This window comes from Talpa occidentalis, unplaced genomic scaffold (genome assembly GCF_014898055.3).
Source record: "Talpa occidentalis isolate TD23 unplaced genomic scaffold, MPIMG_talOcc4v2.1, whole genome shotgun sequence".
In the NCBI taxonomy this organism is placed as follows: domain Eukaryota; kingdom Metazoa; phylum Chordata; class Mammalia; order Eulipotyphla; family Talpidae; genus Talpa; species Talpa occidentalis.
In genome coordinates, this window is record NW_026555331.1 from 53021922 (window position 1) to 53310279 (window position 288358).

The window sequence follows — 288358 nt, forward strand, 5'->3', positions numbered from 1 at the left end:
TGCTTTGTTCCTTTCTTGGGTGACAAGTGTTCAAGGAGTCAGAGTGCTGCAGTTTCCTGGCTGGGGACTTGCCGTCCTAACATGGACACAGCTGGTTCCACACAACGTCAGCCCTGCGGGGCCCTCAAACCACAGGGTAGAGTGATCACCTGATAAGTTCCTCTTCTGTTGTACACAGTTGAAATTTAGTTCTAAGTAAGGATATAAATGCCAAATTCTGTTAAGGATTTACCTTATAATCTCATAGTGAACTATATTGTATTATATATTTGAAATTTACTAGGAGAGGTGATCTTAAAAGTTCTCATCACAGGAAAAACAATTATAAATTTAGGTGGTGAAGGAAGTTAACTAGGTTTATAGCAGTGAACATTTTGCAATATATACAAATATCAAATCATTATATCGAACAGCTAAAACTAACATAATGCCACATGTTGATTATATTTCAATAGAAAATAAGATTTTAAAAATAAAATAAAGAAAAAAGAAATTGTGTTCCCGGTGGCGCAGCGGTTGAGCGCTGGGTTGCAAAGCTGCTCGCAGCCTCTGCAGCGCTGGTTCGATCCGCCACCAGGCGAGGGTCCCGCATGGCGCGCAGACCTCTCCTGCCACCCGCTGCTCCCCTCAGCAGTGTATTTTGTCAGTCTGCCTGTTCTGTTCCCCGCTCTGGCTCTGGTGAATTCTCTCATCCTCCCGCGCTTCTGACTGTACCCAGTGCTTGTATAAATAAATAAATAAATCTTAAAAAAAAAAGAATAGAGACACAATTTAAATTTGTCATAAAGGTTAATTATCTGCATACATCTTCACAGTCTATGTATAAAGGTATATTTCAATATTTTAAGAAAATGTTACTTTACAGACACAATTTGTCCTTTCTTCAACAATATCTAATTTAATCATATTAATGACAAGTACATGTTAGATTTTTTAAGTGTGTGTATTTAATGGTTTTCCAGGAAAACCATTATTTTTTATTAACTCTCAATATAACTGCAGTTTTTTTTCATTCATTAGAGTCCCAAAGATTTAACTTCTGTATAGATGAGGACCACATACTGTATAGATGAGGACCACATACTGTATAGATGAGGACCACATACTACATGTATCTTCCCAGCCTTTGCAGGTATACACACACACACACACACCTTTTTGCAAAACTGGAATCACTATATTTATAACATTTTTTAAAATGACCTGGATTTTTAAAATCATACAATCTCATTGGGTTGCTCTCAGATCATCTGGGTGATGTACCCAGTTATGTCAAGACAAACAAAGGATCTTAGGTCAACCCTCATCAAACTCCAAAATAAAAAAGTTTTTTGATTTATTTTGCTGTTTCTTCCTTTTCTTTCTCCTCCTCCACCATTCCTTTTACCCTGTTAACCCTTTCTCCCTCCCTCTTCCCACTTAATTTTACAAACCTCACTTCATTTATTAGTGTCCATTGGCTTTTGTGTTTTGCTTTGTTGATTGATCCACATCCCTTGTATTATACATGTATGTATAAATGTTCAATCTCCTTGTCCTTCTGATTTGCTTTTCTACAATAATTCCTTTCATTTTGCTATAAATTGTGACATTCTACCTTGTCTTATAGGTAAATAATATTCTACATCTTCTTAATCTAATCCTCTTCAGTGAGCACTGATAGAAATTGCTTTCATGTCCTAGCTATTGTAAATAATACTGCAATGAATATTGTACAGCATATAATTTTTTGAGTTAATGGTTTCATGCTCTTTGGGTAGATGCCCCAAAGTAGAATTGCTGGGTCATGTGGTATTTCCTTTTCATTTATTTATTTATTTGGGGGGTTAAAGATAAATCCAGATTGTTTGCCAAAATGGCAACACCACTTTACATTTCCACTAGCAATATATTGGGATTCTTCCTTTCTCTACATTCTCTCTAGCTCTCTAGTGTCTTTGGGGTCTTTTTAATATGTGCCATTTTCATGGGTGTGAGATGATATCTCATTGTGGGTTTGATCTGCATATCCCTTACTATAAGCAATGATGAACATTTTTCATATATCTTTTGGTATTCTGGAGATCCTCTTTGATGAATCATCTGTTCAGATCTGTTGCCCATTTATAAATTGAGCTTCCTTTTTATTTTTATTTTTTAAAGATTTATTTTTATTTATGCATACAAGAACTGGCATGTAGGCCAGATGTGTGTGTGGAGGGGCTGGCGGTGTGTGAGAGGATTCACCAGAGACAGAGTGGGGAGCATAACAGGCAGATCCTCTGAAATACACTGCTGGGGGGAGCGGTATGTAAGACAGGAGAGGTCTGCTACACCATGTGGGTTAGCTCTCTGGCAGGAGATCGAACTCATGCAACAATGGCTGTGGATAGCTTCATAGTGCCGAGACTTAACCCCTTGTACCACCAGGAGGTCCCTTGAGCTGCTTTTTTAATTGTTAAATTTTTTGTATCTTAGATATTAACCCCTAATTAATTGAGTGATGTGTAAATATTTTCTCTTCTTAAGTAAGATGACTTTCTAACCTATTATTGTTTTCTTTCACTATGTAAACTTTTTTTATTTGATGTAATCCCAATTGTTTATTTTTGCATTTATTCCTCTTATGGGTTGAGTCTCCAAAGACATCTTTAAAATTGATGTCATGAAATGAATGGACAATGTTTTCTTCTGTGTATTTTGTTGTTGACGGCCTTATATGTATTAGATTTGAGGCTTAGAAAATATTCTGAACCAATAACCAGTTCTTGTGTCTGGGAGGCCTCTAAAATAAACCTTTAAGGAGGAAGGGAAGAGAAGGGAAGGGGAAAAGACTCCTTTTTGTTTTCCCTGCCCCTTTATTTAAGGCAATCTTTTTTTAAGACTATATGATATCTCAGGCAATTCCAGAGGCTACTGTTTTTTTAAATATGAAGATTGGGAAAGAAGCTATTTATGTATAAATTGGACAGATTAATGGCTTAGAGGAAGCATAAGCAAGCCTGGAAATTCTAACAGAGTTAATAGTCATGTGCTGCTAATCCCAGTGTTCCTAACAAGGCAGGTATCCTGGTCTAGGCAATTCAACTATTTTTTTTTTAATCATATGGAATAAACCATGGGTGGCAGGACCCCCTAATAGAGTCCATTTCTTTCTATTAATCCAAAGATTAGGGCTGAAGGAGGTATACCTGGCCTTTTCCAGTCATTTTTTAACTATGAAAGAAAAAGCAGAAAAAATGTCTCTTGCTAAATGTTTTCTTCTTGCTTTCATATGGGTAGCTAATTGGTCCTTTTACATTCTGTCTGTAAATCATGGTCTTTCTGGTAGTGGCAATAAAGAATCTATTGGTTTTTAGAGCTGTTTCTAGTTTAACTATGGTAATTGACCATGAATAAACACAGTGTGTGCCAGGGACACAATTATTTGACTTTCAGCAGGGAAGCCCTCTGCTGGCACCTGATGTAACAGATTGAGTTTGCTATAGAACAACTGATGTTTGGGGCTGAGGTTGAAATGAGAGAAGGGGTGAAAATGCTTGGAAGGATGTAGTAGGAAGCAGATCAATTCTGTTTGGATCCAGATTAAGCTCACAGGAGTATTCAGGTCTAGGAAATGCCACTATCCTTGTCTGCCTTGTTAGTAGTAGGGTACTGAACTTTGGACTTGGCTGATAGTTGGAGTCATATTTGTGGAAAAACAATGGTGGGCTTGATGGAGATCTCCATAGGAGGGGACGGTGGAAGGAAATGAGGAAATAAATGTCTTTGCCTTGTTTGGTCAATTGGCAACTGCCAGAAAATTAGTGCTGTTTCAACATGGACTTTAAGCACACACTGACTGTTCTGTGGAGTCAATTGGCCTATTTTGCTCTTTAAGTAGCAACTGTAGATATGGTGGTTGTTAGACTAGAATAAAATGATAACAGATACAAAGTGCTTTGAAAAGTTAGCTGCTATACAATTATAAGGAGAGAGTATGATCAGAGTTAAGAGCATGGACATTTAGGTTACTTGGCTCATATTCTCCACAAACTCACTGGGCACATTTATCAAGTTATTTAATCTCTCTATACTTCATTCATCACATCTGAATAAGGCCAGGGTCCCACAAAGTGGCTTAGCCATGGCAGTGATGGCCGTTGTAGTCATCATACTGTAGAGGAACAACTTTCTTCTCTCCGCAAAAGTTCAACAGTGTACTCCTACTGGCTGCACCCAATGGAGTCTTTTCAGTTCTCATCTTATTTGATTTCTCTGCAGCATTTATGCATCTGACCACTCCCCTCTTAAAGTTTTCTGCTTCTTTGGCTTCTGTGACACTCTTTTTGGATTCTTTGCATACTTCTCTGACCATTGCTTTTAATTTTCCCTCTCCTCTTGGATCATGGTGTCCCCAGGGCCCTGTCCTTAGCCTAGCCCTTTCAGCTGACAGAAACAATGAAGGCCTTTCTGACCCTTTCTACTCTGCCACCCCTCCAGTCCAGGTCTTGGCCCCATTCCTGCACTCTTTCTGCAACTCTTCTACCTGTTCACTTGCAACACCAACCCCCCCTACACTTTTGCGCTTGCCTTTTCTTCTGGCTCTCAATGAAGGTACAATAGATTAATGGATATTAGATTCTCCAGTAGCACTTTGTACAGAATTACCACGTCTTTTTAGGCTACTTGCAGGTGTTTTCCTTCTATTAAATAGGGTTCCTCAGCGAGGGGTCCTGCGTGTTCATCACTGGTCCCCAGAACCTACTTGGTTCCTGAGACACTGCGGTTGTCCACGGCACTGAAGAAAAACGAACAGAAATAATTACTTTATTCAAAGTTGACTTTTTGGGAGACCTGCCTCTCCAGGGCTCCAGGCTCCTCGCCCTCCCCCATCGCCCTGGGTGAAGGGCAGCCGGGTGGCTCGCAGCCTTCGGGTTGGGCTGGGCTGCTGCCCGCGCGCCTGCGCCCTCTGCCGCTCTGCTGCCGGCGCGTCTGTGCGCGCGTGTGTCTGTTTGGGGAGGCTTGGCTGACAGGCGAGAAGCCTGGGGAAGAGTTCAGCCGGAGTCACAGTCTCATTCACTGATTTCTCGGCGGCTGGACCGAGGCTGCTTCCCCAGGAGGCATCCAGCCACTCCTGTATGTCCACAGTCCCCCCCCTCGCGCCGCTCCACTCCCAGCCAGACTGACCGACAGACTCACGAGTGAGTAGCGGCTGCTTGTGCCCTCCGGTAGCCCGGCGGAGTACCGTCCTGATGACTGTGTGTGTGTGTGTGTGTGTGTGTGTGTGTGTGTGTGTGTGAGAGAGAGAGAGAGAGAGAGTGTATGTGTGTGTTTGTACACACGTGTGCACGCGCGCGCTCGTGCGTTTGCAGGAGGGTGTCCCTGGGATTCCTCGCCGGCTCGAGAGCTTCCCGCCGGGATCCGCGCGCCCCCCGAGCGCGTACCGCGGCGCGGGTGCCCCCCTAGGCAGAGGCTCCGACGCCCCCGGCGCCGTGTGCGAGTGGCCGGGATTTCCCCGTTCAGCGCGACCGCGGGTGGGGTTTCCCGGGAAGGCTCCTGGGTAAGGAGGCGCCGGGGAAGCCCGGCTGGGAGCGGCTGGCAGGCCGGCAGTGTGGGAGCGGGTCTGGCCGCGGCGTGGGAGCCGCAGGAGCGGCTGCCCCCGGCCGCCTGCCCCTCTGCCGTTCTTAGCCTTCCTCCTTTCTTTTCCTCGGCAGCATCACAAAAACGCGCCGGATACTGAATCCTAATGCAGTCAAGTCCGGCTCTTTTCTCCTACCAGGTGTGCACCCCGTGCCCCCCCACCCCCACCCCGCCCCAACTCCCCACCGGCCTGGGAGTGTGGAGAGAGCTTAGGGCCGGAGGTTTTCCCGGGACACACCTGTTCTCAGCTGTCTCTGAATGCAGGCTGGGTGCGGGGGCGCAGAGGGGTTCCGACACATACACACCGGTGTGTGTGCTCGCGCGCGCGCACCCCAGTTCCACACTCGCGGGGTGCTCGCCATGTAAATAGCCCACTTTCCTGCCCGCCAGCGTGTGCCAAGTCGGCACCGTGGGCTCCTGGCGCGCTCTGTGACAGCGTGCCGGCATCTCTTTGTTTGATTGTAGCTTCCCCACCCCTCCACAAAGCAAATTGATTTTCAGTTTCGCTTGACGCTGCGCGCTGGGACTTCGTGTGGGCCGCAGCCTCGAATGCCCCTGGTGTTTGTAATTGAATAGTTCTTACGGGCGTGTGTGTGTGTGTGTGTGTGTGTGTGTGTGCGCGCGCGCGCGTGCGTGTTATTTTTAGTGTTGGGAATAAAGGGACAAGCATGTTGACCTTTTTTTTTTGCTGCTGCCTTGGGCTTTGAAAACGTGTCCTTAATTGATGAAGCAGACGGATTCACTTCGTAATCGCACACACGTGCCTGAGCACAAGTGTGTACACATATTTCTACACACGTAGCCTCCCTCTTTCCTTTTAAAAATTGGGACCAAGAATGCATTGTGTGTTTGTAAAACCCCCTACTTCCCCCTCCCCCCAAAAAAAAACAAAAATAAAAAACTTTCCTTTGTTCTTTTGGGCATTTTCTATTTTGAGTAATGGAGTAGGAGTACCAAAGGTGGCAATTAGTTCACTCGAATAAAAGACACTGCCTCTGAGTCAGAGCTACCAGGTTGATAATTATTAACATATAAAAGCAGATGTGCTGTTTAAGGCAAAAGGGGCGGGGCGTGGGCAGGTCGGCGGTAGACAATGAGGCAGGGGCTCCGCCGACCAACTGCTGGTTATTGTTCCAGCACTGGAGGCTGCGCTCCGCGGCCGCCTCCTCTAGGGCTTCGCTTTCCGCAAATTCCTCGGTCCCCCTCGGGACCGTCCGGGTCACCCAGCTCTGGCCCCAGGGCGGCGGGACGCCGGGACGCCAGCTCCAGCAGCAGCCGCCCTTCGCTGACCGCACTCTATCTGCTTTGCAGGTTGACAGATTTGCGCTCCAGGGTGTCGCAAGCCGAGGCGGCGAGGACAGGGCGCGTCTCGCTTAGCCAGCTCGGCGGGATGCGGCGCGGGCAGCGCTAACCTTCCCCTCGCTGGGCACCGGGAGTTCTCGCTTCGGGCAGCCGTCCGCGCGGTGGTAGAGGGGATGCGCCTGGGACGCGCAAGGCTCCTGCCGCGAGCTGTCGCCCGGAGGTGGACGTCCAGCAGGACTCATCGCAGGACCGCGCGGACCGCTGCCCCCCGGGGCAAGCGGCTGCGGACCCTCGGGGCCAAGTCTTCCATCAGGATGCCCTGGGCGCCTCCCTGCTGGTGAGGATGCTCTGCCGCGCAGCTCTGTATCCCCGGTCCCGGTTCCTGGTGGGCACGACTGCATGGGCCCTTTGGGTTTGGCCAGAGGGTGAAAAAGTGAGTTTAGCGATTGAATTCGAATTCTGAGAGCCATGGACCAAGGAAGTGGGCTGCAACCCCAGGCGGGAGAGCAGCTGGAAGCAGCCGCCACAATAGGAGCTATCCAAAATAAATGTGAACCAGAGACCTTTAGGTCCAAGAGTTTACCCGTCCTAAATAGCGCCTCCTGCCGGCCAGACCCGAGTCCCACGAGTGTAGACACCAAGCTAAGCTGTGCAGAGTCTTTGGGCCACCAGGAATCCAAGCAAGGCCTGAACCGTTTGACTCCCAGCGCTTCTGCCCTGTCCACTTCACCAGAGGTGGCAGGACTAGCTGACTGTAACCACAGGGTGGATGTCAGTAAAACCGTGTCGGTGTCCTCCGCTTTGGCCACGCTCCAAGGCAGAAGGTGCCTCTACTTGGTTCTCACGGATTCCCGTTGCTTCCTGGTCTGCATGTGCTTTCTTACTTTCATCCAGGCGTTAATGGTCTCTGGATACCTGAGCAGTGTCATCACCACCATCGAAAGGCGCTACAGTCTGAAGAGTTCTGAGTCGGGGCTGCTGGTCAGCTGCTTTGACATCGGGAGCCTGGTGGTGGTGGTGTTTGTCAGCTACTTCGGGGGCCGGGGTCGGCGGCCCCTGTGGCTGGCGGTAGGTGGACTTTTCATCGCTATTGGGGCTGCCCTCTTTGCTTTACCTCACTTCATCTCACCGCCCTACCAGATTCAAGAGTTGAACGCCTCGGCCTCCAATGATGGCCTGTGTCAGACCGGCAACTCCAGGGCGACTTTGGAGCCTCCTGCTTGCCTGAAGGACTCAGGAGGAAATAATCACTGGGTCTATGTGGCTTTATTCATTTGTGCACAGATTCTCATTGGCATGGGCTCCACACCTATTTATACCCTGGGACCAACCTACTTAGATGACAATGTCAAGAAAGAAAATGCATCCTTGTACCTAGGTAAGTCTTTCCTGTCTTCTCAGATAAGTGAACTGAAAACTCAAAAGGAAATGCTTTCTTTTACATTTCCCTGGAGATTTCGCCTCCACCCCCATCTCCTCCCACACACATATTTAAGCATTGAGTTTTAATTTACCTGTTAGCCTTAGCAGAGTATATTTTTAGTTTGAGAAAGAAACAAATAGTTGCGAGTTCTTTGAACTTATTTTGAGACTCACACTTCATATTTGCGTTTCCCAAGTCATACAAACATTTAAACGTGGGGTGTCTGTCTTGCTGCCTACCTTTGGGAAAGTGCTAACTTATCTTGTTTCTCGGCTAATTGCTGTACACCTGGAAAGGGTTCTGGATGGAACAGAAGTACCTGGTGTGTGGGAGTGAAGTTTTGGGTTATCTTATGCTTTCATCTATTGCTGCTTCTCATTCCTGTCCTTCACAGCAGGGCTCATGAATTACCGAGACTATGTAAAACATACTTTATTGCCTCCATACCTGCATTTCTTTCTTATCACCTATAACACGATAAAAAAAAAAACATTTGAGTGATATCAAATGACCAGGTTATCTTTACACAGAAGCAACATCACAAATTGTAAAGTTTATCCAAGGCTATTTTTGTGGATGGTTGAAGACCCTCAATTATGTGCACTTGGGAGAAGAATCATTACTGTTTTCTGAACAGCTGTGACTTTTGGATTTGGCTGACTTGTATGAATCAGTTCCAGTGGACAGGGGGTGCCTGGGTTAATTACAGGGTGCTCATGTTGGGCCAGGTACTCATGTGGATAGGATAATTTAGTTACTAGAAGTCTGTGACTGTCAATAACCCCCTCTACTAGCCATCTCCTCAAAACTCAACTTCTTGGGAATGGATTTGAACCTTGAAAAGGATTAATAGTAGTCATACTGGATGAAATTTTTGTTTTTCTACATTTCTCTACTAAAGTCCAACCAAAAAAAGATAAAAAGCTAAAAAATGGCAAAAAAATTACATAAATTTACAATTTATTGCTATGTGCTGATACAAGCTTTGTGGGAATAATAAGATTTCAAAGGACAGTGAAGATAATAACTAATTAGTAGGACTATTCCTCAGTACAACTACTGTCAACAGAAGCTGTCATACAGATGTCTGAGTCATTTGTAGTCTCCAATAACTGGCCCAAATGGATTAGGACAAGAGTTTTAGAATTTATTTTTATAATTTTTTAAAGTTTTAAAAAATATTTGTTTTATTTATTTATGAATCCAAGAACTGGGGTAGGACAGAGTTGGGGGGTAGTGAGAGGATTCCCCAGAGACAGAGTGGGGCATAGAACGGGTAGATCTAATAAAATACATTGCTGAGGGGAGCAGTCGGTGAGGCAGGAGAGGTCTGCTGTGCCATGAGGGTTAGCTTCCTGGCGGGGATTGAACCCAGGCCACAGTGGTAGGCGATAGCTTGATAGTGCCGAGACTAACTCCTGTGCCACCAGGGAGGCCCAAATTTATTTTTATTATTAAATACAAGAGAAAGAAATTTTCATTCAGAGCAGAGAGCGATGGCTTGCTTGCTACTATGTCTTCTTGTTTTCAAATATTGACAGATTTTATTTATTTATTTATTTATTTATTTATTTATTATTTATTAAAGATTTACTTAAGCATACAAGAGCTGGGGTACAGGCCAGCGATGCGGGGGTTGAGAGGATACACCAGAGAGAGAAAGAGTGGGAAACAGAACAGGCAGGATGACTGAAATACACTGTTGAGGGGAGCAGTGAGTGAGACAGGAGGGGTCTGCCTCATCTTGTGAGTTGCTCCCTGGCCAGGCTGGTGATTGAACTCGTGCTGCAGAGGCTGTGGATTGCTTCATAGTGCGGTGCTTAACCCCTTGCGCCACCAGGGAGGCCCCTTAGGACAGATTTTTAAACACACAGAAGAGTTCAAAGAATACCATTATTTTATTTCACAACCTAGATGCAATAATGGTTCATTTTTCATAATTACTTTATCAGCTTATGAGTGTGTATTATGTATGTAATATATATTTTTTGGATGAGGGACTAAGTCCTTTGAAAGTGTTGCAGACCCGCCTAACATGCATCTTCGGAAACAAAGGGCTTTCTTTTATGAAGCTGCTGGAAATAAACAGCTATTCTCTTAAATATCAAATAGCTAGCCCATATCCATGTTTCCTGACTTGTCCCCTCAAAGATTTTGTATAACTTTTTTTTCCCAAACAGGAGCCAATCAAGATTCACTCGTAAAAAGGTCTTAGATGGTGCCTCACCCTTTTTTCTTTTTCAATCTCAGACTTTTTGAAGGAACAAGATTAACTAATTTATGGAATATATCACATTGGAGATTTATTTTATTTTTTTCCTGATAATGTCACTTATATTGTTTCTCCATTCCCTACATTTCTTATATACTGGAAGTTGAGTGTGAAAGTTTGATTAGGTTCAGACAAAAGATTTATAGCCAGGCTACTTCATAGGCAATGCTGTGTATTTTATATTACACACATCTGACTATTAATTAGTGATGTTAAGTTTAATCACTTGGTGGATTGGGTGATTGCCAGATTGTTCCAATTTGTATTCTTGCTGATGATTTTCTTTATTTATTGTAAGAACACTAAGATTTAACATTTTAGGAAGTAATTGCCCACCAAAAAGAAAAACAACCAGTGCAAAGTAGATTCATCTTACATGGCGAGCACTGTGCTGCAAAAGGGAAACCAAAAATGAGACATAATTCCCACGCCTGAGGAACTTTCAGTGTGATGAATAAATACAGACAATTCAGGGTAGAAGTATGAACTGACCTGTGCAAAAGGAGGAAAGAGACAGAGGGTGTTTTCTTTCCCCCAACCCCTCTCCTTTATTCCCCTTGCTTCTTCCTTTAGATATTGATTAATAATTGATTTTATTTGGAGAGGATTTTGATGTATACATTAGGACAGTTTTTATGGACAACTCATAAGAATTCTGTCTCATATACAATGAATCTCAGTAAAAGCTATGTGTTAACACTAGGAATCTGGCACGTCACATTTAATGTTCTGAGATAGGAATTGCTTTCCCTATTTCATGGATGAGGAGACTGAGGCTCAAAGAAGTTAAATGATTTGCTGAAGTGCTTCAAATCCTGTCTGACCCAAAACCTGAGCTATTCTCCCTACTTTGTGTTCTTTGACAAGAGGATTTGATAGTCAATAGAAACCAAAGGATTTGCCATGTTCAGCAGAGTTCTGAGAAAGTGCAGAAGGACACAGAGTTGGCCCAAAGTCATTAGAACCTGATCAAAACAAGATCATTCTCTGTGGACAGCAGGTTGTGTAGATTACCTTTGTACAAATTCAAATTCAAGAAGCTGCTCTATTCTTAGAGCATGACAGTGTTAACCTATTATGATGTGGAATTTTTCCTAATAAATAACTGGTTGAATAGTTTTGTTATTTTTTTTACAGATCTGTTCTTCCATATTACCCACCTCAGTTTTAACAGTTTTTGTCAGTCTTTTAGCTTCTTGTTAAACCACAGACAAACAAACAAAACAAAGCACAACAAAAAAAATGTAGTCGGTTAGTAATTACAGGTAGAACAAATATCATTTAAATAGAATATAAACATCTATCTTAATCTTTTGAAAATTTGATATAAGCATTCTGGGCATTTTAGCTATAGAAGAGGTGTGGTCTTAGATGAAATATACCAGGCTTTGTACCCACCTAATGCACTAACTCTGTAAGGAGAGTGGGTTAATGTTAACCTGGAGCATAGAGGAAAATTTTATACATTAAGAAGCAAGGTTAGCAACTAGACCGTGATTTGTAATTGTATCTTGAGGAGAGAAGAAATGAGTTCCTTTGGGGGCAAGAAATTCATAAACTAACAGGGAAACGAGAAAGAATAGCTAACCAGGTGGAGCAAGAAAAAATAAAGAGATGTCATCCTAGAGCAGAAAATCAATAGGATAAGTAATCATAGGATAAGTAATGATTGGCGTGGGCCAAACTTTGACCAAGCTATGTGGGTGCAGCCTTTCCACCCATCTTATGTAAACCGTGATTTCACGGCCAAAAGAGAGGTAGTCTTAGAAAGTGCACCAGATGAGAATGCAGAAGAGCTGTATCTCAGTCTGGCTCCACCAAGCACTGACTGTAAAACTTCAGGCAATCCCCTTAACTTCTCCTGGTCTCTGTTTCCACTGTAATATTTTGAGGACCCATTGGGATTATGTGTGCAAGCTTTTTGCCAGCTCTAAGAGGACATACTCTTCTCTATTACAGCAGAAATGAGACTCCTTTTAGTGTGGGCAGAATGGGGAGTGGGAGATATGTTCCCCTTTCTGAATAGGAAAACCCTGAAAACTTATATTTTTTATAATTAAATTTTTTTTTTTAAGATTTATTTATTTATACAAGCACTGGGGTACAGGCCAGAGGTGCAGGAGGGTGAGAGAATTCACCAGAGACAGAGCAGGGAGCTGAATAGGCAGAAGGACCAAAGAACACTGTGAGGGGAGCAGCGGGTGAGACAGGAGAGGTCTGCCTCGCCATGTGGGAATCTCCCTGGCCGGCAGGAATTGAACCCATGCTGCAGAGGCTGCGGACAGCTTCACAGAGCTGCACTCAATCCGCTGCACCACCGGGGAGGCCCTATTTTTTATAATTTTTATTTTTATTTACTTTTATTTTTATTTTTTTACAGAATTAAAATTTATTTTAGATGGTAAAGTTTTATACATTTTAAAAAATGAAAATTCAGAAGTCTCAGAATGAAACGATCCGTATTCAACATTATAAAGCTATTTTTAACAGTGATTAAAGTAGTGAAAACATTTTACCCTTACAAAAATGTTACAGAATTCAAATCACAACTTGGATCCTCAATGATTCAAGTATTTTATCTTATACAGTAAGGGCTGGATCAGTTTTAAGAAAATTTTTCTGGGTATGCTGGGCTCAAGTCCTCTATTATCACCATCCATCAGCTCACACAGTGGGATAGCTGGCTGCTGAAGCAATTCCACAGTGGTTGTTTTTATCTTTGGTCATTTTTACATAGCCATTATCACCCCATTCTGTACCCCTACTGTTCTTGACAATCCAAAATTTATTGTTATTAGAATCTGTTCCTTCAAAGCCATAGCCAACCACCAGAACACCATGATCCAGGTCTTCGCTGCTGCAACTTGGTTCATAATAAATATCTGATTTATAGAACTGGAAGGACGAATGGCTTGCATCAATAGCAACAGAGATAGGCCCCACAGTAGCCACTGCCTTCATAAGTGTCTTCTCCCGATTTGGGATATCCACATAGCCAGTGTCATTGGCAGCAGAAAACTCAGGCTTGTATTTACAAGTATCTGAGTCCTTTGCAAGTCTTCTGAGTCCAGCCCTCCATTGTCCTTAATATACTGGAAGGCATAATCCATTAGACCACCATTGCAGCCTTCATTGCCTTGCGACCGTGAACAGTCCACCAGATTCTGTTCACTCAATGAAACAAGTTTTCCAGAACATCTGTCCTTCAAGGGAACCAGTTGCACTAAAGGCCCAACAAGAACCACACTGGCCCTGATTCTTTATAGGAGTTACAGAGCCTTTCTTTTTCCAGTCCACAGATTTGGGGACTTCAAGCAAGAAAGGTGATTGGAACATTTTCCCCATCTTCTTTTGTTTCTCCTTTTGAAAGTCATTCATCACCTGCTTGAATTCTTCATTGGTCATATCACCAAAGGAATTCATGGCCATTGTGAAGCCATGATTCCCTAGGCTGTATTCCCGATTGTGCAGTTCAATCATTTTCGTATTTTTCTCCCACACTGCTCTTCTCCATCCTTCTTCACTCATGCCATAGAGTCTCCTATGAGTTGACTTCCACTGGGACCATTGTGCATCTAAAGTCTGATCAAATTTTGGAGAAGCTGAGCTTATTCCCAAGCAAAGGCAATCAGGAGAAGTAAAGGATTCATGTTGCAAAAACCTGCGGCAGCCACCACTGTGCAGGTGCACAAACAGACGCACGCAGCTCTTAATAGGTCGCAGGGCCAGAAGTTTATTTTTTATAATTTTTAAAAAGGAAAGAAACATTGAAAATGAAATTAGAATATTGTATAGGGAATCTCTCCTTAGAAATGTTGCACAGGAATATCTTGCTAAGTGTTTCAGTGATGTTCTAGCTGGATTAATTAAATTTTCTGAGAACCCACAGTTTTATCACCAGAGCATGTCAACCTTTGATGAACATTTTTCTTTAATGGATGAACATTTATGTAATGCCTAGAGTAACATAACAAAAGCTCCTTTGAAGTTTGAGAGGCCTGTGGTGTCCCAGTAATACCGGTTGGTTTTTATTTATCCATATAGACTGTGGCAGAACATTTGGTGAATAAGAACCAGTTTCAGGACATAATCAGAATATTGCATTTGTAACAGTAAATGCCTGTTGGCTGCTACTTTTTTTTTTTTTTTTACATTTCCTCAGTCTTTTAGAAGAAGAGTGAGTTTAGTGGGCCTAAAATTAATTTAGTGGGCCTCCCTTGTGGTGCAAGGGGTTAAGCATCAGCACCATGAAACTATCAACAGCCACTGCAGCATGAGTTCGGTCCCCAGCCAGGGAGCTAACCCACATGGTGCAGCAGACCTCTCCTGTCTCATCCACTGCTCCCTTCAGCAGTGTATTTCAGTCAATCTGCCTGTTCTGCTACCCTCTGTGTCTCTAGTGAATCTTCTCACCCCCACCCCCTGCAGCACCTTTGGCCTATACCCCAGCTCTTGTATGCATAAATAAATAAATCTTTAAAAAAATAAAATTAATTTAGTAAGTTTAGTTCTATTTCATCAAGATTTTATCTGAATATTATATATGTGTATATACACACATACATTATTATACTTTTGTTCCCTTTTTGAGCTACGTTGCTCTTTCTGAGTATGAAAAGCCTGAAACATATTTTTTAAGTTGAAGTAACATTACATTAGAACAGTATCTAAGATTCAGGTATGCATCATTAAAAATCAATATCTATATACATAATATGAAGTTTACCACTGAAAGTCCAATTCTCCCCTTCACCATACAGTTAAGCCATTTTACCCCTTTTATCCAATCCCCTGTTTCCTTCCTTTCTGGTAACCAATAATTGTTTTTATAGTCTAAAAGTTTGCTTTTGTTTTATTTAGTTCATTCATTTGCTTTGTTTCTTGAATATGCATATGGATGAAATCATACAGTGTTTGTCTTTCTTTGCCTGGTTTATTTCACTAAGCATAATAAACTCCAGGTCCATTTATATTGTTGCGAATGGTAAGATTTCATCTTTTTTTTTTTTATAGCTGAGTACTATTCCACTATGCATGTATACCAAATCTTCTTTATCTAATCATCTGTTGAAGGGCACTTAAGTTGTTACCAGCTTTTGACTAGTGTAAATAATGCTTCCATAAATGTGGAGGTGCCTATATTTTTTCAAATTAGAATATTTATAGTTTTCCTATACCCAGAAATATGAAAACTGAATTGTATGAAATTTCTGTTTCTAATTTTTTCGAAGAATCACCATACTACCTTCCATAATGTTTGCACCAACTTACATTCCCACCAATAGATTATAGGGGTTCCTGTCTCTCCACATCCTCTCCAACACTTGCTATTTCTTGTCTTTTGAATAATAGCCATTTTTGCATGGATGAGGTGATATCACATGGCACAACATATCTTTTTTTATCATAGGGGGAAAAAAATCCAAGTCACTCCTTAGAAACTTCGTAAAGAAAAATCTTGATCACATTTTAGCAGTGTTATATGGAACAATTTATATCTCTATATAAGATTTATTTGTAGTAATAAAAAACAGACACACACACACACAGAGCCTCCAGGCCAATGTTTTCTAGAACCATATCACTAAGTGTATCTGTGGCTTTAACAATTTGGGCATTTATCATCTTGATCAACAAGCTTGCAGGGTAGTTGATTAAAGGCTGGTACTGCCTTGGGTGGGGCCAGTGCCCCTCTCTTCCTGCTGACTCTTTGCAATGACTACTGTACCTCAGGGATCACAGCCTGTTCCTTACAGAAGTAGAAAGTGAAGGAAGTAGCCCCTTCTTCTTCTCAAGTGTGCCCTGTTCATTAGAACGGTCTGTTAGCCACTTCTAGCAAATGTGATTTTGGGGAAGGTCAGTTTTAGAATTTTCAGTCTGAATCAGAGAGGAAGGCAAGTGAGATAAGTGTGGACTGAGTACTAAATGGCCTCTTAAAATACAGGACTTCTCCCCTCTCCCCACCCATCAGTTATACTAATCCAAATGCCATGTGGCCCTAGTCTTACTGATCTGTTTGTTGGTATTTTGAAAGAGCCCAATAAATAATCCTGTTTCCCCTCACTTGAGTTCTGAGTTAATTGAGAAATAAGTCTAAGGAAAAAGCACAAGGACAGCAAATATCATTTTTAAAACAAAAAGCAAGGTTGAAGAATGTAGCACATCTTTGTGCAAATAGACTTTCTAATAACCCAGTGGCAAGTAGAATTACCCCCTCAGCCACAGGCAATGCTGGCCCCCAACAACGTGGCATCCCCAGGTCCCCCTATGTGGGGGAGATCAGGGGTTGCATAAGTAAGACATATGCCAATGTGGAGCAAGCCAGAATTTTTACTTCCCTTCTGCAAACTCACTCCCTAGAGACAAAAAAGAGTTGTTGAGCTGAGTATCTCAGGTTATTTTCAAATCCAGTCACATCAATCCCTCCCCCTTTTCTGGGGGTGGTAGGGGGTGGGGAAAAGCCAAGTGGAAATATACACTCTTTCTTAAGACAAATGTTTTATTCTGCTTTAGTTTTGCTTGTCTTGTTGACAAATGTGTTCATCTTTGTAAGCCACAGAAAATCCTTTTGGGAAGTAGACTCTGTATAAATCATGAATACATAAAAAATAATCTCCACTGAAAACAAACATGAGGGAGAATGTTGATTGAGAGATTTGAAAAAATGATTCAGGATACATGGAGAAATAACTGGAATGGATGCTGTGTCCAGAATGAGAACAGCTCAGTATCTGCAACCTGTGGCAGTTCTTGTAGGATGTTAGTGAATTTCACATATACCCGTGACAGAATGGATATAACTTCTGTATTCTTAGCAATTGTTGAATTTATAACAGCTTCCTGGTGGTCACTTTTGGTCTCTAAGCCAAACTAATCAGTGTAAGATGCTGAGAAACAGACTTCAGATTATAACTGAAAAACAAAAGGGTTTACTACCTGATGGTGGAAAAGAAAGTAGGGTGTGCATTGATTTGTTCAGTGAACCTACAAATTAGTAGTATTTATAATAAAGCTTTCAAACTGATTTTTATTGACCTCTTCCTTTACAGTGTTATGAATTCTGTTATGTATGTGGCCTAAAACAGTCTTGCAGATGAGTGGATAAGAGGATGTGGCATATATACACAATGGAATACTACTTAGCCATGAAAAAAGAAGTGTTCCCATTTGTGACACGTGATTGAAACCAGAAGGGATTATGCTAAGTGAACTAAGTTAGGAGAAAAACAAATACTTGGTGATTTCATGCATTTGTGGATTATAAGGAAAAAGCAAAGGAACAGACACAGCTATACCAAAACAAACCCTAGAAATCTGACTGCAAAATTGAAGCTATCAGAAGGGGAGGGTCCCAATGAACTATGGTAGAGAATCAAGGGTGCTTTAGTGGGGGATGTGTATGGTAACATCAGAAGAGGTGTGCATCCATATCCCTAGATAATACACAGTACTGTAAATAAACATTGACACAAATAATTTAGTATTAAAAAACAATGAAGAAGCCAAAAATGACCCTTCAGAAACTTTAACATAAGAGTGCATCACTGGGAGACCCTGTTAAAATTCAGATTCTGCTTCTGTTAGAGGTGGGATCTGAGATTCTGCATTTATCAGATCCTCACACTGAGGTCAGCATGACCTTCACTTCAGGCAGAATGAAGAACAACAAGAGTATAAAGACCACAGATCTTTAGCTCTTTACACAGGTGGGCAGTCTCTCTTGGGACTTGGGGTTAGAGTCACTGTTGGTGAAACCAGCTGCTGATTGAAGTTCTACTTCCTCAGGAAGAACCCACGATCTCTTACTGCATTTTCAAAAGTAAGATGTCAGTTTTGAGTAGTTCATAAACAGCAGCTGCTTTTTTAAAATTTCATAATTGTGTGCCATTTTTATCAGTACGAGCTCAGTGGGAGAAGGTGGCTTTGGACAAATTGTGTTCATATTGATATTAACCAAGGGAAGCACCGCTGTCTTCATTCCTCCCACCATCCTGAGGCTCTGTACTGACAGATTTCTCAGTCTGGTGGAACTCAGTATATCAGAGGTTATGTCTGTGAGTTTGCAACCCCAGGTAAGCTCACTTATATGGCTCTTTGGTGGGTGGAAAAGAAAACAAGCCCATACATTTGTCTCTGCTTTTAAATTTTTAAACAATCTAGTAATTTTAGCAGTGAATTGAGTGTTTGCTGACAGACAAATGTAAGATTTGGGCATATTGGAAGTGGTTAAATAGAGTGTGGTTCAGATAGTTTCCCTTTGCAAAAGGTGGTCAAACAAAAAAGGGACCAACCAGATTGGTTGGCTGAGTTGTCTCCAGCAGTGATAGTTTAGCTAGGATGTGTCCTAAAGATCATTTTATTTAGCCCTCTTTGTGCAAATGAACATTTGACAAGTGAAGAAACCCAGACTCCAAGGATTTGCTCTATGGAAAACAACATGGCAGTTTCTCGAGAAATTAAAAATAATTGTCATGTGAGCCCGCAGTCCCACCTCTGGGTATATATCCAAAAGAACTGAAAGCAGGAACTCAAAGAGATACTTGAGTTGAAGTTCATAGCAGCATTATGCACAATAAAGAAGTGGAAGCAATCCAAGTGCCATAGAAAGAGGAATAGCTATAAAAACGTGGCATATGTATATAATAGGATATTATTCAGCCTTAAAAAGGAAAGAAATTGTAACACTTTCATCTACAACCTGGATGAATCTCAAGGACGTTATGCTAAGTGAAATAAGCCAGTAACAAAAAGACAAATATTATATGATTCCTTTAAAGTTCTAAGAGTAGCCAGATACTTAAAAAAAACGTAATTTTTATTTATTTTTAAAATAACTTATTCTTTTAATTGTGGTAGCCAGATTCTTGGAGACAGAAAGGAGAATGGTGGTTGTCAGTGGCTAGGAGCAGTGAGGAATGGCCAGTGTTTATGGGTAGAGAATTTAAGTTTTGCATGATGAAAATTCTGAAGATTTTTTTGCGTAACAATGTGAATATAGTTAGCACTATTCACCTGTACACTTAAAAATGTTTGTTGAGGTAAAAAAGATTAAAGAATTTGTCCAAGTCATACATCCAACTAGTATGCAGTCTAAATTGATTATGTATACATTATAAACCTATTTGTATGAAAATAAATTACTGCTAGATAAGTGGAATTTAGGACAAGCCCTGGATATAGCATCATTTCTCCCCAGACTATACAACCTTCTGACACGTATAGATTGACATGTGCCTCAACTTCCACCATGACTTTTTTTCAAGCATGTGGCAATTTCAAGTCATTTGTTTTGGGTATAACTTAAAAAAAAAAAAAGAATAGGGAGTTTGGAAAATAAAAATTGGGGCTAAGTGGATTTGAGAGTAGACGTATTGGAAGGAAACCTTCAGAGAGAGAAATGAAAGTGAAGACATATGCTTGCTTGGGTGTTCGAATTTTACTGAAGTGTCTTAGGGGGCAAGAGACTGAATTTTTGGAAATGGAGATTGTGGGTCCATATTGATGTGTTTCTGCTGTGTCAGGAGCTCCTGCAGGACCTGTGATCGCACCCTATGTTCTCCCCATTTTAGAGAAAAAGGGACGTGAATTCCACAGCCACCTGGTCCTCCTCCAGAACAATTTACAGTACTCAACTGTTGCGCGTTCTAAATCTCAGTTCCCTATCGAAAACTGCATAGGTTACAGGTGGTTTTCAACTAGGGGTAATTCTCACCCCCAACTGTAACATCTGGAGTCATTTTTTTATTTCTTAACTTAGAGGGGGCCCACTGGCATTAAGTAGTATTCTGGCGAGTGCATGGGATAGGTCCTCACAACAGAATTATCCTACTAAGAATCGCTACTGTTATGCTTGAAATTTTCTTACTCTTAAGCATTCAAATTACTTAGCATCTTGTGATTTTTATATCTTGGAACTAGAAGTAGAAATTGCTTGGTGATGACTCTGAAAGCATTGACCATTTGGATGGAGGAGACTGAAAAAAAATCTGTCTTCTAGCAAGAAAAGGATAGGAAATATAAATTGATGGTGTACTACCCCTTGCTACATCATTGCTTGTTAGATACCATAGTATCTGTACTATACTGTGAAGTTTAGGACAAGCTATAATATACTATAGTAAATTATTTTTAGTAGGAGTAAAAATAGGAAGGTTTCCATGGTTTTAAAATAAACTTTTATTGTGGCTGTAGTTCCCATCAGTTTAAGGAAATTTTAAGAGAAAAAAACAGAAAAAAGCTTAATAATATTAAACTACTAAAGAAAATTTTAACCACAGAGATTTTCTGGACCATATTTTTGGAGTTGGAAATACTGTAACCCTTGAAGAGGGAATGATGTGTGTGAATGTATGTGTGTGAGTGTGGACACACTCAGATCCCTCTGGATTTGAGTTCTGTTTTAGTGGTGGTTGGCTTTAGTAAAGAAAACACCAGGATGAAGAATTCTGGAAAGTCACAAAGCAGTTAATCAGCATTCTAAAGCACAGTTCATCAACCAAACAATTGGACCTTTAGAGGAGATGGAGAGTAGGTTTAATGAGAGGTTATAAAATCCAGAATTTCTTTTGAAAGGAAATGTGAGCTTCCTTAACTTAAAAAACAAGCTTTTAATATGTTTTCATATGTGGGGTCTAACAAGGACTAGTTTTAACAGCAAATATATTAAAGAAAAATGTTTAATATGTGCCAGTCATTTGTACTAATTGTTTTATCATATTTTATCTTCAGAGAACTCTATCTGGCAGTTACCTTTTTTTTTGTAATAATAGGTTCATGATATTATATTTACCATCAACCATTTTTTTTTTAAATAATAAATTTTATTTTTATATTCCCCCATACAATTGCAAACGCCCCATTCTGACCCCAATCCTTCCCCTCCCACCCCCCACCCCCCAAAAAGTGTCTCTGGTTCATAGTTTTTTGTTGATTTTGATTTTCACTTTCTTATATTCATTTTCCTGGTCCCTTTTTTAAGTTTTCTAGATTCCTGCTATGAGTGAGACCATCCGGTATTTTTCTTTTTCTTTTTGGCTTATTTCGCTGAGCATGATCCCTTCCAGCGCCATCCAAGTTGCTGCAAATTGCATGTGTTTATCTTTTTTGAATGCTGAGTAATATTCCATGGTGTATATGTACCACATCTTCTTGATCCAGTCATCTATTTTTGGGCATTTGGGTTGTTTCCAAAGCTTAGCTATTGTAAACAGTGCTGCTATAAACATAGGGGTGCAGGTGCTCTTTGGAATTGATGTTTCTGTGTCCTTTGGGTAAATACCTAGGAGTGGAATTGCTGGATCATATGGAAGCTCTATGTTTAGTAGGTCCAGAAATCTCCACACAGCTCTCCATAGTGGTTGGACCAGTTTACCATCAACCATTTTTAAGTGTACTCCTTAGTATTATTAAGTTTATTCATATTATTGTGCCACAGATTTCCAGAACTTTTTCACCTGAAAATACAGAAACTCTATACCCATAAACACTAATTCCACCTCACTGCAGCCCTTGACAGCCCCGTTCTATTCCTATTCTTCAGGAACTTTAGATACTTGATATGAAAGGAATCGCACGGTGTTTGTCCTTTTGTGACTGGCTTACTTTTCTCAGATTAATGTTCTCAAGGTCCATCCATGTTGTATCATGTGACAGGATCTTTGTCTTTTTACTAGCCATGTAATATTCTATTATATGTATATGTTCCGCTTTCTTGATCCAGTTATCTGTTGATGGACACTTGCGTTGCTTCCACTTCTTGGCTATTGTGAATAATTTTGCTATGCTCAAGGATAGGTAAATATCTCCTTGAGATCCTGCTTTCAATTTGGATATATATTCAGAAGTAGGATTACTGGATCATATGGTAACTATTTTAAATTTTTTTAGGAATATTTTTTGTGTCTCTTATAATAGCTGTACCATTTTACATTCCCACCAGAATGTACAAGGGTTTCAACTCTGAATCCTCACCAACACCTTTGTTGTTCTTTTGAAAGTGGCCATCCTGATAAGTACGTGGTAATATTTCACTGTAGTTTTGATTTGTTTTTCCCCAGTGATTAGTGATTTTCAACATCTTTTCATGTGCCTCTTGGTCATTATATTTCTTTGCTAGAGAGATGTCTAAGTCTCTTTTTCAGATTATTATTTTTGTTGTTGAGTGGAGAAGTTCCTTAAATATTCTTGATATTAATGCCTTACCAGATATATCCTCTTATTCTGTAGGTTGCCTTTTTTTTGTTTGAAAAAAGTCTTTCTTACAAACTATGATAACAGGAATTAAAAACCCTCCATGCTCTGTAGGTTGCCATTTTACTCTGTTGATTGTTTTCTTTGATGCACAGAAATTTTTAAGTTTGGCGTAGTCTCGTTTGTTTGTTTTTTGTTTTTTTGTCTATGTTTTTGGTGGTGTATTCAAGAAATCACAGCCAAATCCAATGTTCTGTAGCTTTCCTCTCATGGTTACTTCTAGGAGAATTAATAGTTTTAGGTCCGAAAGACTAACTGAAAATTAGGACTTTAATTTCATTTGGGTTCATTTTTGTATATCTTGTAAGGTAACAGTCCCACATCATTCTTTTGCCCATGGATATATTAAACAAAAACATTTACTATATGCCATATATGCCAGGCATTGTGCTAAAGATTTCCCAATCAGCATACCATTGAAAAGGCCTCTTTTCTTCGTTATTTAGCCTTGGTTCCCTTGTCAAAACTAGGCAGCTACTTTTATTTTTCACATTTTGTATGTGAGAAAGTCAAAGTTAAATAATGTATTTAAGGTCATCTAAAATGTGGCAAAAGCAGGTCTCAAGGTCATCATTCCAAAGTCTGTGTTCTAACCACCCACCTTTTGGAGAGAGGTGCGAATGGAAAAAGTTTTTAAACTTTTTGGTATACCCTTGGCTGAGTTTCTTAGTTGCATTATATGTAAAGGAGATTAGGAGATAAGGTCAGTGTTTTCTGCCTGGGATTTTTTTTTTCAAAGATTTATTTTTTATTTATGCAAGAACTAGGGTATAGGCTAGAGGCGCTGGAGGGTGAGAGGATTCACCAGAGATAGAGCGGGGAGCAGAACAGGCGGACGGGTTGAAGGCACTTCTGAGGGGAGCAGCAGGCGGGACAGGAGAGGTCTGTCGCTCCATGTGGGAATCTTCCTGGCTGGCCGGGAATCGAACCCATGCTGCAGAGGCTGTGGACAGCTTCACAGCACTGTGCTCAACCCGCTGTGCCACCAGGGAGGCCCCAGGTCAGTGTTTTCTTAGATTACTTAAGTACTCTGGTTCTGTGCCTTGTTCAGCTTAGCTTGATAGGCTCGTGCACTTGGGACTTGGGTCTGGAGAGGAGTGGCTGGTTCTGCCTTTCCTTGAGACATCAGAAGTAGGCTCTTGAGCATTTCCTTATCCCCTGAGGGCGTCAGTATCTTACCTAGTGACTGCTGTCCTTGGGGAATCAGTCATTCCTTTTGCTCTTTTTCAGGCAACTGTGTATTATCTGACGGTAAATTCAGAGTTTCCTTCTCCTCCTGGGAGTTACGATTGCTTGCAGAACTGTCACCCTACAGAAAATGCTAATGCTGGTTACCTCACGTAACTACAAGGGCAGGTGCAGGTAACTCTTGCTTAAAAGCAAAGAGCATATTCATACAGTTAATATTTTCAGCAGGGTGAAATTACACAATCTGAACTTGAATTGTAAATTTTCAGACTTTCTAGTATGGGAATTCTTAGCTTTAATACTTTACCAATAATAATAATAGGTTTTGGTCTTGTCAGGTGTATTTCTACTTTTTTTTGGCCTTATGTTCATTCTTTGGAAGGGCAAAGAAATTGTAAAGTGATTTTTTTTTTTAAATAAAAAGTAGGGAGAAATTTAAGTGAACAAGACTTAGGGAATCCAGACCTTGGTCTTTCAGACTGTAACCAACTTCTTTTGAATGTAGAAGGGTGGACCAACTCTCCTCATTTGCAAAGTGTCTTTGTATTATTGGGGGGAAGTTATGTGCCAATGTTTTGTCTAGAAATTTACTTCTGTCCCTGGTGTTGAGTTTCAACTGGAAGGGGGAAACTTTCTTGATTTTAGCTGTATTTTAATGGCTTTCATTTAGGTGAAGGGCACCGGCAACTTTTAAAAAGATGAGCAAAATCTGAAAATTTTCCTGTGAGAAAGACTTACTCTAATATATGTGTCTATAGATCTATAGATCTTAGAATAATGATTCCAAAATTTGGTTTTGCTGCTCTTTAAGATGTCTAAAGTTATTTCTTTGTTAGGAAAACCCCAAAAGAAAGTTGTTTCAATTTCTTTAATAGGACTGGTGGGGAGCAATCAAGAAAGGAAGAGTGAGGGATGGTACCATTCTCAATAGCTAGATTCAATGCTTTTTGGGGTATGCAATAGTCTCCTATAAAACACACACTTTCCTTCCTCTGAGGTTCTAGAACCAGGCCTCACATGGATTCTCATGGAACATGTCTGTGTCACTTATGCAAGGTCTCATACCCCTCTCGGAATGATTAATTTAGGAATGAAAGCTTCCAGGTCATCGAGTCTTGTAGAAATACTCAGACAAACATAGATGGCCAGTTTGTAATTTGACACAAACTCAACTGTAATTACTGATATGACTGATCACATCATGTGATCTTTCAGGACCTGTTTCCTTTTCTATAAAATGTTCTAGTTTGAGCATACCAGGAAATTTATAGTCTAATCTATAGTGATTTTTAAAAAACAGTTTAACTAAGGATTGGAGCATTAGAGGTGGAAAATTGTTATATATTTTATACTCCATTTTAAAGACTAACCTCAAAAACTGTCTCCTTATAATCCTTAAGGAGCTTACAATATAGTTTGGCTATTTATTTAGCACCATCTATTCTGGACAATTTGAGATGACCTGTGTACAAAGTCTAGTCAATCATTTGATATCTCAAGATTTCAATTTTCGTGTTTGTAATTGATGGAACTGAACTAGAATTTCTAGATCATATTCTCTGCTTTCTTTTGGATCTACTGTGGTATGATTCTAGAAGTAAACATACTATAGGCATTTGAATCTTGTAGGTTAAGGGTGTAGCTCTTGGATAAAAATGGAGCTACCATATGATATAACAATTCCACTCCTAGTGATCTACCCAAAAGACACAAAAACATTAACTCAAAAGGATATTTGCACCCCTATGTTTATTGCAGCACTATTTACAATAGGTAAGACTTGGAAACAACCCAAATGCCCCAAAATAGATGACTGGATCAAGAAGATATGGTGTATATATACACAATGGAATACTATTCAGCAATCAAAAAGATAAACTAATGTCATTTGCAGTAACATGGATGGAGCTAGATGGGATTATACTCAGTGGAAATAAGTCAGAAGGAAAAAGAAAAATATCAGATGGTTTCACTTATAGGAGGAATTAGGGGAACCAAATAAGGGATCAGGGGAAAAATAACATAAAAACACAATAAAATAAAAATAAGCAGACAACTATAAATCAGAGACATTCTGCAGGGGAGGGGGAGGGGAGGGATCAAAATGAGGGTGGGAAGAGCATAAGAGACTGTGGTGATGGTGCACTGATGAATTGGTGGTGGAAATTCTTTGGGGACTACACCTGAGAAAAGAAAGCAAACATTGTACAAAAATGAACAATGATGTAAAATATATATAAATAAATTATTTAAAAAAACCAACAACAGTCTAGCTGTTGGAGCCGGGTGTCTGAGTTCAAATCTCAACTTTTATGGCCAGTGGTGTAACCTGGGGCTGTTCTGTGGCCTTTGTCTGCCTGACTCCTTTTATTACCGTGGGGATCATAGTGAGCCAGTGTGAACTAACTTCTGTGATGCATTTAAAGCAGGACCAGGCCCAGCACATGATGAATCACTCAAAAAAAGTGGGCTGTTATTATGTTTAAAAGACTAATCCTGTTTAGGAAAAAGCGTGGTGTTAACTTTTGTTGTAGCTAGCAGGGTACAGCTTCTCTTGTGGAATTTCTGAACAGGTTGCCTGCCTCACAAGCTTTGTTCAGTGTGCTCCTGTTAACTGCACTTGCTGGGGTAATTGTGTGTTAGCCTTACTCTGAGTCAGAAGACATATGGTTTCCATTACATCAGGGTACTCTTGGCTGGCCAGTGCCTCTTCTGAAGACATCCACTACTCCTGTGTGTTCTTCTTCCCTGTCCCCGGCACCCCGCCCCCCCAGCTTGGACTCTGTGCTACCTTGAGTCTAGAGTATCCCAAAGTATCCATCCCTGTTATCCTTCCTACAAGTAAAGGATGACCAGGGGAGAGAGAAGACAGAGCTTTTGGGTTATAAATAGCTTCCTGATGAGATGCTCTTGCTAAGGGTTTCTGATAAATGTGATGGGAATTGTTGGCTATAATCAAGTTTAATTGCTAAGGAGCATAGGGAAGTAGCCCTAAACACATGTGCTGGTGGATTATATTTGTGCTTTTTCTGTCCTATTCTAGACTTTAGAATCTCTGATTAGGTTTCCAACCAGCGAGTTCTGGTTGCGTGTGATGGTAACCTGGAGGTTTTTGTGGTTTCTGGCATGAGCCTATGACTCTCATGGGAAGTCCACTTACTACTATCTTGATTTATTATGGATGGGGAGAAGAAATGGATTATATGAAGAAGTGGAGAGTTAGTGCTGTGGAAATACAGACATGAGCCTTTTTGCCCAACTCGTCTCATAGAGCAGAGACATGTTTCTTGAGTGTGTATGTGTGTGGGGGTATAGGAGAAAACTCAAAATGAGTAGAATAAATAGTTACATTTTGGGGAGTTGCTTCATTCTGCTTCCCAGAAGTATGGCTTTAACTTCCTATTGCTTGAGTAGAAATTTTACAGTTCTTCTAATTCTTATTTTTCAGATTATTTTCAAAACCTCTTTATTTTTTCCTCTCACTCTAATCATAGTGAATTCATTGATTTTTCTATGTTTAATTTCCCATAAAAGATCTTACACTAAAACATGAAAATGATGTCTGAAATGAAGTTTGAAGTTCTGTCAATGAAGTGTGTGATTTGTGCCTTGATATCACAGGTGATTTTTGAGTTATCAATATTTGTTATTATTTCTTTTATCTTTATGGTGGAAACTGAAACAGGATCCCTCCAGCTCCCTTCCTATCCACTTGTTAGCCATTTATCTCTATCTATAATAACTTTCAAGTGTTTCAGAAAATCTCTGAAGATTCCACTTCCTACCCTACATTCTCAGCCAGCTTGCTTTGCCTTAGCACCTCCATTTGTGCTCACTGCCTGGTACCTTCTCGCAGCTCAGTCCTATGGATTCTAGTGGACTGTTTCCTTAGATTTTAGTTATGACTTTTCCAGGATGCTGAACCTCACTCTTCATGACTCTCTCTGCAGCTTGGCCAGTTTATCTATCTATCTATCTATCTATCTATCTATCTATCTATCTATCTATCAATCATCTATTGGCCTGCCTATCTATCCATCCATCCATCCATCCATCCATCCATCCATCCATCCATCCATCTGTTCATCCATCTCTCCTACTCAAGCTTTCTGAGCCTCTATTTGGGTCTGGGACACTGGAATTTGCCTGTTCTAGTGTGGAATTCTGACATTTAAGCCACATACAAGTTCTGCACTGCACACAGCTCTCATTCCTGGCAGAGATTATCTTGTGTTTGTAGCTTGTGAGCTCATGGGTTTATCAGAACCCAGTGTTAAAGTGGCCTGTGATCATGGCTTACCGTGAGTCAGTAGCCATTGCTGTGTTTCGTGCTGCACTGTCCTCACCTTGTCCATCAACTTGCTGATGAGGCTACCTGCTGAGCTCCTGGGGGCAGGACATGGGAGGGATACTCACCCACCCCCATGGCAAAAAACAAGAACAAGAATAAAACAGAAACACACACTCTCTTCCCCCCGCCTCCCTAACACCCCCTCCCCCCAAACAACCTCTCAGGTCAGTAACTGTATCTCAAGACATGGAAATGTATAATAATAATAATTAACTTGGCATAATAATGATGATATAGTAATTATAATCATGGTCTTGTAAGTAGCCCTTGGGAGGCAGGGTGTTTAAATGTTCCACTATGCTGATTTTAAGTGAGTCAAATGATTCTAGTCCTTTACAAATTTTCTTTTGACACATTTGACTATATTCTGATAGATTGTCTTAAAAAAAATCTTTTACCAAGCAAAATCTTCACATGCTACAGAAACAATTATATTTAGGGTTAAAAAGAAGCATTCCATTTCCTCTTTGGTGTTGATAGCCTTTCGGATATTTAAAAGATTAATGGTTATTCTATCTCAGTTATTAGGCCAAAACATCAATGTTGATTTTTTGTACATTCCTTTAATGAGTTGATTTGAGATATACCAGCTCATTTTTAAACCTGTTAGGTTTGCCTTGCTTTAAGAAAAGTTGATATGCAAAAAATAAAACTGAAAATAAGTAGTTTATTCAGGTGGGAAGGTAAATTTTTATATTATATTAAGGTTTTTTTCTTTATTATGAATTATTTTAGCTATGATTACAAAAAATATACGTTTAACTTTTAGTAGCATATCCAACCTTCTCACATATATTCTAATTCCACATATTTATTTCTCATCACAGAAACTAGCTAATGAATGGCTTTTTTAATTTGGCATCATCTGTGATTCTAATTTGAGGGCTATGAATCCTTTCATTGATGTCACAATTCAAGTTTACTCTCTAGACCCTAGGTTTCCATTGGGACCTCCTCTAAGTCTTAAAACATTAATGGGTGATTATTACTCTTTGTTTTAATTTACTCCCACTGATTTAAAGTCTTTTGACTGTTCTAATGTGAGTAGTGTAAATTAATGTTTCAGAGGAGACCTATGAAGTTTCCAGTCAAATGCTTACTGGGATTGCTATTTGCTAATTTAGTTACTCAATAAAAACTTTTTTTTTAAATGGCTGGATATTTTATCACTGATTTTATTACCTAATTTGTTATGATGCCTTCTCTCTTTTGTATTCCTTTATTAGAGATTTTTGTTCAATATACTTCATGTCATTGTAATTTGAAAAATTCACTGATTTTTTAAAAAAAGATTGCCAGGGCCTCCCCTGGTGGTGCAGCGGTTGAGTACTAGGCCGCGAGGCTGCCCGCAGCTTCTGCAGTGCCGGTTCGTTCCCCTGCCGCCGGCGAGGGTCCCATAAAAAAAAAAAAAAGATTGCCAGCCTGTGTGTTACTAGGTTCAGGAGCTGATTCTGCTAGTGACTTTGTATAATCTAAAGTCCATATTGCCATTAAATATCAGTTCTCCAGGTATGGGACAAGTATGTCAACATTGGTGATAATAAGTATTGCTAATGGACAAGTTTCTAATTTCATTATTATTAAAATCAGATTTTTTTATGTCCAGTTTAGTCATTTTAACATTGTTGTATTTTTATCTCATTAATTTCCAGAATTCCCCTTTCTGGATTTAGTTTCTTATAAATTATATGTAATTTATAGATTAGAATGAACTCATTATATTTAATTAATTAACTCCCCTTTATAGTCCAAGTTTTTGTTAAATGTGCTTTTCTGGGCCTCCCTGGGGTTAACCACCGCACTATGAGGCGATCCACAGCCTCTACAGCACGAGTTCTATCCCTGCCGTCCTGGGAGCAACCCACATGGGCCAACAGACCTCTCCTGTCTGGCCTGCTGCTCCCCTTAGCAGTGTATTTTAGTAGATCTGCCTGTTCTGCTCCTCACTCTGTCTCTGGTGAATCCTCTCACCCCCTGCACCTCTGGCCTATACCCCAGCTCTTGTATGCATAAATAAATAAATCTTTTAAAAAATGTGCTTTCCTTTCTTTCCATCCAGAAAAGTTTTTCAATTTTTTTAGAAGTTTCTTTGTAGCTGCCATCTTCCTCTCATAACATGCATTTTTCTTATTAGAGCTAGAATTTATCATGCCAGAATTTTCCAGTGAATTTCCATTTCCCCACCCTATATCATATATATTGTTTCTCTATTAAGTGATAGACTGTGTTTAAGGTTTTGAAATAAACTCCCAGGGGTTTATGTTTTTGAGTTGCACAATTCCTGTCATATAAAAAAATACAAGCTTTTAAGAGGGGTGGAGGATCAGATGCTGTTGAAGGGCACAGATACATAATGAGTAATACGTCACAGAGATCTGATGCACAGTATAATGAACAGGGACAATAATATTGTACTATAATTATGAAACATGATACATGCAAATAATAGTGATGGCATTATATAAATGTAGTGGTGATGGCAGTGTGTAAATATATCAAAGTAACACACTGCACCTTAAATTTTACGCTGATCCCTGCTATATGTATCCAATTGAAAAAATACTTTGAGATACAAACACCCTCTCTTCAGTAAGTTGGATATTGACAAATTGGAGCTGCGTTTTGATGTTCTCTGAAGGGAGGCGGTGTGGGAGAGGAGGAAGAAGTAGAATTGGCATATGATGCCTGAGCCTTGGTGTTAGACATGGTCCTGCCGCTTAATCACCATGTGAGCTGAGCCTCACAGCTGTTCTGGCTCCTCTCATTAACTTGCAAATATTTTAGACCTGGCAATGCGATGAAGCGAGAGAACTGAATACAATATCCTTTCATTTATCAAAAGATTTTAGGCACATCCTCTGAATTAGATTCTGGGTTATGACAAGGAACTGGACTGTCTTAGTTTAGTGGGGAACCTAGTTTAATGGGGAAGACAAGCAATAAACAAGTAAATGATAAGAAATTACAAATCATGGTAAGTGCTGTAAATAAAGGAAATTACGTGATATTACTTTGCGGAAGAGGTACTTAAACAGGGATCCTTCAGAGGAAGTGATGCGTAAGCTAAACTTAAGGGATGTTTGAAAACTGTGACATGTAAAATTCAATATTGGTACCTTATTTTGATATCAAAAGCCCTAAGATGGGATTCTTTTTTTTTTTTTTTTTTTTTTTTTTTTTGTGGTGGGACCCTCCCTGGCAGCCGGGGAACAAACCGGTGCCGCAGAGGCTGCAGGCAGCCTCGCAGCCCAGCGCTCAACCGCTGCGCCACCAGGCGAGGCCCTAAGGTGGGATTCTTAAGCATGTCTGAGGAGTATACTTTACTCTTGAACTCTCTGCAGAGGGGATTTATTAGGACATGGTCAAGCCCCTAAATCTGGACTTTTTTCATTTTTCTTTTTTTTTAATTAAAAGCTTCCCAGATGATACTGTTATTCTGACAGGTTTGGAAATTGTTGTGGAGAAGTCCTCATCGGAAACAACCATTTCCTTTCCAAGGAATGACTTGGCTTCGTCTTATATCTTGTTCTCAGGTTGTCATGTGTTGCTGCTTCTGTCTCCACATTTCTGAGTTTCTGTGATTCAGTCTTTGGGCCTCCCCCAAAGCTATTGTGGAACTGACCACATTTCCAGCAACTGCAAAACTTCTAGTGGCTATTAGATGCCATTTACAGAGGTCGGGGCAGGGGCAGGGGGAGGAGAAAAGGGGAAGGATGTATTTTGAGTGTATATCTGAAACTCTGGTGCATAAAATTGTATAATAAGTAGATTGTTGTGGGTTGTTTTGCAAATCAGAATGCTTTTTTGTAACTTTATATCTATGGGAATGTATTTGGACTCCCATGGAAAGTAAGCTTGGCCATTTCTCACAGCAGAAATCATGGCACTTTCCTCCTTTGCCTAGTTTTAACATAAATTTAATATATATGTATACTTACACTTAATCTATTTTTATATGTATTTTATATAATTGAGTGGTTCAAATATGGGCTGACTTACGTTGAGATTTTAAGGTCCAACAAAAGCTTAATTTGAGTCTTGGAGGAAAGAATCAGGAGACTGGATGTCTTTTCTTGCTCTCCCACTGAGGGCTTCAGGGATGCCAATAGCAGTATATTTGAGAACACAGTGTGGCCACTGGGATTTGCTAGCAAGATGCTTTTTAAAATTTGTTTATTTCAGAAATCCTCTTGCTCTCTAAGCTGTATTTTAAAGAGATTGGTTGCTTGCCATGTGGTAGGGTTTAGTTTCTGATAGTATATGGCTAGTGACAAGTAATCTTTTGGGACACAAGTGGTCCTTAAATGGAGAATAGGCATTGGAACAGTGATTCCTAGGGTGTGAACTCAAGTCGCCTTGTTGGCCCATCATTGCTGCCTTTGGGACCATCAAGACCTGAATGATGATGGTCATTCTCTGCTGAATAAAAGGAGTTGACATCTGGTGCCTGAGCAAGGTGACCTTTATAAAGCACCATGTGACAGTGAGGGCTCACCCTTTCCTTTACTCAAGAACCCATAAACTTCAAGTCTCCCCTGGCAGGAGGACCTTTAGATAGGGTGAGTAACTCATGAATTGGTCTCTGATATGGCTGTTTGTCTCCCACAGAATGTCTCACCTTTGTTTCTGCATCATTTCCACACTCATCCTGAGATGTGGGAGTTTACTGGGGAGCCTCCCATTTGATGTGCTATTAACTATGGAACAGACACTCCCTTCCTTTGGTTTTCTTTGTCATGCTGAGACTGCAACTTGTACAAGGCGTCTACAAACAATGGACAACAATGGGGAAGTAAACTCAGATAACATAAGAAGCCTAAAACTAGAGATTATAAGAGATAAGCACACATATCATCTGATGTCCATACCAGGGTGGCTCCTGGACTGGTGGCCAGTCCTGTCGTCACAGGCTGTAAACTCTCAAGAGGGAGACAGCCTTGTTGTCTGGGTTAGTAGACAAAGCTTGTACCTCTAGTGAGAGGCAGAGTTGGGGTGCTGCCCAATGGGGGAGAAGGGTCTGATGGACACAGGGAAGATGGGATGTGTGCAAAACAGTGTGGAGCTTGCACATCTATCAGTTTGGCAGGAATAGAGCATCTTCCAGAAGGAGCAGGACAGCATTTGCTCCAGATTGTGGAGGGCCTAGAAGATGTTGTGATTTATAAATGATACTTGTACCCCTAGCTTTTTGCATTTATAATCCTTGCTTGATTTGGCACCTTCTGGCAAAACGTTTATTGAATATTGCCCCATTGTCCATATTCAGTTAGCAGAAAGTGAAAATAGATAAATATGAGAGAACATAAATTATCCTCTAGAGTGTTTCTCAATATTAAAATTAATTGGTTTTGCTGTATTATCATTGGGAATACAATCTAGGAATCAATTTACGATGAGAAAGCCTGTGTGTGTGTGTGTGTGTGTGTGTTTCTTATTCTGAAGAAAGTTAACCTTTATTAGATAGAGCTTTAATTGTTCTAGGGTAACTGCTTTCTCTAAGTTATAACAGATGGTAAAATGGCCCTCATGTGTATTGAGGTAGCTGTTAAACTGATTAATTCTCAGTGGGACATTGTGTGTTAATTAGGGATTTATTTCCATAGGAGGGAAAAGCAGCATGTTGCCATGTATGGTAATTCTAAGACTTAAAGAAAATTTGAGAAATTAGTCCATTCCCCTGTAAAATGCTCAAAGGACTTTAAGAGAATTGCTCACAAGTAATAGAATTCTAGAATTTCATGGGTTGACTTTATTTTAAAAATAATCTAGACCAGTGGTTTTCAAACTTCAGTGATCATCAGAATCACCTGGAAGGCTTGTGCAAATTGCTGAATTGCTGGACCCTACTTACTGGTTCACTAAGTCCATGGTGAGCCTGAGAATTTGAACTTCTACCAAGCGTTCAGGTGATACTGATATCACTGATCTGGCAACAATTCCCTTTGTTTCACAGGTCATTGGTTTTATCGGCTTCACTAACCAACTCATTAGTTCATCCATTCAAGAGATATTTACTGCTCTTCTCTCTTCTCAGACAGTGTTTTAGGTGCTGAGGGTAGCAGTGATGTGCAAGACAAAGCCCTGGTCTCGGGGAGCCTCTATTCTGTGCACCAGGCAGTACCTGATGTGACTTGAAGCAGGGATAAGGCCACAAAGGAAAAGGACATCAAGTAGGAAGTGGTAGGGCAGTGCGTGGTGGCTAGGGAAGATCTCTTCTGGCAGGTGAGCTCTGCAGGCAGAGGGTGTTTCAGGTCCAAGAAGGGGTTGAGGTGTCTGAGGCTGGTCTTTGGGAGTCGAGGTATCTGAGGCTGGTCTTTGGCTAAAGTAGGGAGTGTGACCAGAGAGGAAGGCAGGATGCTGGTAAGGGTCACACACATAACACATTCCTGTTACCAAATAATTTTGGGAACTGGTCTCAACAACATTAAATTTTTTCTTTATTGCAGAATTTCTTTTAAGGAATTCTTTAGAGAAATTCTTAAATTCTTTGAAGAAAGTCTTTACTCTGTTGATATCCATTATAAATCTCCAGGAGATGGAGGTATTTAGTCTTTCTCCAATTTAGATGACCACAAAACTTTTAATTCCACAATTATCTCAGACTGGTGTTCTTTGAAACCCATTTGGGAAATCTTGATCTACTGAGTTGTTCTCACTTTTCAGCTACAAAAAATGATCTAAGAACAATGAAAGGACTTGTCCAAAATAATGAAGCCTGAAGTCATGGGGTGGTGGAAGGAACATTGACTTAGGAGGTGGAAGACTATACTTGAGATTTTGCCCTAACATGCTGCGAATGCAGGAGGTGGGGGTGGCTGTAGCATGTCATCTGAACCCTGTGTTTACTTCCCTAAACTATAATGAGGGGTGACATAGTCTGCTGCTTGATGATCCTGGAGTCACGCTGGGTGAATGACTACTGATTTAATTTATTTATTTTTTCGGATGACTGAATTTGTGTGGGTTAAGGCAAAGGAAAAACATTGGGGGATACACATAAATATATTCATCAAATATCCCCATTTTGCTGGCAAATGAATATAATTCTCAGAATTGTAATTAAATTCTGAGAAAATAAAACTGTAAATCATACAATGTTGGTAAAGAAAATAAGAAACAAATAAAGATGAAGATCTATCATAATGTACTTTGTTGAAAAATTTTAACATAGATTTTAATTTGAATGAAATTTATAATGGATTTGAATACAAATGGTTAATATCACAAGTGAAACCTACCTTTTTCTATGGTGCTTTTTGTGGAATTGTTGAGGGAATAATAAAGAAACCTCTTGAATGTGGGTCTGTTATTAGTTGAGGTTACTTTGGACTAAAGTTGTCTGGACCTCATTTTCTTCATCTATAGATGATAGACTCATGGTTCTATTAATTTAAGCTGCTGTCTTAAAGATATCTTTATTCTCTACTATTTAATTTTGATTTGATATTTTTTGCCTTCAAAGGATTACAATAAAATCTCTGTCAAGGTGTGGCTTGCACCTGAGGGATCTAGGGACTCAGGAGGTGAACTGTATACAGGTAATGTGAACTCAGGGGTGTTTTCAGGTGTGGGTTATCCCTGCCCCCCTGGCCATTCTGAGTGTACTTCTTGGTCCCCTTGTGGTTGGATGGGGGCCTTGAGTCAAGTTTTGACCAATGACTCGTGTGTGTGTGTGTGTGTGTGTGTGTGTGTGTATCCGAGGCTATGGGTTCCCCCCACCCACCCCCACCAAGATTTTTTGTTCCCTGTCCTAGGAATGGCGACATTCTGGGGTGATCAACTTGGCTTCTGGAATCACATATCATGCAGTAGATCCCCCGGAATTGAATGGTGAGAAAGGAGTAAATCTTTCTTGTGGTTGTAAACTGCAAGATGTTTTGGGTTGCTTGTTACAGCCACATAGTATAGCCTATCCTGACAATTGAAAACAGTGAATTGGATAAATCTTAAGAGACTAGAGGAAGAATAGCTACTGGGAAAATAATTATTTTAAAGAGAAGATGTCACTTGGCATCTTCTTTGCTCTTTAATGCACTTTTCCTAAGGAATTCTGCTGTTCCTTGAAACAAAGTTTATTAACTTGGTTAAAAATGAACTAATGGGGGCCTCCCTAGTGGTGCAAGGGTTTAGCACCATACTATGAAGCAATCTAAAGCCTCTCCAGCACAAGTTTGATCACTGGCTGGCCAAGGAGCAACCCATATGGTGCAGCAGACCTCTCCTCACTCGCCTGCTGCTCCCCTCAGCAGTGTATTTCAGTCAGTCTGCCTGTTCTGTTCCCCACTCTGTCTCTGGTGAATCCTCTCACCCCCTGCATCTCTGGCCTGTACGCCAGCTCTTATATGCTTAAATAAATCTTAAAAAAATGAACTAATGAGTATAGATTCTATTATTAAGTGTTCAAATTGATATACACTACAGAAGCACATAGTGCAAGAGGTCGTCCACATGGGCTTAAGATCCCAGATTGGGCAGGATTGCTTGGGTTCGGTGCCTAACCCTGTGTTACTTTAGGCAGGTTTTTTAAGCTCTCTGGGCTCAGTTTCTCCATCTGCCAATATAGTATCTATTTCATAGGGTTGTTGTGAAGAATAACTGTGTTAATGTCTATTAATAGGTTAGACTGGTGCTAGACCAGACAGTCAATAAATCTTAGTTATTCTTTTCCCTCTTCCTTCTCCTCCCTTCCCTCTTATTTTTATTGACAAAGGAAAAGAGAGCCAAAGACTAGACACAGTATTAATTAAAGTAGTTATACCTGGGTAGTAGAATTCTGAGTGACTTAGTTTCATTTTTTCTCTTTCGATACCACATTTCTTTGCAATGAATGCACGTTGCTTTATAATTTAAAAAACTGTTTAAAATAATATATTTACTATGATTATTTTCTCAAAGGATATATGCTAATATCTACATTAAACCCTATAGTTGCTGCTTTTGTCTCACTGTTAGTGTTTTCATCTGCTCTGAAAACAGCTTTCCACTTGACTTTTCTGTTGTGTTAGTGATTATTTCTATCTTTTGGTCATGTGAAATCAGTAACTTTCTTGGTCTCTTATAACTTATATTAAGTTATGTATATACATTATAACTTACACATTCTATATGCAAGTCTTATACCTTCTTTCTCTCACTATTGTCCATGACCCTCATCTAGTTCAGAATGCCACTTCATGATTGTGCTACTGGGTATTTATGTTTATTGGCTTCTTTTAATCCTTACAGAGGTTTGCCAGACTAATGTCTTAAAATTCCAGTTGGTTGTATCATTTCTTTGCTCAAACACTTGTAGGGGTTCCTCAGGCTCCCCATTACTGAGAACAAATTCTGCTTTCCTAGCTTGACATTGAGGCCTCTCCACATTTGCTTGTTCCCTGATCTCTCAAATATTCTGCTATTCCTTATATATGATGTTTTCTACCATATGTCTGTATGTGAGTGTCTTTGACCTACTGCCCCCTTCATGTTCAAATTTTACTCATCCTTGAAGATCTTGCTTAAATATATCTTCTATGAAAGTGTTCACATCTTTGCCTTTGTCAATTGCAGCAGCACTGCTTTATTCATTTGATAGTTAATCACTGACTTGTGATTTTCTGATTTAGAAACAATATTAATCGCTGTGCATTTTAACTTTCCTGTGTTTACTGCCTCTCTCCAACCAAGGTGTAATATTTCTTTTTTTTAAAAAAGATTTATTTATGCATACAAGAGCTGGGGTACAAGCCAGAGATGTGGGGGGTGAGAGGATTCACCAGAGACAGAGTAGGGAGCAGAACAGGCAGATGTACTCAAATACACTGCTGAGGGGAGCAGCGGGTGAGTCAGGAGAGGTCTGCTGCACCATGTGTGTTGCTCCCTGGCCGACTAGGGATCGAACTTGCGCTGCCGAGGCTGTGGATTGCTTCATCGTGCGTTGCTTAACCCCTTGCGCCACGAGGGAGGCCTCCCCTCCCCCCCAAGTGTAATATTTCTGAGGGTGTTTACATTCCCTAAAACTAGTTTTCTGAAAAAAATTGGTGATAGATGGTTGCTGAAGGATGAATGTATCTTTAACATTGGACAGAATAGATGCTAGAATAAAATAGGTTTCCTTTTTTTAAGAAAAAGAAAAGACAGAAATTTGATTTAGATATTTTCCTTTTTGACTTTATTACTTACATTGTTTTTCATGATAAACTGAGGTTCTTTTAAATGTCAGATCAATATTTGCTTGACTACCTCTCAAAGAAAACCTTCTGTAATTCACTTATTAGAGAAAGCCATTAAATAGTTGAATATAGGCTAAAGTCCATCTAGTAAAATCTCAGTGACAGATAACAAATGCTCCTGTTGTTTGGAACTCGGATTGTGTTGCACTGAAGCTTGAGCTCCTTGAGGGAAGTGACTGCTCTTAATCATCTCATGATCCTAGTGCCTAACAGTCACTGGCACATGGTGAGTGCTGACTGCGCATCAGATGAAAACTACAGAGCAGTTCTGCTGACTTGGATGGAGGGAAAGTTACATCTCAGATATTTTTAAATATATTAAATATATGCCATGAACTTAATATTTTTTTATAATTAAATGTATTTATTTTCTTACATCATAGCACCGGTGAAGCATCACCGCAGTTCCGTGATCTTCCCTCCCCTGTTGTTTTTTTTAAAGATTTATTTTCTCTAGGCATCCAAAAACTGGGGTATAGGCCAGAGGTGTGGAGTGGGGGTGAGAGGATTCACCAGTGACAGAATGGGGGGCAGATAGGCAGATCTACTGAAATACACTGCTGAGGGGAGCAGCGGGTGAGACAGGAGAGGTCTGCTGCACCATGTGGGTCAGTTCTCTGGCTGGGAATCGAACTGGTGCTGCAGTGGCTGCTGATAGCTTCATTGTGCTGAGACTTAAACCCCTGCACCACCAGGGAGGCCCCCTTCCCTCTTTTGACTCCTCTTCCATCCCCTCCCCTGCTGGATAGCTCAATTCCATGCTCAGCTTACAAGTTTTGTATTTTTCCTGACCCTTTGATGGACCTAATATTTTTCCTCAAGTAAACACAACGCAATTTTCAATGGCTTCGACAATAATTAAAAATTTCTGGGGCCGGGCCTCCCCGGTGGCGCAGCAGTTGAGCGCTGGGTTGCGAAGCTGCCTGCAGCCTCTGCAGCGCCGCCGGTTCCATCCCTGGCTGCTCCCCTGCCACCGGAGGAGGGTCCCCCAAGGCCCGCAGACCTCTCCTGCCGCCCCCTGCTCCCCTCAGCAGTGTCCTTCGGTCCTTCTGCCTGCTCTGCTCCCCGCTCTGGCTCTGGTGAATTCTCTCACCCTCCCGCGCTTCTGACTGTACCCAGTGCTTGTATAAATAAATAAATAAATCTTTAAAAAAAAAGTTTCTGGGGCCTCCCCTGGTGATGCAGCGGTTGAGCACTGGGCTGCGAAGCTGCCCTCAGCCTCTGCAGTGCCAGTTCCATCCCCAGTCGTAGGCGAGGGTCCCACATGGTGCAACAGACCTCTCCTGCCATGCCCACTGCTCCCCTCAGCAGTGTACTTCGTCGGTCTGCCTGTTCTGCTCCCTGCTCTGGCTCTGGTGAATTCTCTCACCCTCCCACGCTTCTGACTGTACCCAGTGCTTGTATAAATAAATAAATAAATCTTAAAAAAATTTTTTTTCACTTCCTATTGTGGATTGTGTCCCCCAACACTCCCGCTTAATTTAAAGCCCTAAACCCTGGTGTGACAATGTTTGAAGATAGGACTTTTAAGAAGAAATTTAAAGTTAAATGGGGTTAATCGGGTGGGGCCCTGATCTGATAGGCCAGGTGTCCTTGCAAGAAAAGGAAGCAATACCAGAGCGGTCTCCACACGTGCACAGAGGAAACACCCTGTGAAGACATGGTGAGAAGGGCCTTCTTCAAGCCAGGAAGAGAGGTCTCACCACAACCCTGCCTGCCAGAGCCTCGATCATGGGCCTCTAGCCTCCAGAAGTACAAGCAAATGCATTTTTGTTGTTTAAACCATCTAGTCTGTGGTGTTTTGTTAGGGCAGCCAGAGCTGACGACTCAATTTCCTGACATCTATGTACTGGATTTACAGCAGGTACTACTTAATTGTGACTGTTGCCATGCTGACTTTGTAGAGGTTTCTTCACATTTCTGGTTCTACCTTCCAGCAGGCTGACAATGCTGGTTGGCTGTATGATTATCCTTGCCTCCAGTATTTGTTCCTTGAAACCTACACCAAACACCCATGACTGACCCTTCCAGATAATGGAAGAAGAAAGCAGATGGATGTGATCAGAGAACTTTTGGGGTGTAGGTACTGAGAGGTGGAGACAGGAAGTCTCAGCTCTGCATCATTTGACAGCCAGTGACACAAGGAAAGGGTAGCTCTTTGCTCTCTTTCCTTTCAAAAAAATAAAAAAAGTTAGTTATATTTGAAGGGAACACACTCTTACATAATGACAGTCTTGGCAAAGGCTCTCTGTTCCTGTCAAATTCTCTGAAGTCATGACAGCCTCTGGCCTTAGTTCTTTTCACTCAACCAGTCATTGATGTTTATGATGCCCTCAGCATATCAAAGGGCTTCCTTGACCAATCTCATGTGTCTCCTGCTCTTCACATTCAATGTCCTTGACCATTTCCTTGATGGCACTAAAGAGAGAGAAAACTTACTTGCCTTTCTATATCCAGGTTGATTCTCCTCTTAGGATTTTTTGGGTACATGTCCAGTACTATTACACTATGCATACTCTTTTTTTGAGCAGGGTGGCGCAAGGGATTAAGCCACAAACTATGAAACTGTCTGTAGTCATTGCAGCACAGAGTTCAATCCCCAGCCGGGGAACTGCCCACATGGTGCAGCAGACCTCTCCTGACTCTCCTGCTGCTCCCCTCAGCAGAGTATTTCAGTCAATCTTCAGTCTAGGCTGACAGCAAGTCTTCTGACAAATGAGATACAGACAGGAGTTCCCCACAATCCCCTCCTCAGATTGCAGGTGCCCTGAATTTTACCTGTGTTCTGAGCAACTGGTGAAAAAATCAACTTTCCAGGACACCTTCCTCAGATTAGATTAATTTGTTAAAATGTAACATAGAACTCTGGAAACCCACTTGCTCACTAGGTCACTAATTTACTACCAAGTATTTTATTTGGGAATAGCCTGAAGGAAGAGATGCTGAAGGCAAGGAATCAGGGACAGGTACAGAACATTTATGCCCTCTCTAGTGCACCATTCTCCCCAAATATCCATTCATCCATCCACCAGAAAGCTCTCCGAAGTCTCCCAAAGCTCCTTCTTTTCAGTTCTGATGGAGGCTTTATTAATAGAGATGATTGATTAACTTGTTGACCAAACTCAACCTCCAGGTCTCTCTCTTCCTTGGGGGTCAGGGGAGTGATCCTGAAAGTTTCAACTCACCAAGGACAAGGCTCTTTTCCCTAGAAACCATTCCCTCCTCCTCCACCCTTTCCCCCAAATCACCTTATTAACATGAAAAAAAGATACCTTTAATTCTCTCAACACTTTGAAAATTATTAGGCATTGATAGATGTGAGTCAGGAACTATGGATGGAGACCAAAGATGTGAGAAATAGACACTTCTCATTTCATTATAACCAAGTAACCAAATACATATATTTCTTATAAATGTTCTCCAGATTAATTTATTCCAGAATACAGCATGTATTACAGGATCATAATAAAATATTTGCACTCAAACCCTTGTCTTAGTGTCTGCTTCTAGGGAAATCCAATCTAAGACACTTGCTACAGCAAAGACACTCATATTTGTAAGAAGATAATTTTAGATTATAGTATGACTGTGATTTTAGTTGGAATGCTTCCCTTGTTCTGTAATTAAGATGCACAGTAGGGAAGCATCTTATTTAAAGAATAAAATGATCATACATTATATTGTTATAGTATCTGATTCATTGTTTGAACTAAATGAATATTAAAAATGATAATTACATGTGTAATCAGTTTATTCTAGGGTTGTTAGAGTGAACTGTTCACTGGAGGTATAAGGGGCTATTATCACTATCACTCTAGTCTCATACATTACAATGTTTGTGCCTCTTAGAGAATCATATTTATAAAAATCCCACAAGATATAATGTAGGCCAGCAATTTTCAAGCTGAGCTGGCAGGGTTTGGTTGAGAACTAATCTAAATCTAGGGTAAATGTGGAGGAATGAGTGAGGAAAACAGAATCACTTAAGCTGCTTATGATGCCTATGACCTAGGACAGGTAATGAGATTGGCTGTTTTTTCTTTTAAGATTTATTTATTTATATATACAAGAACTGGGGTACAGGCCAGAGGTGTGTGCATGTTGGGAAGTGGTGAAACAATTCGCCAGAGACAGAGTGGGGAACAGAACAGGTGGATTGACTGAAATACACTGCTGAGGGGAGCAGCGGGAGAGTCAGGAGAGGTCTGCTGCACCATGTGGGTAGTTCCCTGGCTGGGGATTGAACTCTGTGCTGCAATGGCTACAGACAGTTTCATAGTTTGTGTCTTAACCCCTTGCGCCACCAGGGAGGCCCTGGCACAGGCCACTGGATGCTAGTTTTGGATTCAGCACATTACTGTCCAAACTAATATGAACACTTTGAGCCCTTTCATAGCTTATTTTTTTTTTTAAGGTTTATCATCTAGATTTTTTTTTCTGTTATAATTGGCTTTTATTTTTATTATTTTTTTTAAATAATAAATTTTATTTTGGGCCTTAGTGGTTGATTGCGAAGCTGCCCGCAGCCTCAGCAGCACCGGTTCAATTGCTCCCGGCCACCGGAGGAGGGTCCCGCATGGCGCACAGACCTCTCCTGCCGCCCGCTGCTCCCCTCAGCAGTGTACTTCGGTCCTTCTGCCTGCTCTGCTCCCTGCTCTGGCTCTGGTGGATTCTCTCACCCTCCCGCGCTTTGACTGTACCCAGTGCTTGTATAAATAAATAAATAAATCTTTTAAAAAAAAAAAAAATAAATTTTATTTTTATATTCCCCATACAATTGCAGCCCCCCCCATTCTGACCCCAATCCCTCCTCTCCCGCCCCCGCTCCCCTAAAAGTGTCTCTGGTTCATAGTTTTTTGTTGATTTTGATTTTCACTTTCTTATAGTTATTCATTTTCCTGGTCCCTTATTTAAGTTTTCTAGATTCCTGCTATGAGTGAGACCATACGGTATTTTTCTTTTTCTTTCTGGCTTATTTCGCTGAGCATGATCCCTTCCAGCGCCATCCATGTTGCTGCAAATTGCATGTGTTTATCTTTTTTGAATGCTGAGTAATATTCCATGGTATATATGTACCACATCTTCTTGATCCAGTCATCTATTTTTGGGCATTTGGGTTGTTTCCAAAGCTTAGCTATTGTAAACAGTGCTGCTATAAACATAGGGGGCAGGTGTTCTTTGGAATTGATGTTTCTGTGTCCTTTGGGTAAATACCTAGGAGTGGAATTGCTGGATCATATGGAAGCTCTATGTTTAGTAGGTCCAGAAATCTCCACACAGCTCTCCACAGTGGTTGGACCAGTTTGCACTCCCACCAACAGTGCAGAAGAGTTCCTTTTTCTCCACACCCTCGCCAACATTTGTTGTTGCTAGTTTTTTTAATATGTGCCATTCTCACTGGTGTAAGATGGTATCTCATGGTAGTTTTGATTTGCTTTTCCCTGATGACAAGTGATGTTGAACATTTTTTCATATGCCTGTTGGCCATTTGCATTTCCTCTTCAGAGAAGTTTCTTTTTATCTCTTCTGCCCATTTTTTGACTGGATAATTTTCTTTGTTGTTGTTGAGTCTCATCAGCTCTTTGCAGATTTTTGTGATCAGTCCTTTATCATTAGTGTTGGGTGCAAAAATGTTCTCCCAGTTGGTGGGGTTTCTCGTTGTTTTTGTTATTGTCTCTTTTGCTGTGCAGAAGCTCTTTAATTTGATGTAGTCCCAGCTGTTTATCTTTGCCTTCACTATCACTGCTTTGGGTGATGTGTCTGTAAAGATGTCTTTGATGTGCAAATCACGTAGTGTTTCGCCTATATTTCCTTCTATGTATTTTATGGTTTCAGATCTTATGTCTAGTTCTTTAATCCATTTTGAGTTGATTTTTGTATATGGTGTGAGGTAGTGGTCAAGCTTCATTCTTTTGCATGTAGCGACCCAGTTTTCCCAGCACCATTTATTGAACAAACTTTCTTTGCTCCAATGCATAGTCTTTGCTCCTTTGTCAAATATTAGTTGACCATAAATCTGTGGGTTTATTTCTGGATTTTCTATTCGATTCCATTGGTCTGTATGTCTGTTCTTGTTCCAATACCATGCAGTTTTGATGATTATGGCTTTGTAGTAGAGTTTGAAGTCTGGGAGTGTGATGCCTCCATTCCCTTCTTTTTTTTTCAGGAGAGCTTTGGCTATTCGGGGTTTTTTGTGATTCCATATGAATTTCATCAACAATTGTTCTATTTCTTTGAAGAATGACATTGAAATTTTGATTGGAATAGCATTGAATCTGTATATTGCTTTTGGTAGGATGGCCATTTTAATAATGTTTATTCTCCCAATCCATGAGCAGGGGATGTTTTTCCATTTCTTTGTGTCTTCTTCTATTTCTTTTAACAGTGTTTTATAGTTTTCTTTGTATAGGTCCTTTACCTCTTTTGTTAGATTTATTCCCAAATATTTGATTTTTTTGTTTCAATAATAAAAGGGATGGTTTTTTTGATTTCTTCTTCTTCAGATTTATTGTTTGTATATAGGAAGGCTACTGACTTTTGCGTGTTGATTTTGTATCCTGCCACTTTACTGAACTGATTGATGAGTTGAATTAGTTTTTCTGTGGAGTTTTTGGGGTTCTCTATGTATATTATCATATCATCTGCAAAGAGTGATAGTTTGACTTCTTCTTTTCCTATTTGGATTCCTTGGATGTCTTTCTCTTGTCTTATTGCTCTGGCTAGGACTTCCGGTATTATATTGAAAAGCAGTGGTGAAAGTGGACATCCTTGTCTTGTTCCAGATCTTAATGGAATTGCTTTCAGCTTTTCACCATTGAGAATGATACTGGCTGTTGGCTTGTCATATATGGCCTTTATGATGTTGAGGTACGTTCCTTGTATCCCAAGAATTTCAAGGGCTTTTATCATGAATGGGTGTTGCACTTTGTCGAAAGCTTTCTCAGCATCTATTGATATTATCATATGGTTTTTATATTTCTTTTTGTTGATGTGTTGGATAACGTTGATTGATTTTCGGATGTTAAACCATCCTTGTGTCCCTGGAATGAATCCTACTTGGTCGTGGTGAATTACCTTATGGATACACTGTTGGATTCTGATAGCTAAAATTTTATTGAGGATTTTTGCATCAGTGTTCATTAGGGAGATTGGCCTATAGTTTTCTTTTTTTGTGTTGTCCTTGTTCGGTTTTGGTATTAGTGTAATGTTGGCTTCATAGAACGTGTTAGGTATTATACCTTCCTTCTCAATTTTTTGGAAGAGTTTGTGAAGGATAGGCACCAATTTGTCTCTGAATGTTTGGTAGAATTCATTTGTAAATCCATCAGGTCCTGGGCTTTTGTTTTTGGGGAGGTTTTTGATTACCATTTCAATTTCGCTAATTGTAATTGGTCTGTTTAGGTGTTCTATTTCTTCTTTATCTAGCTTTGGGTGATTGTAGAGTTGTAGGAATTTGTCCATCTCCTCTAGATTGTTGAACTTGTTTCCATATAACTGTTCATAGTAGATATTAATTATTCTTTTGATTTCTGCTGTGTCCGTTGTGATTTCTCCTCTTTCATTTATTATCCTATTTATTTGTGCTTTCTCCCTTTTTGCCCTTGAGCCTGGCTAGGGGTTTATCTATTTTATTTATTTTTTCGAAGAACCAGCTCTTGGTTTCATTGATCTTTTGGATTGTTTTTTTAGTTTCGATTTCATTTATTTCTGCTTTGGTTTTTATTATTTCTTTTCTTCTACTGGTTTTGGGGTTTTTTTGTTGTTCTTTTTCTAGATCTTTGAGCTTCGAGATTAGGTTGTTTCTTTGAGTTCTTTCTTGTTTCTTGATGTGAGCATCTATTGCTATATATTTTCCTCTTATTACTGCTTTTGCTGCATCCCATACATTTAGGAAATTGGTGTCCTCCTTGTCATTCAATTCAAAGAATTTTTTAATTTCTTCTTTTATCTCCTCGTTAGTCCAGTGGACTTCCAGTAGTGTGGGTTTCAATCTCCACGAGGTAGGAGAGTACCTTGCCTTCTTTTTATGGTTTATTTCTAGTTTGATGCCTTCATGGTCAGAAAAGATGGTTGGTATGATTTCAATCTTGGTGTATCTGTTGATGTTTGTCTTGTGCCCCAGTATATGATCGATCCTAGAGAATGATCCGTGTGCGCTTGAGAAAAATGTATACTCAGATTTTTTGGGTTTAGTGTTCTATATATGTCTGTTAAGCCCAAGCACTCTAGATCCTTATTTAGAGCTTTAGTGTCTTTACTTATTTTTTGTCTTGTTGATCTATCCATTGTTGATAGTGGTGTGTTGAAGTCTCCCACTACGTATGTGTTTTCTCTGATGTCTGTTTTCAGAGATGCCAATAGTTGTCTGATATATTTTGGTGCTCCTTCGTTTGGTGAATATATGTTAATGAGTGTTATTTCTTCTTGAAGTATTGTCCCCTTGATCATAATGTAATGACCACTGGGGTCTCTTTTTATCTTTTTAAGTTTGAAATCTGTTTTATCTGATATGAGTATAGCTGTTCCTGCCTTCTTTTTTGGTCCATTTGCTTGTAGAATTGTTTTCCATCCTTTAACTTTGAGTCTATTTTTATCTTTTGCAGCTAAATGTGTTTCCTGGAGACAGCAAAAGGTTGGGTTTTGTTTCTTAATCCAGCCTGCAACTCTGTGTCTTTTTATTGGAGAGTTTAGTCCATTTACATTTAGAGTTAGTATTGATATGTTAGCATCTGTATTTGCCATTGTGTTTGTCTTTCCTTTGATTTTATTTATTTATTCTTTTAATAACTTTCTTTGGCCTTCTTTTGTTGTTATTCGTCCCTCTGAGGTTCTGGCTTTAGGACTCCTTGTAGTATTTTTTGGAGTGGGGGTTTAGTTGTAATGAAATTCCGGAGTTTCTGTTTGTCTGGGAAGGTCCATATTCTTTCTTCAAAGAGGAAGGAGAGCTTTGCGGGATAGAGTATTCTTGGTTGGCATCTGTTTTCTTGGAGTCTGTTGACTATGTCCCTCCACTCTCTCCTTGCCCGTAGTGTTTCTTCGGAGAAGTCTGATGTCAGCCTGATTGGCTTTCCTTTGAATGTTATCTGTTTCTTCCCTCTTGCCAGCTTCATTATTTTTTCCTTGTCCTGGTTTCTTGGGAGCTTTACTATTATGTGTCTTGCTGTATTTTTCCTTTCGTCGTGGAAGTTTGGTGTTCTTCTTGCTTCTTGTATATCAATTTTCAGCTCCTTCTTCACATTTGGGAAGTTCTCTTCAATTATCTCTTTGAATATTTTCTCTGTTCCTACATCTCTCTCCTCTCCTTCTGGGATTCCTATAACTCTTATATTTCCTTTCCTCATGGAGTCAGATAGTTCCCGAAGTCTTTCTTCATTCTTTTTCCTTCGTACTTCTCTTTCCTTTTCTGTTTTGGTTCTTTTTATTTCTGTGTCTTCAAGAGTACTTATTCGTTCTTCCATTTCATCTATTCTACTTTCATTGCTTTTCCCAGAATTCTTTAGTTCTTCCATTAATTCTTTGATCTCCTGCATTTCTTTTACTTCCCTCTTTAGGGACTCAATTTCATTCTTCTGGTCATTAATTATTTTCCCCTTATTATTGTTTTCCTTTATGACTTCTGTCAGTTTTTTAATCACAGCAATTTTAAATTCTCTATCTGGAAGGCTCAGAAGTTCTTCCAGGTTACTGTCGTTGCAATCTGGTAGATGGTTTTCTTTTTGTGGTGTGCTTTTTTGCTGAGGAGTTGCTGGGTTGCATGTGGTTTTTCTACTCCCTACTGCCTGTTTTCTAATTTGCCGTATTCCTTGTGACACTGTGTGGCTGGTACTGGCCGGCATCTTGGGCGACCTTCCCAGCTCACCACTGGCTCCTCTGGGGAACTTCTGCTGGGTTCACAAGTCTCCAGCAAAGAAAGGTCCCTGCTCTGTCTCCTCGGTGAGCCTTCTGCTGGGTTCACACAGTCTCCAGCAAGAAAGGTCCCTGCTGCAAAACGCTGGTGCAGGGGACGCGCTCCCCTGCACGCCCGGTCAAGAAGATGTGGTACATATACACCATGGAATATTACTCAGCATTCAAAAAAGATAAATACATGCAATTTGCAGCAACATGGATAGCGCTGGAAGGGATCATGCTCAGCGAAATAAGCCAGAAAGAAAAAGAAAAATACCGGATTGTCTCACTCATAGGAGGAATCTAGAAAACTTAAATAAGGGACCAGGAAAAAGAATAACTATAAGAAAGTAAAAATCAAAATCAACAAACAACTAGAACCAGAGATACTCTATGGGGGGCAGGGTGTGGGGAAAGGAGGGATGGGGTCAAAATAAGGGGGTTGCAATTGTATGGGGAATATAAAAATAAAATTTAAATAAAAAAAATAAAAATATATCCCTAAAAAAAAACAAAAAACAAAACAAAAAGATACATCCTTGGTGGAGACCTGCTCAACCCTGGGATGCGAAGTGATTTCCACTCCTCCCTTGGAGGCAACCTTGCATATTCATTCTACTAACAACTTTAATGCATCTTCACTCATTTTTCCAAGCTCATATATAGTCAAGGAATTGGATATTTAACTAACTATTCTCTTGGAGTAGTGATTTACTTGACAAGGCTACCAAGCCTTTTACTTAATTTTTTTTTTTAGGATATTTAAGTAATCACAGTATTAATTCTGACCTTTCCCTAAATATTTTACATTAACATTATTTTCCCTCAGTTATCTAAATGCTTTTAGATGACATTTTGAGATTATCCAGATTAGCAAATATGAAATTTAGTTCTTCAGTTCTTTGTTTTTTGGTTTGTGCATGTGTTTATGTATGTGTATGTGTTTGCTAGATCATAAAAAGAGTTTACTTTTTTGAGGAGAATCAATAGCTGTCTGTTTCTAAGATTTCTTACTAATTAATAGCATTGTCTAATTAGTTAGCATTGTCTAATAGCATTGTCTAATTAGTTAAGCTGCAAAGATGCATTGCACTTATGAAAACTTGTGTATGATATTAATCAAATGTAATTTAAACACTGACGTCTGCTTGGCACAGCTTAGAATTCTCTTGGTGTTTGGGTTTTTCCCCTTCAATATATTTGCCTACTGGTGAAAGTTCCTGGGTATAGTTGAAAACTATACAGATTGAATTGGCCCTGGGAATTATGAGATAGTGGTAAATCTGTGTTATTGAGTAGGAACTAAGGTAGAAAGAGTTGCCTCATATCACATGTTTCTTTTACTCAAACCATCCCTGATATAAAATGCAGAACTCTTAAAAAGAGCATGAGAGAATCAGAACTAAAAGCATTTTTTATGACCACAGCTGACATTTTTATATACTAGTTTCTTTGGTATTTTTGGAAGTATATTAACTTTCCATTTTGAACTATTAAATATTGCAATACAGCTATATTACCTTTAGTCAGAGTTCTCAGAATTAATGCTCTGTAAGTTGTGAGATTACTTTAGAAATGTCCTTGAGAAGTTGATAAAGTATATGAGTAAATTTGAAAATTTGACACAGTAAATTCATGAACACACTTCTAAGACAATTTTGCTCTGAAAATTATAGTATGACAATCCAGAATTTTCTTTTTTTTTAAAGATTTATTTATTTATGCATACAAGAACGGGGGTACAGACCAGAGGTGCGGGGGTTGAAAGGATTCACCTGAGACAGAGTGGGGAACAGAACAGACAGACTGACTGAAATACACTGCTGAGGGGAGCAGCAGGTGAGTCAGGAGGGGTCTGCTGCACCATGTGGGTTGCTCCCTGGATGGGGATTGAACTCGTGCTGCAGTGGCTGTGGTCAGCGTTCATAGGTTGCGTCTCAACCCCTTGCGCCATCAGGGAGGCCCCAGAATTTTCCTTTTAATGATTCTGTCTTCATGTTGAGATTTCTTATGAATTATTTGTTGTTGCATAAGTTAATATCTTTCTGTGAGGAGAGCAGTAATGATGGTTTGATATTTGATATATGTTGGGTGTAAACTGTGATTTCATTTAAATCACATGAGAGGGCATGTGACACTGTGATGTAAGTGTTTGCTTTTTGGAGTCAGGCAGACTTGGATTTGAGTCTACCGTTGACTGGTTTTGTGACTTCCGTGTATTCTTTACCATTTCAAAGGCCCAGCTCCTATAAAGTCGGAACTAATTGAAGTTATCCTTTAAGTGTTTTTGTTGGGAGAACTAACGATGGTGTTTAAAAAGCATACAGGAGGCACTGAAGTATTTGTTGTCTTCTTCCATTTTTTTTTTTTTTTTTAAGATTTATTTATTTATTTATAAGAAGCACGGGAGGGTGAGAGAATTCACCAGAACCAGAGCGGGGAACAGAACAGACAGACCCACGAAGCACACTGCTGAGGGGAGCAGCTGGCGCGGCAGGAGAGGTCTGTCGTGCCATGTGGGACCCTCGCAGGCGGCCAGAGATCGAACTGATGCTGCAGAGGCTGCGGGCAGCTTCGCAGCCCAGCACTCAACCGCTGCGCCACCAGGGGAAGCCAATGAGGGCTCCTTTTTCATGAACATCCTCTACTCCCCATTCTGTCTCTGTTGAATCCTCTCAACCCCCCACACCTCTGATCTACACCCTAGTTCTTGTATGCATAAATAGATAAAATAAATCTTTAAAAAATTAGACAATAATTGTAGCTACCTTAAAGGTTGCTGTATGATTAAATGAGACAATGCATATGAAGTCTTTTAGCAGAATATGTTAAATATAATAAAGGCCCTATGTCTTTTCGGAGTAGTTCTGCCAGTGACTATAGACTTTAATGACTAACCTGTCTTTAAATGCAAGAACAAATTTTACAGTGTGCTCTACAGTAAGTTGTCTTTCTGTACTAATTCCTGTGGACTGATGGGGGAACATAAGGAGACAATATTGAAGGTGCCATAAAAATTGTTTATTATTAGAATATATATAAATTTCAGTGGATGACCATGGTGATGATTATGGGGACATTTGCACAGAAATTTATTTCATTTGTGCCTAAATATTTCTCTAGACTTGAACCTTTCTTATGGAAATTAGGTGTCTTCTAGTGACTGAAAAATAAACTGGAATTGTATCATAACTGTGACTGCTTGCCTGGTTCTTAGTAGTGACTTACCTTTCCCAGGAGATAAATTTAATCTGCTTTTAACAGCTGGTACACTCTTCTGAGTCTTCACTATAATCACTGAAGTAAATGTCATACAACATATTTGGAATGTGTTTTTCAGATAATGTACATTTCTCTGCCATCCTTATGGCAACCAATTACTGATGAAACGAGATGGGAATCTAAATAATGAGCTTCTTTTTCGTTTCAGATTCTTTTTTTTTTTTTTAAGTTTTATTTGTTTATTTATTTATACATGCACTGGGTACAGTCAGAAGCACGGGAGGGTGAGAGAATCCACCAGAGCCAGAGCGGGGAGCAGAGCAGGCAGAAGGACTGAAGTACACTGCTGAGGGGAGCAGCGGGCGGCAGGAGAGGTCTGCGTGCCATGTGGGACCCTCCTCCAGGGGCCTGGGAGCAGCCGGGGATCAAACCCAAACCGGTGCTGCAGAGGCTGCGGGCAGCTTTGCAACCCAGCGCTCAACCGCTGCGCCACCAGGGAGGCCCTTGTTTCAGATTCTTTTAAGATTCTTGCTACTAACAGTTCCAAGAATATTTTGATTTCTTAGCCCTTGTGGATTAATTTCTTAAATAGTAAAGGCTATGTACTACTTCTAATTAAACTTTTGTTACCATTTCTGTATTTTGAAGCTTGTGTCCCTACATAGAGAGACTATCCATTTTGGTTTCTGATCAGGCCATATTCTAATTTTGGTCCTGCCATTCTTCCAATTGCTAAGCTCTTTAACCTCACAGATATATGGCTTTCTCATTTGTAAATATGGAATGATATATTCTCCCCCCTCCCATAAATTTGTTAGTGTTGAATAGCAAAAAGGCATAAAATGCTTACTATAGTTTCATATCTTAATAAATATTATATATGATATTTTATTTCACTGTGAATTACAGTTCAAGTGAAGTATTACTTGGGATTTATTCTCTCATAAAATGAATCTAAGAAATTATTGACGCTGAAAAATTGATTTTATAAAGGAATTTCTTTTTTTTTTAAGATTTATTTATTTATTTGTACAAGCACTGGGTATAGTCAGAGGCGAGGGAGGGTGAGAGAATTCACCAGAGCCAGAGTGGGGAGCAGAGCAGGCAGAAGGACCCAAGTACACTGCTGAGGGGAGCAACGGGCGGCAGGAGAGGCCTGCGCGCCATGTGGGACCCTCACCCAGCAACCGGGGATTGAACTGGTGCTGTAGAGGCTGCTGGCAGCCTTGCAACCCAGCGCTCAACCGCTGTGCCACCGGGGAGGCCCAGGAATTTCTTTTTTAATATAGCTGTCCTTTTACATTTATAGTTTTTATTTTTTATTTATTTATTTTATGTATTTTATGTATTTTATTTTATTTTTTAGATTTATTTATTTATTTATACAAGCACTGGGTATAGTCAGAAGTGCGGGAGAGTGAGAAAATTCACCAGAGCCAGAGCGGGGATCAGAGCAGACAGAAGGACCGAAGTACACTGCTGAGGGGAGCAGCGGGTGGCAGGAGAGGTCTGCACGCCATGTGGGACCCTCCAATGGTGGCCGGGGAGCAGCCGGGGATCGAACCAGCGCTGCAGAGGCTGCGGGCAGCTTCGCAACCCAGTGCTCAACCGTTGCGCCACCGGGAGGCCCTATTTATTTATTTTTTAAGATTTATTTATTTATGCATACAAGAACTGGGGTACAGGCCAGAGGTGCAGGGAGTGAGAGGATTCACCAGAGACAGAGTGGGGAACAGAACAGGCAGACTGACTGAAATACACTGCTGAGGGGAGCAGCAGGTGAGATAGGAGAGGTCTGCTGCACCATGTGGGTCACCTCGCTGGCCGGGGATTGAACCCATGTTGCAGTGGCTGCAGATTGCCTCATAGGTTGCGTCTTAACCCCTTGAGCCACCAGGGAGGCCCTACATTTATAATTTTTAATCCATATGGATGACTTGTTAAAAATAAAACATTTAAAGAGACGTGGTTTTTCCAGATACACATCTAAACAAAAACTTAACCCATATCTCTGTGATTAAAATCATAGCTTATATAATTAGAAATAACTTAGAGGTAGAGACACCCCAGTTCTTGTATGCATAAATAGATGATTATTAAAAAAATAAAAAGAATAGCATATGCAAACATGTAGTTGATACTTGAAACAGAATAAACAATGACTGTCATTAGTATATACAAAGGTTGGCAAACTCTTCCTGTAAAGGTACAGATAGTAAATATTTCAGTCTGAGGGCTGTACAGTCTTTACAGCAACCTCTCAACTCTGCTACTGAGGTGTCACACACAATTTATAAGTAAATGCAAGTGACTCTGTCCCAGTGAAACTTTCCTCGCTGGATTTGGCCAGTAGTTTTCTGACCCCTAATTTTTACAGCAGTTTAGGTTGTGAGAAGTCATCATGAAGTATTGGGGAGATCTATCTTAAGAAAAATTGGAGGATTGCTTTACAAATACTCCTCCATTGGAGCTTTACTCAGTGCTCACAGCATCTCATCACAGCCTTTTTAGAAGGTGCTGTTAGATCTAATCAGGATAAACAAAAAGACATAAAGAAAATACTAAAAAATTACAATTACTCATTGTAATGTCACTACCCGAGCTAACAAGTTTTAATACCTGGTTTATTTCTCTCTAGTCTTTTAAAAAATGACTTTTGGAGGCGTAATTTATATATCTTAAAATTTACCCACTCAAAGTGTGTAATTCTATGGTCTTTAGTAAATTTGAAAAGTTGTGCAAACATCACCAGAACTTAATTTTAGAATATTCCACTTCCCCTCCCCCAAATTATCATAAACAAAATGAACATAATTAAGGTGTATCATTGGATAAGGTTTGGCATCTACATAGATCCCCATGAACTATCACTGCAATCAAGACTGTGAACATAGCCAACATTGCCAAAAAGTTCCTTGAGCCTCTTTGCAATCCTTCCCTTTTGCTTACCCCACCGGCCCTTGGGTCACAACAGATTTTTTTTTACTAGTCTGATTAGTTTGCATTTTCTAGAATTTTAAATTGAATCATACAGTATGTAATCTTTTATGTCTGATTTTTTTCACTCAGAATAACTATTTTGAGATTTATACATGTTCTAGTGTGTATCAATGGTTCATTGCTTTGCATTATTAAATAATATTCCTTTGTATGAATGTACTACAATTTGCTTATCTATGCACCTCCTAGTGGACATTTAATTTTTCCCTAGGTTCTACCCAAAGAGTACAAAGATGCTAATTCATAGGGAAAACTGCAACTCTGTGTTTACTGCAGCACTATTTACAATAGCCAAAATACACAAACAACATAAATGGCCCAGAACAGATGAGTGGATCAAGTAGATGTAGTATTTGTACATCATGGAATACTACTCAGCAATCAAAAAAGATAAACTCATGTCATTTGCAGCAACATGGATGGAGCTAGAAGGTAATAAGCTAAGTGAAAAAAGACAGAAGGAGAGAGATAAGTACCAGATAGTGTCACTTATATGTGGAATATAGAGAAACCAAACCAAGAATTAGAAAAAGACTAACTTTGAAACCAATCTTTAAAACATTAAAACTGACTATCGATCTAAGCCATCCAAGAAAGGAGGGAAAGGTGAGGGAGAGAAATGAGAAGGAAGGTTGGGGAAGGGCAGAGGCCACAATGGACTATGGTGGATGAATATGGATAATCTGGTGGTGGGAGAGCTATGGTGACCACACCTGAGGGGAGAAATCCTATATTGTCAAAGTATTAACAAGGAATGATACTTCATTAATAAAATAAATCAATAAATAGAAAAAAACAAACGTAAATGTTAAAATGATTAGTTGCATTATATCTCAAAATGTGGTTACTAAATACTATTATCAATGTTTCTGTTTTTCTGTATACAGAATGCAGTGATAAAGGTCATCATGATACCTATAGTGAATTACTGTCCGTAAGCTTGTAGCCAATGCACAAATGTATCAGCGATGGATGAGCTTAACTAGTTCACTGATATTATATCTGCACTGAGCACTGTGATATTTCATTTTTTCCTAGTTATTTAGTTATGGCATCTTATTGTTCACAACTTCTAGTTCTTTGATAAAGTGAAGCTAGTTTTTCGTGGGTTCATTAATATTTTGATTATTTGCTGATGCCTTTTCTGTTTGTATTCTAAAGGAAACTGTTCTTAACTTCTAATAGAGCTTTAAACAAAAAAAATTGACCTAATTTCCCCCTTACTTTCTTGGTAGCTGTCCTTGTGGTCTTTTGTGAGGATTGGATTATATTTATAGATGATAGTCATTGACAAGTGGCCAATTTGATGTTTTAAAACCCTTCCTCCCATACCCAAGAAATTAATTACATGTAGCTGGTTACTCCAATTTGTGCATTTGTGTTCCTTTTTAAGATACAAGGTATTTTAAATAAAGGTATTTCAAAAGGAAGGTGTGAATTTAAAACAACCATCACACACTGAGATAGTTAAACCTCTTCCCTTTCCTTTTGTGACCTAAGATGTCCCCTGGATGCTTTAGCAAAGTGATAGACCATTCCCTGACTGCTTTGGCAGCTGTTCTTATGCTGTCAGGCCTCTGTCAAAATAACTGAATCACTAAAAAGAAATAAAATTTGCTATTCAAAGTAACCAAGATCAAAGGTCTTTTGTCTATCTGTGCTTGCAAGTGGACAGAATGAGCAAGAAAATATTTCTTTTAGATCTGGCCCTTGGGTACTGTGAAGCTCCTTGGCTAGTTTTCAAGAAATGATGCAAGTTTAATGTGAATTGGTGTCACTGCTGAGATAGCGCAGTGGAGTGTGGATTGCTTTTCATGTCCTCTTGCTATCTGCAGTGGCTGTGTCACCAAACATACTCAAGAGGGTGACCTCCTATCACTATGTCCCAGATGGGGTTTATTAGTCATATGAGGATCTAGGCACGTACACAAAACTTTTGTCTGCGGGACTGTCTGGGTGTAATCCTATGTTCTGAGACTGAGCTTAAGTGATTCTGTAACCTAAACCCCTCTCAGCAACACTTCCCAGCAGCATTCAGTGCCACCTGGGGCAGCAGAGAAAGTGGGTCCAGTGCCAGAGGGCACATGGGGGAGCAACGGACAGGGTGGTTAGAAGTGGGAGGTGGGAGGCAACTTGGAAGCAGAGGATAAATTAGACTCCAAGTGCAAGTGAGGGCAAAGCAAATCCAGGCCAGTTACTAAGAGACTATAACTCTGGAAACCTAACTAGGGAGAGGTTTTCTTTTGGAGGACTGTGCATCAATCTTATTTACTTTTGCAATGCCTGCTCCTTGTCCTATGGATCTGATATCACTTAGATGAGTGAGTGCCTTCTGACCTGACATTGTGGAGCCGTACTCAACCATTTGTGGTATGACGTCAAGAAGGAGCTGACTATATGGTCATCTGTAATATTAAGATCTTTGCTAGCTTTGATTGAGCCCCTTGGTTTTACACGTCTGATGAGGCTCATGGTTGGCTGGCTGGTTGGTCACTGTGGGAGTTCTAGAATCATTTCTTGTGATTCAGGATTGGGTTGAGTTACCCAGTATAGACTCTTTACAGTTCAGATCTGTTCCCCTGGCTTCCTCTCTCCCCATGAAACAGCTCAATTTGAGAAAATCTCCAATAATCCACATTGGACTTTTGTGAAATGGAAATGGAATGGAAATGTCAGTCTCAACAATGGGTGAAGTAGGTGCAGGTGAGTGTTGCAGAGTGATGTTCTATCTTCTCTTCAGTAGCGACTGGGCAGTTTCACCCAGAGGACTCTCCCGGGTGAGTCTGGTGGTGCATGAGGAGCCTGCTGGCTTGTCAGTTTCACACTTTGGACCTGGGTGTCTTAGAGTCAGCGCTTATTTACTGGAGACCTTGGATGCAAAAGTCATATTTTCTCATTGCTAGGTGATGTGAGAGTCCAACTAATCTACTCTGCCCGCAAAGTGAAATTTGAGACCTTCTATGACCCTGAACCACTGGACATGCACTCAGTTTGGATAAAGAAGTGACTACGGGGCCTCCCCAGTAGCGCAGTGGGCTGAGCTCAGCGCTGTGAAGCTGCCCTCAGCTTCTGCAGTGCAGGTTCGATTTCTGACTGGCGAGGGAGCAACCCACATGGTGCTGCAGACCTCTCCTGACTCGCCTGCTGCTCCCCTCAGCAGTGTCTTCGGTCCGTCTGCCTGTTCTACTCCCGGCTCTGTCTCTGGTGAATTCTCTCACCCTCCCGCACCTCTGGCCTATACCCCAGTTTTTGTATAAATAAATAAATAATAATAATAATAATAATAATAAAGATTTATTTATTTATTTATACAAGCACTGAGTACAGTCAGAGGCGCGGGAGGGTGAAAGAATTCTCGAGAGCCAGAGCGGGGAGCAGATCAGGCAGACTGATGAAACACACTGCTGAGGGGAGCAGCGGGCACAGCAGGAGAGGCCTGCGCTCCATGTGGGACCTTGGAGGGTCTGTCTCGTCATGTGGGCCCCTCGCCGGCACAGCTGGGGATCGAACTGGCACTGCAGAGGAGGCAGCTGGCAGCCTCGCAGCCCAGCACTCAACCGCTGCACCACCGGGGAGGCCCAATAAATTTTTTTTTTTTTTTTTTTTTTTAAAGAAGTGACTACAGAGATAGCAGGGAGATAGGCCCAGGTGTGATAGGAGGGCAGGCCCAGCTTCAAATGGGCCAAAACTGATCACAAAATAAGGAAAATGTAAGAGACAATCATAGTGAAAAAATGCTGTTAAAAAAAGATATCAGAAGAATACAAAAAGAAAGAGAAGCTGCTAAATACTAAAAGTAAGGGACAATTGAGAGGCAATACAAAGTTTGAAGTCTAAAATCAAGAGAGTTAAAAGAATTAGACTAATGTAAACTGGACTAAGTAAGCAAACCTAAGGTGTGAGGAATAGAAGATAAAAAATAATTTAAAAGAAATACTTGAAAGTTAATTAAAACGCCAATGAAAATATTTTAAAAAGATAAAATACATTTAAATATAAAGACCAAAAGCTAAAATAGTTTAGATATAGGAGAGATACATCATGATCAGTCTGTAGGGGAAATGTTAAAAATGTGACGAGAAATGTGATCAAAAATAGAAATTAATATGCTTTAATGTAAAAAGCACAAATGATCACAGAATAGTTGAAAAGTAATTTAAGAAGAATGGAATGGATTGTACAGCCTGATGACTATAATTAATACTGTATTACACATTTGAAATAGTACACAATCCTTTACAACTACAGTATTACTAGTGTCTTTCAAGGAAAGACATTCCTGTGGTTTCCCTAGGTCAGAGGAGGTCCACGAGGATCTGGGTTTTACAAGACTGGATGTACAACACATGTGGGCTGTAGAGCCAGCTGTAAATCAAGTGATAAATACAACATTCTGGGGAAAATAATAGGGAGTGACCATGCAGCTGCATATAGAAAGCAGAGACTCTGTGTGGACTCTATATGAAAGTATAATCAGGGCAGAAATAATGGCCAGCGTTACAGGAGACAGGCTAGGGGTCAGGTGAGGATAGAAATGTTAGATGAGCAATGCGAGATAGCAAGAGCAGCAAGTATGAGAGAGATGACTTCGGGTGTTTCACTATCTGAATCTGTAATGAGCAAGTGATGGGCAAACTAATGAGCAAGACATGTCTTTCCAGGAAGGAAGCAGATTCAGACATAACAGAAGCCAGAGACTTGGGTTAGGAAGAAGGGTGAAGAAATTCTTTGTGATATTTTTCTAAAATAGTGCATTAATAGAAAATTTGAGATTTGGTGAGGTCAACAAATTAGAAGACAATTGCCATTGAGAAGATAGTTTGTTACAATTGCCAAGAAGAAGGGGCACACATGTCATGGAGGGTCCCATGAGGAAGCACAGGATGAGTAACAGGCAGAGAGGGTGAGGAATTGTGAGCAAGAGCCTTTATTGTGCTGCCCCAGGGACGAATGGGTTGGCAGGGTTGGTAGGAGTAGAACTGGCTTCTCTGAATAATTTTTGCAGGCTCTGGTGTATGAAGGCTGTCCTGAGTTGTTTGGTACCGGTTGTGGGGTGATTAGGGCAGGTAGACAGTGGCATTGAGTATGAGGTTAATAAAAAGGTGGTTGGTGTAGGCTCTTGATAGGCTGATTTGCACTTGAAAAGTTCACTCTCAGTTCAGGTGAGTTGTTCACCATCTCCAGGAGTTGGCTAATACTGGGAGGGGCAGTCCCTCCAAGTCAGCAAGGACCCAGATGTCAACTGTAGGGTAAATGATTGTCAGGTTTTTCTGACCTCCCCCCATTAGGATTGATGATGGATCCCTGCGGTCCTGAATGCATGCCTGATGGTGGGCACCTGGAGTAGGGTGTGGGCATACGAAGGTGGGTACACCTGGACTAAGACTGGGTTTATAAGGGCAGTGTCATGAAGATGCTAGCAGAGAGAAAGAGTAGCAGGAAGAGAACAAGCAGAGAAGCAAAGGCCACGAGAGAATGTCCAGGGAGAGAGAAGACTTGCTGGGGGCTGGCAGGCCTGCCAGTCTTCTGGCCCCCCAGCACCCCTGCCTGCTGTGCACCTGGTAAATCCCAATAAAAGCCTGCAAAAGCCACCGAGGCCTCCAGAACACTCTCCTTCACCTGTCTGCATGGAATCAGAGATCCTGTCCTATGTCTTCCTGCTGCTATACAACGTATCAGAATACAGAAAATAAAAGACATGGTTAATAGAAATACATAATCAACCCATATGTAATCAGTCTTCCTGAATGGCCCTTATGCCCAAACATTAAACCATGTGCATCAGTAAATATAAAATATTAACAACTAAGTCAGCATGTGCTTATGCTGTTACTATGTGCTAGGCTTTCCACATCCTTTACAGGAATTAACTCACTTAATGATGATAACAACTCTATGAGTAAATATTTTACCATCTCAATTGAGGAAAAAGTCTCAGGTTAAGTAACTTGTTAAAGGGCATACAATTAGCAAGGCTTGAAGCAGGGATTTGAATCCAGGAGTTTAGAATCTGTGCCTCAAAGACTGCATCGTGCTATATATGATATGGCGTCTGCTGTCAAAGATGAAGAGCTACATCTAAAAATAAGACAGAAATAATTGGGGAAGTAGAAATAAAGAGCAGGGCATATTTACTCTCAACTGAATTGAATGGTCCAGTGTTCTTTCAAAGGGAAGTTGGGCATGGGTATGTGAGACAATCCATGCAATTTAGAAAGAAAAAGCTGGAATTTCTATTTCTATTACTAATTTGTAGAACAGCCTGAACGGCCAGTACAAGCTCTTTATCATGAAAGAAACCAACGAAGGTCTGATGCGCTCTAATGAGACACAATCCCAACAGATAAAATTATCGAGTGAAATATGGATTGATGTCTACTGTCATTGAAATGATATACACCAAAGAAGAGGTTCATCACTGACATCGCCTATTGTTAATGACAGTAGAACGTTCATTGACCGGATGAGAGTGATGAAGTAATGTGTCATGGGAAAGAACACAGCAGTGAACATCACTGACAAGAATTCCTGCTTTTGCAGACCTTATGTTCCAGTTGGGGAGGACTGGTCAAAATGCACAAAGGAAATATGTTTGATGACAGTGTATGCTAAGGAGAAAAATAAAGCAAAGAAAGGGTAGGCGGAGTTGGTGAAAGTGTTCAAGGTTTAGGTAGGATGGCTGGATAAGGCTTCAGTGAGAAGGAACTGTGTGAATAACTACCTGTAGGATGTAAAGGATGACCTATGAGGAAGAATGCTACATACATGCACATGGACATGCACACATATACACATGCACATGTGTGCACATGCATACCTGCACATAGAACAAGTGCTAATACCATGAGATGGGTATGTAAGAGGAGGTATGGGAGGTTAAGAACAAAGAGGAGGGTGGTATGACCAGTCTAGTAGATAAGAAGAGGGATAGGAGGTGAAGTGGAGTGATAATAAGGGATGTGTGTACAAATATGTAAAAGGACTTTGGCTTTTCCTGTGAGTAAAATGGGACACCATTGGAGGGTGTGAACAAAAAATGACATGATCTGGCTCATGTTTCTAGAAGATCATTAAAGCTGCTGTGTTGAAAATACACTGTAGGAAAGTAAGGGCAGAAGCAGGTATACCAGTTGAAAAGTCTATAGTAGTTTTTCAGATGAGTGACAGTGATGGCCTGAGGCAGAGTAGAGGCACAGAGAAGGAGCTAGATATGGGATATGATTTGATGGAACAACCAGCATTATTTATATGCATTATTTATATTCAGAAGCACACTGTGGGTAAATACTAAGAGTTTCCACTCATAGAGATACAAGATGAAAAAGTGTGGAGTCTGCTGGAATAGACAGTATATAGTCTCAAGAACCTTGAGGATACAGGTCACTCTGCTGGATGTGGGTGGGTCCTGAAGAAGGGGTAATATTCAGACAGGTAGAAAGACTGAGGAGCACCATGAGGTCTGAGGGGAAGGGAGGTAGCTCTCCCAGGCTTGTTCTGAGCTTCTCTCTGTGGAGAGTGCTGAGCAGTAGGTTTTCAGGTTCCCATTCCAGAACTCCAGGTAGAGCAAATTAAATTTTTTCTTCAGGCATTGAGGGTGACTGGGAAGTTTTGATCAGGAGAGTGAGTGGTATGGGTTTGCTTCAACAATTGGCTCTTCTAATAAGTTCTAGAAGAGTGCCATTGGAGGAGCTTCCATATGACCCAGCAGTCCCACTCTTAGGAATCTATCCAAAGGACACAAAAACATTAATTCAAAAGGATGCCTGCACCCCTATGTTTATTGCAGCACTATTTACAATAGGTAAGACTTGGAAACAACCCAAATGCCCCAAATTAGATGACTGGATCAAGAAGATGTGGTATATATACACAACAGAATACTGTTCAGCAATCAAAAAAAGATAAACTAATGTCATTCGCAGCAACATGGATGGAGCTGGAAGGGATCATGCTCAGTGAAATAAGCCAGAAGGAAAAAGAAAAATACCGGATGGTTTTACTTATAGGAGCAATGTAGGAGAACCAAATAAGAGACCAGGGAAAAAGTAATTATGATAAATTAAAAAATAAAACTAACAGGCAGCTATTAATCAGAGACACTCTGCAAGGGAGGGAGAGGGAAAGGGATGAAAACAGGGGAGGGAATGTGTTCTTACACAAGGGACTATGGTGATGGTACACGGGTGAATTGGTGGTGGGAATTTTGCCTGAGAGGAGAAAACATGCATTGTACAAAGAGGAAGAATGATGTAAAATTTATATATAAAAAAAAATTAAAATAAAAAAGTGCCATTGGATAATCAAATAATAAATGTTAACTGAATAGCCAGACTGAATTATTTTCTAAATGGGGCTAAGTTATATAACAAGTTCACTGACATATATTTATACTTATTCACATATTTTAATATATTTATATATGGTATAGTTGCCATATATAGTATTGCATAGTGTATAAATATGCATATATATTTTTCTGTTAATTATTCCGAAGGAATTATAAGTGTTTGCTACATTTTAAAATTCCCTGATTATATAGCTGAATTTTAAAAAGTCTACATCTACATTTCATAAAGTAGTTATCTAATTGGCTTTCCATTCACTGGATAATTGCGAGGTCCTGCCAGCTTGCATGCTGCACAATGCTTCTTGGCGCTCTGAGATTCTGTTCTCAAGTGCCGCGGGCATAAACAGTATGGCGGAAATACCCTCTTCCCTGTCTGTGTTTGTAAGACAGTCTCTTTCATGCCAGAAGAACTATTTTGGGAAGATGATTCATGTCACATTTTGGCCTCATTACAGTTTTAAGTTGTAAATGGTGCTGGTTCGCCTGAAGGTGTAAACATAAATTTTATCCTCACATGCATATGGGAATACCTGGAACTGGAAAAGTACTTTCTATTCTTGAGTTCTGTTTTAGGCTATAGACAGAGAAGTTAAGATATTTATCAAAGTTCTAATTTTATTTTATTAAAAGCATGATTTCAAAAGAAAACCCATTACTTGAGGCTGTGCCTTTATTCTCCATTTCCAAACACAGATGGAGAAGTTGAAGAACCTAAATGTCTTATTGTTACAAGCAGATGATTCTGTAAAATAAACACTGCACTTTTTCTTTTTGGAATAGTGTGAAAATTGAGAGCAGGTGTTAAATTACTGTCTGTAGTTACAAGTAACAGAAGGTACAAGATTAGTCTGTTTATTTAGGTGTAGATGATAAAGTAAGGTGTAGCTATTCTGATTATTCCACTTTGCTTCCTGGTAAATAAGCACTATTGAAAGAAATCAGTAACCCACTTATTTACTCAGTGATTTGAATGCAGGTGATAGTGATAGAAATAAAAGACATGTATCAAGAGTTTGTTCTCAGGCCTAGCACACAGGAGTACTTTAAGAGTGTGTATTGATGTCTCCAAATAACTGAATTTCAACAACACGAAAAATAGTTGGTGTGTAGTGTGGCTAGATTTTTCTATGACTTTCTAAGAATTTCACATCTTACCTTAAAATTTAAAAATCAGCAAAATATTATTTTTTTAAAATTTTAAATCACAGGAGTAAAATCAATATAAAGGAATGACAGCAAATTTGTTTTGTTTGTTTTTTTGCTATAAGTTCATGTTGATGACCAAATTTTTTTGGTGAAAGTACAACCTTTCTGATCTACTAACAGTAAGACCCCACCTCACCCCTGCTTCAGACATGTGTTCTATTATTTTTTAATTCTGCTGTGGATTGGTGCTTTTCATTTGGACCTTCTGATTCAGGCCATTTGAGGAGGTTTAGTGATTTTTAACTGAGATTCCTCAGCTACCAATAAGTCAAATGCATTGTGAGAAATTTTTTGATTCTAAAGTGGTAACTTGAAAAATACTAGTGATCTGAGGGCACCAGTTTTTCCAGTCCACGCAAACATCCAGCTTCAAGGGAAAATCTGGCATTGAGTTCCCTTAACTGTTAGAATCTCCCAGCTGTGTAAATGACATCTACTCTTTTCTTTTCTTCCTATCTTGAGACTTCCTTTGATCTCTTGGTTACCTGGTGACTGCCTCATTAATGAGGTGGGGTCTGATAAATCAGAATTTTATAATTTATTGGGTCTGGGGTGTGGTCTGAGAACTTATATTAAACAATGAAACAAAAGCAACCAAAAGTTTCTCCAGATGATTCTAATTTTTTTAAAGATTTATTTATTTATACATGTAAGAACTGGGGTACAGGCCCAGGTGCAGAGGGGGTGAGAGGATTTACCAGAGACAGAGTGGGGAACAGAACAGGAAGATTGACTGAGATACACTGCTGAAGGGAGCAGCAGGCGAATCAGGAGGGATCTGCTACACCATGTGGGTAACTCCCTGGCTGGGGATTGAACTTGTGCTGCAGTGGCTGTGGCGAGCTTCATAGGTTGTGTCTTAATCCCTTGTGCCACCAGGGAGGCCCAATGATTTTAATGTTTTAAGAGGATAATAATAATTAAATAAGGGCCGTTTGTTGCCAATCCAAATATCAATATACATAGACCCAATATCTAAAGTTCTCTGTTTTTGAAAGTCTCAAATTGGGTTAAAATGTGGCTCATGCATGGTCTGACTAAATTTAGACAACTAATGAAATGTTGTTATATTTCACATTTCCCCTTCTGTCTTCTCAGCCATCATGTATGTCATGGGAGCACTTGGTCCTGCAGTGGGATATTTATTAGGTGGTCTTCTTATTGGTTTTTATGTTGACCCCAGAAATCCTGTTCACCTTGATCAGAATGACCCTCGTTTCATCGGAAACTGGTAAGTCTTGTTTACTAAATTTTTCATTTCATGTATTATTATTGATAATTAACTCATAGTGTCATTGTAGTTAAGATAAAATTTTCCCCAATGGGAAGATGAAACAAAGCTAATCGACACCTAAGAAGTGGTGGTAGGCAGAATAACAATGTTTAAGATATCTATGATCTAATTCCAGGACCTAGGAATATTTTACCTTAGATGGTAAAGGGACTTTGAGGATGTGATTAAGCTAAGGATCTTGAGATGAGGAGATTATCCTGGATGACCTGGATGGCTCAGTATAGTCTCAGGAGTCCTTATAAGGGAAAGAGGGAGTCAGGAGAGTCAGGGTAAGACAAGGAGAAATGATGATTAAAACAGAGGTTGGCGTGATCTGCTTAGATGGCACCGTGGGCGGAGGACTGCCAGTGGACTCTGGGAGCTAGGAAAAGCCAGGAAATGGGTTCTTCCCCAAGAGTCACCAAAAGGAATGCAGTCCTGCCAACCCATTTTCAACTTCTGACCTGCAGAAGTATCAGATAATAAATTTGTGTTGTTTTAAACCTTGGTGTGATCATTTGTTTTAGCAGCCAGAGGAAATTAATACAGCCAGTTTGGGAACATCAACTTAATCCATACCCTTTAGGGTTGTTTCCTTTATAGCAGACTGGAGAAGAAGGACAATGTGATGGAGTCAGGACCTTCCTGTGTATTTTAATCATAGCTTTCATCATCTTTTCTGTCTTTACAAAATGATTTTTTCCATTATAAAATGAGTTTTTCTATTATAAAATGATTTTTTTCCATTTCCTTCTTATATTTGTGTTTCTGCTTTGTCAGCCTTCCCCCACTGCCCAGAACTCTAGCCCTGCTTTTCCATTGTCATGCTCTTAGTGAATCTTATCACTTGGTAACTGTTTCTCTATGGGTGCTAGAGATTTAGCTGCTCTGTCATCTGCCGGCACCTAATTGTCTTGCTAAATAAATAATGAGAACTCTAATTTTGGGTGTTATGTTATTTATCCAAATAGCCAGCACTGTGTTTGAGTTCTTTGTGATTCTCAACTTGAATATAATTTTTTTTTCTTAGTGACTGCAAGCACTAATGGAAATTATTGGCATCCCAGATTCATTTAACATGGATTAGTAATATGCATGTGCTAATAAGAAATTTTCATTTTATAAAAAGAATAATTTGGTATTAGAATTTAATGTCAAGTAATTGCTTTCTAAAGAGTTTCTTAGAGTACTTGTATTTCATTATGAAATAATAAACTCATAACTATGAGGTATGTGGTAATACTCTTGATACTATTTTCAAAGCAGTTAGTAAATATTAAGTTATAGATCACTCTTTGTAAGATATGCTCTTTGAAGGTGGAAATACTAAGATCTAGAGGAGCCTGACCTAGTGGAATTTTAAAATCCCGAAAAGGAAGCAACTCCTTTCTTAGTATTAGGGGAATAACACAGGAGTTTTAAGTTATTGACCAATACTGAACTTTTGGTTTCTACTATTGTTTTCTTTGCCATCCTGAAATAAGTCAGAGGAAGGACTTTCTTTAATTTTCAGAAAACTAAAATATATTTGTGACATCCATTATATGGTCTGTGTTCTATATAGATGTTGATGAGAAGAGCATGGTAGAGGGACAGAAAAAGGCAAGGAGGACCAATTCAGAGGCAGGAAGGAGGAGGAAGCCAGTAACCTTAGACTTACAAGTGCTTTTATGCTGTCTTTAAAAAGCTTTCTAGTAGACAGCAATCCAACTGGTAGCAATTTCCACTCTGCCACTTAATAGCTGTGTGACCTTGGGGAAGTTACTTAGAGTCTCTTTGTTCACTTTTTTTTAAAAAAAATTCAAACCCATTTAAACCCATAAAGTAGAAGTAATTATATAGTACCTGCTTCATAGGGCTGTAAGGAATAAATTAGTCTATGTATAGTTCTTGCCACATAGATGTTAGCTACTATTCAGTTCTTTAAATTTAACCAATGTTCAGGTAGTTCAACTCATTTTAATTACTCAATATTAGCTCTACGAATGATAAAATTAATCAATATAGAAATATATAATAGGGGTCTCTTTAAAAATGAATGCTGTTGGGTCTCCCTGGTGGTGCAGAGGTTAAGCCACTGCAGCACGAGTTCGATCCACAGCCAAGGAGCTACCCACATGGTGCAGCAGCAGATCTTTCCTGACTCACTCACTGCTCCCCTCAGCAGTATATTTCAATCTGCCTGTTCTGTTCCCCACTCTCTCTGATGAGTCCTCTCACTGCCCCGCCCCCCATATCTCTGGCCTGAGCCCCAGCTCTTGTATGCATAAATAAATAAATCTTTAAAAAAAATAATAAAAATGAATGCTGTTTAATGACTGGTGCTATTTGAAACAGGCTTGACCAAAAACTAGTTACTTGATACGATGTTATTTTATATGATGCCTACCAGTAAATATAGGTTTTTCAATAAACATATTGAAAAGGCAAAGGAATGAATGGATGAATAATTCATATTTATCACTAATATTTATCAGATGCTTACTATCTGTCAATCATCACACTAAGAGCTTTTAAAAACATTTTCATGTAAACTTTATGGCAAATACCTATAGTCACGAATATGCCCATTTTGCAGATGAGAAAACTGATGCTCAGTGTTTTGAATTCCTTGCCCAAAGTCTCAAGTCAATGAAGCTGGGATAAGAAGCTAAGTCCAAGGCAGAGGTCTTGGCAATAACTAACAATTCCCCTTCCCCCACATACTTAGTGAATAGTTTGAGATCAGATTCATGAAAGGTAGTTAGATACCCTGAATTTTTAATTTTAGCTCTTACTGCTGTATCTTGTATGGAACAACAGCTCATAACTTGTTATCTTTCTCAGCTTCTCTTTGGGGGTCTCTTGGTGCCATCATTATGTCATATGCCTATATCATTACTGGAGACCATTGAAGTTATGTGGGCTGGTTTGTTCTGCTTTGCAATGATCTGAACTTTTTACTTTTTGCTTATTTGCTTAATTCCTTCCCTTTTCCTGTTATTTGCTTTCACTTTGGGTTATTACCAGGGTATCTTTAATATTTACATATAATTTTTTTTAGATTAATTTTTTTAAAGACTTATTTATTTATGCATAGGAGAACTGTGGTACAGGTCAGAGGTGTGGGGGGTGAGAGGATACACCAGAGACAGAGTGGGGAACAGAACAGGCAGATTGGCTGAAATACACTGATGAGGGGAGCAGGTGGAGTCAGGAAAGGTCTGCTGCACCATGTGGGTCACTTCCTTGGCCAGGGATCGAACTCGTGCTGCAGTGGCTGTGGATAGCCTCATAGGTTGTGTCTCAACCCCTTGTGCCACCAGGGAGGCCCCTTACATATAATTTTAAGCAATATCTCTGGATGGGGCCTGAGTGCAGATCATAAATGCACAAAACTAGTTACCATGAATTGATTGCTGATTTTGCTGTATTTTATTAGGTTCTATATATATATATATATATATATATAATAGTCTTATCAATATATCTTATTTATATATATATATAGTCTTATCAATTAGAATGATCCTGAAAAACATTTATTATTCTCTTCTTTCAGATGAAAAGACAGTTTAGAAAGTGAAATAGTTTCCCTAGGATATTAGAGCTAGTAAAATGTGGGATTAAAAACTTGGTCTGTCAAAGTCACAGTTCAAAAAACCATCCCTTACACAAATGCTGCCTGCCCTGTTCTGGAAAAAAGGGAGGTAAGGAACTCCCTCTTGAGAGGCCTAGGGAACTGAAAGAGCTCAGGGGACTTGAACACAGTTTCCCAAAAGAAAGGGTTAGATTAGTGAAAACCTTATAAGTGGCCAAGTATGAAAGAGGCCAGATACTATAATAGCTATGCCTCTTACAGACAGATGACTTTAATTTTTAAAACCTATCTCATTCAAGTTATTTATTCAGGAAATTTTTTTGAGCACCTAATTTGTTTCAGGCACTGGGTTCATGATTACATTCTGTATAATTGAGATTTCTCAAAGTCTGCCCTGAGCAATTTTCTCAAAATAAAGCTATTTTATGATTGTTCAAAAATCTTTTTATTTGATATTGCTTTAAATATCTTTGAAATTAACATAATGGGTTATTAATGCCTGGTTCTAAGAATCATTCTTTTAGCTAAACTGTGACCTCTAGCAGCTCATAATAGCACTTTAATAGAAGCACTATTTTTAAAAAATGAATTATCACTATGAAATTGATCTATATTCTTACTGACTTGAATTTGACATTAATGCTTAAATCTGCTTGTGTTCCTGTCACAAGTGATGGGACCATGTTAACATAGAAGACAAAATACAAGCATTTACGAATGTGGACGCTTTAAAGAAAGTTTGAAGTGGAGCAATTCTACTATGGAAATGACAACCTGTTAGGTAGGAACAAGTTCTCTATTTGCTGAAAAATGATTTAAGAGCACTAAGAAATTGCCCTTGTGGAATAGGCAGCAAGAAGTTCCTGTCTTTAACCCATGGCTCTAATGCAGAACTAGAATTTGAGTTCCACTGGGTATGTGCTCTTGGGTCTTCAGAGCATGGCCACTTCAGAGGAGCTGAGAAACAGAATCTCACTTCTAGAAAACAATGTTCTACATCTCCTACCAAGTTCTCAGACATGTCTTGATTTTCCCACCGAACTTTTATAACATTTATAGTCTATATATACTACACAATCTATCACTCAATTGTATACATTCTTGGCATTTCTTGGGGATTATTTTTTGTATGTTTAGCTGTATTACAACTACATTATATGTTCCTGAAGCAAGGATCAAGTGTAAATATCTTTGATAGCCCTTGTGCTTGGTAAAGGATTGTGAATGCTAGTAAGAGGCGCTGGTGATTCTGGCCACCGTGACAATGTGTGGGTTTCTCCCCCACATCAGGTAATTCTCTGATACCAGTTGGGGTTCCTACAATTCAACTTAAATCTGCTGCTTAAATCAACAACTTTTGGAGATTGAACACACTTTGCCTCCAGGTCGGTTGGGGTAGGGCTGAAACTTCCATTCCCTACTCATAAAGTTGGCTTCCCAGGCAATCAGCCTCCATTTTAGGGTTAAGTAGGGGCTTCTCAACAAAACTTGCAGCCAAACTATAGATCTGAAGCATACACCAAGGGAAAGAGAGGGAAGAACACAAGGGACTATGGTGATGGTTCATGGGTGATGTGGTGGTAGAACATTTATGGGGATGACACCTCAGGAGAGAAATTAAATATTGTACAAAAATGAACAACAATGTAAGAAAGTAAAAAAGTTTAATCAATAATAAAAAAATAGGGACTTATCCAAATTCATTTCATTAACATAGCAAAGGACACTTTTACACTTCAGAATTTCAGGGGTTTTTGGAGCTCTGTGCTAGAAACTGGACTTAGGCTAAATAGATACTTCTTGTAAATCACCACGTCAAAGGAGCCAATACATCCGTAATTCCTTGAAGGAAAATATTTGAATGCCATCATTAGTCTGAAGTATATTTTACATGAGATATCAATGGTTTTCTTTTAAGAAAAATATGTCTGTAACAATACATAAAGCATGCTATAAAGACTAAATTATTTTCTATTAAATTTGTGAGCTATCTTTTTATAAAATGCACATTGTAGGAGGACTAACAATATCGATTAACAGAAATAACATACGTGCTCAAAAATACTGGAGTGAAATTCTCAATAGATTACTGAAGTTGGATAAGCTTATCCAACTTGCTATTTACTTTGCAACTGATCATGGTAAAAGTTTTCTCTGGAGAAATTTATCACCACAAACTTCTGCTTTGCTAGTTTTTTCTCACATGTATTACAAAAGCCATAAATGCCATTCACATTTCCTGATTTTTTTTAGGTGGAGTGGATTCCTCCTTTGTGCCATTGCAATGTTTCTTGTGATATTCCCAATGTTTACTTTTCCAAAAAAGCTTCCGCCTCGACACAAGAAAAAGAAAAAGAAAAAATTTTCTGTCGAAGTTGTTAGTGATGACGATGATGTTATGAAGGAGAAATCAAACAATAACGAACCAGTGGACAAAAAAGTTTCTTCTATGGGATTTGGAAAGGATGTCAGAGGTAAAGGATACCTTTTGAATAAATAAGAGCATGCTACTTTGTATCAGTGCTACTCAAAGTGTGGTCCCAGGCCAGTGCTGCCTATCAACTGTATCAGCTAAGTAACAACCAAAGTTGAGAGTAAGTGAGAAACTTAAAAAAAAAAAATTGACAGAGTGATTTTGTGTCTTTGAATATAATACAAATAATAATAATGAGATACTTTGTGCTTTCATTTTGTATATTTTTTAAAATTTTCTAATTCATCTTCAATATATTTTGCACAAGTATCAGTATATGATAGACTGAAAAGAATATTAAGTAAATGGTCCTTCTTCACAGGCAGTTTGAGAAGCACTGATTTAGATCTTAAAGATATAGATATTTATATATGTATATGTCATTTACTGTAATTAGAGATATCTGATTTTTAAAATACTATTGCACTATATAATGGATGGTTGGTTTCAGGGGAACAGTGGGCTTGGTGAATGACTTGCTCCTTATTGAAATATACCTGCCACTAGAAAAGGATTGCATTTAACATTGACTGTCAAATGCTTCTAAGTTGTTAGAGCCAAGGGCAGCCAGGGTGTGGGCCTCCCAGTCCAATGTGAAAACCTCCAGAAGTTTCCATGATGTGTGCAGGTCATTTTTCATTTTTATTTCTCTTGAAAATAATGACAATAGGCAATTAAACAGGCAATTTTTTTTTCAGGATACAAGATATCTGTTGAGTAGCAAATAATCCCTTTACTCCAAGAAACATGTATACTCCCATTAGGTTCTGCCTATTTCCTGAATTTCCTGAATTGATTTTTTTAAATTAAAAAGCATAATATTTATCAGATGTTTATTATCAGTCGATATTGTTTTAATTAAAATTTACATAAATATATTATCATCTTGCTTTGACTATATACACAATAAAGCCGAAGAGGAAGCTTCCAGGCCTTGATTGAAATTAGCTTGTCCATATAGCCTGATTCAACTGGAGTGGTTTGATTAGACTTTTTAAAATATTGTATTTGCTCAGAGCAAGTGACTGACAATTCATTGAAAATGTTTCTTCCAGTTAAGTTTCAGATTTGTCTCCCTTCTCTTCTCCCTGCCCCATTATTTTGTGACTGTGTATTTTGGAAACTGTCAATATTACTCTGCTCTATGAAGGTGAAGGTGTTCCTGGGTGCCATTGTGGTCTGAGGTCTCATCACATGGTCTAGCCCATCATTTCATGGACCTAGTATGGGCCATTATGACTATTACAAAGGAGTGATTTTTTTTTTCAATAACTCAATTGAAAACAAGGTCGATGTCAAAGAATTCACAGCACAGGAGTAGCCTCATAGAGACTTAATTTATGGACATTATAAAGTAGACGCAGGTGGCTTCTGAAAACACACAGCTAAACATGCAGCTTCAAAAGTGATATAAGTCATCTTGGAATTTAAAAATTATTTTTTCAAATTGGAATCTATGCAATATTTTATTGGATATCTTTTTGCATTGCTAAGAATTGTTCTTTTCTATCTTTACTATGCTCAATTTGATGGTTCAGGACATTTTCTTTTGAAAGAAAGAATAAGAGGAGTGTTTTAACAATGATGGGTAGATGGTTTATAAAATCTGTTATTATTCTTATTTTCTTATCAGTGTTTCTGATAAATTATCAACTTTTTCACCCTGTGCCTAAATCTCACATTTGTGGCCAATCCTCCAAATTAGGACACAGAACTAGTTCAATTTATTACTTTCACTTGTACAAGCTCCTCTAGTGGCATCTAGACTGGAACTTGTAGCTACTCTTGCTCCTGTTAAAAAGAAATCCTGTTTTACTAGGTGCCTAACATGAAAATGTCTTGTTAAAAATGATTCAGTTAGTGTTGACAATGCAATCATGTTCAATCAGAATATTTAAAATTAATTCAAATTTATTTTGCACATATTGCTTTCCTTTAGAGTATCTAATAACTCTATTAGGAAATGACATTCAACTAAATATTGAATCTGATTTTCAAAAGGATAAATTAAGTCACTAAGAATCATTTCACTGTTGCTTTGTATTACATTTGTATTACAAAGCTGAAGTTCATTATTAACGTCTTGATGCAACGGATCTAAAGATCTCTTGCAAAGGTTTCTTTTTGAGTTAACTCAGTTTGATTCCCAGATCCTCTTTTCCCTTGCCTTGTTTCCTAGAACAGGGCTTCTTTTGGTCTGCAGGGGAAATTTTCAGGGAATCTCCCACTTCTCTTCCTTTGACTCCTGTGATTAGTCCAATAATAAACTGACATGAGAGAGATTAGCAAGAGACTAATTTAATTTCATGTAGATAAAGGTCCATAAGATATGGAACTTAGTGAGTTACCAAGACAGCCAGTTTTTATAGCATTTAGACAAAGAAGCAATAAATCTGTGACAAACATGAGACAAAGAAATTCTTGAAATTTTTTGTTTGGACAATGAATTTAGTGAGGTAAGCAGAGCTTGTTTATATAGCTTCGTATTCCTGTCTCTGATGAGAAGGTGTCTCTCTATCTCTGTGTGGGGACAGTTCCTTTCACATAAAGATTTATTTCCTGCCTTCAGGGAGACAGAGAGGAGGAGGGTCAGAGAAGATTTATGCTTTTAAGAAAAGGGGAAGTTTAGGGCTACATTCAGTCCCTGTTTTTTTTTTGTTTTTTGTTTTTTTTTGCTTTTTTTGTAATTCAAAATAATCAATATGCTACTTTCACATATCTTGGGCAGCCTGATCTGGGACCCAGCAGGCTTTTATTTCATATTTGAAATTTGCTTACCAATATCAGCTTCTTTGTAAAGGAGCTGAAAAGATAGCAATCTGTATTTCCTTAAAAGAGAATGCTGTCGGACATGCGGAGTGGTGGTCTTTTGGAAAGTACTGTTGCAGACAATGCTCGAAGAAAATATATGATGCTTTCCACTCCCCACCTCCACATTTTAATGATAGACATCGGGAAAATCTGACTCAGTGTTTCCAGGTTCATGTTATAAATTATGCAGGAATCAGACTTTTAAAACACCACAAAAGGCAAAGCAGAAATTTTAGGGTGTCTGCATCACCTTCCCATAAAGCGATTAGCATTGATTGCATCAAGATCTTACCAATAAAAATAAACACTTAAAATATTTAAGTGAATCAATTTTCCTGAGGCTTAAGGTTCAGCATTTTAAAGTCTTCTAAATTTAGCTGGGTATCTTCCTGAATAGAAAAATTTTTGGTGACAATTAACCATAAGAAAAATTTTATTTTTGTGTTCACTTTTAATCATTTAAGTTTAATGGCTTAGCATATTATATAAAATGTATTAAATAAAATGCAAAAGACTTTTTTCCTGCTAGACATTTGCTTATATTAGTGTATAATATTTTTTATAGCCCTAGCTAAATAAAACAATATATCTGGTGTGATGAAGTGATTTAAAGATGACATTGAAAGACAATTTTGTTTGCTAAATGATTATATTATCATTTAATTTGTTGTTCACTCTATGAAAGTGTTGTACTCCATGCTGTAGCATGTATGAAAACAAGTGAGACACAGTTTTCCCTCCTTAAGCTTACAGTCCACAGAGGAAATCAGAACATGTGTGGATGGAAAGACCATAAAGGAAGAGAGACAAAGTTGTGTGAGGTCCAAAGGCAGACAGGGCAGCACTGAGTTGAGGTCTTAGGGAAGGTTTTTATGGAAGGGGGATTTGAGAAGGACCTTGAAAATCTTGAAGCATTGGTTAGCTGGAGGTGTGTGGTGGGTGTAGATGTGGTTGAGAATGCTGAGTGTGTGCATTGTGGTTGTGTCTTGGATACACATGAAGAGGCCTAGGAACTAAGATTGAAAAAGTAAGGGAAGACCACAGAGAGCCTCAGTTAAACTTTTCCTGAAATTTTCCCTAATGGTTAGTGGCAAGGTAGAGCTGACATTTGGAAGCACTCTAGTGGGTGGAATGGAGAGAGAAGGAAGTGGAATAGAAAAAAAAAGGTGTGTGTGGTGGGGGGAGTTGTCTAGGTATAGTGTTTTGAACAGAGTACTATGCTACTCTTCTGTTCAAAGTTTCTATGCTTTCCCATTTAGTCACAGAGAAGTCCCCTTTCTATTTGACCTAGCAGAGCTATGACTTAGCTCCTGATTACCTCTTTGACACCACCTCCTTCTTGGAGTTCCACTTGTTTATTCTTCCCAGTGGGCTCATCATTGGACTTCAGATGTGACAGTCATGCCCTCACCTCAGGGCCTTTGCACTTCCCTCCCTGATTCAGGAATTCTGGGGTATGATCTGATAATTTGCATTTTAACAAGTTCCCTAGTGATACTGATACTGGTGGTCCAGGGACCACACTGAGAGAACCAGTGCTCTCGAACATAGTTGGAAAAAGCTTTGTTTTTCATAAAGAAGTTAGAAGATCTCTGTGTTTCACTAATGATGATTAAACAACATATTTGGTGACCGAGAAACTCAGAGTCAAATCTGAAATCCAGGAGGGATGTTACAGACATATTTAATTCTTTTACAGGGAAAAATGGGGGTTCTGTTCTATTATGTTTTCTTTATTTCTCATTCATTTTTTGTTTCCTTTTCCCTTTATTATTTTTTTTTGCAAAGTGTTGTGTGTGTGTGTGTGTGTGTTAAGTCAAACCTTTATATGGGACTGATAAACTTATGAGGTAAAAAGTAGATGGTAATAGCCCTGGCAAAGAATTCCTGAAAAATAAAACTCTTTGTCCTCAGGGCAAATTAACAGTGGGGTTACTCATCAGAGGAGTATTTGCTTAGAAAGATATATTAAAATACTCATTAGCGTCAGGTTTAAACAAGCAGGATGGTACTGTGGCCAGTAACCACTAATGATGTGTTTTGGGTCCTAACAGCTGTCATTTCTGTCCACTGTGAGTAGTGAGTGTCTAGGAGCCCCGTGTGCTGGCCTAGAAGTGACCGGCATGCCCGGGTCAGCAGGCTATTCTACTCCTTTACTGGCAAGTCCCTATGCCTTTGCCAATGTTGTTATGGAGGGGAGGGAGAAATTGCAATACTTTCATGGGACTTTTATTGGGGCAACCAGGGGACCATTTATGTCAAAGAAAGTGAACAGGAAATAGGGGCACTTGAGTCCAGTGTTAGCTGAATTTCTTATAAAGAACAGCTTTAGTTTTGCTTTCAGAGAAAGATGCCATTAAAAATGGTTTGATGCTCTTGGAAAACAGATTTTGAAAAGCTTTATCTGCTGCATGCCCATGAAATACACAAACAGGTCCAAGACTTACAGACACGAATGGAGTTATTGACATTTTCAATGCATGGTGCCGCGCTCTTCCACCCATCTTTTGATACACCAGGTAGTTGAAAAGTATACAGATAATAAAAGCTAAAAAATTAAAGGAAAATGACAAATTGAGCCCTTTCTCTAATTACTAAGGGACTCCCAGAGTGCCAGGGAGAGATGTTAAAGGAACCTATTTTATAATATGTACCCGAAGGTTTTTTTTTTTTTTTTTTGACAATTATTTCAGACCTTTACTAACAGATGCCTGCAATTTGTTCACTCTTTTGAAAAAATCAAGTTGTAAACTTTTATTGCAAATTAAAAATGAGGCACTTGAAAAACTCAGTTTGACTAGATACAAAATAATTTTAAAAATTTTAAAAGTGTACTGAGAAAAAACAGTCTTTTTAAAAAGAAAACCACATTTGTCACTACAAAAAAGAGACAGCTTTAGGTGAAAATAATAAAAACCCCATGATGCATAGATAATGCAGATAGTTCTGGTTATCTGGCCAACCCGCAAAAATAAAGGGCTTTATTTTAATAAAGGGTTTTATAAATAAAGGGTTTTATTTATGGACGTAACTGAGTGATGACATGGAAGAACATTGTTATTGAAAAAAGAATTTGTTGCTTACATTTTCCAAGAGAAGAAAGAGACTCCAAGCTACTCAGAGCCACACAGGAAGCACCAGTTTTGAACAGGACACTGGAGCAGAAGTCAGGGGAACCCAGGCCAGAGCCTTAAGGGTTTCCACAGGGAAGCCAGGGCAGAGTAAGCAGTTTCATGACTTTAAATGATCCTAGCAGGCTCTGGGTGGAGGGTGTTTGATGCAGCCAGGGAGGCGGCCTAAGATCATTAAATCTGGAGATACCTAGTTGGTGTGTGAGAGTTAGAGGAGGTCCTTGGGGCTGTAGATGTAGATTGATCGGTTTGCTTATTAAAGCTGTGCTCCCAGATGAGTCCTTGCTATCTCCAAGAACTCATTGTCCAGTCTCTCTCTGGCCAGCAAGCTTTTTAAGATATAAAAACATAATGAAATATTGAAAATAAAAAATGTCTTGGGTGACATAACTACATTTCAGTCAATGACAGACTACATATATGACTATGGTCCCTCTGTAATGGAGGCAGAAGTAGGCTGTGACGCCTAGATTTGTGTAAGTACACTCTATGATGTTTGCATAGAGATGAAATCATCTAACCACTCATTTCTCAGAACATGTCCCTCTTGTTAAGCTACACATGACTGCAATATAAAAGCTTTGTGGCATAGTCAGAGCGTGCTCTCAACTCGGCTGATTCAACTATAGCTGTCAGATGACCCCTTCACCTTTTCCCCCCACTACCTTAGCTGTCCCCCTGGGCCTATCCTGAGACTTCCAGGCTTAAAGTTAGGGCCCTGCCCATATGCTTTGTATTTTGGAGTGGATTAGGTTATTTTTTAACTTAATAAAAATCCCAATCTTTTTCTTTTTTAAAGATTTATTTATATATGCATACAAGAACTGGGGTACAGGCCAGAGGTGTGGTGGGTGAGAGGATTCACCAGAGAGAGTGAGAAGCAGATCTACTGAAATACACTGCTGAGGGGAGCAGCAGGCGAGGCAGGAGAAGTCTGCTGTGCCATGTGGGTAGCTCCCTGGCCAGAGATCAAACTTGCACTGCAGTGGCTGCCAATAGCTTGGTAGCATTGTCTTTAACCCCTGTGCCACCAGGGAGGCCCCCTCAAATCCCAATCTTTTATATAATAATGACACCCCCCCCACCCACACACACACATGCACACATTCTTTTTCTTTCCATTTTTACTCCTTGTCAACGCCCAAACAAGGCAATACCTATGCCTTGGTTGACTTTAGACCATTTGATACTTTCCTCAAATTTTACTTTTATTTAAGAAGCTGGCATTATCTAAGGCTTTTAGGAAAGGACTAGACTGGTTTCCAAATATCATTTATTGAAATAGATGGCTGGCAAAATATCTAGCTGGAGAAAATTTCTCTTTCCTTTTCTCTTTCACAAATATCTTCAATGAGCAATTGCAAGAAGATGAAAACTCAGGACACATATATGAAAAGTTCAAGTCCTTGCCTTTAAAGGGAGCAGAAAGGAAGACAGACATAATAAAATAAATAAAAAGGTTAAGTCTTTTTTATGCCTTATTTTTATTTTATATATATTTTTACATCATTTTTCATTTTTTGCACAATATATGCATTTTCATTTTGGTTATAATCCCCATACAGTTCCCACCCCTTTTATTTTGACCTTAATCCCTCCTATCTGCCTGCCTCAGTAGTGTGTCTCTGGTTTATAGTTGCTTGTTGATTTTGAATTTTACTTTATTATAATTAGTCTTTTTCCTGGTCCCTTATTTAGGTTTTCTAAATTCCTGCTATGAGTGAGACCATCTGGTATTTTTCTTTTTCTTTCTGGCTTATTTTGCTGAGCATGATCCCTTCCAGCTCCATCCATATTGCTGCAAATTGCATGAGTTTATCTTTTTTGATTGCTGAGTAATATTCCACTATGTATATGCACCACATCTTCTTGATCCAGTCATCTATTTTTGGGCATTTGGGTTGTTTCCATAGCTTAGCTATTGTAAGTAGTGCTGCTATAAACATAGGGGTGCAGGTGCAAAAGGTTAAGTCTTTAAATGGAGTTACGTACAAAAGGAGGAAAGCCTGAAGGATGAAGAAGGAGGAATTTCTAAGTCAGATGCTGGAGCCAGGGAAGACTTCCCTTGAGTGATGACAGCTTTTAAAATCTTTTTAAAATTTGATATTTTTCCAGATTGTAAAAGCAACATATGTTCATGGTAGAAAATTCAGAAAGCATGTAAACATATAAAGAATAAAATAAACATGAATTTCAACCATTTTCCTAAAAATAAATGCCTAATTTTTAATAATAAGGAAGTTTATTTTAATACTAGTGGCTGCACACCATAGTGAATGTCCTAAATGCCACTTTATTATTTGCTTTAACATAGTTAATTTTTTTTTTTTTTTTTTTTGTGGGACCCTTGTCGGCGGCCGGGGAACGAACCGGCGCTGCAGAGGATGCAGGCAGCCTCGCAGCCCAGCGCTCAACTGCTGCACCACCAGGGGAGGCCCTATTTGCTTTAACATAGTTAATTTTATGTTACGCAAATTTTACCTTAATAATTTATTTTTAAGAAGCTATTTAAAATTTCTACTTGAATTTGAACAAAATGGGCTAGTAAACTTCAGATAATTTTTTTTCACAAGAGATATTATGTCCAAAATATCTGTCAGAAAAATTTTGAAAATTATTAACAGGAGTCAGTATTTTATGTATTATTTAATCTTTATAACTCATGCCTGGATATGAATGTAATTTTCTAAATAGTCAGTGACTTGACAGTCATAATAATTCAGCTATTATAAAAAATAATAAGACAACCACCACTCTTCATTCTATTTTCAGTTTAAATTAAAAAAAGAGGTCCAAAGAACAAAATTGAAAGCTTAGGTCTACTTTCAGAAAAAAAGTCAACAGAAAAACTGATGTGGAAGCAGAATGTCAGCAGGTAAAAACAAACACACAAACAACACCTTACGGGGAAAGGAATTTTCTGGCACCTAGGGAAAAAAAAATCAGAAAACAAATGAAATTTTAAAAATATGTTAAGACAAATTAACATGTGAAAATTATTATTCATAATTATGACTTTGAATTGTGAAGAAAATGTCAAATTATGCTATGGAATCCCTTGTATTACCAGTTAATACATCAAAAATATTTAAAGCTCTGTTGATTAAAGAGTCACTCACCCTATTATCCTACAAAATGCCTCTTTTCCAGATATGCTGGATAAATGAAATATTTATATGTCCTTCTTCTGTCAGATTTTAACTTTTCATGGGATATTTAGTTTATAATCCTGTCCAAATTCCTTAAGCATTCTTTAACTTCAATAAGTAATACTTTAAAAAGGTCATCTATTTGGTCCTTTACATTTTTCTGTGTTTTTGGTAAGTCCACCACAATGTGGACCACCCTTGATCTTATGACTTATGCTTTCATAAGACCTAACTCACTTCCCAGGAGGAAATTAGGCATCTTTGGAATGGACTTAATTTTTTCACAAGTATATGGATATAGTTGTAGTCCAAAGCATTGCTGCGATGTAATAAAGAATGTCAGTAAATAAATGCATTCCAAGCATGTCTTTTGAACTGAAGATATGAGGCTATATGAAGGTCCTGCCTTACAGCATTTACCACTTTCTTGAAAAAACAAAAACCAACAGCAGATAGGTAAACATGTGCAGCTACAGAAGAAAAATGAGCAGTGATTTGGGCAATGTGCCTGGGACCACAGAGGAAGAGCATCTGGGGCATGACAGCTTCCCACGAGTGGAGTCCTAATCCTGAGACTGGATAGAGGAGCTTGCCATTTGCTTAGCAGACTCTGCAGATGACAATAAGTAGAACCGATCAGACAGACCATGGCCTCATAGGGAGATCAGGGTGGGCAATCACAGGGCTTCAGACTGGAAGGACTGACACAGCCCTGTCTTATGGGGCCTTGTAACTGAGGTCAAGTTTACATTAGCTGGACCTCTTCTTTTGCTTATTCAGTACCCTTTTTGGCACATTTTATTCAAATATCATTTTGTGAAATGTAAAAAATGTTTCAGTAGGGCAAGACAGCAAAAAAGGCATGATACAGGTGCTTTTAGGTCATAAAGGACAGAAGCAAATTTAAGGCACCTGATATGTTGGGTTTATGAAGTCAAGCTCCCAGGGAGAGGGGAAGCCTGGCCTCCAGTGGGGTGTTGCTTCAGATCCCTCTGCATATTCAACCGCATATAAACTGTTCTCACTCAGGTCTTCAAACTCAGTGCCTAGTGCACCCTCTGATGTCCCCGGTGCAAATAATAAGGGACAGCAAGTGAATCTGTTCATGGTCTGTTTTCACCTGGAGTGCCCCAGGCCTCTCATTTTTCATAGCTTTTGGGTGGCCTTCCTGGAGTACCTTTGCCAGCCTCCTTGCCTGACCCAGCCAGCTGATTTTGGGAAGTCAGGTAAAAACCCTGCAGCTGCTGAAGAGGGGGTCTTTCAGAGTGGCATATCCTCATAAAATCGTCTTCAGAAAGGAATACATTTCTCACCAAAGTGAATGTAGTTCTTTGTAAATATTCCTTTACTTTTACATGATTCCTTTACTCTTTTATTTGTAATTTATAACTCCAGTGAGTTCCTTCTTCTGCCCCCTTGAAAAGATGATTGCATCTTTCAGGTCTTTGCTCTTCTAAACAAAGACCTTATGCTCAATAGATACTTGAAGTTGTAGATTTGTTTTATGAATGAGTATAAAGCATTCCATGTGTTAGAGAATGGTTTCCCTAAGGTCAAAAAATTAAAAACGTATCAATGCTTGTCTCCTATTATGCTGTGAGCTATGGGGCTTTAGAGAACAATAAATTACAATCTCTGCTCTCCCTGACTCTGATTCAGTCTCTTATAAGCCCTGTTCCTTATCGGCTTTCACAAGAATCCATCCATACCATGAATTTCAGATTTTCTGATATTTTGGTAAAAGGGAGGGATTGTGACAATTTTTTTTTTACTACTTAATGCACAAAAATGTTGTCAGTGGACTACAACTGAATACCTGATCCAGGTGCACATTATGCCTGGGGAGAGTTATCTACACTGCTAGTGAGGTCATGCGGGAGGGAGCAAAATAATAATGAAAATAATGTGGATTATTATCATTATATCCATATCAGTGATAGTAATAATTCTTTAAAAAGTGAGTTCTGTGTGGGGAGGGGGAAATGTTTGAATAATTTGAAAAATAAAAAAGTGATTTCTAAATATAGTCTGCTTTATGTCTCTTGAATTTTAGTGCTTTGTATTGAATTTTGTTCCTACCCTACTGTAGGACATTAAACATTTCCTAAATCTCATAGGCATTTCTGGTTTTATTGTCAGCTTGCCCTTATAATTGAATTTGTAAGATTTCTTAGCATTAAATGATAAATGATAATCACTATCATTATTACATCTCTCCTTCATCATGCGTTTTACCCCATTTTTTGTTTTATAATGGCACAATTATAAATGACACTAAGGAATTTATCTACAATGTATTCTGCAGCATGAAAATTAGATGTTTGGCTGAAAATTTATGGACTTAGCAATCTCTTTGCTAATTTAAATATTTACACCTTATGTTTTTGAAATAATTTTGACTGGACATAAAAGCCACAGAAATTACGCACAGTGTGTTTGTGTATACTACAACTTATTCCTCAATTACTAATGTTTTTGACCCAGCTGAGATGTCCCAGGCTTGATGCTTAATGGTCTGTGCTAGTTCAGTGTGTTTCTTCCACATACACGGACACTCCCCTACTTGACCCCAGTACAGATATTAAAATCAGGAAATGAACATTGACTCAGTACTACCAGTCAGACTACAGACCCCATTCAAATTTTGCCAGTTATCCCAACAATGGCCTTTATATTTAAGATCCAATCCGGTATCACATCTTGTATTTAGTTGTCATGTCTTTTGCCTTCTTTAATTTGCATCAGTTCCTCATCTTTTCTTGTCTTATATGACCTTGATCTTTTAAAAAAGTCAAGCTAGTAACATTCTAGAATATGCCTCAATTTGGGTTTAGTGATATAGCCTCCTGATTTATGCACTATTGTGGGCATGTCACTGACATGATGCCATGTTCAGTGCGTTGTAATGGAAGCCACACTATGTTAACTTGCCCTGTTACCAGCTAGGTGCACACAGGAACTCACTTTTTTTTTGTGCCACTTTGTGCATGTCTTTAAGTGATGATGTGCTGCTAGTATTAATTTTAAAGTTAGATGGGGACAAAATGGGGCCTGATGGTCCATGTCAAGGAGTAAGAATGCTTCGGTGGCTGGTGTCGTGAGGTGACATACCTCTGAGGAGATGTGAAGCTATTCCCTTAAATCATATACAATGTTGAAAACTAATTTTACCTCAATAAAAATATTATAATTTTGAGGTTACAAATACATTTTAGCAAGTGGTGAATTTGCAAATATTGACTCTGTGGATGATGAGAATCAACTGTATCTTGTTCTTATTATGCTTTTACTTACTACATTTAACATCCATTAAGCTTAAATTGTCCTAGATTTGGTTACTGAGAATCATTCAGGCTGTCTTTTGTGTCCTGATATGTCTCACCTTTCTTTGAGCACTTTATTACTTTTTTGTTCAGCAACTTTTTTCTAGGTTTGTCTTGATATGCATTTATGATCTGCTTCAGCTTTGAAGTTAGACATTTTTCCAAGGGGTTCTGGTTCCTTTTAGTGGAAAATGGCATTTAGAAAACAAGAACCATAGCAAATGGGCTTTTACTACCAGGGTGTCATATACATCTTAGTTATTTGCCTATCATTGTATCTTTACTACCAGGGTGTCATATAACATCTTAGTTATTTGCCTATCATTGTATCTTCCTCCCTCCCTTCCTTCCTAACTACCTACTGGGATCATAAATGCATTATCAATATTTCCAGTTCTAACATAACTAATTATTCCTTTCTCATACTTGTAATTTCCTTCTCTGGTGGTTAAAAACACAATTTCCCATTATTCTCCATATAGTAACATATTTGTTGATTCCCATTCATAAACAACGCTCCAGTCCCACCTACCAAAGACAACCCTAGATCCCTGGCCCCTCATTTCTGCAAGGCACATAGGCTGAAAGTTCATCTCCAGCAAAGGGAAAAGAAGAAGGTGAAAGAAAAAGAATGATGCTAGCTTAAAGTTGTTCAAAGTATGAATTTTTGCTAAATTCTTCTTAAAAAGCAGGCTTATTTTTAAATGAAAGAAAAGAGAACCATTGCATATATCTTTAGTTGCTTTTGAAATTAGAATGCTATTCTACTGTAATAAGTAGGTATATAAAAAAAGCAGTTTTTTATAACTAGTGTCTTTTAGATATATATATATATATATGAATTGAATGAAATCACATTATTAACATGCAAATATATAAAAGTATATATGTGGGAATCCCCTTTTATTAATCTTTTCCAATCTTACATTTACAGAATTTCTGGATGTTATGTATATGGAGAACTGCACATTTGATCATACATAAATAGGTATATAAAGTAGGTACATAAAAAAAGCAGTTTTTTATAACTAGTGTCTTTTACACTATTTATGTAATATGTGTGTCATCTTCTTAGATTAAAATTTTTATTTTATATTTTCCCCAGTTTTATTTAAAGTTTTTTTAAATTATTATTTAAGTAACATTGGTGCACAACACTGTTTATGATTTAGGGAAACAGGTTCGCACCTTCTCAAATGTATGTCACCACACCACACCCACCATCAAAGCACCCTTGTCCCTTTACCATAGACCATTGGGTACCTCTCCACTTTGTTCTCAGCCTCCCCTTCTAGTAGCCCCAATAGTATAGTCATATTTCTAGTTTAGCCTCAGTTGTGCACTCATATTTTATCTCTCTTTTTAAAAAAGTATTTATTTATTTATGCGCACAAGAACAGGGTTACAGGCCAGAGGTGTGGGCAGTGAGAGGATTCACCAGAGTGGGAAACAGAACAGGCAGATTTACTGAAATACACTGCTGAGGGGAGCAGCAGGTGAGACAGGAGAGGTCTGCCTCGCCATGTAGGTTGCTCCCTGGCTGGCCACAGATCGAACTCGTGCTGCAGTGGCTGTGGTTAGCTTCATAGGTTGCGTATTAACTCTTTGTGCCACCAGGGAGGCCCCATATTTTATCTCTTCATTTCTTTTGTTTCTCAACATTCCACAATATGAGTGAAGCATCAGGTATTTGTCTTTCTCCATCTGATTTATTTCACTTAGCATATACTTTCCCATTCCATCCATGTTATCTCAAATGGCAAGATTTCATCATTTTTATAGCAATGAACAGAAAATAGAAATTGAAGCTTTAAATAAGAAATCCCCCAATGTTTTCAATTTAACACATTGATTTTTAATATGCCAGCTAAACTTACTTTGATCATAAATGTTGAATGGAAATCTTAATGTTCTAACTTTAAAATTTTGGATATAACATTTTGATTTACAGTGTTTACAAGAGAATATTGGGTAATTTTATGAAGCATTTTGATGATGTATATTTTTCTGGTGTGTTAGTCCATGTTAAAAATATAGTGTGCATCTTAATTCTTCTTTTAAAAAGTTCATTTAAACTTAAGGTTATTAAATTAAGATGTAAAACATTAAAATTAATTTACATTTTAAAATTATAACAGGATATAGTCTTGATTTCCTAATTTTTAAATTCTGGTGAATAGGCTGTGAATTACAGCTAAAATAACAATTGCTGCTAAACTGCTGTGAAATAATTTTATTATGCTGTAACATAAAGAGATAACTGTTCTGGTAGATGAGATTACTGTATGTGTCAAAGAAGAGTGCAATTTATTCTTCCTGTGAAGATTCGTAAAGATTATGTGAATTGAGTGAAATCACATTATAAACATGCAAATATATAAAAGTATATATGTGGGAATCCCCTTTTATTAATCCTTCCCAATCTTACATTCATAGAATTTCTGGATGTTATGTATATGGAGAACTGCACATTTGATCATATGTAAATAGCTTGCTTTGTTCGATTTTTACATAAACACGTAAAAATACAAACACATGTATGTATTTATTTCTGCAGCAGCTTGATTTATTCATTAATAAAAGTACTCTTTCGTGTTCCTTTTATGCTGCTACATAACACTCTTTCATTTTAACAACTGCAGAGTATTTCATTATATGCCATAATTTACTTAAATTCATCCCTCCCATTTTCTGCAATTATAACCAATATTATAATGAAAACATTTGCACATACATCTTGATGCATATATGTGGCAAGTGTGAAAATAATGCCTGATTCTAGAACAAAATTTTCTCTTATTTGAGAGGCAGCTGTGCATGTAGAGAACCCCCACATCAAGTTTTCCTTCTCTTTTGGAGATCATTTCTCTTTGTTCCCCAATCCAAACTACCTGGGAGTGTTTGATCTGGTGGCCTGCCCCTCATGCTCTTTTAGCTATAATATTTCCTGTTTTATAATGAGGCTGGAAGATCAGAGCCTGACATCATTACAAGTTCTGTTGTGGGTGTCTGGGGGGCCAGAGAGATGGCATCTCAGAAGTACATTTTCTCAGGGACATGTTAGTTCAGTGAAGTAGAAACTGTAATTTTAGTACTGTGTTGTAGGTACTTCATGCTATTAGTAGAATTTGAGATCTTGTTGAAGAAGAATGTTGCTTTAATCAATAAAAAGTGCAATTAATTTATTTTAAATAGTTTTGGAGTCAGGAGTCACAGGCTGGGCACTTATAAGGATATTTATATGTGTGTTTGGATTCTTTATTTAAATTTCTTATCCTAGTTGAAAATTTGTAAAAGTTGAAAATCTTAGTAAAGATGACAATTTCTGATTAGTCATCAGGTTTTTTCTATTTTTATTCTCAATTCAATATTCTCAATTGTTGCTGAATGGCTATTTCCAGTTCATTGCAAAAACAATTCAATATTATTTTATTTCCCATCCCTTGTTTATAACATTCATTTGTCATTTTTGTCATTTTGTAGACCTACCAAGAGCAGCTGTCAGGATCTTAAGCAACATGACATTCCTTTTTGTGAGTTTGTCATACACAGCTGAGAGTGCCATTGTAACTGCTTTCATTACCTTCATTCCCAAGTTCATCGAGTCACAGTTTGGTATTCCAGCTTCCAATGCCAGCATCTACACTGGTAAGGCACTGACATTAGAGATCCTTGAAAACATGATCATTTCTGACCACTAAACTGAAATGCAATGAGTGAAGAAGACAAAGTTCATTCTAACATCGAAGTATTAAATAAGTCCAATAACAGCGACCTACCCCCAGATTTTAGGAGGAGGAAGTCTTTGAATGCTTTCTTTTTGATGCATATTGTATTACCATGTGATATTTTTACCAACTGTATTTTGGAAAGGGAGAATGTTGTGCATATATGTTTTATGATTTTCAGTTAAAACGAATAAAATAGGCAATGACATTCAAATTTAAATCTGAATGTATCTTTTCACAGGTTTATATGAGTCTTAAAGAGTTGCATTTTAAAAAATTGATGTTAAATATAGATAAGTTCAATGGAGTCAAGATTTCTTTTATTTTTTTTATGTAAAATGAGTATTTTTTTATGTGGAAGATATTTTTGTTTGAGGTGCCATTGGTTTACATTACTGTATATGATTCAAAGGAATAGGTTCACACCTCCCAAGATGTGAATCACCACACGATACTAACTCCAGAGCACCCATAACCCTTGTCATATATCACTGGGCCCCCTCCCCAACTTTGTTCCCATCCCCATTCACCTCCTCTAAGTGGCCTCAATTCTGCAGTCATGTCTAGACTTTGGTATAGTTCTCTCAGTTCCTCTGTTTGTTCCTCTGTATATCCCACATATGAATAAAGTTATCCAGTATTTGTCTTTCTCCCACTGGCTTATTTCACTGAGCATAATCCACTCCAATTCCATCCATGTTGTCACAAATGGCAGGAGTTTGTTTTTTTTTTTTTAAAGACTTTTTTTTTTTAAGATTTATTTTTATTTATACAAGTACTGGGTACAGTCAGAAGCACAGGAGGGTGAGAGAATTCACCAGAGCCAGAGCGGGGAGCAGAGCAGGCAGGAGGACCGAAGTACACTGCTGAGGGGAGCAGCAGGTGGCAGGAGAGGTCTGCGTGCCATGTGGGACCCTCCTCCAGGGGCTGGGGAGCAGCCGGGGATCGAACTGGCGCTGCAGAGGCTGCAGGCAGCTTCACAACCCAGCGCTCAACCGCTGCGCTACCGGGGAGGCCCAGGAGTTCATTTTTTTTTTTATAGCTGAATAGTATGCCATAATTGTCTAAGTGCCATAGCGTCTTGATCCAGTCATTTGTCATTGGGCACTATGTTGTTTCCTTGACTTGGTTATTAGAATTAGTGCTTCAGTGGACAAAAGGAGTATATAATCTTTTGAGTTAGTAATTTTGTATTCTTGGGATAGATGTCAAGGAGTGGAATTACTGGATCATATGTTGGATCTACTTTTAATATTTTGAGAAATCTCCGTACTGTTTGCAATCCCAGAGGATCTCTATCAGTCTGCATTCCCACCAACATTTGTTTCTGGGTTTTTTTTTTTTTTTATATGTGATTTTGATTTCCATTTCCCTGAGAAGTGATGATGATTATTTTTTCGTGTTCCTGTAGGCCATATGTATGTCTTTTTTGAGAAATGTCTATTTAGCAACTCTACCCATTTCTTTGATTGGGTTCTTTGTTTTCTTTTTATTGAGTTGTATGAGTTCTTTGTAGATCAAGACATTAGTTCTTTGTGGGATGTATGATTTGAGAATTTTTTTTTTCTATTCAGTAATGTATCTTTTTGTTTTATTGATAATTTCTTTCACTTTACAGAAGCTTTTTAGTTTGATGTAGTTCCATTTGTTTAACTTTATTTGTATTTTCCTTGCTGTTGTAGTTGGGGCCCCAAAGTCATCCCTGAAACTAATGTTGTAGAATGTTTTGCCTATAATTTCTTCTATGTATTTAATGGATCCTGGTCTTATATTCCAAGTCTTTAATCCACTTTGCATTGATTTTAGTGCATAATACATATAGTATAGTATAGCATAGCATAGCATGGTATAATATAGTATAGAGTGGTCTAGTGTCATTTTTCTGTATGTGGCCATCCAGTTCTCCCAACACTATTTGTTGAAGAGACTTTCCTTCTCCATTTTATACTTTTGACTCTTTTTCTAGTTCCTTAGGATGTAAGGTTAGATAATTTATTTGAGCATATTTTTGTTTCTTGGTGTGGGCCTGTATTGCTATGTAATGCCCTCTTAGAACTGCTTGTACTGCATCACAGAGGTTCTCTAGGTTGTACCTTCATTTTCATTCATCTCCAGGTATTTTTCAACTTCTGCTTTGATTTCCTCATTAATCTAACAGTCATAAAATCAAATTTTTCCTTTTACAAGTATGAACAGCTTAAGTTAGAAAGGAAATCTAAGACTTCTTTTTTTAGAAGATACTTTATATTTGTCAAACTGTTTTTAGGATACTTTAATATATGAACCCAGAGTATATAGCATGCAAATCTATTTTTCGTAGAAAATTGAGTGGCCAGATATACATTATACATTATACAAATAACATTATGTATATTTCTTTACTGGTTTCACAGATGGTCAAATGACTATTTACTTGAGGTCTAAGTTATTAATGAAGTATATTTAAACAGTTAAATGAGAATTACAAGGACTTCACTGATGACTTTGGCTCCCATTTTCAAATCTAGATAGTTTGAATTGTCTGAAAATTAACAAACACCACTATATTGTGGTAGAAAGAAAAGTTGACTTAATGTTTGGTACTTTGTTCTCTATTTCACTTTGTACATAAAAAGGCAAACATAATTGGGTTGTGGATCCATGATGGCAAATATTTTTATTAGGAGTATACTACTGTGATCCATTATAATTTGGACATAAATGTAGGTTTCCTCTATTTGGTTTTCAAAAATATATGTGTTCCTATATTAAGGTAAAATTTATTTGTTATTATTTTAAAAATATTTATTTATGCATACAAGAACTGGGATATAGGCCAGAGGTGTGAGGGGTGAGAGGATTCACCAGAGACAGCATGGGGAACAAAAGAGGCAGATTTACAGAAACACACTGCTGAGGGCAGCATCAGGTGAGTCAGGAGAGGTCTGTTGTGCCATGTGGGTATCTCCCTGGCCAGGGATTGAACTTGTGCTCCAGTGGCTGCAGATGCTTCATAGGATGCGTCTTAATGCATTGTGCCATCAGGGAGGCCCTAAGGTAAAATTTATATATTATCATTTGGTTATCAGAAAATCTGAACACCCCATTTCTAGTTTAATTCTTACACTAAACTTTTTTTTATTTTTTAAAGATTTATTTATTTATTTACACAAGCACTGGGTACAATCAGAAGCGGGGGGTGGGGAGAGAGGGGGATGAGAGAATTCAACAGAACCAGAGCGGGGAGCAGAACAGGCAGAAGGACCGAAGTACACTGCAGAGGGGAGCAGTGGGCGCGGCAGGAGAGGTCTGTCGCACCATGTGGGACCCTCGCCTGGCAGCCGGGGATAGAACTGGCACTGCAGAGGCTGCGGGCAGCTTTGCAGCCCAGCGCTCAACCGCTGCGCCACCAGGGGAGGCCCATTACACTAAACTTTTGTTGAACAACAATTCTTTGACAGAGGAACCAAGAATTATCTTGTAGCTGTATCTGAAGCTACATAGTGGTTAAATGTGGAGTATTTGCAAGCATTTCCCAAGCTAAGTTTCAACACTAAAAGGTGTTCCTGGAAAGGAGAGCAGGGCTTTTCATAACCCTTCAAATGCCAATGTGATTCATGAAACCTCTAGAAGAAAGTTCAGACTACATTCTTTCTGAAATTTATTTGGCCATGAAATTTGAGTTTTCTAGAGGATAGTTTTCAGAATAATGATCCTCAGGACACATATTGGGAAACACTGCTAGACCATCCAGTGTGTCCCTGTCCCAGCCAGACTGGGGAGCAGAGCTGCCTGGATCATCCCTTTCCCCTCCCCATGCTCTATTTTGGCCTCTGGGGTTAGTGGGTTCAGTGTTGAGCTAGGTAGGAATTGGTACACAGTGAATGCATATTGGCCAAAGTCATTTCTATTTCTGGTAGAGGTAGGGCCTAGAGAGATAGCTCCTTGTGGAAACATGCAATATTTAGCTGCAGAGCTCCCTATGGTGTGTCAAAGCAATAGTCTCTGAATGTGGCTCGCTTGGTGAGGATGTTGGAGGATTGACTAAAACCAACTGATGGAATTTGCTCATCATATGCTCCAATATCAGGAGTATTAAAGAAGCAATATCACAAAGTGCCAGTTCCATTCTAGTTTAATTATCGGCATTTAAAAAAATCATTGCTAATACAATTTATATAATGTTTATAGTTTCCTGTATTCAGACAAAACTCTTTATTTTCAGCCCACATGCTTTTCCCTTCCTTTCCAGATAAACAACCAATTATAATAGTTAAGAGATAGTAAGATTGATTAAGAGTAGAGGATGGTCTGACATATTACAATAAAAGCAAATAAGGGTGATAATCTATTTAAAACTCACCTTGCTTTTTTTAATTTTTCTCAATCGAATCCTTACTCTCTGAGCAGAGATTTTTAAATACTTCTTTAATTTAAGGACTTTTGTTCTGTAAACTCTTTCTATGTCTATAAATGACATGGGGGAAAATAAGAATTTTAAAAGGTTCCCATCTGTGGTAGGGAGAATAGAAGGTGATACTAGAATAACTTATTGTGCCCAGCAACAAGGAGATGTCTCAAATCTAATAGGGACATTCCAGAAGGACATAGACAACAGTTTAAAGGAGATCCCACTAAAAGAAATAGAAACAAACTGAACATCAAAAGGAATAATGATGATAATGGAATATAATACATTTGGATTTAAAAAAAAAGGAAAATGTGTACATCACAATGAGATAGATAGAGGTGGGTGAGAGGGGAGGGAAAGGAAGGGAAAGGAATGAGCTCTTTTACAGGAAAATGCAAACAATAATGTTGAACCACTGAAGTAATAATTGATTTGGACAAGGTCATTAAACCATCGGTTTAAATGTTGGGGATCATGATATCAATTTGAACAATAAAAGTTGAAAAATACCTTTATAATAGAGATATAGGATGGTCTTAATCTTACCCAAATAGCAGGGCTTCATGTGCATGCAATTGTGATTATGTGAGAGACACACAGACGTCACCAGCTGGCTATTCTTGTCTGTATGTTTTCCTCTCGACCTGAGATATTGAATAGGACAACTGACCGGAACATCTCAAATAATTCAATGAGATGAAAAATGATGTGAGTGAAGGAGACTGCTGCTTGATCAAGACAGAGACCAAGGAGCAATAATGTGAATATGTGAATCTTTATTGCATATTGTGTATATAAACAAAAATATAAGCAAGAAAGCAAAATACAGTCATAGTGGGCGTCCTTTAAGACTATTGGAGAAATTTGTATGGGTTGTGAATTGGTGATGTTATTGAATTAATGCTGACTTTCTCAGGTGTTATAAGGGTGCTGACGCTATGCCAGAGACATTGCTCAGTCCTGAAATATGCTTACTGAAGTATTTATAGGTGAAATGTTGTGACATCCATTGCCTATTTTCAAATAATTTAGCAATATGGAAGTACATGATATGATGTTAACAGATGGGGAATTTAGTGAGAAACATGAGGATTTATTTATTTATTTATTTACTTATTTTTTAACATGAGGATTTATTGCAACCATTTTTTAAACTAATTTTTTAGTCTGATATTTTCGAAATAAAAGCAAACAAGCAAGAGACAAAAAATAAAATAGTTTTAATTTATTATTTGACAAAGTTTTTGCACTAAAGGTCTTTTTTCATTTAAAAATTATTTGCATGGGGCCTCCCCGGTGGTGCAGCGGTTGAATGCTGGGCTGCGAAACTACCCACAGCCTCTGCAGTGCTGGTTCGATCCCCGGCTGCCAACGAGGGTCCTACATGGCTCGCAGACCTCTCCTGCTGTGCCCGCTGCTCCCCTCAGCAGTGCAATGTGTCAGTCTGCCTGTTCTGCTCCCCACTCTGGCTCTAGTGAATTCTCTCACCCTCCTGCACTTCTGACTGTACCCAAGACTTGTATAAATAAATAAATAAATCTTTAAAAAAATTATTTGGATGAATACCTTGACCCTCCATCACAATTATTTGGGCTATGTTACATGATAGAGTTGAAACTCCACACACACTCCAGAGGGGAACTTTTCTTTGCTCATGTGCTCACCCAGCTCATAGTTGGACACTGGCTCTGTGCACAGCACTGAGCTTTGGGTGTGGATGGGAAATACAAAGAGTCAAACCAGGACCATTAAGTTCCTTTATGATCCAAGGGAAGACAGAAAGCTTATGATGTAAGTGTAGATAAAGATGTTATTATATAGATTAACAGAAGGTTTATGTTACAGGTTTTGGTTGATGGAGTAGTGTGGTTGAATTGTGTTATTGTGTTTCATGGATAAATGACTTTTAACCAGGCTTTTTAAGGACAAGTAAATTTGACCATTTGGAGGAAAGGCATTTATTCCATATGGTGGATAGCTTAAGAAAGGCAAAGAGCAGGGAAGGGTAAGGCTTTTTCTAGTGAGGAAAAAAGGCAATTTGCTTCCCAAGACAGAATTAGGTTCTCTAAAGGTGGGGGTGGTGGTGAGATGAGCTGTGAACTTTCTGACATTGGGAGTGGGAAATCTGCTTAAATACTGTCAGCACCATTGGGTTCATATCATTATGTTAGGAACACCTAAGGGGAGGTGGTGACACCAGTGTCTCATGAGGATGTCATCAAAACCCTTTAATTGACCCATGTCATCCCTTTGGTTTATGTATCTACACAGCAGTGGGTCAGTGTTCACATTATACTCTTCCTGTCCATGGTCTTCCTGCTAATCCACTTGGGGTTATATTTTTTTATTGAAACTAAATATTATGAAGTTGATATTTTGGAAAAACCTGAAATGATAATAATTCTTAAGGAGGAGTTAAATGGAGTGGCCTTGATTCTTGCCACTTCGGGTTACTAGATGCATGACTTTGGGCAAGTCACTTCCAAAACTTGAGCTACACCTGAAGCTCGTCTATAAATTGAGGATAATATTTCTCTGCTTCCCTATGTGTACATGGTGTGCTAAGAATCAAGTGAAACTGTGATTTGTTCTGCAGCTTACCTAATTTCAATAGGCACAGCAATATAAATGGAAAAATATAACTTAATTATATATCATAGGAAAAAGTTATTTATGATGGTGGTAGCAACTTATATTTGAAGAAATGCAACTTGATGATCTGAGACTGAGACTGCTGTAATAATAATGAAGATGGTAATGAAACAATTGCTGACATTATTGAGTATTTATTAAGTACAGAGCACTATCTAGGCATTATTATATGGATGACATAATTTGATCCATGTAACTGATGTCTATGCAGTAGATTTTATTGATTATGCCCATTTTTCTAGATGAGGAAACAAAGTTCTAAAGAGGTTTAAATAACTTGCTTGAAGACATGAAAGTAATGAGAGTCAAGATGCTAGAGTTGTGCTCTTTGGAATGTACAAATATCCATATGTGATTTTAATTGAATATGATAACATGTAAATGTTATCATTTCCTTCCTTCCTTCCTTCCTTCCTTCCTTCCTTCCTTCCTTCCTTCCTTCCTTCCTTCCTTCCTTCCTTCCTTCCTTCCTTCCTTCCTTCCTTCCTTTCTTTTCTTCCTTCCTTCCTCTATCTATATCTTCTGATTAAGATTCTAGTCTCACCAGTTCCATAGTAGCCTTTGCCACCGAGCCATGGTGAACAACACTCATTTTCAGAGTCTCATGGGTTTTCTGCATTGCCTTTGCTTCCTGAAACCCTGCCCTTTGGTGCACAGTTATAAAAAGCTACACATTGGTTTGTCTTTATAAGGGAAATAGACTTGAACAATCCTAATTTGCTTTCCAATGGAGAATAATCAAGATAATTATGTCTGTGGTAAAAGGTTTAGGTTGGGGTGTAATTTAAAATAAATACTGCAAATTTATTGTTGTCTAGTGCACCAAATACTGACCATCTATGTTCAGCCATTGACTTGGAGTTTTGTTGAAGAGCTTCAAGGCACTGCCACTGAATTCCAATTGCGGCCTTTGGAAATCACTGTATTTTTAGATGTAAGAGAGTCATGAATGTGTTTTGATTGGTTTCATTCTTCTGAGGGCATTAACAACTTTTCTATTCCAGTTCTTTAATTTTATAAGAATAATTTTTAAAATTTACTTTGTGGTAATTTTATAAAAATGAACATAGATTTTTTTTTTTTTTAGCATTGAAATTAAACTTTTAAATGCAGATAGTATTTTGGCATTACTGACCATTTCCAAGTCGGGCGATGGCATTTGTAAGACCTGCACCAACACCACACTCAAACATCATGTGCCCTGGGACAAAAGAGGAAGGTCCTTGCAAACCAACTTCCTGCAGTGGCCACTTATCATCTGGTTTCTATAATTTTAAACAATTTTGAGATGAATAGAGGGTATTAGGAGCTAAGTGTGACCATTACAGTCTCTTTGTCTTTGGGGCAGAGAGGTATTTATCACACTGAATAACAATTGTTTTTCTTCAATGCTGATTGCAACTTTTGTAGGGGGTTAGAGTAGACAATAAGTCAGGATACTCAGATTCTCTTTATTTATTCATTAACCAATTAACTTAAGACTTGCTTGAGTGCCTACCATGTGGCAGGTTCTTAGCCAAGGCTCTAATGGTGACAGTTAAACAGTGTTCAAAGGCTTAAGAAAACTCCTAAGACCCAAAATGACAAGCTAACATGCAGATCCTCTTCGACAACAGCATACAAATAAAAAATGTACTTTGCAGTCCTAGGTTTCTCTGAAAGGTGTGGCAGGACCTGCTTTCTCTCTTACATCAGGCTCCACTTACAAATACATGGAACACTTGGAACCAGATCCAAACCAGAGTCTTGGCTGGAGTTTTTAGTTTGTTTAAAATACTTTTTATATCCTACAATCTTTTAATATTTTTCAGTGTTTTGCTGGTCACATAGATTCCTGCTCATAACCAGCCTCAATAGCAGAGCTCTCCAGGGATCTTTGCAAGACCAGATGCAAATCATCATGCTTACTTTTATCAATAAATAATGCTGACAATCTGGTAGAAACCACCCCCAAAGTCCTCAGATCCATGGTTACGGAGCAACAATATTAATCAATGTGTTTCGCGCCTTGACTAGATGTCTGTTCTCCAAATCCAGCCTCTTGTGTGGCCAGTTTCCCAAATTTCCATTATTTCCTTTATGATTCTTTGCCTTTACCAGTTTTCAGAGTATTTGAACATGTATGTCTAGCAAGTTTATCTAGTGACCAGTTAATTCAAAAATATTAGGTTGAGGGCCTCCCTGGTGGTGCAAGGAGTTAAGACACAACCTATGAAGCTATTCACAGCCTTCATGAGTTCAATCCCCGGGCAGGGAGATACCCACATGGCGCAGCAGACCTCTCCTGCTCCCCTCAGCAATGTATTTCAGTTGATCTGCCTGTTCTGTTCCCCCACTCTGTCTCTGGTGAATCCTTTCACCCAACCCCTCTGCACCTCTGGCCTGTACCCCAGTTCTTGTATGCATAAATAAATAAATCTTTAAAAAATTATGTTGAATTCATGATTTTTTATGTTTGATGTGCATTAATCTCTTGCAGTCATTATTCTTTTTTGATTCTCCAGTCCTCTAATCTTTGGCCATTGGAGCATCTTCAAATTAACACCTATATCCTTTGGCAGTATCTTAGTAGTCTTATGGTTTCTGGTGACTCCCTCATCTTATGCTTCCTGCCCAAACCTGGGATTAGTCATATTTCTCCGAGGAAGTCTAATTTCTTTTAGAGGAAAATGATATTGGAAATCATTGTCAGGACCCTAGGGGTGCTTGTTGTTTTCATGTGTCAATGTTTTTAGGTCTTCCGAATCCCACCTCCAAACTTTATATTCTCTTTGACACTTTCTCTTCCCCCATCCCTCTTAACCTTAGACATTTATTAATGTCTATTGGATTTTAATAAATATTTTACTTTGTTCAATTGTCTGCTGTGTAAATGCCCAATATTTGTCTTTGTCATTCATTCTAACTTGCTTGCCTATACATCATTCTCTTAAACTTCTTCCATTTTGCTGTAAGTAGCAATAGTTCATCTCTCTTTATGACTGAAATGTATTCCATTGTGTGGTTATACCACATCTTCTTGAGCCAAGCTTCTGCTGATGGGCACTTACGTTGCTTCCATACTCCAGCTATTGTAAACAATGTTGCATTAAACATTGCAGAATATATATTATTTTAGGTGAAGTTTTCTTTCTTTTGTTTTTTTGGCTAGATTTCCAGAAGTGGGATTGTTGAGTCACAAGGTATTTCTATTTTAGTTTTTTTTTTGAAGTAACTCCCAATTGCTTTCCAAAATGACAGAAACAATTTACATTTCCACCAACAGTGTTAACAGCTCGGCCTTAATAAAAAGAGAAAGATTATGAGGTTATACTGATATTTCTGCTTCAAATATAAGATTATAGGTAATATCTTAGCTTCAATTGATATTAATTATATTGTATCACTTTGCTCTAATGCTAAAACTTGTTTTTCCTGATTTTAATATAATTATTTTATCCAAATGTGTGTGTAATAATTTCAAACCAACTGTATTGTTGATAAGTATGAAATATGAAATATAGTTTTAGATTTCCGTGTGGTTCTTTTTGTCCATAGACTGACTCTTATGAATATACAAAATACTGTGTCTTAAATTCATTTGAAGTAATTCTTCTCTGTTTGATTATGCCAACAACTTGAGATGCTGTGGAGTTTATTTGCTTAAATTTGCTTTTGGTTTTTAGGGATTCCTTTATTTTTATCTCTAAGTTAAATTTTTTTTTTAACTTGTGGAGGACATTCCGAGAGGCTACTTCTCTCTTGGGTAAATTCATTTCTCTCCCTCCCTCTATAGGTCATATTTTTCTTACTTAAATTTTTTTAATATGTAAGTTAATATGTATATTATGTATGTAATTTATATACTATATACATAAGTTGTTTTTTTTTTTTTTAGATTTATTTATTTATTTATTTATTTATTTATTTATTTATTTATTTATACAAGCACTGGGTACAGTCAGAAGCGCGGGAGGGTGAGAGAATTCACCAGAGCCAGAGCTGGGAGCAGAGCAGGCAGAAGGACCGAAGTACACTGCTGAGGGAGCAGCGGGCGGCAGGAGAGGTCTGCGTGCCATGTGGGACCCTCCTCCGGCGGCCAGGGAACAGCCGGGGATCGAACTGGCGCTGCAGAGGCTGCGGGCAGCTTCGCAACCCAGCGCTCAAATGCTGCACCACCAGGGAGGCCCTATACATGAGTATTTTATATCAGTATTTCTCCTGTTTCTTATCCCAGACTTGATGTGCTGTACACTCTGTTTTACCCTACATCAGGGTCAGAACATTCCTCATCTGCTCTACAGCCACACAGTAAACTGTGGTATGGAAGTTATCAGAGTCTGTTCAGCCCTCTATTGAAGGACATTTGGTTTGTTTTTATTCTTCTGCCATAATGACACATACAACAATCTGTATAAATAATTTCATACTAAATAATTTACTTGTCTAATATACTTTTTTTTTAACTATTTAGTTTAATTAATCAACTTTCAGATTGTCTTTATTTTGGCAAAACACTGATTCCAGAGAAGGCAGGGAGACTGAGAGCTCATGAGTATGTTTGTCATATAATATTCAACCCTCACCCCACCCTCCAAGTTTTAGTATTTATCATCAGATTGTTATCAGAATCTAATGAAAGAGCTTTTTGAAAGCACTTTGAAAAAACTGTATCTATATATTTTTTAAATTTGGGAATCCAAGTGAAATTGGAGTCTTCAGTATGATCCTGTACCATGATGGTAAACGTAGGTGACCTTGGTTAGGCTTCCACTCTTAGCGAGGCACAATGACAGTGATGGACTTCCTAAGCATCCTTTGCAGCTCTCACAGCAATATTAAAGGGGAAGTCCTACTCTCCATGGTAGAGTTCATAAAATGGGGGCACATGGAAACATTTTCGCGAGTTGTCCACCCAGCAATCCATAATACAGGTCCATATTTTATAGATTGGTCTTGTCCTCTGGGGTTAGGAAGGCCTTTCATTTTAGAGTATTGTGCTAACTCTCTCTCCTCCAACTTTTTACTTTTGGGTAAGACATATAGTAGCATCATTAAGAGGATCAGTTTGGATGGGAGAGAGTACTTGCTTGCTTTTTCTTTCCATCCATCCATCCATCCATCCATCCATCCATCCATCCATCCATCCACAGATATTTGTAAAACCTCTGTTACAGGTATGACTCTGCCAGGTACTAGAAAAACAAAGATGATAACAGAGGGAGCCTACCTTTAGGACCTCATAGTCTAGTGACCATAATGGGCTCCCTACTTCTCTGGACAAGTACTTTAACTCTATGAGGATTAAAGGATATGACAACTAAATGAAGAAATATAGTGGGCTTTTCACATTTTCCGGTAAGTAGCTATTAGTAATAATGACAGAATTTTCTGAGGTACTCTCAGAAAAAAAAAAAAAAAACTTAGGCAAAAGAGTGAAATTAAGGTTTAAGACTTGTGGAAACATGTATAGGAAAGATTATTTGGAGGAAATGAATTCTAAAAATAAGGAGAGAGAAAAAGTGTGGCCAACAGGTGGTGGGAAAATGAAAGAGAAGGCAAAAAACTTAATGCTAAAGTGAAGGATACTGGGAGACCTAATGAAGATGATATCTGAGTAACATACATGACACTGATTTCAACTGATTCAGTGTTGAGCTAAGATTGAATCTTTATATATCTGATATATTTATTGTCCATTTATTTATTTATTTATTTATTTTTATTTTTAAAAAGATTTATTTATCCAAGTACTGGGTACAGTCAGAAGCGCAGGAGGGTGAGAGAATTCACCAGACCCAGGGCGGGGAACAGAACAGGCAGACTGATGAAATACACTGCTGAGGGGAGCAGCGGGCGGCAGGAGAGGTCTGTTGCGCCATGTGGGACCCTTGCTGGTGGCTGGGGATCGAACCGGCGCTGCAGAGGCTGCGGGCAGCTTCGCAGCCCAGCTCTCAACCACTGCACCACCAGGGGAGGCCCTATTGTCCATTTATTTTTCAACCTCAAATAAATCTATTTTTTACAACTCTTGTGGGATTGGGGAAGAAGTTTTAATTTCATGTATTCCTGCAAAGAAATGTGAGTTGACTATGTCTCTCAATCAGATACAGTGTTTCTGTTTCATTCACCTTTATCATCACTAGCATAATTCTTATATCTGTGACTTTTCTTTCTATGCATCCACTTATGAGGGGTTTTCTAGATTCAGAGGACATACAGTGTTCTCCAGATTTCTACATCTGCAATCATTTTCCAAGATGACCGTTGATGTTCAGAACAGCTCAGAGTTTCCCAGAGACACTTAGTCATCACAAATAGTATATTGTGTTCACAGATTAGGATTCACTTAAGTATAAAAGTTGAGTTGAGAAAGATTAGGAAACTTTTCAAAAGGATTGAAAACCTAGGGAAAAGAACAAAGTGCCAGAAGCAGATAAAGAATATTTCTGCTACTAAGTGCACTGAGTCCTTGGTTAAATCAGCCTCCAAGAGAATAAATAAATACATTTGATGAATAAATTCAATACATTTGATGAATGAAAGTGTTGATCTCTCTGACCCTTGGTCATATCTCTAGAATGAGATACTGAATTTGATGAACTTTTACCAAAGATAACTAACAAACATCTCATCACCCCCACCCTCCGAACCCATAAAATCCCCTGATTTTTGTGAACTACTTTTTCTAGGTACTCAAGTTGATGAATGTCTTACATTTTATTTTGGATATATGTAATACCATTTCTGGTTCAGTTTACATTACATGGTGCATATGAGATTGAATTGCTACACATGTTGCCTTTTTTGGAGGGACTGTAACAGACTAAGATAGCTTGATGGTTAAATTACTCCTTTTGAGAACTCAGGAATTTTTTTTTTTTTTTTTTATAAATTTTATTGTTATATTCCCCATACAATTGCAGCCCCCCATTCTGACCCCAATCCCTCCCCTCCCGCCCCCGCCCCCCTAAAAGTGTCTCTGGTTCATAGTTTTTTGTTGATTTTGATTTTCACTTTCTTATAGTTATTCATTTTCCTGGTCCATTATTTAAGTTTTCTAGATTCCTGCTATGAGTGAGACCATCCGGTATTTTTCTTTTTCTTTTTGGCTTATTTCGCTGAGCATGATCCCTTCCAGCGCCATCCATGTTGCAGCAAATTGCATGTGTTTATCTTTTTTGAATGCTGAGTAATATTCCATGGTATATATGTACCACATCTTCTGGATCCAGTCATCTATTTTTGGGCATTTGGGTTGTTTCCAAAGCTTAGCTATTGTAAACAGTGCTGCTATGAACATAGGGGTGCAGGTGTTCTTTGGAATTGATGTTTCTGTGTCCTTTGGGTAAATACCTAGGAGTGGAATTGCTGGGTCATATGGAAGCTCTATATTTAGTAGGTCCAGAAATCTCCACACAGCTTCCACAATTCCATTAAGATCTGGAACAAGACAAGGATGTCCACTCTCACCATTGCTTTTCAATATAATACTGGAAGTCCTAGCCAGGGCAATAAGACAAGAGAAAGACATCCAAGGAATCCAAATAGGAAAAGAAGAAGTCAAACTATCACTATTTGCAGACGATATGATATTATACATAGAGAACCCCAAAAACTCCACAGAAAAGCTAATTCAACTCATCAATCAGTTCAGTAAAGTGGCAGGATACAAAATCAACACGCAAAAGTCAGTAGCCTTCCTATACACAAACAATAAATCTGAAGAAGAAGAAATCAAAAAGACCATCCCTTTTGTTATTGAAACAAAAAAATCAGGAATTTTTTTTAATGGATATGGTCTTGTTTAGGCAGATACATAGCCTACTAAAGGGAAGTGATCTCTATTTGCTTTGTAGTAGGCTGACATGCTCTTGGAGAAAGGTTGTGGATTTTGAGTCAGAAAGCCTGGATTCAAGATTTGCCTCTGCCTCTTACTTATCAGCTATATAATCTTGAAGCAAGTACTAAATTCTCTGGCCTCAGTTTTACTAGCTGTGAAATGATATCATCTTATCCATTTTTTTATCTTATCCATTTTATAGCGCTGTTGAAGATTTGGGTGTTTAAAAATTACTTATTAAATGTAAAGAACAACATAAATGTTGATTATTAATGAAAATGATCCTGCTTTTCCTCTCTATTTAACAAATATTACATCCTTCATAATTGGACAGGAGAATCAGGATTATTATTGAAAGATACAACAAGGAAGGGAGGAAAGTAAGGGGTAGAGTATAATATTACCTCAGTTTTAGAGATCTATAAATAAAGGTATAGGTATTAATTGAAGGTAGTGGCGTACTGGAGCGAGACACAAACTGTCTGGCTCCAAGCTCCTGCCAGTGCCTCTCATTTCCTCCAAGATGCTTTCTGATAACTCACAAAAATCCCATACAGAGCTAATGAATAGCTTGTCCTTTAACTATGGCCAGGGTATGGTTATTGCCACACGGGCAGGAAATACCTTACACTTTTCAGCTAAATAATGAAACATGCTCAGATATTAAAATTAGAAGTTGAAATAATTTGTAACCTGAGCTTTCTCAGGATGGACACAGAAACTTTGCTTTGTCGCCAGGCTCTGCTTCCCATTGTGGCATCTTTCCATTGACCAGAGGGTGGAACATGGGGTCATATGGATTTGCTACTATTGGACTGATTACAGTCTAATAGTTAATTTTTTCAAGTCATTATGCAGAAATGTTTCCTATATTTCTATTTGCAATAAAGATGAACATAATTGTGTTGGTTTTTTTACTAACGTGGATATTTAGAAACACGTAGGCACAGACTTATCTGACCTATGCAAGGGCCATTTTGTGTATGCTTATTTTATGTAGAGTAGTTCAGTATCATTTTATGATTTTTTTCCTTGAACTTATTTGAAATTTTTATCATACAATTGCAATCGGAAATGCAGTTGAGCTTGGTGGAATAGTTCATTACTGAAGTAGTCCTGGATGCTATGTAAATGTCCATATCCTTTGGTAAGATTTTTCAATAGAATGTCTGTATTCAGGTCGTTACAAGTTTGTTTTTTTTTTTTTATTTCAGCCTTGCTCTTATAAGTTCATGTAATCAATACGTTGCATTTGTAGTTATAAGATATAGCTATGTAAAGGGAGATAGAACTGTGGATAGGTAGATCTAGCAGCAAATTCTCAATTTGTACTACAAAGATTTATTTATTTGAAGTCATTGGCATTAAGTTTGCTGAACAAAGCTTTCTGCACCCTAATTACAGTTTGTGGAGCAAATGTTTAAAATATTTAAGAAAACAACTTTACAATTTGCCTCATATACTAAAAAAGTATCAGGTGCAATTTCAGTGCTGCCAACTGATAACAGATAAGTCTTATTTGTCTTTAGATCAGATTTCCAGGAATTGCTGAACAAAATACCTGCATAAATTTTGTGTTAATATAAAATATCTTCCTGTAAAGAGTGTTGCTTTGTGGTGTGTGCTCCCAGCCCGTCTTAGGATCACAGCTCTACTATATTTATTCCCGCCATTAATTGATTCCCTGCCACCTAACTATTCAGAAGGGAATTGTGATGCATACAAACATGAGAAAGGGATTTTAAAGGAAGAAATAAAATAGAAGAAATAGTGTGGAATGGTTTCATATTATGAATTTTTATGTGTGGAGGAATATTTATTTTTTTTAAGATTTATTTATGTATGCATACAAAAGCTGGGGTACAGGCCAGAAGTGCGGGGGGTGAGACAATTCACCAGAGACAGAGTGGAGAACAGAATAGGCAGACTGACTGAAATACACTGATAAGGGGAGTAGCGGGCGAGACAGGAGAGGTCTGCCTCGCCATGTGTGTTGCTGCCTGGCTGGCTGGGGATCGAACTCATGCTGCAGAGGCTGCGGAGTGCTTCATAGTGCAGTGCTTAACCCCTTGCACCACCAGAGAGGTCCTGTGGAGGAATTTTTAGAGCAACCAGTCATTAATAGAGAATATGTATGCATACCATACACTTGTGAACAAATTTCAGCATTTTTGTCGAAAGTTTTTTTTTTTTTTAAGACAGTGTTACTAAGTGAAAAAAAGTTGGAGTAGAGACAAGGTTTCAACTTTAGAAGTAACAATGGATTAAGAATTCAGGTAGCAGATTTCTTGTCTCAGACCTACAAGAATTATGGCTTGGAAATCATACTTATTTGTGATCCTGAGACTTTGTTAGCTTGGTAATATTGAGCTAGTTGGTGATATTGGGCTGTTTCTTAGTTTCCTTATCCATAAAATGATGATAAGTTGTAACCTATTTTGTGGGTGTAAGTTCTTTAAAATGTGAGGCGCTCTATAAATTTACCATGTTTATTATATTGTTATTTCATTTTCTCAGTCTATTTATTTATCTGTGTAAGCAGAAAATACCTGTTCTCAGAGCTGTTGTATCAATTGATTAAATAATTTATGTTTGTGTTCTTTGTAAAAACTATAAAGATTTTTATTTCCCTTGTATTATTTTGGGTTATTGCTGCTAATTTTGGATAAAGTTGAAATCAGCTTGATATAACACATTTAACCTTTTATCACAGCATTTATTCTTGGTGTGTATCCCATGATTCAAGATAATAATATGTAAGATTCTTTGAAAGGAATTACTTTAAAATATAACTGTGAGGAGTTATCTGCTTCTCTAAGTTAAAAATTAATCCAAAGTACTTCCCTTTCTGAAATAAATAGAACTTGGATGAATTAATCGCAAGGCAAGTTTCCATAAATAAAAAAAAAATTTCTCTTTTCCTTTAGAATAAAACTGGGCAGGCACCCACTTTTAAGGGGAAAACAAGTGACTTAAATAGTTTGGAAAAAAAATCACACAAGAAAACAAATCTTTGTAATTTAATCATGTGTTTATGAGAGTGTCAGCCTCAATAAATCTACTAAAAGCATTGGATTTAGTATCAGAACATTTTATGCATGTGCCTTGCTTTAACATTAACAAATTATTGATGTAAGTTGTCACTCATTCTCACAATCTTTTTTTTTTTTTTTGTCATTTGTAAAGTGAATGAGTTGAAGAGATAACTCTGAGCCCCTGGTTAATCTAAGATTAATTTTCTTCTGAGAACATCAGAGACTTAAAGTAACAGAGGCTTAAGCAAAATGGATATATTTTTTTTCTCCCTCATCAAAAACTCTGGACATAGGACAGGGCTGGTGTAGTGACTGCGATCACCCAGACTATTTTCTTTCTTTCTTTTTTTTTTTTTAAGATTTATTTATTTATTTACACAAGCACTGGGTACAGTCAGAAGAGTGGGACGGTGAGAGAATTCACCAGAGCCAGAGCGGGGAACAGAACAGGCAGACTGACGAAACACACTGCTGAGGGGAGCAGTGGGCGCTGCAGGAGAGGTCTGCGCGCCATGTGGGACCCTCCCTGGCAGCCAGGGATCGAACTGGCGCTGCAGAGGCTATGGGCAGCTTTGCAACCCAGCGCTCAACCGCTGCGCCACCAGAGGAGGCCCCATGCAGACTATTTTCAATTTCTGTTCTTTATGAACTCTTCTCATGGAAGGAGAGGTTTGGTTATTATCTGTGCACTTCAAGCAACAGAGTGGTAGAAATTGGGGAGAAAAACATGGATGGAAGTGCTGCTTCTGCATCACATTGGTCAGAACTTATCACATGACCACAGCTGGTTGCAAGCTGGGAAATGTAGTCTGTACCAAGTGGTTATAACTGTTACTGTTATAAATTGTTACTCTAGGAGTTAGAATCCAATTGGGAAAAATTCAACCTGCTGCCTGTTTTTGTAAATAAAATTTTGTTAGAAAACAGAATTGCCCACTTGTTTATACAAGTCCAAGACTACTTTAGCACTACAATAGCAGAGGTGAATAGTTCTAACAGGCACTGTCTGAACCACAAGATAAAAAAAATTTACCATCTGGCCCGTTGTAGAAAGAACTTGCTGATTCCATGACTAGAAGACTAAAAGGTAGTCATCAGGGGATAAATGGCAATCTTTGCCACAGCTCCCTGCCAAATTCTAGCTATATTCAATATACAAAGTAAATAAGTAAACCCAAGCAATCTGATATGATATAGGAATAGTTTTGAACATATTAATAAATACTAAACAACAAAGCTCTTTCTTGTTCTAACAGTTTGAAACTTAGGTTGTGCCCATTAAATTGTCTTTTTTTTGTTATGTTCACTTACACGTGTAATAATCATTGCTTTCAGTTCCAGCCCAGTTGTTTAAGATGTCGGCTACTGCTTTCCAATTTTGAGTAAAAAACTACCTTACTAGTCTTGTACCCTACATATCCTTCATTTTGGTGAAAATAAGAACGTGGAAAGATACAGTGAATAGAGAAGGATTTCTGTTCTTGTCACTTCTATTCATCATTGTATTGGAAATTCTAGCCAGGGCAATTAGACAAAGAAGCCTAATTGCCTTTTGAGACTTCAGGTTCAAAAGAGAGATGTGAAGCTATCTTTATTTATGAATTATGTGATCTTGCATAGAGAAGATCCTCAGAGATCCACTAAAAGATTATTAAAACTAGTAAATGAGTTCAGTAAGATTGAAAGATATAAGATTAATTCACCAAAATACATTATATTTGTATACACTAGCAATGTACAATTTAAAAATAAAATTATTCAATTATATTTACTCTAGCATAAAAGAATGAAATACTAATAAATTTAACAAAGAAGTAAAAGCTTATGTTCTGAAAACCACAAGACTGTACAAAAATAAAAGAATGCCTAAATAAATGGAAAGATATCTCATGTTTATAGATTGGAAGACAATGCTACTGAAGTGCCTATATTTCCCAAACTGTTTCACAGATTCAGCACAATTCCCATTAAGACTCCACATGGCTTTTTTTTTTTTTTTTGGCAGAATCGACAAGCTGATCTTAAAATTTATTTGGAAATGCAAGGGGCCCAGAATAGCCAACCAATCTTGACAAAGAATAAAGTTGGAGGATTTAGACTTCCTGATTTCAAAACTCAGTGAAAAGCAATAGTAATCAAAACAATATGAGATAGGCTTAAGATAGACATAAAAATCAACAGAATAGAATTGAGAGTTCAGAAATAAATCCCTACATCTATCGTCAACTGGTTGTCTACAAGGATGCCAAAACCATTCAATTTCTTTAGCAAATGGTGCTGGGTAACTAGATGGCCATATGCAAAGTATGAAGTTGGGCCACTTCTTCACACCATTTAACTCAAAGTATATCAAATATCTTAATGTAAGAAATAAAATATAATACTCTTAGCAATAAACATTGGCATAAATCCTTGTGATATTGGGTTAGACAATGTGATCAAAGAAAAAAGTAAACTGGACTTCATTAAAATTGAAAACTTTTGTACCTCAAACAATATTATCAAGTAAAACAATCCAGGGGAGGGCAGAAAATATTGGCAAGACATGTATCTGACAAGGGAATTTTATCTAGAAGATATAAAAAATTCTTATACTTCAATAATAAAAATGTAAATAAATCAATTAAATGGACAAAAGGCAGAAATAAACCTGCACGGGGCCTCCCTGGTGGGGCAGGGAGTTGAGCGCAGTGCTGTGAGGCTGTCCGCAGTCTTTGTGGTGCAGGTTCCATCCCCGGCCCACTGGGGAGCAACCCATATGGCAGTGACCCACATGGTGCAGCAGATCTCTCCTGTCTTGCCAGCTGCTCCCTTCAGCAGTGTAATTTCGGTACATCTGCCTGTTCTGCTCCCTGCTCTCTCTGGTGAATCTTCTCATCCCCCGTGACTCTGGCTTGTACCCCATTTAAAAAAAAAGAAGTAAACCTGCACATATATGGAGAGTTAATCTGAGACAAAGGAGCCAAGAGTATACAATGGAGAAAGGAAAGTCATCAACAAATTGTGTTTGGAAAATTGAATAGCCAACTGCGAAAGAGTGGAACTAGACCACTCTATCATACCATATACAAAAGTTAAGTTAAAATGGATTAAAGACTTGGATGTAAAACTTAAAACCATAAAATATATTGAAGAAAACAGAGGCAAAGTACTCTAAGACATTGGTTCTTGGGGCCTCTCTACCAGTAAGGGAAGCATAAGCAGAGATAAACAAATGGTGCTACATCACACTGAAAAGCTTCTGCACAGTGAAAGAAACTGTCAGTAAAACCAAAACAAATAAACAAACAAAAATCCTACTGAATGAGAGAAAATATTTGTACATCTTATATCCCACAAGGGTCTAATATCCAAAATCTACAAAGAACTCAAACAGATCAACAAAAAGAAAACAACAAAGGTTTTGCACTTGGCACTGGTCCATATTTCTAGGCCCCGTGTCTATGAACAAAAACTAAGTACAGTAACTGAGTACCAAAGTCTTCAGAGGCTTAATGGATAATTGCAATGGATTATTATTTTGCTAGACATAGGACTTTGAAGAGTTGATACTGCAATGAATGAACCTTGAAACATCATATATGTATTAGTTTATATAAAATGCCCAGAATAGGCAAATGTATGTAGGCTAAAAGGAATTTAGGGCCTGCAAAGGACTAGGACCTTAGTTGGGAGGAATTGGGTGTGATAGTTAATAGGTACAGAGTTTTCTTTTTGGTTTAATGAAAGTGTTCTAAAAATGATTGTATTGATGGCTGCATGTGTCTGTGAGTGTAGTAAAAATAAACATTGTCCACTTCAAGGACATTTGTGTGGTATATGAATGATAGCCCAGTGAATCTGTCAATGAAAAAATAAAGAAACACAGCATCTTCAAATTAGTGAGTTGACTATGTTTATTAAATGACTTTTTTGGTCCTCTTATTAACTTGGCAGCATTCATATACCTTAAAGAGAAAAATTCCCACCTGGCCCTCGTTGGACAAGGTTATTCCTACAGATATAGTTTAGGTGTGTGGAAGTTTGTCTCAAAGATTTTTTTAGATCGAATTTTAAAAATCTGCCTATTTCTCCCAGGGGAAGGAAAGCTTTGTCAGGTTTTTGCGGCTTGGCTATTAGTGGGTATAATGACCATCAACCGCTGGGATGGGAAAGCTCAGAGAGCTGCTGGATTTGGACAACAATAGAAAGAGAAGTTGGAAAATGCTGATGAAATAGATCTTGCCCAAAGGGCCTCCAACGAAGGTTTTGCACTTGACACTGGCCCACATCTCTAGGCCTTGTCTCTATGATCGGAAACTAAGTACAGTAACTAAATACCAAGGTCTTCTGTAGAGGCTTAGTTTGATAACTGAAAAAGTTAATAAGATCCATTATTTTCTTATGAAATTTCCTCTATAATAGGCCTTTTCTCCCCTCTTTTGCAGCAATTTATTCAGAGCTTTTGCTGTTTTACCTTAAGCTTCCCAGAGCCAGTAAAAAACGGAAGTAAACACTGACTTTTGCATTTCATCATTTCAAGTTGTTTTTGCCCTCTGTGGTTTTATTGCCTAGATGCAGAAAACTCTTTTAGGTTTCTAAGCCATAAAAGATGAAATATTAATTTGATTTGATTTTTAAATCCCTTTTATGACACAACTTGGCATTTGCTTTTATGTATTACTTTAGCCAGAGCTAAAACCTGAAATGAAAAGTGTGGTTGTTTTCTCTGCTGAATGTACTTTTTTATTACCTTTCTTTCAGTGCACCCAAGACCTTGAATCTCTGAGACTGGGGTTCTCATATTTCTCTCCTACTGCACAGTGTTTCTCTGTGTTGGCAGAGTTGAAGAATGGGTATTCTCCATGAATAACTATTTGCTCTTATATGAGTTAAATATGAACTTTATATTGATATATCCATAATGAATTCCTGAAGATTCAGGTTTTAAGAAGTGTGTAATTCCTTTGAAAATCTTTATTAAAATTTTTAGAAAGGCTATGCCAGAAATTTCAGTGCATTCCCTATTGGTTAGCTGCAAATTGTCCCATCTGAGTCATGGTGTGGCTGTTGCTGCGTACTGGGCAGAGGAAGCTGTGGCGGGTAAGGTCTGCTTCTGACACTGTGTCCTTCAGCTGAAGCTGTAGAGGGACAACACTTGAGACAGGCTGTGGGCAGCAATGCTGTGTGTGAGGCTAGCTACCCTGCCAGCTATCTGTCTTAAGGAAATCCCTTAAAGAACTCCCTTATAAATTCTTCCACTCAGCTTGTATGTGTCTCTTTAGGTACCGGTAACTTTGACGAGGCAAATGATGTTCAGTTCAACACACATGGGCTGTCTCTCCTAAGCCAGTCACACAGGACATTGTTCTGCACTTTGCTATTCTTGCTTTATTGTTGACTTGAAGTTAAGGTGTGAAATAACATGGGTTTAAAGAAATAGTCTAGGGTCTCCCCAGTGGTGCAGTGGGTTGAGCGCAGCACTGTGAAGCTGTCCCGGCTGGCCAGGGAGATTCCCTTATGGCACAGCAGACCTCTCTTGTCTCACAGACTGCTCCCCTCAGCAGTGCTTTTGGCCCATCTGCCTGTTCTGTTCCCCGCTCTGTCTCTGGTGAATCCTCTCACCCTCCTGTGCCTCTGGCCTATACCCCAGCTATTGTATAAATAAAAAAAAAATCTTAAAAAAAATAATCTATTCTCTGTCTTAAACAGCCACTAAATTATTAAAAAAATTGGTAAGGTTAAATAAATTTGCATGATATAGTTCATTGTGAATAGATTTCTGAGATTTTTCACAAGTATGATATCGAGATATATAAAAGAGAAAATATATTTTTGTGATTTAGATATAGTTTGTGAAAATGTAGTTACTGTGTCTATTCTCATACCATTTAAAATTTGTTAACCCCAAGGTTTGGATTTTAAAAATATTCTCTTTTCTGTTTGGCCCCACTGATAGTAATTGGTTTTTTTTTTGTTTTTGTTTTTTTTATTGGCGACAAGAAAATGTTTGCAAGGGAAAGTGGAGACTTAAAAGGGTAAAATAATTTATTCTCAGTGATAGGAAAGCATTTGTTTTGTATTTTGATACTATAATTTTTGATTATAGTCTTCAAAAAAGTTAAATAAATGTGAGTGTGTTTATCTGGTCCACCCTCATTAGGCGTTTCCTCATTTGTGAGGCAGAAAGAATACCACATTCCTTCTAATCTTCCCACTAGATATAAGATGCACCCTGATTTTGAGTTCCTATGAAGGAAAAATTATCCTAATTAGACTATGACACAAAACTAAGATATCGCTGATTGTGGGACACATTCTGATTTCAGAGCAACTCAAAATCCACACAATTTTGAAATATGAGAGATCATATGTAATTATCCCCGTGTTTGGCACAGAGCCAATATCAGTGTGTGTGTGTATGTGTGTGTGAATGTGTGTGTGTAAAGAGAGGTAAGGAAGGAGGGACGGAGGAAAAGAAGAAGAAGAAAAGAGGGGGAAAGAAATATATAGAGAAAAATACAAGAAAAGTATGAAGATGATAAAGATACTGTCCCTACTCACAGTATAGAAACCTTGCTGTTTAATTGGGAAGACATAGAAGTGAACACAAAAGGTGGTGGAGGGTTTCACGTCAGGGGTTTGTACTGGGTGCCATGAAAGCAATTGTTCTTAATAATAGCAACAGCAGCACAGTTGAAGTTCCCTGAATTGACAACATTCTTTTTTTTTTTTAAAGATTTATTTATTTATGCATACAAGAGCTAGGGCACAGGCCAGAGATGTGGTGGGGTGAGAGGATTCACTAGAGACAGAGTAGGGAACAGAACAGGCAGACTGACTGAAACACACTGCTGAGGAAGCAGCAGGTGAGACAGGAGACGTCTGCTGCACCATGTGGGTTAGCTCCCTGGCCAGCCGGGGGTCGAACTCGTGCTGCAGGGGTTGAGGATTGCTTCATAGTGTGGTGCTTAACCCCTTTTGCCACCAGGGAGGCCCCTGAAAACATGCTTAATTACAAGTTGATTGCTTAATTTTGTCTTCAAAATTCAATGTTCTTCTTGTGTTCCAAATCATGCATTACACTTAGGTATGTTTCGCGATGTAGATAATGTCTATCTTGATAAAGGTTAAAGAGGAAATACTTTACCAGTAGTTCTAATATTGGTGATTATCTGAATGCTATTAAAGTGTCTAAGATATTTTGACTTCATGCTGCCACATTATAAAGGGCAAGCAATATTGTGACCCAGAATAAAATCTTCACTATTTTATATCATGGAATATTAGTGCTGAATCAGGTGCTGAGGGAAAGAAAGGAAGCAGGAGAATTAATTCATACACTTTATTTGGATAAGTAAGTAAATAAAAAATTTTCCATTGGAAGGCAGGAAGATGGTCTCTGATATTTTAGAAATAAAGCAGGATCCTTTGCTTTGTCAGTACTTAATGCAGCAGTGATGTCTTTGGACTCATATATATATATATATATATATAGAATAGCTTATTAACTAACAAAGTTTTATGTGTTCAAGAACATGTAGTAATTAAATATCAAGAAAGGCCTCCATACCAAAAAATACATGTTTTATGTTAGACTCTAGTAGATTAAGAAGCATATGGGAATTTGCTTATATGGAATATAAGCAAATTATAATTATGGAATAATTATAATTCCAATATATTTATTTGGGTAAATGTTAAACTCACTAATATTAGGCAGATAATGAAGTTCATATTTATGTTGATGATGTTCACTGACGTGCGAATGCATACTATGGGTCAGACACTATTTTAAGCAATTTGTATCATCTTAACTCATTTAATCCTAACCATCCTCTAAGGATGAGATAACCATTCTTTTTTTTTATTTCGCAAAACTGATTTTATTAGATTATCTCGATTTTGTCAGGTATACAGAAAAAAAGTCTAGAAACAAACCTATCACAAAATTAGCAATGATTTTCCAGGTGCTGGGATCATGGGTGATTTACATTTTTTTCTATATTAATCTATATTTCCCAGCTTATCAACATCGACTACTTTAATAATTGGAGGTCTTAAAATCTGAAGTTTCAAGTTTTAGCAGAATGGTGAAATGAGGGAGTTGTTGGAAATAATTACAATAGAATGTGTCTGGGTCTTACTTCCTTCTGATCTTCATGGTCTCTAATGAGAAATCCAATGTCATTCTAATTGTTTTTCCACTGTAGAAGCCATTTCTCTAATGCTACTTTGCAGTTTTTTTTCTTTGTCAGTAGTATAAGTAGGATCAGATTTCCTTAGATTCATCCTATTTAGGATTCACTTCTTTACTTGAATTTGTAGGTTTATGACTTTTGTCAAAGTTAGGAAATTTTCACTATTTCTCTAGTACATTTTTTTTTTTTTTAAAGATTTATTTATTTATTTTTACAAGCACTGGGTACAGTCAGAAGTGCGGGAGGGTGAGAGCATTCACCAGAGCCAGAGCGGGGAGCAGAACAGGCAGACGGAGGACACTGCTGAGGGGAGCAGCAGGCGTGGCAGGGGTCTGTGTGGTCTGCGTGCCATGTGGCCAGGGATCGAACAGGCGCTGCAGAGGCTGCAGGCAGCTTCGCAGCCCAGCTCTCAACCGCTGCGCCACCAGGGGAGGCCCTCTCTGAGTACATTTTTAACCCACTCTCTCTTCTCTTTCTGAATTCTGATGTTAAAATTTCCATAGGTCCTGAGGATTTACTAATTTATTTTCCTGTTTTCTCTCTGCTGTTTAGATTGAATAACTTATTCTATCTTCCAGTCAACTGATTTTCCCCTCTATTCCCATAATTTTGAGATAACCATTCTTAATCACGTTTTACAGTTGAGAATATCTCAGAGCTGGGAATGTTCAGAATATACAGCTTGTAGGTGGCAGAGCTGAGATTCACGCTCAGGGAATCTGTCTACACATCCCATACTCTTACCTGAGTTTTCCCCTTAGACCCCCTACAGTGGAATTTACCTCTGTCTTCTACCACCTGTTCCTGAGGTGGGTCCCAAGCTTGGTCCACATACTCCCATCTTTCCGCCTCTGTCCTCACTCCCTACCACTCCCTGTTGTTGGGCAACAGCTGATACCTTTCTATTCTGGCCTATCCCTTGGTCTCAAATTTTGGCCACTTCAAAGCTGGAGTAGCTGGATCAGGTGCTGAGGGGCAGAGGAAAAGAGGACAGAGGAAGGGAGGAGATGGGGAACTCCTGTAGGTTGAGCCCATTTTATATAATTGTTTCGCTGTTCCCCACATAGGGCATGGGGAAGTCGAGAAGCCTCTATGGTGGGAAGGGGGAGGGATTCCTAGTCCCTTCATGCCCTTCTAAGCTAACCCCGAACTATTGTCGCTGCTTTCTTCAAAGCCAGGGATTTTGAGAACGGGCTTTGAAAAGGCTCCACAGTGCCCTCCTCCCTGCTCCCTGATACCAGATCTTCCCTACTCACCCCACAGGTCTAAAATTGTGATGAGGAAACATTTCAGTCTCACTCAAGCTGGAGATCTGAGTGATGTACAGTTCAGCCCGAATGAATAGTCAGATGCTTTCTGTGGTGATCGTGGGTTTTTCACTCAGCTACACCCTCATATTTACTGATGATGAATTTCCTGTTTTTAAGAGCTGAATACCAATTAAGGTGCATGTAGTCAAATAAATTATACTGCATTTAAAGTATGACTCAGCTATGAACATGGGGATTTGTTTTGCTGTTTTATCACAAGGCTCTAGAATAATACCTGCCATTCCTTAGATGCTCAATTGTTCAATTGAAATAGGAATTTTATTAACAATCCATTTTCACTCTGAAGGTAAAGCATTGCCTATTTGATCATGTAAGTGTGTAGTTTTCCCTAATGAGGAGGATACTTATTAACCAGCTCATACAAGGCCTAGAGCTCTGGTCAGTCTGCCTGAAAGATTTCAGGGACTGACTGCCTCGAAGAGGCGTGGTGATGTGGACGGAACTCTGGTCTGGGAATCAGAGACCTCAATGTTTATTCAGGCTATTTTCCCTAATGTGTACTGTCAGGCAAGTCCCTTCTTTGAACCATCAATTTTCTCATCTGTAAAAAGACTATTAATGATTTTTATAAAATCAGGAATGTGGTGGGATTGCAAGACAAGCAGTGGTTGCCAGACAAAGCTCAGACTTTGGATTAATGTAGCCTCCTCTTTGCTTCTTTACGTGGGTTGGTGAACAGGCTGGAACAAGCAGTCCAACTGTGTGCAGCAATGCAGCTGCAGACTTCTGGAATCTATTATCATCTGGACCTACAATACTCTCTATTTGCAAAACCTATTGCATATTCTTATTAGTGTTCTCTTCATTTTCCTACAAAGGTTATTCCAACTCTTGGCCATATTTAATGTTTTTAATATCATTTCCTTCTAAGAATCAGTTTTGTTTTCAATTATATAAAAAAAAATCAAACTGAAGCTATGGAAGAATCTATAACACATTATCAGTTCTCAGAAGGAAAAGGCATAGAAATAAGACCAAAAGGAAATATGCCAGCATGTAAGCAGTGAATGTCTGTTTCTTCATATTTTTTCTAGGCTTTTCAACTGTTGTATTATAATATATACTATATTATGTTTTCAAAATAGTGGAAATATATCAAAAAACCAAAAAGCTACTATTTGTGCAACTATAAGCTATCCATTGACTTATCTCCCCTCACCAACCCCTACCCTTATCCTATTCCCAATGTAGATGAAGTGGTCATCTCTTCCTCTCCAGGATTTAATCTTATCTCCTGTGCTATTAATTCTACATTCTTTTGATTTCTTGAGAATCTTATACTGACATTTGGCAATCTTTTCCCTTCAAATGCATATGTAAGTCCCCTCCAAATCTCAGCAAACCTTCACAAAACTACCCAGCTTCTACTCTGCCTTGTCCCCACTCTAAACCCATACTCCTCTGTCGTTTTACAGCCAAAGTTCTTAAGTCTGAATTCCATCTCTAAACCCTCATGATTGGCTACTTGACCCACTGCAGCCTGGTTTCTATCTTCACAGCACTTTTAAATGACTTTTACCAAGATCTCCAGAAACATAGCTGTCTCATTTCAGTTTATCTTATTGTACTTCTCAGAGGCATTTGACTGTTGTTTTTCTCCTGGAAACTTTCCTTGATTTCTATAGCCAGATTGTACTGATAACCACTACACTTACATTGAGTCCAGTATATGGTACACCTTGTCAGCAGCTTATATGTACTGTCTGTAATCTTCACTCTAGTGTAAAAGTTAGACATCTGCATTATAAAGTCAAGACATCTATTTTAGAGAGTTGAGGGAGCTGGTACTTGATCACCTGGAGGGGGCAATGAGGATTTGAAGTATAGTCTTTCCGAGACCAAATTCCAAGTTTTTCTCCCCTTTTAAGACATTTGCTTTTCTTAATTTCCTCTGAGAGCTCATCTTTTTATGTTAACTATGAACACTGGTGCTCTTCAGGACTCTGGTTTTGGATCTCTTCTGATTTTGTTCCATCTGTCTAAATATCTCATCTCTGCCATGAATTTTGTTACAAGTTATAAATATCCCCTTCCAATTTTCCCTGTGCTCGTTGTCCACAGGTTCAACTATGTGAGGCATTTCTCCCTGTCTGTCCCACCAGGCCCTTTATGCTCAACATGGAATTCACATTCCATGCTCTCCCACATTCCTTTCCTCATGTTTTGGATCCTTGCTCCCACCTGGGTTTCATGCAGCTGATTCCCTTGTCTCATCACCCTTAGTGAGTTGCTGTGTGTTCTGTGATGAACCTTCTAACCTTCAGAGCTTTGCTGTTGCCTGACCATTTCTCCTTTTCTAGTTTTTACTCCATCTAAGGCATCTTCCTTCTCATTGCCAAACACAATCTTTGTAACACGAAACTCTCATCTTGTCAGACCCTCGCTCAGAAAACTTTAGTGGTCTCTTATTTTCCAGATATACAACCTGAACTCCTTTCCATGATCTCTCTTGCTCTCATTCTTCCTGACCTCTCATCACCATGGCCCATGGCCTCCCAACAGCTTGCATTCCATACTCTCAATAGTTAGGACAGCTTTGAAGCCTCAACTTTGTTGCCTTGTGTCTCTTCGCACAGTTTCCTTTGTATATGATAGTCATTATATGCTGCTTCATTGGAAATTTTCTGTGTCATCTTTCAAATCCTGAAGATGGCCTCATCTGTTGAGTGGCAGCTTAAATACTGCTACTTCTGTGACACTCTCCTTGATTTCTCCTAGAGAAGATTCAGGCACTTCTTCCCTTGCATTTCCCTGCCCTGTATTTAAGTTTTATTGTACTCTGTTTTGTTTGTTTCTCTTTGAGGTGGTGAGCTTCTTGGGATAGGCACTATGACTAATTTTTTAACTTTGAAATATAATGCACCCAGAAGTGCATTAAACAAAATTTAGAGATAATGAATAATCATAAAGTGAACACTTGTGTAATTATTATCCAGGTCATGGAGTGGAGAATTATCAGTACTCCAGGTATCCCCTGTATCCTTTCATAATCCCACTCTCTCCCTTACTCTCAACTTTTATCCTAATGACTTTCTGGGTTTTCTTCCTAGTTGTACTACCTGTAGATGCATTTCTTAACAGTATTGCTTAATTTTACCTGTTCTTGAACTTTATACAAATGAAAACACATGGCGCTTTCTGTTATGGTTTGCTTCTTACAATCAACATTTTGTTTGTATGATTCATTCTAATAGGTGCGTGTACTGATGTTTCTTAAGCTTTATTGCTGTAGAGTAGCATTCCATTGTTTGAATATACTGCATATGATGTTATCTAGTAATACACATTAGGTTTAATTTCAAGTTTTGACTATGATAATGCTTCAGATGTCTTGTACGTTCTTTCAGTAATTGTGTGCATGAATTTCTTCACAGTATGAATACAGAAATGGGAATTGCCTGTGATGGAGTCCAGCCCTACCAGATTACACCCAACTTTTTTTCAAAATATGTCACAGTTTGACCCCACCAACAGCATGGAGAGTGTCCATTATTCTATATCATTGCCATTCTGTGTATTGCCATGTTTTTATGGACCTCATTGGTATGGGGTAGTAGTTCATTGTGGTTTAACTGTGTATTTCTTTGATATCTTTATTGGTCAGGTGAATTTCCTCTTAGTGAAGGGTCTTGTTAAGTTTTGCTCATTTTTTTTTAAAGGATTGCTTGTTTTTATTCTCTTGCATTTGTAAAAGTCTATTCTACTTTCTGCATATGAGTCTTTTGTTGGTTGAATTGTTGAAAATAAAAAAACACACTGAAGACTTATTAATCACAGTATTTTAAAATTCTTTACCTTAGTAGAAACAGAGTAATTAGAAAAAACAAAAAGTAGTACACATTAATTCCAATTAATCTTGTCTTTCCTTTCTTCTCTCCAGGTGTTATTATTGTCCCCAGTGCCGGTGTTGGTATTGTCTTGGGAGGCTACATTATAAAAAAATTGAAACTTGGTGCAAGAGAATCTGCAAAACTAGCAATGATCTGCAGTGGTGTGTCCTTACTGTGTTTCTCAACCTTATTTATTGTTGGATGTGAAAGTATTAATCTAGGGGGCATAAATATCCCTTATACAACAGGGTAAGTATCTCGGAGGAGCGATTTCATGATTTAAGTACAGAGTCCTGTGCTGTTTCTCACTCAGGGCAGACGTGTGCCCCTCCTATTCAGGCAGGTCTCATTGTGCTCGATTTTTCCCTCCACATTGCTCATGCTCTCAGAGGACAGAAGTCATGGTGTCTCCATTGTCTGTATCTTTTTTGACTCCTAAAGTATCTCCCATGAATTTTGATTATAGCGAACGAGGAGAAAATGCTTGTTGGATGAATGAAAGGTGTCCTTTTGTTTAATGTAATGTTTTGAATAGGTATTGCAATCATATTGTTTAAAGACATAGAATTCAACGAAAATATAATCAGCTATAAAAGTCTTGCTTCTACCATGTTTTGTGCCCCATTTCTCTAGCAAAAGACAAATAAGGTAACCACTTTAATTTTACCTTAATTCTTCCAAAAGCTTTCCGTACAAGAATCTATGAATATGTATTTTCAATTTTCCCTATTTTGTATCCCCAAAGAGAACATTCTATACATAATTTCCAGAGTCTTTAAAAATATATAACTTAAGTTTGGAGATCATTCTGTACCAGTTATAATAATATGAAAAGCAGATAACCCTTATATGACACTACTGTTTGCAAGCATTGTTCTAAAAGATTTACATATATTAACTCATTAATCCTTACAACAATCTTATCAGGTAGGTACTGTATTATTGATTTTACAGGTGGCAAAACTGAGTACAGATCATACATATTTAGAGTTATTTTGATAAATATGAAATAAAAGACTATCTTAAAAAATGTACCAATCTGTGGCACTTGCCAGTTTCTGAAATGTAAATATTCGCATCATGTTTGATTTCAAGCCACCAACATGAAGACCATGAACTCTGAGGTGGGAGGAGACACTCAGTCACACATTGTTAAATACTTCCATCATGCAGATATAATAGACTTAAATAACCTAGTCAAGAGCATAGTTAATAGTAAAGTGTCATAAAATAATTAGGGTGTGAGGAGTTGGAGTATTTAATCTTTGTTTTAATATCATGCATTTAATTATAAATTTATAGACTTGTAACTTATAGAATTTAATTTTTAGTAATTAAAAATTACTGGCTGTGCTAAAGTAGTTGGCAAGATTGCTAAAAATTTGACAGTAGGATTTGTTACCTAGGACTTAGTCCAAGATTACCCCCAAACAATTGTCAGAGTCTGTGCCCTTTTAGTCTGTGCCTTTTTACTGTATAGCAACCCATGTAATTCTGTTTTGCAATTTAACCAGTCCCTTTTTGATGGGCATTTGGGTTGTTTCCAATCTTTAATTATTAAAAACAATGCTACCATAAATAGCCACATGTATCCCTTCTCATATGTGTCTTGTATTTGTAGGATATATTCCCAGTTGTAGGACTGCAATAAATATTACTAAATTGCCTTCCTGAGTGTTGTACAAAATTGTACACCAACAATGTACAACAATGATCTAAGTGTTGACTTTCTAGTCTTGCTGCCAAAAAAAAAGGCAGAAAGCTCTTCTTTGAGAATTTTGAAAATCTTAACTTTTATTTGTTGAGTACATATGGATTTTATTAGGATCTATTCACTGGACATACTGCATTGTCTAGTTTTTGGTGCTTGGTGCCAACAAATGCTCGCAGTGGAGTTTTATGTTATAAAATGTTCCATTTAAAATTTGAATAAAAATTTTTAATTTAATTTAACCTAAAATATGAGAGCGAGAGAAATGTAAATAAATATTCCACCATGTTTGATTCAAGCCACTAACGTGAAGACAATGAACTCTGAGGTGGGAGGAGATACTCAGTCACACATTGTTAAATACTTCCATCATGCAGATATAATAGATTTAAATAACCTAATCAAGAGCATAGGTAATAGTAAAGTGTCATGAAATAATTAGGGTATGATGAGAGAGAGAGAGAAGGAATTGCAAAATCAATGTTTATGTAGATGACAGAGTATGGCCATTTGTCACTAGAGTTTCTTGAGATGTGTATGATTTCATGACAATGCCTGTTAGGATGGCATAGGAAACAAAATTTTTAATAACTGAAGGGCAGTAAAACAGAAGAACTCAGGTTTCTGAGTTGAATATGAATTTGAATCTTAACTCTGCTTGGTGAGTTCCTTAAGCTACTTTGAGCTATTTAGCATCCTTTTCAGTAAAAGAGGGTGATGATAGTAGTATCTTAGTACATTTGAGCTGCTAAAACAGAATGCGACAAACTGGGTGACTTAGAAATAACAGAAATTTATCACAATTTTAGAGGCTGGGAACTCCAAGATGACGGCACAGGTAGATTTTGTGTTTGTTAAAGACCTGCTTCCTGGCTCATAGAGGGCAGTCCTTTTGTTGCATCTTCATGTGGTGGATGGGTGCCGGAGATCCCTGGAACTTTTTATAAGGCACTAATTCCATTCATGAGGGAGCCACATTCATAACTGAATCACCATTGAAAAGTCCTACCTCCAAATACCATTGCAGTAGGGTTTAGTTTCAAAATATGAATTTTTCAGGGCACAAACAAGGGAGTCCTTATTTCCCTGGCTCCAATCTGCACACAGTGCCTCTCTGGACTGGCTGTCCAGCTGTCACCTGGGAATCCCATTTGCCCCTCTTCACATTGCTCCCCTGTATTCTGTGGACACTGCTTTTTTCATACACTTCCTCATTTGTAGAGCTCATCCCCTTGAATGAGCTGCAACTTAAAAAAAGACTTTTCATGAAATAGCTTTTTCCCCCCTTAACTCTTACATTTGATTGCCAAGTTGACTGGGTGAAGAATTTTGGATGGACCATTTTCACTCAGAATTTCAAAATTTTGGTTCCATTGTCATCTAATGCTGTTATTGAAAATATGGTCTTATTTACACCCCCTCCCCCACAAGTCCTTTGTATGTGGCCTAGTTTTCGTTCCTGGGAGTTTCTATTTATTCCTGGTATTCTGGATTTCCAAGATTTCACCATGATAATAATTGTTTTTTTTTTTGGCTGAGCACTTGGTGAGCTTTTGAATTTTGCTTCCCATCATTTTTCCTCGTCTCTCTCCTTCATTGATCCTCTACTTTTCTTATTCTTTACTACCTTTTTTTTAAAGATTTATTTATTTATGCATATAACACTGGGGTACTGGCCAGAGATGCAGGGTCAGGGGGCAGTGATAGGATTCACCAGAGACAGAGTGAGGAACAGAACAGGCAGACTAACTGAAATATGCTGCTGAGGGGAGCAGTGGGCAAGACAGGAGAGGTCTGCTGTGCCATGTGTGTTGCTCCCTGGCCGGCTGGGGATCGACCTCATGCTACAGAGGCTGTGGATTGCTTCATAGTGCGGCGTTTAACCCCTTGCGCCACCAGGGAGGCCCCTCTTTACTACTTATTTTAATTTAATTTTTGGAAAGATTTCTTCAACTGTATTTTCCCAGCCTTCTGTTGATTTTTTTAATTTTGGCTATCCTGTTAATTCGTATTAATTTCCAGAATTCTTTCTTGAGTTTTGATTGCTCCTTGCTTCTGGAATATCTTCTCTTTTTTCTCCAAAATTATTTAGTTTCCTTCCTAAATTGTGTCTGTATCCCATAAATGTCTACTTAATTTTTCTGTCTTGATTGAGTTGCAAACTTCCTTCACCCTTCTGGTTATCCTTGACTTTTTCTTGGTACTGAAGAATTTGAATTTAGAAAGATGAGTAATGGCTGTGTCTGAAGATAGGACTTGTCATTTGCTTGGGTCTCACCGTAGGGTGATTTTGAGGGGCAGCTGGCATTTTCATTGGGGTGCTTCATTGGGGTCTAACCTAAAGAGAAGTATATTCCAGCCTCCGACCTGGGCTGTGTTGTGGTGAGTCAGGGTTGCAGGGAGGGACCTGAGTCTAACAGTACATTTTGCAGACTTTTACCCAATTTCTCTGTCATCATTCTCAACTTTCACCAATGTTCCTTTATGTGTGATGCTCTTAAGTCCAGAACCTGGTTCCTTTTCTCCAAAAAGCAGAAGGGTGGGAGAAAGAGTAGTTAACTACTAAATGAAGGGGGGGGGGTGTGTGTGATAAGAATGTGCTTATAATTGTATCATATTTGGACTTCAGCTTTGTTGTCTGTCATCAAATTCTAATCAAGTTCTATAGGCTTGTTCTTTTCTTCATTGAAAAAGGTACATGGGAAGAAAAACTGTTTGAGCCTGCAAATTTATTTAAGTGTCTTTACTCTTCTGTCATATTTAGATGATAGCTTGAATGGATATTGAATTGTAGGTTAGAAAAATGTTTTCCTGGGAACTTTGAAGCATTGCTTAATTTGGCATCTAACGTTTATGTTAATAAGAAATTTAATTCCAGTCCTAGTTCTCATTTCTCCATGGCCAATTTTATGTGGAAGTTTTTAGAATATTTTTTTATTCAGGGTGTTCTGGAATCTCATAAGGAATGTTTTAACTTTGACTTTGTTTAGCTTGGATCCTTCCACTATCGCTTTCTCAGATGTTTTCCCTTTGTGCCCAATCTGAGGGAGCCCACTCTCGCCTCATTCTATCATATTCCTCTTTTTGGCCTCTCCATAGCTTTACCAGTATTTGAAGTGATCTTGTTGAATTATTTGCTTGGCTCTTGTCTCCTATCTTTAATATACGAGCTCTTGAGAACAGTCCCTACACCTATCTCCATAACAGTTGTATCCCCACCATCTAAAACAATGCGTGATATTTGTTGCATGAGTGAATGGATGAATGAATTGTCTTGGCCTATAGAGCTTTGTCCATTCATTGTATGAGGTACTCACTTAATCCTCTAACTCTAACACACATTTTTCACTTCGGGGAAATTTTCTTCTACTCTAACTTTATGCATTCTCTCCATTTCATTTTCCCTGTGTTCTCCAGAACTCTATTTAATCAAATGTTGGAACTTGTGATCATTTCTAGTCATAAGTATATGATCTCATCTATTTTGGCCTGTGTGTTTAATTTGCTCTTTCATATTTCGTATGCCTTTTGCTATAAGAGATTCTTCTCAACCTTATTCTCCATTCTTTTTTTTTTTTTTTAATAGAGGCATGCTTTATTTATTTATTTATTTGTTTGTTTGGTTGGTTGGTTGGTTATACATGCACTGGGTACAGTCAGAAGCGCGGGAGGGTGAGAGAATTCACCAGAGCCAGAGCAGGGAGCAGAGCAGGCAGAAGGACCGAAGTACACTGCTGAGGGGAGCAGCGGGAGGCAGGAGAGGTCTGCGTGTCATGTGGGACCCTCCTCTGGTGGCCGGGGAGCAGCTGGGGATCAAACCGGCGCTGCAGAGGCCGCGGGCAGCTTTGCAACCCAGCGCTCAACCGCTGTGCCACCGGGGAGGCCCTTATTCTCCATTCTTTATGTACATTTTTATTTTTTTTTATTTAATTTTCTTAAAACACTCTTGTTTATTTTTTTTTTCCACAAATAGGATTTTCCCCTCAGGTGAGAAATAGCTTTCTCAAACGCCCACAGTCCTCCACCACACTCCACTGAGCTCTCCTCCAAGCCTATTATCTACTTACATGTGAAATCTAGAGAAACTGCATTTTTTATTCTGAGGATACTTTTTTTTGTTTTATTCTGATGTTTCATAACATCCTAATATTGTTTTAGGGAGTAATACCTTCTGAGATCTCTCTGTGAATATTGTTAGAATTTTTTTAAAACTTTGTTTCTATGGCTTACATTTCCTTTAACGGTCAATTTTTCCTTTTGTTAATTGTGAGCTTTACAGGTTGACAAGACTGAGTTTAGCATCTCTTAAGTTTTATGTCCCCCCAGCCCTAGTAGCTCCTTAAATAAAAGAATAAGGGAGTTTTATTCTAACTTGTCAACATCTAGAGAAGTTTCACTTTTTGAATTTCTTTCAATTTCTTTTTTTTTTTTTTCAATTCAAATAAACATTTATTGAGCTCAGATTACATAGGACAGGTTAGGTGGTAAAGAGATGCCCTCCCCTGTGTGGGTACAGTGCCCTCCACCTGCTTCAGCTGGATGCATCTCGTCTCATTCCGAATCCTATCATGTTCAGGGGCTACTTAGAAAGGTGTGATTAGTAGAGCAATGGAGGGTCTGCTTTATTTTAAACAAGATGTTCCTCCAGCTCAGTGGTATGTCTTTCATTGGGGTAGATGGATCCACCAGAGGCCTCAGTGGCTTCTTCCTCAAAGATATAGGTGTTGGATTCCTTATCAAAAGGAACTTCATAAGTTTGAATGTTCAGATGCATGTTAGTGGCTGTTACTATTTCATTAACAAAGTCTGCATAAGGGTTCAACTCTATTTTAGTGAAGTTTGTACTAGTGGTCAATTTTATTTCATCACTGTCTTCTTCATCGCTATCTGCTCCATCATTGGTCTCCATGCCATATTCATTATTTTCTGTCTCATGGTCTTCATCAGTGTCTTGTGAGTCTTGTGAGCTTAAATTCACTACACTCGAGGAGTCTGCCTGGGTGGTGGGTACGTCTGTATCAATGTAGGCCTTAAAAGTTAAGGCCTCCATGTCATTATAGTTGTTTGGGTCATCGGTGATTTCTGTGGATGATGTGGGAGCAGCCGAGGCCAGGGTGGCACACCCGGCAAAGACGAGGAAGATCTTCCCCAGCATGGTGCCGACTAGGAGACACAGCACTGGAGGTCCAGAAGGTTCCAGAAGGCATAAGGCAGGCCCAGAGGTTCTTTCAATTTCTTTAGAGAAGAGCTTTCTGATGAATTTCTGGGCCCTGCATTGGGGATGGAGGTGGGAAGATAGAGGAGTATGGAAGGGCCCACTGACAGCTGTCTCTCCCCAGAGGTCCAGCGAGCCTAAGTTTTCAGCTTCATGTTCACTTTCTTCCTGTTCCATTTGCTGACTTTGATGTAAAAGTCTTGTGAAGGTTGTTGGGGGCAGGTTGGCTCCCTAGGTACCCCCTGTCCATTTCACATAAACCTAGACCTATCCACTTGGTGTTTCCATGACATTCAGTGCACACTTTCCATTTCTCTCTTCTAGTTTTATTCCTTTTCATCTTTCATTTATTTTTTTTAAAGATTTATTTATTTTTATACAAGAGCTGGGGTACAGGCCAGAGGCATGGGAGGGTGAGAGCATTCACCAGAGACAGAGCAGGGAGCAGAACAGGCAGACGACAGACATACGCTGCTGAGGGGAGCAGCGGGTGTGACAGGAGAGGTCTGTAGCACCATGTGGGATTCTCTCTGGCCGGCGGGAATCAAACCTGCACTGCCAAGGCTGCGGACAACCTCACAGCATAGCGCTTAACCCGCTGTGCCACAGGGGAGGCCCTGATCTTTCATTTTAAGTACATTCTTAGAAGGGAAGGGAAGGCAGACTCAATATCTTACCTGCTTTTAATTTTTTTAAAGATTTATTTATTTATTTATGCATACAAGAACTGGGATACAGGCCAGAAGGGTGGGCAGGTGGGAGGATTCACCAGAGGCAGAATGGGGAACAGAATAGGCAAACTGACTGAAACACACTGCCGAGGGGAGTAGCGGGCAAGTCAGGAGAGGTCTGCTGTGCTATGTGGGTTGCTCCCTGGCTGGGGATCGAACTCGTGCTGCAGTGGCTGCGGAAAGCTTCATAGGTTCTGTCTTAACTCCTTGTGCTACCAGGGAGGGCCTTACCTGCTTTTAAACTGTAAGTCCCCTCAAGACTTTTAAAGTCTTCACATCACATCTGTCTTGCCAATTTTGAATAAACTGATTCTGTAGCAAGAATTCCATCTTTGTGCTGATTGGCTACATTACACATTTATGAGTTCCAATCTTAGCAGGCCCTCATCTTTGCTGAGCAATCCATTTATTTGGCCCTAGGAAAGCTTCTTTTCCTTTGCTCTACAGTGGTTGTTGCATCTTAAAAATTCTTTTCTTCAAGGTTTTTGTCTTTCTCATTCTTGTTTTTCTTAATGGACAACCTAATATTCCACATGAGTGAGAAAACAGAGGTCCCAATAATCAACTCCTTGACTTTATCTTCCCTCAGTCTCCTTTGCCAGAGAGTATATTTCCCTTTTTTCTTTCTAGTTTTATTGAGAAATAACTAACGTCTATCACTGTACGGGTTTACGGTAAACAGCATAATGGTTTGATTTACATATATTATGTAATGATTGCCAAAATAAGTTCAATTGATAATATTATTTTCAAAGGCAAATACCAGTTCCGTCATTTTCTAGCTGTGTGACTCTTCAAAAAATTACCTAATGTTATTGTCTTTTTCTCACATGTAAAATTGGTGATGCTCTCAATCACCTGGTTATAAGAATAATTATAGTAAACAACTGTTGTTGAAAAAAATTAAAATACTGCTGAAAGGTAAAAACATGAAAAGTCAGTATCTCCTTCCCCCACCCTCAAATTCTAGTATGAAACATTCAAATATTTTAAACAAATGCTTTCAATTTTGAGAATTATGTAAGGAAAGTTTTCTGATACTTCTTAGCATAGTGTCACTGTGTCCCGAAAATAAGTTAGTTTTTTATTTTTACTCCTTTCTCTTCTAGATCACACAAAACAGCTCCTTTTTCTTCTTTAGAAGATGAATGTCTGGCATCTACCTCTGCAGACAGATGTTGCTCATATAGTGATGCTGAAATTAGTGTAAGCTTGATATAAATACACAGCTTAATTACCTAAATCCATGATTTATGGTACTTCTCATTTACTTGTATTCAACAAAGAACCAACTTGATTAGGGGTGCTGGAGCTGCTCTAAGAATCCAGCCATCCTAGTATTTGCAGTATGTCTTCAACTAAGTTTATAAATTAGCCAAAGAAAAACCCAGTTTCCATGGCAAATTCTTCTGACTTCCAAAATACTTCTAAAAAGATAGTCTGAATTGAGTGAGTACAAATACATGGTGGTATAGCTGCACAGACATGCCACTTTTAGAGTAACAGTTCCCTTTGTGTGAAGAATAATGGAACTCTTTCTTCAATAGGGTGTGGGCTCCTTTTCAGCCGCCATTTAGCTCTTTACTGGTTGCTCTTATGCAGTGTACAACCTGTTCATCCATATGTGATTGGCCTATGTAGTGAAAACTGTTTCTTGTTCTAGAAGACTTTGAGATTTGTATAAGGAATTCCCCCCCCTTTTAATTTATATAAAGAGGAAGATGAAGGTAGAGAAGAGAGAAGCCTTTGTTAAGCACTTGTTTGGCTCAGGTATGGTAACTGTCACTTATGTATATTTTTGTAACTAATGCTTAGAATATCAATCTATTGTATGTATTATTCACATTTCAGTGAAAGGAAATGAGACTAGAGATTAATTGCTTTGCCCAAAGTCACCATTAATAAGGAAGGGAACTGAATAAAATACTGAAGGAACTGAATAAAACCCAGATTATCTATAACCAGATTATTAACAATCAAACCCTGATTTTTCTCTCAGGGTTTGTGTAATTTCTGAATGCCACACTATGATACTGTTTTAAATTTTGATTTTCATCTAGGCACCTACACCTCCTGAGTGAGAAAGTTATAGGGAATGTATCCTTTTCTATAGTACTTGCATTGTCCTCTGACATATCAGTACAGCTGAGGTATAGAAGTAATGCTGAGTACACAGCATACCTACTGCTGCTGTTCTGTGGCTCTCAAGACAACCAGTCCAGATTTTCATCCTGGCCTGCCACATACTGGCTGGGTGAATATGAGAAAATCGTTTAACTTTCTGAGCTTGGTTTCTATATCTTTAAGGTGAGGATCCAGATTTTATTTGTCTTGTTGAATTTTTATGATTGAATAAGATATTGGAAAATTTGTTAGCCTCTCTGTGCCTCAATTTTCTCATCATAAAGGTGGTTTATAATCATAATATTGCTCTCTTAGAATTCCAGAGGGGATAAAAAGTGATAAAACCCATAAATAATAAGCAATATTTAAATAACTCTAATGATACTTTTCATATTTTAATATGAAAAGAAGGAGGCTCAGAGGGATTAAATAGCTTGCTTACAGTCACAAATAGAAAATGAGAGCTAGAATTTGAACCCAGGTTTCTCTGATTCTGAATGCAATACTTTGATTATTAAATTATTTTGAAGACGGAAAAAAGTACAAAGCACAGTATATAAGCCAACTCTATTTTCAAAGAAATTGAATAAAAATTATGGAAATTTATGTGGACTCATAAAAGGCCTTGAACTGCAAAAGCAACATGGAGAAGAAAAAGTGAGAAACAGAGGTTTTTACATTACCTGACTTCAAACTTTATTATAAAGTACTAAAAATATATGGTGTTGGCACAAAATTAGATACATGTATCAAAGGAATTGAATTGATCGCCAGGAAATAAATCCACATACTTGACTACTTACAGCATCTAATCTATGATAAAGCAGCTATGACCATAACACTGGGAAGGGACAGACTCTTTAATAAGTAAGAAAATTGGAAAGCCATCCATAAAAGAATGAAATGCCATACACAGAAGGAAATTCCATGAGAATTTAAGATTCAGATAAAAGATCTGCAATAATAAAATACATAGAGGGAAACTTTGGTGACACATTCCATGCTATCAACGATAAAGGTATTTTTGGTGACTTGACCCCTGTGGCAAGGGAACTGAAAACAAACCAAACAAGTTAAAAAACTTTTATACAGTGAAAGAAAATATGAGATGATTAAAAAGACATCCCATTGAATGGGAGAAATATAATTGTGTAATATATAACTGGTAAGGGATTAATATCCAAGATACATAAAAACTCATACAATGAAAAAATAAACAACCTAATTAATAAATGGGCATCAGATATGAACAGAAAATTCATGTGAATTTACCCAGAAGGCCAACAGATTTCTCAGTCCCATCAACAGAGATTCTAGTTCAGCAGGTGGCGGGGAGGGGGCGTGGAGCCCAGGAACTTGTGTGCTAACAAGGGCATCAGTCTGGATCTTCCTGTGTTCTGCAAAATGCTTTGCACACTTGAAAGTATTTCCTTTTGATGATTTGTTTCAATAAGTCTCAGGAAAACATTTGCTTCTGTGAAGTGTCTGACACCTAGAAGGAAAATGTTTTTTAATAGTTGCTGACTTTCCAGTTTTACCAGAGCTCCTAGACAAGGGTCTTCTAGATGGAGGTGCTAACATTTAAAAAAAAATTAACATTGTCTTTATCAAAAAATTAAGTCACCATCTTCCTATAGAATGAACCTGATGTTTCTTGTTGTGTGCTAGCAGAATATTTACTTGTTTTCACTGAGTTAGCATTGATTCACAACACCATATTGGATCACAACACCATTCAAGGAAATAGACTCACACCTCCTCTATGTATATCACCACACAGGGCAGCAGAGCACCCATACTAGAAATGTTTATTTTGATATGATTCTAATTACCTTTCTAATTAGGTATCTAATATAAAGTTTAAAAGATTATAGTAATAGCATTTCTTTTTAAAAATCTTTTGCTAGGGTAATGTTGGTTTGCAACGCTGTATATTATTCAGGGGAGTAGGCTCAAACATCGCAGTTGTGTGTCCCCAAACATATCTGCCACCAAAGCACCCATCACCCTCCACCACTGCCCTTTGGGCCCCCTCCCTACTTTGCTTCCCTTTCCCCACCCTCCCCTTCTAGTAGCCTCAATTCTGCAGCCATATTTGTAGGATTTGCTTTGATTTAATTTTATTTGTCCTATGTGTATTATAAAGAAACAAAACAGAGGAACCTGATAAGCTACTAGTGGTTCATGAGAAAATTTGAATTTGATAGCCAAGATATGGAAACAACCTAAATGTCTATCAGTAGATGAATGGATAAAGAAAATATGGTCTGTACACGCAATGGACATTCAGGCAAAATAGAAAAAAAACTGCAATGAACCATGAGGGGGTTGTGTTATGCTAAATGAAATAAGCCAGTCACAGAAAACCAATACTGCTTGACTTTACTTATAAGAGGTATCATAGAGGCATGGAATGGAGATTTCCTGGGGCCAGGCAGAGGGGAATATGAAGTTACTAATCAACAAGCCTAAATTTCAGTTAAGGTGAATCAGCTTTTGTTTTGCTGTACAACATAGTACCTATATTCAGCAATAATGCATTGTGCACTTAAACATTTGTCAAGGGGGTGGATCTCCTGTTAAATGTTCTAACCACAAAAAATAAAAACAAAATTCAGATTTGAGTATCAGATGCTTTTTCTTTATGAGAGATTTAGGAACTCTAATTAATATACTGGCCCATTTCCAACTCAAGTAATTACATTCCCAGCACCCACAATTTCCCTGCAGTTTTAATTAGGAAATGTGTTTTGCTTCCTCTCTGTGTCTGCTGAGATATATTTCACACAGGTGTGTCCTACTCATCATACAGCCAAAGAGCCAGGATTTACTGGGAAAATTGTGGTTTCAGTAATATTTTACAGAAAAACTTTGCATAATGTGAATTATTGTGCTTCACTCTACCGTTTCTCCAAATAATTTTTTAAAATGGAGTTAAATCTCATGTCCATGGACAGAATTTTTCACCAGTACTAAGTCTTGAGAAATCATTTAATAATTCCAGCGTTATTATCCTTCATTTATCAAGTGTCATCCTTTGAACTTAAACTATGGCCTATTGTATCTTCTGGTTTGTGACTTGAGCTACTGGCCCAAAACTTTTCTGGAGATTATTTCTTGAAGTCTGAAATGACAAGGAAGCAATTTTCTTTTTCTGTGGTCAGCAGTGACTGTTGGACAGTGAGCTACCAGTCCCCACCAGTTTCAGAAGCCTCAAGACTGAAAATTTCTTCCCTGGAGTTTCTTATCTCAGGGTGATTTTTAAAAATAAGTTATTTATTTTTATATATTTTCCATCATTGCTCATTTTTGTACAGTGTTTGCTTTCTCCTCTCAGGTGTAGTTTCCATAAAATTCCCACCACCAATTCACCTGTGCACCATCACCCTAGCCCTGTGCTTTTCTCAGGGTGATTTTATTGCCCCAAAGTACTAAGGCTATAGAAATTAAACCGATCATTTGTTCATCCATACCTTTATTGCTGCTTCCTACAGGTACATTTCACCTTCCTTGTCTCCATCCTGATTTTGCCATCTGTCACTGCCAGTCTTTAGCTAGTACACTGCTACCAGCCCTCAAGACATCTAGCATTTCTGGCCTGATCACTCCTAAATTCTTTAATTAAACCATTCATCTCCATATCTGGGTTTCTCGGACAGCTTAAGATACTGAAGTTTTTAATTTTCTTAGCCACTTTTTAAATATTTTGACACCATACAGAATCTTCTATCCTGACTACTTTATAAATAGAATTACAGTTTATTTCTATAAGTATATGGACTCATCCATCTTGGGCTCTATTTGAAGACACAAAGCAAATTTGTTTTACTTCAGCTTAAGAGTATTGAGGGAATATAAAATATAAGCAAATTTTCTTTCCATGGAGTACAAATTTTATAACTGAAATCTAAATAAATCCATATGAAAACTATATATAATAACTGTTCAAGAATAATAAGCCTTTTAATTTCAAAAACACCTATGAACATTATTAAACTCAGGATCAATTTTGCCATTCCTTTATCTCATATTCACATCGTCAAGAGAAAATGTTCCTCATGTAACATTAGCAAGGAAAATTGAATTTAAAATTTTATATAAAATCTTGATAATGGTATGCTATTAATGTTAACCTATATGCATATTGAAAAAAAAAAGACCAGAAGGTAATATACTAAAAGCATGTTGGTGGTTATTCTTGGGTGGTAACATTATGCATACATAATCCAATATTTCAGTCTTCTAATGTGTTCCAAATTTTCCCCAATAAATATGTGGTATTTTAATAATAAATGAAGATCCTTCAAAACACTGTATAAGGGACATGTCATTTTATTGAAAACAATTCTGGCTTTAAGAGATTGTCTGTCTAAATTGTAGGTTATTTTATTTTAGTTTCAAGTTATACCTGGTTTGAATTTGTTGGTCACAAAGTTAAAGGAAATTTAAAAATAAAAATGATTAGATACAATAATGACACTTTTATAGCCCTCTAGTAAACCTGCTTTACATGTACTATCAAATACTCCTTTTTTATCCTGCTCTCCTCTCCTGTGGGCTGGAGGGATATTAACCACCATAGCATAAAATATTTGACCTAAGGTCATATAGTTACTAAATTATAGGCCCGAAACTAGATTTTAATTATATAACTACTGATTATTTCCCCACCACTCTTTGTAGAAATAAATTAGAATGAAAACTACTTTCTTGAAAAGAAAGATGTCATGAAGACCTTTTGAAATTTTCATGTTTGTGATTGTGTCACTATTATTTGTTAATGCTCCTGCCATGTGTAGACAAATGAAAACACAATACTATCTCAGTGCCTGGTTTGTGCTGGGCACAGTGCTGGACTCTGAGCATTCATTTATTCATCTAGTCCTCCCAACAATTGTGATGTGGACATTATCATCTCTTTTTCACAGATGTGAGATCTCATTAGATTTCTTCACAGCACTTGTGAACTGTAGATATTGGAATTGAACCCAGCCTTTTCTCACTCTAAGGCTCATGGACACTGAAAGCTGAACCCCAGAAAAGCTGCTTGAGATCTTTCTCCAGGAAGGAGAAGAAGTAGTAGGAGACTTGTGTCAGAGAAAAGCAAAGCTGGAGACACTTACACAAAGCTGTCCAATTAAGGTTTTAAGAGTACAGGCAATGGAGGCAGAGTTAACTGGGTTTAAATCCATCTCTGATTCTTACTATCTGTATGAACTTTGACAGTAGCATTCTCTCAGATCTTTAGTTTGCTCAGCCAAAAGATGGAGGCACAGTTATAATAGTTTTAATAATTATAATTCTCATGAAGAACAAATGAGGAAACTTAACACAGAGATCTTAGCACACAATACCTGGAGTAAAAATAGGGCTCTGTTAATGTTAGTTTTAGATGGTAATGATGATTATGGTGAAAATAATAATAATTATAAGCCTGAAGTTGCATGGCTATATATAGCAAGGGAAGGTTTTCAGTATGAAGCCAAGAGTTGAAAAGAAACATTCTAACCAAAGCCTTCTTGATGACTGAAATTAGTTGATAAAGATTAATAAATTGTGAGAAAGATAAAAATTTTCTAGTTGCTTAGCATACTTTTGCTTAAATTTTTTTTGATGCTTGACTCATTTTGCTCCATGTAACTCATGGTTCGGATGCATGGGTTCCTACTTTTCATATCTTTTAGGGAAAAACAAGAGGACACAGAAGAAGGTTAAGTCTTGGGTGAGGTGATATGATAAAACTGCTGGTATGTTTGTGTGATTTGAGAACAACTGTTTCCTTACAGACCCAGCTGTAATGGCTGTATGGCAAAGATTTTTACTTTTGTGAATCTGCATTCTAATTTATTATTGATTTCATATTATTTAAACATTGATAATTAAGCAATTGATTTACTAAAGATTGAACAAATTTGCTCTTATGCCTTTGGCTGATTTTCTTGAAGCTTCAATGATTGTGGGGCATGTCATTATATTTCTTACAGTTTTCTTTTCCTTATAATTAGCAGTTTGCACTAGATAATCTCTGAGAATTCTCCTACCTATCCAATCTTGTAATTCCATGATTTTCATAATAAGCTGTCTTGGGCTTATGACTCTCAAACTTTCAGTTTGAACAATGCAGTTCTGAGGCATTGTTAGACACTTGTTCTTTGCTAAGAATTAACACTTACATTGACTCTGAGTTAACATGAGTCTTTAATTTGGAAAGCTAGCTTCTCAAAAAGTACTTTCATTTATTGGAAAGGTCATGCACAGAATAAGTATCGTGTACTTCAGTCCCCAGTTGGGCTAAGGAGGGGAAGCTTACTGTTACATAGATTTACTTATACCACTAACACAGCTATTATAATCCACTCTGTTTTTAGAAAGTGAGTGATAATCAAATAAGACATTATTCTTAACAGTTACTTATTTTTTAAAATCAGCACATTGTAAAAGATTAGCCATGTTGGCATCTTTATTTTTTGATGCTACTATAGTCTTTCTCCTAATGACTTTTTTTGTAAATGCCCACTTCTTTTTCTCTGCAGTTTGTGGTTGTAGTTTATTTTGATTTTCTTAAGTCTTTTCATTATGTATTAGTTCTTTGCATCAGACACCATGAACTCATGAGAAAAGCAAATATATCCAAGAGTCACCAGAGACTGCACCTCAGTTTCCAGAAATCAGGAAATTTTGCCTTTCTGTCATTAGTGTGTTTTGAGCATCTATTGATAATCTCTTTAGATACCTTTCTTTTGAGTAGGCATACCAATAAAAAAGAAGGGCTTAGGATCTGTGACAGTCATAAATGAACACAAAACTTGCTGCCATAAGGAATTTCTTATAATTTCTAAATAGCAATGATAATAACCACATTGAATTAATTTAAAGCCTGTCATCTTTGGTGACTAAGTATGCATACATATTAAAAGCACATTTTCCATAGTCATGCTTTGAAATTTAGCTCTTGAAAAACTAGTGAAGAGAATGATACCCACAGAATGATTTTCCGTAATGCCAGTTAACATAGCACTAATTAGTTTCATAGTGAATCATTGGCCTCCCCGAACCTCAATTTCATCATCTGTAGAATGTGGTAGTAGATTTATTTTTTTTATAATTTTATTTTTTTAATTTAATTTAATTGTATATATATTTTACATCATTCTTCCTTTTTGTACAATGTTTGCTTTCTCCTCTCAGGTGTAGTCTCTACAAAATTCCCACCACCAATTCACTCATGCATCATCACCGACGTCCCTTGTATAAGAACACATTCCCTCCTCTTTTTTTTTTTAAGATTTATTTATACAAGAACCAAGGTACAAGCCAGGGCAGACTGATGAAATACACGGTTGAGGGGAGCAGCAGGAGAGACAGGAGAGGTCTGCCATGCCATGTGGGTATCTCCTTGGCCGGCTGGGATCAAACCCACACTGCAGAGGCTGTGGACAGCTTCACAGTGCTGCCCTCAACTGCCTGTAACACCAGGGAGGCCCTCCCTCCTCTGTTTTGATCCCTTTCCCTCCCCCTTCCCAGCAGAGTGTCTCTAATCAATGTTTTCCTGTTAATTTTATTTTTTAATTTATTATAATTATTTTTTCCTGGTCCCTTATTTGGTTCCCCTGCATTCCTCCTATAAGTGAAACCATCTGATATTTTTCTTTTTCCTTCTGACTTATTTTACTGAGCATAATCCATTCCAGCTCCACCTATGCTGCTGTGAATGGCATGGGTTTCTTTTTTGATTGCTGAATAGTATTCCATTGTGTATATATATGTGGTAGTAGGTTTAGGACACTTTCTCAAACTTCAGCACTATTGAGATTTGGCCAATTAATTATTTATTGTGGAGGAGGATATGCAGTGTGTATTGTAGGATGTTTAAAAGCATCCCTGGCCTATACCCACTAGATGCCAGTAATACCCCTCTTAGTTATGACAAACAAAAAATGTCTCCCAACATTGCAAATATTCCCTTGGGGGGGTAAAGTTGCCCTGTGGAAAGTTACTGGTCTAGAATCTGATTTTTAAAAGGTATTTACAAACATTAAAATGGTATTCTTCTAAGAATTTACGACCATAATAATCTTTAATGCCTTGTGATAAAAATTTCTTCTATGCAGTGATATGACTGGTTTTTTGTTTGTTTTTTTGTTTTGACCTTTTTTGAAGGTTTTCTTGATAGGGTTTATTGGTATGAATTTGTCCCTTTCATTAAAAGTTGAGGACTCAGTTATCAAATGTGAAGGAGGCCACGAGAGAAAAGCTTTGAACAAATAAGCTTTTATGTTTATAGGTTACTACTGATGGTTGGGATAGACTATGTTACTAGATGAGTGATACTTAACAGTCATTAAAAAGTAAGTCCTTTGGGGCCTCCCTGGTGGCGTAGGCGGTTGAGCTCAGCGCTGTGAAGCCGTCCGCAGCCTCTGCAGCGCCGGTTCGATCCCCGCCGGCCTCGGAGCAACCCACAAGGCGAGCAGACCTCTCCTATCTCGCCCGCTGCTCCCCTCAGCAGTGTATTTCAGTCAATCTGCCTGTTCTGTTCCCTGCTCTGTCTTTCACCCTCCCGCACATCTGGTCTGTACCCCTGCTCTTGTATAAATAAAATAAATCTTAAAAAAAATTTGTTTAAAAAAAAAGTAAGTCCTTTGGTGGTTACTATAATGGAGGGGTAAGGGAGGGAAGTACATCAGGTCAAAGGGATCAATTGTAACATGAAGGATAGAATTGGACTTTTAATGGTCAACTTAATGTAGTATATATTCATGTTGATTTTTAATGATGCACACCTGAAAATTATAACTGTAATTCAGTGCTACTTCAATTAAAAAAGAAGTCTGGGCACATAATAGACATTCCAAAATATTTTTTGAACTGATGGATGGATAGATGACTCAAGGATTGAAGAATCTACTGTTGTTAACTCAAGTATCTGTAGGAACAGCAATTCATGAGTGACAGTTAAAAATGGTGGTCACAAAAGTGAAAGAAAGGGGTCATTTTTTTGTGAGCACCCTAGAACTCCTTTTTTCTTTCCATGAGTCTCCCCTACTCTTGTAGGGTACCTGCCTGCCTCTGTTTTTCCACAGCCATTTTCTTACAATTCCCTCCCTATCCTTAGTTGCTTCCCCCCGCTTCATATTTGTTGTCTGAATTGGTTTTATTGGAGGGTTTTTTTTTTTCCTTCCATATTGTATCATTTCTTTGATGCGGACATCATGAACTCATGAGAAAACAAAACCCACCCTGTTTGACTGTGAATCCACATCCGGGCATTCATAAATAGAAGATTCTTTGATCTTTCTTCTCTGGTTGTTTGAGTCAAACTATTGATGTGATTCCTGATCTTTGAAAATCATTTCCTTTTGATTTTCTAGAGATTTGTGTCCTTTTTGATTTATACTAGAATAGTTAAAGTTTTTGATCAAAGGAAACTGTGTTGTTAACTGTGAATGAATAGATGCCATGTTGACACCCTCAAAATAAGGTTATTGATTTGGTGCAGAAAAATATTTCCTCCATTCCACAGTTAAAGAAATTGAGACCCAGATTTCTTAAGCCACAGAGCCAAGCTTTTGCAACAAGTAAATAGCTACAAGGACTAGAACTGCTGGGCCCAGATATCGAGGCCAGGTCCCTAGCACCGAGATGGAGGTTAGAATTAAAGCAAGGTAGATTAATTTGGTATAAAAGTATTGAATCTATGGTACCAGAAAATTAAAACCATTTTCTTTATATTTTGTTTTTTTTAAAGATTTATTTTATTTATTTATGCATACAAGAGCTGGGGTGTAGGCCAGAGGTATGAGGGTTGAGAGGATTCACCAGAGACAGAATGGGGAGCAGAACAGGCGGATCTACTGAAATACACTGCTGAGGGGAGCAGTAGGCAAGACAGGAGAGGTCTGCTGTGCCATGTGAGTTAGCTCTCTGGCTGGGGATTGAACTCGTGCTGCAGAGGTGGCTGATAGCTTCATAGTGCTGAGACTTAACCCTTTGCACCACCAGGGAGGCCCACTATATTTTGTTTTAAAGTCATAAGAATAATTATCTAGGATTGCTACTTCACAGTACCATAACTTTGATTTTATTGGGAATGCCTTTTCTAAAATAGTCAAAATTCTTAATGCTAAGAAATTTTCTATTAGTTTTCCTTTAGTAAATGTTGCTTATGATCTGCTTCTCTTCTTTCTTAGACCTTCTCTCACCATGCCGCATAGGAATCTGACAGGAAGCTGCAATGTTAACTGTGGCTGTAAAATACATGAGTATAAGCCAGTGTGTGGATCAGATGGAATTACATACTTCAATCCTTGTCTGGCTGGCTGTGTTAACAGTGGTAATCTTAGCACTGGGGTGAGTATATTTCACATGCTCTTGTGACTTTTGTTAATCCAACATCCTGTGACAAAGGGCAGTTAGAATTCATATGCAAATGCATGAATTCAATCTTCCTTTCAAGAAACTGCAAATAACCACCAAAAATCCTTCTGAAAAAAAAAAAAAAAACAGAGAGGGAAGAAAATTAAGCAGTGTATCATCTTTTTTTTTTTTTTCGGGGAGGATTGGAGTATTTGGGTGCAATGATTTGATTCCATAGCAGCTCTCTCCTACTTTATATTCTGTGCCCACTCAGTGAAACTTGGTAAGGTTGAGCATTAGTTCTCTCATTTGTTACCCTGACAGAGCCCTTGTGATGAATTTGAAGGTCAAGACGATTACCTTAGGTGCTGATAGAAGAGAATCAGACAGCACCTCCCCTGATCAGTGAAGATGGGCAATGTCATTTCTCATAGGCTATCAGTTCAGACTTAAAAAAAAAAAACTTTCAGAGTAAAGATATTTCTGTCAGTTCAAGAATAGGCTATTTTGAGAATTCCCTTCCCTGTGAATTATAAATAGGCTGTCATACTGTGGGAGAAGGTTTTCATGTTCTACATTGGTTTCATCCTTTGCATAAGAGCAGATTGTAGGGGACTTTTAATTAAAAGGGCAAGGTGCACTTGCTGGCTATGTGCAGGCAATAAGGGATAACACCATTGACAACAGGTTTTGGGAAATCATGTTTGATTTCTGAGTTTGAAACCATAATAATAAATTAAGAATTACCGTTGCTGCATCCCCATTATGTAATTGGTGAGCTCCAATGTGTGATAAGTAGAAAGAGACCATGGGATCTGTTCTCTGTGGCTAAATCCTTCCTTGGGTGCTGTCCTCCTTCTTATGAAAAGACCAGTAATCCTTCCAGCACAGATGACCAAACAGAGCCTGATCTTTATATTTGTTCCCACTGCCACTCTAAGTGTGTGAAAGGCCCAGGGCAGCTCATGTGCACTCAGCAAAAGCAACATAATATGTAGGAAGGTTAATTAGCTGTTACACTTGCAAAACCTAGGTCCCTACATTATCTGGTTTCAAATGAAACAGCCAATGTTTTGTTCACTGTTGTCGACATTGAAGTCATCATGGTTGCGTTATGAACTCTCAGCTTTTATTTAACAGAGCTCTGAGTTATTAACTCAAAGCTCTGAGTTCAGAGCTTTGCTACATGCTCACTGAGCACAAATACAAGTCAGGCTTGGTTCCTGTTGTTGAAGGGCTTCTCAAATTGGAAAGTCCAAAATTTAAACAGCCATTAAAGTAGCCTACAGTTTTGACCAAAAATGAGTGTAGGATATGTGAATGCTATAGAATTAAGTATTGGAAGTGTCTTAAGAAGAGCTTAGATTAAAACCCTTTTGAGTTGAAAATTTTGGTATTGTTAGCCACTTTGGACAGCCTCACTGAAGCTGTTTCCAGTGGAAAATTTTATATCAAGAAAATACTGGAGTCATCACGGAGTATTTTAACTTGACTTTGTCTTAATAGTCCTATGCTGAATTTTTCTTCTGACTGGCATCAACTGGTCTTTATTGTCACTTAGATAAGGAACTATACAGAATGCACCTGTGTCCAGAGCCGGCAAGTGATCACTCCACCCACAGTGGGACAGCGCAGTCAGCTCCGCGTGGTTATTGTCAAAACGTATCTCAACGAGAACGGCTATGCCGTGTCCGGAAAGTGTAAACGGACCTGTAATACCCTCATCCCGTTCTTAATTTTCCTTTTCATAGTCACCTTCATCACAGCATGTGCCCAACCATCAGCCATCATAGTAACACTCAGGTGAGAATGGCACGCAACTCCTAGGGTGGGTGACAGACTCTGAATTGCCAGAATATATATAGTCTAGTGCTGGAGACTGATGTGGTCAATTAGGGAGCAAAGCAAAATTACTTTGTGTAGCACAGAGCTCAAACTTTTGCTTGGAGAACTTAAGAGAAGTGACCTTCCCATGACAGGAAGGTTATAACATTTGGTATTCCAGAACGTTTTGTATTCAGATGGTTCCGTTCTGATGGTTTAATGAAGTCGATTTTTTTTTTTATTGCCTTTGGTGTTTGAAGTCTCTGCTGTCAGAGCTTTAGCTTTAGGAGTTGAAAACTATCACTGTGTTAGCTACAAGATGCCTGGCCCAAAGGAGGAAGGAAATTATTTGATAAACTGCTAAATCATGCATACAGCAAAGAATATTATCTCTAATCTTGTACACAATTAATATCTACAGAATTAGTGACCATTTATGCTGGACCTGCAGTTCAAAAAGATGATTTCATTAATTCTACTATCACATAAAGTTTTGGAGTTGAATCAAGGAAAGAGCAGAGTAGGAAATATAATTTTCAGTTGCTCATGCTGTGCTTTATTTACCATGTTATACATACTGTTTGTGGTTTTTGGGCATCTAAGAGAATATTGAAATTACCCTAATGGAAGTCCTATTTAAAATGTTGACACTAGCATGGTCAAATCTATATGTTGGTATTTGCAGTAAAGACTGCAATGGGCACGAGAAAGAAGGGGGCTGTGTGGGAACAAGAAGATGACACCCACAGCAGCTTTGGTTGGGGTCGGGGGGGGGGGAGGCTGGAGGTGAAGTGCAATGAAAGAGTAAGGAAAAGGTGTTAGTCCTTTTTCTACCTTTGACTTCCTTCCTGGTTTCTCTGTACCCCAAAATGCTAGCCACCTTGTGAGAAGCACCTGGAGAGGCTTCATTTTTCAGCAGAGTGATGGGCTGCTTGTTCTGTCTATTCTGGCTTCCCTTCCATGGCATGCTGAGTTAGACATTTCCCAGCCAACCCTTGACAGTAAGATAACAGCATATGAAAGGCCAACTGGTTTAGTCACTTAATTCCTTCATCAACAGATATTTATGTGCAGCTTGGGCAAATTGCTATGAGAAAGATAAGTTGGGGAAATGATGGCGTGTGAAAATTTTACATTATTTATCTCCAAACCAATGTATGTGGGATAAAAGGGGTAAGATGCTTCATCATTTTAAAAAAAACATGGCTTATCAATAAATATACTCAATCAATTTCTTCAAATTTTACATCTATAAGACATGTTAAAAAAAACTTCAGTACGGGCTGTTGTTTGGTAGTGTTGAGACATGACAAATCACCAGTTGGCTTCTAACCCAAAATTTCAGAAACAGAGCCCTTTAATCTTTGCTAATTACAAAATCAGTAGACTTCAATCTTTCTGCCCTGTGGGAATTTACTTAGAATAAAAGTTTTAGGAAAAGAAGAACAAATGAAGTGACTGGGAGGGATTCATTCTTTCTGTAACTTTTGACTTGTTTCCTAAGTTTTTTGGCTATACTTTCTTATTCTATATTTTTCCTTGAGAAGCTACGGGAATAATTTTCACTGTATACACTTACTGTTCTGGCAAGTTAAGGCAAGCAGAGAAAAAGAATGCAGTAGTAGGATAAAATGCTGTAATTAAAAAAAAAATAGAACTGATTCTAGAAGTTCTGTTAGAACCATTTCGTCATCTTCTGCCTTGAGCTTTTATATGATTATTTACACAGTAACAATTAGAGTCAATGGGAGATTTTTGGTGTCTTCATTGGCGAGACCTTTCTTCACTGACATAGCTATCTGCAGTCTCGTTTGGCTATTGCTACATTCTAGCAAATTAAATTTTTTTGGCATATCACCTCTTTGGTTCCACCCTAAGCAGCTCTACCCTCAGCAGACTTGGCTTGACATTTATTTTCTTAAGGCCATTATTTTAAAACATTTCTTTCCTTCCCTCCCCCCTTCACTGTAGGTCTGTAGAAGAAGAGGAGAGACCTTTTGCGCTGGGAATGCAGTTCGTTTTATTGCGAACACTTGGTATGTTTCTGAATTTTCAAGTGTGCCTCTTAGTTTCTCTTTGCAGATGGCAAATTCTTACTGTCACTTAAAAATGGCAATCAAGTCAATTGCTACCACTCGCAGCTAGATTTTACAGGTTAGTGTTGAGGACACAACTTCTTTATTTTCTTCAGTGAACGAAAAGCTGACCTTTTCTGTCGTGTGATGAAACAAAACAAAAATGGACTTTAGATCAGTTTCTTTTTCACAATGAGCATAAACTTGGGCTAAATTCCCCACAGGGTTTCATACAATGAGAAATATTGAACTAAGCAACAGTGATGAACTTATAACCCTGCTCCCCCCCTTTTTTTTTAACCTGAAAGGGATAGCTATTGGTGCTCATTTTGTTCATGAAAATTTCAATTCCTTGCTTCTTTCCAGAAGTTTTATTGGACTGGGAAAAAAGCATCTCTGTCAGGTTTTCTGAGGAAAAGAAATAAAAAATTCTAAAAAGAAAAGAAAGTTCTCAAGATTGACATATAGATACCCTTTACTTATTAAAAAGAGATGCTTGTTAGAGCCATGGCAGTGTGATAAATCACAGAGTTCATTTGGCAGGAAGAATATTGCTCTGAATTTTACAAACACTGCACACCTCTGATGATGTCTTGGAAGAATGCATGGGAAATGGCATGTGAAGTAATCCATTCCCTTGATCAATTTCAATGTATTTTTAATTGAGGTCCTCATCATCCAGCCTTTTTTTTTCCTTATGTGACAGTGTGTCATTTTCTTCAGCTGTTATTTCTTTCAGTAATCAGTATCATTGTCCATAAGACAAAAAAAATTAGTTTTTTGATTCAAATTTTTTATTTCTAATTTGAAGGGTGAAACATTTTTAAAATAGTATTTTCTGATCCTTTGAAACATCAATTCTCTCTGGAATTCTAAAGTTAACATATGTTGTGGTTGATGGTCTAATCCAAGAATGAGTGCTTTCCAGTGAGCCTCAAAGGCTTCTAGATGCATTGAATGTGTGCATTTATTTATTTGTTTATTTATTTATTGGCAACAAGAAGACATTGAAGGTACCATTTCCAAAGCATCCCCTTTAAGAGAAATTCTGACAGACTTTGTTGTAGTTTGAAGTTTGCCTATACTTCTGCCTTATATTTTTGATTGAAGACAAAAGGGTGTTTTATTTTCAAAAATGGAAAATTTTTGGCAAAAGGGTAGTTGATTAGGAAAAGAAAAAAAAATAATTCATTCTTTTTGCTTGGCCTAACTCCAATACCATGGAGTTCAGGTGACTTGATGCAGCTTCAGAGGTAAAGGTAAGTAACAGGTGAATGCTGAGCATTAGGAATGAATGGAAGAAGAATACCTCAGGCATTTATTACTTAGTCAACCTAAACGTAGGTTCTATTGATTGTGAAAAAGTATAGTTAGACCAACAAGTCAATTTCCATTTCCTTAAATTCCAAAGCAAAAAGAGTTTTAAGTACTTTAATAACATTAAAATTTAATTGCAGTGAGTAGATCTCATTTTAAATGAATGCAATGTATTAAAAATGTATCACTCATTGCCTCCTAGGCTATTAGCCTACCTGTCCTCCCTCCTTTTTCCCATCACTTTCTTGTGACTTTATACTCTTCTTGAAGGTCCATGGGCTGTGCTAATAGATCCTTGATAGCCAAGCTGATAGATGCTTGACTCCTGCCATTAGCTTATGGGTAACGGATTTGCAAACAGTTTAAATCCAACCTGATAGTTGATAACATGGAAGGATATATGACATGAAAAGTGAATAAAGTAGCATCTAAATGAGTCAGGAATTGAAAGGAAGCATCAATATTTGCAAGGTGAACAAGTTAAGGATGGGGTTGCAGTTTGGCAAAGGGAGTAACATGTGATGAAGGAAATCTACTTGGGTAGATTTTCTTATGGGAGTAAAGAAATGCCTACATCATAGTCCAAACAATAAAGCTACTACTCATCACATATGTTTCATAAACTTCAAAGATGAATTTTATGCTGTAATGAGTTCCATATCCCAAGTGCCTTTATACAATTGCCATTTGATGTGGTTTCTGACATAGGGGAGACAATGCTTTCCTCATATTCTTCCTGCATGTAAACACTAACCCACAAAAACTAGGGCACTGAATTTCAGTGCATAATAGAAGGTTCTAGTATAGCCTCTGGAGTATTTAACAACAAAATTTAATTTTTAAGTTTAAAAGGATTTCCTAATTGCATTTTTAGCAACAGACATTTTTATGTTCCTGAAAACCAATAACACATTCTGACTGAGTCACAAACTGGAAGATGTAAAACACTTCAATTTGGTGAACATTTTTGTAGTAAATATAAGATGTGACATATATTTAAAAAAATTGAGGCACATTGGAAGATCACCCCCTTGGCTTATTTTAAAGCAAACCATTATATTGCTAATTTATAGATCTGTTTTGTCTTAAAAGGTGTGCTAAATATTTATGTTTTTCTCCCCCACCCCACCCCCAACTTTAGCATACATTCCTACTCCAATTTACTTTGGCGCAGTGATTGACACCACCTGCATGCTCTGGCAACAGGAGTGTGGAGTGCAGGGATCTTGCTGGGAGTACAATGTCACGTCATTTCGTTTTGTCTATTTTGGTTTGGCGGCTGGCCTCAAATTCGTTGGCTTTATTTTTATTTTTCTGGCCTGGTACTCCATTAAATACAAGGAGGATGAACTGCAGAGGCAGAGGCGGCGAGAATTGCCTCTCAGCACTGTGAGCGAGATGGTAGGGCATAACGACAATGCCAGTAAATATGCCCGAACTAGATCTTGCCCTGTGTTCCACACCCAGGGAGAATTTCATGAAGAGACTGCTCTGCAAAAAGGGATCCAATACACAGCACAGACCTATCCGGGTTCCTTCCCAGAAGCAATAAATTCCTCTCCAGACCCAGAGCTGGAAGACAGCCCTGCTACCATGGAACAACCCTCCTGAAACTTGAAAATGGAAGACTTTAGTTTTGTTGGTTGAGTTGAGTATGGCGACTTGAGAAACACCCGTGCCTTGTTTTCTTTCTTGCTTTTTTAACCTCTAAAAACACAATCCTCAGACCAACAAAACTCAGTATACACAGCCACTACTGATTGAGGGCTGGATACCTCACCAAGACTGAGAGCCTTTTCCCCCCTTCTCTCCAAGAAGGGGCATTTAGATAGATTTGTTACCATTTCTGCTATGATAATTTAATGCTCATACACCAATAAGGTACAAAGCTGATGTACATGATTAACAAAATCATGGAAGTGTAATGGCAGTACATATCATTGGGATACACTCCAAACCAAGGTGAGCTTGACCATGACTTTTCATTTACTAATGGAAAGCTTTAGATCTGAACACCTACTGTGAGTTCTGCTACAAAGCACAAATGAATTTGCCTCAACTATGCAATCTGATTGGGAAAAAGTAAGTGTGGCATGCTACTTTTGTTTTCAGAGACTGAAACAGACATGTTTTTGAAAAGAGGAAGCTAAACTTTCCCTAAAGTACTGTTAATTGCATTTTAAGCCATAGCAGAGTTATAAATCAGGTAGAGTTTTTTAAATGCTTCAAAGGAATCATATGAATGGCATGATAAACGAATAGCTACTTCATTTCATAAGACATATTCTTTTAGTCTGTCTGCCTGTCATAAGGTAGAGAAGCTGCTGAATCATAAATCTGATAGTTTGAATATGAAATTCAGTATTTCATTAACTGGCTAAACGATAAGAGTTATAAATTGTAATTTGAGCTGTATACCGAGGAAAGAAACTGATGACTTTTTCATCCAAGAAATTGGTCAAAATTTCTTTTAGTTTTTAAAAGCCCACATAAAGGTAGTTAAAAATTATAACTCAAAATGATTGGAAAAAAAATTCCAGAGAAGTAAGATTGAGTCATTTCAGTTCTATGCCTGGAAGCACTAACAAAGTTGTATTTCCTTTTTTATCTACATAAATGTGCCATGGTGGCTTTTCCTGAAATTGAGTAATTAAATCAGGAAAGTTGTACCCGGGATATAAAAATTGCTCGAAAAAAGGAGGAGGGAGACCTGGGAGTTGGGCCTACAATATGATCCTAATTAATGATAGGAAATTATTTAAACTGGTCTCTCCTAATGAATCTTACTTTATCAGAGTTAGAATCATTGCAAACCTCTCCTTGATTACATCCCAAGGTCACCTTCCTGAAATAATTCTGAGAGAGGGTTTTTCTGTTCCTGAATGCACTTTGGATTATACTTCATCATTCTTTTCAATACATCCCTGTACATCATGTTGACTTAGGCACCATGCAGAAAGTTCTCAAGATAGATGCAGTATGGACTGATAGATAGAAAGTTAACTCATGGCGTCTGGCTACTTAGGAAAAATCATGACACTTCAGATTGGAAGAAATTAAAAGGACAAAACACCAGCAGTTTCTGCCAAGGTACCCATGCTTCTTTAGGATTAATTTGGAGAATGGCTTACATCTACCGTAGAAGGGATGTGGCCGACAGAACTGCCTGATGATTCAGGCATTTTGTCCTCCATCCTTGACTGCACTTATGGAGTTGTATGACTATTCCCGGGTAGAGGGTAGAGTTGTTTTCTTGTCTAGGAATGGTGTTGGTTAAATGTCCTCTTGGTTGCATGCAGGTTTTGGAGGGGGTTCTCACTGCTAGACCGAATGATGTCTACAAAGTTTTGTCTCAGTGGTCTCAGGGGACCAGGACTTCACTTTAAGCAGTTTCAATTGGCTAAATCATAAGAAGTGCTGTTGCTGTAATTGCTTTGGTGTCTATCAAACTTTGGTCAATGTGGTGCAGGTTGAACGTCCTCAGAGAATATTGCTGATGAACCTATTGTCTACTCTGCGAACTGAGATTTCACTCTATGGGAAGTTTGATCCTTGACCAGAGAAAGCTCCAATTTATTTTGGAGCTAAACAGATGTAGGTTGGGGAGAGATGGTATTTTCTTAATTTCTCCTTCTTTATTAAGAAACGGCATCTGGAGAATTTGGTGGGATTGGCACTTTTTGTAACTCAGATTGTGTGTTCTAACACTGTTAGAATTTCTCTCCTCTTGGTAGTATATTTTGAAAAGGATCCATTATCACAACTCCAGAGTAGTGAAATGATGGCTTCACCAAGTATTAGAGAGGCATTCTTTCTCTACATTGAACAGTCATTCAGTTCAGCAATTATTGAATGAGCACCAATTATCTATAAGGCACCATTTTACTCAATTACCAACTGTCACTCCATGAAATTCTTGGGAATCAATAGGCCAGAGCTCCAAAAATTGACCCTGCATCACAATGTTAATATTGTACTTCCTTGAGCATCTGATACTTATAAATAGCAGGTTTATCATTAATGTGTTTTTGGTGAATATAGAATAAGTAGTAAAAGTTATGGGAGATGATGTTTTGGTATAAGTAACAATTAAGAGTTGTTCCCCAAAATTTGGATTCTAAGTAGCATCATTGGAATATTACGTAATTAACTAAAGTGACTGTTTTGTAGACAACACCGTTTAATTGTGTGTGTGAGGTGCTTATATGTTTAATACTTTGTGATCCTTTATAGTCACAGCTCCTATTATAAGTTTTAATTGCCACTCTCCATGAGTTTTGGCTTTTAATTACTTGCTTTGGGGAAAGATCATCTTGTTCCTTTATAAACTCTGTAGATTAATGTACTGTTTGACTTTAATATGCAAATACCATATCCTGAGTTGAGCCTATTAATTTAGAAACTCTCAAGAGCTGGGGTGGGTGATTGTAGCACATTCGTATAGTTATCTTCATTAGCATGAAGCCCTTATCCTCTGTAGGTGGATTTAGTTCTTGAAGACAGTCAAGTCATTTAGAACTAAGGTGGGAGATAGGAAAGGAGGAGCAGAGAGGAAACAAATGAGCATTTGTAGAGAGTTGACTATTTGCAGAGCATTCTGTCAAACACTTACTATTCATCACTGACTTTAATGCACTCAATAACTTTGAAAGATAACTATTTTTATTCTTTAAAAAAAAAAACAGATCATACAAACCAAGGATTAGAGAGGTAAAATAATTTGTTTAGAATTATACAGAGTGGCCCATAAGCTTCAGAGTAGGTTTCTCTGTCACATTGCTCATTGCTTACAGCACCTGTGCATGCAATTGCTTTGGTAAACAGAGGCAAGACGTGACTATAAAATAGTAAGCTGAAGTCATTTCATTCTTTTTGATGTGTCACTGTTGCTGAAGAGTAGAGAAGTTTACTTCTTTGTGTAAAGTAGAAAAAATATCTAGGAAATATAAAAATGTAATGCCCTGATTTCAAGGTAAATTTACATTTATTTAGCTATTATATTCAAAATTGTCATAATATACCTCAAGTATTTATAGTCATATGTCTTATGGCACAAATCCAAATTTTGGTGTTAACATCAAGTCTCAGCAGCGTTTCTTAAATGAAACCAGAGGAAGGGCAGTTCAGATTTGTTGAATCTGAGCATTGGGGCTTTCAGGTGTGTGTATTTCCCCCTTTCTCTTTCAGAATGTCAACATTTTCATTGGTTTTTTTGATGTATATTCATTTTGTTCCCTAGAATACATGAACATTTTATATGAACATACAAATAATGTTCCATGATAAATGAGCATTTCTGAACTGTTATATTATGCACCAAACCTCTGGTCCAATTGGTACCTTTAGTAGCTTTGGTAACAAACTGTAGCATGCATTTGAAAATGCCCACTCTCAGAAGAGGGAGTCACCTGGAGGAGGGCTTAGTGGAAGTTATGGCAATCCTGTATATTCACCAACCACCTGGAATGTTCTTCCTTAGTCCACAATGCCAGCTTGCAAATTCTTGGGTGGGCTTGGAACCAGAATGTTTCTTTCTGCAGCCTGTTGTATGTCAACTGTACTTGCTCCAAAGAGTCATAGTTTGTAGGAAACTGATGCATGTATAGAAATTCTGTAATATGCACAAGAGCAATAGGAAAGTCCAAATCTGGGAGCCAAAAATCTTATGATTTTTTATGAACTTAAAATGTCCTAGATGGCACAAATATATGAATATAACTATTGATATATAGGGGCATACTGGGAATTCCAAGTAGCAGATAGATATCAAAATATTGTATAATTCCAGGATTGTCTAGACTGCAGGTTTGCTAATTCTCTGTCACCCAGACCTGTAGGTAGGCTTACATGTTTTGCATTTCCTCTTTCCTAGTACACAAGGGAGTGCCCTGGCTGCCAGGGGAAATTAGTGACCTGGTGCACTTGATCTTTTCTGTCTCCTCTCCTTTTCTCATATTCCAGGCTGCTGCTGACTCTATCTGTCCCAGACTTCTTGCTACATTGGAATCAGATCTGTGTATGTTTGAAGAGGTTATTTTAAGCATCATTTTTACTCAACCCTAGGAAGGGTCAAATATGCTGAAAACCCTCCCTAGATGTTTGCCTTTGCAACAATACTGAAAAAAAAATGCGTCGGTGCTAAAAAGTATTTGATGATGCACGCTTACCACAAAAATGTGCCACTGAATTTGCAGTATTTCACTGATAAGGGGCTGCATGTGCTCTGCTTTTGGAAATCTGGAGATCTTCCCAGAAATCAAGCACTCATTACTCTCATTACTACAGTTAATCTTGAACTTTACTCTGCAAAAATGAAGAGTATAAGGGGGAATACTTTTTCTATAGAAAACTCAGCGCCTTTGATATTTATTTTAGCAAGAATAATCAGATGCTAAAAATAATTTCAGAGAGAAGAGGGAAAAATATTTCAGATTATCTTTTCTTATTTCTTCTCCAAAAAACTTACACCCATGTAAGGTGTTTTTAATATTGGGGTTTTGAAGGTGTTGTCTTTTCCTGGTTTCCTATTACATGTTATAATTGAAGGAGAAGATATTATTGACAACTGCAGTATTTGCAGGGACATATTAAACCAAAGGGGTGAACAAAAATGTTTTAAGTTTGTATCTAGAAAGGGATAATAAGAATAATTGGTAAGACTTTATAGTGGGCATTTTTCTTAAAATACATACCTCTACCCCAAACCCCAAATGTTAATTTGGAAGCATGAAACAGGCAGGTCAGTGTCTGACTCTTTAGTTAAAGGAAATGTAATACTTGTTAAATCAACTGGCATTAGGATCCAAGTTGAGTGTGCGTTCAGTGTGTGTGTTTATGTGTAGAGGTGTGCTTGTGATGAAAGACTGTGTTGAGTTTTTCCATAAAGGAGTTTAATTTTGTGATTTTTAATATGAATATTTATTTGGAGACCTATTAGGATAATTTAAAAGATGCATAATTTCATTGTGTTTAATAAAATCTATTGTCAATGTACTAATAAACCTTGGTTTACAACATCTTGAATACTTGATCCTTGAGAATTAAGAGAAAAAGTAAAAAAAAAATGAATAAAATGTGTTGGACTGAAATTAATTTGCTTTTAGGATTTTTATGGTTTGAAAAGATGAAACAATGTGGCCAGTGTGCTCTCATAATGAAGACACAGGGGTGTGATTAGATCAAATGACTCACTTTTTTCTCTGAAAAAATGGCAGTGATGAGCTCTGTACATAATTGACAATTCTGCCTTGAGACCCAAATGTCCTGCTAGTAAACTATGAGGACTATAGTCTTAAGAACCCACAGAAGCAGGGCCTCCCCTGGTGGCTCAGCAGTTGAGCACTGGGTTGCAAAGCTGCCCGCAGCCTCTGCAGTGCCGGTTCGAACCCCGGCCACCGGCAAGGGTCCCACATGGCGCGCAGACCTCTCCTGCAGCCCGCTGCTCCCCTCAGCAGTGTATTTCGTCATTCTGCCTGTTCTGTTACCCACTCTGGCTCTGGTGAATTCTCACCCTCCCATGCTTCTGACTGTACCCAGTGCTTGTATAAATAAATAAATCAAAAAAAAACAAAACACCAAAAAACCCACAGTAGCATATTTTTCATTGAATCACCACAGATAACACTTTTGTTTTTTTAAATTAAATTAATTTATTTTTAACTGAGGTAATATTGGGGTATCCCCATTAGGTATTACCACCATAGTGTACCCATCACCAAATTCAACCATATTCCACCACCATAGACTATAGCACTTCCTTCCCTCTTTGTTCTTTCCCCTTGCTCTTGGTATTTCAATCCTGTAGTCAGCTATCAAGGGTTAATTAAGTAGTCCATCATTTATCTGTTCAAATTCAAACAGACTATGGAACTGCAGAATTATGTATCTTGAATTTAGTTTATGTTAGTCAGATTAGGCTGAGTTGTGCTTAAATAACATACTCATCAACCCCTTAACTTCAGTGGCTTCGTAGCACAAACGTTTATTTCTCATTTGCATTACACATCTACATAGGTCTGTTCCACATAGTCCCTCAGGGATCAATCTGACAGAGGCTCTAGCATCTGAAAGCTGTATCATCTGGAACTTTCTAGATTGGTCTTGGTTGCTAAGGCAATGAAAGGCAGAGCCCAGTGAAAGAGAAAGAAACTTTTCTTTCTCTCAGCCTGAAAGTGACACGTATCACTCCTGCTCATGATCTGAACTAGTTCCATGTTCCTGCCAAACTTCTGGGACTCTCGAGGTGTAGAGGAGCCAACGGTGAATATTTGATGGGAATCAGTCACCACCATACAATGGACTAGGATAGGTCAAAAATGATTTCCAAAGGAGTACAATCATTATCCTTAAAATTGATAAAGGGGAAATTCTCAAACATAATAAAGCATGACTTCCAAAGAACTAAATATCAAGCCTTGATTAAAAAAAAAAAAAAAACCAGTTGCAAGTTCCATTTCCCCTAGAGTAGCAAACTAATTGCTCACACATCCCAAGAGCTGGCTTGAGAGTGGAGAAAGAACTTGTGCTCAGACTCCATCCACGGAGAAGCAGTGCTGAATTTTGATGTCTCTTTTGATAGAAAGAGTTTTCTAAGGACACAGGCATCTAAAAATTTTGGGTGAGAGGCGGAAGGAGGTAAAGGAGCCATGGAAATAACAGCATGACTCATGGACTGAAGCGCGACGTGGTTATATTTAGAACTTTGCCTCGAATGCTCTATAGGTGGAAAGCGGGGCAATTGATTTCCATTTCTCACTCTATCACCCCCTTTGCACACTGAAACTAAAGGGTCAAGGTGGCCCGAGGGACATGCATTATTGGGATGAATGTGTGCCTGTCTGTGTTGACTTCTGGGTAACTACTTGTTTCCTGCTCTGGAAGCCATGCCTGCAAAGAGCAAATAGTATCCTGTATCCCAAACCCCCATCTTCTCAATTCAGGCAAAAGGATTGCTTTTGAATTTCTTAAGTAGCTCCTTTCTGTGGAGAAACAGAGCCATTCTGGACATTGGGCTTTTCAAAATAGATGCATGAGAAAAAAAAATTTCTAAGAAGTGAGGAGAAACAAAGAAAGGTTGTGAATGTGACTACTTATCTTCCTTACTTTAGCCCCAGACTTGGTGCAATCTCAGTATTTTAAAAGCTGTTAAAAGAAGATTCCAGTTCCTGGGATCATGCTCAGTGAAATAAGCCAGAAAGAAAAAGAAAAATACCGGATGGTCTCACTCATAGCAGGAATCTAGAAAGCCTAAATAAGGGACCAGAAAAAGACTAATTATAATAAAGTAAAAATCAAAGTCAACAAGCAGCTATAAACCAGAGACACACTACAGGGTGGGGGGGGGGAAGGGAGGAGGGATTAGGGTCAAAATAAGGGGGGTGGGAATTGTATGGGGAATATAACCAAGATGAAAATGCATACATTGTGCAAAAATGAAAAATGATGTAAAAATATAGAAAAGAAAAGAAGCTTCCAGTTCCCTTTTTCTCTTTAAAATTGCCAGCTGGGCAGAGGTGGCCTCTGTAACTTTGGGTGTGGAAGCCAGAAGCCAGTTTAATTGCACAAAGTCATTGGAAAGTGAGGAGATCAATATTTGGTGCTCATTTTTGAATTTAAACAGCAAAAGTTTGATGCAGTTCCAATTCATAATACAGTATAAATCAGGAGAAAGCTACAACTATTGGTCTTTTAAAATGGCTAAGATCCTAGATACTGAAGAAAGAAGGGGCTTGGCACGGATCGACTTATTCTAGATGTGTTCTTGTCAAAATGGTAGGGCTACTTTAGAAATCAATGCAAGTGGCAGCTTTGCCAGGGCCCAGACCCTGACCCAGCACAAAGATATCTTTACTTGCACTAGAGTGACACCTAATGGTCATTATGGAAAATACATACTCTACTAATCAGCCCTTCGGGTTCTGGGCTTGACTTGCGTGAGGATCTCTTCTGCTGAACCTGCTTATTAGAACATCAGTTCTGCTCTGGCTATGGGCCACCTGCATGGTTGGGGTTGAGAGGTAGGGTAATATGGGGGAAGAGGAATTGGACAGAGGAGGAAGATTCTGAAAACTTCAGAGTCTTAGGAGGCCCACTGCATGGGAACTGAAAGGTATTCAGAACACCAAGGTTTTTGTTCACCCTTCATTTGCCGCCAGCAAAGAGAAGCAAGGGTCAGCACAAAAAATCCAGCATTTGTAACTTCCTTCATGGCTCCACTCCCAACCCTCTGCAATGCTTTGCCTACGTCAGGGATCAGGGACTCCATGGTCCCAGTGGCAAAGATTTCATCTTTGAAAGTCATCCTCTCTACTTAGTTCATATGGCAGTGGTCTTGTTACATGCCCAAAGGAATGTGCTGGTGACATCTTCATAATCAGCAACTTCACTCAGGGGAAGGTAAATCAACTACATTACCATGTCAGTCATTTTATTAGGGAAGTTTCCTGATCAGAAATGGGGGGCAGGGGGAGGAAGGTTATGAATGTGGTCAGTTAATTCTCACCCTATTGGCCTCAGTCTTGGTATGGTGTCAGTTTTCTCTTACTTGGGGGGAGAGTGCAAATTGGAAAAGATACACTATCTGGTGGTGGTGGTGGGAGTCCAGGAGTGTTTACATGGAAGGAAAACGTGAAATTCAAAATAATATGAGAATTGAGGTTGGATGAAATCTCTACATGTTAAGATGGAGAGTGGAGACATTCCCTGGGAGGGTGGATGGATAATTAGAGAAAAGGGCCTCCCCAGTGGCTCAGAGGGTTGAGTGCAGCACTGTGAAGCTGTCCACAGCCTCTGCAGCACGGGTTCGATTCCCAGCCACCCAGGGAGATTCCCACATGGCGCAGCAGACCTCTCTTGTGGCGCTTGCTGCTCCGCTCAGCAGGGCTTTCAGTCGTCTGCCTGTTATGCTTCCGGCTCTGTCTCTGGTGAATTCTCTCACCCTCCCGTGCCTCTGGCCTATACTCTAATTCTTGTATAAATAAATAAATCTTTTTTTAAAAAAAGAAAGAAAATTAGAGAAAAATTTAGACCTGGGCAGCTGGCACTAACCTAGGGGAAGCTAATATCAGTCACGGGTGAGGCAGATGGGGGCCCATGGCTGGCTGGAAGCCTAGAAATTCATGGCGGGCATTAAAAATCACTGAAAATGTCTGAGCGAAAGCTGGCAGTGAGTATGGGATGTGTTAGAAGTAGAATGTGTGAGGAGTGGGGAAAGTGGTAGAGGCAATTTCAGACTTCAAAGCAACTTCTGCAAGGAACCAGCGTATGGACCAGACTGAGGACTGAATTATGTCCCTCAAAATTCATATATTGTAGCTGTAACTCCAATGTGACTGTATCTGGAGGTAGGGCTAAAAAGATAGTTAGTGAGGTCATAATGGTGGGCCTAAATCCAACACAACTGGTGTCCTCAACTGGTGTCCTGGTGCAGAGATGCTCAGTAGAGACCATGTGAGGAGAAGACGCCATCTGAAAGTCAAGAGAGGTGCCTTGGGTGAGACCAAGCCTGCCTTCACCTTTATTTTGGACTTCCAGTCCCCAGAACTGTGAGATAATACATATCTGTTCTTTATGCCAACTGATCTTTGGTATATTGTTATGGCAGCTTTAGCAAACTAACAAAGATGGGTTTCCATAATTATCCAAGTATTGATCCGGCAGGTCCTAAAGCCCCTCACTTCCCCTCCCTTTATTAATTACCTTCTGATCTCTAGACATTTTATAGATTATTAGCCTTTCTATCTGAAGGGAGTGAAACTCCTCAGGAGATATGAGGCAGACATAAGTGTATGGAATTTGTCAATCAGAAAATCTGAAGTCTTAGAGGGTGGTAAGCTTTCCAACAAAGTTCACAGTTCTCAAAGAACTCATACTGCCTTTCATGGTTTCTCTTCTTGCTTTTAAAAAACTCCATTTATGCTGCCTAGGACTAGCTACATAATTTGTGGGTCCAGTGACAATTGGAAATATGTGATACTTTGTTCAAATATTGTTAAGGATTGCAAGATGGCAATACAGAAAATTAAACCAGGTGCTGACCCTCTCTCACTGTACCTGCCTAGGTGGCTTGCTGGGGAAGCCAACTTGGTACTCTGTGCCTCGTCCGCTCTGACAGCAATGAGGAAAACCCATGTTGAAATCATTCATCCGAGAATGTTCTATAACACTGAGTTTGGGTCAATTTTTCCAGTACACCTAATATGTTATCATGTAAATTGAGATCAGGACTTAATTTTACTTTCAAGGAATAGGTGCGCCACAAAATGTGGGTTAAGTTCATTTCTCTGAAACAGGTAAGGTTTAAAGACCTTTTATTTCAAGAAATATTGCTTCTAGACTTTCATGAAGCCAGAATTGTTCTATAAAAGTATCACAGAATATTACACAAGATTAAAAAAACACAGTATGCTTTCTAATAACTTGAGACCTTTATACAAAGTACATCATTCATGACCATAAATATGTTTCTTCTGTCATTCAGCTGGTGACACACACATCTGATAAAGAGCTAGTTAATTTTAACATATGTACAGAGTCTATGATAAAGACTTAAAAGCTATCAAAGATTCAACTATAGCATATTAAATTTCCTTTTAAAAGGTTTATCTTAAACACTTAAAGAAACCATAATTTACCTATGCATTTGAATCCTCTAAACATAGAAGAAAATCACTGTTAAGCTAGGAAAAAAACTCCTTGCGATGTTGACTAGGGTATGATAACTCTAAATGAGGTAATCCTTTTGCGGGTACTTAAAAATCTAATACACAAGAATATTGTCAAGAACATAGACTTTTAAAAGCAGTTTTAAATTATGACTTTAAAAAATACCTTTTGCTGCTACTTAAAAATCTAATACACAACAAGAATATTGTCAAGAACATAGACTTTTAAAAGCAGTTTTAATTTATGCCTTTAAAAAATTAGAACTTGGTGAAGGCCTTAAAAATAATACAATGCATATGGGGTGTTTAAATTATGAAACATTCAAGAGTTTATTTCTTGAAAAATCCTTATATAACTTCAAAACTGAACATATTTTCTCAACACTTAAGCTTATTAGCCAGGTCAAGAAAGCAAAACAAGGATTAAAAATCTTCAGTCCTTTCAGCCTGTTAAGAAAATAGCAAAAATTCAGCACTCTGAAGCATAAGATGATCACTTTGAGGCCAGGCACAGAGAGAGCAGGCAATCTTTGTTTTTATTTTATTTATTTATTTATTTATATTGCCAACATCAGTGGCCATGCCTTTCTGCTAATCAATTTTAGCAAGTCAAGGTAAAACGCATGCAATATTTCCTGGCAAAAGCGTATGTATGTTAACAACAAGTGACCCATACTGTGTGTCATCTTGGGGTTTGTGACAAGGCTGTAAAGCACATAAGACTAATCAGATAGATGTGGCATTCTGATCTCAAAGTGCAAACTCATTGAACTAGAAATGATGGCACTGAAGAATTCCGGTGACTAAAAAGGAATCAAAACCACCTTATGCAGGCCAGGGAAAGTGCGTTGAAAGATGCACCGAAGATGTGGAGTCTTAGAATCTCAGAAAGGCACAATTTTAGCCATCTTCGTTGGATAACATTGTTTTGCAGTGTCCCTACAACTTTCAAAAGATAATACTGTTATAGTATCCCCAAACAAACAGACAGACAAATAACACAAATCACCCTTTCTTGACAGAGTCCTGGGGCAGACGGCTTGCACGTGCACTGGTTCACTGTACATGTAGCCCTCGGGTAGCTTGGAATGTGAGTTGTATGATTACCTTTATGAGTTTACTAATAAAAAGTTTCAAAAATACTGTGTCATGGTAGGGTAATGATTTCATCTAATCAGAGGAAAGTGGAAAGGAGGCACTGCCTTCTAGATGCTGCAAGTTACCCCTTTTGTGGTTTGTTTCCACCTTGCTCAGTGTCCTCTCCATGCTGCTGGAGTGAATAGGCTGCTTCATGGTGGACATGCTGATCATAGTATCAACATCAGAATGCACAGGAAGATACAGCTGATCTTGGAAAACATCTTTTCCTGGACCACCATCCTGGGGAAGTTCTTTCTGCAGCCTATCAGGCCACAGCCTGAGGCTGGCCTGGAGCGCCAGCTCATTCATGCCATTGCCACTGAAATCGGTTTCAAAGTGATTTCTGTCTTCATGATCCATCCACTTTTCAGTTTTATGATTTCTCCAGTGTTCAGAATTCAAATGACTAACTTCTGGAATGTCGTTATTCCATTCAAGTTTACTCTCTAGACTGAATGTTGGTCGGTTCAAATGCAGGGTTCGCAGGTCAGCTGGCAAGGTCAAGTGAGGCGCTTCCCCAACCCTTTGCCGCGGGTCTTCATCCGACTCAGCGGAAGCCATCTCTACTGGTGCAGAGAGCTCAGCAGATCCAGCCAGGAACCCATCCCTCTGAACAGTTTTGGGCTTATTTGTTTGATTTTGCTCCTGGTGACTGTTCAGCAGTGCAAATACTCTATCTACATCCTTCAAGTAATTAGTCCAGTCACCCAGACTAAGTCTATAGTTTTGTCTGTCCACATAGATGCTTTCATTTACACTGTATAAATCCTCCAGGCCTTGCCAGTTGATGTCTGCAGTAAGACTGGGCAGTTTAACCTTCCCATCCATCCCATAACTGTCCTCTGTGAAAAGAGAGATGAAGGTGGAAAATCAGTTGCAGAAAACATTTCACCTCCTCTGACAGGCAACTGACATTGCTTTTAAGAGAGTGAGTCAATTTTAAAAATAGCAATAAAGGGCATTTCCCTCACTAATTTGTTATCAAGAGTTGGCCTTTAGTTTCAAAAAAAAAAAAAAAAAAAAAAAAAAAACCCAAACAAACCCAAAAACCTGATTAACAAAAAATTGGAAAGAGGATCAAATAAATGAAAACTCTCTGTGGGCACAGTTGGTGCTGGCAATGCGCTGTACTATCAGTCAGGGGACTTGGTTTTTCCTCCTGGCTCTACCCTTGTCATCTCTGCAATCATGTGAGTGGGTCTCTGTGCATTTTGGTCCCCATCTGTCAAATGTGGGACTTGTTGTGTAATAAAAGCTTTACTACTTAGAGGGTTGTTGTCTGAATGATAGATTTAAACTTATCTTAATATAATAGGCAATGTTTAGTAAGGTATTTTTATTTTATACTTCCTGTCATTAGTATAAAACCAAATTTGAAGGCAATTAAACTCTTCAAATCAAATGCTTGAATATTTTTCTTTGATTTTCATTTGCCCTAAAAGTCCATGTCCTAGATAAATTAAACTTTGAGTGGTTTTCACAGCATGTAAAAATGGTACCAGTGCTTTCTCTATCAGCTCTTCCTACCTCACCAAAATGATTATAGTCCTGCAGAAAACAGTATCTTTTGTCTAGTGGAGCCCAGGAACCATTTAGAAAGAAATAGCCTAGGTTAATGCGATTAACTGCCCACAGCGCAATACAACTTAGCAGAAAGAACAAATAAAACTACAAAAAATTGACACCCTCAGTATAACTGGAAGACAGAAAAATCTATGATCTTTAAATCATCTGTAAGTGAAAAAAAGGTTAGTATTGAACCCCAGCAGAGCTGGATACCATGCTTAGGACACAGTCCAGTATGGAAAAGAGAAGGAAGAGAAAATGGAGCCAAGAATTGACTGGAAACAATCACCAGAGTGTCCACCGATGTATAAGGTACTATAATTGCAATCTGACAAAGAAGAAGAGACTTAGAAGTATGCATGAGGGCCTCCCTGGTGGCACAAGAGGTTAAGCATAGCACTATGAAGCAATCTGCAACCAATAAATAAATCTTTAAAAAAGTTCGATGCCCGGCCGGCCAGAGAGTCACCCACATGGTGCAGCAGACCTCTCCTGTCTTGCCCACTGCTCCTCTCAGCAGTGTATTTCAGTCCATCTGCCTGTTCTGTTCCCCATTCTGTCTCTGGTGAATCCTCTTACCCCCCGCATCTCTGGCCTGTACCCCACCTCTTGTATGTATAAATAAATACATCTTTAAAAAAAAAGAAGTGTGCATGAAATGAGTCTTTGAAAGACATTGCTTTGGTGAGAAAAAGATACACAAAGGAAAGGGAAAACATCCTTTGTAATTTGGGTGATAAAGGAAAAAGGAAGCCTAAGGGAGGAAATTTCAGGTCCTGTAAGAAAAAGAAACAAAAAATTGGACACACAAACCACTGCCACCCCTAAGTAATAAAAAATAAATAAATAAAAAGGATTCTTGGTGACATGGACATAAAAGGGTCTACTTAAACTAGGAATCTTGTAAATGCTTCAGATTCTGGAAATTAATAAAAGCAACCTAAATGTATTCAAAATTATTATAAAAGAAAATAAATTATAATGAAAATGTATATTATGAAAATGCCTCTAACTGAAAAAAAAATCCAAATGAATTAAAAATTCTCAATCAATGAATTAATAGTCAATCAATAATAATAATCCAAAAGGTTAAATTTCCTCAATCAAGCATGTGAGGTATGTGAAAACCATTTTAAATCAAAAATTAAGATGAACCAAGGAGAGTTTATATTTATAGATGGGATTTAAATTATGGAGGCTGACACGGGGAGATAATCCTGAAGAATCCAGGTGGAGCCAATATAATCAGAAGGGTCTTTTTTAGGGAAAAGGAAGCAGGAGAGTCAGAGAGAATGTCATCCCTGGAAGCACAGGAGGGAGAAGAGGAGTGGGAGAAGGAGGTGGGGAGAGATAAGAGTTGAAGATGTTACATTTCTCCATAGCTTTATATTTTTTAAAAAGATTTATTTATTGATGCATACAAGAACTAGGGTACAGGCCAGAGGTTTGGGGGATGAGAAGATCCACAGGAGACAGAGTGGGGAACAGAACAGGCAGATTGACTGAAATACACTGCTGAGGGGAGCAGCAAGTCAGGAGAGGTCTGCTGTGCCGAATGGGTCACCTCCTTGGCCAAGGATTGAACTTGTGCTGCAGTAGCTGTGGATAGCTTCACAGTGCTGTGTCTTAACTCCTTAAGCGATCAGGGAGGCCCCTCTCCATAGCTTTAAAATGGAGTTTGATCCCCAGCCAGGGAGCTACCCACATGGTGCAGCAGACCTCTCCTGTCTTGCCCGCTGCTCCCCTCAGCAGTGTATTTCAGTCAGTCTGCCTGTTCTGCTCCCCACTCTGTCTCTGGTGAATCCTCTCACCGCCCCCCCCCCCACCTCTGGCCAGTACCCCAGCACTTGTGTGCATAAATAAATAAATCTTTAAAAAATAAAATAAAATAAAATAAAATAAAATAAAATAAAATAAAATGGAGGCAGTCCATGAAAGAGGAGTTCAGGCAGCCTTGAAAGCTGGGAAAGGCAAGGCAATGGATTGATTCTCCCCTAATGTCTCCAGAAGGAACTCAGAACTTTTGACACCTCAATTTTAGACCAGTAAGACCCATTATGTTTTTTTAGGGCAGTGTGGTAATGTTATAGCAGCAATAGGAAATGAATACAAGATAATGCAAGTATAAACAAAAAGAAAATTACTAACTGATGTCATTTATTAATGTGATACAAAAATCCTTAATGAAATATTAGTAAAGAGAGCTCAATATTAAAGAAAATAATGTGATGATCTAATAAAATTTATTCCAGGAATTAAAGGTTAGTTCATTTTAGCACATAAATTAATATATTGGTCGCACTAAAGATGAAAATTAGCTGAGCCATTTCATAGATGCTGAATAAGGATTTTGACAAATTCAACACTCTTCAGTGATAAAAACAATAAAACAATAAAAATCAATGTTTCCTTAACATGAAATGTATAACTTAGTCCTAGAGTCTGCCTGTCCCCTAAGGGTGAAATCTTAAAAGCATTTTCACTAAGATCAGGAATAATGTATTATTGTACCGGAAGTATTAGAGGCTTCAGTTAGAGGAGAGAAATCAATTAGAGACAAACAGTTTGGAAAAGAAGTGATGCTACCTCAATGCACAAATGTATTACAGTATGCCTGGGAAAGCTAAGGGAATCAAAGACAAAATTAATTCATAGAATAAAAAAGTTAAGATATAAAGTTACTACACAGAAACCAACAGCTCTCAAATACATAAATAATAGTCTGGTAGTAGTTTTAATGATGGAGAAAAACCTTATTTACAGTAGTAACACAGAAGATAAACTACTTGTGAATAAACTGTACAAGAAATAGGCAACACTAATAAAAAATAAAAAGCTCTTCAAAGACTCAGAAGTTTAATTGACCAAATGCAAAAACATCCTTTGTTTTTGGAAGATGCAGAATTATAAAGATGTCAATTTCTTCCTGACAATTCTTTAAAAAAAGAGATAGAAAAATAGAAGATATTACCAGATAAGCTACAAAAAACGGCCTTTAACTTTTCAAAAACATGTTCAACCGTATTCATAACAAAAGCAAATCAAACGAAAGCCAGGCTGAGATACCCTTTCTTTCTCATTCAATTGGAAAAAATTTAAAAGCTTGACAACTGTCAAAAACACTCCTTGATGGTGGGAATACAAAATGGGATTCCCAAGTAGGGAATTTGGCAATATTTTAAACATCCAAATATATGTTTACCTGTTGACTCAGTAATCCCACCACTAGGTATTCTCTGAAGACAATCTCAGCAAAATAAAATATATATGCACAAGGCTATTTATTGCAGCCCCATTTATATTGCAAAAATGAGAATAAATGAAATGCCCATATTTAAAAGAACAGATGATTAAATGATGGTGCATCCACAGTGTTATGAAGTGGTGAAAAAATAAGGGAAAAGCTCTATGAACCAGAAAAGATAAGAGTTTAAAGTGAAAATAATATCTTTAAATGAAAAAGAAACCAAGGATAATAGAGTATATATAACATACTACCTTTTTTTAAAAGAAAAAATCAAGATAAATGAAATCTATGTCATTGGTTTGTTATTGCAAGAAGAAACACAGGAAGGTAAAGCCAAAACTAACGAGGTCGGCTCTCCACAGAACATGACTGGAAGAGATTGTGGGAAGGAGAAATATTTCTCTGTATGGGTTTTCTATAGTTTGGACTTTTGGAACTATGCTAATGCATCACATGCTGAAACATCAAATCAAATTAATAATGATGAGTGAGAAAAAACCTAAAATGGAATGCAAATAGAAATAAACAAAACTTACTGTTTCAAATTAATAACACAACCACAGTAAAGAGGACACAGAACTAGCCTAAGTAAATTTGAACACAGTACTATTTTCTCTTGTTCTAAAAACAGAAAGAACTGAAAAATACATTTGTTCTAGTAGTAGCATGATTTAACATAAAACAAATAAGTTCATCCATTGAGGGCATGAAACTACATTTTTCACTGTTTCAGAAGGAAGTTATAATATAGAAATTAGGAACAGTAGCATGAATCTCATGGGATTGAATTAGAGGTATCAGTGTAAACATAAGTTTCTAAGTATATCTAGATAGCTAGATCCACACATAACTCTAGGAATAGAGTAAGAATAGGAATAGACATCTCTACATAGATATATATTTTAGCTCTATCCATCGAAAGGATCTAGATACAAAGAGGCCTCCATAGCAACTTTACACACCTCAAACCCAGGTATTGGTGTTCAAGTGACAGTCTCCACTTAAAAAGGAATGGGAGCTCCTTGGAGAAATGGAAGATTTCAAATATGGGACTATAAAAATGCAAATGAACCTGGAACATATTGCCAAAAGCAGTGAAGTGCTCAAAAGATGGTGGGAACTTGCCAAAAGGACACAGAAACCACCTGAAGGGACACCATTGGCAAAATCTGGAACAAACTGATCATCAGAATCAATCGTACCAGCAAAAGTATATCCACAGAATAAAATGAGGCTCTATGAGTTCATATTGATATAAATACATAGGAGAGAAGGGGTATTTCTTCACTATGGTAGAAAAATCACTTAAGATATATAGCAGGAATGACAGAGTTGAAAAAAATCACTATGTTGTAGCTATCAGCAGCAGCAGCATAATTCAGGCAAAAATTACAAATTCTTTTGATTACTTGACTAAGGTGGTGTTTGCTAAGTTAATCTTCCTATAAAATTGATGACAATAGTACTGACCTCATAAGGTTATTGTGAGTATTGAGTTAATATATGCAAAGCACTTAAGAGATGCTGGCACATAGGAAGATTTATCTTCCTGTAGCAAACAGTTGTCAAATTGGAAAGTGGGAACTAGAACATGACCTCACTCTGACCCAAAAAAACTCATAACTATTTATTTCCTCTTGTCTGACCAACGCGAATCCTCTTATTTTATTTTTCCAAGTTTAACATTTCTTGAACATCTCCCTATTGCTTTAAGGATAAAGACCAAATCCTCTGATATCATAAAATGAGGACAACCAAATCGGGTACCCTAATGGTCCTCGTTTATGTCTGTTGTACTGGGATCCTATTCAGTTAGCATTTATACAGAATTTTTTTGAATTTAAGTTTATAGTTTTAAAATATAACTATCTTATAAAACTACTGACATTTCAATATTAGTAAATACATGTATCAAAATTTATATAATTTTGTTTTTAGCACCACTCTTCGCAGTCAAAAACATGTCTGTTTGAAAGACGCGATGCGTTATACAGTCCTCCCACATTCAATACTCTTCATAAAATAGGCTGTTTACACTCTCTTCTTTCACTTTCCAGTGTCGACATTCAACATTCAAATGTTGCCTTTAGCATGACTGCCAATTGCTCAGGAAGTTTCCTTTGCCTCCTTGGACTTGGGTTGGGGACCCTCACACGGCTGTGTAACACCAGGCTTCCCCTGTCAATGCACTTTGCTCTGTGATTATACGTGACTATACTCTCCTTGAAGGCAGCACCTTGCATAGAGGTGGTCATGCAAAGTATTTTCTTTTTTTCATTTGTTGACCAGGAAAAGAGGATTTTTTCTTATATACACATATATGTATGTGTAAATATGAATGTATACATATATATGCACACACAGGTTTTTGTACATATATACATACATTTTTTTAGCTATATCCAAAAGGTGGGTTTATTACAAAAAGGGAGAGAAGACTAAAGGACACTTGCACAGATACAAATGGGCAGAAAGAGCTGTCCTTGAAAGGGACAGGTTTGCTCCAAGAGAGGCCTACATAGACACAGGCAGCAGTCTGGTGAAGAGAAGCACCTGCACAGTCACAGGGTAGGAGAGCTGCTGGCCCCTCGGTCCCCCCTCCCCCATATATTGAAGTCAATAAAAGGTAAATTTCATGCTTCAGTTGGGGGAAGATGCAACACTTTCCTTCCCTCTTCCTGGCACAAGAAAAAAGGCACCTAGTGTAGAACCACTACTGGAAAAGTAAGATGAATTTATGAATATTTTTTTGGAACTTAGATCACCCTGATCCTGACTAGGGTGGTCGCAGTTGTGTGAAGAAAAGCTCATCCCCACCAGTCTACAAGGCTTGTCTGGCCGTGTTGCCGCTGGGTTTCAGAACCCACCTGCCCTCATGTGGCACTTCCACAGGGTCCTCCCCGCACAACGCACAGTGCTGCTGTCTTTGGCCCACACCCTGGCAATCCTGACCTTTAGTCCCCTCCTGCTTTAGGAGGCCAAAATCATGTCCACCCCTCCTTAACCACAAACCCTGGCCTTGACCCATCCCACACTCAACAGAAAAACTCAACAGCACCAGTCAGGCAGCAGCATAAAGACAAAATGGAGTCCTGAGGTATGACAGAGAAAGGAGAACCAGAGGAATCTTCATTAGAAAATATAGAGTTGGGCCTCCGGTGGCACAAGGGGTAAAGCACAGCACTATGAAGCAATTCTCAGCCTCTGCAGCAAGAGTTTGATACCGGCCAGCCAGGGAGCAACCCACATGGTGCAGCAGACCTCTCCTGACTTGCCTGCTGCTCCCCTCAGCAGTGTATTTTAATCAGTCTGCCTATTCTGTTCCCCACTCAGTCTCTGGTGAATCCTCTCACCCCCCCCCCCCCCCCCGCACCTCTGCCTGTTCCCCAGCTCTTGTATACATAAATAAATAAATCTTTTTTAAAAAAAGAACAATATAGAGTAGGATTGTGGATGGACATGTGGATGGAGTATGTTGTCAAAGGATGAGGTTGAAGATGGTGGTGGAGGTGTTGATGAAGCTCTCTTAGTGTATTTCTTACAAAATATAGTAAGTTCTTTGCCATTATATTGTCACTATTCTCTTTCACATATGGTTTCCTTCATGTAAAAGTTCTGCATCTCTTATTGGGACTTGCTACGTGCCAGATTCTGTTCTCAGTCTCTCACCAGCAAGGCTACAGGACGGCACAGCTCTGACACACAGCCATGTCCTCACATCCACAGGCAACGCGAGGCACAAGCTGTCGTTACAAGGGAGACAGTCAAACCAAGCAAAAGCAGTGTAGACAGAAGCGTGTTTGCTGAAAGGGGAGCCTGGTGTGTTCTGTTGGCCTGCCGGGAGCGGACCAGCAGGGTCATGAAGCAGCCTCCACAGCACTGGACTGCCTCCCGCAGCCGCAGGAGCTCTTCTTGGACATCAGCTGGCAGCAGCATCAGTTTCCATGTGCAATAGGAAAAACCGGAAAAATAAACACCTCCTCCACCTGTGGACCCTACTTTATTTCACAACACTAAAATTATTGCTTTCAACTCAAGCCAAAGATGAGCTCTGATCATAAAGGTCGCAGTCTTAGCTGGGTACTTGCACTGAGCTTGTCCTCACTGGAAATTGACTGGAAATTGACCCAAGTGAGTAAGCAGGGCATTTCAGCTGCCTGTGCCTTGTGCACAGACCACAGCAAAAAACCAGAAGCAAAACAAAGTTGAATAGGGGAATGACTTGCTTTTTCAAGACTTCTGATTAAGTTTAAGGAATAATTTTTGAAAAATCCATAAAACAGAGGCAGTTTAAAAACTCTTAGTCAAAATTTACAAGATAAATTTCCTAAAATATTTAAATTTTCAATTCTTCAGTTTTGATTAACATTTTTTCTCAAAGTCCTCTGTAATCAATTTTATGATTAAAATACATTTAATTTGTTTTCTAAAAAAAATCAAAATCTTAAAGAATCAAGGTGTCTGATATCCTTTAGAAAGTGGCATCACTCGAGAGCTGAATATTGGCAAACACCAAAGCTTTTTCTAGCAATTCTATTCATGATGGCTTGTGCTATACCTGTACCCTTTCAACCTAGCAGGATACAAAAGCAGGTATGTCCACACCAAACACTTTTGGTGACCACTGTGTCCCCTGGTGTGACACATGGCTTCCTGCTTCCATGTGGCTGTTAACAGAAGTTGCAAGGTATGGTGTGGTAATAGCACCTGAAGGAGGTGATTCTAATCCTCTACATCATAAACAGCACTGTAAACCAATGTTTCCTCAATTAAAAAAAGGGGGAATCTGAAAAGGTCAGTCATTTTGAGTTATCATATATCCTTAGATTTGTACTTTGGTAAGGAAATTAGAAGAATAAAAAGCAGCAGATCACACTGTGTCATCCTGCACACACGCTTTCAATAACCGTGCCACCAGGAGGGAAAGTCGAGCAAAAACGGAAAACACCAACGGGGTTTCAAAACAACCCAGAAATGATTGAATTGGCCCCACTAAGTGGTGGTTGACAGGGATCAAGGAAGGGGCAATCCCTGTCTTTTTGTCATTTAACTATGACTGGAATGCAGCTAAGCATCGTTCATTTCAAAATTATCCAGGTAAGACTTGATGGAGAATAACTGACTCAGTTCTGACCAGGCTGTGTCCTAAATGACCTGTTAATATCCTTTTACCTCTTTCATGACAGTAATGAAAGCAGGCCAAATAGAGACTCCCTTAGCTATAAAATGGAGTGCATCATAAAATAACTATAAAGTCAATATTTAGTGTTAGTTCCATTTAAAATGTCACACTTTGGAAATGTCTTAATGTGACTCATGGGAAGCAGGCAAACAGTTCTGGAGGATGGGATATTACCTCGTCAGCCCATAGCCCTGGTGAGACCAGCTTAGGAATGGGTTCTTCTGCTCTGTTTTGCGTGAGCTAGGGGGTGACGAGGGGTCGAGATGGGAGCAGTGAAAGGAAAGGTGAAGACAAGAGACAAAAGAAAAAGAAGAGCTATAAATGGTTATCAAGTATTTGCTAAAGTTCAGCTTCCTTTATTCGTTTGTTTCCATCTCCCCTACCACCTTTCCTTCTGCCATTTAGCTTCTTGTCAGACATGGGAGCAGCCCTTTGAGATGAGGATGTGGAGACCAGAGCTCAGGAGGCAAGAGGAGTAACATGGGGAGGATAGAGTACCCTGGGTGGTGATATTTTTTTGCTTCTCTGAGATAATATCAATATGGGTGGTACTATGTGCATGTTCCTTTGATGGAAGTTTTCTCCCAAGTGGATTCATTAATTAGGATGTTGACACATCCATGGCTCAGATCCCCCACAGTAGAGGTGATAAGATCAGTCCTCTCTAGTCCCACAGGCTTGTTTCTGACAGCTCTACCTGAGGTCTGTGTTTGGAGTAGAAAATTATCAAGGGTTGTCGTAGCCACCAGACATCCAGTTCTCCCAGAGCATGGGGAGGGAAACTGGACTGATGGAGATTGGAGAGGAATAAATGGATGGGCTGAACCTATTTATGGAGCTTTTGTTTGTCAGGCACTATTGTTTCCATGCTGTGTTGAGATCTTTCTGAGAGTCCAAACCCCTAGCACCTTGTCTTCAAGCACTATCACCCTACGGAGCTCCTGAATCATATCATTGCTGCTTCTCACCACCGAGTTAATTAAGGACTATTAACAAAGAAGCTCCTTCCATTTCCCACAACCTCAGTTTAGAATGCTCTTAAAATTCTCACCCCTCTCTTTGTGCCTTTGATGTTATAATCTATAAAAACCTTTAACTAGTTTTCATGGTTTCGCCACCAAATCAATATGTAAGCACCCCAGAGAAAATTCCCCTGACTTCTCCCTAGAGTCTCCCAAATTTCCCTCTGCTCCCCCTCCCCCACATCATTCCATGCTTAAAAACAATCATCCAACAAGCAACAGGCATGGAAGTGAGTAAATGCTCAGAGAGGTGCCTTGTGAGCTGATTTAAACACAGAATGACAGACCTGCAACCAAGACACAATATGGTGAAGAATGCTGTTAGAACACGCATGCACATGGTAAGAAACAGAAATTAGTTGAAATGGCTGGCCATGCAATTATGAGGAAAGAAACTGCCGAGGAGAATAAAAAAGTGTGAATACCTGTGTAGGTCATAGCTTCCTCCATCTTTATTTCCTGATATAGAGAAATACAAGAGTAATTTGTTAGCTTTAGAACACACAAAACCATTCACTATGTAGTTGTCCACGTACAACGTCTAAATCCTAGAAAGAAAGATGTTGTGTTAATTACACACAGAGCTGAAGTCCAGCAGTGTTTTTCTATTAGACAGGTTCAAAATGAGGATTGAAAACTAAAAATAAATGTTTAAGAGCAAACGCAGTAAGAGTACATGAAAAATAGGTGATGATGTGAAAGCAGGAGTCCATTTAAAACGGTACTTTCAGAAGTCCATGTACATCTGAGTAAAAGTGAAGTTTTGGTTATTTTTAGACAAAACACCTGAAAAAATAAACTGACAATCATCTCTCTTATGAAGGGTCTAGAAGGTGGGCAGGACTACTGAAGTGTAGCAGCAATAACTGTTTCCACCTGGTGGGTCCTCTCATCATCACAGACTATCAGGCCTCACTAGGGAGAGTACTTATGTTGTCACCAATAAGAGAGCAATGTTCTTTGGGGGAGAAATATCTGGGTGTAATATTTCTAGTGACTCTTATAGTTGGTTTAGTTTCTAGGACTCAGTGGGATGTCTTTTTTGTGGGGGAGGGGGTAAGATTCAAGGAAAAGATGAACAGATAAGCAGGATATTTGAAAAGATTTGAGCTGAGGGAGGTCAGTGACCAAAAGACCTATTTTCCAAGTCAAGCCTGAACTTGTCTGGCTGGCAGTGAATTCCACGGAGTGTTAACTGAGAAGTGTTGACTGATAGCTGAGAGTTTCTTATGAAACTCTTATAAACTGAAAGGCTTCAGGACCCTACCATGGTGGAAATGACAGGTGGTGATGGTGATCGCTTTGGGAGGCCCCCACCCCGTGTCTAGTTCTGTGACCCAGGAAGCCACCTATTCTATTGCTGGTGATGCTGGCTTTGCAAGGGACCCACAGAGACACAGGCTGTGAAGGACACTGGGAAAACTCAGCTGCACCATAAAATGCTCCTGCAAACTGCTTCCCACTTCCCGTGAGTCCAGCTCTTCACCCTTTTGGTGTTGGCATGCAGTGCCAAAGCTCTTGCCAATGACAGTTCTTTCTTCTTCCATGGACAGCTGGTATTTACATTTCTATAGGAATTATAAGAAAATAAGTATTCTCGCTAGCAAGGAAAGAGTTAGGACAGATCCTGACAAGGAACTGCATCCCCATGAGCCAAAGCAGAAAGTGCAGACTAGGTAGGGAACGTCTGGCTTACTTCATGTAGGCCCTCTTCTTATACTTTTATATCCCAATATAGTGAATTGCTCAAATATCTCTAGTTTCAGATGGGAAATTCTGGCAAAAGAAATCTAATTCACTGTGTCGTGGGCAGGAATCCAACTGGGAGAGCTCCAAACTGTGATAAGCACAAATAAGGCATTGTGTGTTTCTGTCCAAATTGTATTATAAAAAAAAAGGATATCCTGGTTTACCTAGAGTGTATCTTATGGCTGTTGACAGCAATAACAAATAAATCCCCAAAGCTTACATCCCATCTTTCAATGGATGCTTCTATGAGAAATCAAGCATTGCTAAAAGGACAGACCTGGGGACGATATTGGAATGAAACAATTGCCAAGCCCCTAAAATTTTCATGAATGCACCCAGAGTTAAAGTTAGAGAACAAATTATGTTTGGAAAGTTTCCCCTATAAGCATTTCAGACTTTCTATGCATATATATGTTTCAAAGGGAGAAAGCTTGACAACAGGAAGAATTTTCCAGGTAATATAAGAAAAATTTTTTTTTTTCTTCCTTACCAGATTCAAGGCCCTTAGGTCTTGGGTTGCACTGCTTATACCCTTGACAACTTCTGAGCTCCATCAGTTGTACATGTAACTGATTCAAAATGCCCCGTTCTACTGTATGCACTGTATTTGTAAGCTGTAGACGAAAAGCCAGAACAATACATTGAAGCTCATGCTCTGGTTATTCTATATTCAATACCCTTCATAAAAATGAAAACATATTGACTCACCTGATAAGGATCTGTATTCATATCAAAATATTCCAAAAAACCAGTGGCAAATTCGCAGAACAGAAAATTATGTGTCTCATTAACTGTACGTAAACACCAGTAGGTGTTATTATTAGAACTCGTACAAGCACAGAAAGATCCCACTGTTATAAAAACAAAACAAAACATAGAAACAAAAAGAATGAGAAACATGTAAGTAGGCTAGACATTTCAGTATTTCCTCATCTTTAGACATTTTCCATTTCCATTTTCTTCCCTGCAAATATTGTGTATGTAGTTAGATGTTAAAAATAACTATGTTTTCTCCTCTTCTGATACAAATTTGCTCTGAAACTAGGTGAAAGTGGAAAAAAACATAGCCATCTATGATTCTGATTATAGATTGAAGGCTCAAGTGAAATTTCAGGCACATTAGTTTGCCTGCTTGTAACCATGTGAGCCAGTGGTCTGCAGAACAGGATGATTGACTAGAGAGTGCGAAAGAATATATTAGAATGTCTATTAATGGTTATTTTTGACTTTGTTAAGGAAGGAGAAAATATGGTTATTTGATAAAGAGATGGACTTTGTGCCTTGCCTTATTCTTTATATTAGAGGGTCATACATCACTAATGGCACAAGGAAAGACAGATTCCCCAGTGTGGTAAAGTCTGGAGAAGGCTGGAGCCCAGCTCTATGGCTTTCAGGACTATGCCATTTGTGTTCGCCATATACTCTCTCCAATACTTTAACATGAGTTGGGTTGTGACCATGAATATCTTTTGTCATGGTCATTGACAAAATAGAAGTTCATTGGTTAATGTGCACAGAGTGTATCAAAAGAAAGGTCAAATTAAAAAACAAACAAGTAAATAATAAATAAAAAACAAATCTCCCACACTTCTTTTACAAAAAGGCTAAATTCCAAATTTGCTGACTTCTATAATGATAAGTGAATTTCAGAAATGTGTTATTTGGCAAATACTTTTAAAACTACAGGGACAGGTACACTTACAGCACTCATTGTACATTATGTTCTTTGCTGTATTAACCTATTTAATCCTTAAAATGACCTTACAGACAGAAAGTATTGTTATTATTATTCCCATTTTACAGATCAACAAACTGAGGCATAGAGAGTTTAAGTAATTTCCCAGGCAACACAGCTGACAAATGGCAACACGGATGTCAGGCCAGCGGGTTTACCAGCAACCACTCCATGCTACAGTCCTACTCAACATTAACACATTGAATCTGTTCCCTTATGTCAAACAATGTTGATAAATTCTTATTTAAGAAATTGTTTAATAGACTTATTTTTAGAGCAGTTTTAGGTTTACAGCAAAATTTGAGCATGAAATACAGGGAATTCTCATAGATCCCCTGTCTCCACAGGTGTATAGCCGCCTCTCCCCCCACCCCCACTGTTAGAGTTGATGAACCTAACTTGACCCATCATTACCCAAACTCCATAGCTGACACTAGAGTTTACTCTTGGAATTGTACATTCTATAGGTTTTGATTAATGTATAATGACTTCTACCCACCATTACAGAGTCACATAGGGTATTTTCACTGCATTAAAGATCCTTTGTCTTCTACCTATTCATCTCTCTTTCCCCCATAGATGATTTTTGAAAGAAATCATCTTAAAAATCTTAAAAAATAGGTGATTGCATGGTTTCATTATTTTATGATTTTTCATTGAAAGTGCTCTAAATGGGGCCTCCATGGTGGCACAAGGGGTTAAGCACAGCATTGTGAAGCTATCTGCAGCCTCTGCAGCGCTTGATCCCTGGTCAGTTAGGGAGCTACCCACATGGCACAGCAGACCCCTCCTTCTCACCTGCTGCTCCCCTCAGCAGTGTATTGCAGTACATCTGCCTGTTCTGCTCCCAACTGTCTCTGGTGAATCCTCTAACCCCCACACCCCTGGCCTCTACCCCAGTTCTTGTATGCCTAAATAAATAAATAAATCTTTTAAAAAAAAGGAAAATGCTCTAAATGCTAGCTAAAATTTATTTTATTTATATGTGAGAGTTTGCTCACATTTATACACATAAAAACCATAGATCCTAATCTGTGTAGATATGTTCCAAAAAACAATTTAAATGCATTTTGAAATCTCTTGATAAAAGATATAAATACAATATCTTCTGATTGCATTGAAAGAATAATTGACAAATCTCAGCAGGGGTGTGGGGAATTTAAAAGTGTAATTTCACAAAAATGACTACTTAGTTGATTGGCAGTATTAAAAAAATAAAAGTTCTGATTTATTCAACACACCAACAATGAACATCTATTGAGCAGCCACATCTTTCTGAGTCATCTTTCATATAGGAGAAATAACAGCAGGAGATATAGAAGACAAAGATAGAAATAAGAGGCAAAAGAAATGGAGGCAAGAAAGAAAATCAGACTGTAAGTGGGGCAACTTTTTCATTTATTTAGTGATAGAGTAGTAGTGTGAGTGGGAAGTTTGTCAGGGTTTACGTATTGTGTGAAATAACATTATCCTGGAGAACATGGTATTTTCAAACAGAATACCAAAAACATTTCTAAGAGAAAAAGTAAATTTTTGGCCAAATTTTTCTAACTGCTAATACAGAAAATAGTAGGAGTCATCTTTTTGGAATCTTCCTCAATCCTTGTATTATTCTGCTGAATTCCTAGTCTAAGCAAATGTAGTGTGGGTCACATGCTCTAGGCTTGGCAGAAGGAGCGACTCACAGTTCCAGAAGGGGGCTGTCTGCCAATGGTTGTTGTCGTGTGTGAAGCAGGTGAGGCCAGGGAGGCTGCACTCCTCTCCCTTCCGCTGGCGTTTCTTCTCCTTTCTCTCCTTCTTCCTCCTGCGGTTCTCCTTGAAAAGTTGCAGTTTACTGTCTACCTCTTGAGCAGCTTCCCTGTTCCAACAGAAGGGATTTAAAAAAAAAATTAATCCTTTTCATTGAAGTTACATTGTGTCATAATATTACATTTTTTTCAGGTGTGCATCATGATAAACCAACACTTGTATTTTCAATGATCAGAAAATCCTTTCTGGGCCTCCCGGGTGGTGCAGCGGGTTGAGTGCAGCATTATGAAGCTGTCTGCAGCCTCTGCAGTGGGAGTTTGAGTCCCGACCGGCCAGGGAGGTACCCACATGGTGCGGCAGACCTCTTCTGTCTCGCCCGCTGCTCCCCTCAGCAGTGCCTTTGGTCCGTCTGCCTGTTCTGCTCCACTCTCTGACTCTGGTGAATCCTCTCACCCTCCCACACTTCTGGACTGTACCCTAGTTCTTGTATAAATAAATAAATCTTTTTTTTAAAAAAGAAAATCCTTTCTCAATTAAAAATAGGATTATTATGACTCACACACAAATGTTTGGACACATGATAACAGGTACACAACAATAGATGACGTTTATTTTTCAGAGAGGGCCTCAAAGGGTAATCCACAGCAGTAAAGAGGAAGTCATTAAGTGACAACCCTCTTAGAATTTCACTAGCTTTTATAGGATCACTTTTTTCTTTCTTATTTACAAACAAAAACCAATAGAAGTAAATGTCAATGTGAATCCACAGGTCCTGGCAGCCACACCTTTTGGATAAATGGCTAAAACTAAACCACTTCCTTGTGGTTTAGTAACTTTCAGTCAAAGTCAAAGCCAGTTGGATTACCTGACTTGGATCAGGTTACTAAAATTCTTTGAAATTTCCTAAGCAATAGGCTTGGAAAGACTTTTTTTTTTTAAATTTCTAGTTTTTTTCTATAAAGGACTCACATTTTATTGAAGCTCAAATACTAAATTCCCTTTCCATGAAAAGTTTTCTACTATTTTTTAAAAAAATCTATATTTCTTTTCACTTTAAGTAATCATCCAATATGGTTGCATGCCCCTCTGTAGAACACATGGGCCTAATCAGAGAAGTCTATAGAAAGCAGTACATGGAGTAAAATCTAGCTATGTTCCATACATCAACAGATAGCTCATGCAGAATTAGAATAGGACTCTGCATGGCAACCCCTCAAAGGATTCCAGGGTCTCTTGGCAGGTTTTGTCTTGCTCAATATGCCCTAGTTGAATCTACTTTTTCCAAGCAGCACCACTTGGAACACAGCAGTCCCTGCAGCTTTTCTGATGTGGCCAGTGGACAGTCCTGACTCCAAGCAAATGTGGAAAACAGAATTACTTACTTGAATGGGTGAAGATGGCTCTTTAATTTCTCTTGCTTTTTTACACCTTTCTCTTTGTTGTAATAACTGCAGTCAAGAAGATTTAAAAAGTGAGTTGTCAACAGAAATGAATGGAAGCATCCAGAGGGGGAGAGGAAAGGGAAGGGTGAGGACAAAGAGGGAAGGAAGCATAATGGGCTATTGGAGGTGCAAGCACCCTGGTGGCGATACCTGATGGGGGTATCCAAATATCACTGCCATTAAAATTAAATAAAGTGAATCTTCATAATCATGCATTTGATCAAACAGTTCATTTTATAAAAAGAAAGTAAAGCAGAAGACTCAGAAACTAAACATTCTAAAGGAGGACTGTGGCTTGAGGCTCTATCTTAGCCTAATGGCACTATTTTTTTTTTTAAAGAATATATTTTATTTTATTTTATTTATTTATTTTTTTAATAATAAATTTTATTTTTATATTCCCCCATACAATTGCAAATGCCCCATTCTGACTCCAATCCCTCCCCTCCCGGCCCCCACCCCCCAAAAAGTGTCTCTGGTTCATAGTTTTTTGTTGATTTTGATTTTCACTTTCTTATAGTTATTCATTTTCCTGGTCCCTTATTTAAGTTTTCTAGATTCCTGCTATGAGTGAGACCATCCGGTATTTTTCTTTTTCTTTTTGGCTTATTTCGCTGAGCATGATCCCTTCCAGCGCCATCCATGTTGCTGCAAATTGCATGTGTTTATCTTTTTTGAATGCTGAGTAATATTCCATGGTATATATGTACCACATCTTCTTGATCCAGTCATCTATTTTTGGGCATTTGGGCTGTTTCCAAAGCTTAGCTATTGTAAATAGTGCTGCTATAAACATAGGGGTGCAGGTGTTCTTTGGAATTGATGTTTCTGTGTCCTTTGGGTAAATACCTAGGAGTGGAATTGCTGGATCATATGGAAGCTCTATGTTTATTAGGTCCAGAAATCTCCACACAGCTCTCCATAGTGGTTGGACCAGTTTGCACTCCCACCAACAGTGTAAAAGAGTTCCTTTTTCTCCACAACCTCGCCAACATTTGTTGTTGCTAGTTTTTTTAATATGTGCCTAAACTTTTTCACTTTTCTACTTAGGCTCATGATATGTGTAGTTTGACCTAAACAGTTTAGGTCTTCATAATTTACGATAATGCGTTCAATTAATTAAACTGTCTACTGGTTAAAGGAGAAGCAAGTCAAGTGCTTATCACTGTAAAAATGAGTTTGCCAAGGAGACAGTAGGAGATGCTCACCTCTGCTTACTACAGCCACATTCCTCAGGCTTTCTTCTCTTCAGATGTCCTCTCACTTCTCTTAAATTCTTAATTTTATCTTGCAGAGCTTCAATCTGGAAAACACACATTTGAACAATTCATTTGAAGATCAGGATTTTCTTTTCACCTTCTTTTCCTGAGTTTCATAATTATATTCATTCGAGATGATAACTAATTTAGAAACAACCTGGTCACAGGATATGTCTACCTTTTGTATGCCAACCGCTATGTTACAGAGAAACATTAATAGATGTCTCTTTTATAATTGAATAATTATCTCACAAAGACTTTAAAAGGTCATGAATATTCTTTTCTCATTTGATTTTGTTTATGTCAGCACTCTGTCACTGGAGAAAGATAGATAACCAGTTATTCTCCTTTTCATATAATTACAAAAAAGATGAAGTATACATGCAGCATGTCCCATGGTCAGGTCAGGGCTGGGGAGCTGTCTTTGCATCTGGAATCTACCTTGGAAACAAAGCCATGGCTAACCTCTTTATCTATGTATGCTTTGTGGTCCTTCCATGCTCTGGCTGATTGATAGAGTTCTCTCTCACAGTGGATTGTATCATTTGGAAGAATGAAGCACCTGTAAAAATAAACAGACAACAAAGCCATTTGAAAGAGTTCTGCAATCTAATACTTAAAAAAAAACATTAGAAATAGCAAAGAAACAAAATCATTCTCTCAATAAAGTCTTAATCTGGATACAAACAGTAATTTGAAGTTGAGTCATAGACTTAGTGGAAATGTCTTCTGACTACTGGCATAGGCAAAGAATGGTGTCAGAGAACACCCCTAAGATCAGTCTTCAAGGGCCCATTCAATATTCAAATCTCCATGAAAAGATACTTCCAGAAAAATCTGGTTTTGAAAGTATAAATATTGTAGGAAAAATTGAGTTTTTCACAGATATCCAAAGACTAGTCTCACAGATAAAATCTTGTTGGATTCATGGTGCCCCAACTCCTCAAATTAATGAAATGAAAGAGAAAACAAAGATCTTGCTAATAAATTCAGAAAGAAAAAGTTTCTCTATCAAGAGATTAAGGAGGTTGTGGAAGGAAATGAAGCATCAAGGTGTCCATTAAAAACTGCAGGATCATCTTTTCCCTGTCTCCATGATTCCAAGGTCCTCTGTGCTTTTGGGATCTGGACAGGTTAAGTGTTTCTGAATCTTATGCTTCCTGATAGCCTATACCATCTCTCTAGAAACTTCTCAAGCCACAGTTAACTTTCGGGCTGTGTTTCATTTCAGCCTGTGACTGTACCTGCTCTGAGCCATATACAGCTTGGGAGCCTCTACCAGTCTTGGTTATGGTTCCATCTGTTTTCTAGACTTCCACTAAGGTAACTGCTTAAGGGCAGGACTCCACGATGGCTAAGTCAAGATGTGGCAGAATCACTCTGACTAAATTCCAGGCTGATCAATCTTAATATGAAACTGAACCCAAAACACATGTCCAAATCTGTATTTTGGACTCCTTGTTGCTTCTTTAAACCCCCAGTTGTTGTGTGAGCCAGTACTGGGTCAGTGTATTGCTGAGTGATAATACGTTTTTTTAAAGGAGCAGAATGATGCTATTTGGGGGGAACATCATGAACATCGAAAGCCTTCCTACTTGTGAGTCACTCGCACAGTGGTGGGCAGGGCCACGGTGTTGCCGCTGTCTGCCAGGACTGAGTCTTCATTGCCTCCGCCGGCCGCCTGGCGACCTGGTGCCTTGTGGCCTTCATCATGACGCTTGGCAATGTTTCTGGGCTGCAACACTTGCAATTCTTCCTCTTCAAGGTTTATGTCATATATTTCACCTTCAAATTCGACTGACAAGGAACGTGTCTGCCGAGTATGGACAAATCTGGGCTTGTACTCTAGAAATAAGGGAAGCGGCATTAATTAATACAAATGTAGGGACACAATTTAGGAGAAAGGAAAACAACCACTGACTTGACAAGCATTTTTGGAAGGGCCAAGGGGAAAGTAGTGCATTATTGAGGGGCATAATGGTGCTGTTGTCAGCCCCCTGGAACTCGCTTCTCTGGCTTTATGATGGCACATCAACCAGTGTGACGAATGCCAGGTTTCTCATATGATCCCTCAAGTGATATGGGGAGTCTGGGTGACCTCCAAGATCCTTTTAACTTACAGAAAGTTGAGAATTTTTACACTGAGTTTCCAACATGAACTAGGTAGTTCTTTTGGAAAAAACTCTAAGTCCAGTGAGTGATAAGCATTTATTGAATTTTTGCTAGGAATTGATCTTGCACTTATCTCACACACAATCTTGAAAAATGGATATTATAATAAATCCTTATATTATTTTTTTCATATTGTTAAAATAGACTCATGGATTTGGTGTTATTCCTATTTTATGGATGAGAACACCAAAGATTTGAATTTTTTTTTTTTTTAAAGATTTATTTATTTATTTATACAAGAGCCGGGGTACAGGCCAGATGTGAGGGAGGGTGAGAGGATCCACCAGAGACAGAGTGGGGAACAGAGCAGGCAGAGTGATGAAACACACTGCTGAGGGGAGCAGCGGGCGCCATGTGGGACCCTTGCTGGTGGCTGGGATTGAAATGGCGCTGCAGAGGCTTCAGACAGCTTTACAGCACGGCTCTCAACAGCCTGCGCCACCAGGGGAGGCCCACCGAAGATTTGAATGTTTTGTAAATTTTGCAAGTTTATATGACTGTGGTAGCTGGGACTATAACAAATTCTAAAGTCTTCCTATGACGTTGGGCTGATATTTTCAAAAAGGTAAATGCTCCAGACACTTCTATTTTCACAAATAATAGAGGATTGCCCTAAGAAAAATTTAAATTTGCAAGTGCTTTCATTGTCCAGTTGACTTTATTATCTGGCAGATGAAGGATAAAGGTGGGGAGGCCAGCATATTATCTGGTCACTTTAGACCACTGCTAAGGCCAAAGTTTGCTAGATAAGAGCTATAACATGCAAACATTGGCTCCTGCTTATCAGATGCCCCACGGTCTGTGCATATTTTTAGTCCCTCTCCTCCAGCCTGCTTGGTAAACAGGAAGGGGAGCACATAGGCAGCTGAATGAGAATCATCCAGATGAGGAGAGGCCTCTCTGACAGCTGGTGGGAGCGCTGTCATCATGGAAAAGAAGAAACTCCTGCTCTCAAATCTATGACTCCACACGTTTTGAAAAAGTGACCCACATTTCCTAAGTTCATGCCCCACTTTGAAAAATCAACACACATATGGAGCCTCCCTGGTGGCGCAGGGGTTAAAGTCTCAGTGCTAACAAGATATCACCAGCCTCTGCAGAATGAACTCGATCCTCAGGCAGGGAGCAACCTACATGGCGCAGCAGACCTCTCCTGACTCATCTGTTGCTCCCCTCAGCAGTGTATTTCAGTCAGTCTGCCTGTTCCCCATCTTCCTCCCCCTCTGGCCTACACCTGAGTTCTTGTATGCATCTTTAAAAAATATATAGTTACGGGCCTCCTTGGTGGTGCAAGGGGTTAAGCACAGCACTGTGAAGCAATCCACAGCCTTTGCAGCACAAGTTTGATCCTGGTCCCCTGCCGGCCAGGGAGCAACCCACATGGCACAGCAGACCTCTCCTGACTCGCCCGACGTTCCCCTCAGCAGTGTATTTCAGTCAGTCTGCCTGTTCTGTTTCCCACTCTGTCTCCGGTGAATCCTCTCACCTCCCCCAGCCCCCACCCACCCTGGCCTGCACTCCAGTTCTTGTTTGCATAAATAAATAAAAATAAATCTTCAAAAAAAAAAGGAAAGAAAAATCAACACAAATAATGGTCAATGCTGTGGAGCAACATCTAACTTCCCAGGAGAAAAGAGACTCCTAGTTTCTGTTAGGAAAATGTCAGAAGTCCTTGTCCCTTCTTGCTTTTCCATTTGCTGTCCTTGTGTGAATTATTGTATTTGGTATTCCCTCTCAGAGAGGAAAGAAAGTTTCCCAAATAAAAGGTCCATTAAAAATTTGTTGAAAGTTGTGGATATCTAGATAATGTAAATGTATACAGAGAATAGTCTTAAAAAATTGGATAAAATGTTAACCAATTTGTGATCCCCTGAAGTTTATCTGTGGAGTACCAGATAAAAAAGACTGTCCTCAGGGCTTCCCTTGAGTTAGTGAACAACCATGTAGACATAGAATTAAATTTAATGTCTCTTGCTTATTTCTGATCAGTCTTGAATCGCCACAAAAATGAGTCACTTTTCTTATTATGCCACTAGATGGCATTAGACTCATTCTTTTATGGAAGGTGCCAGACTGAATTTTTATACCTATATAATCAATCTTAGGTATCATAGATGCTTGATAAGAGTTTTGATAAAGAAAATGCTGGGTAGTGCTATTTATGTTGAATTCAACTCACTTGACCCTGCCCACGGACAAGAGGAATTAGAAAACAGAATTGTGCTGAAACAGATAAATGCATTTTCAAGTTTCCTCCCCTTCGCTCCCTCCTCTTCTCCCCTCCATTCTGTCTCTGTTGCTCTCTCATACTGTCTCTCTCAGTAACTTCAAAGTAAGACAGACAAATCAGCTTATCAGCAATAAGTATAATAATAAAATTGCCCTAAACCATTCTTTTTATGTCTTTACAGCTCTTTTACGTGTATGTTTTTTTATGGTGTTTTACTGAATGCATTTCACTCCATGATTACATTAAAATGTCCACAAAGCAAATTTTCAAATTGTTTTAGTGTGCATATTTTAAACAGATCATTTGCTTTTAGTCCTGAAACTATGCATTGATGATAACAGAGAGGTAACTCTTTTGTCTGACATCCATTCCCAAAGGCCTCAGCTTGCCACTAAGGTAGACCCAGTTAATGGCTTACTTGGAGTCCCCTGGTTTCTCAGAAACTGCCTTTGACTCTTCCGCTGGCTTCTGCTGGTACGATAACCAGACTCCCCACAACTGCACTCTTTATCCTTGTCGTGGAAGTCGCGAGAATAGAGGTTTCTCGTGCTCTGCCGGACTGCGAGCAGGTCACTGGAGCCTTTACACTTGTGAATTCGAAGCTTGCCAGATGTGTCCTCAATGCACTGCCACTTCTACAAAAGGCAACGTGAAAGCGATTTACCAGTCCTGATCCAGGTGTTTCTTGTTAAGGACTGCTGCCTCAGCTTTTAGAAACACTGGCAACTCCATTAAAGCGAACACATGAAGAAAGGCAAACTTTTAAAATGTCCCTGCAAGAAGTAGACTCCCAGTTCTCTCAGTTATTTCTTTCACTGGAGGCAAATACAGATGACAAGGAAATCATTGGAAATCAGAATTACCTCAATGACACAAGAGTCAAAAATTGATACATAAATCCTCAGCATGCAGACTAAACAGTCTTGAATGAAATATGTACAAGCCCTTAACGCACCAAGCCACAGAACACAGCTGTCAGAACTGTTTTTGCTAGACCCCACTTTCTCTGGAAAAACAAATGTGGCTGCTTTGTTCTCTGCCCCTGATTTTCTAATGTGAGCCAGGAAAGAGTGGTACATGAGGAAGACAGCGATAGTTTAATCTGGCTCCACCACAGGGCGAGCCAACTTTCATACCCTCAGACATTAGCAGATGTGACAAATTTCCTTTTGTGCCTTTTCTTACCCTCCTCCAAACAATGCACACCCCACACAGCTCTGCTCTAGAGACACTGGTCACGTTCCCAATAGATGCCTAGAGAGTGGGTATCGGGTTTTCTAGTTTGTATATTCTGCCAATTCTACGGCAGATACTGCAGATTCAATCCCAGACTGAGATGACACAGCACTGGGTCTCGTGCTTCTGCATTATCACTCTGGTAGAAAGGCTACAGCTTCACCTGGGAGTTATTTCATAGACACCTCTGTATCTTACTTAAAAAATGTAATAACCTTTCTTTTACTTCCTATTTTCCTCTTTCTCCTTCCCAAAACATGTTCATTTGGAAAGCAAGAAGAATATTGACCTTAGTTTTAAGCTGACTGTGGTTGTTACAACATGCTATGATGTAGCATGTTAGGCTTCGGTCTTTTGTCTCCCCTTCCACATATAAGTATTGTGTACAATTTTTTTTTAAAGATTTATTTATTTATTTATGCAAGCACTGGGTACAGTCAGAAGCACAGGAGGGTGAGAGAATTCACCAGTGCCAGAGTGGGGAGCAGAACAGGCAGAAAGACTAAATACACTGCTGAGGGGAGCAGCGGGCATGGCAGGAGAGGTCTGCGTGCCATATGGGACCCTTGCCGGCAGCTGGGGATCGAACCGTCACCGCAGAGGTTTTGGGCAGCTTTGCAGCCCAGTGCTCAACCACTGCGCCACTGGGGAGGCCCTGTGTACAATTATTTATAAATACTTTTCTTTAAATGGACACATTTATAAACTGGCTAAAGCAAGGCTGTGCTAGTTTACATATTTTCAAATACATACTAAAATTTAAAAAACTGTTAAATAAAAGATGTTCTTTCATACATCATGTAAAATGATTTTACACAACCTGACATTGTTCGTGTACCATACTTTGGGTGACACTGTGATTTCAGACTCTCCTAATGCAAGGTCAAGTTTGACCAGTGGTCTCAGCAGAAAGTGACATTTGTGTACTAAATGGTGCACAATAGACCAAGAGGCAGAGCCAAGGTTTGCTTTTTCTTACATTCACATGCCTTCAATAAATGTTGATTTATGAGAACTGCGTTTGAGCTTCCACTTTATAATTCCCAAATTCAAGATACATAGACTTGTTCTAGGATTGCACTTTAGCTGCCACATATTCTTTCCCATGAGAAGGGAAAACGCATATATTTATGCATTATATTTATCAGATTGATGAGCCTTGCAGGGAATGTATGTATTTATGGGTGTGGGTGGGAAAAGGAAACTGTGTCCAGAAATGTACTGATGAAACCAGGTCACAAAATGATTCCATTTGAACAAATGAGTACTGCCAGTAGGACAATGTCGCTCTACCGAAGAGTGGCCAATGCTTTTCACTCTCTCTCCATAGTCAGCTGACAAGTGACAGAATTGAGTTTTCATACACTTAGCTGGTGGGGTTTGTGGCACGGTCAGATATGTCCAATTAGCTAGAGGGAGTGCCATGAAATTCTCAAAAAAGTTCTTCATATTAAGAAATAGTTATATACCATAGCACATTTTTGCTGGTGAAAGTGTCACTAAATATGTGATGACCTTCCATAGCCTGAAAGGTTGGGAATCAGTGGTGCTTGAATGTCTGTCTAGATCTGTACCTATTAACACCAAATAGTTTTTACTTATCCATCCACTTGGGTAATCTCTTCCTTAAGCATCCAAAAACTAAGTATGACTTAATGCCAATTATAGCTAAAGAAGAGACAAGTGGATTCACAATTGATGGTCAAGTAGAAACTGTGCTCTAATTGTTTCTATCAAACAGAACAGTTAGGCTGACTTTATTCCTGAAAATAATGGCCTTCTGTCTTTTTGTGGATCCAATTTACATCAACTTTAGCACAAAGACAAGGCAAATACCTTCACTCTGACAGTGGATGCTTCCTTAGTTTTATGAGAACAATGCATTAAAAATTCTGCCTGTGGGGCAGGTTTTTTTTTTTTTTTTTTTTTTTTTTTTTGCCTGACACAGCTGTGGGTACAAGTAGATTCCTGTAGAACACAAAAGTGAAGCCAGAATTTTTAGTGACATAGCCTATTTGGAATTCAACCTGCTTTTCTCCATTAACCAAACTTCTTGTTGATTTTCTATGGGATAGAGATGAAGGGAAAGGATGCTTCTTTCCTGAAGCACTAAACATAACCACACCTGAGGTCTGGCGCTATCCTGGGCATGGAGGATGTGTCACACAAAATCAAATATACATATGCATGTATATGTACATATGTGCACACACACACCTACATACACTATATGCATATGTGTGTGTGTACCTTCACACATTCTTGTGTAAAATAAGAGCCACTGACACAAATACCAATTATTTTCTATACCGTGACCCCTTTGAACAAGTCATAAACCCTATCAGAGAGAGTAATTAGGCAGCGGTTGTGAAATCTTCTTAGTGGCCAGCACACTAGGAATTTTAATGAAACATAATTACCACACATTTGCCAGAGTCATTTTAATGTTCAGTGTCATGAATATCATGATATTTTTTATGGCTGATCAATAAAACCTTAAAATGGCTACAGCTAAAATGGTCATCGAAGAAGATGTGAAGAAAGATAATTTTTGAAAGAATTTCTCTGAAACTCATGCTGCAAGTCACTTAAATGGTGGAAATAATGAGATGATTTTTCATTGCAGAGCACTTTCAGTCATCAGAGGAAAGTGTGGGCTTGGGGGTGAGGCACCTGCTAGGGGAGCCTGGAATCAGTCTCAGAAGGAAGTTTTGTTAAGCAAGTACCCTTGAAAAAATGTGAATGTCACACAGTCTCCTTTTATTTACACTCTTCAAATTCATCAACAAATCAGTGAATTGCCAAATCTGTCTACATTTTCTGCGAGGACTCACTATTCCTTCAAATTCCCTTCCTGCTTTCTGGAAAAATATCACTTCAATTCTTCTGCTGCCTCTCTGCCATATTAGTCTGCACTCATAATTTAGCACACATTTATTCCACAAATATTTCTGTACACCTACAAAAAGTAGGTGAAGTGGTAGATAAATTATTTAAGTAATTGTTAAGTTATTAATCTATTCAGATAATTTCGTATTTCATTTCCTCTACACCAAAATTTGGAATCAGGGGCAATGTCATACACTGAGTTGCTCCCTGAAGTTAGCTCAGAATCTAACTACCCTGTTGGCTATTCTGTCTTAGTGTCTTTGGTTGATTATATATACCTGTTATCAATAACACCTGATAAAGAAGAGAAGTTGGTTATTTTGGTACTAGGATTTATGTGCACAGCTAATTTGGTGGAATCAAATCGAATGAAAAAGTATGTTGAATGTTCTTCAAACAATTCCATTTACTGCCACCTTTACTGCTATTGTCATCATCCATTGAACTTTTACTTGATGCCAGGTTCTAGGGTTATATGGCAGGATTATGTAAATTTATCCATCTAATCTTCACAACAACCTAAAGTGCTACCATAATACACTTATTGGAGTAGGATTTTGTAGTAGTTAATATCACCTGTGATTTGGGAATGACATGTTATACCCATATTGATGTGGCTTGGTGGAAAGAGACTAGTTTTTCAAATTAGAAAAGCCTGTATTTGAATATCAGCTCATTGTTTTGTGCTCATAAGAAAGGGAGCTGCAAAATTTAAGTGTTTGCAGGCTCACAGGTATCTAAGATAACATGCAGAAGAACTTAGCACATAGACACTTCAACAAAGAAGTTTCTATTACCACTACGACTAGAGCTACTGCTTCTACTATGACTAATACTCTTATCACACACACACACACACACACACACACATACATACTTATTATTTAAAGAGTTGCATCTAAAGACACACTACTGGGTGGGTGGGGGGAGAAGGGAGTAGGATCAAAACAAGGGGGTGTGGGAATTGTATGGGGACTATAAACAAGATGAAAATGCATACATTGTGCAAAAATGATCTAAAAATATATAAAATAAATTAAAAAAAGGATTGCATCTAATGTTAAGCTTAATCTGAGGAGGCCATTTTTAATGGAGATTATTATTGGGTTAGGGATATGAAGACCTTAATTTTAATTTTCTTTTGCTGTTATGTTTTTGAGCAAACTGCAGAATCTCTTTGTTCTCCCAGATTCTATATCTGGTCAAATAATACTTGCTTCTCTTGGCCTCAAGGTACTATCATGGGAATAAACTGTGGAGTGTTTGGAAGTTCTGAGGAAAAGATGCACTATAGGAAGGTAGAGCAGTACTACTAAAGTTGGCCTTTCAAATGGTCCCCCAGCCCTTGGGAAAGTAGTGTTTCCTGCTGTAAATCATACATAATGTAGCATCATCGTTTAGTGGGGAAAGTATAACTTTCAATCACACAAATCTCATTTTAAACTCAGACTTGTCATCCTTCTAAGCTGTGTGACTTTGTGGTCAAGTTACTTTCCCCTTTAACCTTCAGTTAATTCATACTGAAAATGGGCATAATAGTAATTTTATAAAATAGTTTTCAGCTATAAAATATTCCATGTGAAATGCTTAGACAATATTAATAGAAATCTGGTTACTTCCTTTCCTGATGTAACTACTAGCTAATCAACATAGTTTCTGCATTTTCACTACATATTTTTCACAGATTTGTTAAGGATATTCTATATTCTTATTTACAACTATTATTTCCATTTTTATAATATAAATTTGATTACAAGTTTTTCAAAGTTACACTGCAATGAAAGTTCAATTTTATATACACACAGATTAGTTCTCCACCATATGTCTCAAGTGGATCCGGCCACAGTACAGGTCAAATTATGTTCTCTGAAAAAAACAGCATACAGTAATTTTCTGATAACCCTATTTTCCTTTGTGCAAGGACCAACATCATAAAAACCATCACCTACATAACAACATATGTTTAGAATTTTCATTTCACTGATGGGGAATATAAAAGGACAATATAAACACCCCTGTTCAAATTGTTACTTAGCTCAGGCCATTGTCAGAGTGTCTTGCAGGTGTGAAATAAGGTTACCAAGGGACTTTGTTATCTATTTTCTTAGAAATGGGTTGAGATGAGATGGGAGAAGGAAAAGAGAAAGGAAGGAGAAGTAGAAGAAAGAAAAAATGCTTTCTTCTATTCTGAACAATCATTTGTAAAAGTCAGAGCTGGATTGGTAGGATAAGTATGGTTCAGGGAAAATAAAATTGGCAAATTGACCTTGGCCCATAATTGATAGCCAGCACTTGTTGAGAGCTGCTATGGGCCAAGCACTGTTCCAAACACTTAATATATTCAACTCTTATGATCTTTATGACAACCCTCTGAGGCAGGTACTATTATTCTGTGAATTTTATAGGTGAAGAAACTGAATCAGAGTTGGATTAAGTAACTTGCCATGATCACCTATCATCAAAGCTGTGGACCCAGGATGCAATGCCAAGGCACCCTGACCAGGACACCAATAAAAAAAGAATGGCTTGAGGTACAGTGTGAGGCTTCAGCTGACCCTCAGTTGAGGGTACCATTTGGGAAGGTGGAGGCAACAACACACATGCAGATGAGAATGTTACTTTTAAGAGACGGAGGGTGGCGGTAGGGCAATCTGTCCAGGTGGGCTGAAAGGGAGTACTGGGAAATAACATACATTTAAAAGGGTGGCGCCACATTACATAGTTTATGAGTACAATGCCCTAATGTTTGTCGCTTTCTGACTTATTTCAAATATCACTAAATATGGTTTAATGTTGTATTAAACATTAAATACAGTTTGTATTTTGTAGAATGCACAGATGCACAATTATTTAGATATTTCCTTCTTTTGGGACAGGCTGGAAGGGGGGGAGGCAAGGGTTAGAGGTTGAGCCGTCCATATCGAACCCCTGTGCAGAAGAGGCCTCAGGCAGAGAAGGGCATGGGGCACTCAGACCTTTGGGCCATATCCTCTGGAACAGGAGAGCTGGGGAAAACGTCAATAAATATGTTGTGATTATAACTGGGGCTTGGTGAGTTTTTAGAAACAGGCCATCAGTTTCTGGCAATCTAAGAATTCTGGCCAGGTCTTATGGATAAATGTCTTTTTATTCCTGTTCTGCAGCTGGTCACAAAAGGTTGGAAGGAACCATGATCAGAGCGATAATCTTTGGATGAGAATACAGATCTTGGAGCTAAACCAGTTTATGCTCAGCAAATGACATTCGGATTTCCTTTGCTTGACACTAGGGTCCTTTTAGAATTTTAAACAAAGCTTTTATTTTACATTGCTATAATAGAAAGGTAAACTAAATTGCAAAGATGCTGGAATTCAACCACTCAACAAAAGGATATGACATTTACTCTATAAAAACAAAAGAACTGCTGTTTGCTCTAAAATGACAGTGAGTGTATAAAATGACTTCAAAATTGAAAGCCTAGGAAATTTGTATTTAATGTAACCATTTAAGCAATTAATGCTATATATAGAAGCAGGGGTAGAAAACCTATAGTGCTCACCCAATGTGAATAGTTCCCAGTCTTGGCGGCTCACAGGAATCACCTATGAGCCGGCAAAGATAACCAGGGATGCCTGGGTCCCATCCCCAGAGATTTTGATTTAATTTGAGCAGAGCACTTGTAACCTATGTGATACTAGTGTGCAGTCAGTACAGCTACTGCCCTAGGGGCTGTGAGTGGGTTCCAAACCCATGGTTTTCAGCCAGGCAAATGCATGTATAATTTCAAAAGGGAAATCTAGTATAGTACACTTTTTTTCAGAGGCAGTGAGTTCTGGGAAATAAAGGCTAAGCATGAAGTGAAGAGTAGCTACACTTTCTCATTTTGGGTTTGTAGTTTAAGATTTCTGGAACTAAATTTCCTTCTTAGGAAAATGATATCATTCAATGAGTAGATTTAGGAGACTCCTTCCAACTCTAATATTCTGTGGTTCTTATCCAGGTAGAAAATAAAGATGTTGGGCCTCCTTGGTGGCACAGGGGTTAAAGACTCAATACTATCAACTCAGCACCAGCCACTGCAGCATGAGTTCAATCCCCATCCAGGGAGGCAACCCACAAGGCACAGAAGACCTTTCCTGTCTTGTCCGCTGCTCCCTTCAACAGTGTATTTCAGTAGATCTGCCTGTTCTGCTCCCCACTCTGTCTCTGGTGAATCCACTCACCCCCCAAACCCCTTGCACCTCTGGCCTACCCCCTAGTTCTTATACCCATATATAACTGAAAAAAAATCTTTAAAAAAAAATAAAGATGTCTTGGCCTCACCTCCAGATATTTTAATTTGATTGATCTACAGTGAGGCAGTATATCAACATTTTCAAAGATCCCCAGGTGATTCAAATGTTCACAAGATTAAGCATCACTGATCTGTGATCTCTGTTGAACCAAAGTCTTTTCAGGTAGAATTAGAGATTTGCACGTGTGTGTGTGAGTGTGTGTAGTGTGTCTGTACACAAATGTGCTTAGGGTGTAATGCCAACTGATAGAGTGGTAGGAATTTACCCAGCCTCATATTCATTCAGGAACATGGACGTAATGCAAGCACATATGTCCATGTTGTCTTAATTAGTCCCTGCTAGTTGTGTTCACATAGTGGAGAAGGGAAGCCAAATGTCTGGGATTCTAGCCCATTTTAATTCCCTGTTGGTTTCCAAAGAATGAAAGCAACAGGTAAAATGGCTTGAACAATAAAAACCCCCAACACTTGCACATTGCTTTATAGTTCATCTAGCACTTTACGTGTGTGATATCATTTTATCCTCAAAAGACTGAAATCAATTTCCTCCATTTTAGAGGCGGAAATCTTGATAACCTGGGGAATTTAACTGTCTTGCCCCAGAAAATACAACTATAAAGTGGCAGATGCCAATATTTTAATCCAAACCTTTTGATTTCAAACTCTTCTTTCCTTTATTTATTCTACTTCATGCATCCCCATTGACCCTACAAAACATTCCTTAGGTGACCAGCTGTGGGTGGAAAAGGGTACACTTTCCTTTTGGGGATTAAGAGTGAAGAGAATGAGACTAATAGTTCTGCTTTTTCCTCTACATTCCATGGAGGGTCAAACCAAAGAGATGATTGTGTTGTCTTTGAATGAGGGTAGTTACCTGAGTGAAAGGAGGAGTAGCAGGGTATTGGTCAGGTGTGAAATCAATGTCAAGGCAGAGATTCCAAGCAAGTTAGTTCTAGCCTTAGTTGTCACCTTGATCCTGAGTGATACAATCTCATTATTCTGGACTTTTTTCCCCCTTTTTTTAAAAGTCAATGATACTGTAACTAAAAAGATAATCTCCAAAGTAGTCAGAAAGCGAAAGGCTAAACTTCTAGAGCATATAACTAAGCCTATCAGGTTTGACCTACATTTGGTAACAGCCTTAAGAGGCTCATAATTTTCCTCAAGTTCTGATTCTTAAGCTATCATTTGAGCACCCAGTAGAAAGTGATCCTCATAAGGGATATAGTCTCATTGCTTGTTCTACTAATTCAGGTACTTCTAAAAGAGATTGTTGCTAATGTATCATGTATCTTTGTGATAGAATCTAAACAGACTGATTCACACAGAAATAAAGCAGGACAAGAAAATTTCAGAAAGCCCAATATCAAAGCATTTTATGGGGACAAATGAGATTAGAAAAATATAAAAAGGCAAAATGAAGTTTTTCACATAGTTAACATTCAGAACATGAATGAAAAGCTGGTGCCAAACGCATCATAATCTAGTTCGTTATATTTGCCCTTTAGAACATATATTAGAATTCTAGTGCAAGCCATATGAAGAGGCTTGTAAAATTGTACACTGAAAGGTAGGATGTGTACCTTATTCCCAAATAGCTATAATGCTCACCACTTAGAGAGCTAAAATAGCAACAAAATCACCAATTTGCATGAGATATATTTAACATTTAACATTTCCAACTCCTGAATAAAAGTAAATTAGCCTATTGAGGCTGGCTCATAAAAATCATTTTGGAGCTACAAAACAATTCGGAGGTTTTAGTCATAATAATACTTACAGCTTCCATAAGAAGGATTTGAAGACTTCAAATTAAAATATAATGAATAGGTCTAAACTTCTTCACTAAACACTTGAAAATTAAGACTTACTAGAATGCCATGTAGGCCTGGCTTTATCCCTTCCTTCAACAACTCTCACTCCCCACCCTTTTCTATTTCAAAGGAATCCCTGTGTACAAAAAGGAAACAGAGAGTGTGAGGATCAAGTTGTTTATTATGAAAGTCTCTTCAATAAGCTAGTTACCATATAATAAGAGTATAATGAATAAAGCCATTTTCATAATAGCCAAACTATCCACTTTTTGTGTCTGATATCTTGACACAGTGCTGGCTGACTATGTGGATTTTGAGAGTTCACCTAAGATTAAAAAATAAGAAGAACCAGAAAAGATTTGAACATCTCTTCACCTAGTTAATGCAACTTATCTTGAAATGCAGCAAGTGACCTGAGTTTTTAAACTACAACTCATTTAGATCCCAGCTTGGTCACCCACCAGCTGCAGAGTTGTAAAAGGGGATGGTAATGACTACTTCACTGGATGTGAGGATTTAATTGAGCTAATATATACAAAACTACATGTTCAGAGCCTTTCATACGACACATGTTCAATAGTTTTTGCCTCTCATCATGACACAGCATTTCTTCTAATATAGATTTCAATCAAAAATATATTAGCTAGTTTGTGGTCATCTGTTCCCACTCTTTTAAAAGCCGGCCTAAACCATTTCTTTAGTTCTAAGTGATAGTCAATGATACATTGTTGTCCTGATTGTTACAGTAATGTAAGAGGATTAATGAAGAGGATTCACTCTAATGAAATATTTAACGTCAGAAATTCCGTGAGGAGTAGAAACAATAAATAAACAAGAATATGGTTTCCTCTTTTATTCCAATCTTGGTCATGGATTCCATCCTCTTCTCTGGGTTAGATGACATTTGACTTAGTCCAGGGTGGGAAGATCCTATCATGTCTCCTGGGTGGCTTACAGCCTAGAGGCCCAGCATCTACCCATGAGATTGATTAAGTAGCCTCTTGACACTTGGCCCTTCTTGATTATCAGTTAACAGAAGCCCTGTGGATGGTGACTTTTCCTCAGACGGCACCAGTCTCTCATGTTTCTAAGTCAGCTATCCATTTCCCATATCTTTTGTCCTGAACTAGTATTGGCTAATTGGGTTGATATTTAGAACTCTCTCTGAGAGCACCACCTTTTTGAACTGGAGGAAGACCAAGCAGTAAATAGGAGGCCCAGTGTGGATCAGGTAGACAATTCTCAGTGAGGGGAGAGGTCAATTTGAGCATTCCATGACCACTATGAGAAGCTTATTTACACACAAGTGAACATTGTCTTATATGCTGAAATCTTTTAAATTAGAATTTGGGAAGCATGTGAGAAGTGGTGAAGAAAAGCGATGTCACTTACCTGCCCGGGTTGCTCACAGGCCGTCTGGTACCTGGCCTGCTGGCACAGTTCTTTGACCCTTTCATATTTGGGTAAGTGATTTGACTGTTGGATATTCTTGTTGGACTCTTCCTTCTTTCGTAGAAATTTTCTTAGAAAGGGAAAAAGTTTCTTTGGTCAGAAGTGATTTGAATCACCTTCTCCAAGTCTTGCCTGTTCTTTTTCTTGTCCCTGTCATAAAACTTCACATTCTCGGGCCTCCCCATGTGGCGCAGGCAGTAGAAAGCCATGCTGTGAAGCTGTCCGCAGCCTCTGCAGCACCGGTTCGATCCCAGCCAGTTGGCGAGGGTCCCACATGGTGCAGCAGACCTCTCCTGTCTCGCCCGCTGCTCCCCTCAGCAGTGTGTTTCTGTCTGTCTGCCTGTTCTGTTCCCCACTCTGTCTCTGGTGAATCCTCTCACCCTCCCGTGCATCTGGCCTGTACCCCAATTCTTGAGTCAATCAATAAATAAATCTTTAAAAAAAAACTTCACATTCTCACAACAGCAAGAATAGATGATAAGGCTCTGTCCACAGATAAACATTTGTGAGCCCCCTGGGAATATTAGGCACTATGAAAATGAGAAGGCAGAACAGGAAGATTCATTTTCCCCAAAACTATGGACTTCAAAACTTGGGACAAAAGTGTTTAGTTTTACAGACTCAAAGTTCTGTTTCTTAAAAAAAAAAAATTACACATTTTTTTCACCGAACATCTGTACAGAGAATAACAAGACAACAAGCATTATAAATCAAAAGGGGAAGGCCAGAATCATGGGAGCAATTACAATCTCACAAACTTGTATATATTAAACTAGGAAAGACACAAAAGGAGAAGTAGAAAGGAGGGTGCCAGGAGGATTTGGGAAGTATAGTTGAGAAAGTCAATTAATTGGAACCAAGACTGAAACATGCAATAGAAAATCCATACCACATAAGGGCATTGGTCTAGTAAATTTGTCCTTTACAGTTCTGATGCAACAACCATTACTCTGCTGGTCAGCAGAGAATGAGTAGCAAACCATTCAATCTTGTGACTAGGTTTACGAAATCTACATGCTTAGTAAGCCAGAAAAAAAAATGTGGGGAGAAAACACCCCGCAGGGAGAGCTGCCCACTAGGACTGATTCCCAGAAGCACCCCAGGAACCAATAATTACCCTCTTTCCACGAGGAATGTATCACGCCAAATTTTGGCCTTCTTGTTTGTTCGAAACCTGAAATCAAAATAATAATATTTACTGTTGGCATCTGGATGTTTTTCCAAATGGATTTGTGCTAACAGTTTATTTAAAGAAACACCTCTCCCTTCCCGCAGACCATGACTGCATTTCCATCAATATGCTGCTCACAAACAGCTGAGAAATTTTCAGCTCAATGTGTTCCTCATGGGCAAAGCAAATTTTGCCTCCGTTTCTTTCAGCTGCTGGTTGGCTCTGGGCACCAGTGTGCTTGCGGCTGGCCGATGGAAAGAAAATGGACACACCTGTTACCTGGCTTTTCCAGGTCCAGAAGTTTGAGGACAGACTTGCCGTCCACGTCAGGAGGCGTGTCGAGCCCAGCGATATCCAGGATGGTAGGAGCCAGGTCAATGTTGAGAACAATCTGTGGGACTCTGCAATGGGATGGACAGTTAGGCCCCAGAACCAGTACCAAGGAAAGTGAGGCCTAGGGCTGCTTTCTCCACACCATGGCTCATCGACTCAAGCTTCTCCCCCTCTCATCTCCTCTGGTCTCCTAGGGATGGGTAGCGGCCTCAGGTCAGGATGGCTGAATGTCAGCAGCGATGGCACAGAGCTGGACGACTGTTGCTCACAGGGGTCAGGCTGGAGAGGGGCCTACGTCCTTCAGTGCTGGCTGTACTTTCAGATAATTCATAACCTGATGAATGGGTTGTATAGAATGTAGACATTTTTCTAAAACCTGATATTCCATAACTCTTCTGGTGAACTGAAGTTTGAAAATCAATCTTCTAAAAATGGGCATGAGGTTTTTAGAGTTGAATCCAATCTATGCTACCTAGTCTTTCAAACATAAATTCAACTTGAGATATGACACTTTTATTCTGAAGTGTTTGAATGATCTGTTTCCAAGGATCTGAAGAGACATAATAACATTTTTCAAAGAAACCCCCTCGACCTTTAGTTCAGTGAAAGCAGCAGCAATTGAGGCACATGAATAAAGGTCAGACTACCTGGGTTCGAGGCTGATGTGGCCACTGCCACGATCGGGGATCCCGAGAGGCTCTGACTCCGTCAGCCTAGTTTTTTTAGTGTTAAATCAGGGGTCTAGGCTAGATGCTCTTTAAGGGTCCTTTAGTTTTTGACTTCTACTTGCACTCATTCTTTACATTCTTCCTGCAAGTGTTTCATGAATGTGATTTCATTTTATGAAATCATTCTGTTGTGACTGGCAGGGCATAAGAAACCCATTTTATGATGAGAAGGCTGAGACACAAAAGGATACAGTGACTTGCCTAGTGAAACAAAACTCTGGGCCCTCGGACCTCTTTTCTTTTAACAGAAAATCATGCATTTTTAAATTTAATTTTCTCTAAAAATTCTTTAGCAAAAATAAAAAAAAAATACAACTTTGAGCATGGCATTTGTTGTTTTTTTTTAAAGACTGTATCTCTGATTCACAAAAGGTGGGGATGACACACCTGAAGTCACATTCTGTGAGTGAATATGACACAGAGACCATGTGCCATGGGTCCTGGCCAATTTGAGAAAATGAGTCACTGATAGCATTATTTTTCCTTCTCTTTAAATAGTACACTTTGGTTAATTTAACATGTGGTGGGCAGGAGATGGGGGTCGGGTGGGTTTTCATCTTCTAAATGACCACCCTACAGACACCCTTTTTTGTTTTGGAAGAAAGGAAACCAGACACTGAGATTGGTAATTGAATTATATCAGATGTACATGAACTACGACAGTGGAATGTGCAAACAGAGAAATACGTACACTGATCCTGGTTCTACACTTGGACCACGAATAAAGAAAGGCACTCGGATATCAAAGTCATATGGCATAGATTTCCCCTTCACCAGTCCAAACTGCCCAATATGGTAACCGTGGTCGGCAGTATAAATGATGTACGTGTTCTCCAGCTCCCCTGTTTCCACCAGCATATTATAGAGCTGAAACACAGCACAAAGACAAGTCAGAAGCAATTGTGATGGCAGAATAGGACAAAAGTATTCTCCTGATTTCCCTAAATCTTTTTTCCATTGCTTTTAAAAGGCAAGAGTTACTTTAATAAGACAGACAAACATGATCTACATTCTCTTGTAGCTTATAATCCTGGAAGAAAACGTTCAATAATATAGTTGAAATACAACTCTTTTGAATCTGGCACATTCTGCTTAAAGGTTTTGTTCTTCTACTTGGGGGAAAAAAAGCCATAAAACAACCTTCAACACCAAAAGTACATGTTTTACTTTGAAAATCCATTTTAAAACCACCACGCATATTTAGTTTTCAAGGGTTAAAAACAGGCTGCCTCTGAACCTAGTCCAGTTAGATCCAACATTTAGACAGGTCTCTTTTTGGCTTATGTTTTAAAATTCAGGAAATTTCAAATAAAAGGTTTGTATTTCTGGTTTCACTTAAAAAGTGAGAAGATCTGGATCCATGTTTCCATGTGGCAAATATTAGTTGTGACTGAGTAGTTACTACTTGCTTTATATGTGACAGATAATTTCCACTTCACCCCAGTCCCCACCATTTCTTATTGCTTTATACTGGACCTGTTTTAGTTATTTCATTATTACATTAATTCCTGAAGGCGTAGTCCTTGATTTATAGTGTTTTGATTTTTTATCTTCTCTTTGTCACTGAATCCGTAAGAACCAAGGTTGGAGAAGTAGACAAAAGGGGTGACAGGATGAAAGAGTCATTGAACTCTCTCTTTCTCTCTCACTCTCAAAATAAATGAGAAACAAAAAGAAGATTGGCAGGAGTAGGTCTACACAAGGAAAGCTGCAGCGAAACCTATCAATGAGGCAAATTCACGTGCTTACCCTTTCCACAGAATCATCCACTGACATCAAAGTCTGAAGCCTTTTGCGGTGTAGAACATTTGTAAATTCCATGTGGATGGGCAGCATGGGTCCGGTGTACTGCATAATCCAGTGTTTATCCATATTTGGTGCATAGTTGTAACTAGGAGTTCTGAAAACATCCAGAAAGGAATCTTTACTATACATTTTTCACTTAGACATTTAGAGAAATATCTTGAGTTAAATAAAGGTTGTGAAATGATCATCTAAGAAAGATTATTTAGACACTGCTAACAGATCTCTCCCAGGGTTTTTCCTTGTATTTATAAGATTTGAAGTCTTTACCATTCCAAACAGCACATCCTCTGAGGGTATATGGATTCAAACTTATAAAACCAGGACTGGTTTTTAAAATTGTAATTCATGCAAACTTATTTTGGTTCATTAGATAAAAGGCACAAACACGTATCAAGACGGTCATGGTTATGTTACAAATCTACAGATAAAACTCAGTAATGTACAAGGGAATAAATTCATCATGGTGTTAACTCAATAAAATGTTATTGTTAATTAAGATATTAAATATAGTTACACATATGCAATGAGGAATGATACTTTCATGAGGTATGAGCACACCCCCAACATATTTTTCTTGAATTTATTATTTTATTGATCAATATGTCTCTATGAGCTTTTAATCATTCCTAACATTTTGTTTTAGATATCAGAAATTTAATTAGATTTTCTGGAATTATAACTAAGTCTACTTTTGCAATATCCACGTTTGCCAATAAACCTTATTTTATAGACAAATCAATGTAAGTACAGGGCATAATTTTTGTTAATCACAAGGAAGTGGGTCTTTTGTTTAGGAACAGGTCAATTCGAAAGCCTATATTAATCTTTTGCAGAGTCCAATTGGCTCATTAGGATCCCATAAAATACGTCTTTCTCTTTGAAGCCTTACCTAACTCCCTTGACCATCAAATGCTGCCACCTCACGTTACAGCAATTCTCTTGTTTATATCTGACCTCTCCAACAGACTATAATGTACTTGAACCTTCTCCTTAGATGTTAGTAAGAAAATAGAAATTGCTTAATATTAAAAAAAATTATTGACCATTTAATTAATTTAATTATCTTGGCTATTCTGGGAAATTTGTCATTTCCATTTCACAACTGAAAAGACTGAAGTTTTGTAAAGTTAAATGACTTCCTCAGATTAACAAAGTTAGCCTAAGTCCATTTGCTTTAATAAAATGGAAGAAATGTAAAATGAGGAATGTTTCTATATCTGAAATTGCTTCTAATATGAATCACAACCTTATAGCAAGTCTCACAGAACAAGCACCCATCTATGTTGGTTGAGAAATTTGATGACCAGTTTTTGTTCTGGGGAAAAGCCCATCAGTGAAATATTGTGGACAATGATGGCTGAAGATCATCACTTATATCAGAAAACTAGAGAAACAATCAGTCACTGGGAGCCCAGTGACTTCAGAAGCCTTAACCGCATTGGTTTCCTTAGGCCTGCTTCCCATGGGGCAAACTCAGAATTCCTGAGATACATGATTGAAACACGGGGATTTCCATGCACGTGGAGCTATGTAAATGCTGCCCATTATAATACATTTTTTTTTTTTCTGCCAGTGGGATTTACAGGTTTCTCTTTTGATAATTGAAAATGATATTTTGGTAGAGAAAGGTAGCCTGATGACCAGTAAGAGCGATGGTTAACTGAAAGTGTAAAAGCACAAAGACTGATATAATATTTGGAAACAGAAGACACTGTTTCTAAGGTGTACAAGCTGTGATCAGAAGCGTATGTCAACTGTCTTTTAAAGGACAGATCTATAGAGTGAAAAAAGCATGTATGGCTCAATTTGCTCCTCTATAAATGCACCTTCCTAAAAAGTTGTTCTGAGGAAGAAATTGATTTATCTATGTATTCCACCTTACTTATCTGTGTCTCTCTCTCCACCTACTTCTCTCCCCCCACCCGACCCCGCTCTCTCTCTCTCCTTATCACTTGAAAGTGCTTAGAACTGAGGAGTTTCCTACAGGAGTCAATATATAAGCATACTCTACAAAGTATCTTGGTCAGAAAAAAATATTGTGGCATTAAAAAACAAGCTCTTCCGGTAGCCCCGGTCATTCTTTCTAAGAATGAACTTTTAATATGCACTTTCCTCTTCTTATCAAGTAAATGATTCATGAACCAAATGGTCTCATTTTGGATTGAAGGGTTCCTCATATCTAAAACGGAACAACAGGCAGATTCAGGCTCGTGTAGCTCAGGAGCTGAGAAAGAGCTTAAGCCCATATTTTTCGTTCTTCATGCAACATGTCTTGTTACAAACAGGATTAGATAAAGAGGCTGAGGAGGAGGAAAGAGGGGCCTTCTAAATCCCATTGAAAAGGGATTTTCACCCATGGGGGTAGTTTAAGGTCAGAGAAATGTAACAAGCTGGTCACGAAAGGTCCCGTAACCACTCACTGATACGTGCCCTGGAAAAGAACATGGCTAGAAAAGATGACACAGGGTTTCTCCGTAATACCTAAACATCCTCCTCTGACTGCCTTTGATGTTAGTTCACCTTAATTTTAAAATAAATCTAGTTGACTTTTAAAAACCACAAAACCTCAACACAAATAAAAATTACAATAGGGAACCCGAATGCAGACTCACAGTGGGCAAATTATATCTTCCACCGGTTACCTTGATGTGCTTGGCAAAGCTCCACCTCGCTTTGAGGAACAGGGAAGGTTGCCGCAAATTACAAGCCTCCAATTGGACCCTCAGATTTACAGAATGACATATGTTAAATCTGGCTTATATTAAAAGGGAGAGTTAGGTCTGTTGTCAAAACTGTTCTCCTCCGTCCTTTTCTCCCCTTAATTTCTCCATGTGGGAGATGACCCCCTGCTTGGGGGATGAAATCCCAGGTGGGATCTCAGTGGGGTGGGGGAGAGGTATGCTTTTGCCTTTTGAAGGAAGACAGACTAGACTGCCCCCTCCACCCCACTTCCCACAGAAACGCAGCTGTTGAGGGACCTGCAGGTGGAAGGTCGGGGGTCTCTGGAATTGACAATGTTGTTGAAAAGTGATCTCTTGCCAAAGACCTGTGGTTGCCTCATGCTGGGGTCTGCAGATTCCTGGAAGATCCAGCCTTCTGTCCCTCAGTGATAATTAAGGCTTGCTTCCTAAGTAAGAATTGACTTATAATTATTCAAACAGGGCCTGGGGCTGCCAGCTGGAACACAAGCTACTGAAAGAGGCAGGTAACTTGTTTTAGGGAAATTGGAAAAGCACATATCTAATTATTCCCGAATGTTTTTGAATCCGATCCAAATTTTCATCCCAGTTCTGTTAGTTAGTAGTGTGTGATCTGGAGCTTCTGTTTTCTCTAAGCTTCTGTTTCCTCATCTATGTAATGGGAATAACAACTTTAAAGAGTTGTTGTGAAGGTTCAAAGAGATCTCAGAAACTCCACAAAACAAATCCTGGGATCACATCATACTCACACTCCCAAGGAGCTGTGAATAGTCTTATTTAATAGTTCATTTTATTGCTGTGACAACCCTAAGGAGTAGGCAGGACCTCTTGTAAACAAAAAGTATACGCAGGTGGCTCTGAACACAGGTGCCACAGGACTGTGTCTATGATATCACACTGACCAGGATCCTGCGCCACAGTCCCCAGGAAGCAACTCATAGTCACAGTCATAGATCTGACACATACCATCGGCTTCTGTAAAAAGCGAAGTTTTAAAATTCTGTCTTCGATCTGACTAAATTATTAGCCACTTCTGTTTCCCATTCACCCGCCTCCCACCGGCTGAGTGTCTACTTTTTTTTTGCAATTGCAGGGTAAAATCTGACCCACCAGGCACTCTGGATGCATCAGAAAAAAGGTAAATAACTTTGGCTATTTGCTTTAAAATTGAAAGAACAAAGGATCAACAGTCATTTTGGAATTTCTGTTGTTTCTGTTTCATTTAAAAAAATTTTTTTTGGTTCAGAATACAAATTTGTATCAGAATACTCCTTAGGGTTGTCACAACAATCAAATGAACTAGACCATTCCCAGCTCCTTGGGAGTGTGAATATGATGTGATTTAAAAAAAAAGTCGTATCTGTGCCTTGTCTGGTAAGACACTGTTGCCCGTTCAGATAAGGGTTTTATCTACAACTATGTACATTTAAGAAAATATATAGTTAACCCTCTATAGACCATTCCTGTATTTTGAAGTATGCACTCCTCTACTCATTGCAGGCTTATTTTCAATAACCAAGTCACAGAAACAGTTTAAGTGGCCAAGGGCAGAAGAGTGGATTAGATTTAGTTTATATATATAATGGAATACTACTCAGCTATAAAAAAGATGAACTTTTGCCATTTGCCACAGCATGGAGGAACTGGGGAGAATTATGCAAAGGGAAACAAGTCAGAAGGAGAAAGACAAATTCTGGATGTCATTTACATGACATGTCATTTACATTACATTACATGTGGAATATAGAGAAACAAAGCAAAGAGGCAAAACCAAACCAATAACAAATCCTTGACAACTGACAGCAAAACTGAGGTAACCCAAAGGGGAGGGTGGCCGGATGGAGTAAAAACATGGGGTAAAAACATTCATTTGTAGAGGTGTGAACTTACAATCTCTAAAAAAAAAAAATGATGTAAACAAATTTTACTAAAAAATGAAATTATTCTCATATTTAAAAATGTTAACTTTAGCAAAGCTTCCCTGTGTATGACTCTTCTCCAGTCATTATTTGCGTGGATTTATTGCTCAGCATGCCCTGGCACAGATCTTTCAAACCACTGCATTAGTAAATTAAAACTTCATCATCATTGCCAAATATTTTTGGGCTTTGATTTTTTTTCCTGTATTGCTTATAGATGTAACAGGAATAAGAATTATAAAAATCAATACTATCACCTTTCTTTTTGATGGATGAGTATTTGGGGAAAATAATTTCTATTAGCAAAGAAATTGTTTCAAGAGATGCATGTGTTTTACATTAAATCCATACTTGGGGAGTTGCAAAGAACTTAGCAGTTCATTTTTACCAAGGATGGCCTTTGTGTCACCCGAGTGAAAATATATTCTAGTGTTTTATATTTTAACATGTGTTTTCTTCATTTGTTATTTAGTCTCAGACAACAACAAAAACTCTAATGATCTAACTTAAAGGGTATTGGTAGCAGGACCACGAGTCTTTGAGAAATGAAATAGGTCTCAATTCCCAGAATAAAGCCAGTTATACAGATTTAAGACACACTCACATCATTAAATTAGAAATTCTATACTTAATCTCCCAAGCCATACCATCTCAGCTTTCACTAAAATTGAACTTACTTAACTTTGTGGAGATATTGCCCACTTGAGTACAAGTGTCTTCAGATAACATTGGAACACATGCAAATAATACCAAAATGATCTTGATTATAGATGTGTCATAAAAGAAATTTAAAGAGTCTTGTAATGTTGCTGTAAATTCCAATTAGACTCCTGCCAATAGATGTATAGGGATAGCTTTTACTATTAATTGTGACTATAATGGATATCAAGCAAGCCTGGTTTAGAAAATCACCTGGGCCCAAGAGATTCAAGTTTTGGATCTAGGTGTGTTCTTATCTATATATGTGATCTGGGCATATGTCATTTGGTTCTTTAGGAAAAAAATTGGAGGCCTTTATTTTTTAATCTAGAAATCTATGGAATTAGACTGTATAAAAATATATCTTAAATCCATGAAGCCTATTTAAATAGTTTGAGACTGTTTAGAAATGTCTTCATGTTAGCTAAGTTGGTGGGATTAACATGTTTCTTTACTTTCTAAACAAACATGTCTCATGCAGCGACTACAAAGGGAGCCACGCTCACCAGTCATGGAGAGACAGAGATGAAACACTGTTCTGCTTTCAGGAAAGAGCTCCCTCCACAACTCCAGGGCACCACCCACACGGTATTTGGTGTGAATATGGTTCTCCTGAGTTGTGCATCTGAATTGTGCGTTTGCCTTCAGGCATCTGGGTAAACAGCCAGTGCAATAGAATGATCAGTAAAGACAGAAAGACAAAGTGGAGACACATACAGGGAGCAGCTAGTGCTGCCCAAATCAGACATTTTTATGGAGAATTTAAAGTTATCTCAGCTTCAAAAATATTTCCTTTTATATATTTGTTAAGTAAGGAATGAAGAACATGCAGGTTATTTTTAAGATATTTCTTTACAACTTTAGATAACAAAAGTGTTTCAAAAATTTTGCTCTGAAGCTTACACAGATAGTTTTTCCTTCGACATATTATGTTCATTCAAAATTCTACTTTCAGAATGATTCTTGCAAGTTAGTGGACATGGATTATTCTACCAACATTTTAGCTTTCACTTGAACCTGTGCATGTATGTGCACAGAGGGTCATATAGGCTTCCCTGGTGTGGTAAGAAAATACTGAAAACAGGAACTAAAAGTTTTTTGAAGATGATTGGAGGCATAATTGGTAGGTAAGTGGTAAGGGAGTCTCTAGTGTCCCATAAAGTCACTGGGTAGGCTAATAGAATCCTTTCCTCTCACAGCTTTGGTTCACAGGTGCACAGAATATCACATCACTGAGGCCAGGAGAGAGAAGTTCTATCAAAGTGAGAGTGAGGATATACAGCATTACCACGAGGAGACTGGATGGAGATAATTTGCCGAAAAGTACAGTAGGTTCTAGCAGTACTGAAAGGCATTATGATGAGGATTATTATGACAGAGGCCTCCTCACATGTCTTAGAGGTCATGAGTGGCTGAGCTACTGTCTGATACAGTATGTCCTGTCATGAATGCGTGGTAATCTGTTCTCATTCTTCTTTGGTAGGCATAACCTCTAGCCTCAGTTTGTAAAGCAACAAGCCAATATTGGTCTTGCTTCCTTCTTTTGTTCGGAACAGCAAACACTGTGGAAACACGATACATTCACTCCAGGCTGGGAGGGTCAGAGAGCTATAACCCAAGACCAGATGAAAGGCATCTGGATAATGCTTGACCACCAAGGAAGGAAGCCTAAAGGAAAGCGTTCACGTTACGTCCTGCTACCAGCTGAGAGTCTATGGCATCTAGCTCTGTTTTCATACGGCCTGCTAAATATTTCTGCAAAGTACTTAACTTCTTCCATCCCTTTGCTTTAATGTTTTGGCTAAGGAAGCCAGTCACTCAATAGCTCCCTGCACCATAATCGGTAGCTTGTTTTTAATTTGTCTCACTTCTTTTGTCTGCAGACTGAACTGTGAACCTGTGCAGTCACTCACACTGGTTCTCTTCAGTCCCTTCCTTCCACAGCAGCTGGGGAGCCCTTTACAACAAAGATGCCAGGAATTCAAGGCTAAGTTCTGTGGAAGACATAGCAGATCTTCACATTCTGGCTGCACCAAAGCCCAAGGCTTAGCAAGAAATAGAAGTTGAATCCCTCAACCAACCACATGAATTTTTATTTTTCTATGGCTAAAATTGTTTTCCAAACTGGCAGTTGCCTGTTTCATGCAGGCACCTGGAAAAGATAACACAGCCCAGATTGGTGCTTATCCTGTCCATGTTTTTAGAATGACCAGGTGTGAGAGGCTTGACACAATGTGGGTCTTAGCTTGTCAAGAGATTTGTCACGTCCCAATAGGCAGGTATCAACCTGTCATTTCTCTTGCTGCTTCCCCTAAACACTAAGTTGAACCAAATGAAATTGTACTTTTTGTAGGTCAAGAAAGGCCAATACTGCAGTTTTAGGATTCCTTTCAATAGAAAGAATTATAGAAAGAATTAGCATCTATGAATTGGCTTCTATGTCCTAGGCCCTATGTGGAGACTTTAGCTCTATCGCTTTTCTTAGTTTTCATTCACGACGTCATGTTAAGTTGCTAGTATTATCCCCATTTTACACATGAGACAATGGAGTTTCCAAGAGGTTAAAGAAATGACCCACAGTCTTAGTTAAGGAAAACTGGGATAGACTCTGAGGTGTAAACTTTTCACTCTGCATGCGTGTATATTTTGTTTTATATAGTCACTAGTAAGGCACAGGTGGTTCATTTGAACTACTAATAGAACCTACCTGCATGTGAAATATTATGTCACCTCGATACTGAATGACCTCCAGGGACTCTCTGCTTCTGATTATGAACAAATTCACCCAAACCCACCCAAATACTCAATATTCTGAAGGTTTCTCTTTCTACCTTTACTCCTATGGCTATTATTGCCCCACCTTCTTCAGTTCCTAAGTCACACCTTATGTTGTTTGACATGGTGACCACTTATTTGTGTCAAATTCTTTTTTGAAATCATCTACTCAATCTTAATCCAATCTCTGTGAAGCCTGCTTTGAATGGTCCATGAAGTTTTCCTGGTTCCCTCAAAGATATGAAAACATCTTTCTCTTTCCCATTGAACGCCTGCTCTAGAACTTACCACTTTTGATCCTATTGGTGATGTGGCTATTTGGACACTGCCCATACACCCCTCAATCTGAGGTTCAGGACAAACTTATTCTGTAAACGATCCTCATGGTAAATACTTTAGGAGAGGCAGGTCATTCAGAATCTAACAAAACAACTCAATTCTGCTGTTAGAGTGTAAAGGCAATCATAGGCAAGACCTAAGTGAACTAATATAGCTGTGTGTTTCAATAAAACCTTGTTAATAAAAACTGGTGGCAAGTTGGATTTGGCCCTGTGTGCTAACCCTTTGCTAGTTTATTAGTTCTTGGATGTTAGTAACTGTCTTCCTCATGTTTATATCCCTGCCATCCTGTCATCACAGACAGCATTCAAATACACTTAGCAATAATTAGAATTTTTAATTGCCAAAATCACAGATTTAAAAAAAAAATTGTTAGTCTTGATGCTTTAAGAGCTCTTCAGGTCCCTTTCCTCGTGGATTGTTGTCTGTAGTTGCCACTAAGCCGTCAGATCCTCGTGACCTCCGGCTGCTTTTCCTGTAGGCTCAGGACCTTGCATTAAAGTGTCAAAAGCAGCTGACTTCTAGGGAGGAATACAACACCATCTTTTATAAATTGCACCTCCTCAAATTTGTGAAAATACCAGCAAACTTCACAGTGGTAAAAAGTCCACCTTTGGTTGGGATTCTGCTAATGCCACAAAGGCAGCTGCACAAAATGATTTCTGATTTAAAAGTAAAGGGAAAAATGCATCCCCAGGTGTGGCAGCAGCCCACAAAGACCCTTTTCTTTTATTGAATTAGCTGGTTCCTACACTCATCAATGACCAGTAATAGCGAATTACTCATCACTCACGGGCTTCATTCAAGAGTTCAGGTGCCCGTCTTAAAAAAAAAAATGAAATTAAAAAAAAGAAATATCAACATGGATGGAGCTAGAAGGGATTATGCTCAGTGAAATAAGCCAGAAGAAAAAAAAAATACTGGATGGTTTCACTTATAGGAGGAATGTGGGGGAACCAAATAAGGGATCAGGAAAAATAAACAATAAAAAAATAACAATAACAGACAACTATAAATCAGAGACATTCTGAAGGGGAGGAGGAGGGAAAGGAATCAAAACAGGGGAGGGAAGAGCACGAGGGACTATGGTGATGGTGCACAGGTGAATTGGTGGTAGGAATTTTGTAGGGACTACACCTGAGAGGAGAAAGCAAATATTGTTAAAAAATGAACAATGAAAGCCTCCCCTGGTGGCGCAGGCAATTGAGCGCAGCACTGTGAAGCTGTCCGCAGCACTCTACAGTGCAGGTTTGATCCCCGCAGGCCATGGAGATACCCACATGGCACAGCAGACCCCCCCTGTCTTGCCCGCTGTTCCCCTCAGCAGTGTATTTCATCAGTCTGCCTGTTTTGTTCCCCACTCTGTCTCTAGTGAATCCTCTCACCCTCCCGCACATCTGGCCTGTACCCTGGTTCTTGTATAAATAAGTCAATTTTTTTTAAAGATTTATTTATTTATACAAGCACTGGGTACAGTCAGAAGCGCGGGAGGGCGAGAGAACTCACCAGGGAAAGAATGGAGAGCAGAACAGGCAGACCGACGAAGCACACTGCTGAGGGGAGCAGCGGACGCTGCAGGAGAGGTCTGCGCGCCACGTGGGACCCTCACCCGGTGGCTGGGGATACAACCGGCACTGCAGAGGCTGCGGGCAGCTTCGGAACCGAGAGCTCAATCGCTGTGCCACTGGGGAGGCCCCAATAAATAAAAATCTTTAAAAAAAATGTAAAATATATATGAATAAAGAAATTATAAAAATAAAGAAATATTATTACAGGCTAAAAAAAAAAGTTCAGGTACATGGTTCTCTGTAGAGCAGGCTTCAGATGTTGGGCTACCTACCCACAGGGTTGATTCCAAAACACAACAGCTTACACGACTACCTTCTCCAGCGCTGAGAATGACATTTTATGCATTATTACACTTCCACCCCCCATCCTTAGTAGGTTATCCACACTCCTTTCATATTTATTGCTAGTTCTGTCTTCAGTCAGCTCTGACCTTCTCCCTTCTTTCTAAATCACTTGCTATGAAAGAGATGATCTAAATACTACTGACCAGGAGCCATCAGACTATTAGTTATAATAAGATGCAAAATAAAAATGTAAAGAAAGAATTCTCTAGGGATATGTAATGAGTAGCAATTAGAAAGTTTTCAGCAGTTACTATTCTGTTTTCATAAGGAAGTACGTTTAATCTATGTTCTTTCTATCTGGGATCATGACTAGAAAATTGGTATAGATGAAAATGGAGTTATTTAAGCTCATAAAGATTAAAAACCAATTTTGGAGGTTTAGTGATGAAGGAAACAGATATCAATTCCCTCCTTCCTACTTCTCTGACCGCTGAATTTACAGCAGACACAGAGCCAACTGCTTTGTGTGGAAGATTGCAGGTTATTGCAGCGGATGGGAAGAAAGTGTGTTGACAGTAAAAAAAACTTGAAATCATATTCTTTGCTGCCAAAGTATCCAGACTTTTCCACCCTTGCTAGTGAGTATTGTGAGGCATGATATAGCTCTCGTCTGATCTCCTCTCCCCATGTCTCTCCACCCTCTCCCTCACCAAGGCTCCTGAATCTCAAACAGAAACATCAGGTTATTTTAAAGCCATGACCTGAGAAGGCCTCTCGCGTAAGCGCACTCAAGCCACTTTCTGCAGCAATACTAATAGTGCATCTGCAAAGAAGCCCCTAGAGTATATTCGCCTGGAAAATGAATCCATGTTTCCATAACCAGACCAGGGATCAGGCTTCGCCACTCTTTTGCTAGGAAAGCATACCATTTGATCACCGTCATTGTTAGATCACACTCATGAATATTATTTAGGATGATTGAAGGAAACTCTGGAGAAAGATTGTCCCCTCTCACCCTGTGTGCCTCTTTTCCTTTCCATTGAGCTACTTACAAGTGTTAGAAATGTGATTTCTTATTCAACATCTAGATGAGCCCCTTTATTTAGGTCCCTTTGCCTCACTGTTCTGTGGTCTCACAGTGGACTCCCTTGTTCTGCCTTGAGGATGTGCAGTGTGGAAGGCAACGGGGAGACATGGAGGAGCAGAGCAGGGATCAAAAGAAAGGTCAGTGTTAAGCAGGTCCCAGAGCTGCTGTGGCTACTCACATGTGTTGGGAAGCATTGGGATACAGTTTTGAAAACTGTGGGGCGGAGTCCTCGGGGCCGTGGGGCGCAGCGTGGCTGATCACCATCATAATGGGCCTATGGGGATACATTCTCTTAGACATTTTGAAGTAATTAATGCTCTCGTTAGTGATTAAGTCTGTGAAGTAGTCCTGAAACATATATTTGACACAAAACAAAAATTACAAAAGGTGACATTCATCAGATCACATTTGCATACTGCTTTCCTCAGAAGCAACTCAGTGAATCACATGCTAAGGTCTAAAACAAAAAGAAAAACTGTACTTCCCAAGACAGCAAAACATCTTCCATAATAGAAAAATATCAGTTGCCAGTTACTTTCTAGGGTTGGTAACATGCAAAAAAAATTATTTAAAGTTATGCACAACTTAGCAATTAGGAAAGAAAAAAGTCAAGCCCTGTTTGCTCAAGATAATCATCAGATCTGGCAATCCATGAAACACCGGATACATATTTCAATCTCAGGTTTCGTTGATGTAATTCGTTGACAAAAATTTTAATTACTTCAAGGGCAGGAAACACCCACACCCACAAGATATTCACAGTTGTAGAACACACACACACACACACTGCATAAACAAAAGATTTTTCTTTAAATTGAAAATTCACCATTGGGATTTACAAAATAATCACTAATCAAAGCTCTGGCCAAAATCTGGATGCAGAGGGAAACCTACGACATTTTTATCAATTAATTTACTTGAATCACTAAATATGGGGAGCAGTCGATTTCCTGCAAATTATACTCTGTTAATTGCACAACTAAAATGATACAGCTGTTGGGATCAGAGCCCGACTTGTTAATAGAATGACTTAACCAGCAGTCTGGGGGGGCTGATACAAGTCTATAAAGGGAGGAAGGAATTGGAATGAAAAGGAAAGAAATGATGAAAACTTAAATTAAACCACCTGCACCTTCTTAGTATTTATCATTGGCCTGGAGCTCCAGGATAAACTTTATTCTGTGCCCTGGCTGTGTTCACAGTGTCAGAGGCTTCCAGGCTTGACTAATCACATATAGATTCAAGGACCTGAACAGCTGCAAAAGCATTGCCAAAGGGACAAAATCTGTGTCACAAGTCATTGTCAAGACAAGTACACAGACTATCACCTTCTTCCAAGGGAGTGTCTGTTTCATTCCTTTCCTCACTAAAAAAAGATATATATTCTTTTCAGACACAGTTGTCTTTGACACTTAATCAGCTGTGATAATGTGCAAGTTACGCTGATTTAGTCTTTGGAGGGACTCTTGATTACTTTGCTCTCTTTAGGACAACAGGGAAAGAAAGGTTAATAGCTTGAACAAGGAGCATGAAAAGCATCCCCACAGATAAAAAATGATAGCAACGACAATTAGTGCACTTTGTGGGAAGATGCTTAGATCTGTCTCCGAGGTCCCCACCAGCTCTCAACTTTGATGAGTCTGGAAACCTATTAGCAACATTTGTGAATGTATTTGCATTCACTGTTTTCTGAAGGCTATGAAAAAGTGAGCCTTACTCCTTATTTTCTACCAATCCCCTTAGTCAGGCATAAAGGCATAAAGTCAGGCATAAAGGCAGCAATGTGCCAAAATTAAACCAGCTTCCTTCTTTTTGATTTCTACTAATGGCTCTTTTTAGTGATATATTGTATGTAGAGCAAATCTTCACCTTCTTTTAGATATAGGAGAAAGAGACGAGTATGGTTAAGAAGGGAATAGGACATTTTAGGCCAATTTTCACACTAAATTCAAAGATATTTTCCCCATTCACGCTGATGATCTGAAAACTCTTTTAAAGTTGGCAACCATACAACATTGTGAAATAAATCTAAGATTCATTTGTTAAAGAACCATGGGGAGTGTTGATTTCAATTTCTATGAAACTATTTTGGAAATATTAGGATCGATAGCCTTAATGGATTTTGTGGGCTCCAGCTGCCAAGGTAGTGTCCTTATCACCTAGCTAAGTTTGGTCAGACAGAAGTGAAAGCAAGGAATGTGGTTTGCCAACCTTTGATCATTGCACACATCTGCAATTCTTAAACTAAATCTGAGCCACAGATAAAATACACTTCAACCCAGTGAAAAGCAAAACAGTGCAAGATGAACATATGATTATGTGAACAAGTCTCTAGAGTTGGGATGGGAACCAAAAAATCATCACAAAACAGAGTGGAAGCACCTATGATGATCTTGATGATGCTTTCATCAAAAGCTGATTGCTTCTCATCCTAATAAGGGGGAAAAAATCACTATATCACGTCAGTGTTCCTTGAGAGTCATTCTTGCCTGGAGCTTAAAATTACCTTAAAATTTTCATTTTAACATTGTCAGAACATAGAAAGCCAATCTTGTGAATAGGTTAACTCACTGAAAATGACTTTTCCCCATTATGCACAAGTAAATTGATGCAGTATAAAAGTGCCTGGAAATTACCTTTGCATAATCAAATCCATGCTTTTCTTTGATGCCATTGCGACAAACAGTGTAATTATAGAAACGAGAATTCTTGATTAATCCAAGCCATTCTCGCCACCCAGGAGGGATGTAGCTGCCATTATATTCATTGAGGTATTTTCCAAAAAAGGCTACAATGGAAAAAAAGGCATATTTTTTTGTATGAAATGACTAATCATAAATAAACTCATTAGCATGAAATTATCAATTGCAAAAGACAGTAGAACAAAAGTTAACCAAGGTAAGAGTAAATGCCAAAATAATATTCATGTAATACTTTAATCATTTGACAAAGTGGCGCACACACACACGCACACTTTCTTCTTTCCAAATAAAAGTAGAACCAAGTACATGAACTACGGTTCAATAAAATCACCATAATTGTGGTATCTGGGTGCACCTGTTTCTTGTGTTTCTACTGAGGCAAAAGTAGAATGAACCCTTTTGTCAGGTAGATGTGACAAATAGAGAAGATGCCAGTGTGAAATCTGAAATGCTACCAATGAGCAAATATTGGACAACTACAGATTCAATCTTTGTGTTAAAATAAGATTTATAACTTATCATGAAAAATACTATTGAAAAACTGGTCTTTGTTTTTGCATATCCAGAGAGTATGACTTTCCTAAGCCAAGGATGCTTGGTCAACTCCATTTTCATGAGTTGTGGTTAGGTTTTATTTATTATTATTTTTTTTGTTATCTGTATTTTTTGTTATTGGTATTTATGTTACATATATTTCACTGTGTGTCTAATTATTGACAATAAAAATTCTGGCAATATAGAGTTACTACACTGATGACTAATGTTTTATAGAATTATAGTATAACACACTATAGGCACCATAAAGCCTCCACTGCTCATTGGACTGGCCACTGGAAGGACTTCACATTTGCAACTTTGTCATGTCCCATCCTAAAAGGGTGACTATACAGAAAGGCTTACTGATCATTTTGGAAGAAGAAAATGAATTTGGTCCTGTGCCAAAGATGACCACAGAAGAAGGACAAAGAAGAGAGTGAGGCAGGATGGGATTTTTAGGAACAAAGTGGGTTAGATTGTGAAATCCAAAACTCTGAATATCAGGAGGGTAGCCATTAATGTATTTTTTTACATGCTTTTGAGAGAGAATGACTGCTAATTGTAGTTACACTAGGAAAATGGGTATAAACAAGTATTATTCTGGGTAAACATAGATTTTGACCAAAAATATCACGTACAAAAGATTAGAGAAAATTTTATTTTACATAAGTATGTAGGGGTGGTATGTGTATGTGAATTTGCATATTATACCCATATGCACACTGTACATGCATCAAAGTTTTCATTTTTCTGATACTTATTTTTCTGATTTTTAAAAAGCTGTCATCCTTTTTAGGATGAAGCCCTGTCCTCTGGCCAGGCAGATATTTTCCATGTCAAAATCACTTCCCTGCTTCATTAAGCAGGTTTTCGAGATGCCTCCACTTATATACCTGAAGAAAGTTAGTTCCTTGATGTAACTAATTGGAATGTTGAAATCTGATCCTAAAATTAAGGTACTTTGTTGATATTGCTCTTAAAGCACACCTTTCTGAATCTTAAATTCTTAATTGTATATTATTTCTGTGTCTTTATACAATAGCTAATTTGGTTGCTTTCATCTGTGATGTATAGCTACCAGTAGAAAAGCTCCACCTGGAAGTTTTACTTGCTCTTGAATATAATCATCCAAAATGAAATTATTTTTTCCTTTCCAAATTTATTTCTCTCAGATATTCTGTCATTCTCTGAGTGGAACAATTACCCTGATGGTTAACCAGAATGGCAACACCCAGCTTTCCCTTTTCCACCTGCTCCACTGCTCCCTTTCCTGAGCAGTCACTTCGGCTGCCTGGGTCCTACATCACTCTCTGTCCTGGCCTCTGTCTGTGGTGACTTGACACCCTTCATGCAGGCTCAGTCTCCTGACTGACTTCCCAAGCCAGCCGCCAGGGCCTGTCCACTCTCACTGCCACCTTCCTGAAATCCAGGTCCAGTCATATCACCCTCTTCTCTCAAACTTGGATGAACCCTCCTTACCTGCAGAATCAAATTTAATTGCCATTCAAGGCAAAATCTGGGTCTGGAAAAATCCTTTTCTTTCCAACGCCATCTCACACATCTCTGCTAACTGCCCACCTCTGCAGCTGAGTTTCCTCCTTTGCTGTGGTTTCCACCTCTCTACACTTGCTCGTGCTATTCTCTGAATTTCCTGCTCTATGTATTAAGGTCAGAGCCATTTTATTCCCAGTCTTTGCCCCGATCCCATGGCACTTTATTTCTGTGACTCCTTTTTATCTGTGGACTTATCATATTCCTCTATAAGCCTAATGTCCCTTACACTGCAGGCTTTCGGAGAGCAAACACTGCCTTTGCCTCATTTCTGCACCCACCCCATCCTTGCACACGGTACAGGGGATCCGTGACTTTTGTTTCTTACATTGGTGTTTATAGGTTCCCACGTATTCTGGGGAGTCTGCATGATCTTGACTTGTTCAATTTTGTGTTCTCACTAGAATTGCAATTTTTGAAGTGATCTGGCCTAAATATTTTCATAGACTAAAGCTTCAGAGCTGCCAAAGCTTTTCTAGTTAGGTTTATTTTCTTCAAAGTGTTGACTCAAGTCTGAGAAGCAAGTCAGTGTTTGCTTATCAAATGAATGTTTATATGTTGAATCTGCAAATCAATCAAGCGGTCAGTTGCCATAGGTTCACTGCTTGAGGATCCTGCCAGGGATCGATGGGTGCAGAACAAAGTGTCAGAAGGGCTCACATTAGCTATGACTCAGGATACCCCCACCCATGCTTACTACATGTGGCAGGAATTCTCCTAATGAGGGGTTCTTGTCTTCAGAGACTAACCACCTTTCACATAGAACCACAAGATGAATTTTTCTTTCTGACGAAACACTGTGTGACGTGTAGTCACAGGCAGCAAACCAAGGCCACACCCCAACGACTTACTTCAGAAGGAGCTGCTTCCAGGAACCTACCACTTAATAACCTCGGGCAGCTCTTTCCTCTGGCTTGCTCCTTGTCCCCAGGGCTCTATTCTACTTTCCTCTCCTTTCCTGTTTAAAGCAAAAGACCATAGTGATTTGGAATATAAACCTTGGGGGCTAAACTTTGGGGCCTGTCTGCCCAGGTTCAAGTTCTGATGGCTATTTACTAGCTATCTGTCCACAGACAAGTTACCTCATTGCTCTCCACTTCTAATTCTCCTTCTGTAAACCCATGAAGATGATATTGATAATAATAATATTGGGGGCCTCCCTGGTGGCGCAAGGGGTTGAGACGCAGCCTATGGGGCCTTCTGCAGCCTTTGCAGCATGAGTTCGATCACCGGGCCGGCCGGGAGCAACCCACGTGGCACAGAGGACCTCTCCTGTCTCGCCTGCTCTTCCCCTCAGCAGTGTACTTCAGTAGATCTGCCTGTTCTGCTCCCTACTCTGTCTCTGATGAATCCTCTCATCCCCCACACCTCTGACCTGTACCCCAGCTCTTGTATGCATAAGCAGATAAATCTTAAAAAATAATAATAACACTGGTAGGATTGTTGTGAGGGTAAAATGAAATGACACACATGCAAAGTGCTTTAAACAATAATAAGCACATAACAAGGACTTAGTGCTGCTACTGTTGATATCATCTTTACCATCACAATTATCAGTAACCTTTCAAGTCCATGTTCTGATTTTACATAATTTATCATTCTGTGGTGCCAGGGATTCTTGTACCAGCATTCTGCACTTGTGTATTTGAAAACATGTCTTGAGGGACTTCCCTGGTGGCCTAGGGGTTACGTCTCAGTGCTATTACCTCGACTGTCTGAGTTCCATCCCCACCCAGGGCGCTAACCCACATATGGAGCAGCATACCTCACCTGTCTTGCCTGCTGCTCCCCTCAGCAGTGTATTTCAGTAAATCCACCTGTTCTGCTCTCCACTCTGTCTCTGGTGAAGCCTCTCACCAGCCCCCACACCTCTGGCCTACACTCCAGCTCTTGCATGCATAAATAAATAAATCTCAGGGGAAAAAAGTCTTAACAAGTTACGTTATTTTTCTTCCCCAACCTGACTTTGTGGTAATAAATTCTTTCCCATTTGGCTTACATTATCCTGATTATTTTTAATTTTTTTCCCTGCCACTTTTAGTTTTATTTTTTGTTTTTTCCTCTCAGGGCAGCTATGCCAAGTCATCCCTGCCCTTCCCTCATTGTTTTACTGGATAGGTTATATTGTACTGTGTACTACCCATTGTTATGGCTATAGCCCTTTCCCCAAATCCTCCCCTTATTAACTATTCCTTCAAGTCTCTTAACAGTCCTTATTATTCGTTTCAGAACTCCCTTCATTTAGTGTATCTTTGTGTTAGTGGAGAGTAAAAAAATACACTTATTCCAGATGTGCCCTCACACTTGTTCCAAGAGAGATCAGTACCCACGTGTCACAAAGTGGCTCCTCAGCGTAGTCAGCTTCAAGTTACCCACCTTTCTTGTTGTGACGCTGAGACTCATTTGTAATCACTTCCTGGCCGCTTGCAACATTATGCTTCCTGGCAGCACTCTGCAATTGATTATCTGGGCTTCTAATTATTTCCCTCCAGATATATTAAATCTTTACCCCTTCCATTCATTTTCTTGACCATGTAACCATTATATTAAGTATAGTTTGAAGTTTTTCTATCCTTTGTCTTTGGCAATTCAACTCACTGCTACCTGGATAATCACTAATAAGATGCCATCTGTCAGTCTTTCGATATCATTTCCTACTTTGAAACACCATTAAACACTTCTCTTACCAGTTGTTCAAGGTGGTAGGGCTTGGGTGACAGGGAGAAACAGTAGAAGGACCTGATTATGATTGTTGACCCTAGGTCATGCTACTTCTGTCCAGGACTATGAGTTACATAATACTTAATGCTTGAATTATTGGAAATAAAGGTTTGTATTTTTAAGCCAGCAATAGTAACTATAAAAAACATTCCCAATACTATGAAGAGGTCAAATCTTATTTACTATAACAAATGTTATACTAATTGATAGATTTGGGTAGCAAGTTTTTTTAACCAATTTAAAATTGTGGTCTACTTTTATGTCGATTTATATATGTGAGTCTGGTTATCCCTACTTGATTATAAATTTATTGAAGATGGGGTCTTACTTTATATCTCTTTATATCTCAGTGTCTAGTGTAGTTCTAAGCATACTATGGTTCACTGAAATATACACTGTGGTATGCTATATCAAAAATCTGTAATATCCTAATTCATAAAAATAAGTAAATTAGCTTGTCTTACTTTAAATGAATTCTACATTGAAGAAAATCCATATTAGAGAATAAATAATTGTACTTGTCATAGGTAAGACGAATAAATTTTGCAATGTTAAAAGACATGAAAGTAGAAAATTGACTAAGTTGCCTAAATTGTATTGTTACAAAAGAATTATTTACAAAAAGATTTATTGCCAATCTCAATTAAATATTGCTCCTTTCACCACAATGATGAAGAATTAGCATGACTAAAACTTAATTCACATATTATTTTATGTATTAAGTATTATGATTATAATTTGAAAACTACAAAATGATCAATATATAATTTCAATGACTATAACAAAATTATAATATATTTGGATGGGAAAAAAGTCTTAGGCATCATTTGAGGCTAATCTCTGCATTATGTAGGTTGTAAAACTGGCCTATACAAGTTCTCAGTAAATTAAATTAAAGACAGAACAAGGACTTGACTACAGCTTTCTTCAGTTTTCTTTTCAACACTTGATGCTACCTTTCAAATGTGGATTCTATTTTTACTTAAAAACTTCTAGGCTATGCATTCATATTCATGCTTTCACTAGAGATTTAAACTAAAAATTTGGGAAGGGGGAAGATAAGCAGAATATTTATTTTTATGGTAGATAATCCAATAGCATTCCCACTTTACTTGTCAGAACATAAAATGCATTAGACATGTTACTATATTTCCCCTATTTTGAACACTTAGGCTGCTGGAGAGTCATATTTTCCATGAGTAAAGTTAGAAAAATGAGGCTCTAGCCAGTCCAAATATATGCCTCAGTTCTGAAAAAGAAAAATCATGTCATACAACGGTAAATATAATATTGGATCAATTCAATTTATGTAAGTCCATGTATTCTGGATGCCTCCCAAAATAAGCATCTTAGTAATTTTTCTTCTCTGAGTTGTTCATAAAACTGATCACTGTTTGTGCTTTCTTCTAGATAGATATTTAAATATAATATACATTTTAGCTTCCTTCATTTTTTTTTTCAGGTTTTAGCTAAATGTTCCAAATAATGTCTTCATTATGAGGAAAACTATAAAATCTTTATACATTGACTTCTTCCCCCACTAGTTTAGTGCCTCATTAATAATTATGTTGGTTTAATACCTACTTACCAATTCTGTTAATTTCCTAAGATGCTTGTTATCCTGGTGTGATAATTTGTATATTTTCAAATGAGTTTCTGCTCCTGGTTGGATCAATATACTGTCACAATGACATCTTCTTAGTTGTCTGAAACACTTCAGTATTTTCCCATCAAAGTTAAATTTAATTTATATTGATCTCTATCACTGTCATTTTTATATTCCAATTTTCATTTTTCTGATTTTCTAATGGACACATAAAAATTAATTTTTCTAAGTGCCTATCATCCTGTATCAATTCCTAACTATTTGGAAAAGTTCTATTTCCCTCAAAAGAATTCCTTTTACTTCATAGGAAATTCTATTGTTATCTATGAGTCTAGACACCTAGGGTTGATTCTAATTCTGAAGGTTGGTTTCAGAATTAGACTTATGTTTCCAGGAACAAATCTCTCTGAAGAAGACAGCTCCCTCTGGGTTACACGAATGCAGTGACCATTGTCATGGGAACGACTTATGGCTTTCATCCTAGACTTAACCCATAAGGTTAGGGTGTAATAGAAAGATCCCTGAAGGCCAAGGTCCTGGCACCTGCTCTTTCTATTAGAATATCACATGTGTCACTTCAGCAAGTCATCTTCATCTTCTTGTGGGTATTAGTTTGTCTATTTGATAATAAGGAAATTGATCTAAATAATCTCTGAATTAATTCAAGTTCTTATAATCCATTGGAGTGTGAGCACAGCCGAGGGCAGTTGAGAACAAGTAGCAGATGTACTGTGCTTCTTAGAAACAACTAATATGTTTTTGTCATGGTGACCCAGGGAGCTTTGAAATGAATGGTGTTTGCATTTTTGTTTTTGCCATTTGGAAGCTTACTTTTGAGTATGCAAACTTTCACTACAATTCCAAGGCCTGCAGATTGATATGTACGGCATGTAACCTTTGCTTAGTTTGAACTAGTACTACTTTTCATTTGCCAAGATCCTGATTGCATTGTATGCTTTTATATTTCATATGTCTGTAAGATAGTTTGGAATGGGGATCAGTAGAAACATACATAAAGAAAAAAGATAATGAAGAGGAAGGGAACTTGGGGTGAGATGTGTTAGATTCATTCTATTGCCAACTACCTTATAACCTTAGACAATTAATACCCCAAGTCTCCATTTCTTCACTGGTAACATGGTCAAATCCTTTTTTTCAAGGTTGCTGTAAGAATTAGTTGACACTACTTAGCTGAAATATCTCATACAGAGGAGTAAGCAACACAAGTTACCCCCACCTGCCCCAATCACCAAGCCAATCAACATATTCATCACTTCATGATTTTTGACATTTCCTTTGTAGTGAGAACACCAAACTCTAACCTCTTAGGCAATTTCAAGTACACAATACGATATTGCCAACTGTAGTCACAGTGATGTACACCATTTTTCCAGAACCTAATAATCTCTCTTTTACCCTTTCTGGATATAACCGTGATACAAACAAGCCAGCCTTAGTGGACTACCGAAGTCCTGGCAGGGTTCCTGTGTCACTACACACTATTTCCGAAAGTTCCTATCTTGCAAATTCTGTCTGCTCCCAGAGATCAAATTATAAGGGTGTTAGTTATTGAAAGGCACTGATTTCACGTGTTTCCCATGAGAAAAACAAAATTTGGTGCTTGAAATCAGGAACAATTTCTGGTTTTGCTTCTGTGCTAGTCACATAATTTTTGAAATCCCCACCTCAGCCATAAAGTAGAGCCAAGTATATTTGTTGTCTATGAACCCCACAGGGATGCTTGATGGATTTGCAAATTGCTTAAGGCTCTCAGATAAATGGAGCTATAAATTTAAATCACTTTTGTGAGAAAGCACACTCAAGATAAGGCACTCTGAATAACCTAATTTCTTTCCTTAACATCATTAAACTCCCTTGATTCATGGGAGGAGTTTCCTCAGTGTGTAGAGATCTTGAGATGCCTGTGAATGATGAAACTATCATATACACAATCAATATTTTTATCCATAAATAACAAGCAATAAATGTCCACAGGATGGTCTGCAAAGAAGCAAAGGCCACATATTTCTCAAGTCTAATGGAATGATTAATTTCATTTTTGAAAGAGACTAGAAAGAATACATTTATCTGAAAACATTTTTTTAAAAATTTCAGAATAGAGAATATGTAAACCTCAAAATCATTTCTAACACGCTTTAGTAATGATGTTTTTAATTCTTATGAGATAGTACACATCATTTTATTCATTCAGCTATTCATTAATTCCATAAATAATGTTGATAATTTGTTATGTCCCAGACCCTGAGGTAGGTGTTAGGGAATTTGAATCCCCCCCACCCCCGCCCCATGATTTCTCATTGAACAATTAGTAGGAACTTACCAACATTAAAGACAACCTTCCTCAAGATGTGCCATGATCCCTAGAGATTGGGAGGCTAGGTAAATGGGTAAATGGGACAAAACTTACCTATTGCAGGCTGTCTTAAAAAATTCCAGTTGCTGGGTGTTCTGGGGGGTACAACATTCATAATGTGTTCACTGAGAGTCATATGATTTTTCTTTAAGGATATCTCAATGGTATGTTCTTCAGACTAATAAGTAAGGGCTGGGGAGGATACTACCAGGAGACAAAAGCCTAGACAACTTCCATTTAGGGTTTTTTTGGAAGTTCAGTTATTTCTACACACAATGCATCTTCCTGTGTCTGGGATGCATTACCAGAGGTCTATGGGTCAGAAAGTTCATCCCTTCCTTACCTGTTCTGTAGCCGGTGTTGTTAAGGTACACAGCAAATGTTCGAGGTTCGTGCATCGCCTGCCATGAGGGAGAAGAGCAGTTTTCGTTGTTGGTGTAGACATTGTGGTTGTGCACGTACTTTCCGGTGAGCATGGAGGACCGGGAGGGGCAGCACATGGGTGTGGTCACAAAGGCGTTGGTGAAGGTGGCCCCCCCATGTTCCATAATCTTTCTTGTTTTGTTCATGACTTGCAGGGACCCTGAAAGGCACAGTTCCAGGGCTGTTTAGTGGAGTGCACCACATGCACAGCCATTTATGTCGTGTCACTCAATGACTCTGTGCTCCTGATTTATTAATTTCCCTCACTTGGCTAAAAGGAGTCTATAATTTGACCAGCTCTCATTTCCAGAACAAAATTAAACATTTGGAATCCTACCCCTCTCAAGGATTTTGCAGAATAATAAACACATTTCAGCCTCTCCCATCCTTAATCACCAAGAGAAAATGCAGACTAATCTGATAATTAAAGCTAGAATTTTAGATATGGAGCAGATTCAAAGGCCAGCAACCCTTTGAAGATTACCAGAGAACAATAGCCTATTACACAGAGCATCAAACCCCCAGCCCACCACATATGCACTGAGCTATGACATTGCAGAGATTACTAGAGATAACATTTTAATCATTTGAAATAAGTAATATGTGAAAGTCCCTCCAAAATGAATGTATTTAATTTAAAAAAAAGATCTTTAATGGAACTTGTTATCCTTTTGTGAACTCACCAAATATCTTACAATTTTTTGACTAGGATAGCACAAGTAGTTTATATTTTGACCTGTTTCCATGTAATTTTTAAAGATAGATGGGCCTCCCTGGTGGCGCAGGGATGAAAGACACCGTGCTAGGACTCCCTGGTGGCACATTGGGTTAAGACACAACCTATGAAACTATCCGCAGCCTCTGCAGCATGAGTTTGATCCCCAGCCAGGGAGAAACCCACATGGTGCAGCAGACCTCTCCTGACTCGCCACTGCTCCCCTCAGCAGTGTGTTTTAGTTGATCCACCTGTTCTGTTTCCCACTCTGTCTCTGGTGAATTCTCTCTCCCCCCCCACAACTCTGGCCTATACTTCAGTTCTTGTATGCATAAATAAATCAATCTTTAAAAAAAGAAGACACCGTGCTATCAAGCTATTGCCAGACTTTGTGGCACGAGTTAGATCCCCAGCAAGGGAACTACCCACATGGCGCAGCAGACCTTACTCGCCTGCTACACCCACCAGCAGTGTATTTCAGTAGATCTGCTTGTTCTGCTCCCCACTCTGTCTCTGGTGAATCCTCTCACCCCCCACACCTCTGGCCTATGCCCTAGTTCTATTATGCATAAAAAAATCTTTTTTTTTTTTTAAAAATGATAGGTTATTTGTGAACAAGTTATGATTCTATTGTACTTGAAAGTAGTTGAATAGTCAAAAATTCCATTTTAACTGTAAAGGATAAAATTGTAACCTAAAATTGCTGAGGAAGAAAAAAAATTCTATTTCGATTACTCTAGCCAGCCAAACACTGCAGCTGAAACACATCCAAACATTGCAGAAAAAAGCAAAGGCCAGCATTCAATGGTCTTTTCAGGACTTGTCAAGAAATGCACTACAGAGTACCATAGCCAAGCCCATTGCATTTGAATCCTGGAGCCTCAGATTTCCAACAGGTTCCACTTCTTCCAAAGAAAGGGAGAAAGTCTATGTAGTTTTCCAGCAAGGAAGGAAATCGTAATGCAAACCAGACAAGCATTCAGAACATCAGAGAAGTGTGCAACAGTCCAAATAGCTACAGTTAACTTGATTTTTTCATACACTAGCTTTTAGCACTTCCATGAAACACATGACTACAGGAGGCAGGTTTCGGATTGGGTCTCATTAGAATGCTCTAAAATATGCTCCAGTTAGGAAGATGCCTGAGGGCTTTTTCTCCTTTGGTGTCTTCAGGGGACCAAGCCACCTTTTTGTCACCAGGGAATAACATGCAGTGAGTGCCCACTTCATGCTGAACATTTTATCAGCCTCAGCACTCTCGGCTAATCCCACATATATAACTATCCCCCAAAGTGGAAAATTCTTTGCTGTTTCTGATTGTCAATAGTAAACTCTCCAAATAAGAACCTGCATATAAAAATCGTGGGATAGGAAGCCGTAAAGCAACACATACATGAAAGGGCAGATGAAGCAGTAAATGATAGAGTGCCTGGAGTCAACGTATAATAAAAATTCTGAAATGATTGGTGAAGACAATTGAAGGGAAAGGGGAAGAAAAATGTGGAATGGTCAAAGTCTGTTATTGGAGGCATGGGGAGGATGTGCAGTACACTCTGTAGGTGGTGAGAAGTAATGGAGTGACAAGAGTAGCACATTGATTTCCTGGAATGAAAACAAATAGGGAGAATTTTCTTGATGACACGTGGGAGGCAGAGTTAGCAAATAACAAGGAGGCTGGGTAAAGGTGTAGGATTAGATAAAATAGATGAAATGAAAGTAGAACTAGGCTCTTTGTCAAAGGCATGAATGGCATACATGATGAGAAGAATGTCTTTGAGAGATGCTGCTGTGACAATGTGGCAACAGAGTTGTGTGCCTGGAGAAGGGACTGGGCTGGCCCATCAAGGCCACGGCCAAGAAGTTACAGAGACTGTCAAGCCATGGGATGATAACCTGAACTGGATGGTGCTTTTTAAATATTAGCTCATTTAATACTGACAATAACCCTGTGTCATTTGTACTACTGTTTACTATTACTGTATAATGGATGAGCAAACTGAGGTGCAAAGGGTTAAATAACATGCCTGCCGTCACACAAATCCTAAGTAGCAGAGCCCCCAGATGTAAACTCTGGCAGTCTGAGCTGGAGGCCTTGATCTTAAGCTGCATCTAAGCTGAGTACTAGCTGTGACATTGACATTTGCAAGACTGAGAAACAGAAATGATGTCTGTTAGTGGTAAAGATATGTTTCACTTTCTGTAGTCTTTTATTTTGCTTCCTCTGGTTTCTTCAGGGAGATATTGAAAGACACCACCTGCCTTCCTCAGGGCTGGAGTGATCTCAGTAGCTCGGGCCCAGATGAAAGGAGTAGAGTGCAGTGGGGTCTGTCTTTAGGAGCCGACAGGCATATCAGTGTTAATGCTGCCTCTGATCTCCATGAAGTTCCTTGATAGACTCAGATGATGGAGTGCAGGAACCACATCTCTTCACTGGTGAATAAGGAAGCACCAGGAAGGTGAGCACAAGCACCTTTTTCTTTCTTTTTTTTTAATGGCTGTGCAATGATTCATGTCAGTCAATAGGGCTGCCTTGCATGGCATTTATCACCACTGTGATTGCACCATTGATTTTTCACTGGGAAACAATCAAAAATTATTCTGTGATAAAACTCTTAATTAGGCATTTACAGCTATTGAGAGTAGTGGGATGGGACAATGTCTTATAGTTGGAAAGGCTCAGTTTTTGTTTTTTTTTTTTAAAGATTTTTTTATTTATTCATACAAGCACTGGGTACAGTCAGAAGCATGGGAGGGTGAGAGAATTCACCAGAGCCAGAGCGGAGAGTAGAACAGGCAGAGTGAGGAAGTACACTGCTGAGGGGAGCAGCGGGCGGCAGGAGAGGTCTGCGCGCCATGTGGGACCCTCACCCAGTGACCGGGGATCAAACCGGCTCTGCAGAGGCTGCGGGCAGCTTCGCAACCCAGCGCTCAACAGCTGCGCCACCGGGGAGGCCTGGAAAGGCTCAGTTTTGTTTTACGTTGAAATTCCTCACCTCTCTGGATTTCAGGCTTATGTGCCTAAAATGCAAACTGTGCTGTTTCTTAGTTGTTATAACAATTATTTCATAGGATTGATAGCAAGCTATGGACTGAAGATTCATAACAATATTCACAAGGCTGGGTTTAGGGGGATAAGAAAGAAAAGAGAAAAAGTCCTGAACTTGAACTTACAGGGAAACATCTAGGTTTTGCTACTTATTAGCTTGAACAAGTCACTTACCCTCTTTGGGTTTGTGTTTCTCATCTATAAAATAGAGTCGATAATAATTTCCAGATTAGTTCACAAGGCTGTTGAAGAATAAATGGGGCTGCAATTTCACTTTGTGCTCATCTCAACCAGGTTTTGCTTTCTCTTGCCTTTTCCATCTCCCTCTCTGTTATCTATGTCAGAATTCCAAAAGCTGGGCCTACCTGGTGGCACAGAGGCTAAAGACACTGCACTATCAAGCTATTGGCAGTAACTGCAGCATGAGTTCGATCCCCGACGAGGGAGCTAACCCATATGGCACAGCAGACCTCTCCTGCCTTGTCTGCTGCTCCCCTCAGCAGTGTATATCAGTAGATCTGCTTGTTCTGCTCCCCACTCTATCTCTGGTGAATCCTCTCGCCTCCCGCACCTCTGGCCTACACCCTAGTTCTTGTATGCGTAAATAAATAAATAAAAATAAATCTTAAAAAAAATTTCAAAAGCTGAGATAAGAGTAGAGGGTGTCATAGACTGAATGTTTGTATCCCCTCCCTCCAAATTTGTATGTTGAAATCTAATCCCCTAGGTGATGATAATTATGTTACGAAGGTGGATTTTTCTTTGAGTGAGATTAGAGCCATCACAATAACAGACACCCCAGAGAGCTCCTTTGTCCCTTCTCCCATTTGAAGACACAGTGGCAAGACAGCTACCGATGAACCAGGAAGTGTACTGTCACTAGATACCAAAATGTCTATTTATTTTGTTATAGCATCCAATGGACTAGGACAGAGGTCAGTTACTTTTTCTATGCCTTAAGGCTTAAACTGTTAGTACTGAATATGGTTAAAAATACTATTTCTACCCATCTCTGTAAACCCCGTTCCTGCCTGTTCTTAAAGCAAGAAACCTGACTATATTATTATCTCAAGTTGTCTTTCAGGGGAAGCCTGACAAGGGTGCTGTGGGTAATTGTCATTAGGTCCAGTGGCAGGTATGGGGCTCTGCTGCCTGGGGTGGCTTGCAGAAAGGGAAGGTTCAGGCTTAAGCAGGTCAAGTGAAATAATCTCAGTGCCAGAGGTCCAGGTAGTGACCAGGGATGTCCACCATTGCTCCTGTAGGGGTGGGGATGCTGTGACAGCCATGGCCTTGAGCCCAGATGCTATTGTGGAAGCAGTGACTGCTGGGAGGCAAGAAGTGGCACTCCTCAGGAATCCTGCAAGATCTACCAGCTCTGCTATTTCAGAGAAGGTAAAAATCAGGGCAAAAGGAACAGAAGTCTGGATGAGATATGTGATAGGTTGTTGGAACTGGAGGACTCATTACCAGGAATTTGTCGTTTCATGCACTCTAACTCATTTATTTCCAAATTGTCAATGTGAAAAAGTTCAAGGGGGAGAAAAAGTCCCACTAATCAGAATGACTTTACCAAAATAACACAGAGAGCTTGAATTACTTCATTGACATGTTAACATTTACAATAAAGCTTTAACCTTTCTGATTCAATATCTTAGCATTTGATTATTCCATATTTAGTACCATCAAATATTAAAATTTTCATCAAGCCAGGTTATCATGTCCAGAAGAATTCAAAATCCCAGAATTTCAATAGTAAATATTCTCCTAATCAAATCTGATGATCTCATTTTGTGACTTCTGCTTTAAAGAACAAAGTATTTATAGGTATTGGGGAAAAAAGAGGCCAAGAAAGAGATAAAAAATCCTTCTGGAGTTTTTCCAGGTCACTAAGACTCCTTATTTTTACCCCCAAAGAGCAAAAGGCCATTAATAGTGATTTGTTTCTTAAGGGAATGGAGTTAAAATGCCTACAGGACTAGCCAGAGAAGAGAGTTAAGTAAAGGCAGCCAGGCAAAAGATAAATCACAGGGCTTTCTCTTCTTATTTTTCCACATTTGATATAGACATAGCTGTGTAGAACTTTTTCCCTATTATAATGAAAAAAATAGTGTGGGCATGATAATGAGGCATAGGGCAAGCGGAGAGCCCTGGGGATCAGAATAGAATAGGAAAAGCCACAGAGGAATAAGGGAGGCTCCAGAGATAAGGACAACAAATTCCAAAGGGGACTAATCAAATACCCCAGGACTAGGGGCAACAGGACATTCCTGGACAAGGACGATAAAGAAAAAGGACTCTAAGATAAGGGCTGGGACACAGGGACTTAGTTCTGGGCACAGAGATATTTAGGCAGTGAGTGAGACCACCGAGAACTAACCAATCACAAAGAGACTGGTGGAGCTTTAGAATAATTAGGGAAAGAAGGTGTATGTTCCTTGAGGCACGCCTCCACTTCGGCTTCCCTGCCCCTCACTGACCTGGTTCCTCCGGCCTGGGAGTCCCACTTTATTTCTGTTCCTTTTCTCCTCAATAAACTTTTTCTTTCTCTAAACAAATCTGCCTTTTCGTTTGCTTGCCTGAGCGTCAGCGAAGTTCCTGCTGCGGCTTCGTGAGACACCATTGCGGGGGGTGGCCTAGTGGCTGGGACTCAGTGCCGCCACTATAGCCTAAGATCCATTCCTCACTGGGAGACTAGGCCTGAAAACCTGACATTACGCTATCAGTAATAAATGCAACAACTTCTTGGCCTGACTGTTGGGGAGAATGGAGCCTGGTGGGGACCATGATGACCTGGGAGGACACACCCCATCGAACAGGGAAGGGCAGCATCTGTTCCCCTTCAAGCATCCAACTAATGGCCTCCTCATGGAAAATCAAGCCCTCATTCTTCTAAATTTTCATGAAAATCCAGAATCTGAATTTTTTGTATATGAAATCACCTGATTTTTAAAATGTCTTTATTTTAAAAGGTGTGCTGGCCAAATCTGAGATCTGAGACCCAAATTTGTGCCCTCTGCTTTAAAGAAACAACGTATGTCTAGGCATTTATGGGCTGTTAATTCCACTAATGGTCTAAGAGAAACTTTGGATCAGTGTTACTGATATGTTAGCATCAACACAAGCTCCTGACAGTGTAAGAAATGCTGTACTGATTCAGATCAATGGTCAAATGGGCTCAAAAGTTTCTTCCTCAGAGTAACACCAGGGACCATGTTGGAAAGATGTAGAGTTTAAGTTCTTTTAGAAAGTTAGGGAAGTCCCACAGCACATGTGATTTTCTCTTTTTTGACTTATAAAATATTTCATGGACGGAGAGATAATAGTTTATCTTCTAGCTTTATTGAAGCATATCCTTTGATCATAGCTGCTTCATATATATTTATGTTTTTAATGCTAACATAAAATGTGGACACTGTGAATATTCTCCATTACTCCTCCATCCTCAAAGGTAACTACCACCCCAAACTTCATGTGGACCATGTCCTTGAATGTTCTTTCAACTTAAAAATAGTGTAAATCTTCTGTCCACTAGCTTAGTCTAAAAACTTGACCCATTTACAGGTACAGACACAACCTGTCCTATGTCCTAAATTGTGGAAAAAGCAAATCCAGACATAAGGGGACCATTGGCTAAGTCCTTTAATCTTTCCACAATTTAAGTTTTCCACTTAGATAATGATCTTTATCCTATTTACCCAGTTTGGGTGGGATGACAATAAAACACAATAATGAGAATGAATATTCTTTGGTAAAAGATAAAGTGTTCGCCACATGCAAAGTTCTAACACTTTCAATAATGAATTCCTTATGTATCTTATTCCCGTCACAAAGTACTAGTTTATTTTACTGTCCCCAAAACAAAGTTGAGGAAGTAGCCTCTATTCCCATTCAACAAGCGCTTTTAGCTCCTTTACTTGAGTTCATAAACTTTGATTGCAACTTTTCACAGCCTTTGTACTCCCACACAAAGGTGTAGATTGTTTCATTCTTCCTCCAAAAGAAAAGTATTTTACTACGATTTTTGTAATTATTTTCCTAAATCTTATCTAAGTCTGTTATATCTTTCTGGAGGCAGAGAAGCCAAAATTGCCTGCAGTATTACAGGTGCAAACAGTTCTGCTTAGGGGAAGATTTATTTAAGCACTTTGCAAGCATAATTACACCTAAGTAAAATAAAACCCAATCATATCAAAACCACAATGAGATACCACCTTACATCCATTAGGATGACTACTATAAAAATCAGAAACTGGAAATGTTGACAAGGATATGGAGAAACTGCTTTGCAGGTGGGAATGGAAAGTGGTGCAATCATTATGGAAACAGTATGACAGCTTTTCAAAAAATTAACAATGGAAATATCTAATAATTAAGCAATCTCACTTCTGGTTATGCATCCCAAAGAATTAAAATCATGGTCTTGAAGAGATACTTATATGTATCATAGCAGCTTGATTACATGTTCACAGCAGCTTGATTCACAATAGTCAAAAAGTGGAAATAACCTAAATTTCCAGCAACAGGAAAATATATCAAGCATGACCAGTATACACAACAATGGAATATTCTTTAGCTTTAAAAAGGAAGGAAATTCTGATACATGTTACAATACATATGAACATTGAGGAAGGACACTATGCTAAATGAAATGAGTTAGTCGCAAAATTCCATTTATATAAAGTACCCAAAGCAGTCATAGAGACATAAAGTACCATGGGTGACTGCCAGGGCCTGGGGGTATAGGTATTTGTTAATTTGAAAAATAAAGGGTTCTGGAAGTTAGCTGCACAACATTAACGTACTTAACACTATACAACTGAATCGTATTTTTAAAAATGGTTAAGATGGTAAAAACAAAAGACAAAACCCAACTGAAATCTAGAACTGTAGGTTTCAAGGGTTATGAGAACATTACAAAAAGCTAAGCAAACGACTCCATCAAGCAACAACCACTACAGACAGCATAGTTTTCCTACTGAGAGGGGGTCTTCTTTAAACTATTTACCTACAGTTTATGGTAGCTTTTCAACTTGTTTAGCCAACAATATAATAAAACTCATCTTTTGCATCTGTTATCTTTTTTTTTTAGAACCTAGAACATTATTATGCATTTATAGGTTGCTTTTTGGAAGGAATCACTAAATATCTGTTGATGGACTGACTGGCAGAAGGGATGATGACTAAATGTATAGCTGTGGAAACGTCTTCATTTCACCTTTTACACAGTCTACCTGACTTCTCTAAGCTTCATTTTCTCATGCATAAATTGAGGACAGTAAGAGTACCTACTTCATGGCATTATTGTGAAGATTAAATAATTGAATTCTTAGCAGAGTGTCAGATTAGTAGATCAGGGAAGGATGTAAAGACAAATATGGAAATGAAAAGGCAAGTGGGTTGTTTGAACCTGGTCTGTGAACCTTCACTATTACATCCAGTAGAGATAATGCTCTTTGCTTCCAATAGAAACCAATACTGTTCAGTAAATACTTAATGAATAAATGAACTAGGACCAAAGGTAAAAACTCAAAATCTGTTAAAAATAAATTTATCAAACAATTTTTTGATTTTTTTAAAAAAAGTTAATGGCTGTATGTGGGTAGATCATGACAAATACCCCTTCTTTCATTTCTGGGACTTGTGTAAGCTTTTCCAGGCTACCATAATTTTCTTGGGTCCATTTTGGGTTTATTTAGAACCTACTATATTCCCTGCACAGTCCCAGCAGCAAAGTTTCAACATAAACAAAACAGACTCCTGACCATGAGATGCTTCCAGTTTAGGGGAAGAGACAGGTATAGAAGCACGTGATTAAGGGTCATTCTGGAAGCAAATCTAAGATGTGCAAAGCAAAGTTCCAACCATTCTGCTTTAGGTGAGGATGGTTTTGGCAAAGGAAGGCCCTTGTGGGCAAGATGCCTGAACTGGGTAATGAAGAATAGATAGGACTTCCCCAAAGGGATGGAGGCTGGGAGAGAAATGCAGAGAGGTGCATACAAGCATGAAATATGGTGAGGGAGATGAAGTCACCAGGCTTCTTCAGGGAAGTGTGAGTGGTTTCCATGAAGCACAGAGCAGAAGTAAGAAAGGAAAAGGAGGGGTCACAGGTCCCAGAGCTCCTTTGCCAGAGGACAAGAAGGCCTTATTCTCATGGGAAACCATGGAAGTTTTAAGCAGAAGACAGCTGGTCAACTACTCAAAAGGTAATTTTGACAACAGAAGGAAAAACAGACGTTAGAAATCAAGACTAGAAGGAACGGGTGGCTCAGTGACCAACCAGTTAGGAAAAATGGGAGAGATAACATGAGTCTGTAGATCTCGACAGTGGTAAAGGGATGGCTATGAGTGGTGTCAAGGAAGGAGAATCAAATAAATTCACTTAATTTTACTTGCTCTGTAAGTGAATGAAAACTGAAACCATGAGCCACATACACACTAAAATCACAACTGCAAGACATTTTATTTAGGCATATTGCCTGAAAATCAATACCCTTGTTTAAAAAGTGAGGTAAGAGAGTGCAATCTCTGAATGACTTAAACATTCATCACCGCTGGCGGCTTTTAGTTCACTTGCTTCCAGCTGAACTCAAGGAGTTACCTTTGTGGATATCCATGGTTTGGTTTCAAACTAGAAATCATAATCCCTTCCATGCAGATCAAGTTCTGGCAAAGTGGATTTAATCCTTAAGAACCCACACCAGGGGCCTCCCCGGTGGCACAGCGGGTTGAGCACGCAGTGCTGTGAAGCGGTCTGCAGCCTCTGCAGCGCTGGTTCGATTCCCAGTAGGCCAGGGAGAAACCCACATGGCGAAACAGACCTCTCCTGTTTTGCCCGCTGCTCCCCTCAGCAGTGTCTTTGGTCCGTCTGCCTGTTCTGCTCCCTGCTCTGTCTCTGGTGAATCCTCTTACCATCCCATGCCTCTGGCCTGTACCCCAGCTCTTGTATAAAAATAAAAATAAATCTTAAAAAAAGAAAGAACCCACACCAGAGGAACTCAGCAAAGCAGCCTGGCGTGCTCCACTAGCCCCGACTCTAGAAGACATGACTTGACCATCACTCAGGCTGAGCATGTCTGAGCATGAGGAACTTGGATTACTCAGGAATAGGAAGGACTGATGGTTATAACAGGTTATAAAAAGTTCATAAGGGCAAGCCTTTTATCTGTCTTAGGCCACCCTGGAAGACCTTAAACTTGACTGTAGGCTTATGACTGGGGCACTAAAGAAGATGAGAGAAACCCAGATGCTACAGATGCTAAGCTGGAACCACCAGATTTTGGCAGACTTTTAAAATACTCTAGGATTAACCCAAATCAGTTAATTCCTCAGAAGAGCAACATACCTAACATGATATGTGAATTACTACCGGAAGAGAGGTAGACTACTGTAACTTTCAATAACCTAACAACTATTACAAATTGAGAATAAATCTCCCTAATGAAATAAGCACTTACAGTTCCTCTAGTGTGTATCTACATTTATACCCATCACACAGAAGTACAGCCATAATCTCATACTCTTTCAAATAACTTTGCCCAAACATTTAAAAAAATAATCCCTGACAAAGAGTTTCCAAGGTGCTTGACCAAATCCTTGACTTTGTAATACTCTGTGCTTACTCTTTTCCTCCATCCTACTATCCTTGCCAGACTCTCTTTTCTATTGAAGACCAGACAAGTAAGGTTGAAAAACAAACCAAATGCCTTATAACTAATACAAATTCATTTTATAGAACTAGATTGTTGGCTATGATTCTATGATTAAGCTCCAAATCCCCACATGACTATCACTGATGAGGCTGAGATTCAGCAAATTGACTGACAAGTGAAAGATTCGTGTCTCACCCAGTTCCACATCTTGATCATCAGTGAGCACAAGGATAATGTTGGGTCGGATGTTTTTACGTTCCTGCTGTATCCGTCCCCTGAACCTCGTGGATCTGACAGTCGAACAGAGGCTCCCCAGCAGCTCTGTGCCCAGGACAGCCAACACCAGAGCACAGCAAGAATACTTCATTGTGTTTGGTCCAATGTCGCAAACTGACAAAATGTCTCAGTCTCCTGGTTTCCGCAGGTCTGGGCAGTCTGAGAAAAAGGGAGAGGGAGAGACTAAATGAAATCCAAACCTAAAGCACAGTTGCAGAAAAACGGCTAAAACTAAGTGAGAACTGGCAGAGAAAGGGCTGCATATGAGTCAGAAGTGGCAAACCCTCATGGGCGCTGGGTAGTCTTTTAAGTGCTTGATTTTTTTGCAAATTTGTTTTTGTCCTTTATTCTTATTCCAATGTTTCTTATTTCAATTCATGGCTGAAATACAATTTCCAACACAGAGCTCGAATGTAAAGCTTTCTGACAAAAGCTAATACCTTGAATTTAGTATCCTGGTTGAATAATCAATTTCTATATTCAAAGGTATTCAGAACATCTGCAGTTGGGGTCCTAGAACAGGGAGAAAAAACACAAAGGAAACGTTAGTCAAGAATTTTGATATAGATTTTTGATATAAAGTAGTCTTTTGAAATGGCATTATATATATTCCCACCTGCACTCCCAACAGAGAGACAAAAGGAAACAACATTCAGAACTGCTAACACATGACTCAAATAATATTTTCATTTCATAATCAGCTCCATAAAACAGTGATGAGGGTATCATCTGTGTTCACATTCTAATAGCACTCTGCATATCCGCAGGAAAACTAACAGTAGAGTAGGGAGCGCCAGCAGTGCCTAGGAAACCACAGAGCGTGTGTAGAGTGTTTGTATCTTGGGAGTGTTTGGTTCAAGCGAGCATGTGGGGAAGCATTCACTCACCTGCATACGATAGTGAGTACTTATCAAATGAATGAAACACAAAGCTGTCATTTGCCATCTGCATTATGTCACTCACTGTCCAGGAGAGATCCTTCTGCTGACAAAGACTTCATAGGAAGTGACTGGGAGGACAACCTTCCCCTGCCTCCAAGAACTCCTAACTGTCCTCCGTCAATCAGCAGGGGAAGGGGCTCCCACTAGGCAAGGCTAGTGCTTCTGTCCAGCCGAGTCCTCAGCAGCAGCGCCTAAGGGGACAGAGCCTTCCTCTGACTGTCAACACCAGCTCCACTATTATCAAGACCTGGTGCAGCGCTCGCCCACAGCACAGGGGATGCTTTGCCGCAGCAGATCTAAACCTGCAGAGCAAAATGATTGATTGGCTCTGAGACTGGAGGTTAGAGACTACTCTTCCACATTAAAAAATAAATAAATAAATTCCTGAGGTGAGCATTGCAAAATCTTTGCATATCTGCACAGGAGGAGATTTTTGAAAGGGTTGGAAAAATGCCCCTTTCACTTTAGAACACTAACCTGCTGAAAGCTTTTCTCTTGGACTTTTGAAACCTAGCAAAGGACTCATCAAAAAAAAAAAATCTTTCTCTTGGTTGTCATGACAGAATGTCAGTATGGGAATTGAGGGTGCCTGAAATTAATTAGATAGCATTCACTTCATCAGTCTATCTGTCCCCACACACCTGAGGGTCTGCATTTTGATCTGCCATAATGAACTGGCATCAGATAAATAAACATAACAAAGTAAGTGTGAGCATTGATTGCATAGTAGGAGGAAAGGATCTCTGTCTCACTTCCAGGTCTTCAATTCTGGAAGTGACAAGGGGCAGTGGAAGAAAGAGAAGAAAGAGTGTGAACTGTTTACCCTTGCCACACACATTATTTTGTTTTACACAAACACACACGCACATATCCCTATTATTTTAAACTTTATGAGATGTTTTGTAAACAGTTTTAATGCTTTTCACTCTGCAGCCTGTAATTATGGGGGAAAGGAGGATAAGGGAGAGTTGGGAGAGAGACTCAACAAGAAATAGGTTTTTAAACAAAAATCTAGTGTCTTCAGGAGGCAGTCCTGATTCTATCATTCTCAGAATAGCAAGCAAACCTCTGAGATTGTTTCTGTAGCTCTGAGAAAGTCAGTATGTAAGACTTGGTGGTTTTGGGTAATAACTTGGGGATATTTCAGTGACTGGTGTGCATGTTGAGCAGGGAAAGCCCCCGACTCTTCTTCATGGAGTGGTTTCTGAGCATTTGTTTTAAATCATGAGAAAACTGATAGGATCCTGAAAGTTTAGGAAGATGAAAGAAATTAGATGTCAAACAATAACTTTCTCCCACAGAGCACGCATCAGGCTAAATAATAAAATACAAAAATTTCATAGAGGCTTAGTTAGGCCTTTAAGTAGCAAAACTTTGCTCACTTCTTTAGGCCTGCAAGGGCCTGTGAGGAAAGAGTGAGCACAGGTTTCTCACCTCCGCTACAGTATAACCCTCCTCCAAGGACCATAAGGACCTGGAAAGTGTGCTTGGACTCACCGTGCAAAGCAGCAATACTCAGAGTTTAAATAATCGACCACATGCGAAACTGAAAATTCTTGACAATTAAGATGCTGATAACATTTCTTGGAACTCAACCCACTTTACTAGTTATTCTTTTCTTTATCTTATTTACTTTACTTCTTCCTTTAGGAAAAAGAAATCTAGCCTTGATGGTACCTTGTATAAACTACATTGAAAGTCATTTCCTAATAAAGAAAAGGGAGGGCAGAGTTGATGGATTTTTTTTTTTTAACCTATTAAGTGATCTTTCTCTCTGGTAAGTAAATTAAAGGTACAGAAAAGACCTAAAATTTCTTTTGCATTTTATTATGGCTTCAGGGGATTCATATGTAAAAGCACAGAAATTGAGTGGTAAAGAAACTGAGCTTTCAGACAGGTCTGGTCAGCAGGAGCGCTTACTTCTTATTCCCCCTTCCTTCACTAAACCACACAAAATACACTCTTAAAAACCAGCACACAGAAACAACCTTTTAAAACCTGTCATCCTCTCCCTGCTTGGTTTCCAACTCCAGAAGGAAAAGAAGAAGAAGAAGAAGAAAGAAAAACCCTGACAGACAAAATGCAGACTTGACAAAGGAGACAAGGATGAAATGCTTGAATTGGATACTTTGTGGTAGACAGCAAGTGCCCTTAGAGACTAACAATTTGTCTTGAGAAATAGTAGAAAATGGCAGAAATGTAAAAGGAGGTTTGTTTTTTTTTCCCTCACACATGGAAAGTGAGTTGTATTCATGAATGAGGACCAGAATACAAGTTGCCTTTTCTCCAAGCCATGAAATGAAAACACCAATTGTAGCTCTGGTCAATTGGCGTAGCTAGTTCACAGGACTTTGTTTAGGGCAGTCGAGCCAAACTGTAAATGTGACATTAAAAGTTTCAAGTCACAGATAGAAGAAAAAAGGACTGGAAAGACTTCAATGTGGACAGAAAGTCTAGTTCACACATGCTCGCCTACCAATTCCCCATACTAAATTGAAGCCTCATTCCCAGGTAGTTTTATGAGGCTCTAGAGCTCCACCAAGTTCCCCTCTGGGCAATTGGTGCTGAGCTAAAGGGGATAGAGGCAAGATGGTTGAAAAGGCAGGAGTTCTCACAGTATAATTTGGGACTTTTGCAGAGGGCCTAAGATGCTTTAGGGGAAATGCAGGAGGCTTGAGTTAGTTTGAAGAGAATACTAACACAGTATTTCCCTTTTCTCCCCTAGGTTGAGATTTGCACTGATGGTGAAATTGCACTCATGGTGAAACTGCTGTTGTCTTAGTAGCATCTTAGGAAGGAGCATTGTTTACTTTGGAAAAAAATGCCAGTTTCACTCAGATAAAGTAGTAAAATGACTACTTTCATAAAAATTTGAGTACTTTTTTATTTTTAATTTTATGACAGGGGAGCACATGACAAGCCCTATTTGCCAATGGACCATGAGGATTATCTTGAGGAAAAGTGTGCAACCAAGTTGCAAGCTGAATTATACACTTTTCATTTTCATGGAACACTGTGTTTACTTGAAGGAATAATTCAAACTTGAATTTTTGGCAGACATTTTCTCAAATAATGAATGAAATGATGAAATAATGAATGAAATGAGACTATCATTTTGAGGAAGGGTACATTTGTTACCAGTGACAGAAATCTAGCTTTCAAGCTGAAATTTGGGGAAACTTGTGTCTGCCACTGTGAGCTTGGTGGCTTTGCCATAGGTCCAGCCTCTCTGACAACATTGGCATTGATATTAACAAAGGTTATTTTTGGATATTGTAAAGTGAAATGTGTTAAGAGTCAGGCTTTCATAATTCAGTGAACTAATATTTCCCAAATGACCAAATACAGTGCCATAAAATCATGCCAGCAAAAAAATTTCAAAGTGCAAGGTGACCATTGGGTTTTAGTGTAATGGAGTATGAAAAGCTCATAGATATGGCTTCAGATTTCTTACTACAACTGACCTTTAAGAAGTGACTACCTGTCAAGTTTTGGTATAGTATCAAAAAAGTTCTACAAGGGGGAAAGCTACTAGAAACTTCTTTTCCAACTACTTATCCATGTGAGGCTGAATTTTGTTCCTATACCTCAACCAAAACAATGTATTTTAGATTTGCAAAAATGTAATCAATGTCACTTTACTCACCAATATTTTATTGGTTTGGAAAACACAATTTCATAAAACATATGATTTAACATGGATTTTTATTAATATTTTCAAAATAATGATATTTAATTTTTTTCTCAGTTTACTTGTAAATATCAATAGGCATGCTTCACATAAATCTCTTGGAAGTTCTCAATAAATTTTAATAAATATAAAGTCTCCTGAGCTCGAAAACTTGGAGAGTTTCTAAAAGTATCCCTGTTCCACTGTTAAGCCTATACTTTTTACTGCTCAGGCTGTAGATCTGGTCTTACTCACTAACTCATCTGTCCTCCTATAGACCTTGACACCATCCTATGTTCTATACACCTGGTATCACATAGGAGTTGCTTTTCTTTTTTGAAATTGTGTTATTTTTTATTGAGGTAACAATGGTTTATACTATATGATTCAGACATACCATAGGTGCGAGTTCACACTTCTTTTTTTTTTTTTTAATTCTCTCTCTTTTTTTTTTTTAAGATTTATTTATTATTTATACAAGCACTGGGTACAGTCAGAAGTGCGGGAGGGTGGGAGAATTCACCAGAGCCGGGGGGGGGGGGGGGCAGAGCAGGCAGAAGAACTGAAGTACACTGCTGAGGGGAGCAGCGGGCGGCAGGAGAGGTCTGCGCGCCATGTGGGACCCTCCTCCAGTGGCCGGGGAGCAGCCGGGGATCAAACCGGCGCTGCAGAGGCTGCGGGCAGCTTCGCAACCCAGCGCTCAACCGCTGCGCCACCGGGGAGGCCCCACACCTCTTTTTTTTTTTTAAGGTTTATTTTATTTATGCATTCAAGAACTGGGGTACAGGCCAGAGATGCGGGGGGTGAGAGGAGTCACTAGAGACAGAGCGGGGAACAGAGCAGGCAGACTGACTGAAATACACTGCTGAGGGGAGCAGCGGGCCAGGCAGGAGAGGTCTACTGCACCATGTGGGTATCTCTCTGGCCAGGGATCGAACTCATGTTGTAGTGGCTACAGATAGCTTCATAGTGCTGTGTCTTTACCCCTTGCGCCACCAGGGAGGCCCCTCACACCTCTTTAGATGCATCCCACAGGAGTGGATGAGTGATGGCATGCTGCAGTTTTGTTTGTATGTATGTTTGTTTTAAGGATAACGCAGAGCTTCACAAATGAATGCTCACACTCTAAACTATGTGAGAGGACAAGATCGGAATAATCCAGTTAGCACAGAAATTAACCTTGCAGGAATGGGGCAAAAGCATTGGTTCTAGTACATAGCAATGCCAGTCCATAGTGAGGACAAAGGAAAAAGATAACCAAATCAGAGCAGCAGGGTTCATTACATCAGCAGCATGCAAATATTCGAAGCTCAATTTGGGAGAACAGAGTTAATCATCAGAGTGAAGTGAAATAGGATTATACCAGCGAAAAGCTGGTATCCACACCCCACCCCTGTCCCCTCACTGTCAGTCTACACACTCACATTTCTTAGGGTCAGTCTACATGGCCCTTTCCTCTTAATTTTGGCTTCCAAGTTTCCCATACATCACTTATTTCTTTAGAGAAGTCTTCAGGATGTGCTATCTGCTTTGTGATATATATGAAACCATGAAGAAACTAATTTCTTCTTTTAAAAAACCCCTGGCGGTGCAGGGGTTAAAGACAGAATATCAATTTACTGCCTGTCACTGCAGTGCAGCAAGTTCAATTCCCAGGCAGACCAGGGAGCAACCCACATGGCGTAGCAGACTTCTCCTGACTTGCCCACTGCTCCCCTCAGCAATGTATTTCAGTCAATCTGCCTGTTCTACTCCCCACTCTATCTATGGTGAATCCTCTCACCCCCAGCACCTCTGGTCTGTACCCCTGCTCTTGTATGCATAAATAAATAAATCTTTAAAAAAAATTAAAAACCCCATGGCTGGCAAAGTTCATCCACTGTTAATCCCTAAAAAGCCTGTTTCTTGATTTAATTTATTGCAATTCCAAGCAAAGAAGAGAGACAACAGTCTCCTCTGGTGCAGTGACATTTTTTCATTTCCCCATAATGATAAATCTTTCCCCACAACCAGTGGCAGCTGAAAAGTGTACACATCTGACCTGGAGCACCTTTGGGGAAACACTTGGCTAAGTGATGAGATTCTCCTTCACAATATTTGTGTTTCTTCCTTTCACCCCCCAACACCGTGAGTCCTGGAATTGGAAGGAACCTTGAAAAGTCATCTTTTCACAAAACTGTTAGTGTTGGTTATCCCTGGGGAATAATGAAGGATGGATTTTATTTTTTACTTCATTCATACCTATATTGGATTTTCCCCCAACAATCTGTTGCATTAGACTAGCAGGAATAAGTATAAGTAAATTTCAGTTTTCTAGGTTTTCCTTCTGTCTTCTCATTCAATAAGTGGATTCAGAGAGATGATAACAAGTAGGATTGAGCAGTGACAAGAGGAAGTGAGAGGTTAGAGCAAGAAACGTATTTTTGAAACTTAGCTCCCAAAAAGCAGGAACTAAAACTACATAAACATGAGCTTATCAAGAGCATTTTTGAGAATGCAAAATCCAAGGTTAAGATTTGTCCAGCTTTGGGGCCTCCCTGGAGGTGCAAGAGTTAAGCACCGCACTATGAAGCAATCCGAAGCCTCTGCAGCACGAGTTCAATACCCGACCAGCAAGGGAGCAACCCACATGGCACAGCAGACCTCTCCTGCCGCGCCCGCTGCTCCCCTCAGCAGTGTATTTCATTCCCTCAGTCTGCCTGTTCTGTTCCCCACTCTGTCTCTGGTGAATCCTCTCACCACCACCACCACAACCACCACCGCTCCCAACCCGCATCTCTGGCCTGTACCCCAGCTCTTGTATGCATAAATAAATAAATCTTAAAAAAAATTTTTTTAAAGATTTGTCCAGCTTCTTTCAAAAAAAAGAAATGAAAAGAAAGAGAGTGAGCTAGAACTTAGGAGAAGGGACTCGATATTCCTACAGCAGGAGCTACATACAAAGTGTCTAAAGGGTTTGATAGTGGTGGCAAGTTTCAGTGATGGCAGTGAGAGCCAAGAGAATGAGGGCAAGGAGATTACTGGAGCTCAAAAAAAAGGGGTATTGGAAACTTCACTTAAATTGTATCTGGTGGAAGGACAGCAATATTGCTAAAAAGAAGTACAAATGCAGTTATAGGCCTCCTAGCTGTTATAAAGTATATGGTTTATTGCATTCAGTTCCATAAAGTTTGTCTTTGGTTTTATATATTTTGGCTATTTTGTATGGAAGAATCTAGAGGTATTAGTGTGAGTGAGCAGGAGAAGTCTGTTGTAATAACAAACTCCAAATTTCAATGGTTTAACACAATAAAAGTATATTTGTCATATACTGTAAGTCACACACATTCTACAAGTCACAATGGCAAAGAGCTATGCTCTGCCCAGTCACGCATGGACTAAGGTTAAGGGGGGCGCTGTTGTCTGGTTGCTGCAATAACCAGACCAGAGGAAGAAAAAACTAGGCAATCCTGCAAGAGAGCTTTTTATGGCTTTAACCTAGAAGTGACTCAGATGACATCTCAGATTTTATTGGATCCCACTAGTCATATGCCCCCCAACTAGTCCAACTGCAAGAGGGATGGGAAATTTGGTGGAACAGATGAAGCATTTGCTGAGCACTACTGTCTACACCACAAGCATCAAGTTTCATTAGTGCCTTGTCTTTCTGTCTACACACACACACACACACACACACACACACACACACACACGTGCATGCATACGGACACACTATACATATGTGTACAAATAAATTTACACACACATTTCAAATAATGCAGAAACATAGTTGTTCCTTACACCTTAAAGTATAATTATTCTTAGCTACCAAAAATGTACTTTCAATAGATTGGGGATTTTATAGTTTGTCTTTTTAGTTCGTCTCCCTGATGTACATTATCTGGGACAATATAAACTTTATTTTAAAGTTCTACAACTCTTGGGGTAATTTGAATTCTTACTCATCCCCTATCTACTCCCCATTTTGGTGTGAAGAAAATATTTTCAAAAAGATAATTAGATGCCCTATTTATATTCAAAAGCATCTTTCTGAATTTTTTGGTTGTTGTTAAAACCTATGTGAGTGAAGAGGAACACCCAAGTTTATTATGTAATTAAGCCAGTGTCAAGAGAAATCCACTGGCCTACTTTTCTATGCTGTCAAACTCAGTACCAATATAATGTTCTTTCACAGTTTCTAAGGCTTAGCTACAGCAGAGTGGGGCTACAAATTCTTCCTGAGGGATTGATCCAGTTGACTTCACACAAGAGGCTGACCATAAAAGAGAAGTCTGGGAACTAGAGTGTGAAAGATGAACACACGTTTCAAAATACAAGAAAAGGGAGTTAAGACTTAAAGGCAAATTATGTAAAATATCTTTTGTCGCCTCCCAAATGTATTGCTTTCAGTAGAAACTTAAAAAAAAAATCAAACATTCATGTTTAAGTCAACTCTTTTGCTCAGATACATTTCCAAGATAACCCTAAAATTTAGTTCAGATATGGTATTTCAAAAATAATCCTTCATAAGTTGTATTGGAAAATATTTTATATATATGTAATTTGCAGTTATATATATTACATATATAACTCTAAGTCTTTTAATGGCAAAATCACCTTTAACCTGTGTTTTCTATGCACCTACATCCCTGTGCTATTGTCAGAGACAGTCTTTGCTTTAGCTGGGTACTCCCTCTCAATGACCAACAAGGATAGCTATACATTTATCAAGAAAATGAGCAATCCACATAAATTTGAAGTGGAATTTAGGCCTGCTGTCTTGGAAAATATCACTATAGTAAAACAGCAGAGCAGGTCTCTCTAGGAAAATTAATTTCTTAATCTTAATGCCTGTTATTATTATCCTTCTGATTTGCAGTATTTTTGTCAAATCAGATTCACTATCTACTCTCAAATCATTATCTGGACCTAGATATTTATTAATGTCTTTGGATGGTTTAGTACCTGAAAAGATATAGTTGATTTTTAAAACTATAAATTCACTAACATTTCCTGACTCAAATGATGCTACTTGCATGAAAGACCTATAATAACTTGAAACTTAAGCCTGTCTTAGATTACAGTCTAGACAGAAGTTGAGAGATATTTTAACTAATGAAAATGAACATTTTACTTTATTATTGCAAAAGAGTAAATTTATAGGATGAAAATCATGTATTATCACCCTGTTATATTTTATCATATTTGGAAAATAACCTCCCAGAAAAGTCTTAGATTATGATCTATGTCCATGACTGTTGGGATAAGTTTATATTTATTATCAGTGGAGTCTCTTTGTAGAAGAATTTTACACTTACTTGGACAAGTCTTTAGCTTTCACCTTGACTTCTATTCAGCAAACACCCAGTGGTGTCCCATTTCCAAACTTTATATTCTCACTAACTATTCTACTTTGTTTTAAGCCTTTATTTCTCAGCACACACAATAACAGCACTTGTCACACAAAGGAACTGATATAATTAAACCAGATGATGTGCCCCACAAGTAAAATCAGCCATTCATGAAATCTGGTCACCAGAGGCCATTTCAAACAATGCATATTTCAAAGTAATCTAAAGTAATCCCTTCTCTCTACTGATTTGATTTCCATGAAGTCTTAAGCACATGTGTGCTGCAAAAGGAGGCTTATTAAAACCTGATGTGATATTAGAGATTATAATGCAACGGGGTTGGGCTAATTTTATATGTGTTTTCAGAAAGGAAAGCATTTTTCATTTAGATTTGTAAGCTAACTAAAACATTCTGAATACGAAGGTAGATATTTACTTATTAATTAAGGAAAAAATAAAGAATTCTCCCCTGCTATCTGAATTAGGTTTACATGTAAAATCTGCATACAAAAGTAGAACAGAAAGTAAAACAATTTTCACTGATGGGTGGATTAGTGAAGCACAGCAAGCATTTTATAATTAAAATAACTAAGGAGCTTGGCTTGTTCAGAAAATTCTTTATGAAGTTGTTAGTCTCTGGTATAGTACTCTTTTCGCTAGTTATAGTGAAATGTTATGAAAATGTATCATAGCATTTGACAACTTCAAAATAATAGTTGTCACTGGTAGTAGAACTGGATTCTTTTTTTTTTTTTTTAAGATTTATTTATTTTTCCATACAAGAACTGGGGAACAGGTCAGAGATATGGGGGAGGGGAGAGGATTCACCAGAGACAGAGTGGGGAACAGAACAGGCAGACTGACTAAGATACACTGCTGAAGGGAGCAGGGGCGAGACAGGAGAGGTCTGTTTCACCATGTGGGTTTCTCCCTGGCCGGCCAGAGATGGAACTCGTGCTGCAGAGGTTGTGGATTGCTTCACAGTGCGGTGCTTAACCCCTTGCGCCACCAGGGAGGCCTGTAGAATTGGATTCTTAGAGCTACTAAGTCTGGTTGCCAAAGAAGTTTATTAAACCCCCCAGTCCGGGTAGATCTCTAGAGTTCTTATTTATTTGTTTTCCTTGATTTTTTTTTTCTGTTCCCTGATTGTTTTTCGTTTTAATGCCAGATGAGAATATAAAGAACTAGACTTGTTGTTTTTGGTCCTTCATTTCAGGATCTCCAAACATAGCTTTATACACTTGAAAAGCACTCAAAAAGACACATTTAAATGATCATAAAATGGTTTGCAAAATTGGGAAAAAGCAACATCCTGGCCCACAATTTGTTTTGTCTCATTAAAATACTACTTCACAGACCTGGTCATATAAGAGAATGGAGGTTAGCAACCTCCACTTAGGAGGAAATGTGAAGGAGACATTCTAGAAAAGACATAATGGAATCTCTGAAGTTGAAGGTTTTGCGGACTAAATGATTATGCTACCCAAATTCATATGTTGAAACCCTACTTCCCAAAATGATGGCATTGGGAAGGGGGCCTTTGGGAGCTAACTGGGGGTGGAGCCCTCATGAATGAGATTAGTGCCCTTAAAAAAGGGACTTGAGAGTTTTCCCATTGCCCTGCTGCCACATGAGGACACTTGAGAACAAACCTTCTAGGAACTGGGAAGCAGGCTCCCCTCCAATATTCAAGCACGGGAAAGATGCTTCAAGTCTTTTCAGTAAGGCCTCAGACCTCTGCATTGGCTTAAGTAGCTGAGCACTCACAAGACAGGAATACTGATAATGCCAACTACTTCATAGTTGATTGTATTATTTTTGTTAAGATGATCTTTTGCAGACTTTCCAAAAAAGTAAACATTCCAACACAATCAACCTTCACTAAACCTGGGCAACTGAGAAAGCTTTCCATTTCCTTCAACAAATATCCAAAAGTGTTCTTTTGAGCAACTCTCAAATGACCCATTCCTATATGTGTGTGTGTGTGTGTGTGTGTGTGTGTGAATATACAAAATTATTACTGGAGATTACGGAGGCATTGTGAATTACTGTTCACGATAGTACCTACTATTGTTGTAATAGGGTGGTCCCCAGGAAAGGGGGAGGTTCCAGGTTCCCTGCCCCACCCAAGGGAGGGTGGAGCTGAGCAGAGAGAAAAAAAGCTGCAGAGGAGACTGGGGAAGGAAGCAGGATGGAGCCAGAAGGAGACCTGGAGGAGGCACATGGAGCCTAGAGACACGTGAAGAAACTGTGTTTGCCTTTTGGTCGTGGACGGGGTGACACAGATGTGGGTGAGACCCGAGGGGAGGTGACAATGGCAGCTTTTATCTTGATTTTGATTTTGCTCTTTTCCTTCCGGGCTTGTCTGGTTGTTTCTGACCCTTTTCTGTGGGTCCCCACTGGAAGATGCTTTGGACTTGTGGCAGGCTTTGGGGCCTTGCTCTGGGCCAATCCCATTTGGATGGAGTTTTACCCACGAGAGGATGAGTAACTTTGGGTGCTTGATTTAGAAACTAGATTCTTTGCCTTTCCTGTATTGTTTCCTAATTGTATTAAAGTTCCTTCCCTTTAAAGTCTCATATGTTTTGTGTTGATGCGGCGGATGGCAGAACCCATTTAGAGCAGGCAGGTTTTGGGGGGATATGGGGTGCACCTCTCCCTGCCCTGTAACATTGTGAACCTACTCCCCAGTTTTCAAATTCTGTCTAATTATCTCTGCCAATCATCCACTCAGTGCTTGTCACCCCACCTATAACCTCTTCTTTGAGGCACTGGCAGAAAAATACAGTTGCAGTGGAAAACTATCAAATAACATGATTCAAAAAAATTTACTCATTTTTTTTTTAATTCAGTTGAACCATAAGAACAATTCTCAATTGACTCAATTGAATAATATGATCCAAAAAATATTATCAACCATATATCAACCCAGTGTGATGGCAAGATACGTCACTGGGGGAATTCCAAGTTGCATTTTTTCCTCACTGTAAGAATAGAGAAAGAGATCAACAAACACAAAAGTGAGCTGGAAAAGTTGGACAGTTCACTGGGACTAGGTGTAGATGACTGCACAAGACCAAAGGTCCAGGCGGTAACCTTCCAAACTACTTTGTGTATCTATAGTCTTGCCACAATCACATCTTCGCAGAAGATTGGTTAGCCCTAGTGAAAAAGTGACAAGAATTTTGGAGCCTGTGTTTTCTGGTTGCCGACTTCAGGGAGTATATTCCAGCAGTATGAAGATTGCTGCACGGCCCGAGCCCCATGTAGAGGGTCCATGTCCAAATTTCTGGTTTCTCTCCTCTCTTTCCCCCTCACCCCCTCATTTTATCTCCTGCTTCTCCTTCACACCTCAGATACTACTGCCCCTCTTGACTACCCAAAGTCCTTCATTACTCCCTTCTTTTCTTTTGCCTTCCTGGGTCTCCAAATTTCACAATTTCTAACATGCGGATGAAACTTTACCTTTTATCAGGAAGTACAGTTTTGGCTAATACTGTTGAGCACATGCCAAATAGTAAACCTTTCTTAAATAGTAATTCACTTTTCCAAGACTTTGAAATAGGTACAGCTATTACTCATTTTTCTAAATGAAGACACTGAGATTCAGGTAAGTTAAAGAGTCTGTCCAAGGTTGCACTGCAAGGAACAGAACCGGGACTACCCCATATCAGAATCTTTGTTCTGAACTATTTTGTTTTTGTATTCTCCATGAAACATGGGAAATGTCATGTATGCACAAAGATTTTTGAACTGACAAAAGTTGTAGGGAGCAATTTAGGGGGGCAAAAATGTGTCAGGTGTCTCTCGTGTGTCTAGGCACCTGCCACTGTGCCTTCCAGTAGCCACCCAAGAAGAACAAAACAGGGCATCAGTATTTCAGCCACACACTGCGTGACAGGCCCCCTTTCACCTTCCAAACAGAAGGAGACCCCTCCGAGCTCAGTAAAACAAAGAGTGGTTGCTGGGTGAGAGAGTGGACTGGTGTGGTTGAACATGAATATTCAAGACCACGAGTCACAACTCCATGAATTCGAGGGTCTCCTCTATTTGTATTTAGCATTGTGTAGTCTCAAGACAACTTGCAATGATTAATTAATCCTTGGTGCTAAAGCAGAAGGTGAAATAATTTGTGCATAGTCACGCAGTCGGTCATTCTCAGGCTCCAAGTTAGTACTGGAGTGCTTCGTTTTCCAGAAACAGAAAGACCAGACTTGACTTTCCGCTTTGTGCCTGTGATCTGAAAGAGCTATCCCCCAACCTCTGAAATTTTCTAAAGGGAGGGCAGGTGGCTGCCAGCTGTCCTTAACTCACACCCTAATGACATCAGCCTCGGTATCACCAGTGCATGGAAATTCCAGCCACTGAGATTCCTCCCCACGCCCTAGCCCCCCAGCAGGCCTTGTTCTCCAGCCCCCCGCAGGCACACCCACAGGAGCCCTCCCTGAGGCTTGGCTTCCTGGCTTGCTGGGTGGAGGAGGCACAATCCTGTTAATATATTGCACGTGGCTGCTTGTTGCCCTTTTTCCATCATGTCCTCAAGAGCAATTTGAAATGAGGCTATTCACAGTAACACTTTAACTGTCACAACAAGGGGAAGGAGAGTCTCTAAATATGTGAATTTCCATGATACCTTACTCACATAAGTATTTAAATGAGGGGGAAATGAATAAACAAACAAGAACCACTTGAAACACACAGAATCTATATAAAGAACCCCCAAAGTTCCAGTAGCTTATAACAAAAAAAAGCTATTTCTCCCTGCTGCAGTGGGTAGTGGTTTATCAGTCCTGGAAGCTGGGCTGAAGCAGCACCCCTATTTGAACTGTGTTATTCTCAAGACAGAAACCTGGAGCCAGAGAGCTGGTGGAAACCTGGAATGCCACTCAAATCACCTGCTTAGACACAGCGTCCTGCCCCCTGCTTACCTGCCACTGGCCAAAGCAAGCCATGTGGTGCAACCCAGTGTGGGTCAGGATCTGTTCTGCTCCCCGCAAAGCTTGGCAAGTCCCCTATAGTAGTGGACAGGGACCTTGAACTCTGTTCACTTATCTGGTGGAGCTGAGGTGGCAACAACCGGGGACTGTGATTTAATCTACCACATGTGCTTTCAAAAATTAATTACGCATTTCCTAATCTTCAAAGATTACTGGGAATGTTACTGTTTTGTTTTGTGGCTCTGGGTCATCACTGGTAACATAAATATTGCCCTTGGCTATAATTCAGACTGACTGGCATGTGGGAAACCGTCTAATACAAAAATGACACCCATGTGGTGCTTGAGATTCTTTATAGGTGCTATTCAGAGTATCATTTTTAGCTCATTTTCTACCAATGATCACTTCTAGCTATTATATTTACCTCTTATCACTCCATTTTATCTTTTCTGAAATGTTAAGGAGATGGCTTGTTAGACCTTATTAGATGTGTTCTCTCAAATGTGGGTCTCTCAAATGTGATGGCAGTGGGTATAGTAGACAAACACTGTGACAAATGTCGGGGTATGGGTGCTTCATAGGGTTATTGGATTCCCTCTTGCTTTTAACTTGAGGCGGGCTGATTACAGGTGTTCGATAAATGAACTCAGGGTTTTGAATTAATTTTCACAGGAGCACCCCTGCTTTGTCATTTTCCGTATTCAACAGAAATTCTTTCCAATATATTTGACTAAGCATGAAGACTATCTGCCACTTCTTGTTTAATTCCACATATTTAATAGTAAATATTTTATTACAGCAGACTTTTATAGAGCACCTGTGTATTTTTTTAGAAACTACTAGAGATCATGAGTAGTGGGAAAAGAACCCTGCTTTTAATTGGATAGCTGTAAACAATACCAGGTATAACACAGGTATTACTGATAACTACCCTCTTTCTAAAGGTAAGGCAGATAGCCATAGAGCTCCCTAGTATGTGCATGTTACTAACTCTGGGCTGAATCTACCCCAAACACCAAAGTGGAGTCTGATCTCTATCTTTTTTCAAATGAAAACAAATCCCAAAGCGTACATATTAGCCATCAAGGTGGATGAAATTCAAATGTTTCCCAACTTGGTTAGTGGTCCACTATTTCTCAGCTAGCACTTTCCTCTAATATATATTTATAAGGTCTGAAAGCCTGACCTTACAATGATAATAATTGAACTGTGAACAAGATTTTTCATATGCTTAGGTGGTTTCTTGTAATTCCAGTCCCATTAAAAGACACATTTGTTCTCTCATGGATAAAACTCCTTCTATTTTCATAATGCACACTGCCACTCAGGAAATACTTTGGCATAAATTATCAAATTTGCTCATCACAACAATTTATATAGGAAGGTAGAACATTATTTGTTCTTCTCCGGTCAACCCCAAGCTTCACAGGAGGATCAGAAAGCTGGAACTAAACCTCACCTTCAGTCGTCTGACAATGAGGCAGGGAGGGGGCTTTTCTCCCTAAGCAGTTCTTTTCCACTTTACCTCGTTAATTTGTGAATAATTGCTTTGCTATTTTGTGAATGATCTCCATGGGCATAGATGTTAAAAATGTATAGGCAGGGCCTCCCTGGTGGCACAAGGGGTTGAGACGCAACCTATAAAGCTATCCGCAGCCACTGCAGCATGAGTTCATTCCCCGGCCAGGGAGCTACCCACAAGGCTCAGCAGACTTCTCCTGGCTGATCCCCTCAGCAGTGTATTTCAGTCAATCTGCCTGTTGTGTTCCCCACTTGTCTGTGGCAAATCCTCTCACCGCACCCCCCTGCCTGTACCCCGGTTCTTGTATGCATAAATAAATAAATCTTTAAAAATACGCATAGGCAGCTTGCTGCACAAGAAGAGTGTGAGTGGCCATTTGTCACATGACATGACTGAAACTTCAGTGGTCAACTTGGATCAGGAGCTGCTCTCACTTCCTTCATAGGCAGATGGGTGAATTGAGTCAATTTTACGGTGACAAAAAAGAGATTAGACTTTTGGTGGCGAGCATAAAGTACAGGATGTATAACTGTACACTTGGAACCTACATAATGTTATAAACCAATGTTGCTTCAAAAAAATTAAACAACAATATTTATAAAGCAAGGCCAAAAAAAAGAAGATCCCCTCCCCCACTCACTGATGGAATGCTCCATGGTGTAGCAGAGAGAGAGAAGCTTGGGTCTCTGATCACTCTTGTTTTAGCTTTGATAAGCCTGCATCTAGAGTTCTTTTAGTTGAGAGAACAAAACTTTTCATTCATAAGGCACTGTTCCGATTTCTGTTGTGTTAGTCAAATTCTCAATTACATCTCCTAACACTATTGTTTCTCTTTTTTCCTCATTCTACCACCATCTTATTTTTAAAATATACAAGAGAGTATTTTAAATCATGCTAAAAGAGCTTGATTTGTATTAGGAAGGGGAAAAATGAAACTTGTGGCTAATGTGAAATATGAAGACATAAAAAACTACACAAATAAATGTGTAATTACAACTTATGGTAAGTGCTATGAAATCCACAGGGGCAAGTAGAACATGAAATTCTCTCCGCAGGCATTAAGCTCCAAACTAATATTTAACTAATATTTAAGGCCGTTTAACGTTTCTGGGCCAATTAAAGAATGTTAAACATCCCTTATTAGCTATGGAAATAAAAAACATAAATGGGTTCCTCTATCTTTTGGTAATTTCTCAGGGTTTAATTAGATTTTATTATGATAGAATTGCTCTTTAGTTTGTTTAAAAGGAAAATGCCTGAATTCTTTATGGAGGCTATCAATTGGCAATTTACCTGAATTTTCTTTGTTTTTTTTCCAGCATGAATATTTTTATATAGCTGAGGGAAAATAAGCCACATATTTTGAAGATGACTTCATGGAGAAGATAATAGTAAATTTTAAAAAGATTTATGTTTTCATTTGACTATGGTTTTTATATTAAAATACTCATAATTGAAGTTTTTTAAAAAATTATATGTACAAAGAACTAGCATTGTTTCTGCAGCCAGATAGCTGTCTTGGATGGCCTGTTCAAGGAAGTTCACTGAGTGCAACTTAATGAAGTCTATATGTATTTCTGGATCAGATTGTGCTGCTTTGAGCAGGTGCTGCAAAAGCAAGAACCCTACAGAATTTTCTCCAATGGCTCCAACAGAGCTTCTGGTGATTATCTTTTTTTTTTCTAGATTTGTTTTTTATTTATTTATGCATACAAGAACTGGGGTGTAGGCCCAAGGTGCAGGGTATGGGGGGGTGAGAGGATTCACCAGAGAGAGTGGGGAGCAGAACAGGCAGATCTACTGAAATACACTGCTGAGGGGAACAGCAGGCGAGACAGGAGAGGTCTGCTGCACCTTGTGGTCAGCTCCCTGGCCAGGGATCCAACTCAGGCCGCAGTGGCTGGCAACAGCTTGATAGCATTGACACTTTAACCTCTGCACCACCAGGGAGGCCCACTGCTGGTGGCTATCTTATTTTTCATGGATGTAATGAGGCAAAAAGCTGCCTGAGTTTTTTTTGAAAGAGGTTCAGTAAAGAAAGAAACAAGAGACCCAAAATGGAGTCATTCATGCTAAGTCCCATCCAGACAATACCTAACCTAACTGCAGCTTTATCTCTCCCATAGCGGAAATGTAGACTAATCAAACTGGAGTTTCTTAGCAGCACCCCGTGGGGTAAAGTGCATGATAACACTCCTGCCCAACCCTCCCCTAAGGTGACTTTGCCTGAAATAATCTTTCTTTCTTTTGCTAATAACCTTACACCCACCTTCTCTCAAACAATCTTCCATTTTCTACAACATTTTGCAGCATCTTTCTAGGTGCTAAATTTGATGCTGCCTGACTTGTGATTTTTTTAGTAAATTAGAACTCCACATTTATTTGGATGAATTTTGTTTTTAACAGTTATTAGTAACACCTGCCCAGTGGTGTATTTTCATATTTCATGTCTAAAGGAGGAATTTCAAGATATTCTATTGTTTTCTTACCTAATTACAAAATTTTAATGTTGGACACAAAGATGATAATGAAAACAACTGTTCTGCAGGAATGTAGGGCATGTGCAATATATTCACAAGAAAAACTTAATTATCTCTTCATCAACATATCTTTTTCATTTTCCCCTTCCTATTTCTGCAAGTAATGTTACAGGGCAACCCCAGTGTGAAATGGGTTGGCCTGAGTGTGGGTCCTTACACCCGCGCTTAAGGGACTTATAATGAAACAAAACTGCTGGCGTGTGCGCGTGCACACACACACACACACACACACACAGGTTAATAAAGGGTTTATTTACAAAAAGGGGAAATGGAGAGAGGAATAACCGGGGGAGAAAGAAAGTTCTGCTAAGCTGGGACCCCAATAGCACACTCAAGGCTGGCAAAACAACAAACCCCTCCCCAGAACCCCTACCAGGCCCACATGTCTCTGACTGCTTAATTATACCCTTAGTTCCCAGCAATCCTCCCTTTGGTGGTGATGACATTATGTGATCTCTTTGGCCTTGGGTGGGGGTGGAGTCCATAACACCCTAGTTTGTGGAGTTTATTATCACTGAAAAGCTAGTTAAGTTTACAAGAGAAAAAGTAATAAACATACAAACCAAAATGCATAATTCAGTATATGTTCAACTACTGTGAAATGAAACCTATTTGGTAAATTAGATTAGTCTAGATAATGTTTCCCAAACTTTCATGTCCTGGCATCCAAGGGGAAAAAAAAAATCACACCAATTATGTACAGCACTTTGGGGTAAGCAGATAAGGCTACTCCAGATCCAAAGGGACTCAAACCATCACAGTCCTTCATCCATCCTTAGGTTGAATGGTACCATATCTTGATAGACCTGTCATCTATAGCCACTGCTAGGATGCTGAGGTCTACAGAGTCAAATTGGGCTGTGAGAATTTTAAAATTGATGTGGTTATTTGTCAAAAATTTATTACATTATGGTACTGAAAATAGAAAACTAAAAAAATCAGAGGCTATAATTTAAGTATGCATTGTATATAGTGATATTTATTACAGAAATAAGAAAGACAGAATTCTGGTTGTTTGCTCAAGACAAAGAATTAATTGGATTGTTAGGGGGAGTACTATGTAGCCTCTCCCCACTTACATGCAGCTGCCAGCAATTAGTTACTGGGAACTAGGGGATGGAGCTTGGCAGCCAGGTAAAGACATATAACACGGAAGGCAGGTGAACTTCGGCAGGCGGGGAGAAAGAGCTCTTGCTTCTGCAGCCCATCTTGTATTGCAAGATGATACTGCTGGAAGGAGACGCTCAGTGGAGGGGCTTGTAGAAATACTTGGAAGACACACGTGGGCGAGATAAATCTTGAAAGGCTGACAGTGGCAGCTGTTTTCTTGATGTGGTATATAGCCTCTTGTCACAACTTTCAGAGACTCGCTTCAGAACCTATTCCCTGTGACTCCCGCCAGAAGGTGACTTAGAATTGTGGCAAGATTTTGGGCCTCAGCGGTTGCTGAAGGCCAACCCTGTTTGGTTGGGTAATTTCGAGTGTTTTATTGGGATACTATTACCCTTTCTTCTCTCTATGCCCACCCATTCTATTAAAGTTCTTTCATACTAAGAATCTGTTTTGCTTTTGTGCACATGGTTGATTTGGGTCCCACTAGAGTGTGCAAGTTTGGAGGTCCTTAGGTACCCCTTGACTGCCTCACTAACAGGATGATCACTTAAATTTAATCACTTAAACATAATTTTGGGGAATAATCCTGCTGATCTTGTCATCTAAATATTTCTCAATTCTGTTCCCTTTTCTTCAATGCTTTCTTCACTATCACATATTTCATCATGTCTTTGTCTCTTTTCCAGATTACTGTAACAGCTTCTTATGGTCTTTACCCCTCTTTTCTACTTCCTCTTAAATTCATCTCCAATTCACTCAGCAACCAGAGCAATCTTCTTAGATGCTAGCCTCTTCCCTATTAAAAATTCAGTACCTTATTAAGTATGGTATGCTAACTGTGCTATACCATATGAAGACAACATAAATGCCCCAAAACAGATTAGTGTATCAAGAAGATATGATATATATACACAATGGAATACTATTTAACAATTAAAAAGATAAACTCATGCTGCTTGCAGCAACATGGATATAACTGGAAGGGATTACTCCAAGTGAAGCGAGCTAGAAGGATAAAGATAAATGCCGGATGGATTCACTTACAGGTGTAATACAGAGAAACCAAAGAGCCAAGCAAAGACAAACCTTAAACAAACCTTTGAAAGTTGATCATTGATCTGAGGCATCCAGGAAGGGAATGAGAGAAGAAGGGGTGAAAATTGGGGTGGGGGTTGGGTGAGGAGAGCACAATGCACTATAGTGAAGGACTATGGGTACTTTGGTGGTAGGAGAGCTCTGATGACCACACTTGAGGGGAGAAATCCTACACTGACAAAAACATTTAAAAGGATATAAGAAAATTTAAAAAAAAAATTCAATGCCTTCCCAAGCATGGTCTTAATAGTAAAGATGCCTTCCTATTCACAAGCCTGATATAATTGTCCAACATGGTATCTATGTGAGCAACTCTCTTCCACCAAAATGATTAAACCCTTTTTAATCCCCAAGAATGCACAGATATTAATAAAACCCTCCTTGAGCATCTCAGACATTCATACAATTCTCTAGAAACTCTGTTTTCCTCCTTAAGACTCCAGTAGCACCCTATGCATGTGGACTGTAGTTGTCTCTAGAGAACGAAATCTGGCAAAACATAGGGGTTTAGTAAATGTTTGTGGAATAAAACAAAGGATGTTGAGGTGGTAATATTCTCCTTCATGGATCATTTTTAAATCCAGCTATTTTGATAACTGAATCGACTACCTCACCACTTAATATTTTCAGCCATATGGAAATGTCCAGTAAGCAATTACCTTGGACAAGATCTTTTCACGCTTGCATAACATAGTGTAATATGAGAAAAAATAGAACATTTCAATGGCTTTTTTAGTAACAGGTGATCCTTCATCTTTAAAACCTTTCCTTTTTCAATTTCAATGGGTCTTGATTTTTCTAAGAAATCATTTTCATTCAATAGACTAAAGACAAAATATGAAAAGTTGTGAGTGTCTGACTTTATTCCAGTTTGAAAGCCATTTCTTAGCTCCTAAGTTGTCCTTTCCTAAAACAAAGGCTCAGGTATTTGGATTTTGTAGTGGCCCCACTAGCCTTCCAGCAAGTAAGGTGACAGCAAGGTGAGGTTCCTTTTAAAGAAAGCTTGGACATTAGCAGATACCCAACTACAGGGCTTAATACTGGTTTATCTCACTTTGTTTTGGAAATAAATTAACACTTGCAAAAAGAAAAATGACAATAATGCTGCAAGGTTTAGAAATGACAGGATTTTCTTTTTCTCTCTCCTTTTTTGCTCAGTATTTTGTTTCCAAGCTCCTCTCCCTAGAAACTAAGTAGCTCTCCTTTACCTTCTAGACAAGTGCTTTCAAAAAGCACTGAACTTTCCCGCTGCTTGGGGCAGACTCCTGAATGCTGACATAGTCTCAAAAAGAGTTCTGGTCTTAGTGCCTTAGCACACTTAAGCTCGAAATCTCTCAAACCAAATTTATAGTCACAGACTGCAAGCAAATGAGGCTGCTGAGTGAATTTTATGACGATACACAGGAATCAGGGGTGAGAAGACGGGCTGAAAAAAAAAAAGTTCAATAGGTCAAAAAAAAAAAATCAAACCAAAAGCCAATAAATAAGGAACAAAAAATAGCTGGCTGATTACTTGTTCCCTCCCTCAGAAATAGTCACTTCCTCAGGTTGGATAACATTTAAATTCCCGACAGAAGGTTAAACGGGCCTTGAAAAGATGTGGCCTCTGAGGAATTCGAAAATCAGTGAAGGAAGGGCGAACTTGAAAATCAAAGTGGCCTTGTACAAAGCACTACATATTATAGACTTTCATCACAAACGTGCAAATCTCCATGTCCTTGATGTTAAGATAGGGTATGAGGTGTTTCTGAAGCCCACTTTGTCCTTCATGGTATAAATGGGAAGCATATAACTTTAATATCAGGGAGTGGCTTAGTCATGATGGAGAATCTTCTTGAATGATTCACATTCCTGAGGTCCCACTAAGATGCCCACACCCATGCTGAGAGTAGAGATATGAATTTTTATATCTATCTAATACAGTATAACCTCATAGATCATAAGCTTTATGAGGAAAATCTTTTAACAGAATTATGCATATTTAATGAGAGTTTCTGGCAATAGAAATCTATTCATTGGATAATGGGTTGAAGTTATTAAGAAGAAATGTATAAAACTTCCAAGAGATTGGTACCTCTGGGGATGACAGCAGTTTTCTGCCAGGGTACCGCCTTTATTCAACAAACCTCTAAGGAATCCCACTCAGTACCACATCCTTTCTGGATGCCCAGAAGTCTAGAAATTTGCACTTGGTTCACTAGCTAATCTCCTCTCACCTGCGGAGAGAAATGGAATGTTCTGAAAAGCTCAACTTGAGGGCTTCATGCTGTCCCGAGAGCCCAGACTTCCTTAAATATGTGTGCATGGAATCAGAGTTGCTAACACTTATAATGAAAGCTTATATTTATTGAGCACATAAAATGTGCAGGAACAATGTAGTAATCCTCCACAAAATAAAGGAATTGGGACAATTTCTTCATAGTCAACTGAAGTAACTGAAGTATTGAGATTTTAATTAGTTTTTCCAGGGTTACATAGCTAGTGGATGAGGAGTTAATGCAGGCTATCAGGAGACAGGGCCCTTCCCTAGGGTAGGGTATCCCCTCCCTAGGAGGTCATATTGGGCATGACTATTATCTTACCACATACCCCTCTATGTTTGTTGCTTATGAATCTGAAACACTGGCATAAAAACATACCAGCCACACTAATCTAAATTAATAGAAATTAGTGGATGACACAGCACTCATTCAAGGAAAAAGGAAACACCTTAAGTGTCTGTGTTCTGATGCTCTATCCTCAGTAATTTTATGTTTATCATATGATTATCTTAAAGAGCAATTTGTTTTGGCCTGGAGAATGTGGTTAATAAATTACATCCTGCCACTTCCCCCCACCAGATATACTTAGCAGAGTGTCCTGACTACCAATGATATTAATAAACACCCACAACAGGCTGCAGAGAAACCAAAATGTCCTCTGATATGGAATATTGACAGTATGAATGGGAGGATCTCAACCGTTTTGGTTTAAATGAGCTGCAATATGAACTTATGCTGGTGAGCAGAGTCTTCATGGACACCCACAGGCTAGGACTCTCCACATCAAATAGATAAGATGAAGACAAGTAAGATGATGCATGCAGACACCTAGGCATATATACTATCAAAAATCATGATCAAGGGTCTCCCTGGTGGTGCTAGGGGTTAAGACGCAACCTATGAAGCTATCTGCAGCCTCTGCAGCACAAGTTCGATCCCCAGCCAGGGAGCAATCCACATGGCACAGCAGACCTCTCCTGTCTCGCCCACTGCTCCCCTCCGCAGTGTACTTCAGTCAATCTGCCTGTCCTGTTCCCCACTCTGTCTCTGGTGTATCCTTTCATCCCCCACACCTCTGGCCTGTACCCCAGTTCTTGTATGCATAAATAAATAAATCTTTTAAAAAATCATGATCAAGTCTACTTAATGGAGACTTTTAGTATCTAGGTGATTTCCACCATCAAAAAGAGTTAGGTCATGGTGTTCTAATGTAGGGTCTCACCATTTCCTTAGGCAGGGATGGCTGTATTGTTCCCCATTAGGTTGTGTGCATTTTCCCAGTTGGTCCTCTGCTTCACCTGCTGCATGGATTTTATTGAATAAGCATTTAAGACTATAGCTTTACTTTATCTGTCACAACTAGAGGGTGATTTGACTTTTCCCTATCCAGGACTGCCCTCTAATTTTATAATTGATTCTACTCTTATTGTGGAGGAATCATTCTCCCTCATTAGTATTCCATGTCCTTCTAGGAAGGGTCTCACCTCCTTTCCCTCCCCTACAATACACGTTTTGTCTACGGTACTTTCTTTTTCCCTTTTCCTCAGTCAGAGTGATTATTTTCAAGATTGGTGGTTGACCAAAAGCAAGGTCTTCAAAGCCAAGTAATTCCTCGCTGAATTATTTAAAAATTTTCACTTAAGTATTAATTAATTATGAATGGTGACTTTTGTGTTTAGAACTTAAAAATACAGTTCTTGTTAAATATGTATGACATCAATTGGACCAATGTAATACATTCATTTCATTGGCTTGGGAAATTTGTAATCTTGCCAACTTCTCAAATTGCCTTTGGACACTGCTATCTTGTCTCATTTTTCCTACGTGTCTAGAGATTGGTGAAATAAAGTCTGCTAATTCACTCATTTGTTAAGGCTACACAGTCCATGACATAGGGAAGATGACATCAACCAAATTGAAATTTGTAATAAAACAGATGTAAGTATAAGGAATGTAGTATTTCTGCTTTCTTGACACTGGTTCTCATGTATTATAAATCTGCAAATGACTCATGATGTTTCCAGAAATATATCCCCATTCTTCAGAGTTGGCATCTTCAATTGTACTAGATTCTTGTTTCTTGTGGCATACAAATAATTTCCTTAATAACAGATTGAATACAAAATTGTCCAGTAATGGACCATATAGTGATTTATTGAAAATAGCTATTGTGTATCTCTTAATTAAAGACTTTTTTCAAAGAACCATTTGGTTCTAAATCTGAATATTATTTTAAAGACATTCGAACAAATCATTTGTAAGTGCTTCCTGAATTTTTCAACTTATATCTTGTCCTTGGAGATAGCCTATTTAGTTAGCAGCTACTTCCTGCAAGAACTGCAAGTAAGCAAATCTGATTGTCAATAATGTGAAAAGTACATTAGCAAGTATATCCAGCCTCAAGATGAATTTAGATCATGTAGCTCACACTGAAGTCATTAACTGATTTTCCTAAAACACTGATAGTTTCCTTATCATTGTCATTCCATGGCATGGTTTTTGTCATTAGCATAACTGCTAAGAATAAAACTCCCCTAGGCCAGGAAAAATATGTGACTTTACAACTGAACCTTGCAAATATTTTCTCCTAGTCTGTTGTTTGCCTTTTAACTTTGTTTATGGACTTTTAAGCTATCCACAACCAGCCTTTGATTTGAATATCACAATAGTGACAGATTTTGGGGTAAAAATAGCCACATTCTTTCCAACTTGCTTGGTTTTGGAACAAATGGCCCAAGGGCCTGCACAGCCCAATACAACCTTGGCTTGGCTGGGATTCCAGTATCAGCCATTAGGTTTTTCAATAGTTTTTGCACAAAGCCAAGACAGCCAAATAAGCCTTCTTAATGACTTGGTCAATTAGGGTTCTAATCTGTGGTTTTCTTAATATTAGTACTTCCATTAATTAATTTATAAATTTAGGGCCTCCCTGGTGGCGCAAGGGGTTAAGCACAGCACTGTGAAGCAATCTGCAGCCTCTGCAGCACGAGTTGGATCCCGGGCCATCCAGGGAGCTACCCACATGGCCATAAAGCAGACCTCTCCTGTCTCGCCCGCTGCTCCCCTCAGCAGTGTATTTCAGTCAGTCTGCCTGTTCTGTTCCCCACTCTGTCTCTGGTGAATCCTCTCATGCCCTGCATCTCTGGCCTGTACCCCAGCTCTTGTATGCATAAATAAATAAATATTAAAAAATAATTTGTAAATTTAATCTTATTTGTGCTCAGAATTATTTCAGTTCGTAGAAAGTCTATGGATCTTTCAGGTCAAGTGGGTAGTTGCCTAACTTCCTCTTGCATTTTCTTAATGTAAAATGTTTAAAGATTATAAAAAGTTCTCATGAGCATCTTTCTGTTTATGAGCAGACTTTTCTGCTATTAATAGTAGCAAAGTATTTGTTGTTGTTTTGGGAAAAAAAAGGGGTTAGCAACCTGTGTTTTACCATGCTAACGAATCTATTCACATTGCTGGCCCATTTTTGTTTTTTCAATTGAAGGGTCCTTCCCCACCCCAACTTTCCCCCCCATATTGAAAATTCTTTTAAGGTTCAGTGAAGCTTAAAGCATTCTCATGTGTCTATTTGTTATTTTAAGACACAGAATGACTTGTTTCCTTACAAGACCCTGGGGGTTGGGGTGGGGAGGGAGACTTTTAATGAAAAGATAAAAAGCTTAAAGTTATATGATGAGCTGAGAACAATTTTGTGATCCAAATGGATGTGCTACTTTATCTACGGACTTGCTTCTCAACTTTCTTGAGTGGAAAAGTGGTGACTTCATTATCATTTCTGCTTCCTAACCTTTAATCTGTTCCTCCTGAAGTCTTAGCAAAGCTAGAAATGACCTTATCATAGGTCATCAGCTGGCAAATGAATTTTGTGTCTTAGATGAAGAGCTGCTACTGCCATTAGGGATGTGAATTCCTGAGGCTGGCAGCAAAGCTTTCCCCATGGAGGAGGAGGGTTCTGTATTTAAGTAGCTTAGAGCTGCTCCTATGTTGACATTGAATTGTAGAGCTACAACATAAGCAGAAACAAAAAGAAAAAGTTCTTTTTGCTAGTTACAGAGAAAGAAAAAGAAAAAGCGTGAATTATAATGTGCCGTCATTAAAAAAAGTGAGCCCAGAATGAAATATATTTCTAGGATGACATTAAGATGTCAGATCCTCCTAGGGACGTCTCCAAGCACAATACAAACTGACTTTCAGTTTTACATTCCCCACATTTGAGGGGAAAACAGTGAACTCAAAAAATGAGAAATCTTTTTCTTTAAAGGTTTATTTTTATTTATTTTTGCATACAAGAACTGGGGTGTAGGCCAGAGATGTGGAGGGTTGAGAGGATTCACCAGGAGAGGGGAGGAGCAGAACAGGTAGATTTACTGAAATACATTGCTGAGGGTAGGAGCAGGTTAGACAGGAGAGGGCTGCTGTGCCATGGGGTTAGCTCCCCGAACAGGATTGAACTCATGCCACAGTGGCAGGCTATAGCTTGATAGCGCTGAGACTTTAACCTCTGCACCACCAGGGAGGCCCCATGAAATCACTTTTTTCTGCAGCAATCATAGGGAACACTCAGTGTGTGGAGATGGAAATAGAAAGGCAGATAGATGAAGCCTGGGTGAAAATTTACCATGAGAACAAAAATTTGCCAAGAGCATCCTACTGGTGGGCAAAGTAAAAATACAAAGGAATACTGTTACTAAAGTGAAAACAATCTAGTTAGCAATTGTTTATACATAAATGCAAACAGAAAGTTAAAATAGCTTTAAAAACTCAACACTGAGAAAGCCATAGGGGGCAGTCTGCAGAGAGAGTACCGGAGTGAGTTCTAATCAGTGTTTGCATAGCATGGTGGTAAGAATACAGGCTCTAGCAGTGGCTAATTTCAGTCCCAAATCAGCTTCTTGCTCCCTGAACATATTCTGTAACTGCTTAGTTTCCTTTTCTGTAAAATGGGATGATGCCTATTAGCTTTCACATATTGTGGGGAAAGGTGTCAGCATTCTGCTTGAAACGGAGTGGTGGTGGGGAACCTTCAGTTAGCACCCGCCCTTTTTCATCTGCCTAGCCCCTTCTCAGCACTGATGTATGTAGGACACCAACAAGTTCAACCACTTTGGAAAGTACAATTGTCTAATTTGATATGTAATCAAAGGTTATAGAAAGCGGTAACTTAGTTATGGGTCAATTCAAGTATTGAAGTTCAGTTACATTTTCCTCTTTCTACTATAGAGACCAGATTATGTGCCCACAAACAACCTATGACTGACTGAAACCTAGAAATAAGGACATTCACTCAAATGGTACATTTTGTTATTTGAGTAGGGGAGAACAGTAAAATCCATGGAGAACCTCTGAAAATAGTTTTAGGCAGCTGTTTTGATTGTGATTTCATCAATGACAAGTTAAGGAGAAATAGGTTTAGTCCTGTAATAAGCAAGCAAGTTTTTGTCTTACAGAAATTTCAATTTTATCATTTATAATAAGGATTGGTACTTATATTTATCTCTAAGTTTCATTTAGCATGAATCTCTAAAAAGAGCAGACTGAACCTTCTCAATGTTCCAGTGTGTCTAAGACTCTGCATAGACTGTGGTGCTGACTACTAGTGGGTCCACTAAAAGCTTGTAAAACAAATGAAAGCATATGGAGAGTAGTCCTAAACATGCTTATTTTTTCTGTCTGCCCAAAGATCTTGATGGGTGACTGTCTTGGTAAGTCTTATCTTCAGTGACAAGTCTGATACCTGAGGAAGCAGCAGAGAAAGAGAAGAACCGGAGGTGAGGGTCCAGCAAGACTTCTCAAACTCTAACTCTCCTAAGACAGATTGCCTCCAGGAATCATAACTCTTTGAATGAATTTATTGCTTTATTTCATCTTTATGTTGGTCTTGCCCTGAATCAGAAAAATGAACCCACGTCACCAAACTGAATAACTGATCCATAGATAATTAATAAATTGATAATGAATGGTAGCCAGCCTCCAGTACAGTGCCTCATGATTCTTAGCCTCCTGGTAGTCACACCTTTGTACAGTTCCCTCCCTCATTTAATCACCCAAGTAACCAATGGCAGACTGCAGAAATTACAGAGCATGGGAAGAGGTCATAAAAATCTTTGCTGCTCTACCTTGATGTTTTGGGTTCCCTGCTCTGGGGAAGCCAGCTACCATGTGGAAGACACACAAGCAACTCCACAGAGAGATCCACTTGGCCAGACACGGAGGCCTCCCATTAAGGGCCAGCACCAATGTATTAGCCTCTTGAGTGAGCCATCTTGAAAGAGAGCCTCTGCCCTCCATCAATCCCCCAGATAACTGAAGGCCTGGCCAGTGCCTTGGACTATAACATCATGAACAACCCTGAATTATAGCTAAGCCACTCCCAAATTCCTGACCCAAGACATTAGATGAGATAATAAATGCTTATTATTGTTCTCAGTCCCTTACAATTAGTCATTTTTAATGCAATAGATAAAATAATAGGTTTTAAAGAAGGTTGTTTGCCTGAGCGACTGGGATTTCCTTTTAGTTCTAGTTAGTGGTTACAGTGTTAACTGCTAATAATACAAGAGAAAAGAGAGCAGAAGTATCCTAAAAATTTAGCAATTATATCAGTGACATTTCAGAAGGATGTCAAAATTATTTTACCAAAGATCCTCCCCTCTTTTTCCCCTTTCCTATACATGAACACTCGTAGCATCTTAATGGTTTATGATAAGCCTGGGTTTTAGCGTCTGCCAAGTGGGTTCTGATTTGGGCTCTGCCATGAGTGAACCGTGAAACTTGCACCAGTTAAATTTTCTGGACTTCAGATTCCTCATTAGTAAAGTTGGGGTAAAAAGTACCTACACCTCATGGATATTGTAAGATTTAAATCCTCTAATACATGTGAAACTCTTAGGTTAATGGGGGGGTACATGGAACATTCCCTGTAACATTATCATTTTTATTGCTAATTTATTTTCCCAACCTAAACATGTTAAACCTGTCATGGTTTCTTCTTTGTACCATGACCCATGATCTCATGTGCCCTTCATGTAGCCAACTAATATCTTTCCAAATTGAATTTGAAACCTGAAACAGACAAGGAAGCGCTATCTGAGAGAACAGTATGGTTTGTCAGTCCTGCCTGTTTTCTCCCCTGCCTTCTGAAGCTGAAAATACATCTTTTCAGTATTGAGAGCTCAGAAACCATGCTGCTGTCTTATTCCCATAATGCCTATATCAGGATACACTGATTTACTCTGTCTTCCATGAGTGGTATATTTGAAGTTGGAGGCCAAATATTTCAGTTTACCAATGTTTAATTGAAGACAACCAAGTATGATAAGAAAAAAAAATCTGCAATCCTCTCAATGTCAAAGCAGAATACTAAAGTAAATGATCTTTGGAGAATTTGGCCTTTTTTACTTTTTCTGTATGAGAAATAAGATCAGTGTCTATAAGACATGTCTATAAGATCATTCCCATCCATTCCTATTTGGGCAATAGTGGGAGAATTATTAAATCTAACCAATTGCTACAATGTCCTATCTTATGAGAAATGTTGAATTGGGGTTTTAGTGATTTTTCAGAATATTAGCATATTTATACACTCTGCTATTCTATTTGAATTCAGTGGTGGGGGAAAGGGTAGAGTAGAACAGCAGGTGGTTTCATCAAAATCTCCCTCAAACTCTGAACTTCTTATTTTTGAGGTTAGGAGGCAACGTGCCAAAGGTCATGTGGGGGCAAAGGGCAAGAAGCCTGAAAAGGATTAGAGGATGATGGAGACTATGCAGTTGGACATAAAAGAGTTACTGGGAAAGCAAGAATCTGGCTGGATATATATCACATTTTTATTATTTAACTTAAATTTTTTATCCCCTCAAAACTAGCCTTTCTTTAGTTTGTAGTGTTATACTCAGGTTGGAGGAAGTTTTAAACTAAACTATTGACAAATCTTCCTCTCTCATTTACCTGATCCTCATCTCTCCCTCCCCCACCCAATGAAACATAAGGATTTTGTTATTCAAGCATCATTTTTTCATCACATATTTCCCCTGCAGTTCTAAAGAAACACACACACACACACACTCACACGCGTGCACTTGTGTGCCCCACACTACACGGGTGGAAACCACACAATAAGAATCTCATTCCTTTTTAAGCCTTTAAATGTCTAGATAATGGTTGTTTATTTTTAATTTAATCTCTCTATCTAGCCTTCTGTCTATCTCCTATTTACATAGGAACATGTGGAGAAATACATCCTTTGGAGACACCTGCAATTCTGGTTTTTGTATAACTGGTATTTTAAGTCAACCAAAACTCTGTGCCTGCTTAGTCCCTAAGCTGCCCAGGAATCCCCGCTGACACCCGCCATCCTCTGTCTTGGGGCATTTGGAATGAAGTCTTTCGTCCTCTCCATGGAGCTCTTTGTCCTTTCTGACCTCCCCTTCTTTCCTCTTGTTCTGCTGGTCAGTCGCCTTGTCTTTTCACTTGCCCCCAATGACATGGCTGTTGTCAGGGATTTGTGTTATTTTGGTTGCTACTGCAAGGCTGTAAGGCATTCCAATCTGTTAGCTAGAGGGTTTCCCCCCTTAGTTTTCTCTTTATATCTTTTCTGTGTCTAGACAACTTATATATTGAGATATGGTTGTAAACTGTTAAAAACAAAGCCTGGAATACAAGCTACTTTTGCATTTGAAGAGTCTGTCCTGAAGGGCTCCCCTGTACTCTGCTGTCAGGCTGGCCTGGGAAGCAGCTCATCACCAGCATGGTGGAGGGGGGCTCTCAAGAGGAGGGGTCTCTCCAGAACATCAGCAAGTTACCAGCAGAAGCCAAACAAGAACTGTTCATACTGAGAGTTTAGTGTTTGTATTTCCAGAGTGTTTCAAGCACTTTTGGATTAGTCCTCTATTTCAAACACTTAAAAAAATTCTATTATTCTTATTACTTTTTTCTCTCTTTCTCAGGAATCAAATCCTATCACCTGAGCGGAACTCAAGGGGCCCTCTATATATGTTTCAGGAAACAAGTATTTGAAATAGAACATTTGACATAGTTGACAAATACAAAGAGTCACTCATTTGGGCAGACTGAATAAAAGAAAATTAATGTCTTTGGCAATGGAAGTCCATACATTTAAATTCTTCTTTTCAAGACAGCCAATAGTCTTGGGAGGAAGTCTTTTTTTAAAGGAGCATGAAGGGGAGCTCTCTGGCCATTATTTGCAATTCTAACATGACCACGTGATCAAAGGGATGTTGTTACACTCAGAACCCCTCGTTTGTGAAAAGGGTACTGGGAAATACTTTCTGCCACTCTCCTAAGTAAGGCATCCCTAAGCTGGCAGGGGTGGGCAGAAACCTAACATTGCTCGTCTGGCCATTTGTACTTATAAACTTTACAGGAGTAGGTAAATTTCCATTATTAATTTCTAATCATTTTCTGAAATGTATTCTAACAAACAACAGAGTTGAAATGCTTTAAGAAATTTGTCCTACATGCTGAAGACTGTTAACCTTTAAAGATGTTGGGTCTCTAGCCATCACCCAATAAGAAGCTTCAGTGAGTGTTACTTCAGCTCACAGGGGGCTGTCTTCTGATCATCTTAGAATACAAGCTCCCTGAAAACAAAACCTGTTCAGTGTCTACAAAAATATCCTGCACGTGTAAGGCATTCACTGATATTTGTTAAATGAATGAATGAGATTTACCAGTGTACAAATTCTACTTCACAGTACTGGCTTACTGCAATTTATAATACTATTATTGAGAATAGCATTACTATAATATTATTATTATTTATAACATTACTATATTACTATTATTACTATTTATTATCATTTATGGCAAGTCCTAATTTATTAAAAATTCTCTACTTAATCTTCTCTTTCCATATGGTTATTTCTTTCTCTCCACTTGATTTCCTAGAAAAGTACAGGGAAAATCTCCTCTAGCTAACTGATATATAAATGATTCACCTGCAGTCATCCTTGCCATTGCTTACCACAGGCAAAAACATAACTTACAAATACGAAAAGGAAAATCACTCCAGGGAAATTCTACCTGGCTATCTTTCATGGTTTCACTCCAAAGAAAACAGGAGTCATTTCCACTATGCAATTAAACTTAGAACAGTATTCACAGTCAACTGACTTGGTTCCACTGAGCACTTTCTGAGTATCTGTGGACTCAAACAGATACTGAATTCAACCAAGGGGCCATTCCTGGCTTCCAGGAAATTTTTTTTTTCAATTATTTCTAGGGCATCAAGAATGGAATATGACTTATATGACTTATATGACTTAACTCTGAATATGTAAAAATTTGATCATCTCCTGAGTCATAACCAAAATAAACACTATAAATTACTTTTGCAGGCATAAAGTCTGTATAGGTATCATCAAAACAAGTTCACTTTCGAATGATCTTTTGTGAAAGTAAGGAGAAGATGCAGTATCATAAAAAGAGGCAATAAAGCCACCATTATACATATAAAGTACTCTCCACTATCCTTCAGAGAGTTCAGCTCCTTTTTCCCAGGGAAGACATTTAGTTTATTATCGTCATAAAGCAAGACTGGACCATCTATGCTTAAATTGGATTCCTTCTCCTATGCTATTGTTTGACACCTTTCTAAGAAAGGACTTTCTTGTTTATTTCATTGAAAAATAAGAAAAAGCAAGTTATTAGGCATCTTGATGATTTCTGGTGAGGAAAGGGGAAGGAATCTCATTTTGGCAAAATGTTACTTTATACAAAATATCATGATTTATCAAGGCTTGTGTGTAAACCATCTTTGAGAAATATAATTTGAGTAATATAATTCTAGAAAATTGAATGCAAATTTGTATGTATCTTTTGAACAAACATTATGCTAATATTTTTCTTAAAGCTTGCTACATTCTGCCACCTTCTCTTTCTTCCCCTTCTCTCCCTCCCTCTTTGTCTCTCTCCTGCTCCTACTACATTTTTCTTTAACTCTGGGCTTTCTTATTTCTCATTTCAAAAATTTAACTCTTGTTATGAGGTCGCATAGCCTACTACTTTCCATAGTTATCAACAGACCCCCGGTATTTCACCTTATTTTTAAGTGATATTACCTCCTACTTCACTTCACTCTTTCTGGAATTACACGTGCATTTTTTGAGATTTCAAAGTTCATGGATGTGACCTTTCTAGCACCATTGCCTCTTCCCTTCACGACCAGCTTCTCCCTGTGTCAATCTAGCCAATCACAGCCACCCTTCCTGTCATCTCAACTGGTGAATCTTGTGCTCTGATGTTACTCTCAGTTTTCCCAGTAGCCCAATCCTAACAATTCTTGATATGGCGGTTTCTTCAGTTCTTTGATCCACCCACTTTCTTACCAGCCTTCACTCTTTTTTTGTCCACAATCCTTCTTGGCAGAATTCCATTTGTTCATTTTCATTATCCTTGGTGAAAACTCAGCATTCTTTCTTCTCTATCACACACCATGCTAGCTCGGCACCCAACAGCTCTAGTGAGATCCCCCTCCCCGTCTACCTAACTGCACGAGCACAAAGGAACACGCCTATGGAAAAACATCTTACCCTGAATGATCTCAAATAATTATTGTCACGAACCTCAAGGAGGCCCAGAGTTCTGAGAAGCAAGCGTACTTTATTTCCCTAGTCCAGTGACTATTCCATTCTTTCATGTTCGTTTCACATTACCCTCTCCCTCCAGTCAGCAGTCCTTCACCCTCAATTTTGACAGAGACTTCAGTTCTTACTGCACTGAGGAAACAGAGGCAGTTGGTGGAGAACTTCCACCATCATCTTTCAATTTCTCCATATCTGCTCCCCTGTATCCTGTCTTCCCCTCTGTTTGAGTAGATGAATCATCCATTATCATCTCTGTCTGAAACCAATTCTCTTATCTGTATACTAAGTTCTATTTCTTCTCACCTGTTCAAAACAAAATCCTACTCCAGCAATGCTCCTCTCTTTTGCTCAGGTCATCTTTTTCTGTATCAAAATTAATTACATCACTCCCACCAACATATACATATCAACATTTAAAATATTCCTGGTGCCTCCCTGGTGGGCAAGGGGTTAAGTTGCAGCACTATGAAGCTATCGGCAGCCACTGCAGCACAAGTTTGATCCCTGGCCAGGGAGGTGACGCACATGGCACAGCAGACCTCTCCTGTCTCACCCACTGCTCCCCTCAGCAGTGTATTTCATTCAGTAGATCTGCCTGTTCCGCTCCCCACTCTATCTCTGGTGAATCCTCTAAACCCCTGCACCTCTGGCCTGCACCCCAGTTCTTGTATGCATAAATAAATAAATCTTTTTTAAAAATACATAAAATATTCCTGACCCTACTTTCTCTCATCAACTACTGCTTCAACTACCCTTACAGAAAATTCCTTGAAATAGCCACCCTATTTCTTAGTATTTTTCCCCCATTTTCTCTTATGTCTGTGACATCAGGTTTTCCCTCCCTCTGCTTCACCACAGTTGCTCTCATTCATGCCTCCATGACCACCAAGGAATAAATCCAACTGTCAGTTCTCAATCATCACATAGGACCTGCCATACACAGTTGATCCTGCTCTCCTTTTTGAAAGTGTTTTCATTTGCTTCCAGGAATCCAGAAATGCCCCCACTTCTTGATTCCCTGCCCCCCTTCACTGACACCTTCTCAGTATCTTCTGCTGATCTCTCCTCTTTGATCCTGGGGTACCCCAGGGGCTAGTCTTTACTTCTTTTCTGTCTATGCTCACATCCTTGTTGATATCAGGCTAGTGACTTCCAAATGAAGATCTCTATCCCCAAATCCAGACTCCTAAATCTGTCTACTCAATGACATTTAGATATTTCAGATTTGCTTCCAAAACTGAATTCCTGGACTTCCAGCTATACACTTTTCCATCTCAGTTGATGGCAACTTTATCCTTTCAGTTTCTTGGGCGCAACATTTCCATCATCTTCAATGTTTTTCTTTATTCAGACAGGCTATACTGTTGACTCTATCTTAAAAAAATATCTAGCATCTGCCTAATTTGGACTTCCATTGCTATCACCAAATATGAAGCATTCATCTCATTCAGTAGTATAATACATCTGCTTTTATCTTCACGCATCTATCATCTTCTCTCAACATAATAGATTTTTAAGATATAAATGAAAATGTACTATTTCTTTGAAGCACAAAATCCTAAGATGGCTTCTTTTTTCATCCCAAGAGATTGCCAACCTCTTTCACATAGCCTTCAGGTCATGTGCTGGCCTATTGGTACTTGTTTGACCTCATTTTCCTACCCCTCTTCTGTTTGCTCAGTCCACCTCCACCATGATGGTTTCATGGTGGCTCTTCTATAGGGATGTGGAGTTCTGCCATGCGACATTTGTTCAAGCTGTTTTCTTGCTCAGGAATGCTCTTCCTCAAGACCACTGGTTGCTACTGCCTCACTTGCTTCAAGTCTGTGCTCAAACCTTACCACTTCAGTGAGGTTTTTTAAAATCTTCTTTCACACTACAAACTACCTTAATTTTGCTCTACTACCACTTACTACCTTCTAATCTACTATATATATTATGCTTAGTTTTATTATCTGTCTTCTGTTACTAGAATATAAGACCCATAAGATCTGGATCTCTAAATATTTTGCTCTCCGGCGTATCCCAAATACCTGGAATAGGGCTTGACATGGTATGTGGTAGGAGCTCAGAGAACACTTGTTGAATTAATGAACGCATAAGAGAAGGAACAAAGGAAAAGAGGAATTAACCAGGTCTCTCTCAGCTATTTACTTGAAAATCTTTTTGCTGAGACTTCAAAAGACATTCTTTCCCCAAAGTGTTATACCTGACACTAGAGCCTCTATTATTGAGTCTGTCTGGTTTCTCAATTAGAATGGGTTCCAAGGTAGCTCAGAAATTCTCCTCCACATTATACTAAAACAAGGTGTTGCCATGCCTCAGCCTCTTGTAACTATTATATACACTCTGGGGACATTATAATAAAAGCTTTTTGAAAGACCAAAGTAGGTAAGTGCTTCATTTTGGGGTCTGATATAAAATCAAAACTCAGAGCAGGTTCATCTAAAGCTTGGCCAAGTTTCATATAAACCTGGCTCACACTGAAAGGCAGCCTAAGCTGATATATCATTTCAAATGGAAACTATGCAAAATTCAGTGGCTTCATGTGGTTTCAACCCTAAACCAGGTGGAACCTGAGGCTTTGGCAAAGGTTCACTTTAAATTCTTAACTGGGGAATGTAAACCAAGGGGGTAAATGTTGGAGAAAAACAAAATGAAATAAAACCTTTAATTTTGAACAGTTCTGGAACCACAAACTTAAATCACTGCTCTTTAAATGTCCTCACATACAAATTTTAAACAAGTACATTATTTTGAAAAATTTCCTTCAATAATGAACCTTTTTTTTTTTTTTTTTTGGTTATCCTATATTAGAATTTCAGGGGTCTTTCACACTCATGTGGAGATCAAATTATTATTTCCATCTGGTAGGTTGTGTAATCAAAGAACAAAGATGAAAAGGTGACTTGCAGAAGTAACTAGAAGAATGTATAAACAGAGCTGACATCTCATTCACAGCTGAGTTCCTTAACTTAAAAAACGGCTCCCTTTCATAGAAGGAAACCAGAAATATAGTCAAAAACCCAAAAGGTTATTTTGAGACTCCTGTGGATCAAAAGGGATTAAGTATCAAAAGACTGTGCTTTTGATAACAACAGTATTGTACAAACCCTGAACTGACCTATGTTTTGGAGTAGGAATTATCTACCGTAATGTGATTTGTGTGTATATGTGTGCATGTGTGAGCTCGTGTGTGAGCATGTGTGTGCATATGTGTGGGGGGGACTATACTATGAATTTTAGAAACAACTCCAATAAAGAAATAAAAGTATTCTAATTTTAGGATATGTCCCCATGTCCACACATTTTAAGCACCACATATTTTAAAAGAGACTTTCACAAATGCTATATTCTTTCAAATATAGTTATGGCTGATATAATATCTCTGATATAATTATGACTTCAGAGAGAAATATTTAACATGAAAATGCAGAACTTCATTCCTGCCTGATTTCTGCAGTTTGTAGGAGTTTGACTGTCATCTTAATTTGCAAGTCTGTTTTTTGATCATAGGAAGACGGCTGGATAGATTTTTAAAAGACTAACTCAATGCATCTTATTTAAATGAAAATTCACCATAACCCTTCAAAAGATTAAGGAAAGTGAAACTTTAGTCTGGAAGTTTATAATGCTGGTACAAGCTTAAGAGGCAGGAAGCCCTGCAGGTAGATACTACATTTGCCAACTTCATGAAATAACTGTTAAAAACAGCCATCCCCTACATTTAATGTTAAAACAACTTGTCATTACTGTCCTACATGTACCTGAAAAGGTGATCTTTGCTCCCGGAAACTGGCATATTACAGCTCCAAGGAGTGTCAGGTCCTTCTAGAAACTTGCCTTATACTGTTATACTCTCAATCTTTATAGACAACAATGAAAATATATTTTAGAATTCCTTCCTTGAAAATTTAAGAGTATGTGTTACTATTTGTTTCTCAAATGTTAATGTTTGTTGGAATCTTCTCTTTCTTATTTTATAAAATTGACTGAAATGATAGGAGCCTGACAGGAAACCCTGACCCCAGCAAGTGTATAGGTAGCCTGTCCCCAAGGGCAGCCAATGCTGCTAATGAAACACCATGTGGTGTGTTAGTTCTGTCTTTTTGCCTCATGGGATTCACGAGGCTTTGCTGTAAAAATCACCTCATTTCAGGCACCGATACCAGTGTGGCTTTTCTCTGCCTCCATCTTGTTATTTCTCAGTCATGAATGATTGTACCTTTAGGCTTACAGCTGTCTCTGTACTGTTCCTATAGCCAAAGGATTATGTTCCTTCAGAGTGTTCTCTTGTCACAAACTGCTGTTAAGAGATGTTGATGTATGGCAACGAGCTTAGGGATTATTGAGTCACTACTCCATGGGGTCCTTGCCTTTCATAACTCCATTGATATAGCTGGTATCACTCACTAAACTCTATGAGACAGATGCCAGGCCCCAGAATCCTCCTTCTTATTTAATTCTGGGTCTATCTGCACAGGAGCCTTTAAAATATTCAAATACTTAAGCAAATAGAAGACAAATTGTGTAAATGAGTTTTGAAACTTACCACTAGGAAACTGGCCCAAGCCAAAGCCTGGCTCACTCTTTTTAGCAACTCACAAAACTCAGTATCTGTAAGCCAGAAGTTGCATCTTTGGTTTTTAAATTAAAACTGGGCATTTATTGCATGCACACTTTACTTTTGAAGTCCTGAGCTAAATGAAATAAGAAATGGAAAGATGATACTCTGGTCTCAAAAGCACATGATGGAATGTGAGGGAAAGACATGTAATGAGAGTTTGGTACAAATGAGATGGAAATAAAGTCAAACCATAGTTAAAAGTCTCTGAGGCTCTAAGACACACGCCGTCTGTGTGGCCGTGGGCCTGGTGCTTTGCATGCATTCTCTTTGCATACCTCACACGAGTAGACGTTGCTCACATTGTACCTAAAGGCAGCATGAGGCTCAAAATTCTATGCAGCTGGCCCAATTCTACAAGGCAGTTAATGGTGGAGAATCTCTATGGTCTTTCCACAGCACCCTATGTCTTCTCTCATACTGACGGGCCTTGCATAGCCTTAAAAAGACTAATTGATTCTCTACACAGTGGGCAGCCACTGCCCCAGCCACTGCATGGCTGTTCATTTAATGCCATTTAATTTTCACTTGGGAGATGTCGAGGGGAGACAATTGCATATATAAATCTTGTTCATGAAGCACTTTTTCTATTTTCTTCAGTAGAATAGAGACTCGCCAGCTCTTAGTACACCTACATATTTAACAATAAAGAAGGTGAAGTGGAAAAACCAAACTCCAAGTTTGTTATTTTAAGATCCTGTGGCAACATTTGATATGCAATTAGAATTTTATATATAAAAATGTCTTTTTGAAAAAAAATATAAACTACAGGCAGAATTAATTTCACCACAGTTTGAAAAATCTCCAGAGAACTTAGGAAATCTTTCTTCACAACCCTTCTTATTTCCATATTCTTTAAAGATATACTTCTTTCTCCTTTTCAAAAAATGAATCTTAATGGCACATATAGGAAAGTGGGGTATTGAGCCCTTGTCAACTTGGAGGTTTGAAATGACATCATTATTTCCATTTTGATAGCTGTAAAACCACCATATATATGTAATATGTATGTGAGGTATACACACACACACAAACACACACACACATAATTTACAAAGGACTGAAAAAGGTCTTCATGAGGCAAATCTATTTTATGCTTTTGTGGACCTCAGGTCCAGTTCTGTGAGACATAAAGGAATAGAGGAGTTTAGGCCAAGGAATATATATTCAGCCTGTTTGGGGATCAGGATCTGGACCTGTTAAATCATCTGAAACAACAAGGAAACTCTTGGTAATGGATCTTAGGGATTATTAGTTTTTACTTGTTAATATTTGCCAAATTATGGTTGGATGGGAGAATAAAGCTGAACCAAAGACTAAATAAATCTAAGAGGAAAATCAGAAATTAGAATATTGAAAGATGTTTAACTGTTTTAGCAGTTTTTTTTTTTTAATGTATACTGCTAGTATACTCCCAAAGCACTTCCCCACTCACGCCGTTTGAACACTGAACAACTGTTACATGTGTACGAATATACAGTTTAAGCATATAGATGCAAAGCATTTTTATTGCAATCATTTGTGAGGCATGAACACATGCCCTACTTTTTAGCACCAGTTTCCATGGATAGTTGATGTGTCCTAGGATTGGTTTCTTGAAGCACGTGGTAAAATGCTTGTTTAAGTGTGTTTGTGTCTGTCTCTTAAAAGTATGGTGTTATGGGCAGATGAACAGTATGGGAATTTATTACCTACATTTACAAAACTACATTGTGCATTTCTGGATTTTCAAAATATGCACATACTTTATATGCATCAAACACCACACTAAGTGCTAGGCAATGTTCTGGGCCCTTTGTAAATATAAAATCATTTACTCTGAAGAATGGTGAAGTTGGTATTATTATTGGCCCCCATTTTCAGATAGGGGCACTAAGGCACAAAGAAATTAAATCATACAGTTAATGAATGCCATAGTAGGATGTAAACCCAGGCATTCAGGCTCCCAAGTCTGTGCTCCAGATAACCATACCACATTTGTCTCATGCATCACTATTAATCAGAAAAGAAGAGAGAACTTTCCATTTTGGGAAGACGATTGACCTTTGTTGCTGTTAATGCTTCAATTCTTCCAAAACTCTCCCTAAGGTAGGAAAGTTTCTTCTTCGATTGCACATCAGGTACCTATGAAGACCAACAGCTCAGCCTAGTTACCACCAGTAAGATGTATGATTTTACTCTCTACATGAGTCAGGATGAAAAAAAATGTATTGTTGTGCAGAGTTATTGTCTGTAGATGGAACAACTACAGAACAGCACAAGTCATAGCGTACGAACTGTTGTAATATTTCCATTACCAGTAAGTTCTTTAAACTAAGATGGACTTCCAAATGTGAAATGTAAATTACATTCTTTTCCTTTCACCCAGGAGGGCCATTTCAGTGCTGACAAACTACTAAGATGATATGGCATCTGACATTTGAAAGAAATTCCTCTAAGAATCGGTGCTTGGGGGTAGAAAAAGCAACAAGAAAATTGCATATTTCCCTTAGAGAAGGGGAGTTTTGTGATAGACTGTAGCGGTAGACAGAGGGATGTTACTTTTTATCTTTGGCCTCTGTCTGAGGAATGCAGAGAATGGCAATTTCTCAAGCCATTCAGTGTATGACAGGAGCCAGTCAACAAGGTATTAAAATCATGGGACCCATCATCAGTAAGTTAATCTTCCACATCTTTTTTCTAAACATTAAGATTATTTGGAGTTCATCCTTGGCTGAATTCCAGCAACTATCAGCATATAATCAAGTCCAAACAAATTTTTTTTCAATTCAATTTTTAACGCTTCAGTCAGTTAAGATAGTTCATTCTAGAAGTTTTATTTAAAAATGCACTGAACATATAGTTATAATCCATAGTCAAGAGTTTTCCTTCCTTGTAAAACATATTTGAATTTTTGCTGACCATCAAAAACACACCATGGGATTAGTTTACTGGCAGAGACATACAACTAAAAGGATAATGAGCAAGAAATAGGTGCTGGGAATAGCACAATATGATGGGAACTAATGATTATCATGCAAGACCTTAACCTTTTAATATTACAACAATAGCAATAGGTTATGATTAAGTGGCACCATACAGAGACTCCCTCCAAATGTGCTTTTACATTCTTTATTTTATATTTATAACAGCCCAGTGAGGGAAGTGGGACAAGCATCATTTAATTTTGTAGAAAGATACATAGTAAAATACCTAAACCCTGAACCAGCTCTCAGAACTCTGTGCTTTGGACGACATATTTTGGTGGCAAGTTGTATAATGACATCAGGAGCAATACTCAAGATATCTGACTGTTTTCAAGGCTCCTGGTCCTTCTCCTCAAGCTGCTTCCATAACTGAGCATCATCATGCCTGCAACTGCAGTTAGACCTGACTCTTATGAATACTGTAGGAAGAATTTAATCCGCTGGGGCATTTTTACTTTATGTAATAAATAAATATATTTTTAATGCAGAAAATGCATCAATATCTTTTTGGTAAAAATGTGAAAGCAAATTAATTTAAAATTAAGTTTATGGTCAATCCCATTGTAAGAAGCCATGTCTAACTTGCTTGCTTTATAATTAATGGATCGTTAAAGTAACACCTTCATTTTAGATATTATTGTCACTGTGCATAATGGATTTAGATTTCTCTAAAGCCTATTAGAAAATAAATAGAAAAGAAAATTAAACAGTGTCTGGAAAAATGTAGGGACTTCTGATGGTACAGACCAGTAGTTTGGAAATATTTTGGTTTTTTATTTTAAAATAAGAAGCTTCTCGCAAAGACCCTGCATGATAATTACCTTCCATTAAAAATAAAGGAGGCAGAAATCACTGAAGTTCACATTCAAATCTATGCCTCTTTCCATTTTTATAATCACAATGCACAGCAGCTTTCAAACACATTTGTCACATGCGTTATACCGCTTCCCTTATGCCCTGGATGATCACAAAAAAGTGCCCTAGCCATTTGAGAGCAGAATTATAAAAAATGATGAATTCTCACTATAATATAATTTTACTTTTACATTTTTATATAGCTACAAAAGAGAGAAGTACTTTGTTCCTGAATATATGCATGGCCCTGAATACCAGTTTACTGAAATTGAACATTTATGCTTCTCTAATTCTCTAAACTGTAGATGCGAAAGTAAAAAGTCTAGTGTTCAATTCTACTATTATAAATACTTGTACGGCAAAAATAGCCTTAAAAAATAAAAAGGCTAATGACATTTGCTTGAAATCCTATTAATTCAATGCAATAGAATCTTAACAACAGAATTTGACTCTATCATCTAATTATTCCAGGGGTGACTTCTTAGAAAACCTAAACTTCATTTATAATTGTGATGCCCTCTTATGAAATCAAAGCAGATGAATGAGGATAAATTAGGGCACCATTAAGAAGTGAAATCAGGGACCTCCCTAGTGGTGCAAGGGGTTAAGCAACACACTATGAAGCAATTCACAGCCTTTGTTTGATCCTTGGCTGGCCAGGGATCTACCCACATGGCACAGCAGAACCCTCCTGTCTTGCCCGCTGCTCCCCTCAGCAGTGTATTTCAGTCTGCCTGTTCTGTTCCCCGCTCTGTCTCTGGTGAATCCTCTCATCCTTCGTATCTCTGGCCTCTATACACTGGTTCTTGTATGCATAAATTAATAAATCTTTTTTTTAAAAAGTGAAATCAAAAATTGCATATACCTACCCCTAGTGGTACTAGGAGCTCAAGATCAACACACATCAAATGCTTCCTTGGAAAGTAGAATTAATCAGGTCTTAAAATGCTCTGACATGGGACAAGGCAGTATTCCTTTTCAGGAAACGCCAGCTTTCTACTGAGAAATATATTCTATCTGAACTTCAGTATATCATTCAAAATTATGCTACCAAAAAAGGCACTGATTTAAAAGATCTGGCCTAGGGCCTCCCCGGTGGCGCAGCGGTTGAGCGCTGGGTTGCGAAGCTGCCCGCAGCCTCTGCAGCACCAGTTCGATCCCTGGCTGCTCTCCAGCCACTGGAGGAGGGTCCCACATGGCGCGCAGACCTCTCCTGCCGCCCCTCAGCAGTGTACCTCAGTCCTTCTGCCTGCTCTGCTCCCTGTTCTGGCTCTGGTGAATTCTCTCACCCTCCCGCGCTTCTGACTGTACCCAGTGCTTGTATAAATAAATAAACAAATAAATCTTTAAAAAAAAAAAAATATAAAAGATCTGGCCTAATACCAAGTTGTACAATTGATTCTGCTTCTTGAAATTCATTGCGTTCTAAGAATCCTGACACTTTTTCTATCCTGAATTGTGGCATAGAATTCTTAAACAAATGTTGTGAACCTAGTGTGGGACAGTTCAGCATTAGACAGAATGATGTATTAAAGATGTGTTGGGGCATATCTTAATATGAACCCTTCCTAAGAAGCATTATAACAAAATAATTTCTTGTAACACTTATGGTTCTGAGCACAGAATAATACCATTGTGCATGACCTGATTTTGTCAGTGGCTGTCCCAGTCAAGAATGACATCATCCCATCCTTTCTTCTTGATCTCCACTTCTGAATATCTCCCATGATGAACCCCCACCCTCATCAGAATTAAAGTTCCTCCCTCCCACTTTGACTCCTCAGTCCCATAGAGAATAGCTATTTTCCTCTTAACTTTCTGCCTGAATGTATCATTATGGTAAGAGCAAAGGATTTCTTCTAGTTGGTCAACATCACTGGAGTTTGCTTTCTCGCATTATTAAACAAAGCACTATTCTGTTGGCAGCCAAAGCATACCCAGAGGGCCATTTGTCGGACAGGTCTCAGTCAGCTGAAAATGGAGAGAAGCCAGCTAAATAAAGGGGGCACAGCCTGATGGGCACAGTGTTTTTCATCCCCTTGTAGTTCACTATTTTCTTTGAACACAAACTTGTTGGTTTTGAGGATATATTGTCTAAAAAGATCCATGTGACTGTACACGTACGTGTGCACCCCTGTGTGCTTAAACACATTAGCGCCTGCTTAATCACTTAGACTTGACTCACATGTGAAAGCACTTAGTTTCAGAGGGATGAGTGGATGATGCAAAAGACAGATAGTTTAAAAACTGGCAGCCGAATGCAACCCAATAGAAAGGCTATGTGAAGGAAGGTACTGAGTGCCTTTTATGGAGTGCCACAGAGACAAAAGCAAAATCAGCTTGGAGGTCCCACATTCATGTAATGAATCTTCAGACACAAATTTAAACCAAGAACTATAAAGACAATGCAGAAACTGTAAACTGTTTTGACATAAAAGTAAATAAAAAATTAGAATAAGATTATACATTCTATAGATTTCCAAATTTGTAAACTATTAGGAAGTACCATTAGAATTGCTGCTTTTGGAGGTTCCAGTAGTCAAGAACTAGCAAAATTCCATGACTCCACATAGCATATATTTTTACAGAGAAGACTTATAAGCCAGGGTTAAGTCTGTGCTTCCCTGAACATTTACGCAAGTTTCATAGTAGGTAGTTATTATTTATATTTTATACAACAAACACATTATTTTAACTGACATCAGGATTCTATGTAATAAATTGCCCTTTTAAATGAGAACTGGAGTCTGCTTTAGGTCTCATAAATTAACTCCCTATCTGCAGCAAGTTTTAAAAGCTTATTGGTTATCACAACAAGGATAATTTTATAAGTTTTTCAAGTGCACATCTGAAATCGACTACTTGAAAAGATACAGTTGACTGTCATAGTCTATGGACAATTTGAAAATCATATAAATTACAACTAATGCACAGACTGTAACTTAGATAATTAAAATAATGTAAAAAAAGATAAAGTTTCAATGGGGCACAGTAAGGGATATGCAGGTTAAAATATTCCATCCCAAATAAGCATCAAAGGACTAGAAAATGTCTTAATTTCCTTATAAACAACAGAGTCCCTGTTCTAAGTCATCCCATCTGTGCATGCCACACCTCATCTGACAGTACAGTGTCAGGGCCCAGAAGGGACATCAGTGGCCATTCAGATTTGGGTGGGTGTATTTCAAGCCGAACACTTGGCTCCCACAAGCAATAACAGTCTGTTCCACAGGTGTGAACATTTTTGACAAGAACCTTTAAAATTGCCCCTAAGCTGTGAAATTTAATTGTCCTTTGGGTATTTTCTTCTATGTGAATATCACCTATCTCTCCTTGGAACAGAAGAGAATCTTCTGGCAATAGGACAGTCAGGAGACACTGGGGTGGCTTCTGAGGTTTGCTTCTAATATCTCCTGTTCTGTTTCTCACGTTATGTATTTTGGAGGGGAAGACAAGTTCAATGAACTGCATGTAAGCAGTTCTAAGGGCTGGAAAAATATTAAGTGAAAGAACTTTATACCCAGATGGCATGAGCAGAGAGGCTATCAAAAAATGTACAGGGCAGCATTTTGAAGCCCTCAGGTCCATTAAAGTGGTCCTTATTTTATAAACTTGACCAAGCACAAGTAGAAAGAACCCATTTCTTTCTACAAAATATACTAGATGGGAGTCCTGTGGATATATGACTACAGCTGTGATGTTGAGAAGTGACTCAGTTGTTTATCTAATCCAAGTGATGGAACTGGATGAGGAGGGGCAGAGACCTCTGAAGCTAGTAGCTGGTCAGACTTTGAATTTGAGTTTTCCAGGTCAAAGACAGAACAAACACACTGAAGTTTGCTCTCCTAGGAGGTCCAGAGATTTTAAAGAAATAAGTGTCATGGATATTAAAACTGAACAAATGATTCTGACATTAGAGTAAACATATATTATTTTCATAATAAGGATATGCTGAGAAATAGAAAGGATATAATACTTAAAGTGGGAAACTTGTCCAATAAAAGGAGAAAGGTATGACATGAAAGCTCACTGGCCAAATAATCAACAACATGGCACTCTAGAAAAGTGACCTCTTCGTAGCACCTAATTAAATGAATCAGGTACTTCAAGAAATCAGGTCTTTAGCATCTGCTTGGGGAGACAGAGTGACCTCCAATTTTAAGGGTTTTCCCGTCTTGTCTACAGTTCATTTTAATGGCATGTTACTGAAGGTCAACCTCGTTCACATAGAATAATCAGTGAATTTGGCTTAAGGTTCAAAAGAAAAATTTTGAAAACTGACTGAAGATGATGAAGAAACCTTTTTCATTAAGTGAATCATCATTTATTTTAATGTTTATTTTATTTTGTAATTTAATTGAGGTAATGTTCATTTACAATACTGTTTACATTTTGGGTGTAGAGGACACCCCCATTTCATATGTCATTACCATAGTGTACCCTCCACCAAAGCACCCATGATCCACCACCACTATCCATTGTGCTCCCTCCCATATTGTCCTCACTTCCTTCTCCCCTAGATTCCTCAATTCTGTAATCAGCTTTCAAGAGTTAGTTTTTAAGTTTGGTTTTTTCTGACCCTTTGTTTGATTTCTCTGTATTCCACTTACAAGTGACACCACCCAGTATTTGTCTTGCTCCTTCTGACTTATTTCATTGAGCATAACACCTTACAGTTCCTTCCATGTTGCTGCGAATGGCATGAGTTTAACTTTTTGGACTACTGAGTAGTATCCCATTGTGTATAAATATCACAAGATGAAGAAATCTTAAGAACTCACAGTCTTACTATTTGTTGACCTTGTTTCTAAACAGATGTGGGTTCCTATGAGCTTGCCACTTATGGGCAACTGTGATCTATTTGCTGTCTACAAATCACAGCAGAGAATTCCTTGACTACCTATGGAGTATAGCTTGTATCACGAGATAGGTCTGGGGATGCCAAGGCTGCTGTTGACCTGATTACTTGACTATCTCCATGGTGGTCTTGGGATAACTCTGCCTGTGATAACATCATATTTTACTGATGCAAATGTCTCTTGACACATGGTCATGATGTCCCCTTACCTGTCCCTCATAAAACTTTGTCCCCCATTCCTATCCCATTCTTTGGACCCTGTTCCTTATACCATTGTCGCATGATCAGTTTTCACTAGCCTGTATGTTTTCGATAAATTGCACAAGAACTTCTGCTCAAGTAGCAGAGTCTTGCCTTGCAAACCTGCTCCATGACTGCTATGTCCCTCATCGTGTTCCTGCCACAAAATGGCAACAAAGTTCCTGTTGCAACACAGATAAATTTTTTATTTTCTGTTTATACTTTACTCTCATTTGGAGTTTTGAGGTGAGGTCACCTAAATGTCATCTGTTACTACTGATTTAGCTGTGGAAACCATCACTGAATAGAAAACGGTCATCAGCCACTATGGGTGATGTCCAGGCCACCTACAGATAAAGTCCAAGAATTATAGAATAAATGCTGATGCTCAGGAACTAATCCTAATTGTCCATAGAGATCTAGCCACTTTTCTACTTCTCTTGCCATTTGTAGTATGACACAGAGTGTTTAACTTCACAGGAATTTTCTCTTAGAAAGAGAAGCTACATAAAACAATCCTCAAAAGGCAAACCTGAAATACAGGTCAGACTTGGTGAAGAGTTGTTTTGTTTTCTTTGTGTGAGTTCATGAACTTTGGGGGATTAGAGGACTCATTTGAAGTCAATCTGGGTCAACATAATCCTTAAAATGAAAATCAAGCAAAGGGCATCTATTAATAGGAAGAGCATCAATTTGAAACCAAGAATAACTCAATGTTTCCATTGTGTTTGTTTTGGTGAGGATGGAAGATAGCAATTTTCAATGTAGATATATGAGAAAAGACTTACAGGGGGAGGGGGTGTAAGCACACATGAATGAATACCCCTAAGAATATTTTTGCCAACAAGATCCCTGAGGTGGTTTCCAGTAACTCTTCCTGGCCCCACAACGGTTGTGGCACTGGTAAGTATGTGACCACAGGAAAAACTGTGAAAGCAAGGTGTTAACAAGACAGGGGATGCCTGTGCAATTTGCACCCCTGAGTCTGTGGGTGACTGAATGTAACTTGACTGCCATTCACCATCCTTTTACCTCTCCTGAGCTTCCCGAGTAGTTCAAAACATGTTAATAAAGTTACATGATTCCTCAGATTCTCATTTTTTCAAATGGTTCTTCTACCATTCCTGAAGATTAATTTCATGAATTGGCTCTGCCACACTTAGGGTACCTTTTAGCTGTCTCAGCCAAGAAGCATGAGGATTGCTACAGGAAGGCACAATATTATCAGCTCCCCAGTTTTTGCTACTTGTTACAATTCCCCACCCATGAAAGTGACATGGAGAGCTGAGGTGACCCTTGCTTTAATTAATCAAGAGTTAAATATCTGGTATAAATACCTTTGAAGATTTTCTGCAATTATTCTGTCTTGGACAACCTGCATGTCATTTGCTAAATTCAGCTTCAGATGATGGTGGGTGGCCGTCAGCACCTACAATGGGGGAAAGCACAGTGCTGTCAGTTGCATTTTATCAGCCATTTCCCTCATCTTTCAGATGTTGCCAATTCAAACTTCAAAGGAGGACATCATTAGAAATAATATTCTCTAAATTTCATCCAGGCTGATTTTCTTATAGTCACTTGCAAGTGACTTTGAAGCATTGTGGGTAACTCAGTTCTTTTGCAGAAATTTCCATTTGACTCTTCACCAAGGGCAATACTTTCCATTAGATTCATATTACATTATTCTTTGACTGGATTTCATAAAACCAATAAGGAAGTATTTCTTTGTAAAAGTTTACAAAGTGCTCCAAGTTTAAAAATTGAATGATGTCAAATTCAGTTTGTAATACCTATTTTAAAGGAAAATGTGCTGAATCATAAAAGCTTCTAAAGTTGATGCCAACTATTATTTGATGAGTAACAAAGTAAACATTTACATGTGGTTAGCTTTGTTTCTGTTCTGTATTTACAACTGTTGAAAAGTGACTAAAATTAACTTAGACACTTTGAATAAGAGGAAACACCCATTTAAATGCACTAAGTATTTGATAGAGCAGTCTTGCTGCTGTGAATAATGTTTTAATATAAATAAATAAATGTGTTATAATAAAAGGTATGAGAGGAAATAGATCTATAATATTATCTTCTAAGGAGATATAAAGCATATAAAATAGAATAGGGAAATTATTACATAACAATGCAAAATTTCCTTTACATTGAAAATATTTCCATTGCCATGTAAATATGAAAACATTTTCATTTGGAGCTTTCTAACTCCTTCCCTAGTGGATAGAGTTATTAGTTGTTATACAAAGAGGGAAACCTCAGAGGTAATGGGTGTAGATAATTTTCCTCAACACAACAATCTTGGCATCTTGTTCTGAATTGGCCCTGGTGATTCAGGTTAAATGTGGGCAGTCCCACATCCTTTGTTCTGTTCTGGAAGATTCCTCTTTTCAGGCAGATTGCTTCACCAGGGACACTCAAAAGGTTGCTTATTGCTGTAGGATTTTTCCTTTCACACCCTTTTATCACTGCTCTTTTCATCCTGAACTTCCCCACCCATTACGCCACCCTCTGTAATTGGGCACACCCATCCTACACAGCCTTTGGACCACACTCCTGTGCTTCTCATTCTGGAAGTTGGTGAGTTCTTGATAAGTTTTGCATTCTGTTTCCAAGCCTCTGATAATACAGATATCCCCCACTTTTCAAAAGTTTGCAAAATGCACTTGACTTTTATGACAGACCTACATCAGTGCCTGTTTTCACTAACCAAATCTGAAGAGGATGTTCCCTTTCACAACAAAAGTCATAAAGCAAATAGCAATTGACACGTTTTGCAGCAGCTAGCAGCATTTCTAGAGGAAGCAAGAACCCCAGGAGTGGTCCTGCCAAGTTCCTTCCCCAGAAATTACTTTATATAGGCTGTGTATGTATCATATCATTACTGCTTTAAGTAATGATATCATATCATTACTGTGACTTTAAGTTTTAAGTGCTATCTGGTAGGTTACTTTTTTGAGGTCAGGAATACTAAAAAATATTTCCATACAAATTCATGATAATTGCTTCTTCATTTAATGCCATTTCAGCCTAAGAAAGGTTTCACAAGAACATCTACTTTCAGATATGGGGAATCTTGTCTGTCTCCTCTCTCTCTCTCTCTCTCTCTCTCTCTCTCTCTCTCTCTCTCTCTCTCTCTCTCTTTGTGTGTGTGTGTGTAGAGAGAGAGCTTATTTGTGTCTCAGTTTCTCTGTTTGTAAAATAAACAATTGAAACAATTGATGATATTGAAAGACCTCCAAAATCTTTTATCAATATAGCATTCTATAAAGACACTGGCCTGTATGCCCATTAGTTTGTCATTAATTTCCATAAATAAGTATAGGTGTGCTAAGAATTTCACCTGCTGATATGCCAGGAAGTTAAGTTGGGTAGTTTAAGAGCTGTGCTTTAAAAGTTTTGTTTGGCTTCTCCCTCTGTATTAGTGTGTTACTGCACTTAGCACTCATAAATCCATGCTATAAAGCAAGTAGATGATTGAAGTTAACTAACTCTCCTTGCTTTCTCATTGTTTCAGAAACTGAGCTGCATTTCCTGGCTCTCAAATTTCATAAACTCATAAAATTTTTCTTCAAAGAAATGCCATTAAAATAAGTTTTCAGTGGAAGACACTAGCACCATTCATAGTCAGTGAAATGCTGAAACAGTGACTGATATCTTTAAGCTGTGAACTGGAGTCATTTTTCTGGACAAAACACATATCTACATTTCAATAGATATATAAGGCAAATCATTATTTTTCTTCAGCAGTTGTCTTTTAATTGTCTCCTAACAGTGGCTTATTGCAGAAATTGCATTTTGTCTTGCTCCCTTCACCTTGGAAAGTAATAACCAGTTTCAAATTGCTTTCCCTACGGAATTACTGGACAGTCCAAAATGTCCTCATTAGGAAACTTGCACTGAACCACACAAATATTGCCATTGTGAATGGTGCTTGAATGTGGGATTATTACTTCATGCACAATGACATGAGACCAGAAAACATGTGAATAGGAAGCCAAGCCCAAGAGAGAGTTGGGGAGCTTCCAGCTTTCCATGGAGCACAGAAATGAAGCAAAATTCATCAGAATTATGGACTCAGGTGTCTGGGGCGGGGGCTGTAGAGCAGCACTCTATCCACTTTGCTGCTCAGGCAGGACCCAGCCTGGAGCAAATTTTTATATCAGTAACCTCAAAAATGACTGTGAAGTGCTGAGGGTAGCACTTGCTTATGAAACCAACACTTTAAAGGGCTTGAGAGATCAAAATGTAGAATAGCCAACAACACATATGGAGTTCAATCTATTCTTCAAACTTTTAATTGTGCTAATGGGAATTTCCCCAAGTATGTCTTGTTCTTCCTTTAAGAAATAAACTCCCACGATGCAAGATCAACTTCTTCTAAAGTAAATATTTGGTGATTATTTTTATATTTGGTTCTTTTTTAGGATGCTTTTTTTTAACAGTTTAGCAAAAATGGAAACCTATCTCCATCATTTCAAAAGCCAAAGATAATTTCTGAACTTTGGGGAATTTTGAAGTCAGCCATCAGAAGCTGGATGAAATTCAGATTACAGCCAAATATTATCTTCTGATGAGTGAGACAATTCTTTATATTTAGAGATAGAACTAGCTTCTTATATCTGTTTTTAAATGTGTTGATACAGTTTACCTACCAGAAAGAAATATTACACAACTTTGTGAGACTAGCCATGAAGTCTGGGGATAAGCCCTTTTCGTAATAAATGGTATTTGCTCTAAGTGTTCAGGTGAGTCAAGAGCACTGAAATGCAGGAAATCCGATGAGGCTTTGCCATAGAAGATTAAGTGCTGAGCATAGAAAGGGTAAAAGGGTATGAGAAAAGTAATGTTATCAGGTAATCAGACCTCAAGATTTGAAAAGTCATAGCTTCCTGTCTGCTAATCAGATTGTTTTCTATTCATTCTAAAAGTTAAATTTCTCCCATTTATCATTTTTTTAAAAATTGAAAATGTTACCCAACCCTCCTTTCCTATTATACATCATTTAAGCATAGAGAAAAAACATCCTAATAATATTGAAGGATGAAATAGCTATAGGCTAAGTAATGGCCAAGTAAGAAATCACCTCATTTGCTCTTAGGAATTAACTTCTTTACTTTAGTGTCTGAATGGGGCCCCAATTCAAGGGGAGTGAAAATGTCCTGCTAAGAAAAGAACTGCTTTTTGATGAATAGCTTAATTCTTTATGAATATGTATTCTTTATGAGTAAGTATTCTATTAGCCCCAGATCTTTTTCCTAGTCTGTTCTTTTCTGAAGGCTCAGAGGAAGTACAAATTACTCTTTGAGAGTAGACATAGCTATTGGCAACCCTGCCCTAGACATGGCCTTCCTGTTGAAAAGTTAATGGGAAAACAATCCACTCAACAGCAGAGATACAAGATGAAAGCTCAGAGTCCAGTGAACCCATATATTGACATTTCTTGGAGAACATCAAGTACAATAAAGAGAACCCATTGTTTATATTTCTCCTTAAAATTCCTAGAACATTATGTCAATTTTATACTTTGAAAAAACTACTTTCTATTTTACTCAATGTTGAAGTCTAACTTTTTTTTTAAGATTTATTTATTTATGTATACAAGAGCTGGGGCACAGGCCAGAGATGTGGGGGTGGGGGGAGAAGGATTCAGAGTGGGGCACAGAACAGGCAGATAGACCGAAATACACTGCTGAGGGGAGCAGCGGGCAAGACAGAAGGGGTCTGCTGTGCCAAATGGGTTGCTCCCTGGCGGGTCGGGGATCGAACTCATGCTGCAGAGGCTGCAGATTGCCTCATAGTGTGGTGTTTAACCCCTTGCGCCACTAGGGAGGCCCGAAGTCTAACTTTTTATTGATATTTTAACCCAACATTATTCTAACTAAGCAAATTCTCTAAAATAAACTTCTATCTCCTCTTATTTTATGGTATTCCATTGTAGCTACCAGTTGCTCAACTTTCAAACTAATATAACAGATGTTTCCTTTTTCTTCATTCCTTTCATTCAGTTCCCAATTCGAAAATGTTCTAACTTCTAAATAGCTCTGGAATCTGTGCCCCAATATGTACCCATACTGCTCAAGTCCTCAGCATTTCTCACTTGTACAGTAAATTCCTGTGTTGCTCATCATCTCCTAATCTATAGTAATATCTTCCCTTAGGCCTTTGCAGAACCCACACTCCATACTGGATATTAGATGAGCAATATGACATCTTTTTTTTTTAATACTTTTAAAAAAGATTCATTTATGTATGCATACAAGAACTGGGTACAGGCCAGAGTTATGGGGGTAGGGGGCGGTGAGAGGATTCACCAGAGACAGAGTGGGGAACAGAACAGGTGGATTGACTGAAATACACTGCTGAGCAGCAGGTGAGACAGGAGAGGTCCGCTGCACCATGTGGGTCACCTCCCTGGCCGGGATTGAATTCCTGTTGCACTGGCTGCAGATAGCTTCATAGTGCTGTGTCTTACCCCCTGTGCCACTAGGGAGGCCCCTATAAAATCTTATTAAAACATAAAGTACTTCTACTGTACACCTTCTCAGCCTCAGTAAATTCCTTCCTGTGTTCCCATTGGTTAAAGAGTGATCCTAAAGTGCCAATCTGGGAGAGTGAAGGAGTTTGTGCTACAATGTTTCATCAGTAGGATGTGCTTGCAACAAATAAGCAAAATGGTTTATTGAATCAAACAATGTGGTTGCTTAGCCATGCATTGATTTACATTTTAGTCCAAACTTCTTATCTCCATGGGAACCTATGAAGCAAACTTTTTTGTGGGTCATGAACTGGTCAATGCATGAGTTTGAGTTTATAACTAAATACTCTATTTTTGATGAGTGATAAAACTCTTCAGATTTAGAGAAACAGCTTCTTAAATCTGTTTTTAAATATGTTGATAAAATTTACCTACCAGAAAGAAATATTGGCCCTCACTATATTACTTAGTCCAAATACCTCTGCATGAAGCCTCAAAATACTCATGATTGGAACCAGACAAAAATCTGCCCCTACCTCCTCCCTTCCACAATACTCCCCTTTACCGCCATTCGACACTTTAGTATCAGGTGAAACCATTGTCTATATTCAGGTTTTTAGCTCATCTCTGCTCTTCTCTCCTGGAGTATCCTTCTACAACTCAAGCTGATCCTTTAGAACTCACACAATCAACATCATCTTTGTGAAAGTGTTAGGGGGAAAAGGCAGTCCCAAAGCTAATTCCATACAGGCTTTGTGGACTCCACCCCCACCCCGGGTCAAAGTCAAAGACACTGGGAACTCCAAATCCCATCACCACCAAAGGGAAGGTGGCTGGGACCTGAGGGTGTGGTTAAGCAGCCAGGTGGATGCAAAAGGCAGACACGTGGGCTGGCCAGCTCTGAGAGTGACTTTGGGTTTCCAGGTCATTGGATCGGGTAGGACCCATTAAAGACTTTATTTCCCTATTTTTTCCCTGAGTTGTACATTTTCCTTATTTCCTTTTCTCTTGTAAATAAACCTTTTATTAACCTTTTGTGTGTGTGTGTAGTAGAGTATTCCTAAGTCCCTTTAAAGCGCGCGGGTGAGGACCCACAGCCAGGAACCTGTTTTAATATCGGGGTTGCTCTATAACAAAAGTTTCTTTGATTTTCACATGGCAGAG

At 38.8% G+C, this 288358-nt stretch overlaps 3 protein-coding genes across 8 annotated transcripts in view; 1 reads left to right on the forward strand and 2 right to left on the reverse strand.

Moving 5' to 3' along the window:
* The first annotated feature begins 7199 nt into the window (after positions 1–7199).
* SLCO5A1 (solute carrier organic anion transporter family member 5A1) lies at positions 7200–146106 on the forward strand. Its single transcript, XM_037505563.2, has 9 exons — positions 7200–8281; positions 65359–65491; positions 71367–71587; positions 87484–87648; positions 119019–119217; positions 138937–139096; positions 140664–140905; positions 142898–142962; positions 145460–146106. Exons 1-9 carry the CDS (start codon positions 7372–7374, stop codon positions 145927–145929), a joined length of 2565 nt encoding a protein of 854 aa, XP_037361460.2. The 5' UTR covers positions 7200–7371; the 3' UTR covers positions 145930–146106.
* LOC119240824 (procathepsin L-like) lies at positions 13229–14264 on the reverse strand. The gene is given in 4 exon segments (XM_037505578.2): positions 13229–13654; positions 13657–13790; positions 13792–14221; positions 14224–14264. Coding segments are annotated over 4 exon segments (981 nt in total). The 5' UTR covers positions 14249–14264; the 3' UTR covers positions 13229–13262.
* Positions 146107–156616: 10510 nt separating the features above from the next.
* SULF1 (sulfatase 1) overlaps positions 156617–288358 on the reverse strand; it is a 160869-nt gene continuing 29127 nt past the window's right edge. For 2 of the 6 annotated variants that reach the window (XM_037505591.2, XM_037505601.2), the window contains exons 2-23: positions 282048–282139; positions 232587–232659; positions 232066–232305; positions 220381–220620; positions 211183–211334; positions 208725–208894; positions 197119–197269; positions 196061–196236; positions 194581–194709; positions 194255–194311; positions 193078–193207; positions 181892–182108; positions 178667–178916; positions 177537–177633; positions 177021–177115; positions 175753–175818; positions 174307–174479; positions 171595–171737; positions 171377–171500; positions 169563–169596; positions 168290–168355; positions 158894–158962 (exon numbers count right to left, since the gene is read on the reverse strand). In XM_037505591.2, coding sequence (XP_037361488.1) covers positions 158932–158962; positions 168290–168355; positions 169563–169596; positions 171377–171500; positions 171595–171737; positions 174307–174479; positions 175753–175818; positions 177021–177115; positions 177537–177633; positions 178667–178916; positions 181892–182108; positions 193078–193207; positions 194255–194311; positions 194581–194709; positions 196061–196236; positions 197119–197269; positions 208725–208894; positions 211183–211334; positions 220381–220620; positions 232066–232237 — 2673 coding nt within the window. In that variant the 5' untranslated portion in view covers positions 232238–232305; positions 232587–232659; positions 282048–282139 and the 3' untranslated portion in view covers positions 158894–158931. Of the gene's footprint in view, positions 158963–166837; positions 166857–168289; positions 168356–169562; positions 169597–171376; positions 171501–171594; positions 171738–174306; positions 174480–175752; positions 175819–177020; positions 177116–177536; positions 177634–178666; positions 178917–181891; positions 182109–193077; positions 193208–194254; positions 194312–194580; positions 194710–196060; positions 196237–197118; positions 197270–208724; positions 208895–211182; positions 211335–220380; positions 220621–232065; positions 232306–232586; positions 232660–282047; positions 282140–288358 lie in introns of those variants that run through there. The other 4 variants (XM_054692198.1, XM_037505609.2, XM_037505616.2 and 1 more) reach the window with 4 other exon arrangements.

What these genes read in the sequence shown, in the direction of transcription:
- SLCO5A1 (XM_037505563.2), top strand. Translation starts at nt 7,372, where the DNA reads ATGGACCAAGGAAGTGGGCTGCAACCCCAGGCGGGAGAGCAGCTGGAA. An exon ending in AATATCCCTTATACAACAGG is followed by an intron (nt 119,218 to 138,936) that starts GTAAGTATCTCG and finishes CTTCTTTCTTAG; the next exon opens with ACCTTCTCTCACCATGCCGC. An exon ending in GCCATCATAGTAACACTCAG is followed by an intron (nt 140,906 to 142,897) that starts GTGAGAATGGCA and finishes CCTTCACTGTAG; the next exon opens with GTCTGTAGAAGAAGAGGAGA.